The sequence below is a fragment of the Drosophila hydei genome, unplaced genomic scaffold, assembly GCF_003285905.1.
Source record: "Drosophila hydei strain 15085-1641.00,03,60 unplaced genomic scaffold, DhydRS2 tig00000250-arrow-arrow-pilon, whole genome shotgun sequence".
NCBI classification, from domain to species: Eukaryota; Metazoa; Arthropoda; class Insecta; order Diptera; family Drosophilidae; genus Drosophila; species Drosophila hydei.
The window spans coordinates 898,899-1,137,500 of record NW_022045696.1 but is presented as its reverse complement, the minus strand read 5'-3'; the positions used below and the strand labels follow the sequence as shown (position 1 = coordinate 1,137,500).

Below are 238,602 nucleotides of genomic sequence, written 5' to 3'. Positions count from 1 at the left end.
CGAACAGCGCAACGTGTTCCAATTGACCCGTACGCAGCATACCCTGTAAAGTTGTTGAGCATCAAGCGATATCATGAAGGCGAGTCGACGCCACGTTCAGTCTATATAGCTGCAATAGTCGCTGTACAGTGAAGCTCCCGTGCAACGAAGTTCGCTTTAAGAACTGGCTGAATAAAGAGGAGTGAATACAGGGTATTTCTAGTGCAGCAGCAGTGCGTGCTTTGTGTTTTTGTTTTTGTATTTGTTTTTCTTTATATTTTGGCTACTCATCGCAGGCGAGTGCATCCCGGAGCCCGGTCATAAACTGCTTATGGAAACTGCTCGGAGTCGCTCCAACAAGTCCGACAAATTGACAACTCAGGAAATGAAGCATGACATTGCACTGTCTCTATCTCTGTCGCAGTCGCAGTCGCAGTCGAAGTTGCAGTTGCCTCAACAGAGCATCGACATCGACATCGCCATCGGATCGGATCGGATCGGATCGTTGCGTTGCGTTGCGTTGCATACATATTTTGAATGATTGACATGGCCAGCAGAAACGTTGGAGACGACGACGTCGTCATCTTCCAACGGCAGCTAACCAAACTAATTTGTGGCAAGATCATGCCAGAGATATAGTCATACATATCACAGCAAGCGATCTCGGGACCGAGACGTTGGCTACACTCGAATTGGCTGCGTGTGAGTTCAAGCAGAAGCTGAGCGACTGGCGAACCGAAGACTCTCCGACAGTCACTCAGTCAGTTAGTCAGTCAGTCAGTCTGATATGCATATAGAGCTATATACTATATATATATATATACATTTATATATTTGTGTATATACGGAGCATACTTTGTCTAAGTTGGTCGCCAGCAGCGCACGCTGAAATAAATCAACTGGCACTGTGGAGGCCGTGCCACATGAAAAAAATTAGTTTCATCAAGGCAGGATTAGTGTCAGAAACGTGTTAAATGGACTGAAGGGTATATGATGAACGGCCGTGCAACAACTCACTGCCCCAAGAGCTGAGAGCTGCGCGACCTGGAGACGGCGAGACGGAACGGACGGCCACAAATCTCCAAGCACTCAGAGAAACTCCGCTCGAGACTTGCGCTGAGACAGTGGCTGTCGATCAAGCAAGAGGAGGTCTGACGGCTTGTTGTTGTTGTTGTTATTACTGGTTGGCGTTGCCGTTGCCGTATGATCTACAACTTGGCAGGTTTCTTCCTCTTCACTGGCTTTTTATTTTTCTTTCTGTTTTCAGTGCGCGCTGCCGGCGACGACCGCGCGTGTTGCTGCTCTCTTTTAACTGATTTATTTGCTTTTGTAATTTAAGTCAGTTTTATTAATGAAAATCGCTGCATCTGCGGCCATACGATAAGCTGGGAAATGGCCTGGGAAATGTGGTAAAATAAATACAAATTTTTGATCGCCAACTGCGTATGGAAATGAGCTCAGCCAGAAGCTGCAAATCCAATTCAAGAGCAATCGAAATGGCAAATGTGAATGAAAATGTTAAAAGTTGCCTAACTAATTATTGTAATTTGGTATTTAACAATTATACTAATTATATTAGTGTCCGCATATAATTACGGCATATGTCAACTCAACGCATAAAAATATTATGTGGCCTTTTTATAGAACTGCACACATTGAAATCATGATTAAATAAAGAAATAAAATTTTCATTTTAATTAAGTAGACTTTACTAAATTGATTGTTTTATGACAATAATGTATAAATATATTTTAAGTCACATAACTGCCAGGGCGTAATCTGAAACACCATTTTTAAATAGTGCAAAAAGGACCCATGACTGCGCCAGCTTGGGCCAACCTTCACTCCAAATACAACAACTTTGCTGGCTTACTTACCCTTTCAACCAACATTGGGCTTCATCATTGTCTACGCCTTGAAACAGAACCATTATTTAAGTCAGAATTTCAATACTAAGGCAAGCGTTAAATGTCCAACAAAACTCAATAAAAAGCAATTATCAGCTATTAAATAAGCCAACTTAAAGTTGTAAGCCTCTAAAATAAGCCAAGCTTTACTATACAGAATATGTTTGAATAATAAAATCTAATATATATATATATATATATATATATATATATCTAATATCTAAAGCCAACAGCTTGAGCACTATGTTCGTTGTTTAGTTGCTTTCATAGTGAACATTTATTAATAAATAAATATTTAAAATGAATATTTACTAAAATCAAAAAAGTATTTTATTTTAATTGAAAATAAGCTGCATAAAAACAAAAAAAAAAAAAACAAAAATAAAATGAAGTTAACAAAATGTTGTAGATTAGTTTATTCTATGTCATATAAAATATTTATGGATATTTATATATATAATATTATATATATGTACATTAGTATTTTGTATATATATATATTTATATATATATATATATATATATATATATATATATATATATATATATATATATTTATTATATACATATATAAATATAAATATAATAAACACAATATATTTGCACTCAATCTTTAATTAAATTAGGTGTACAAATTTATTTGCAAATATATTTATATGTAAATAAATTTGCATATAATTCTACTGATAAATATACAAAATTCAAAGCTTGAAGTTAAGTTTGAAATTCGCTGAGCTCTTTCAAGTTTAAAGATACATTGTTTTATTTTGATAAATTAAACTGTTTATAATTTGTTGTAAATGTTTTTCTCTTTTGCTGTTGCTAAGCAGCGACTTGACCTAGAGTAAGTGTAATAATTAGTCGAGATGAGATGAGGTGAGGTGAGGTGAGGTGAGAGATTATTTCAATATTGAGATGCAAATGAAATGAAGCGAGTTCTGATAAGTGTGATGGGCATATCCTCTTGAATGTTTCTTCTTCTCAGGCGGAGTCTTGTGACAGGACGGGGCTGCAGTTCGTTGTGATATCTTGCTGATTGCTCGTTTATGACTGCGACTTCAGTGTTGCGTAATGTACTTAGGTGACATTCAATGGACTTGTATTCCCTTTGTATAAATGACTACAGAGTTTGCTGCACAGCAAGAAGTTTTCTCCTTGTTGCCCATCTGCTCAGAAACTATTTAAATGCTTTTGCTGCTCTTCGAAATGTTTTTAATGATTATTAAAAAAATATCTGTATATAGCAAATGTGTTTGTCTTTTGTAACTGCGAATTCCACTAAAAAGATGAGCTAATATTAAACATATATTTATATATATATGCATTTTTATAATATAATTGGCCTAGCGCATATATAAATAATAATTATATAGCAAACAATATTTCTATAATCAGCTGAGCCATGATATATAATGCAGTAAACTAAAGCATGAGTTATTTATGAGTGCAAATGGAAAACGCCTAATTCAGATAGAACAATAAATTATTAGATAAGTGAAGGCTGCGAGGCTCAAGGTGGCAGAGGCTGCTTGAATGGAAGCGCGCGGCGCAAGTGAAAATGTGGAAAGTTCGGCGAGCTCTTGTTGAACGGCAAGTGGAAATTTTGTCAAGGGCTGCGAGGTTCGTTCATTAAAAGGTCGCAGCTCAAGCAAATGGGACAAGGGATCAATGCAGCTGGTGCAGGCAGACGGACGGGCGGGCCAGCGGTCGCAGCGGTCGAGCGGGCGGACAGAGGTAAAAGCCTGGCTCAGACCGGGGACCACCGCCGTGCGTTCGTGATGATGATAATGGTTTACTTTTATATTTGTGATGGTTTTATGATGCGGTTAAGCGCTCAAACCGCAAAGTGGCCGGCGCGCGCGACCAGCGCAGCTTGAGGATAAGGCCGAGCAGAAGGACGCCGAGCAGCACTCAAAGAGAGTCGCTTAAGCTGCACAAGTTCCAGCCCAAGACGAGCCGGGGCCAGGCGAGAGGCAAGGGCTGAGGCTGAGTCTGAGGCTGAGCCTGAGGCAGAGGCAGAGGGGCAAGAGGTAGCTACCTGACACCGAGAGTCCGGGCTGCAGAGCGCGCGACATAGAAAATAGCAAAAGGATTAACCGCATTCCGAGCGGTTTTGGCTTTGGTATTCGGCATGGATTGGGCCAGCGACCCGGCGAGCTATCGAGGACGCTGCGGTTAGCAGGATGAACGCCTTAATCGCGCTCATTGTCTCTGGGCAGGCCGAAGCATGCGGAAACAATAAAAATGCGAGCGCATTAATCTCAGTCGCAACAGGAGCTGGACTACTGGACGCAGTCGCAGGACTCCAATTGCGAGCCCTAATAATTACCTGAAGACCGAGGTGATTATGAGTTTATGATCTCAAACGGAGCGTGTCAGGTAGCTGCCTTCAGAAATTTAACTGGAAGCAACGGCAACAGCAACGGCAAGGGCAACGCTTTGCCGATAGTCGACGGCTTTACGCCTTGGCCAAATCCGTGCTGACTTAATAAAGCTGAATCCCCCCGCTGCCCGCATCGACAACGGCAGCGGCAGCTACTTGAGCTCACGGATTTATGGGTTTTTGGTAATTGAAACCCCGGGACCAGTGTCAGATCCAGCGGCCCGATGCAGATACTGATACAGCCGCGCTATACACACACATCTAGAGAGAGTCGAGGCAGCAGCAGCATGCAACAACATTGACGATTATCACCGATTATCACGTTTTCGATAATGAGATTTCGTTTTATGATTTCGCCAGCGCTTTACCCCTTTGCTTCAATCTCTGCTCGCTTTTTTGTCTCTTATTTTGTTTTTACCATCGATTGCTGTTGTTGTTGTTTCGCTGCGAGAATTTAAGGGCGGTTTTTTGAGCCACTGGGCTGGCAATTAAGTTATGTCAATCCACTTGCCATATGCCAGCAGCGACTTCTGGCCGCGCTGGGGTCTCCGAGCTGTGCGCTGGAAGCTGTAAGTTAGCCCTGCTGTTTGTTTTGGGTGGTTGTCTGCAGTATTTGGGCTCGCAGCGATTAGCACTTGAGTGGAACGCTCTCACGGATTCATTGGCATATCTTAAGCTATATGTTGACACACTAAAAGCCCTCCTCGCCACGCAAGGTGCAAGGCTAGCACGGATACGGCCTGACTTATCAATAGAAAGTTACATTGCCCCGCATGTGGCCTGATTAGCTGAAGTGCAATTGACTGTGTAATACTCTACTCTGAATGCGCTACGTCAACAATTACGAAGGCTTACTCGATGGCTGACTGATAGTTTTTTCCTCACTCCCAAAGTTCGGCAGTTGAGCAACAAGGAGAAAACTTCTTGCTTTGCAGCAAACTCTGTAGTCTTTTATACAAAGGGAATGCAAGTCCATTGAATGTCACCTAAGTACATTACGCAACACTGAAGTCGCAGTCATAAACGAGCAATCAGCAAGATATCACAACGAACTGCAGCCCCGTCCTGTCACAAGACTCCGCCTGAGAAGAAGAAACATTCAAGAGGATATGCCCATCACACTTATCAGAACTCGCTTCATTTCATTTGCATCTCAATATTGAAATAATCTCTCACCTCACCTCACCTCATCTCATCTCGACTAATTCTTACACTTACTCTAGGTCAAGTCGCTGCTTAGCAACAGCAAACTAGAAAAACATTTACAACTGCAAATTATAAATAAAATTTACTTTATAAAAGAAGAGGTGATGAGAGAGCCTAGTGCGCATATAGAGATTGCCTAAGATTAGTTCAAACTTTTTCTTTCATTTATGTGTCCCCGTTTATATGACTCCATGTTTGGCTGGAAGATGGTGTGCAGCTCGTCAGGATGCTAGTTAAATTTCTAATAACATAAGATTAATTAACGCTTTGGCTGCGACTTTCTTTTCAATCAATTGTCGTACAATTTGCAGGCCTCGGGCTAGCGGTAAAAGTCTATGGGGCTATGGGCATAGACATCAAATATTACGTATACGCAGCGCCTGGCCAATTGATGGCGTTCGCGACATTTGTTGTTGTCGCACATGTCAAACTTTGCGCTGCCGCTGCTGTTGTATGCAACTTAATCATGATATTTATGCCACGCCCCCTCGACGCTGAGACGCTGCGCACCGCTCGCCCAGGGGCCAGACCGTTTCAGACAATAAAAGACAACGGCTCAGGCGCTAATGAAATTTACTGGCCCAAGACTGGCAACTGGAGTCTGGACACGCGCCTACGACAGCGCCTAATGAATGTGCAGCAGCAGCAGCAGCAGCAGCAGCAGCCACAAGCACTGCCATGCTGCATATGGCAATAAAAAATCAGGCAAACGAATTGTCGTTAATCAGCGCTCAGGCGAATGGCGAAGTTGAAGTCCATGTCCAAGTCGAACGCAGCAACGAGTAAAAGTCGCTGTTGCTCCTCATGTTGTGTTGCTATTGTTGTGCAGTAGCTAAACACCCACACCCATGCACTTACACACACATAGCAAATCTCCACCTTGCCCATATTCTCCATTCTTAGCGTCGCGTTCCTGTCGCGCCCGCAATCAAAACTGTCGCCTATGAAAAATGTGCAGGGCAATGGCGTCGAACCCTGCACATATGCAACAACAACAGCAACAACAACAACGCTACGTGCACACACAAACGTATGCAATACACCCACACAAACGCAAGCTTTTGGTTCTATTTTATTTTTAGCTTTTTTCTTGATAATACCCTAAGTCTTTTGCATAAAAGCTGCAGAGTGGGTATATGGCTTTTAGCCATATGCATGTAACAATCGAGTCAAGTCAGTTCTATTCTGGTAGCTTGACCCCGGTTCATGGCAATCGAAGAGTGCAAGTTTCAATGGGTATCTATGACTCCGGCATTTGGCACTTTGTGCCTTCGATGTGCATTTTGCATCTGTGAGCGTCAAATAAAAAGGGATGAAAGAGTTGTTTGCTTTTTGAACCGCACTTTGTAAAACTGTAGTTAAAAATCGCACACATAAATACACATACAAATTTATGCACAGCTATCTCGCAGCTCAGGCTGCAGATGCCCCACACACACGCATGCACACACGTTTATGCAAGCTAAAAAAAACTATATAGAAATAAATAATAGTTGTACTTTTTATATAGAAATTTAGTTCTGTCTAAGAGCTGCTCAGTCAATGTAAATAGGCTTAAAGCGTATGGGATTTTGATGCTTTATTCATTAAAAAACATATGTTGTGCTTTTTCTTACACCTTCAGCATATTACTATGGAAATTTACAGATAAATATGTAATCAAATTAAAAACTAACTGTGAGGTGAGATAAAAAGTTCATTTATATAATATAGATATATATTTGTATATATATGTATTCTATTCTATTTGACTAAAATTGCAAATTATTTAAATAAAATATAGTTTTTAATACAATTTTTGATGTAATAAAAATTGACCATGTTACAAATTGTAATTAAAAAAATTAATTATATCAAAATATCCATTAGCAATCGATCTCAAATATGCCTTAAAACTGCTGTCTGCTCTTTAAGCCCAAAACTCGGTCTGACTTTAAGGACGCAATTAAAATTCCTACTCAACTTTGCCGTTATTCTGTTTCTTTTTTATTTTATTCTTCTCTGGCTCCCAATTTGTATGTTAAGCTGCCATAACTGTAATTTTGTCTGCATTTGCATGACCTTAGACAGAGCGAGAGCGAGTGCGAGAGAAGGCGCGCAGGCAAACGCGGGACAGAGAGCGAGAGCGAGAGCGAGGCGAGGCGAGGATGGGGCGTTGTAAGTATAATTACGGCTTGTTTGATATATACATCAATTAGCCGCAAAAATTTTATTTCGGGCCCAGTCAAATGAGAAAATTTACAAGAGAAATCCATAAAAAAAAAAACCAAAAATTTGCACAACTTTCCTTTCTATGTGGGTGTGTAAGTGTGGGTAAAAATGAAGAATGAAAAAAAATACTGTCGTCAGCTATTTGAAATTGTCATGAAAATTTGATAAGGTTTTCCCAACTTGTTTTTTTTTGCCTCCCCTCGCAGAGGGGCCATGTCAACCATTTTGTTGTTGTGGGCAGGCTAACTATCATGTACAGTGGAATCTAACCTGTGTTTTAACAGTCGAATTTAAGCAATTTAGTGTGGAACAAATATTAGCATATCGAGAAATTTAATTTATATATATTAATAATTCAGTCTTAAGTTATTGTAAAAAGGTTGATCCTGTTATTTTGAACGCATTATTAGCATTTATTTTATTTATTACTGACTTAAACGCATATTTATGCAGTCCCATAAATATTTATCGCAGATTTTATCACACACTTTCCTTATCTCTTCTGTTTATTTAGTGGCAAGTAATAGATTAAATACAGTTAAAAATCTGCCATTTATTTTAGCATCTAGTTGAATCTTTAATTACCCTGCTTTAATTAATCAAAATATTCGCTGGGCCACAAATGTGAATGATTCTTAAGTGTTGGCCGGCCCAGAACTGCGAGTGGTGGCTGGGGGCGTGCTTTATGCATACATATATATACATATAAATATATATTTATGTATGTATATGTAAATGTACATATCGCTGCCCCTATCAGCGTGATTGTTGCTCCCTGTGCATAGCAATTTGGGTTCTGGCTGGCTGTGTTGGTGTTTGTCATCCTGACCAGGTCCACTGCCATGTTGCCCGCGCAGTCTGCAAGTTTTTATTTTATTATTTATTTTTATTCCTGCTAACTAACAATTTTGCGTTGCTTTAGTAGCTGAGTTTTGCGTGTGTTTGGGCTGTCATTTTCATTAAATTTTCATTGCGCGCGCAAAATACAGCACCAACAGCAACAACAACAGTAAAAGCAACAACTAAGGCGAATCAAACAATTTGTGCAAAAACAAGAAGAAGAAAAAAAGAAATAAAAAACCAAAGTTGGCGTACTGCTGCTTGGTTGTTGAACCGAGTGCGAAGAAGCGACAGCCAGCAAAAGCAGCAGCAACAACAACTACAAACAGCAGCACATCACCAATTTTCATTGTTTTTGGGGGTGTGGTTCGGTAAAAACACAGAAACAGCAACAACACATAGGTAAATACAGCTGCCAAGTGCAGCGCGCCTGCTCACACTGTCCCCGCTGCAGTGCTGGTGAGAGCGAGACAAAAGTGCAAGCGCTGTTAAAGTCTATAAATATGAGCTGCCAACCAGCCAGGCAGTCGCTGCTGTCAGCACTCCTGCTATCTCATTCTAACATACGTTGAATGCTACTCGCGTTCGCTGTCAGCCATTGCTAAAGCGTTGGCCTCTCGCTCTCATTGTAAGTGTGTGAGTACGTTGAAAAAGGAAGTCGCTCGAGCTCTTGTTGTTGTTGCTGTTGCTGACGATTGACGACGACGATATACGACGACGAGAGCAGCAAAAGCAAAGGCAAAGGCAGCGCAGTCAGCAACAACAACAAATTGGACTGGTCGAACGACTTCTGCTGCCGCGGTCGCTGCTGTTAACGCTGTTTACGCTGCTTCTGCTGGTGCTGCTCGCATTGAAGGTGTCACGACGAAAATCAGTTCCAAAGTAACATTCGTGCCGCTCGGGTTGTGCGTTCGTCGCTCCGCTCGCTCGTTTTGTTGTTGGTTCAAATCAGCGTTCAATCGTTTACCGTTCACCGTTATATTTCGTCGCGTTTCTTCAACGCCGTGTCACGCACACACATTAATATACACACACACACATACGCATAAAAGCAAGCAAAAAGCTATATGCAAAAATCCAACACAACATATACACACAGTAAAAACAACAAACAAACAACAAACATTTAAATAACGTGCGTGTGCAAAATCCAAAACACCAAACAACAACAACAACAAGGAAAACAACAACAGCAACAGCCGTTAGCAAAAGTTCTTAAAGATACTAAAATCGTGCGATAAATTGTGCATTGTTTTTTTGGTGTCTGCCGCAGCAAGTGTATTTATCCTTAACCTGGCTAAAACAACAACAAAACACTCAACTATCAAATTAACTGAATACTGAATAACGCACCGCAGATCAGAGTCGATCAACCTATGCCAGGCAACCATTAATTGGATCTATACAATAATACCAACATATCCGATATCCGATATCCTTAAGCACTATATTTTTTTGCTCGTTTGGAATATCCGTACGCCAACAGTGACTGCATCGAGAATCGCTCACGCTCCTCGATATTGGTGTTTTTTTTTTTGGTGAGTGCTGTTCCCAGATGTGTGCAAAAGCCATCTATCAATATAATATAATATATAACAAGCTTACTACAACCAATGTCTAATAACCTATATTTCACTGAACTAACCAAATGACGCCTTCCAATGCGACTATCACGGATTATACCTATCATCTAGATATGATATACGCATTGTACCCAAGCTAAGCTAGAGAATGTATTTCTGTCTTCTCGGATTACCTTTGTCACCCATCTATAGACTCTAAAATATTATTTTAATAGTTTAGTTCTTCAATTTAGTATCTTTCCCTGTTCTCTTCGATATTGATATTACTCGTTTAGATATCCAGATTTGGTATGTCAAGTCATTGCTTTTTGCCGTCGGCCACAAATTTGGCTTCTTAATAGATCTCCGAAAAAAGCAATGATCCTTTACTTGTTTTATATGAAATGATAAATAAATGAATATGAGAAATACTTAATTTGTAGAATTGCAAATTATTTTGGAACTGCTCAGATTTCATAGAATTATATTTACTTGTAGGCAAATATATGTATTTGAGAAAAGTTTTTGTTAATTATTTTATATTAGAATTTGGCTTTTGTTCAATCTAATCTTAGATTAATAGAGCTCAAACACTATTTAAATATTCACAAACAGTTAGGTAAATTTGATTGGAGAAAGAACATTTTCGATATAAGAATAGAGAACATATAGATAGTGCTATGAAGAAAATAGTTCAATAATACTTATAGTTCTCGAGCTATAGCGAAAAGAACTTCAAGTATAGACTTTAAAGAGCGTGTACAGTACTTAACTATAATCATATGCAGCGTTGTTCATAAAAATAGTAGTGCGAGTTGGCACTAAATACTGGACATAGTGATAGACATATTTGATATTAGAATTGAGAATATATATGGATAAGCCTATAGTAGTTATCGAGCTATCCCGAAAAGAACTTCAAGTCTAAGCCTTAAAGAGCGTGCATAACCCTTACCCATAATCATATACAGCCTTGTTCATAAAAATAGTAGTGCGACTGTGCACTCAATCTTGGACAACAGAATTGTGTGTGTCAACTACTGATCTATAGTTGGTCTAGAGAAAAGTAGGCTAGGAGCGAACTGAGATGAATCTGTATTGCGGCTAAACAGGAAATTCCATGATGAGTCGGAATGGCTGCATAATATGAGAGCGCATTGAATCCGAAATGGATTTTCATAATTTTAATGGGCATATTAATGCCGCCCAGTTTTTGGACTGCTTGTTAATTAGGCGGAGGGCAGAGGGTAAAGGGCAACAACAACAGCAGCATTGGAATAGTCAAAGCAATCCACAACTAACTAACATACTAAATATAACTATGCATATCTATATTCATATGCTACCTGAACCCCAAAAACTACTGTGCAGCGCGCACAATGGAACCCAAAGAAACTCTCTCGAACTGAAGCGTTGCTCGAGAGACCCGTTCGGGTCACATTATTCACACATTTTGATAAGTTTTTCTTCTTCTTCTTCTTTTTGGTTATTTTTATATTTCTTTGAGGCTGTTCTTGTTGTTGTTGTTGCCGCCGCGCTTTATTAGCTAATTTCAAAGCGGCTGGGTCATAAATTAAAACATCGAGCATATTTTCTGTTAGCATATGCAGGCACACACACACTTTTATATAAATATATATATATATGTATTTATATATATTTTTTTTAATATTTCTGTGCCTCATCGCATCGTTTTGTATTATTATTAATTTGCATAGATATTGTGTGTGTGTGTTTTTTTTTTTGTTAAAATTAATATGCAAGGCAATTTGTTTTGGCCAGAAAGCCAGCCAGCCAGCTTGCCAGCTGGCAAACGTCAGAGAGAACAGACAGACGCCAGCCCAGACAGATTCATTCTGTTGCGCTGGCCCTAAAATCAGTAAACTGAGCAGAGCTAAGCATAAAAAAAAACAGGCAAGCTTCACGCCCACGCAGCAACAGCAACAACAAGAATTCAAGCTGCCAATTTCAATTTGAATCGGAGCTCTGCTAGCTCATTCATTCATAGCCACATCCACATCCACATCCGTTACTTGGTCCGTTTCAATTCATGAATTGAATTGAAGTCAAGATCGCGTCGCGACATTTTGATAGCTTATCTGGGAGAGCCAAAGCTTCCAGACCGGCGAGCAGAGAGCGCTCCATTGTTTAGCATAGATATATCGACTCACGCCCAATCTGTGCCTACCCACTGCGTCGAGCTGGATCAGTGATGGAGTTTGAGATGGAGGCGGAGGCGGCGACGGCGACGGCGACGCCGTTGGGCTCTAATACGGAATCAAGTCTTTGTCAGCTTGTGACGCCTTGGCGTCGCCTCGCCTTGCCTTAAGTGAGGTTTCATTTCATTTCGATTGACTTCTTTCCTTCATACACAAAGCAAGCTATATATATATATGGGTATATATATGTGCGTACCTATTTATATATTGCGTTTTTTTCCAATTATTTGTATTATTAATTTTTATCTCTCTTCACTCTTTGCTCATTACGCGGCTGTACCCAAAACTTTTTAGTTGTCTTTTTGGCTTCTCGAATTTCGTTGACAAAGCCATTTAAATAGAAATCAGTCAGAGCCAGGCCAGCCCGAGCCGTACCATGCCGAACCGGCCAGCTATCAAGATCACATTGACAATGCGTCAAATAATAAGTTTTGTTGTTATTGTTATTGTTATTGTTGTTGCTGTTGCTGTTGCTGTTGCTGTTGCTGTTGCTGTTGCTATTGCTGTCTCTGTGCCCAGTCAGGGCTCTTTACTCTATTACCGTACCGCATTATTATTGATTTGTGTGGTTGGTTTGTTTGATTTATTTTTACTATGATGCAATCATTTGTACAAGCCAAGTCCGAATCGAAGGCAACATTCATTCATTCATACCCTCACACACAGTCTCACACACACTCGCACACACTCGTTGTCACAATATTTCTATAATTTTTCAGTTGACTTTGTGCGGCATTGGGGGCGGGGGCAATCATCCTTCTAGACGGATCTGAACTCTGGCTGCAGACGTTTAATTCAACTATTGAGCATGGCAAATCTTTAATTGATCATTTAATAGCTGAAACGCCAATTTGATTGCCAATTAACACATATAAAACTTACAATTTGCATTTCGATAGAAAAACGCATCTGAAACATGATTTGCATTGTCCCCGTCCACGTGTCCGTGTGTCCGTGTGTGTGTGTGAGTGCAACTTGTTTTTCTTTTAGCTTAACTGTTGAGCAATCTATCATTGGCCAATTTGTGATTAAAATGCTAACTGTATGTCTATTAGCTTTAAGCATATATATATATATATCTAGTCTATCCAGACTCGTTTCAGCGTGCTCAAGTGTCAATTTAATTAAATGTGTAATGCATATGATTAACAAAATGCGAAAAAAAGCGCAAATATGAAAACTAATTAAAAAGCCAAGTTGTCGCCATAGTTGTTGCTGCCACTGCCACTGCTGCTGCTGTTTAGTTAGCGGTTTCTAGGCCATGCGCGCATTTTGAATGCGTATTAAACTTGTCAAATCTTCACACTTTTTCAATTATTTGGCACGTTTGTTAATTAAACTTCAGCGGACGTCAACGTCAGCGTGTCACTCAGTGCAGTCAGTAGCAACAGTTGCTGCTGCTGCTGCTGCTGCTGCTGCTGCTGCTGCAAGGTTGCATTTCCCCCCTAATGAAAAATAAATATAATTTTATGCGAAAATTGCAAATTTAAATGTCAAAATGCATTTGCGTAGAAATGGCACACGATCCAAAACTGGCTACCAGTTCAGCTCAGTTCAGCTCAGCTCAGCTCTGCTCAGTTCAGCTCAGTTGAGTTCAGTTCAGTCTACTGCAGTCAGAGCTGCCTTTTCCAGTTGCCAGCTTGCAATGTGGCAGCTCGGGACGTGCCACCTGAGCCACCGCGCGTTCTTTGTTGCGTTTATTAAGTTGCATTATTTTCGACAGACAGCTTATTATGCTAGGCCAGTCTTAGTCCCAGACCCACTCAGGCTCTCAGTCGCAGTTGGAGCTTCAGTCGCAGCCAACCAGATTCCAGTAGCTGTTCGCTATGTAAATGAGCCTGAGAAACGTTTCTTAGGCATTTGCGTTATTCACACTTTTACACTGTGCTGCAAGCGATAGAAAGTTGCAGCCACTCGCCGTTGACAGCAGCGAAATTCATAAAAAACTCATATTTATCTGCTCATTTCTGCTGCTGCTGCTGCTGCTGCTGCGTCTTCGTCTTCTTCTTCTTCTTGTTGGCAGCACGATCGGCACTTGTTACCAGCTGTGTAGCGCACTGTAGCAAACACGGCTGGACATATTAAGTTGTTATAGAGCTTGTTAAGGCCGCTAATAGCCGCAACTGCAGCGACTGCAACTGCAACTGCGACTGTGACAAGTGAGCACTTTTGACAGCTGGTTGCACTCGCTCAGCTCGCTAACTGCGTCTGAGTGCAGCTATCTTTGGCAATTTGCCGCTGGCTCCGGCAATGTGTTGCACAATAATGTTGCCTGTCATATGTTGGCGGGAATGGCAATAGCCACAGATAGTTTGATAGACTTTGAACTTGGCTCCACTGCATTTGCTCTACGATTTTTGCTCATCTTTCGCTTTCTAAAACACACGCACACGCACACGCACACAGGCACAGTCAATGCTGAAACTAACTTTGAATGCCACATTCGTTTAGCTGGAACCATTAATCAAAGCTGGCCAAAACAAAACCGAACAAAACTTGCCAAAAAAAAAAAAGAGAGAAAAAATTAAATGATCAACTTGAAAATGTCGAAGACAACAAAAATATTCCCATGGCACAAATTAACAGTAGCCACCGTCACAACGATCACAACATTTGGTTACACACTTTCCCAGGGTACCATCAGAAAAACGCCACAAATAGAGATGGAGAGAGGGGAGAGGGGGGAGAGCTCTTCTTGGGCTACCGTTTCAGTAGTGCGATCGTTGTCCAGTTTACTTAAAGTGCGGGCGCTGGTCCACAGTTGTCCAATGTTCATCTAGTCACTCAGTCAGTCAGTCAGTCAGTCAGGCAGTCAGCGAGTCAATCAGTTGAGTTGAAAGATTCGGTAGCGTTCGATTTGTTTATTTTCCTAAGGCTGTTTACCTTCGGATCGCCGCTGTCCGCCACTTATCAGTAGTTCGAAAATATTATTTTGACCGTAATTACGAGCAAGAGGCAGGCGGGACACAACATATGCATTACAAGAATCATAAGCCAAACATACACACACAGATAGACACCAACAGGATAGCAGCAAAATTGGAAAGGCAAACCCAAAACAAGATGGAACTGAATCGTTGAATTGAAGTCAATGAGACATGCTCTACGCCCGGAAACTGAAAGTGAAAATGCAGATTGTCAGTTGCCGAATACCGTATACCGACTGAATTTTTAATGAAAGTGCGTGTACGTGATATATGTCGAGCCGAAATGATTTCGGGCCCATGCGACACGCCGAGAGTCCCCGCATCGAGTCCCCGAGGCGCGCCATCACAAAGGCCAGCGGGGCCTTTGCCTCCCTCTTCTTCTTCTGCTTCGCTCTTTTTTGCCATGATTTTTCATAATCAGCAGCGTCGAATGTCAAGAAAATCACGTAGCTCTTTATATTGTTGTGATTTTGTTTTTAGTTTTTCGTTTTTTTTTGTTATTTTTCTTCCCATGTGCCACATTTGGCAAAAAGCAAATCAGAGACTGAAAACAGAAACAGACACAGTCGCAACCACAGCTGCCCCCAAGCCCACATGCTTGCCAAGTCAAAAAGCAGATAGATCTGGCATAATAGCTTAGCAGCATATCAGCATAGCAGTATAGCAGTATGACAGAATAACAGTATAACAGTATAACAGTATAACAGTATAACAGTATAACAGTATAACATATAACATTATAACAGTATAACAGTATAACAGTATAACAGTATAACAGTATAACAGTATAACAGTATAACAGTATAACAGTATAACAGTATAACAGTATAACAGTATAACAGTATAACAGTATAACAGTATAACAGTATAACAGTATAACAGTATAACAGTATAACAGTATAACAGTATAACAGTATAACAGTATAACAGTATAACAGTATAACAGTAAACAGTATAACAGTATAACAGTATAACAGTATAACAGTATAACAGTATAACATTATAACAGTATAACAGTATAACAGTATAACCGTATAACAGTATAACATTATTACAGTATACCAGTATAAAAGTATAACATTATAACAGTATAACAATATAACAGTATAACAGTATAATAATATAACATAACAGTATTTGTTAAATTATTCTAAATATCTTTAAGATCATTGTCATTAGACTGACGATAATCAAAATTCGTACACTATATTAACAGTTCTGTTAAATATAGTCTTCGATTGCTATATAACATAGCTCTAGTTCTATACATTTTATTCATTAGGTTGAAATATACTTGTTCTACGATAAGGCCTAACTGAACGTTTTCTTAAAAACAACAAATTGACAAAAGTTAGCTTAGTCCCTAGTTTAGCCCAAATGTTGTATGCTTGCTTGGCAAATCCTGTGCAGCTCAGGAATGTTTACTCAGAGTCTTACTATCGCAAGATTACCCAACTGTGTAATAACGCCTTTTGGTTCTTGAACGGGAACGAGCACCGCCTAGACTTAGTTTTCGGGCAGTCTTGCGGTTTAAAGATCTTTGATCTGTGCTTAGCTGCTGGATTAGGCAAGACACTTACTAAAAGGACGAAATGGGATGTGCACACACACACATGTACACACACATGCACATGCACTGGGCATGATGGGACAATGGCTTGGGTATTAAGATTAGGCCGGACCGAGCTCGGCCTTCACCTCAAGCTGAACCGGGCTTAATGCTCATATGCCGAGTACGACGAGTTCGAAACTCTTTTGTCCCACTTTTTTTCTTTCTTTCCTTCTATTTTCGGTGGTTTCGTGCGAAAAATACAAATTAGCAATATCTAAGCCCAGTGCAAATGAGACGGCAAATAGGCGCAGAAGCGAGAGGCAGTGAAATTGCGGGATTAGCACGGACACCTCGGAGGTCTCTCATTGTTTTGAAATTGGAAAATGCAGCCAGCTATTTGTCACATATACCCTATACGCCATCGACACACATGCAGACACACACACACACACATATGTATATATAGGGTAAAGTAGCCTGCACCGAGCACAACAAATTTGTTTTGTTTTGTCATGTCGTTTTCATGGCTCAATGCATCCGAATGCAAGCGAAATGGAAACCGGCAAAGCCAAAACCCAAAGCCGCAAATACAACATTGCAGCAGCCACTCGAGCCCGAATCCCTATATAGATATATATCTATACGTATGTGCATACGCTGTCCAAAGCCGAACCCCAACAACGCTTCCAAATTACATGCTCACGCGCACACGCAAATTAATAACACATCTGGCCTAAATTGAGGCTGAGGCTGAGACTGCAGCAGCAGCAGCAGCAGCAGCAGTCGCTCCTCAAGGACCCGCACAGAAGATGGCAAACATAGCAGAGATTATTAAGTGATTCGATTGTGAATAGAAAGTATTAAAAGTTCTTGATATGGGCAGTGCGAAGCATTGGCTGGGCATAGAATCAACTCAAATTTATATATATATATATATTTATATATATATTTATATATATATATTAGACTTAACTCTTATTCCTCTTTATAATAATAATAATTTAATTTGAATTGAATTTGTGTTCTTGCAGACAAACGCCATTTAGCTGCCAGCCCATTTGAAGCGGCGTTTTGGCAACTGCCACGCCACGCCCACAGCATCGGCCGGCATCAGTGAGAGCGTGTCTTATTTGGCCAATTGAAGGATCACCGGTTGCACCATAAACAGCATCAACGTGGCGCTGCACTCAACGGAAGCCTTGATGGCGGCGGGCTTTCTCAAGTCGGGAGATTTGGGCCCGCATCCGCACAGCTATGGCGGCCCACATCCGCACCACTCGGTGCCGCACGGACCGCTGCCGCCGGGCATGCCAATGCCATCTTTGGGTCCCTTCGGCCTGCCACACGGACTGGAGGCTGTTGGGTTCTCCCAAGGTATGTGGGGTAAATATCGCAAAACAATTTTGGTACAAATAAAAAAATCTAAATGACTAAATGAGCAAATGTGCTGAAAGCTGCAGCCTGGGGCGCCTGCGGAGCCGCGGCCCCACTCAAATGATAAATGATAAATGCAACTGGCCAGGCCAGGCAGCATGCGCTGATAACTCAATCCGAGAGAGAGAGAGAGAGAGAGAGAGAGAGGGAGTGCATGGAAAAACGGTATGGCTCACATTATATATCTATATATAGTGGGCTATGGCAGGGCGATCGGGTACAGGTGGATGTCGATGCCGATGCCGATGCCGATGTCGCACAAAATGCTTTTCAATGCCGTTTCGCAGCGATTGCATCATTATCAGTTGAATTGTCAAAATGAATAATGAGCTGAAGCCAAAGTGGCCGTCGCAGCTCTGGGGAACGCATGAGTTGAGCTTTTTGTCAGGTTCCAGTTATTTGTCTCGTTTCGGTGACGCTGCAAATGACAAAAAACTGACAAAAATGCTACAAAATGCCAAAATAAATAAAAAAAATAAGAAAAAGAAAACGAAAAGCAAACGCCAAAGAGAAGAGAAACCAGAAGAAAACAGAAGAAAACATATACAGAGCAGCAATACATAATAAGTCGAACAATCGCACGTAATCAATTTCGATTTCGGAGCCCAGTTATAGCAGAATCTGTCGATTGCAGATATTGTCAGGTTATATAAGTCCAGAATGGATCGTCTGAAGTGCGATAATTATCTATATAATTGAGGAGTTTGCATAACTCAGTTGAAGCTCGCTGGGAAAACAGCAATCGAAATATGAATATTTTATTCCATATATCTTATTCTATATATATATATATATATATATATATATATATGGAGGTCTAGGCAAGCCGGAACTCAGCTCGAAAAAGAGCAGCTCGAAAGCAAAGTAAACAAATTAGCTGCCAAGCTAAAAAGTTAATTAAAAATGCAATTGAACAAATAATGGCAGCCTAATTACTCGAGATATTCGTGATAAGTGCCATTCAGAGCTATGAAAAAGTGACAAAAATCGAGGGGAAAAAGCATTAAAAATATACGTAGGTGCAGTTAATTAAACAGGTCTTATGCCAGTGCCGGCCACCAAGGCTTGGGGCAATGCGAAAATAAATAAAAATATATTTTAAATAAATAAATAAAAAATAAAGCGCGTTGTGCGCTGTTGCCGAGTGCCACGCAAAAGGCAAACTACAAATTGCAATTAATTTTGCTTTAAGGCAACAACAACAACAACTGCTCTGGCGACCATTTTGAAAGCAACCAAAATAAAAAATAAAGTAGAAGAAGCAAAGGCAACAACGCCAAGCGGCAGCTGCAAAGGCAACGCGCGAGCCAACTGAGCTGAGCTGAGTCCAAGTTTTTTATTCAATTTAAAAATTCATGACCAAAATGACTAACTCATTAATTTTTGATAGAGCCAAACAGAGATGGGCATAGAGTAGCTGAGCGAGAGCGCGCGCGATCAGGGTGCTGCCAGGAGGGTTGGGGTACGCATTCGAAAAGGGGTGCTCACGATGAATATTTGGGACAACAGCAGCAGCAGCAGTGGCAGCAGAGGTGAAGGCAGAGGCAGAGGCAGGGACAAAGGCAGAGCCAGCAGCAGACACGCACTGACAACGGCTGCCCCGGCAAAAACAAACAATGCCGCGGCTTAGCACACACACACAGACACACACATGCCTTTATATACGCACTACATATGTATAAATACATTATATACACACACACACACACACACAAAAGAAGTTTTGGACGCTGCTGCGCGGGGTTGGTTCAGAGCACAAAATGCTTTTTAGGGGTGGCATTTCGACGGGGGTTGCTAGGAATAACGGTTTGCAACGAAACAAAAAAAAACACACGAAACGAGAGAAAATAAAAATGGGCGAAAAATACTGGGAAAGGCATCTTGCGTGTGTATGCGTTAATTAAAGCTGGCCCACGCGGCGTATGCGCAATGTGCCAGAGCCAAGCTCCAGCGGCAAACTCCACCCCAAAAAGCAGCTTTCAGCACATTTGATTAGGCATTTGCTGGCTGGCCAAACTGGTAGCTAATTTAATTTGTTTTTTTTTTTTTTTTCTCGTCTCTCTTCTTCTTGCCATAAACAACATTTTGCAGGCGTCAACACGAGAAAACAGCGTCGCGAGCGAACAACATTCACACGGGCCCAGCTCGACGTTTTGGAGGCGCTCTTCGGCAAGACACGCTACCCGGATATATTCATGCGCGAGGAGGTTGCGCTCAAGATCAATTTGCCCGAATCCAGAGTACAGGTAAGCCCCAGTCACTGCCACGAGATGGATGCATACACGAAATATATAGCTTTAAGTCACTTGAAGTCAGTTGAGTTCGAGCTAAGCTCGAGGCATTGTATTGCTTATTTTAGCCTAAGCTGGAAGAGGAATAGCACAAGTCAGACAGCTCTTTACATATATTTTATATATATATATATAAATATTTGCATTCTAGCAAATGTTTTATATACATAGATATATATATCTATGATTTGAAATCGCTGAAACTAAGCTTTGCTCTCTTGCCTTGGCCTTCAGCTGCCTTTTTGTCTACTCTTAAAGTCAAACAGTTTTAAGCTTTTTAGTAACTTGAAACTTGAGTTTCCCTAGATCAAAAGATAAGTGTTTTATTCCATAGCAGTCACAGTTAAATTCCCTATTTCATTTGCATTGAATTGAATTTTAGCAAATTTTTTTATATAATGCACGAATTGTATGAATATATGCCATTACGATCTATAAGTAGACTGTGTAGACTCGTCTGCAGACTCTTCAAAGACTCATGTATGGCATGTATAATATATATATATGATAACATATGTGGCATATATATGATATATATGATCCATAAGCAAGCTCTGTAAAGTCTTTAAAGACTTGAGATCTGCCTGAAAGTCAAATGGAAATATCGCAGCATTAGCTTTGAACTGTTATCTGAACTCTAAACTCTTTGAGCTTCAACTTAAGTTAAGGCTGCATTACAAATAAAAACAAGTCAATTCTTTGATGAGACGCTGCCAGTTGGAATTGACTTTGATTCTGTGTGGCTCAACGCCTTGAAACGTGCGTGAGCAAGTCGAAGCTCCCTTGGCACTGCATGTGTGTGTGTGTGTGTGTGTGTGTGCGTGCGTGTGTATTTATCTGGTTTAAGTCGTGTTTGCACTGCGTAGACTCAGTGGCAATTGTTTAATTAAGCATATGTCGAGTCGAAAGACGCCCTCGAAAATCAAAGTTGCTAAATCCATAAAACAAACAAATTACAAACAGCCAACAGATTGCCCCATTTGGCATGTGTGTGTGTGTGTGTGTTGGTGTTGGTGTGTGTTGGTGTATAACTGGTATGACATATGGGAGCGCGTGTGCGTTGCAAATGCATAGATTTTCCTAAGGAAAATCGCTATGCAAATAGAGACTTGAAATGTGAGCGAGTTAGAGAGAGAGAGCGAGAAGAGAGAGAGAGAGAGAGAGCGTGGGAGAGGGAGTTAGAGACTAGAGACAGGGCATATTTTTAATGTCAAATGTGCCCGAAAAAAGAGGCGGAAAGATGAACGACGAGTGTCGACTTTTTTATATTTGCACAAGGCATTTGCTGCGCATCATTCGGAGGGTTGCCCAAACAGAGGACACATTACACGAGAGACGGTAGACGGTACACGGGACATGGGACACAGGACACAGGACACAGGAGACTGCGCTGCTTTATTTGAGTTTACTTTGCGCATTAGCAGCGCATAATTTGCGCTAATTTTTTTTGCCTCATTCGCAGCAACAACTCAATTTGCGCCAAGATCCTGGCCTGTTTGCTTAGGTGCCTCGCTGCCTGTGTTGACAGCCGACTGCGGCCTAAGCAAACATGCTGCTAGCGCCGTCGGCCCAACTGCCAAATGGCCAAAATCGACACGCATTCGCCGATCTCAGCATTTTGGCATTTGATTGAGGATCATTTGGCATAGAATTGTCACCTAATGCCCAGAGTAAACACAGCCGCATGTATCGTTCGCTCTGTTGACATGTTCATTGATTTGTTTGCAGTTGTTGCAGAGTTGGGTTTTTGGCCTGCAACGGCAGGACGTGACCGGGAAGGTACATTGACTGCCTGCCGCTCAGCTCTGGCCCGGTCGTTGGCCCATGGCGAAGCCCCTGCAGTGGCCGGCGGCAAGTGAAAAACGACACGTAACACGGCCCAGGCAGGACCCTAGCAGGACTGGCCAAATGGAATGGATATTCCATTTGATTTTACACATTCCATGCCAACGGTTCCCGTTACGTTTCATACACAATTGATTTTTGAAATGCACACGCCGAACGTCGCCTGGGGGAGGGGGGCGAGTGGGCGGCATTGGAAAAGTGCATTGACAATTTTCCATTCGTGTTTTTCGTCTTCTTTTCCCACTTGCAATTCGCTTTGTAAGTCATCCTGTTACTGTTGTCAGTGGCACATCTAGATTGAGGCATGCACTGTGCTGCGCTTGCTGCTTGAAGTGTGTTGCACTAATATTTGTGCACCTCCGATGTCTCCCACCTCAAATCAGGGAACCATGAGCGATATATGCTTACTATATAAGCTATGTTAGAAGCAAAATCTAGTTAGAGGCGAAACTTTCCTGGCATTTCAGTTGCCATCAGGTTTTGTACCACTGTGGCAAGTGGCCGTGTGTGTGCTGAGGCAACACCTACAAACGTGGCGCATATTGAATTACAGCGGCAGCTAGAAAAGCCGTAAAAGCCACCAAAAACAAGAGAGAAAAAAGCAGCAACGAACAGCGAACAGCTAACAGCGAACAGCGAACAGTGCGACGCCAGCGGCAGCCACATGAAAATCGAGTGTTGCATGCAACTGTCTGACTGTCTGGCCTGGCAGCCGAAAGGAAGCCAAGCAACTCAATTAGCAAGCTGGGCGCGGCGGCGGCGGCGGTGGCGGCGGCTACAAAACTAGTTGGCTGCGGCTTGGCAATGCCCCACATGGCTCCACCTACCACAGTCGGTGGCATCGCAGGCGCAACCAGAAGCGGCCCACGTCGGGGCGTCGCACATAAATAATCATTTTTCACAAATGGCAAAAATTAACGACTGCGCCGCTTGCCCGGGCAAATATTAATTGAATGATAGGCATCTTTATGGCAGCGCACAGTAGGGCTGGTCGGAGGGTGGCGTGCCTGAGTGTGCGTCCGCCTAGGGGTTGGGGAGGTGGGCGGCTGCTGATTGCAACCAATACAAATAACGTAATAATTTTACGCAGCTTATCTGCACCAGAACAGAGCAAACATTTACGCCCTAATGTTTTCATTCGCCGCGCTGCCTGGCGCAGGGGGACGCCGGCAGCGGGCATGAGGGCTGCCATCGCAGTCATAAATCACAGGCAGGAGCTTGCCTGCCCCCACCCTCCTCTGGCTCTGCCTCTCCCTCCAACCCTGTGGACTGGCCAAGCCATTGTCACCTCCGATTCAGCTGTTCGATTTTTATCCGTCGGGGGTTGAAGCAGCAGCCGACCAAGTTTCGCGGTTGCTCGTCGGCAACAGCAGCAACAGCAACAGCAACAGCAACAGCAACAGCAACAAAGGCAGCCATTTTAGTTGATCCAGGCACCTAGGCGAGACAGCCAGCGAGAGTGAAAGGGAGGGCATGAGAGGGATTACGCAGCACCAATAGTCAAAATTGTGGCCGATCCCAAGCATAACTCGTAGCTCGTAACTCGCAACTCTTTGCTTTGCTTTGCTTTGCTTGGCATTTTCCCATTTCCCCCTCTCAAATTTTCATGCTGCCGCTGTTATAAAAGGATTTGTCTCGTTGTCACTGCCGCTGCCGCATGATAGCGCAATGCAACGGGCCCAGGATGTGGCACAGGACGACTGAAAAGTTTCACTCCAATGTGTCTATGTGTGTGTATGTGTGTGTGTGTGTGTAACACACAGCTGTTTTATAAAATTAATTTTCCCATTGCGGATTAACATTTCCAGTCGCTTTTCAATGCTCCCAGTGCCACATAATACACACTCGAATTCCTTTTTAGATTCCCATCTAAAGGACAGAAAAAAAAACATTTTTAAATAAAAAACTCAACTGAATTGAATTTAACGAATGCGCATTGATTTGTTTATTATGCAAAGTCGCGCATAATTTCGCATTGATTAATGCCAACAACAAAAAGTGCTTCACTTTGCCAATTTCAAGTCGCATTATGGAACGCGCGGAAATGGAATCATCTATAGGACTATAAGATATATGCTATAGAATATCTGGATATGTGTAGATAATATATATATACGCATATGTATATATCCATATCTCTATCCATATCCTTATCCATGTTCATATTCATATTTAAATCGATATCCATATGTATAGATATAAATATATATATATATATATAACTATATCCATATCCTTATCCATATCAATATATATATTCATATCTTTATCATTATTCATATTCATATCCATATCCATATCTATATCCATATACATATCCATATCTATATCCATATCCATATCCATATCCATATCCATATCCATATCCATATCCATATCTATATTAATACTCATATCCATATCCATATCGTTATCCATACCTATATCAATATCCTTATCCATATCCATTTCTCAATATGTATAGATATACCTGTTATACTGTATATACATATATTTATATATATTCTTATCCATATCCACACCAATATCCTTTTCTATATCCTTATCCATATCCATATCCATTTATTAATATGTGTAGATAAAGCTGTATATATATATATATAAATATATAATTATATGTATCCATAACCATATCCATATCAATATCCTTATCCATATTCATATCCGTATCCGTATCCATATATTTACTTATATATTTTTATTTATTCCTATATCATTATCCCTATCCACATCTCTCAATGTATCCATATATCCATATCCACATCCATGCACGTGTCTATGTCTCTTTCGTAGTTCTGAGATGTTAGCTGTGCTTTCTCCGCTATTCGAATGAAATCTTTGGTATATCAACTGTCGCATTATCCACTCGAACAAGTCTCAATTGGTGCTATTCAGGGGGCAGTCGTTTGTCATGAGATTCGTTGAGTTTGACATCAATGAAAATCAAGCTATTAAAATCAACTTCATTAACATTATAATTATAGACTGAGCTGCAGAAAAGAAAAAGAGAGAGAGAGAGAGAGAAAGAGAGAGAGAGTGAGAGAGAGAATCGCTTTGATGTTGGCCAAAGTTCATTAGGGACACAATCAAATTTTTTGCGTTTAAAGATTTTTTTGTCGAGTTTCGTATTGATGTGATTTTTCACATTTTACTCGTCGTTCAGCAAAATTTTATGCTAAAACTAGCAAAAATTCCCAGGCCCCAAAAACATATTACGAAATTTGTGCAGCTCATTAAACGATTTCAAAAGAGAAAACATAAATAAAAGGCAACTGAAAAATCGCATGCACGTCAAAGTCAAATCACAAAGTAGATTTTCCAAAATGCAAAATTGAATTGGAAATTGAAATTGAATTTGAAGCGGCGAGTGGGCTGGAGAGAGGGGGCGGGGGAGGGCTGGGGTGGCGACGTCCTGTGTGGTGCTGACAAATAATGAAATTTGATACGCCTTGTTTAATGCTCTTTTTTCGTCAAGTGCGTAGCTCAGCCCACGCCCACCCACCCACATTGAGCGGCGACTGAAGCCGAAGCAAGGGCGCCCCTGCCACGTTGCGTTAGGACTGCAATGAAACGCTCGAGTGGCCACAGCCGCCGCGTGGCAAGTGTTAACTTTGGGAAATATGCCATCAAGCGCTCTAGCACTGCGTCGCAAAGGGGGCTGGGGGAGGGGCTGGCTGCTGCGAGGAGGTGGGCTGGTTATGTCGGCACGGTAATAAATTCTGCTGTTTACCAAAGCACAAGCCATTAGCAAGCAACACCAACCCCAAATAACAAATCACTGAAACAACATTTTGGCTCGCCCGCCCGGTTGGGCGGTCGGGCGGTCGGCTTGGGCTCGAACTGATGTTGGGGTTGGCTGACTGAGGTTCCGGGTACTCCGGCTGTGCCTGCCGCCTGCACTTAGCGGATTGTTTGCAGCCCCTTAAGCATAACAAACAAGGCTAAGTGAATTCCTTGCGCTCGACTGTGCCGCTTTATGGGCTGTTTATTGTTGTCTTCGGGCTGCGGCATGTGGCATGTGGCATGTGGTCGCGCTGCCAATGGGCAAAAAGGGGGCGACACACAAACTTAATCGAGTCAATTTTCGGACTCTCCAGCTCGTCGCCGTCGGCTGTTGATGTAACTTCTTTCTATTTTATTTTTTGTACGCTTTTTGGGCCGGCGGCGACGGCGCAGCGCGTGACTTTTTGCACTTGTTGTTTTGAGTTGTGGGCGACGGCTGCCACGCCCCGACCCGCCTAGCTCACAGCTCGCATAATTTATTCATTGTCAGCACGGCAAACTAATTGATGTGGGAAAATTGCAGCCGCTGGCAAGCACACAGCACCCAGCACGCCCCACCGCCCACCCGCCCACACTTGACTAAGCAAACACTTGCCGTCCAGCACGTGACACTCCGATACTTGAGCTATCGATTTGTAATGCCTTGATGCCTCCAGCCTAATGGCCAATCTATAAAAATTCTATTAAAATTATCGCATATCGTAAATAAATTATAAAATCGAGCTGAGAGCTCCAGCAGCCAAGGGCTCAGAGCTGAAGGTCAGCTCGTGGAAAGCATGTTGAGGCCATGTTTGTTAGCTTTTATGTATAGCCGATCAATTGCTTGGGGTTTGCTAACGTTTTGTTCCTTGATGCATTGCAGGTGTGGTTCAAGAATCGACGGGCCAAGTGTCGCCAGCAGCTGCAGCAGCAGCAGCAGTCAAACAGTTTGAGCAGCTCCAAGAATGGCAGCGGCAGTGGCAGCTGCAGCAGCTCGGGCAATGGTGGCCGCAACAACAACAATAACAACAGCAGCAGCAACAACAACAGCTCCAGCAGCAACAACAACAACAACAGCAACAACAGCGGCAACAAATCGAACCAGAAACAGAGCGGATCGGGCCAGAGCAGCTCGAGCAATGCCAGCGGCAATGCGAGCAGCTCGGCGGCGGCCGCTGTCAGCGCTGCGGCTGTTGCGGCGGCGCAGTCCATCAAGTCACATCACAGTTCCTTCCTCAATGCGGGCGCCGGCGGTGCCAACAACAACAACAATAACAACAACAACAACGGCGGCGGCTCAACGCCCAGCAGCAGCAGCGGCAGCCACGGCGGCGGCGGCGGCGGTGGCGGCGGTGCAAGCAACTCGCATGTGCACCTCTCAGCAGCGGCCGCGGCAGCGGCACTCAATGTGACCGCAGCGCATCAGAACTCCTCGCCGCTGCTGCCCACGCCGGCCACGTCGGTCAGCCCGGTGAGCATTGTGTGCAAGAAGGAGCATCTGGGCGGCGGCTATGGCAGCGGCGGCGTCGGCGGCAATGGCTCCGGCGTCGGTGTCGGCGGCGTCGGTGTGGGCGTGGGCGTGGGCGTCGGCGTGTCAGGGGACGCGCTGCGCTCGCCGTACGACACGCTGAAGGATGCGGGCGGCGATATCGGCGCGGGTGCCCACCATCATCATAGCATCTATGGCACGGCGGCGGCCAGCAATCCGCGGCTGCTGCAGCCGGGCGGCAACATCACGCCGATGGACAGCAGCAGCAGCATCACAACGCCCTCTCCGCCCATAACGCCCATGTCGCCACAGTCGGCGGCGGCGGCAGCGCACGCGGCCCAGTCCGCGCAGTCGGCATCGGCCCACCACTCGGCCCACTCGGCGTACATGTCGAACCACGACTCGTACAACTTCTGGCACAACCAGTACCAGCAATATCCGAACAACTATGCCCAAGCGCCCAGCTACTACTCGCAGATGGAGTACTTCAGCAATCAGAACCAGGTCAACTACAACATGGGCCACTCGGGCTACACCGCCTCGAACTTTGGCCTGTCGCCGTCGCCGTCGTTCACCGGCACCGTCTCGGCGCAGGCCTTCTCACAGAACAGCCTCGACTACATGTCGCCGCAGGATAAGTATGCGAACATGGTGTAGAATCTGCTGTTCCAGTACTGCAGCAGCTCCGGCGGCAGCGGCGGGAGCAGCGCCAGCAGCGGACGCTCGCCTCAGCCACAGCCACAGTCACAGTTGCAGCTGCAGACCTACCAGCAACAGCAACAGCAACAGCAGCAACAACAGCAGCAGCAGCAGCAGCAACAGCAGCAGCAGCAGCAGCAGCAGCAGGATCAACACCAGGATATGGCACAGGAGCATGGACAAGAGCATGCCGGCTATGGCTAGTTGACTCCTCACATACATATCTCTACCACTGACACCTGTCCCCCAAGCGCTCGCTGCATTCTCTGACGCTTGTGCGGGGCAAAAATTTAACAAAATTTATATATAAATATTTTTTTCTTTTTTTTTTTTGCTAGTTAATATATTTTTTTTAACACTTAAATATTGCTCTGTGTGTGTATTACAATTAGCGCACGCAATACATATATGTATGATCTATATACATATATATAGGAATACATATATATATATATGTGTACATATAGATAATAGCTTAAGCCGCCAGGATCAACGAAGTAAATGAGTGATAAACTAAGAAAAAAAAACTAAAAAATTAAAAAAAAAAAAACATTTAAAAACTTAACGAACACCCGAAAAGATTTGTTGAAACTCGCGTTAATTTTTAAGCGAGAAAAATGAAAATTGAAAACTAATTTTCAACTAAAAGGAAAATCGAAGTCGCGATATAGGATGCAATATCCATGGAGGTGCGTGGAGGGACTCTTGAAATATTTTGCTGGCTCAACGGGCGGGGCGAGCTCAGCCCAAATCAGTGTCGATTCGATTTGAATTTCCCTTCGATTTGTACAAAATTTAACAAAATTTAACAAAATCGTTTTTAGTTCTGTTGTTTGTCTAGCAAAAAGTCGCGCAGCGCCCCGCTTGGCCAGCTTCTCATATCATAAATAGAAGTTTTAATATATATATATACATAATAAACAGTTCTTTAAAAAAATATAAAACATCATATTTCATAGCTAACACAGAAAAACAAAACAAATTTGCAAAATATATATATATAGATATATATATATATATATATAAAATGAAAATTATATGTAAATATATTGCGAATGCATTTCATTGTGACATCAAGTTAAAAAGTTCAAAGCATCATTTTGTCGTCTTTATATAACGCATATTTATATATACACGCATATATATATAAATAGTGGATATTAATGTAAACAAAAGCGAAAACTTAAATCGAAAAACACCTTCAAAACGAATTCACATTTCAGACTTTCAAAGCAAAGCAAAAAAGTATTAGAACTTAAGCCACCAAATCGGAATAACAATGACTCCATAATGTTGCTATATATGTATATACATATATATATATAGTGAATTTTATTGCAAATACATATATACATATATATATATATATATACATATATATATGTATATTTAAGAAAGAAAGAAGAAAACATGCCACAATCCAAAATGAAGCAAGCAAAAATATTTATAATAAAATATAATTTTAAAAATGTACAAAACTATAAAGAAATAAATTTAAAAATATACAACTTAAAGTCAAAAAATCTTTTGAAAAAAAAAACTAAAAAAAAACGAAGAAGAATATATATATATGTATATATATATATAAAGAAATATATATATATGTACATATATAGTATAAGACGTTTAAGTATTTATATATATAAAGCTATATATGTATATATATTAATATATATATATATATATATATATATATATATATACGTATTTATGTATATATATATATATATATATATATATATATATATATATATATATATATATATATATATATATGTATGTATGTATGTGTGTACATGTTCATAATACAATATGCTAAAAAACAAAAAAAATATCGTTTATAAAATTATAAAATAATATATTTATATATATATATAAATGAATAACATTTTTCAGGACACACACACATATATATATATATATATATATATAAATATACATTTATATACATACATGTATATATATATATATACATATATATATACTCACATATAATACATATTTAGTTCAATGTGCTTGAAGATGAGATATATTTTTTTTTTATTATTAATTTAATTTTTTGTTTAGTTTTAAGTTCAATTTAATTGTAAATTTAAGCGTATCCATTTTGTTTGAAAAACACACACATACACACACATGCATACATACCCACACACACACACTTAAACAATATTACGCTATAAATAGAAACAACAAAAACATCTAGAAACTAATTAAATATAAGTGAATTTTTTTTTGCAAATAAATTTTAAGCAAAGTCGATAAAAACAAAAAACAAATTGAAGATCATAAAAAATTAGTTGATAATATTTAAGTGAATATAATTATATATATAACTATACATATATATATCTATATGTATATATATATGTGTGCGTGTGTATAGACACACTCACATATATATATATAAATATATATTGAGCAAATATATATATGTGTGTATACATATATATACGATATATATATATATATATATATGCTAACATTTAAGTAAACTGGTTAATTCTTTTTTTTTAATTATTAACTAAAATAATTGTAAAAAGTTCACAAAACTATGATCAGATGAATAATATATATAAAAAAAAAAAACAAAATGCAATTCTTTTTTTTTTTTATAGCGGGGTTCAAATTTCAGGTGAAGCTGGGACCGAATTAAGGCTCAAACAGAGGATGTGTACGCTTAAGATCAGAGCGAAAGGTAAAGAGAGAATGGGAGTTTATAAGAGAGAGAGAGGGAGATACGATAGGGGGAGAGGAGAGAGAGATAGAGAAAGAGGTTGAAAGGAAGAGAAAGAGATTCTTTTCAAATCAAGTTGTTTTGGCAAAAGCATTTGACTTTATCCAAGTATTATGATAGATTACTCATTTTTGATTCAAATAAAATTCTATTTTCATTATATTATATTTGGTTATATTAGATGACTCAAGGTAAACAATTTGTTATTACCAGAGAGCAGAAGGACATTAGATGGGCTGTTGGGTAAGGTGTTTGCTTAGACTTAACTGACAATTTCAAAGTTAAATGATTCCATGGAAAATTGTGAAAATCAATAGCAGCAATGCTACGAGTCTTTCGCTCCCTCAAAATGGTTGCACAAAATCTGAAGATCGGCTTAAATAGGCTTCCCAATAGCTCTTGCAGCTCCACTTCAAAGCGCTATCAGCCTTCAATTTCTGAAAATCTTTTGAGAAAAAGTTCAATCAATATACAGAAGCCCCACAAGCATCCAAATGGTAAACAAAATGAATATAGGAACTCGATTTTGTTGCCATTTTTCTTAGAAGTTCTCATTAACTTTCCAATGCATTGATTGACGCCTCCAAAGGACGCCTCTAGGAATTGAAGCCACCCACAATTTACTTATATTTCCTACTCCTCATATATATAAGCATATATAAATTTTATTTAAGAACGTTTTTCATTAATTTGGCTTGGAAATACTTGAGACTCAACACTGCATTTTCATATCAAAATTCTTTGAGCTGAAAAAGTTGAAAAACTAATTAGAAATTGTGATATATAAACTAAGAGAATTTAGATATCAAATTTCAACTGAAGTCTCATTAGTTTTATAGATACACAAAACTAAGTTAGAAGACTAGAGATCGCGCTAAGTCTTAAAAGCCTTATAGATATGCTTCTGTTCGTCAAACCTATCGCTTGATCCATTTCATGACGTAAATAATGATGAAGCCCAGAAATAGGCAGGTTTACCGCACCTGGAGTAGGGTTCATCCAGAAGCTTTTTGGTGCGCCTTAGCGACTGGCGGAGTCAATCGTGAAGGTCATGACTGTGATGATTGTTAAAATTAATGTTTCAAAGTACGCCTTTATAAGCAAATAACTGAAGTCATACTAAAACATTAATGTCATAATATTTTCTATCTAATTGAGCTCATATTTGTTATGTTGCAAACTTATTTGTTTACTTTAATATGATTTAAGCCTGCGTAACTTTGAAGAAAACAACCTATAAAAAATCAATTTCGAGCACTTGCGCGAGTCTCAACCAAAAATATGATTAGATTTGAGCGAAATATATACATATATATATACATAAAATAACTACTAAGACGTAGTATTCATATAAATCATAAATACCAAAAGATATATATATACATATAATCAGCACACGTATATCTTATATCTATCTATATATATCTATATCTATCTATCTATCCTTTGCCTTTGGCTCTATCTAGCTGATCTGCAGCTATACCTAATCAAAGTTAGAGTATATAGAAGAAGAAAAGGGAAACAGCATTTAACGGGCACGCGACCCTTGGCCTGGAATTCGATTGAGTCCGCTGCTGCGATCAGGCGACGCGATCGCCGACTGCTCGGATCAGCAACTGGTCAACAGGGCGAGCCGCCTTTGCTTTTATTTCCTTTTTGTCCAGTTTTCGCAACGTCAGCGAATCCGGCGGCCATCATCATCATAAACCATTAATTCAGATCATAAACTGGCGCGCAGTTGCCACGCCTTTCTTTTAATGAAGCTCAGCTTTGCTTGCAATATTTTTATATATATAATGTGTGCGTGTGTGTGTGTGTGTGTGCTTAATCCTTGGTAGTGACTCTCAAATTGTCTCGATAGATGTAAGAATTCCATCTCAGCTTTTCATCTTCCTCTATTCATTATGATAATTAAATATGAAAATTCATTTGCCATTTGCGGCTAATTGTCGCATGCGCAGCTTGCGGCACGTGCCACAAATCGACGGCCGCAATCGCTGCCGCTGGATGCGCATCGACTTGCGTGTATCTCGCAGATACAATTTGCCGCTCGTGCCGCTCGTGCCTTGCCATATTATCTATCTAGCACGCGCCCACGACTCAAGCAAGCGGCCCTGGCTGGCCAGCCAATCCATCAATGGGCGCGTGTTGCTTATAGAATTACCAACTAATTCGGTATTTATGAGGCTTCGTCGTCGAGTGCATTGCGGCCCAGCATTTGGCATGGGCATAGGCATGGGCATGGGCCAATTGGAATAGGAAGCCTGCAAATTGAGATGCTCGACGGCTAGAAATTGTTTTTAATCTGCAGCGGGCGACGACTTCGTTGCGCCTTTTACCGGCACGTAACCCCAACAGGAAAGCAAAGGGAAAAAAATATTGTCGAAAGATGAAAAAAAAACTCAAGGCAGCAGCAACCATCAAAGCAGAAAACATTCAGAGTCGAAAATGTTCCCAGTTCCCTGCCCTGCCCAGCTCTTAGGCGGACGCCCTTCTCATTATTTTGATTTTACCTATTTGTGGGCGTCGCTGTTAGGGTATATATTCAATTGGGGCATGCCGCATTTGATGACATTAAACTACCTTCTAACTAATATCAACTGTAAATCTATTCAGTTTTTATGATATATAATGTAATATAATAATACAAATTATTCAATTATTATTAATATTAATTATTATATTATTATTAATATAATAATACAAATTATTATATTATATATATATATATATTGATTTTTTTATTTTATTTATAAAATATATCTGAAAAAGTTTTCTTTATACATATACATACATAGAGTTTATTTAAAGAAATATATTTATTTATTTATTATTTTAGATAATTTTTCAAACTTTTAATTAATATAAATAATTACTCAACTGGGAAAAGGCAAATAAATTAATCTTTGTTTTTTTTTTTCTTGGTATAAAAAAGTGATTAAAAAATAAAAAATAAATTATCTTAAATACTAAAAAATATTTATTAAAATTATTATTATTTTTATTTTTATTTTCATTATATATTTATTTATTATTTAAAATGAATATAATTTTGTAGCATTTGTTTTTATCATATGCTTTATGCATATAGTATTTATTTTTTAATAAAATGAAAAAAATAAATAAATAATAATAAAATAAATAATAAAAATACATAAATGTAAAAAAATAATAAATAAATAATGAAAAATAATAAGAACATTAATAAAGAAAAATGCAACCTTCTTAAGTCAATATGTAATAATATTAAATTTAATATTATTTTTAAAAAATAATTTCAAAATAAATTAACAGTTTTTTCTGCAAATTAGAATTTCAATAAAATATAAAATTAATATTTAGCCAACACTCATTTCAAAACATTTTTTTTATTCCGTTTTTTTTATTACATTTAAAAATGAATGTAATTTTATTTCACATTAAAAAATATTTCAAAAAAATATATATGTATATAATATATTTATATATTAAACAATTACCATAATTTTGAATCAGTTTTTTGTTGCTTATGAGGCTGAAAGCAAGGTCAGAGCATTCGCGTTTCGTCCATAATTCAAAATTCAAAGTTTGTTTGCTCTTGCTGTGGTTGTTGTTGTTGCTGCTGGTGGTTGTCTGCTGGTGGTTGGCCCCGCCACAGCCGCTGGCGCCTGCCGATTTGACTGACGACACGTGCGCTCTTGCAGCTTCTGGTCCTGTTGCCTGCTGGCTGCTGGCTGCTGCTGGCTCAGCTCAGTTTTCATCTCTCACGCTGAGCCGCCCTTTTAGCCATTTTATTTATCAACTTAATTTTTGGCTTCGGCTAATGGACAACGCGCTGCACTTTGCTGATAATGTGTGTGCGGCGTGTGTGTTTATTATGATTTCTAGCACGTAACGCTTTATCCCATCTCCCGCCCCTTTGCCGCCCCCTGCCTACACTCGTTTGATGTGGTCCGCGACGCCAATGGGCCAATGTGGAAGGGCTCAGCCAAGTTATGCTAAACCGAGTCGGCTCTAACTCTAACAAGTTTGTTCCCCTGATTAATTGTCACTTTGATGGCTTTGTGTTCAAGCATTGGGAAATGCTCAGCGAGCGATGAAAATAATATAAGATATTGAGCCATTGTCAATTGCCAATCGTTCAACTGTTTGTTTCGCCTGTCATTCAGCCTGATTAATTCGACAAGCGTTGCCGTCAAGGAGCAACACGAGCTCCAGCTCATAGCTTATGCAAACAGCGACAATTTCTCAGCAAACGCATTCGCGAATAACAAAAAATATATTTTAGAAAAAAAACCTAAAAAGAACTAAAAAAAAAAAGCAGATCTATTAATTAGTTTCACTTGTCTTAAATGCTGAGTTTTTTAAATATATTTAAATCTCTTTTAAAGTTCTCATAAGACTGATTAAGCATCAAATGCAGCTCAAGGCGAAGATTCCATTAGGCTGAAAAGTTACCTTAGGTAAGTGCCAGCTGTAAGTGGGAAAAATAATTAGACTTAATCAACAAAAGTCTAATAATGTGTAAGCTTTAAAAAAATAGTTGAAAGATATATATATAAATTTATAAAAAAAAAAAAAACGTTGAAAGTGGACAATATACTTTATATATACACAAATATAATATTTAAATAAATAAAAATAAATATAGATTTTAAGTGAATGCAAAATTTATATGAAAAAATTAAGAGATATGTCGAATTATATTTTATAAAATTATCTCTTTAAAAATATATTGAATTTGATATTATTTTTTATAAATAATTTTAAAAAATGTAACTATAAATGAACAACGCGGATTAAAATTTCTATAAAACATAAAATTTCTATTTATATTTAAATCTAAATTTATATTAAACAACAACATCATCATATATATATATATATATATATATATATATATATATATATAAGAATATATATATATATATACTTATGGACTACCCTTAATATGGTAAAATATTAAACTTCATTCCATTATGCAGCACATGAATGAATGGAAGTCTGATATGAAGAATATTAAGAAAATTCTCTAAAATAATTTAAAAATATTAATTTCTTCAGAACTCTTTTAATATGAAGAAAAATAAGATATAATAATATTAACTTCTTAAGAACTCTTTTAATATGAAGAAAAATAAGAAAAAATCCCTAAAAATATTTATTGAAATCTTGAGAACTCGTTTGATATAAAATCTTCCTAGTGGAATCACTTCAATTTTTGTATATAAATCGAAAGAAATTCACTCTCAAATCCATCAAACCGCGTTTATCATCTAACAAAAGAAGAAGAGACAGGGCTTTAAGCATAGTTATATATAATATATATAATAAACATAAGTGAGACATTATCTATGTAAATATATAAGGTCTTTACATACGATAAGCTCGCTTCTGTTCGCAGCTGTTGAAGGCGAACAAGCAAAAGTTTTTTATTTTGAAATTTTTGTTATTTTTTTTCGTGTTTGATTTCAGTCTACAAAGAGGCGCAACAAAAGGCGCAGCTTAATTTGATTAATTAGTATTAAAAATGCTTTGAGAAATGCCCAAAAATAATCTATATACACAGTATGTGTGCATGTGTGTGCCTGTGTGTGTGTGTGTGTGTGTTAAGTATGTTGGAATGTGCTACTTGTGTTGAAAAATGGCCACGACAAAGGCGAATCGCTCGACTCGAAATTCGCGTAAATAATCAAATATCATATTCGTATGTATATGTATTCAGATAAGTATGCATATAAAGCGTGAGACTTAAGATTGAAATATTTATTTGATGTCAACTGCTCTGCTATATTTACAATAGCGACAACAACAGCAACAGCAACGGCGCTGGCATTATTGTTTTTTAAATACATATTTAAATGACTCGTCGATAAATAATGCAGTTTTGATTTTTATGAATTTTTCCTCGTTTTTCGCTTTTATTTGAAGCTGGCCAATGCATTGTCGCTGCGCTGGCATTGCATAAATTTCAGTTTTTAAAACACGCACGACAAAGAAAATGAGCTGACAGCCAACAGCAGAAGCAGCAGCCAGAGGCAGCGACAGCCGGACGAGCAGACAGGCGTCAACAAAAACAAAAAAAAAAACAGAATAAGAAGCAGCAGCGGGAAAAAACAATAACAATAACAATAACAAATGCCACGGCTGCGAAAACTGTTCCCAGTTGCTGCATTCCACACGGGTTCCATGCGTTCCACACGCGAGCGACGTTCGCTGTTCTTTTTTCACGCGGCCATCGGCCATCTCGCTCGCACAGACGTTGGGCGTTGCCAGTCAAACGACGACAGCGTCGACGTCGACGCAACCGTTAAATTGTCGCCATTGCAGTTGTTGTTGCGCTCTAAGTGGCGTGCGTGCGAACAGGCCAACCATAGCAGCCGCTCTGCGTTCACACATATAGCCTTACCGTTGCTTACATTAATGTGCTGTATCCATGCCTTGCCCGCTTATCGACAAGCAGGCCATGCCTCCACTCCCCCTTAGCCAGGCCAACCCCAATGATGGGCGAGCACACGGCTAACCAGAGGAGCCAACGAACACCCAGCAACAACAACAACAGCAACAAGCATTTCACCTCGCACTTCAAAGTCACAATTTTCTTCTTTAACTTGGCTACCCCTGTTGTTGTGGTTGTTGTGGTTGTTGTTGTTGTTGTTGTTGTTGTTGTTGTTGTTGTTGTTGTTGTTATTGTTGTTGTTGCTTCTGCTGCCCGCCCAAGCCAAGGATATTTCGTTTTACTTTTTCTTTTCGTATTCACATTATTTATTTTATTTTTCCCATTCAGTTCCTTTTTTTATTATTTCCAAGAATTTTTCTTTGGCATGTGTTCGTATTCGCAATTTTTCTTTCTTTTTTCTTCATTTGCTGGCAATTTTTCTTTTCATTTACCCAAGCAACGCCAATCAAGCAACAGAGGCACCTAACCCAAAACCCAGACCCAAGCGCAAGCCCGAATCCGCGCCAGAACCCGAACCCGAACCCAAGCTCGAAACAGCCAACGAGCCCAAAACTCGCTCGTCTCTGTCTTTGCACGTACATAAGCTTCCGTTAACCCACCCTCAACCCTGCCGGCGCCCCGCCAACCCCCAACCCCTTATCATAGCCCAAAATATAATATATAAAACTCGCAACGCTCGTCGGCCGACAGAGGGCGCGGTGGTTGCTGCAAAGGGGGAGTGGGATGTTGGGGTTGGATGTTGGGTTCAGGTTGGGACTGGGTCTGGGGCTGGGGCTAGGGCTGGGCTTGGAGTTGACAAAGGAACGCGCTGCTGGGCGACACACGACGTGGGACTTTGGCGGCTTGTGTTCCATGGCCAGCCAACAGATAACGAACTAACTAACGAACAAACACTGATATCAATGCGCTATCGGCATCACAGCGCTTCCTCGCCCACTCCCACTCCCCCTTCCACTATCGACGACTAGTTTCTAAACCAACACATAGAGCACTAGCTCTAGCTGCACAGGCATCACCCCCATCTACTAGGGCATCTGCATCTGCATCTGTATGTGCGACCGCAGCTGTAGCTGTAGCTGTATCTGCATTTCAGTGCCAGTTCGGTGCTCTATTTCTTGGCCACTCTCACTAAACGCAGCGTTATGCATGCTGCCATTGCGACCGGGATCAAAGCACACAATCCCAGGCGCATCTATTGTAAATTTACCATAGACGACGGCAATGGGGATTTTGAGCACATAGGCAATTAGCTCCGATGCTTAAGCCCCACACTGGGAATGTTCTATACGTTCTCAGTATTGTCGCATGCAACCAATTCTCTACTATATATACCATATATTATATAACCTGGCTGCCCAAGACTTCAGCTAGATATATCAGTTCGATAATCTTCAAGACCTTGGCTCTCTTGAGAAGCAATTAAGTCGGGTTGGGAGACAATGTCAGCAATTTGATGGAGCTCTGTTTGCCTTAGCTTACTCCATAACTCAGTAGAAATAATGTCACATGTTTAGACCCGGCTAACAGCCATAGATGAGCATGTTCTCATGCCACAATCTGAGCGAAAATGTCAAATGTGAACCGGTTCGATTATTCAGTTTGGCTAAGCTCTAGATCGAAATCTCCGACTAAGCTACTTACGACTGCACCAATTAAAACTCGCCTCAACTACGAGCAAATGATATCCGTGAAATCATTATAATCACTTATTATATAAAGACGACACCGAATCAGCAAAGGCAAAAACCAAAACAATAATAAAAAACAAACAAGTTACGAGTCTTAGCACTCTGGGGGATATTACATAATTCTATATGATATTTATTCTTTGTGACGCACTGGGGAATGTTGAATGGGGAATCTCTCATCCCATGGGGTTTACCTTTTCTTATGATTATAATTTTTGCTATATGAAACTAAAATGATTTTAATTTTCTATTGAATCTAGTCTTAATATTGGATAAAATCAAAGAAATGTAAAAGGAGAATTATTACAGGGAATTATAAGATATAATGTTTTCAGATTAAATATTTTAAAAGAAAAAGAAGATGAAAAAATAAATTATTTTTTATTATTTATTATTATTTAAGAATATTTTTTTAGAGTTTCCGGTGTGAAAAATTCATTTTTGTTTTTAATATTAAATAAGGTTAAGAAAGATTATTTAATTTACATTCTCAAGTGACTTTAAATAATGTAAATAAATTATTCTTCTATCTTTATCGATATTTTTTATTTTTTAATTAATTATAATAAATGAATATTGAATAAAGTCTAGAAAAGCAAATATACCTGAAGAACTTTCCAAATATTTTTGGGCCACACACTTGAAAATTAAGAATAAGCAAAAAAAGAAAATTAATATTAGTTATTATTTATAATTTATTATATTATTTTTTATTTATTTTTTATATTTTTTCAAGTGACTTTTAATGAAGTAAATAAACTATTCATTTACCTTTATCTATATATATTTTTTGTCTTTGTTATTAAATAATATAATTTGAATAATATAATTGATTTTTTTCTATTTCTTTTCTTTCCTTTTCTATTATAAATTTGTATACAAATATTGTTTCAATATTGAAAAACATCCAGATTACTTATGACTAAATATATGTTAAGAGCTTACAAAATAGTTGCAAAAAGCTTGTAAAGAAGAGGAAAAAAAGAAGGAAAAGAAAATATATACTTTTTTTAATTTTTACTATTATATTTTTATTTATATTTATGTATACATTTTAGGGTAGCTGAAATAAAATTTATAAAGTATGACATCTGCATAATTTATAATATTTTCTAATTCTTTTAATTATATTCATTAAAATACATATTAAATAATAAAATGTTTTGAATTTCCCAAATGTTTGCTGAAACGAAAAAAAAACTAAGATAAATTATATTATTGTATTTATTACTGATTTATTTGTTACTTATTTCAAGTAGACTTTCAAGAATTTTCACCCTGTTAGACATTCCAAGCGAATCCCAAATTATTAGCTCGAAAATCGAGATTTATATTTTACCAAGAACTCTCCAGGGAATTGAGCTTTCGAGTTTCTGTATCAAATTGAATATTTATTTATATATTTCTCTTGTTTTCTTGGCTGTTGTTTGTTTACATTAAACACAGCTAAACTGTTGTTTATTGTTTTAATACTCAATGTTGTTGTTGTTCTCGTTGCTGTTGTTGTTGTTGTTGATTTAAGTTTTTGTAATTTGCTGATTAAAATAACAAACAGGGCGTGGCAGCTGGACAGCACGGGGCAGCTGGCACTCGCTGTCCTCGATGGCTACCTGTCATTATAAGTAGCTCTCATTTGCCGCTGTTGTTGTTGTTGTTGTTGCTGCTGGTGTTATTGTTATGTTTGCTTTTGAGCATTAACATTTTGAGTTTTCAATTCATTTGACTTTTCATTGCGAATGCCAGGGTATTATCCACACGCTTTTAAATTAATTAAATGCAGGAGAGGGCAGCCAGCGGCAATACCAGCAACAGCAACTGCAGCAACAACAAAGTATTTAATAAGTACTCATACAGAGGAGAGGACGTAGAGTAGTTGTACGGTAGTCAAGCAGAGTCAGAAACGCAGCTATAATCAGGCGGCGACATCGACGTCAGCCTCGACGAGTTGAGAGATCAGCCCGCCCGCGGGGGTAGTTGAAAACAGGCAAACAACCGAACAACCAAACAACCGAACAACCAATCAACCAGCCAACAACAACCAGACAAATGAGCATTTTTTGTTTTTATTTTATTTTTTGTTTTTCTTTTGTTGTGTTGCACGTTCATAATGACGTTTATAATACGCACATCCTGATGGGTAATGACCATGCCCCATGCCACATGCCACATGCCCCATGCGTCCAATCCGTTTGCCGCTTGCCGTTTGTCGTCAGCCGTTGTTAGTTGCCGCTGCTCTCGGTTCACCCCAATGCAAACTCTCTCAATCTCTTTCTCTATCTCTCTATCACTCTCTCGCTCTCTCGCTCGCTTTCTCTTTCTCTCTCTTTTGTCTATCTCAGTTGCAGCCTGTGCCATGGCACATGGTCTGTGCGTTATGCTAATTGGCATATGCTCAATTAGGCGCTGACGCAACCCGGGGCAACAAGCGGTCCACACACAATTCCTGGTTTGTCGGCTGATTAGATCGGGGTAACTACATAATTCAAGAGGTGAGGCGTTGCATAAACTTGGATTTTGCATTTTCGGTTGCTAGGCGCTGGCATTAGCCAGGAACAACAACAACAATAGCAAAAACAAAAAAAAAATAAAAAGAACTTAAACTGTATTAGCCAAGGGGTACGCCTTAGATTGGGGTGCGGCTAATGCCGCGGCAGCTCCTTTTATCCATATTGCAGCACATGTCAGCATATGCTCGAAGATGATTTCTTTGACTGGCAAATAGTTGCTATCGATTTATCTAGTCAAAGCAAATGCTAGTTATCTGTTACGTAAATATCACCAAAGCTGCTTATCCCTTTATCATTTGTAAGACGATTATCAAGGGCGCTTATCGATTGCTGATCTCCCAGAAAATAGGTACTTAAAGCAAACAGTTATCGATTAGTATCGAATGTTGTTTGCATAAGTTCTAGAATAAATAAAACAATTGCTATTTTTGGTAAACTTCTCAACGACAACTGCAAACAGTAATCGATAGCTGTAGCCTAGGCGGGTCATCGATAGCGCTGCTCCTTATCAGAAGACAGGCAACACTCAGATGAAACACGTAAGGAGAGGCGGGCATATTGAATTACCAGATATTGCCTAATTGAAATGTTTGGCCCATTTTGTTGGCCTCTTCGATGACGCGTTTCGTATTCGACTCTTTCCTAGAGGCAGACAGAGAGAGAGAGAGAGAGAGAGCGAGAGATCGCTTATCGCGCCCAAGTGAGAAATGTCAATGCAAGGCTTGGGCTCACCTTCATATCGAAAACAATGGCAATAGCCAAATGGGCCCGAAACACCTATTAAACAGTCGCCCGTTCGGCTGGGCCTATCAACCATGGCGATCGTGTCGGCATCAGGCATCAGGCAGCAGACAAAACAAAGCAACACAACACACAAAACATCTAAACAATGGGCGCTGGGCAGATGAGTTGAGTGCATTTGTGAAAGCCGATCGCATGATTGACAGCTTGCAGTCCCCGTCCCGGCCAGCCAATCAGCCAGTCAGGCAGTCAGGCAGTCAGTCAGTCAAGCAGTCAACGGAGGCGCAAAAGAAATTGGAACTATCAGCAGGCATACGAAATAATAATAAGAAAAAGATCGGTTAATCCAGCCAGCAAAACTTTGTGATCGAGGTGTTGATTGTCAGAGACTTGGAATTCAAACCGAGCAGAGTCAGAAATGCCCAAACAGAGAGAGAGCGAGAGAGAAGTCTAATTAAGTAGCTGTTCGCCATTTGTTTTCTGCTTATCCATTGGAATTTGATTGCTAAAAGGGAAACACGATCGCAAAGAGCGCACAGAAGCTTTTAAAACCTATTTAACAAAATCTAATTTTTATAGGCAGCAGCTTTTGATCGGATCTAGCCGACGGTTTAATACTCTCTTAGCTTTGTCATAGATCATTTTAATGTTTATCTCGATCTTTAGCTAGGATTTTTGTATCCATTTTATTATCCATTTGTATTATGTAAAAAAAAAAAACATTTTAATTAGCTAATTAATTATTTTTAAGATATACAATCTGATCTGTATGCTATCTAATATAATGAGATGGCCTAAAGCAAATGCATTTTGTTGCTGTGAAGAGCTGTGGAGAGAACAAAATATATGTGAAATTAAACTATATTCCGATGGATCTTTTCTTAGTAAAATGCCACCTTAATGATATACAATTTCCGACACACGATTTACAATATACGACTTACGATACACGACTTACGATATACGATTTACGACATTCGATTTACGATATACAATTTACGATACACGATTAACGATGTACGATTTACGATACATAATTTACGATATGCGAATTACGATATACAATTTACGATGCTCGATTTGCGATATATGATTTATAAAGCACCATATGAATATACAAATTTGTATAATATTCTATTTACGCTATCTATATATATATTGGATATCCAATGTACCATATTTGACATACGATATGGGCTATATGGCATGTGATATGCTGTATACCATACAGTAAATGAGGTACACGATCTACAATGCACTATATAATGTACGATATACGATATATACAGTTAGCCTAGTTATGTATAAAATTAGCCTAATTAGACGTTGTAATAAAATTGTCAATTGAGTTGAAAAATGTCTGATAAACAATCGGAAAATCAAGAGCTCGTATTCGCTTATGCAAACTTATTTTTTTCGGCTGAGAAGTCATAGCATTATCTATTTTTGTTTTTCTTTTGATATAACACAGAAGTCTTGCCCATCAAAGAGTTAACAATAATAAGCCCCAAAGGAGAGTCCTTCGGGATATCAGAGCTGATAGCATGCCAGACAGATCTTCAAGAGCGTCGCATATATTTGCTGACAATAAGAGAGAGAGGAAGATAGAAAGAGAGAGGGATAGCGACATAAGTCTCTCGCGCCGTGGAATTTTATTTATAAGTTTCCTTTGGGCGAAGTCCTGGGCGGCGGCCATTTTCTAGTCGATTGCTTGATGTTGTTGACGATCCACAGCAAAGCTAAGCATCCAATTAGCTTGACTCACAAGCCCTGCCCACCTGCCCGCTTGGCCGCCTGGCCGCCTGATTGCTTTCAGTGTCTTTGCGAGCACAATCTTAATGTTATTTTATTTTTCTTGCTTCATTTTGTTTGGTTTATTTTATTTTTTTCTTTGCTGTTGCAAGCAACTTCAGGCACTTGCAGCTTTAACAGTTGGCATCCAGCCAGACGCTGCACGCGGGTATCTGGTGACAACCTGGCAGGGCCAACTATAGATACAAATACAGCGCTATAGATACAGATACTTGGAGTTGGGAATGGGACTGGAACTGGGCCTGTGACTGCTGCTGTGGCTGGGGAGGCCTTGTAATAATGTTTGTGTAGCTATGGCCGAGCAAAACGCCAACATAAGCGGCCAAGGTATTATTTTTAAGCTCTTCCTCTCATTGTCTACCCGCCCAGACGAAGACGAAGACGAAGACGAAGAAGGCGCAGAAATAGAAGACCACGACGAAGATGTTGGCGTTGACGTTGACGTTGACGTTGCTTTGGTTGCTTGGCTGTTGGTTGGTTTGGTTTGTTGTGGCTCGGCTCGATTCGGCTTGGCTTGGCTTGGCTTGGCTCGGCCTGGTCTGGTTGGTCTGGTTGTTGTTGAGCTCGTTGCTGGCAGATCGAACTAAATAAATGTGTATTTACTTGTATTTTGTATGTGCTCTTTGGACCCGGGTGGGTGCAATGTAATTCAAAACCTGCGCCGCAATAGTCAACTGGAAGTGAATTAAAAAGCAGAAAGGAAAAAACCCAAACGAACAGCGAGCCAAGTAGGCAGCCAACAATAAACCAAATATCACGAGCAGAAGAGAGAGAAAAACAAAATAAAATAAAAGAAATATGTCAATGTATATTCCAAATGTCCAGCGATTTAGTGGGCTCCAGGGAGAGACAGAGGGGTAAGGAGACGCAGCGAGAGGCGGCAAGCAGCGGGCAGCGGGCCGCATGCAACGTGGGACGCCATTTGCCGTCAGCGTCACATTGACGAGCGCAGCTTAAGCTGGTGTCCCGGCCCCGGTCTCCGTTTGCGGCTCTCCATGTTATTTGAGTTTTGATGAGGAAAAATGTGTGCTCTAATTGACAGTTTTTAGATTTTAATCTTTGGCGCAACAGCAACAGCAGCAGCAGCAGCAGCAGCGGCAATGGCAGCGACTGCCGGTCAAGCCAAAGGTGGAGCCGCTCGAATTTGACTCCTCGTGTCGCCTGCTTAATGCATTTTCAGCGTTTTGGACGCCCATGCGTGCTCCAGACAGACCCAGGCCACAGCAGCTCCAGTTCCGCAGCAGCAGCTTATGGCCACCAACAATGACAGCATGCATGTGTGTGTGTGCTTGTATCGTATTCGTATTCATATTCGTTTATTCATTCATGCATCGCATATGCTCTTTGTCAATTAAGCAATCAGCAGGAAGTTTGCCGCGCACTTTGCCTTATCACGCCGACCGCTGAGTCCCTGCCCCCACACATGCCCTTGGCCTGGTCCCTCTCCCTGTTGGACACCAAATCACATCATCAAAAGCCGACTCTAAGCGATGGAGCAGTCGCCTCGCCACGCCACGCCACGCCACGCCCCGCGACACGTTTGACACTTGACGTTGTTGGCGGGCGGGCGATTTTCATTTTCGCAGCCTTTTCCATTTACTCTTTTTTTTGTGAATTCATTTGTAGTTGCCTCGCAAAGAATAAAAAAGAAAAAACTTTTTTGAAACGCAACGAAATGAAAAGAATGTTGAGCCGCATATTAAATACCACCGCCTGAGCTCAAGTGTCAACAGAGCCAGCGAGCGGTACCAGCGGGTATGTGTGCCTCTCTCTCTATGCCCTGTGCGTGTGTGTGGTGTGCCTGTATCAGGCAGGGCGTTACGGGTCTAACGGCAGGCAATAAAGAGCACCAAGAGCCGTACTCAAACCCGTAAACAGCGACCGCCCGCGGCGTAATTGAATATTTGGAGTGTAAAAACCGCACCCGGTTGCACTCTTCCTCTGTCTGTGTGTGCGTGTGTGTGTGTATGAGCACGAAAATAAGGACATTCAAGTCTCACACACACATCGCACAATGGACGCAAATAAGCCAAAAAGTGGCCCATCGAGTTGGCACAGAGGTGAAGTGAAAGGGTATTCAAATTCGTGTCGAATATTATTTAAATATTCTATAAAAAATTTAATAATTGAATTTAAATAATAAAATCAAATATTAAAATATAATTCATTTCTAAATTATTATAATATATCACAGAAAATATAAAAATTTAATTTAAATAGTCGAATTCAATATTTAAATATAATAATATTTAATGTAAATAATTATTTTAATGATAATATATTTTTAACTTGCTTTAATAAATTATTATAATATATCACAGAAAATATCAAAATTTAATTTAAATAGTAGAATTCAATATTTAAATATAATAATATTTAATGTAAATAATTATTTTAATGATAATATATTTTTAACTTATTTTAATATATTATAGAAATTTTAATAATTTATTATTTATTAATTTAAATGAACTATTTAAGTATTATCATTATTTTAATTATTTTAAAATTTCAAAGAAGTTTTAACAATTTCATATAATGAAATATTTATGAATAAAATTTTGTAAATAATTTAGATAATATTTTTAATAAGCACATTTCAATTCAAGGCATAAATTTCAAAACTGAAATTTCTCAGATTAACAAAAATAAATTATTTGCCTTTAAATTATATAATTATATTTATTAAATCTGCTTTTTTTTTATATTACTATTCATATTCATTTAGTGTTATATTTTATAGCCTCCACTTCCACTTGCATATAGATGGATTGACATTTATGGGAATTACGTTAAGCATCTATGAATAGATAGGGCAAGCTTTCATTCTAAACCCCATAAAACTAAACTCAATCTAATGCCTGCGAACTAGATTACAAATAGGTTTAGCATAAACATTTCTTGATTGAGTGTACTTGTCCACAATCGATATTTATCGATAGTTCGCAATTTGCTTGAAGCTAGTCGTCGACAACTTTATTTATGAGGAAACCCATTTATTGAATTTAGTTAGTGACGAATTGCTATTGATCAAAGTATGTAGACTGGACCAAAGGATGACTTCCAAAGGATGACTTCCAGTTTGGCTATGGGAAAGAGTCCTTGTATGATCGTAAAAGTTGTTTAAAAGTAGTTTATAAGTAGTTTATATTATAGTAGGTGGACTGAAGAAGGGACGGGAAGGGAAGAAGCTACAGCAAGGGTGCCTAGCAAAGAGTCTGTGACTGTGACACGACTGACAGTGCGGGCTAACACCTGGATCCGGCGTGGGAGACAGCACAAAAAAGATGAGATTTTTAGTCGGTGAGCAGCAAATGCAGTGCCGCCAGCGTCAGAAGATCTGACTGATAATAAAAAAAATTCAATAAAAAAAATTTTTTATACTTAAATTTTACTTTTAAGTTTCAAGCTAAAGATAAACAAAATAATAAATATATGAATTTGATTTTACAAATATTTAAAAAATAATAATAAAAATATTTAAATATTTAATAAATAAAATAGTATGAACATATATATATATATATATATATATATATTTAAGGAAAAATTCAATATTTTATATTTTTATTTAAATATTAAAAAGAAAACTTTCAAAAATATAATATATATAAATATAAATCGAGCTTTAAAATTTTATAAAATATTTGAAATACCAAAAATTATTATAAATATATATATAATTATTATATATATAAATAAGTATAAACATATTTTGATGTTAATATTAGAAAGTTTTTAATATTTGGCAAAACATTTTTAATTCAATATTCGAGCTCAGCAAATGTATTAGAAATTTGTCTTTAATTTATTCCAGATTCTTTATAAATATTAAAATATTTTTAGCTGATTATCAAAGACCGTTTTTAAGTCATATGCAACTTACTGGAATCAGTTTTATTTTGAGTTATCAATGAAAACTTTTGCTTATAATTTTTCTGGATTCTTCTTCGCCCTTTCATAATTGCGAGCTTAATTATTTTGCAGTTCCATTTGCAATTCAATGAGTCAGACAACATTTTTTGGCCATAATTGTGCCAGCTGTGCCACTGTACATTCTGCAATGACCTATCATAAATGTGGGCGGCATTATGTAGTTTCAGTGTGGTTGGGTGGTTTGGTGGCTTGTGCCAGAGTGTAAATAATAATGACTGCCTTTTTCCGTTCCTTCTTTTTGTACGCATGTGTGTGAGTGCGAGTGCAACAAGAAAAAGTCAAGTCAGTTTATTATTAAAAAATACAAGTACAATAAAAATATATAATAATCATAATAATAATAATAATAAGCATCATAATGACGAGCTGGCTGGCAGACTGGCAGGCTGGCTGGCTGCGCGTTGCGAGCACAAAGGCAGCGACTGCGACAATAACACGCCCATTCAGCGCAAAGGAGCAGAGCCAGGAGCAGAGGGCATAAAGGATGTGTTATAGAAACGAGAGCACGCCGAGTGGCACACACACAGAAAGAGATGGAGAAAGCCAGCCAGAGCGCGCGAGAGAGTGAGAGGGAGAGAGGCAGAGACAGAGCGAGCAGGCTCTCAAGTAGGGTTGCCAACAACATGAATTGCTCATTTAGATTTAGAGAACCACTCGAGGCGCCGTGGAGTGGCGCTGTGTGTGTCTGTATGTGTGTGTGTGTGTCGAAAAACAAGGACAATTGCGTCGCGTCGAGTGGCCAACAAGTCGCCGAGTCGATGCGAGTCGAGTCGCTAAAAAACAATGCCAAACAATTGACGACAAACGTTGACTACGCCAGAAGTGGATCTGTCCCCTGATTCCTGCTGCCAATGGAGCAAGTGGCACCTGTGCCACAGCTTCAGCTTCAGCCTCAGTCTTAGCCGCAGCCGCAGCCTCAGCCTCAGTCGCAGTCCCAGTCTCAGGCAACATCCTCTGGCTCCAGAGGCGCATATTTGTCTTTGGCATTTGCTCGTTCAGTTGTTTGGCCAGCGGCTTAAGGGGCCATCATCTTCAGCCGGCATAGTCATCAAATGCATATCCTCCGGCCTGTTGTCAGCCAACTGGTTGTCGACATCTTTTCCGTTCCCATTCCCGTTCTCGTTCTCCTTATCAGCCAGGCAGTCATGGCAGGTCCAAACATGTTAAGATCGCTGCCAAAGCAGGCCGGGATTAGTCCGGGGCTTAATGCGATAAGCGCTAAGCACCGATCATCGCAGCCTTAGCGCTAACGCCAAACGGCTTACAGCCATTAGATTAGCCATGCAGCGCTGCCCAATGATCTCCCATCTGACCAGCAACGATCAAGACGGCACTTCGATTGTGAACCAAACTAAATATCAATTCAGTTTTTATACCAGGAATCAAACTGAGCCAAACTAGCTCAAGTGAAGGCAAGTGAATAGGATTTTGTACCAGGACATTTTCTATATTTTACCCAAGGAATCTGAAACCGTTCATAGTCCTTATAAATCCTAACCTTTTTTTCGGTTCATCATCAATCTCAGCAAACTATCGGAACAACTCAATCTGATTCTCAGTTGCCAAGTTTAGTTTGTTTCTAAAACTGTTATAGGATCTTCAGCTGAAAGATATAGAAAATATAAGTTATATAATAATATTAAATAATATTATTATTTACATATAACAATATTATATACAAAAAACAGCAGAAAACTCTATTCAGACTTGGCTTCAAGTGAAATATCAGATTTGGCTTGAATTAACTCTTAAGATTAACAAAAATATTGTGTATTCCTTAAATCTTTTAATATCTTCAGTCCAAGCTTTATGCTAAAGTATTCTGATATAATTTATATATTATATATATATTTATAATTTTAACTCAATAAAAAATTCTAATGCGAGGGCCATCGAGTCGAGGCTTCTATAAGAAGTGCTATTATAATATATATATATATAATTATAATATATATATATAATAATATAATAATAATATAATAATATTTATGCTAAAATGTATAGAATGATCCTTCCTATAAGTGGATAGGTGTTCAGAGTGTTGCCCACGGATGAGGCATCTGAAATGGTAGGTTTTGCAGCTTCTGCACAATGTTCTCTTAGCCAAATTGGTTGATGGCTGACATGCTATGCTTTGGTGGTACCACAAGGCAGTTGACTAGGTGACATTTACTCAGCAGGCAAATAATATATCTATTGAAATATGAGCCATAATTTATAGGTGGAACTCTAGCTAAAGGCTTTACATTTGGAATATGGACTCGTGTAGACAATCAGAGCTGGAGCTGATTAGATATATAAAAAAATGTAAGTAACTTTAGCTGCCAAAGTCTTACAGTTAGAAACTCAACTGTGTTTCCGTTGACCAACTCTGTGAATTTAGTGCTAATAAAATAGACTATAGACGCCAAAAACTACTAAGTTGACTGAAACTTCAGAGCTAGGTCAGATCAGCTTGACAGCTGAGTTAAACAGCTGATCAAAAATCAAGGTATATTTACCAAGCACATATACTCAGGTACAAACTAAACATGTAATCGTGTAATATATACAAAATCATAAATGAAGCCAGAGTAGCCCAACTTAGCAGGAATATATCAAACGAACGACATAGATCCGTGTTCAAAACACTGGCAAAGCTCTGTGTATTTGATATAAATGTTTCGTAGCTTAGAAAAATAATGAATTCTTTGACTTTGAATTCTTTGATATATGAATTCATGGAGATCGGGATATAAGTATGTGTAGGAGATCTTTGGGCAAGTTCTCTTTGCCGGAGCATTGGCCCAAACTAATTGCTCAGCCATTGTCCAAACAATGACGGCGTCCAAAAACTTTCAACACTTGCCTTAATTAGCGCGCTAATGATCGCGCCGATCGCGCCGATCGCAGCGATCGCAGGTGATCGTGATCGTTATCGATCGAGCCGCTAATTTAAGTCGCGCTCCGGCCAAAAACGAAAGAAAAAAATAAATATTTAACCAAGTCATCGCGTTAATTGCGTAGAACTCGAAACAAGCGCTAGAGCCAGCGCTAGAGAGCTGGTCAGCAATCGTGATATGGAGAGAAACTGTCGACATCATGATATTGGCTAATCGAGAATAATTGCCTGATGATGCTCGTCACCGCTGCCCAGACAGGGGTCGGGGCAGGGGCAGGGGCAGGGGCAGACGGCACAAAGGCATTAGGCAGGGGCTACAAAGTGAATGGAAACTAAATTTGTCAAAGGTATTAACGATAGAAACCTTCGGCCCGCTGGATGTAAACACGGACCCGTCAAACAATAACTGTTGACAGCTCGTAAATTAATAATTTCGCACAGAGCCGAACAGCAACAGCAACAGCAACAGCAACAGCAACAATAACAAACAACTACTATTGAAACAGGCAACAGAGACGGCAAGCTGAGCAACCAAAGGGCACACGGAACAGTAGCTGCGGCGCAGGACCCGAAGAAGTAGAATGAGCCGGAGGAGGAGGAGGAGGAGTAGGAGAAGGAGGGGCGCAAATTAGCCGCATTTCCGCCTAGCAGCGATCGACAGCGACATCGGCTGACACTTTGACTTCCTGTGGCCTTTCCCATCCCCTTGCGAACATCGATTCAGGCTCTGAGGCACTGATTGTCTCCCTCTCTCTTTCACTCTCCTTGTTTCTCTCTCGCTCACACACTCTATTGTTGTTCGCTCCTTCTGTGCAGTACATTAATTTCATGCATAGCAATTGCTCTCCTTCAATTCTCTTGCTATTTGGGTAAAACAATTCACAATTCGAAATCAAAACACATTTCGTTACGCATCTCTCGCATTGTCTCTATATAGAGCATATGCCATAATGCAGTTTGTTTTGATAGTTGCCGACCAGAGGGAACAATTCCAAGCCATAGGAAGTCGACCAAAATAGATTAGGCCCAACTAATTGGGCTCAAATGTAGTTCAAGTCTGGCTATGCCGCACGATCTTTGATCTGAGTCGTTAAACGATGCCAACTGACGAAGACTTCCGACTTTGCTATATATACTCTATAGATATGGTAGACTTTCGAATCGAAGAATGTGTCCGAAATGCTTTAACTAACGTATATTATTCCGAACTTCATTATATAATAAAGTAATTCAATGATCAATCGCAAGTATTCCTAGAGCTATGCTAGGTTTCTTAAGGAGACGAACTCGTCTGGGATATCCTTTCGCGAGACATCTAGAAACTTATGTTGAACCTTTGTCAACAAGAACTGAGCTGTTTCCAGTTGTATATGGTTCCTGAAATGGAGCTGTAGGCTCTCTATAGTGCATGCCCCTAAAACTGTGCTACACATTTGGAGCCACTGAGAAAGGGGTTAACACAGCGATCGGACTTGGCGCTGTGACAAGCAACTTTGAGCAATTTGTGAGCATGACTTGAACTACGAACCAGAAGATCGGAAGCTGTGGAAACTGCTTGATCATGGCATCAAAAGTGGAATCAAGCTAATTTGCTGCAATGAAGCTTACAGAGCCAGATGCTGATGCTGATGCTGATGCTGATGCTGCCACTGGCCAAGACGAAGGCAATTGTATGTGACAGCTATTTATGACTGTCGATCGACAGGTCGACAGATCAAAGCGTGGGCAACGTGGACAGCCACAGACAACGGAGAACAGGTCGAGGTTCGACGAGTGAAAAGTGTGGGAAATGCGTTTTCTACGAAATATCCGGTAAGCGAGACAATGGTCGCATTGTGCTAAGGACGTTGCGTTTGCGGCAAGTGTGTCAACCTCTCTCCCTCCCTCGCTGTCGCTCTCTTGGTCTTCTTTGTACCTGCAGCCTTTGACATTACCTTTTATCATACACATTTCCCTGCTACAATTTTAATGCGTATCTGTCTCTGGCTCAAACGGCATAATAAAGCAAGTCCACATCCCAAAAAGAGAAAAACAGCTCTGAATGGAACACACTGAATGCGTGCGTGCGTGCATATGGCAATATTACACAGATATATACCTATATATACATATGTATTTGTGCGTGTGTATGTGTGTGTGTGTCTAATAGCGCACACCCATCAAAAAAAGTTAAGGCAACTAATGAATTTTCATGGCGATTCCTGCGGGAAATGCCAATACCTTTCAACGTTGTCTCGCTGCCTGCTGACATAGTAGCTAGCATAGTAGTAGACACACCATGGAAGCCACAAATATACAGCAGGACAGACAGACTGGCTGACTGACAGACCGACTGGCAAGTGCGGCCATCCAAAGCCCACCCAACCACCCACAAAACGCAACGGCAAGCGCTCAACAAAAGGAAACACAAACCGCAGCGCACGGCCAGCATTAAGGGGGCTCCCTCTCAAGAGCTATTCAACCAAATGTTGTATAAATGTAATTCAATACTTTTTTCAATCTTCCAGTTGCTGTTGTTACTGAAACTGCTCTTGTTGTTGTAGTTGTTGTTTGGCAGTAAGTAAGCCCTCAGTACAGAGGACAACGAAAATGTAGCGAAAATTGTTGCTCGCATACACACACCTACACACACACACACACACACACACACGCACACGCGCACACACGCGCACAACAAATTGGAAACACATTTTACCCTCCAATTACTTAAATACAATACTCGCTGCGCTTGTAGCCATAAAGAGGGGCGGAATGCGTGGGCGGAGTGGGCGTGGCGCGGGTTTAGTTCGGTAATCGAACAGGGAACAGGGAACAGGGCAAGCCCAAGGCTTGGCCAGCCACACTGTCGCATTCGAATTTTGTTAAGTCTTTGAAAATAATTAGGACGCAATTAGCTTTGATAATTCCAATTAATTAGGCATGGATTATAAAACATAAAAAGTTCCAAATGCCAAATTCTTTGTTGTATTGCAAAATCGATTCCAGCTTCGGCTGCAACCCTAAAGAACTGTGTTTTTAGGCCCAAAAGTCAAACCCATATTAATCAATGCAAATGCAGCTTATAGTTTTTACTTATGCAAGAGATCGCATTTCTTCTCAGCAACTATCGATACTCAAGAAATGCAAATGAGTAAAGCGAGAGGGTTAACTATCGATAGGCGCATGACTAATCGCACACTGTGCAAACTACTTTACACACACATGCACTTTTCTTGCAAGATTGCCTGTGTGTCTGTCTGTCAGTCAATCAGTCGTTCGTTCGTCATGCACGCTTCACGCCAACAGGTCTCTAATTTCAAGCAACAACACAGGCAAACATGCCTGCTTACTGTGCCTCTCGCTCGCTTTTGTGCATAGCCATTGGCATCGACTGTGCGTGTTATCAAAAGGCTGAAATGAATAAATGAATGCATGTAAGTGTGTCTGTTTGCCCTACTCCTGCCCCCTGCTTGCTCTCCAGAGAGTTTAGCGCTTTGTGCGCGCTAATAGATTTTCTATTACCTACATCGAGCAACCCTCCCACTACTCCAACTTCAGCTGCCCACCCACTCTCTCTATCTGTCTCTGTCGCTCTCCCCTTCGCTGCCCTCGTTCACATGCATGACCGAATTTTCATTTAACAACTCCCAACGGAGTTAGCATCAAGGCAAACTGATTATTATTATTACTATCATCATCAGCAACAGCAGCATCAGCATCATCATTATTATTAAAGGTTGCCAAATCAGAGCCAGCCCAACCAAATCTAATGCCACTAGGCCGATGCGCCGATGCGCCGCTGGGACGCTGGGCGGCTGAGCGACTGGGCGGACGCGCGGTCGACCGCAATCGCAGCGGGCGGCGCTTCTGTTACACATGTCAATATTAGATTTAAGATTTTGGGCGAAAGTTAAATGGGTTAAAGCCAAGCCAGCTGAGGGGGGCGATGACAACGATGAAGGATGAGCAACCGCAGCCGCAGCTAGAGATAATCAAGGGGGCGGAGGGCGTTCAGGACACTTGTGCATCGGTTGCAATTTACAACATATTTCGCTTAAACAAATTATTAATAATGAGACAAAGCAGCGCAGCTCAGCTCAGCTCTGTCAACAGGGCAACCGCGAGAGGACGCTGCCAGGCAGTGGGCGTGGCAGCAGTGACACTCAGATTCATGAAGCTCAGCCAAGTTATTAAGAGAAAAACAACAAATCAGTTGCGGCGTGAAACTTTAATTGAATTAATCGGCGAAGGGTTCAGATAAACCGTTACTCGTGCGCGATTTGTTGACCCAGTTAACAAAGTTAAGTGCGAAAATCGAGAAAAATGTGCGAACATTTCATTCAATTACCATTGAGAGCCTGCGAAGCGCATTAGAGGCGGGAGTGCACGACTAGCAGATACCCTGACCGCAGCGCGGAGCTGTTGACTCAAGCCTTTCAGGCTTCTTGTTAATTCATGTTCCAGATGTTAGTTCTTAATGAATTTAATAAACATAAATAGCACAAATCTCTACTCCTCTCTCTAAGGTATTTAAATAATCTGTGAATTAGGAATTCCTTCTAGCCCTTACAGTTTTTAGGTTATGTTTGAAAACCTGATTTGAGCCATCGATTACTATCGATAATCAATAAATACTCTGCATGATCAAAAAACCGGTATACCCAATTTTAAGCATTGTCATTTAGTACATTGTATACAAAATCAGAACGAACTAAGTATATTAAAAGAAAATCAAATTAAACAGATTATTGAAAAGAGGCAGAGAGAGATAGAGAGAGAGAGAGCGAGAGAGAGGCGAAGAGCAAAAGAGATATAAAAGATAAATCGACATAAAAATTATAAATTATTATAAGCTATGTGATAAAAAAATTATTAAAAATGGTTCAGCTTGAAAACTTCTCCTACATATACAGCTTGTATTTTATAAAAAATAAATAATTTCTTATCCAACTTTCACAATTTAAAAGAACAACAACAAAAAACAATATTTCAAATCTGTTCTTAAACGCCATCTATATGTGAAGTGTATGTCATTTGGCCAACGCGTTGCCAACTATTACAAACTATTTTATACTGAATTGATCGCTATCAGAGCAACTCTGCAATAAACAGCTGTGCGTGTTTTGTGCTTGGCGCGCTTTTTTCACAATTGTTGTGCGTGTGGTGTGTGTGACGCGCGTAAACTGGACGGCAAGCGTTGGGAAGGGCAACTGCATTTGCAATTTACATAGAAAAACATTTTAAAAACCGACAACAAGCTAGCTAGAATGCCAGCCGGCGTTGTGAAAACACCAAACTCGGCTCGCGCAAAAGATGCAAATGCAACCAAATCAGCGGATCGCAATGGAAACACTGGGAGCGGCGGCAAGAAATTTGTTCAGACGCGTTTACCTTTCAAGTTGATAGCACCCGTGGCGAAGGGCAGCTCAGCAGCAGCGGCGACGACACCAGCGTCCACCTCAACCAGTGCTGTTGAGCTGGATGTGGACTTGGACGAGGTGGCGCCGCGAAAACGCAAGTTGTCCTTTGCCCTCGACAAGGCAGCAGAGACGGAGCAGCTGCGTCGCTCCAACAGCAAAGAGAACCTGGAGCTGGGCACATCGAGCATTGCGTCCAGCAAGAAGCCCAAAACAACGGAGATCATGGCCGACGATGTCATTGAGCTGGATGACGACGACGATGATGACGATGACGATGCCAATGACGAGGAACAGGGACAGGAGCAGAAGCAGGATGATAAGCATGTTAAAGGCAATGTTAAGGAAAATAAGTTGAAGGAAAAGCCCATAGAGGGCGTCACTCATGTGGGACCCATTCAAATCAAGCTGCCGGTGAGCAACAAGCGAGCCAAGCGCCGGAAATCCTTAAGGAAATCGGAGACAGTGAAGCAATCGAAGCAGCCGAAGGTGGAGTCAAGCGTTGAGCGCAGTGACTCCAGCGATGATATTGAGGCTATTGCCGAGAGCCTCAATCCACAGAAGCGAGCCAAGGTGATTGAGGTAAAGTCGAAGGCATCACCCAAGGTAAAGACGCCCGGGCAGACCAAATTGGATGTAGTGAAAATGAAAGCCAAGACAGATGTAAAGGCCAAGGGAGACGTTGCAGCCCAAGAGAGAACTCCGACTGTGGCAGCGACTGCAAACTCCAAGAAGGACCTCAAAACCAAATCGCAGTTGAATGCAAAATCAAAATCTAAGGAAGAAGATGTGCCCAAGCTGGATGAAGACTCGGATGTGGTGCTGCTAGATAGCAACGACGAGCTAAAATCTAATGATGCTGCAGCTGCTGCTGCGGACGAGTCCAGCACCGATATGGATATGGACGTGGACACAGACACATTGAACCATACGTCCCCGGAAAAAGAGAAGGCCCAGAAGCACGAGGAATCCTCAGAGACAGATAAGGAGCCGGAGGCGGAAAGCAAGTCTGCCAGCTCTGCGGCCACCGTGGCGGCTAAGCTGTCAAACCTGACGCCCAAGCAGCAGCGGCTGATGGAGCAGCGACGGAAGGCGCGCGAGGAGAAGGAGCGCAAGTTGCAGGAAGAGCGCCGCCTTAAGCAGCAGGAAAAGGAGCAGCGCGAGCTGCAGAAGAAGGCGGAACGTGACGTCAAAGAGGAGCAGCGACGCAAGGAACGCGAGGACAAAGAGGAGCTGCGACGCAAAGAGCGCGAGGAAAAGGAACGTAAGCGTCAAGCCGAGAACGAGGAGAAGGAGCGCAAGCGGCAGGCCGAGAACGAGGAGAAGCGCAAACGCAACGAAGCCAAGGAGGAGGTGCAGCGCAAGAAGGACGAAGAGCGACGCCGCAAGGAGCAGGAGAAGGAGGAGGCCGAGCTAAAGAAAAAACGCGCCGCCGCCACTTTTAGCAAATTCTTTGTGCCCAAACAACCGAGACAATCCATCGGCGGCACGCTGGAGCAGGAGCAGAATAGCTGCGACAGCGATCCCAGCCACATTAGCAACCAGCAGCTCGCCTTTCGTCCCTTTCAGGTGAAGGACGACATGGTCCTGGCCCCTGTCATACGCGCCACACTCGCCGCCGACACGCGCCAACAGCTGGACAAGCTCTTCCATGTGCCGGACGACGAAGACGATGAGGAGGATCTCAATGCGAGCATTGGACGCACCAAGCGTCCCACACGTGCCCAGCTCTATCTGAATGAGCTGAGCTTGGGCAGTCACAAGCCGCAGGCCAGCAAACGAGACATCCGACTGCAGAGATCCTCCAAAGACGAGGAGGATGATGATGATGTCCAGGTGATCGGTAAGTGCATGGCCACTAGACCATTCCAGTATCTTCATAGCTTCATCCCTTCCAGATGACCTGGCCAATGCAGTGGGCACGCCCATTGTGGTGGAGCGGCCCAAGCAACTGCCATGGATGCGTGCCAAGTACTTACACTTTGCGGACAATCGTCGCCCGCCCTACTACGGCACCTGGCGCAAGCGCAGCCAACTGATCAGTGCGCGCCACCCACTAGGCCAGGACAAGGTATGCTACGAACTCTATCTCCAAAGGTTAGGCTTAAATATTTATTTTTGTATCTAACAGAGCCACTTCGACTATGAGGTGGACTCGGATTGCGAGTGGGAAGAGGAGGAGCCCGGAGAGTCGCTTAGCGCCAGCGAGGATGAGAAGGAGCGCGAGTCCGAGGAGGAGTCTGAGGAGGAGTACAACGAGTGGTTTGTGCCCCATGGCCATCTCAGCGACGAAGAGCTGCAGAACGACGGCGAGCTCGAGGATGGCAATACACGCGAGGCGCAGAAGGCAAAGCTGCAGGTGCTGCAGCAGGAGTTCGCCCAGGAAATGAAGAAACAGACCAAGAAGATCAAGCCCCGTCTGCTGGGGCCCGTCTGGCTCGACGAGAACGGCAACAAGTCGGAGCTATTCCCGGCTGTCTTCATTCAGACCATCGATATGTACGGCTGCTGGCAGCTGCAGCCGCTAACGCTCGAGCCGCCACAGGAGTCCGGCGACGAGGAGGAGCCGCTCGAGGAGGCCAAAGCTAAGCCAATTACACTGCAGCTGGACGAGCAGCTGCTGCAGCAGCTGGTGCGGCTCATACACGGCAACAGCAATGCCAAAATCTTCCTCATCTCCGAGTATATGGAGTATCTGAAGACACAAATTCCGGCGGAGTCACAAATGATGCTGCCGTCGAAGACGCTGCTGCGCGAAAAGTTCGACGAGCTGGCTACCTGGAAGCCCGTCGAGAAGGCCGGTGGCACCGAGGCAAAGAAGTCTAAGAAGCCGAAGAAGCGCCTCTGCTGGGTGGTCAACGCGGAAACGCTGCACAAGTTTCACCTGGACGAGCTGACGCTGCAAAACGAATGGAACTACACGCTTACGCCGAAAGCCAGCAAGGCGGACACATCGTTGGGCGAGTCCTCGCTGACTGCCGAGACAGCTGACGCGGGCGGCACACCCAAAGCAGACGTCGACAAAGTGAGCAAGGCCAACGACTCGGCTGCCGGCAAACCCAATGAATCCACAGGCACGCCAACAGCAACAGCACCAGGCACGAGCATCAAGAAACGCGGCAATTTGCTCATGTCTGTGCCGCGTGATCAACAGTTCCATGCGGCCACCAAGAACGCGCTCATTAGCCAGTATCTGCGCAAGAGCAACGGCTCGCCCACCAGACAGAAGCCAACGCCAGCTTCGCCGCCGCCGCCCAGCTGCAGCGAAGACGTTGTGCTGCTTTCCGACTGATCCGCTAATCCCTACCTATCGACGCACCATATCCAACATTGTCGCGCTTTTCGCGCCTACCTCCTAAGTTTGTCTAGCCGTAGTGTTCACTGTACCAGCCGAGCACCTTGCGCCGTACCTTAATAATCTCACAAGCCAAGTAACGCAATATCCATCTGCTTGTCTTGTTTTGCATTATCTTACGGCTCGCCGCTCTCCGTAAGGTGCATGGCATATATATATATATATAATTTAACTTTTTTTTCTCACTTTACTATATATGTTCTTTGCTGCAAATAAATGTTGCTAATTTATATTTATATGCAAACCGAAACACTCCCGGAAATATTTTGTTATGCAATGGAAATGAACTAAAATATTGCAGAAGGTCTAGCTGAGGCTTGGTCAAATGATTGAGAAGAGCCTGTTACCTATGGACACTATCATATATCATGCATATAAACTATAAAGTATAATCGTATATATATACTATATAGTACAATCAGTATTATATAAGCCATGAACTTATCAAGTCTCGCGCAGCAGACAGTTTTATATAGATGTATATTTTCCTATGATATAGATACTGGTTCAATATACTTAACATTCAGTGTGTTATCTAAAGAACATAACTCGACTCCGATATGAATTGAGCTTGTGAAAGATATTCCATAGATTCCGAACTAATGTGTTTAGAGTTAGCTGGTTCGAAACACACTTTTATAGTAGCGACTCCTAAGCAGGTTCTAAACTCTTAATGCTTAACTCCGTTTGGGTTTTTAACTTTTTTATTTTTAAATTAATTTAAACATTAAATATACAATTTCTTAATATGAGCGACAAAAAGATTGCTGAAATACAGTTACTTGAGTTTGTTATTGTTTTTCGATTTTATTTTTCAAAACTTTACTATCGTTGCGCTGTGAGTGTGTGTGTGTGTGTGTGTGTGTGTGGGTGTACGGGTGTGCGTGTGATCCTTAATAGATTTCATCTTTAATATAAATTTCAGTTGAACAGGCTGATTTCCTTGTATTGCAATATTAATCGTTGTCGTCGTCAGTTTCGCATCCCAATTTAAATCAAGTTACCCTAAGTCGAACCCCGGAACCCTATTCCAATATATATACCCCTAGGTTTTTCGAGACATTCCCATTTCATGTGCTATCTACATTCGATCGATGAAATTAATATTTTTGAAATAAAAATCACAATTTGAAGGCGATGCTAGTTGAAATGATGAACCAGATACATATATGTACATACATGAATACATTGTACATCGATGCATGGTACAGCTATAGAAAACTAGTTTTAGATGGAACGCACATGGGCTCTATATGTGCGGATGTACCGTTATATTATATATAATAAGGCAAATACGTCGAGGGTCAAGTTGTTGCAGGAGTTTGAATATATAAAAAACAAATATATATATATATATATATATATATATATATATATATAATAATAATATGTATATCAAATATATCATTTGATGTGTGTGTGTATATGTATGTGTGTGTATTGTCTTAGAAACCAGTCATTTATGTATGTGTGTGTAAGCTCTAGAGAGAGAGAGAGAGAGAGAGCGAGCGATTGTGTGCTAAAAAAAAAACATAAAAAAATGTCAATTCAAATTAAAATACACAAAAATTAAACATTAAGTACTTATGATTTAAGTTCAAGTCATTTACAAGTCAAAATTAGTTCTCGATTTTGTTTTGTTTCTGTTTGTTTTTGTTGTCCATTGATGTGGTAGTGTTAAGCGCTTTCTTGTTGCTTGTTTCTTTTTGGTCGTCATGTCTTTTAGGGTTTCACATTGTGGTCGCATCCATTCAGGTCCTCCGCCTCCTCGCCTGCCGCACGTCAGGGCAGCAGCAACGGCTTGAAGTATGCCCGACAGAAGATCGTGGACGCCGATGGCGGCAGGTCCTGATTGCGATAATACATGTTGCACTCGCGTTCCGTCAGCTTGTCGAACACGGCCGCATATTCGCGATGGAATGTGGCCAAGTCGACGTTGGCCCGGCCAATGGCCGTTAGCGCCAGAAAGAGTATATCCCGGTAGAACGAATGCGAGCGCTCCACGCCGCTGCTCTTCAGCTTGTGTCGTTCGTTGGCCAAGCGCTTCAGCGGCGTTGCCATATCGTTGCAACGAATCGCTGAAAGGATTTGCTGAATGACACTGCAAGGGCAAAGAAGTTAGAATTAGTTGGAGCACAAATCCCATCGCCTTAGTCCATCTCACTCACTTCATGCTAAGCTGCGCCTGGTCGGTTAGCAAAGCCTTGATCAATGGACTTGTGGGCTGTGTCTGTCGATAGAGAATGTACATGGGCGAGCCGCTAGTTTCACTATGCAAATTTAGATTATCCCACAGGCACTGTATGTGTACGGTCTTGACCTTGGTCAGTGGATCCAGTTGCTCCTCGTCGCTCTGCCGAAAGGAGACAATTACATTACCTTCCACATCATTAATGTCAAGGACTCGCTCACTCACCGTTGGCGGCAGACACAGCTCGGGCAGGTGCGTCTTGCCCTCGATGCGCTCCATGAGCCACAACAGGTTCCAGTAGATGATCGGATGCTCCTCAACGAAATTGGGCTTGATGAGCGACAGGTCGCCCTCTTGGGTGAGTATGTTCTCCAACTCTTTGCGCAGCACCAGCGGATTCAGATATGGCACCGTCAGGCTGGTCTTGTCAGCAGCCAGACACTCGCCATTGCTGTCGGCCTCGGCGGCCTCCAGGCGTGTGATCTGCACGCTGAGGAAGGGCACGGTCAGCTTGTTGCACGCATGGCATGTGGTGTTCAAGTTGGAGTCCTCCGCCGACCAGCCGCTCATGATCTCCTCGTCGTAGACCAGCACCGAACAGTTGTGGCACTGCGAGCAGGTCGTCAGCTGGATCAGCACATCGCACTCAGGATCCGCGTTGCTCTGCAGGAGACCAAAGTTTTGTTTTACTCGGTTTGCACATGGCTAAGACTCACTTACCTCCGTTGAGCTGCTGTACAGATTGTCGGGTAGCACGGGCAAGGCGTGCAAGTGCATTGCCGCATTCGAGCTATTCTCGCCCAGGGGCACCAGATTGTTGTAGCTCGACTTGCGCGACTCGCTGAGCCTGCCCCAAGGGTCAAGATCGCTGGAGACGCGCCTCAGTTTGCCCTCATCGGCACCGCCAGCTGCGTCATGGTCTTCGCCGCCCGCCAGCGCCTCCTGCTGATGATGATGATGATGGTGATGGTGCTGCAGATGATGGTGATGATGATGATGATGATGCTGATGTCCATTATTCGTCTTCACCGGCGTCGAATTGGCCGATATGGCGCCCTTGATCTCATCGAATTTGCGCGTCAGCGAGTTGGCCGCATACTTAATGCTGCTCAGGCTGCCCTGGATTAGCTCGTTGGACTTCTTGCTCGTCAGGCTGGGGCTGCCGAGAGAGTAAGAGTGTGGATGAGACTAGGTACAATGCTCGAACATCTTCTAAGCCAAAACACTTTTACAGTACACACTGTTAATATATACAAGAGGTTAAGGATAACAACAACAACAACAACAACAACAAGCAACACTAGGTCAGCAGCAGCAGTCGAAGAACTTTGGGCTTGTAGCTTCCTTTCCTTTGAAGCAAAGCCTCAATAAAGCAGCCAAATTCATTCATTTAACAGAGTTTCATAGTTAAGATTGAGTCATAGATAGATCATAGATCTTAACAGATGCTCGAAGCTCCACCTTTTCTAGCTCTTCAACTTTACTGATGTTAACTTTGGCTAACATAACAATCAAATGGAAACGTTGCTGCTGCTGTTATGGAAAGAACAGAGAGAGAGAGAGCGAGAGAGTGAGTGAGTGTGAGTGAGAAAGATGCACAGGCATTGAGTGAGCGAGTGAGAGAGAGCGAGTTTTGGTTGCTGCTGTGGGTTATGAAGAGAACGAGGTTTTTACTGTGAATGTTGTGGCTAGGTACGAACGAATATGAATAATTGTAAACATTCAGTGTGAGTGAGTGAGTGAGGGACTAAGTGTGTGTGTGCGTGTGGGCGTGGGTGTGGGTGTGTGGCTTGTGTCAAACCTTGAATTGCCCGCCACCAACAACAACAACAACATCAACAACATCGACGACGATCAGATCAGATCAGATCAGAGTTAAAGGACAACCCAAAACCCGAAACGTATTGTATTGCAGTAACCGATCCAAGGTGAAACTTAAGTGGAACATAAGTGGAATATAAAGAGTTTTCAATTGTTTTGTGTGTAGAGGCAAATGCTGCGCGACAATCTTGAGCCATAACAGCTACATTGACAATCAGTTAGCCAATTCAAAAAGTAATTTATTTCAATCAGATATAGAAACTCAGATGAGAAGTTTCTTGTTTAAGATAGTTTGCTATAGTAGTTAGCAGAGTTCCTATAGAGATGAAGATTAGAAAATTGACATTGACATTGACAGACAGATGAAGGAGTTTACTTAGCTGAGATCTTGACAGATAGATAGATCGATCAAAGCATAGATATATATATACACTTTAGAGATTTATAGAGCTGCCTTTTGAAAGTTTTCCGTTTTGAAATATTATCAATATTTAAGAGCTAAGCTCAGGTAGGCATAATTTCGAGGCAATATGGAATTAGCAGCAGCATTTGCAGCAGGTGTGTGTGTGTGTGTGCGTGTGTGTGTGTGTGTGTGTGTGTGTGTACAAGTTTTAAGAGCTTTGCTGACTGACTTACCTTATGCTTGATATATTTTCTATTATATTGGCGGGCAATTTCAAGTCTTTCTTAAGGGACAATCGTGCGGGTGAATAACGTCTACAGTAAAAAAAAAAATACAAAACGTTGCACAGAAACGAATTGGAGCGATTCAGAGAGTTTTCATATGTAAAAATATACAAAAAGGCAAAAAGTAAAATCTAAACGAATGAATAAGAAAAAAACATGTTAAGAGTTTCAAGGTAGGAAAAGAAAAATAGCAGTTTCTGCTGCATGTGTGTGGGTGACTGTGTGTGTGAGTGGCTCTGTGTGTGTGTGTGTGCGTGTGTGTGTGTGATTATATGCAAGTGATACGGTTGATGAATGGCACACAATATAGTTTATATAACAACATTAAGTCGCCTGCTGCTTCGTTCGTTTCTATTTCTTTATATATAGCTCTTGTGGGTGGCGTGCGACCAGCTAGTGCGACTTAGTTACCCGAATGTGAACTTGAGGGAGGAGCCAATGTTGGCCAGACTGTGCGTGACCCCGCTGCTGGCCACTGGCATCGTCTCGGATCGGTGCATGCTCTTCCCAATCTGCGTCGACTCGTCGAAGGTGGCGCTGCGTTGGCCTCTGAACAGGATTGGCTTGTCGCTGTACATGTTGCTATTGAGGGCTGTTGACGTCGCCATCTCTGGCTGTGCCTCCGGCTGCTGTGTGGGCGTGGCGTCCTCCTCGTTTAAGGCGCCAAGCGGATCGTTCTGGGTGACGGGTGTGCGTGGCGAGATTCTGGCAATAAGACGAAAACACGCCGAGTTTCAAGACAACAGACAAAAAAGAGATCGTGTGAGTGGAGCTTACTTGGTGGGGCTCTGCACGCGCTGTCTGGCTTGATGGACGCCCACGTGCTCATCGAGCTCGTCCTGCTCCTGCTCTTCGTCTACATCCACGTCTAGGTCGTAGTCGCCGCCAGCGTACTCGATGTCCTGGTTTCCTTTCTGCGGTGTCAGCGGCGCTGAGTGCTCCGCATGCTCGGCTTGCTGATCCTCGTCTTCGTCGTCCTCGCCATCGCCGATGCTCATGATTTGCTTGCGCGGTTTGCTCAGCAGCTGGGCATCGCCGCCGTAGGTGGGCGTGAGGGGCGTGCTGCCGTTGGCGCTGTTGGTGCCCGACTCGCCGCTGATGAGCAGCCCGGCGCTGTTCACCACATCCTCAGTGGGCAGCGCATCTGAAGTGCCGCCTGCCACCGTTTGGCGCACAATGCTGCCCAGCTTGTTGCGCAGCCTGTCGAACGCGGCAAAGTCCAACAGACCGCCGCCGCCGCCCTCACCAGAGCTGGCCAGACTGCTGCGCGACTGGCCATCCACCATCTCCAGGGTGCTCAGGTTGTGGTCATGCGAGGAGCTAAGTGATTTGCACACCTTGGCGGCGGCCCGGCGCTTGCCGGCCCGTCGAAAGTGTGCGGCGCCCATCACAACATTCTTGATGCGGTTCCAGCGGATCTGACTGAGCGTGGTGCTGTCGCTGGGCCACTGGGATTCGAGGACGCAGCGATTGTAGAAGCCGTAGGTCAGCGCGTTCGGCTGCACGCCCGAGCGCTTCATTAGATAATGAAGGCGCACCGCCAGCACGGGCAGATTGTGTATGCCGCACAGCTGCATCATGATGCGATAGCAGAACTCGTCGCAGGTGATCTTCAGCTTGCTGGCGCGCACCAGCACATCGTAAGCGGCACGCAGGATATCGTGCTCCTTGCCCGCATGCCGCGTATCCATCACCATCGAGGGCAGAATCAGAAAGTACAGCGAGTAGCAGGTCGCCAGCAGATACTTGGACCAGGCCTCCGGGTGCTGCTGACAGCGACTGGCCATCTTTTGGGACAGCTTCACCTCGTGCTTGGTGCGCCGTGCGATCGGCGAGCCGGGCGACAGAGACGCGTTTAGCTGCAGCTGCAGGAACTGTGACAGCGCCGTCTTCTTCGTGCTGTGCAGCAGCTCCGGTTGCAGCGTGAAATTCTTGTAGACGTAGCTTGAGGCGCCGCCAGACGCAACTGCCACATTGTCCGGCGGAAAGATGTACTTGGTGCGCTCGCTGCTCTGGCCCGTGTCCCAGTCAACCAGATGCAGCTGGGCGGGCGTCTCGTCGTAGCCGGTCACCTTCTCGGCGCACTCATCAAAGAAACTCAGCCCGTGATCCCCATCGGAGACGAAGCTGCGCTCCTCAATGAACCGAATGAACATCTGCGTCTTCATCAGCAGCTCAAAGAATTTCTGGTGCGACTGCAAAGGCAAAAGACACGCCGTCAGTAAACATGCAACCAATATTTGCTAAATTTAAATAAATATTTCAACTACTAAAAGGCAGCTGGATTAGCGATCGTTCGGGTTATTCATCAATGCTAATGGCACAGCAATATATTTATTATATTTGATATTTGCTGGAATGAACATGAGATCACAAGACATGACTCATTCTGCACAGCACAGCATCGTTTCTTTATTGAATGATTTCATAAAACTCAATTCTCAATTCTCAATTCTCAAATAAACGGCGACTGGAAAAACTAATTTAACAAGCCTCACAAACAAAAGGCAATCTTTTGATTTTTATTAAGTGCTCACAGCCTTGGGAGGCGCGAATGCCCTCGACTGATGTGCATATATATAATATAGATAGGTCGTGTTAGCTCTACTATATAGGGCCTCGATTGGCGTTGAGTTCAGTGAGTGGTTTATTGAACCAAGTCGCTTGAAATCTCTGGCAAGATTAACGCGTATGCAATTATATTAATTGCTATGGAGTGGCGTAATTGAGCTATTTGGGGTATTCAAATAGCGTCGCATTTGAAGATATCATCAGCAGCCAGAGGTTTACTCGGCTGGTCGTTTCTCCCAACGGGTTACTTCTTGGCGCTGACGTCATTTGGGGAATGCGAATTTTATTTGAGACAAAAATAGAAAGCTAGGAAAAGCAAAAGCAAAGGCAAACGCTGCAATGAACTTCAAGGCCAGATCGCATGAGACTACAGAAACTGTCCACACGCAATTGTTTAGCCCCATTGTCTGGGCTGCGCCCCGTTCCCGCCCTGATACTTACCTTATCGCGCGAGCGCAGAAAAGCTTTCAGCTGAAATAAGGCACTCGGATCGGTGGCGCCCACGGAGGGCGCCTTTGAAATAGGCACCAGATAGTCGCGATAGCCGCGCAATATGCACGCCATGAACAGCAGAAAGGCCTCTTGGATGCGCTGCTCGAGCACCAGCTGTACAGAACACAAATAGAGTTGGATCAAATATGTTGACAAGCGGATGAGCTATCGTATGGGACAACTTGCCTCACGCTTGCGCTTGCGTATGTCGCGATCCAAGCTGTTGGTGGAGTCATAGCTGATGGGCTTGGCGTTCTCCAGCTCAGTGAGCGTCTGTCGCAACAGTCGGGCCGCGCGCTTGGGCAGCAGCTTAGGCGTCAAATGGCGCTGCGAGTCACACAGCTGTGGGCGATAAATTAGAGAATATAGCAATGGACAGCCATGTCAACAGAAAGCCTATGCGTACGCTGATGTTGTTGGTGTCCAGATCAATGCAGGTCACATCCGTAGGCGGCTCGTACAGATCGAAGAAGCGCGAGTCGACGCCAATCAGATAAGGCAGAGGCGCATGCAATACCTCGGCCAAGCCTAGTGGGCACAACGGTATATAGGGGCATTGCCACTTGAACGGAAAGAGTAGTGAGACAATCGCCTCTGCGACGGCAGTCAGTGTTGCAGGCCTACGAGTGAGAGCTTGGTTAGACGACGCCACTTTAAACGAGAGATCGAGTCGAAGACACTTACCTGAGCGAGTGTATGAGTATCTTTTGTTCGGTGAGCGCCAAGAGGAGCACGTGTAGGCAGTTGTCGGTGCCCAGATTCTGGAGCAGCATATGGAAGCCGGCGCCGCTTCGCGGCAATGGCGAATCCTCTGGCTGAGTGAGCAGAATCCGATCATTTGACTCACTCGACAGCTGCAGATGTATGCTGGGTGCTGGGAACGGCACCTCATCCAGCAGCTGGATAATGTAACGCTCCACGGGTATCGGTATATTGACGCCATACAAGACCATGCGCTAGGCGAGAAGAAACACGAGACTTGTTAGCAGGCGTCTGTTAATTGATGCAGTCGCTTACGTGTAAATATTTCAGCCACTTGTCGAAAGTGTCGCCAAACGGATGGTGCGAGAGCAGGCATATGGCCTTGATCATGTGGAGCGAGTGCTGTGCCGCAAATTCATCATCCCAGCCAAGCAGCTCGCGTTGCTCCGCGGACAGTAGCGATTCGCTGGAAGCGGAAATGTCGTTAATTGAATCGTGATTGAAATTCTTTCGAATGCGTTCCTTACTCGTAGTCCTCATAGAATGTGAGTGCCGAGCCGTACACCTTGTAGGTGCCATCGCTCACAGTTAGTACAAATGTGCTGAACACAGGACTGATGGGTTTGCGCTTCTCGGTGCCATTGACATGTGGCCAGGCCTCCAAGCTGGCACCCATGGGCAGGCAGAAGAGCGGCACGCTTGGACATAGCTTGAGGGGAAAGTCCGTGTGATCTACGGTGGGATAGCGCAGTAATATTTCCGGCTTATAGCTAATGTGCTTGGGACGGTACATGGACTTCTTGTAGCACAAGTATACATCGCTGCCCACATAGCCCTTGTTCAGCGTCTTGTAAATGAGACAGAAGGCGTGTGGCGGTCGTTCCCCTTTGCTTTGGACAATGACACACAGTTCGGTGACCACCAGTTCGTTGCAGGGCATGTCTGGACGGGCTCGTCGATATGTGAGAAACGTTTTCGCCGACGAGTTATTCACATTGGCCACACGACCGCCGGGCGTCTCGGCAACGATTTCCGCATCCGACATGATACGCTCATGACCATCATAGAGCACGCCTTTATCGACAGAAAACAAATGCATTCGATTATAGTTCACGTGGATGGCTTCGATTCGCTTACCGATATCCACTAGCGGCGGCCGATCCTTGCCCCGTCGAAAGTAAATATAACACTCAGTGGTGCGCACCGAGCCATGATTGAGATTTGCTGGCAGTCCAGTGGGCGTGTGCTCCAACAGCTCATAGCCATCGGGCATCTGTTCACCCAGGAGCGGAAAGAAGACGCCAATGTCTGTGATAGGCTCAATTGTATTGGCTGCACGCAGACGGCCGGAGTCATTGAATATGTTATCTTGGAGCAGCTGTGGCTGCTCGGGCATTCCGGCAACCACAAAGTAATCCGCTATGCGCTTCTCCTCCATATCTTATGCTGGAATCGGTCGTGTGTTCGTCTCAACTGCAAAGAAATGCCAAAAGGGGAGCTTTTAGCTGTGCGATAAGATAAAACGGACGAGCAAAGACACATGCACAGGGCACTGTCCCAAGTCGGTTCAGTAGCGGCAGCTGGCGCAAATCTTTGTTTACATTGCCGACGTCGCTGCTATCGCGGAAAGCTGATTACAAATGCACACAGCTCGAATGAAAATCAAAGCAATGATATAAATAACTAAGTAACTTTGCTCGAATCTCGATACGAACGACATTGTCGCCGTCAACGCTGATGTCGTGGGTCTTGCTGCTGCTGCTACTTCTGCTGTTGTCGTTGTTGTTGCTGCTGCTCTGCTGTTGATTTTGTTGTTATCGTTGCTGTTTTATATTATGCTACGACCACAGCTTACAACAAAAACAAGTTCCGCATGATGATTCAACGCCGTTTCCGCTTCTGCTGCTGCTGCTGCTGGCGTTCAATGATGGGTCTTTTGTTTTGTTGCTGCTGATTTGGTTTTTGTTTACAGGAATCGAAATCCGCTCTCGTTGCGGTTGTTCCAGATGCATATGCAAAACTTACAAATCCGCTGCTGTCGCTTTTATTGTTGTTGCAGCTGCTTTAAAGAAGCGCTGCTGCGTCTTTGATTTCAGTTTTCAATTTTCGTCGTCGTTTTTGCAACTTCTTCACACTACGTTAATTTCTACACAGCGTTGCACAAACACACACTCGCACACAACACACAACATACACCACACACATCACACACTCGCACACAGATGCATTCATACAGACAAGATACGAAATCATACATACATATCGATATGTAGGCGGCGACATTCGCCCACTTGCACTTTGTCTTGACTTTGTGCCCTTAACTATCGCGCGTCTTTTGTTCAATTTGTTACGTCGTAGATGTTTAATGCATGCCAATTCGTCGTGTATTGAAAGCTAGGGTTGTTGATATATCGCACATCGCTCATGTGAAATTTCGATACAACAATACATGTATCGATTGGGCTTATAAATAAATGATCTTACTGTAGTTAGGGAAACAATTAGCGAGTCAGTTTTTATATTATACATACACTACTATATAATAAATCGATTTTTAATAGAGAAATCAAGTTATATTGCCTTTGATAGAACCAAATAAGTTACTCTTTGAGATGAACATCCAAATTTGGACGACTATCGGCAAAGCTTTGAGATTGGCCGTTTCTGACTATCGATTGCATATTATAAAAATAAAAGTCTATGTGTTTTGGGAACGTTTAATTTTAGTATGTACAGTTGAAGTAATTTAAAATTTTTAATCTGTTTCCTTCTGAAAAGTACAATACTACAATTAAATGATTGCGTGTGCGAATAACACATTTTCTTTCATACTACTGCTGAGGCAACGATTTCTTAGAATTAAATAAATCAGAAAAAATGCATATATTAAATGACTCAATATATTTCACCTTAGCCAATTCTACTTAACTATTGTTGAACAAATGTGCTCATTTAATATTTATAATTGTCATATATGTATAAAATATGTATACTCAAGGTTCATGAATTCTTTGCGTCTGGCTGTGATATATTTTGAGTTTATATAATAGAAGTTATTTATTCTTACCAAATATTAAACATATTCTTCTTTTGTGTAATTGCGGCTTTTGAATTTAGTTTTCCAGCGTAGATAACTTGTTAGCTATCGGTCATGATACTCATCTCAAAATCTTATCGATACTTGACTCAATTTGGTGTTGATACAACAATTGGTCATCAGCTGCACTTGACAGCTCAGTGCACAGCTGATGAGCGCCATATCGTATGCGTTATATCGATAGGCGTCAAAAACAACATTCAACCATCGATATACAAATTATCGGAGCATGTTAGGCGCGAGATCTATCTCGAATTTTGAATATTTTAACATATTCGATTTTATTTATTAAATTCATATTAGATTTAAGTGTTGCTGGAGATAACGTACTTTTTAGCCGCAATCCAATTAGTCATTGCAGTTGTGACGAAAGTGCTTTGCACAGCATAGGGCAAGCTAAGCAGAGCGTAACCGGCCCAACAATGGCGACACATACATTAGATATAATAATGCGTTGTATGACTTAAAGCCAAGCTGTTGTCTATTATTCCTAATTTACAATGGCCCAGTTGGCCGCAACACTTGTTCATTGAGCGAAATCGCTCGGTTTCATTCATATAAGCGAGTGACTTGAGTTTTAGCTCAACTTGAGCGCAACTGAATATCTGCGCAGCCAGTGGTGTCGCAAAGGGGCCAGCTTCTGTTCAATGCTGTAAGCCCCCGTCAAGCAAAGACTCTGCTGCGCAGTCTGGCTCATTTTTGTTTACAAATATGCCGTTGTGCCATCCGCTCGTACCGCAGTCCTTAGAGATTTCGATGCGCGCCTGTTGCGTGCGACCGTTGGATGTTGGCTTAATGGATTCTGCCTCGGCCTCGATTGCCTTGGCCATTTGGCTGGCCCGGCTGCTGTTTCTATTTGTGATAATGAAATTAAGCGGTCTTCCCGAGCTGATTATCAGCTATGCCATTGCCATGGCCATTTCCATTGCCATAGCCATTGCCATTGCCATTTAATTTCCTCCTAATCAACTAACCACAGTCCCTTGCCTTTCATTCCTGCGTCAGGCCATTACAAAATAATATAACAAAGATTTATAAAGAAAACCCCCAATAAAAATCACAGCAAAACAATTAACTAAGCTATCTAGGCCAGCAAATCAGATTAATTAAGAACAATTGCCCAACATTCGTCTCTCACATTATGTCGCGTATATTTTGATATATGAATTCCTTTTTATATACCGACTGAGCCATGCCCTACAAAGATGTCGTAAGCAATTTCCAATGCCACGTTTTTTTAATACTATTATTATTATATTTTTACATTAATTTATTGTTCATTTACTGTTTTTTAACGTAGTTTATTTTATTATCTGAGTCGATTTCTTAGGGAGTTTTTATATTTAAATATTTGTTAATGTTGGCCAAATGGCTTATGGATTTATGAAGCACGTTTAGTGTAATAATATATTCTCGTAATATTATTTATTATTATTATTATTTAATTCTGAAGACCTTAACAAGGATCTACCCATCTTGATGATAATTGATTACGACGCCTAAATATATTTTGTGTATATTTTACTTGATATCTAGCAGAGAGTATATTTAGAAATCTTAGCTCCCAAGTCTAACGCTTAAGGGTAAGAATAGTTAATCTTCGTCTGCTGTATTTCGTGGAAATGTATTTTATAATTTTTGAGTTCTGAAAATAATTTGTGTTTAATTTTCGTTTCGGAGAATGGGTCGTCTTAATGCATGCACATATTTCTGTTCGCATCCTGTTTTTCAGGCGGGGCAAAGTCACTCAGGACATTGAGTGGGCGTTCGCTGGCAAAGCGCTCCGAGTAAAAGTAAAAAATAGCTCATACGCCACGTCGGCTTGGTGCTGTCGCTTGGTGCGTGCGCGTTCGGGTGTCGGCTCGTTGGTTCTTTGGCCACGGCCACGGCGATGGCAGCGTTCACTTGGATTTCTGATTTGAATTGTTGAAAGCGTGTGCAGTTCGCATGCGAATGTCCTGACCGACGGTTGTGTGGCCGGCGCAGCATCCGAGCAACCGTTTGATTCAGAAGGCGCTTCGAAAATTGTTTTTGAAAACGTGAACATGTGCCCCAAGTACTCCAACAGCGCTGACAATTTCCAATCATTCAACCGACTTGTGTCTCAGCCTGTGCGTATTTTTCTTGGCTATTTTTTTATGTGCTGAAAACTAAACATAAACAGAAAGAAAAACAATTCTGCAGTGAAAAATAAAATTGAAAATATTCAGAAAAAACCGAAGAGCAGAGAGTGTATGAAAATAAATGAGAAATTAATAGAGGAATAATCTCAGTCGAAATTGCTCGTGATTCGTGCCACATCAGCCATAAGTGCGACACCGAAATTCAGGTGTTTTACGCCTAGCCCCGAATCTAAACAGGTGAGTGCACCGCATAATTGCCGGAAATTGAATTATAAGGTGCGGCGACGCCTTTCGCTAACGGTAATTACATTATTTCGTTACGGGCTTTCACCTCAAAATTGAAAACACAAACAACTACAGCAAATTGCATTCGAAATTTGTAATTTGCTCCAAAAATCATTAACAAATTCTCAATTTTTAATTGAACAAATTTCGCCTCATTGTGCATCAAAAAACTGTTAGAAATTTGTGATTCGCAACTTGTGCTGAGATCGGAATCCTATGGGCTGTTGACAGGGCTTTGTATTCGCTTTGTATTTAGTTCGATTCCAATGAAATTATGCGGTTACCCCAATCAAAGGCGATTTGTAACCAACTCAAAAGGTTCCACTGCGCTCCTATTTTTTATTTTTTTTTTATATTGGTATTTTCTGAGACCTAATTCAATTAGGCGTCCAGCATTGTGCACCGAGAAATAGGGTTGCCTACAAAGCTGTGCGGGTGTGCGTGTGTGTGTGTGTGTATCAACAACAGTATCAAAGGCAGAGGCAACGCTATTTAAATACAGAGACGGCATAAAGCTCATTAGCATATTGTCGCCGGAACGGTCATCAGGTTCACGGGACAGCTGCTGTTCCCATTTCCCAGCTCTAATTTTTCCACTTGATTGATGAGGCCAGTTACAGTTACAGTTACAGCTAGATTAACAGCCAAAAACTGACGACTCATTCGACACGGCAACGCATCTCAAAATTTTACCTGCCAGCCGAAATGAAATGCATTTATCAAGCAGATGAGCCCGCCTTTTGCCCCGGGACATTCAGCAGCCGCTTAAATGCTATCCATCCATATTCATCATAAAAAAAACTTTTGAAGAAGATGTTCAACTCTATTCTACAGTTACTAAATAGCAAGTGCTCATGTGTAGCCAGTGTTTGGGTTCGAGTTCCAGGCTAGTTGAGTTAAATCCTTTTGAATGCCAAGCTCTTCGAATCGCTTTTTATTTCAAGCCAAACGTTAAATCTGAATTAATTTCAGTTCAAATTGAAAAGTTCTATACCAAAATATCCAGTAAAGCAAATCAAGAGGGATCGAGCCTTGCCAAACCATCGTCAATCTTCGCTGCGATTTGCTTTGGATATTATAAGAAACTCATTTTCAATGAAGATTTTCGTATAATATTTAGTATTTCAGTATTTAAATTTAATTATATTTATTACTTAATTTAATGGGCAATTAAATTTCTTAAAGTTTTTATGCCCCAATGCATTAATTTCCATGTAACAGCTGTAAGCAGGCGTGCCCGACGCCATAAATTATACATATATAAATTATAAATTATATATGTATATATTCTTGATCAGCATCAACTACACGTCTGTCCTCCCATCTGTCTCCTTGAAAGCGACAATTCGAAATAAATAAAAGCTAAAAGCTTGAGTTTCAGCCATAGTTGCCCCTATAACAGATGCAACTCCAGTTAGCTCAGATTATATATGCATGAAATCGATAAATATCGATATCAGACTGTAGCTTTGATCATAGTATACCTACCACATATTTGTTTAAAGCTGCTGTGCAGGCAGACGAACAAAATTCAAGTGTTCGCCTTTTCAAAAGCCACAGCATGGGTATCTGAGAGTCGCATACTCCCCATGCAATAAGTTTTGCTTGTTGAACTTAACGTTTGGCGAACGTCTTACAGCATTTGTTCAATTAAATGGAAATTGGGCAAGGCCTGCTTTTGGGGCAAAGGGGTGAATCGACCTTGACTACTTTGAGCATATTTCACACTTTTCCTTTCGCGCCACACGCAACCTGCGGAAAGGTGAGAGCGAAATATGCGACATGCATTTAATTTGAAGTTCCACTTAATTTGCATTTAATGTGCGTACTTTTCGTCAAAATGTAATTGGCCTAATTAGCTGCGACATGGCCGTAAATGTAATGTGAACATTTCGCGCATTAAGTGATTAAGCGAAGACTCCTCCAGCAGTGAAATGATGTGAAGTGAAGCGCGACAAGCGCGAGATATGAGAATTGTGCATAGAATTAATGAGCCAAATGTCAAATTTGAATGGGTTAAATAATGTCTTACGAACGCGACAACAAAGGAAGCTCCACCGCCCTGGCTAGCCAGCCCCTGCGTCAACCACCCAAAGGGTGGCCCAGTAGACACACTGGCTACATGATTGAGCTAGCCGCAGAGCTTAAGGTTCAGCCAGATGCAGATGAATAGAAACGAAGTGAAATTCTTGTAAACTTTGCCATAATGTTTTCCCAAGAATTTAACGCCTCGGGCAAGGCAAAGACAGCCAAACACCGCCTCGTCCCCAAAAAATGTAAGGAATATGAATACCCAACCTACTGCACTAAGGATAACAGACCAGAGAGAGATAAGGCATTAAAAATGAACACGATAGATGGAGGCGACGGCTCGGCACGACTTGTTAATGCTCTGCAATTGATATGCGAACAGTGACAGGCCCTCAGCTAATTCACCTGCTAGCTCCGGCTGCCTGGCTACAGGGTATGGCATATGAACGAGCCAAGCATAGCGTTGACTTCTCTTGAGTCTTGCATCACTTTTGAAATGGGAACGCAACCGTAAAAATACCATAACGCACAGCCAGCTGGTAGCATGGGCATGGGCACAGGTGGGCGTGGCATGCGCCTGACAAAAAAAAAGTAAACAAAAAAAAAACACTTGCCTCATCTGCCCAGCAACCCGTTCCATCTCTTTGTCTAGCTCTTCCGTCGGAGCCTTCCTGTCTTCCTGCCTTCCTGGCCGTGCGCCCAGGCATTCACAATGTTTTGCTTATTGTCCTTCTGCTGGCATGGCAAGTGGTGGCTCAGCAATTGCAGTTAGATAAGCATGTGCCCCACTCCTGCTCCTACGCACCTCTCACACAGCGACCCCTCTGGCTTTGGCCCTTTGTGGGATTCTGCTCTCAGCCAAGCAGCCAAGAAGCTGCTGCCGCTGCTGCATACTTTGTGGCGCCAGTTAAAGCAAATTTATATCTACTTTATGTATCTCAAATGTGCGAGCTCTGAAGTGCCCAAGCATTTGCACTGACATGTGCCTCGGTCAAGCATCTGCAGCCTCTGCATGCCCATCTCTTTGCCTTTTGCCTTTCGCCTTTCGCCTTTCGCCTTTCCATTTCAAATATTTTCATATTACGCATAATAAATTAACCGTTTCATATCGCCAAATTAGCTTGGCCTTAGTCAGGCCTTTCAAAAACGCATGCAATGTTGACCCAGTTGCTCAAAATCTAGGACCTCAGGCTTGGGGTCCATGGAGTCCAGATTGAGGTATACAAATGCAGACACATAAATATATATATATATATATATATATATATATATATATATATATACATATAGATCTCAGGAAAGGCTGGAGCACTTTGGTCGGTTACGCTCAGCGCTTTCTGGGCTTTACGAGCTGTGCTGTTTGCTTATCGCCAATCAGTCAGTCAGCCATAGAGTCTATAGTAATATATGGTCTGGTAATACGGCAGTCGTCTATGCAGCTAGCAAACAAAGTCGTATAAAATGAGGTTTTATTGTTTCTTTTATATTTCTTACCCTAAAATTTTTCATTTACTTCGCTTCGCTGGCTGCTCAGATAAAAATCAACTGCAGCATATTTTATGCCGGCTGTGTGGGTGTCCGAAGAGGCATATCCGACGGCCAGATACTGCCATCGCAGATGTAGCTGCGTTCGTTTGGCTAACCGATATGCCCGTTCCACGCGCTTAGTTGCCCACAGGGTATTCGACAGAGAAAAAAAAACAATAACAAAGCGTAAATACGTTAACAAATTTGTATGCGTTGCTCTCTCGGCCGCCAATACTCACACCTGGGCCAAGCTTATGCATATCATGAAAAATTTATAAAATTCTGCCAGCGGGCGGTTTCCATGCCTCCTGCTGTGTGTGCGCCCGCGTGTGTGTGTGTGTGTGTGTTAATATAATTGATTGACATTATTTAAGCGTAAAGACAAAAAAATTTGCAGGCAAACAAATGACATTTAAATTGTTTTCACACACACAGCGTGTGTTCCCGAAAACAATAACTCCCAATTGGTTTTGCTGCCTTGCCGAAACTGTGGCCCACATGCAATTATAATAATTGACAATTAAAGCGATTTTAACACGTCGTTAATGAAATTCTTCGGACATTCATTTCCCTCCCACACCAACTTCTGTACCCGATCGCATCGCAGGCCACAAATTTCATATTTCACACGGTTTTCTGTTGAATCACACTTTAGGAATCGATTCGAAATTTATTTACGCTTTTTTTCTTACGCATTAACTTTTGCTCATTGAACTTCATTTTGGCATTGGATTCCGCTTAAACACTTTTATGCAAATTAGATCTCAGGAAAGGTCTGCGAGACTGGGCGGAATCGAACGATCATCATTAGATATATAAATTTGGTAACAAATAGGTCTTCGCGGTCTTCTTACTGCGCGTGCTGCAGTCAGTCAATCAATCAATCAGCCAAACCTTACTTAGTAAGTCAATTTTATCAATGCCTGTCATCCAGACTTCATCGTTCATGCTGGTTAGTTAATTGATTATCAATCAGCCAATCTTTCAATCAGCCAATCATTCAATCAGACAATAATTCAATCAGCCAATCTTTCAATCAGTCAATTAGACAATCTTTCAATCAGTCAATTAGACAATCTTTAAATCAGTCAATCATTCAATCAGTTAATCATTCAATCAGCCAATCTTTCAATCAGTCAATCATTCAATCAGCCAATCTTTCAATCAGTCAATCATTCAATCAGTTAATCAGCCAATCATTCAATCAGACAATCATTCAATCAGCCAATCATTCAATCAGATAATCAATCAATCAGTCCATCATTCAATCAGCCATTCTTTCAATCAGCCAATCATTCAATCAGACAATCAGTTAATCAGCCAATCATTCAATCAGACAATAATTCAATCAGCCAATCCTTCAATCAGTCAATCAGCCAATCATTCAATCAGTCAATCAGCTAATCTTCCAATCAGTCAATCATTCAATCAGACAATCTGCCAATTCTCACCCAGCTACTCAGTTTGTCAAGCTTCTCAGCACCTGTCAGTCAGGTATCTGAGCTCATACAGCTTGTGTTGTGCATTCATTGTCAATCAGTCAATCAGCCAGTCATTCAATCAGACAATCTTTCAATCAGCCAATCATTCAATCAGACAATAATTCAATCAGCCCATCAGCCAATCATTCAATCAGACAATAATTCAATCAGTTAATCAGCCAATCTTTCAATCAATTCTCACCCAGCTACTCAGTTAGTCAAGCTTTTTAGCACCTGTCAGTCAGGTATCTGAGCTCATACAGCTTGTGTTGTGCATTGATTGTCAATCAGTCAATCTGCCAATCATTTAAGCAGTCAATCCTTTCATATTTAGGCAGCCAATAAGGTGCTCAGTGCTTATCAGTCCGGAATGCCCAGCATATATAGTTTGTGTTGATCATCAGTCATAGTCAATCGGCCAATCGCTCAAGCAGTCGCCCTTTACTTAGTTTTACAGCCAATCAAGCTGCTTAGTGCTTGTCAGAGGCTGCCCAACTCACACCGCTTAGGCTGTGCATTGATCAGTCATTCAATCAATCAGTCAATCCTTACAGAGCTGCTAAACACTTGTTCGTCCGGCATAGCCAGCTCATCAATCAGTCAAGCAGCCAATTAGCTAATCAGTCTATCCTTAAGTTAGTCATTCGGCCAGTCAAGTTCCAGTTCGTATTCATGATAAATCAATCAGTGAATTAATTATTCATTAATTCCGTCAGTCAGTCAGGGAAGAGTCGATATAAAGATTTTATTTGTTAACTGTGTACTTAGCTCATTAGTGAATCAGTATCATCGCCGAGTACAGGCAATGAACTAGTAACTCATATTGAAATGTTTAATGAACTAGTTCTTTATTGACGCATTTCCACTCGCAGTTTGCCGAGCTCTGGCCTCGAGCAGGCATGTGGCATGCATCTTTATGTTTCGGTTTCGGTTTCGGTTTATGCTTTTTGTGATTGCTTAAATGCTTATTGCTGTTCTTATTGTTATTATTTTTCTTTTCTTCAATTGTGTGTGTAAATTAAATATGAGATGTTCTTTGCGCGCTTACAGTTTGCCTCTTCACTCGCTCGGCTCACAATTAGTTAATTGACTTAAAATTGTTAATTTTGTTGTTGCCGTCAGAGCTGCTGCTGCTGCTGCTGCTGCTGCTGTTGCTTGTCGAGATGAAAGTAAAGTTCCATTTCTCAGAAGCAACACACACAGACAGATAAGCAAGCCAGACAGAGAGGGAGAGAGGGAGTGGAAGAGGCAGGGTGTGGAAGAGACATGCAGAGAGCGCGGGTGATTGAGACATAAATGTGGTGCAAAGTCACTTTGAAGTTCTCCGCACTCGCACCAGCAACCACAAGACGTTGCCAGGTGGGGTATTTGCTGGTGTTAGTGTGGGTGTGTGTGTGTAGTGTCGCTTGGTAGGGAGGCTTTACTGTGTCAATAGCTGCTGCTGCTGCTGCTGCTGCTGCTACTACTGCATGCTAATCGAGTCAAAATGTGCCCCAGGAGCTATTTCCGTCTGCATTACAAGATGTGAGGTTGTTCTTTTTGTCGCGGAATTCGTAAATAATTTATGAAGAAATTAAACTGTTTTCGCTTTTAATCCCACCCACACACAGCCACGCAGCGAATGCTTGTGTGAGTTTTTGTGCTGCTGTAAAGAGGAGCCGAAATAACTAATTGAAGTGCAAATGTTGGTAGCTTCTGCGTCTGCTGCCTGGGGGCCAACGCGCCTGGCCCCTTGGCCATTTGTAAGATGCCAAAATGAAAACTGTTTCTGGCCAAACAGACACGCCCACATCCAGACAAACGCAGAGTTATGAGCAGCCGAGTCGCTTAATTGTGTTGCCTGCGCCTTGGCCGACAGTCTGCAGTCCGCAGTCGCAGGCATTTGCCGCATTTGTCTTGGCTCATGAGATCAGTGAGTGGGTGGGTGGCGTTAGCTTGTAGTTGATTTTGACTGCCGACCGTCAAGGCCAAAACATTTTGTCCGCCAAACTAGTTTGCTCTCTGCGTTTTCGGCTTACCAAATTGCGCACATTCATTTCCGTTCCAGGAACTTGGTGACAGTCAAATGAGCAACGCCTACCGCCCTGCCCCGCCCACTGCCACAGGCAGCCCGCCCAGTCTTAAGGGAGTTGGATAATTGTGAATTTATCAACTGTTGGCTTTCTAAGGACAAGCTTTAAGTTCACGCGAAGAAGTAATTTCTGTCTCTCTCTCTCTATACATATAGCTATCTCTCTCTATCTCTCTCTCTACTCTCATATTTCATAGAAAACCCACTATAACTGTACTTGAAACTTGGAAATGTTAAGGATAAAGAAAACTTATTCAATTGATTTCTAGAACACAATTTATCGATACTCATCAAGCCTTCTTTAAAGAGATCTTTAATAGATGAGCCCAAACAGCTTCTCTTGATAATCCAATTCAGCTTAACGCTTAAGACTAGTTCTCAGACGCAACTCCAAAAATATGCACTGAAGTTTTAGTCAAGTATCAGCTGAAGCTGGGTCCAGAGTGCTGGGTCTGTGCTGCCATCTTATCCAGATCTTATACGGATTTGTGCCCGAGACCTCAACGCACATGATTAAGCTTAATGCAAGCTAAACATCAACGTGCTTATTAAAATTTATGATTTTTACTAGGAATGTGTGTGTGTGTGTGTGTGTGTGTGTGGAGCCTCTTTTTTCTTGATGTGCTGCAAAAGTTTTATAACTTTTGCCAAATTGTAAAGTACGCTCCTCAAGCACTAAAACTTTTACGCCTCCAAAGAGTATGCAATGTTCATGCTACAGTAGCCAATTGTATTCATGATCTGCATGTGTGTGTGTAGGTGTGTAGGTGTAAAGGTGTATTGGTGTGTGTGCGCTTCAAGTCAAATGTCACAATGGAGCGTGTGCTGCTCAAGCAACGGGAACAGCATAAAAAATTCAACAAAGGAAATGTGAAAATATGTCAGCGGGTTAAGCAGCAGCAGCAGCAGCAGCAGCTGAATCCAATTGACAAAGTTTCAGTCGAGCATAGCCGACTGTGTAATACACGCTCATGGTGAAAAAGTGACTTCCATTAAGCCAGATTTTGGCAGCTCAATTGCCAGAGTTGGCTGCTTGACGCCATGCGCACAAGCCTAAGATGTGCACGAAGCCAATATGCCCCTTTGACTGCGCTGTCTAAGCATGCGTACGTGGGCGTGGCATTAGATTATGAACTCAACTGCGTTTCCTAGGCACGCAGACAACTTCTGCGAATCCCGTTTACAATGCCAAGCAATGTCGGCTCAAAATTGGACCTGTTTGAATGTCGTAAGCTGTATTTAAACTCCGCTTGGCAAACATTTGAGCTTCTTTTTCGCTCACCTGTGCATGTCAAGCCGCCTGGCAGCTTGCGTGCTGCTTAGCCGAGACATAAATTGTGCTTAAGTCGAAAGTAGTTCCATCTAACCACACACACAGCTCACAAGTGGGCAAAACTCTTTTAGCGCATTTGAGTTTTTAGCCTTTGTTCAGCTTGGCGCTAGGCGACGCATAACTTGTGCTTAAAGGCTAAGTAGTTGCGCACACAGAGGGGCAGAGCCGAAAGCTAATTTGATTTTATTAATGAAATCATTAGTGGAAATGACAAAACGTAGCCCTGCAGGTAGCTCGAGGCACGCCTGGAACCTGCTCAGCAAACGGTCACACGGGCAGACGGCCAGACGCAATGAATTTAATGTAGCATGTGAGTGGTCGTTACTGCTATTCCCTTTTTATACCCTGTACACATAAACTCAGCCTGCTGGGGAGTTGGGGACAAGGGCTTGAAGTGCTTGCAAACTTTTAGATATTTATCGATCGTCTTATCGATAACTCAGCCAGGCTCAAGACCCATATCCATTGTCAATGTGTAACACTCTATGAAAGTTTGCTTTTACAGTTAAGGATCATCGATAGGTATAAATATATATCGATACTCCATGTCCATAACAGGCGTCAACCATTTTCTGTGCCCCACTCGATATCACAGCGACTTTAAAGTCCGTTAACAATCGCATCAATTGAGCTTCTTTATAGAAGCAGGCAACACTCAACGCCCACTCCAGCTGCTAGGGTATGTGAACTTCGAAACTCTCACTTCTCTTTCGTCTTTTTTTCTCTGTTTCCTTACGCTGTGCGTGTCCATTGGGGTCGTGGGTCGCAGGTACTGGATGTGCCGGGGCCCATGGCTCGACTCTTTGTCATGTCAGTGGCTAATTTCATGCGTGTTTCCCCACGTCTCTGGCTGCGCAGAAAGCTGTACGGTAAACATGTTGTACGATATAACGGTTACGGATGTGGTCATTCACACAAATTAAATATTTGCTTTTTGCTATTGTCAGCGACGGGCCATGCTCCGGTGCGGGAAATTTGATGCATTTCCCAACGCCATGTTAAATTAATTGAGGCGAATTTTCGTGGTGGGCAAAATGCCCGGAATCGGCATCCGGCCCAAACAGCTGTAAATACAAAATACCAATTTACGCATTTCAATTCAGTTCACTGTTCTAATTTGGGCTTCTCTCTTCTCGTTTTTAATCAGCAAAAGGCTTCGCTGTTGAAGAAGCTTTAAAACTGCCAACGGCTGCATAATTTATGGCCATTTCGATAGAATGTAAACTGTTTGCAGTGCTTGAAAGTCATTCTTATATCTATATGTATATCCATGATGTCTATTCAGCTGGAGCTTGCCTTTGACTCTATTCACTGGTATTGTTAAGAGCTACACGAAGAGCTCTATTCAAAAAGAAAAGTATTCTTGTCAAGCCGTGCTATTATGAAACTGGAAAATTACAGACAGCAGAAGACGCCTTCGAGCTCATTGAGTATATAAGTTCATGCTTGATCGTCTGTCTGTGCGTCTTATCGATCGAGCATTCATTAAGTTGTAAAGCAGCTGGTTCAGAAAATATTTAGAAAATAGATTCTCCTCATAGAAGTCAAGCAGATCAAGTCAGACTCAACTCACTGTTCGCATTGTCCATGAACTCGATTAAAATCGATTTAATAATATTTTCTAAATATTTTCGAATGCTTTTTAAATATCTCTTGAATACTTTAGTTGTAAATAAAACTCAAAATAAAATAATAAAATATTGAGCAACTCGCAGACCTTCTGTATTCATGCTAAAAACAATTTTCATATTCAATATTCATAAGTAGAGCTAATAGGCGCAGGTCCCCATTGTATTTAGGCCAATGTTGTGTTGATTGCAGTCTGTTGGGAGAGCTCTGTGTTCGCTTGAATGGCACCTGCCACCTGCATTCACCTGGCTCCATTCGAATGGCTGGCCTTGAAGTGCCAGCAGAGATCAGAGAGCGGCTCAGCGCTGCCAGTTTGATATTCATCTTGGCAGCTCGGCCATTGTCAGCTGGACAGCTTTAATAATCAGCCCACACATGGCAACAATCAACGTCCTGGCCATTGAGATGCTAATGTATCCATGCGCGTGTCTCTGGGCTCGGCAATTGCCATTGTGCGGACCCAGCGCACACTTATGCGCAGTCCACGTCCCCGCTGGCTGCTTGGCTTGGAAATTATTTCCATTTCTAGCTGTGGCCGTTGTCATCTACTTACGAAAGTTGTCAGTTTTTACAGTCAGCTCGTCCTTGGCTGCATAAATCGAAGCCACGCTGGCTTAGCACAATTGTAGACCAGCATCAGTGCAGGGTATCTGGCAGTCAGGCATTCTCTGTAGCCCTGTTGCTAAAGACGTTTCACGAAAAATGGATTATAGAGCATGTTAATGTAAATATGCTGGGTTTGTCTCTGACACTGGCTTCTGGCTGTGCCAGCGGCACCCTCACAGCGATATGTGTGTGTGTGTGTGTGTGTGTAAGCACACACAGCCATGTAGACGTGCCCCATTGGAGCGCACCTAAGCACACCAAACAAATCAAATGTGGCAAGGATGCGGCAAGGATGCGTTGCGTACGCACTGAGGTGCTAAACGTGCTGACTAAATGTTTGACTTGGCTAGATAAAGACTACAACGTAACCGGGAAACTCTGTCTCGATAAACGTGGGCTCATTGGCTGCATTGCGCCCAGCCACGCCTCCTTCCGGTAAGACAATAACCGATGCTAATGTATTATACGTGTCAATTTTGAATCCCGTTTGACTGATATGTGTGCCCACATCACAGAGCTGCTGTCTTAGTGTGCGTGTGTGTGTGGGTGTAGGCATCATTATACGTTGCCTGCGCGAGCCGTGTCCCCTTTGCCCACGCCCTAGTCAATGTGTAGCCGTAGCGCCCTCTCTCTCTCAACTGGTGACAAATACCCAAAGACCTAGAATTTGCACTGTCCTTCGATGGCAGATAGACCATAAAAGGGCTATCGATCAGCAGAGGGCTAATTAGCATTCGATTGATTTACAATTGAAAAAAGCGATATCGATATATAATCGATACATTTTGTGCTGCAAGCCAAAGTAGAAGAAAGTCGCTAGGGACTTTAGATCATATTCCTATATCATATATATTTATAAAACTTTGCTCACCAATATATTGTGAACATTTAGCTATTTCTCTTATGAAAATGAAAATCGATAATTATCGCTTTGTTAGCTTAGCTTAGTCTTTACTGATATATCTGATATCTCTGAAATCTAAAGAAGTAAAGTCAACTTTTTATGCTCCAAAGAGTATAGGGTATAGTGGGGCATAATAGGTATTCCCATAGAGTATTCAGTCGTCGAGCTTAGCTCTTTTGTTTGTACGTATAGTGAGCTGTGTGCTCGAGAGTTTTGATGTGTTTTATACATCAGATGAATTATCATCGAGTCGAATAAGAGCTAAACACGCACACAGAGAAAGACAGAGAGCGAGAGAGTGTGTGAGATAAGGAGAGAGAGTATCAGATACATTTGCAGCTACACTTGGCCGCTACGTGAGCTGGCAACATTTACGGCCAACCAAGACGAATATACGGCTGAGTGTATATAAAAGTAGATGCATGTTGCTCTTATGGCCTCTGCGGTGTATGTTTCGGAGCAAGACATTTGAGTAAACTGTGAACATTTAAATTGAATCAAGTTCCGGCGAGGCTGGAAGGCTTGCGGACGAACACGGCGCGGTAATGAAACCCTTGTGGATTTGCAGTGTTTGGCCAACTTAAGTGACATTTTTCAACTTCTTTTCCTTTTATGATGTTGGGCGACAATAATTTAACTTGTCTGCTGCCAACTGGGATAAAATGCAAAAGTTTAAACAGTTTACGGCTAACAGCTGCCCCAGGCGTCTGCGTTGCCATTGATACGCTACGCAGCGCCGCGTTTCCATTCACAAATTGAAGTACATTGGCCTGGGCAGCAGCACCAGTCGTCGGTCGTCTGGAGCTGTTTCGGCAGTCGCCCTCTCCAACTGCGGCTACAGGCGGAAGTTTAACGCTTGGCAGCACGGCATATCAAGCATACGCACTGTTGCATGAGGCCGGCACTGCCTGATGGGTGTTGACTGCTGCGGCGACTAACCCTTCAGTCGGCGGCCCGGTCCCGGGCCATACAAAAATTAAACGAAGCAATAAATTATGCGTCTGCCAATGGGCGCCACTCAGGCAGCAGCCAGCTGAAGGCCAAAAATTGTATATATATCGTGCATACGACTTCTACATAAAAAATGTTGTGCGAGTATGTGTGTGGGTGTGTGGGTGTGTTTAAATATCCCATTATATATGCAGATTTGCCTAATCTTTGGGTTTTCCTCTCTCTTTCTCTCTCTCTCTCTCTCTCTCTCTGCCTGTCTCTCTTGTGTTGGCAGCAGTTTAGCGACTATTATAAACAGGAAATTTCACCCAAAACAGCTTCGTGTTCCGGTCGTTGGATCTTTTGGGTCGCCTCAGCACATGGCAGGGACAAGGCCAAAATGCCATCTTAAATTCATGATTACTTTATTTTGATTTTACAAGATTTCTTGCCAATTCACTGAGCCACAACAAATTATTAGGAAAGCCCAGCAAACCTGTTGCATCTTCAGATTTATCGATTGGTTCGATTTGCCACTGTTGCTTCGAGGCTGCCCATTTGAAAGTTTTAGCTCAGCGCTTTTCCCAAAATGTGTATAGAAGGCACGAGAAGGCGCTGTCGACTTTATATAGGGCAAAGCTATTATTCCATTTTAGGAATATATATCCTAAAATGGAATAAAAGCCTTGCCCCACTGTCTGTTCGACTCTCGCCTAGCTTAAGATTTTTTTTTGCTTAAGATTTTTTGTTTTCCATGAAATATTCGAGCACAACTCGTTAGCGCATGTCTTATATAAATATATATATAGTGGGTGCTTTAACCTTTGCATATCTCCCTTCAAAAAGTTCGGCTTGGGTCTGCATACAAACAGTTTTGGTATATTTAGCATTCGAGAAGAAGCAGTGGGCGTGTCTGAGTGTAGATATATCTATAGGGAGATATAAATAGATTTAGATATAGATATAGATATAGATATAGATATAGATATAGATATAGATATAGATATAGATATAGATATAGATATAGATATAGATATAGATATAGATATAGATATAGATATAGATATAGATATAGATATAGATATAGATATAGATATAGATAAATAGAAATCAGAATACGACTTGGCTTGAAGACGAATTAAGTAGATCAAATGAGCTCGTCATGCTGAGCAATGAGACACAATCATAAAGTTTGCCACCTGCCACCTGACACCTGCCACCTGCCATCTGCCACCTGCCAGCTGGTTTTTTCTCTTATCAGAATTGTGTACACTCAATTTGTAATGCAGTCCATTAGCTTTTAAATGGTATTTTAAGTTGTCTGCTGCCGACGCCGCCCACACAGTTAGGCTGCTGCGGGCACATGCCCTTAGATGGACTCAATTGCAGGAAACTTAGCTAATCGGGCAGAGCTTAACTGGGCCAACGATAAAAAAGGCTGCGAAATGTCGTGCCGAAATCTGTCGACACATTGCCATAGGACCTTGGGCGGGCGGACACACACACACACACTGAGAGAGCAATTTATAAATATATTTATTAATGTTAATATATGCATACATTCATTTAAGTATACATCCAAAAGGGCTGTGCCATTAGGCTGGGCCCTATTGAAACAACATAAAAGCCTCCAGGGGCTAGCGGAAGGAGGCAGCAGGGAGGGGCTTGGCAAGAGGCGGATTTGACAGGCGAAAAAGTTTCTATATGATTTTTTTTTTTTTTTTTGAGGGAGGCTAGCCTAACTGTCATCATGCCACGTGCAGGGGGCGTACGCCCACCGTAAACTGTATTTAATGCGCATATATTTGTTTTATTTAAATATTTATATAAATTTTAGCTCAGTTCCTGAAGTCTGTTTCTGAGTCGGAATTTATGTAATTTTTCGTATAATATTTATTTTTTTTGCCGTGAATTAAGTTAATTAATGCGCCGCATAAGCTGCCGCTTAGGCATTAGCTGACATTCTCGTCCTTGTTGTCCTTCATCAAGTCAATCGCAACAACAACAACAACAACAATGACGATGGATGTCTGTCGCATAATTTGAAATGTTGCTTTGGCAGGTTTTTGTTTTGTCGCATTTTTAATTAATTTCTCCGAGGATTTTTGCGGCTTATGAACTTTAAATATTTTCAAGCCAATCCCTCCCCATTCAGGGCCCCAGCCCAGCCACAGTAAGTAAACAAAATGGTCGATGCAGGTGCACATACACACGTATATATGTGTGTGTGTGTGTGTGTACAACAACAACAAACAAACAACCACAAAACACATATCACATAACTCATACGCCCCAGTGGCAGCCTGATTCCGCTCTAATTCATAGCTGTTTAGCATCTAATAGAATAATCAAGCATGCCCATATTTAATAACATATCATTCCACAGCCGACTTTGAACAGCTTTTCATTCAAAGATTTATTGAGTCAGAATCCGGCCAAGCAAATGCTTGTGGCAAGCAGAAGAACAATTTGAAAACTCTTCTAAATAAAGGGTGTTTTTTTAGAGTCTTTTAACTTTGAGCTGGCAACTTTGTATTATTTGATAATCTATTTAGCAGTTAAAAGCTGTTTTTTATTGAGTTTGGCTTGACATTTTATTATTTATAGACCCACACAAATTGTTGAAGTTGCTTTAATCACAATAATGCTTCTGTTCGTCAAACTCATTGTGCCATTCGACGTTTTTTATAGCGCTGATAAGGAGCCTTACGGATTACGCCTTTTATGCTACTGCTAAGGCGTCCACATTTTAATTATTATATTGAAACATTAATGGCATTAAATGTTCTATTTTTTAAAGCCAGTTTCATTTATACTAAAAAAGTGTTTATTTATATTATTATGTTTTCAACTTATACAGCTCTAAAAAAAGCAACCCGCAGTTGCTTGGTATGCTTATTTCAGGAGAAAAAATGAAAATGGCTTAAGCAAATTTGAGACTTGCAGATTTGTGGTACCTTCTTATGCCGCACAAGTTCTATACTTGGATATTTTCATATTGAATATTGGATTGCATGGCGCAAAGGTCACGAGGGGCGCTATGAATAGCCGAGGTAGCGCAGCCAGCGTGCAGCGGCAGCCTGAGGTGTCGTATTGGGCGAGCAGTGATGCGCGTGTGGCAGGGGCAAGGTTGAGGGCAAACCAAACGCCGACGCATGTAGAAGATTAATATTAAAGGAGCAGAGTAGATAGATGCCCACGCAAGAGTGACTTTCCTGGCGTACTCCTTGCTCACGGCTCAGACTGAGCGTCGACTGGCTGCAGTACGCACTCGTATTTTGTAATTTATGATGACAAGTTCTGTGAGTACCTCATATTGCCACGCACGCACACATACATACACACACAGACACACACACACACACACAGACGTGTGTCCAACAGGCCACGTGGCAGGGCAGGCGCGAGAGCTTCAATAAAAATTCATAAATTATTGTTTATGCGTATTGAATTAGGCGTTGCCCTCAAAAATTACTCATGCCACGCCCACACACGCCCACACACTCACACACACTCACACACACTCACACACACGCGCACACGCATGATAAACTTTGTTGAGATTTGAAATGTATGCAAAAAATGTTTCACCGCTGTCAATAAAATAGAATTTCTCCAGCCACGCCCACTGAAATGCCAGGCACAGGCCTTACGAACAATGGGGCGGTCGCAGTCGACAATATTTGTTATTTATTGAGATTTGTTTACATTATATTGTATGTGGAATTTCAAATGGCAGTCCACGAGCTGCCCCGACTCCCAGCTGGGCCATGCTCCGATGTCCCGTGCCGGCCACCGGAAGGCATTTCCCTTAGCCCAGCACATTGTGGCTTCACATATCTGCCCGGCCTGCTGCACTCCCATTCACACGCGAATGGAGGCATTTTAATATATGTTCACTTCATGGCCGCTGTGTCACTGCGTGGGCGTGGCATGTCAACAGCGCAACTTGAGACTGGAGCAGCTAAGCGGCGCTAAGTCTGCCAGCCAAAAGTACATATTCAGCCTGGCTATGAGCCTGATAATAATTGATATTCAAATAATTATTATTAGCTCGGGGCTCTGCTTAGTGTTATTTGGAAGTGTTGTTCTCTTTAAATGTTATTATTAATAAATCTGTTGTGAGGGCGGGGCAAGCAGCCAGCTGAGCGCTGCCTAGGGACTAAGGGACTTGAGCTAAGGTAGGGGTATTAAGGTAAAAGGATGCCCGTCCTCCTTCGCGCTATATTAGTCCGATTATAATTAGAATTGGAGTCTTAATTAGAATGGGCTTGCTTATGTCTAGCTGTAGACCTAGACATAGTGTGACGAAGAGCAGCACGACCAAAGTCGCTAAACTAAGCCTCGCTTAGCTGAATAGGTAAGTAAAGTGAATAGCTTTGCACTTAAGTTAAAGCTATACGATTAGTATGTATTTTTGTTAGTACAAGTAATAGTTTAGCTATAAATTAAAGCTTGAACAGGATATTGATGGTATAATATGGTATAATATAAAGACCATTAAGAGCAGTTCCGCCAGGTAGATGCTTCTAATGAATACACAAAGTTGCTTTATCTGGAATACTAAGCTTGAATACATGCTATATATGTATATATGATATATATATATATATGTGCCTAGCATAACTGAAAGAGCAAATCTGCGCTGGGCTCAGGGTATTTTCTAGTCGGGCATGCCCAGCTACAACATTGTGTTGCCAAAACACTGAAACACGTGAAATATATAGAAAACTAATTGGTTTCTTTGAACATATCGAGAAATACAAACATATATAGATATATATGTATCTGAATAGCCCGCTGAAATGAGCTGAATTCATGAGCAATAAAATTTCATTCAATTTAATGGGTTTAGTTGCCATGGGAATGGATACAAAGTATCGTAAATATGCATAGATACATATGAGACGCATTTGTATAAACATTTTCAGATATCGCTTGTTGCGGGATTATCAAGTTTACATCATGTGATTGGGGAGGGGGGTTGGTGTTGGGTCAGGGTGCAATACAATCAAAGCCGCAGATGCCATAAAATTAGAGAGAATGCGATGAGGTCGGCCAAGCGATGACAATGGGGGTCACGGTCAGGGCTGCCATGGCTGGCACGTAAATCCTTCAGGCTTGCAGGCGTCGCACAGTTGATTAATTCACCGATTTTATTTGGCATTTTTATGAGCAACTGCAGCCGAGAGCCGAGTAAGCTGTGCCTGGCAGTCGCAGCCTGGCGGTAAATTTCGCTGCGCTTGTGTTTGCTTTGACATCGAGCTGCGCGCTTGCCGAAAATGTAGACACGTGGCTATCAAATAACCATTCCCAAGGCCAAGTCGCTCACATGGCTCTCCATAACGAGTGGGCCAACTGAACCGCATCAAAAACCAGAAGCAGCAACAGCAACAGCAACAGCAACAGAACTATAACAGAATGGAACAGAGCCGAAACCGATACAGAAACCCAAACGGATTCGAGCCGAACTTGTGCGTCAAAGCGTCAAACGGGCCCGAAAATGCAGAAAAAGCGATACTTTATTTTACCATTAATCGTAAAAATTGCTCATTTTATTGCTTTCAAAGTGTTTTCGCTGGGTGCCAGGCGCTGAGAAAGTTTGCATGTGCTCAGGACGCGAGCCAAGTTGCGAGGCGACGCGGCGTGAAGACAACCGATGCGTAAAGCAGTCGCAAGAGCAACAGCAAAGGAACAAAAACAAAAAAAAAAAAAACAAAAAAAAAATATAAAGGAAAGGAAAACAAACCACGTCAAGGCAAGGCAGGAATAAAAGTGAAAGGACACAAAAAAGCAAAGCAAACAGCGACAAAGCCTGACATCCACATCAAAAGCCTCGCAGCGAGCAGGTGCCCTTTGGCAATTGCTCAAATATCGATGTTTGCCGTCGTGCATAAATCAGCGCATTGTCTCAGATATGTCTTCCTTGCGTCGACACATGTAACTAGTCACTCCAGCGCAAGCCACCAACGGCTGTGTGTGCGTGTGCGATTAATATATTTGCAGGTAAACATTGATATCGTTTGCATATCACAAATTGTGTTATCCATTATGTTTTCTGTTCAATTAAGAGCAAACACCAATGAGTTTCCGCCAGAGCAGCTGACTGCCAACCCATGATATGCTTCGGCTAGAAAATGTCTTGACTGGACTACATAGCTTCTTTGTGCTTATTTGTTATTTATAATTGAATCAATATTTATGCTATTGTCTTGGCATCGACTGTAGAGGGGGCTCAGCGAGTGCCCAAATGCCAGATAAGACATATTTGTGTGCTTTATGGACTAGAGCAGCATTTGCACTTGGCTAAAGTAGAGGCAGCCGCACGGTCTTTGGTCTGAACATATTTCCACATTTCTTATATAGAAGATGCTGTAGACGCATTTGTCGTGCTTCTTTGATTTTGTTGTAAGGGGCATACCGAAAAATGAAGAAAACGGCGAATGAATCTAAACAAATTTCATGGCATGTCTTTCCGTGGAACTGCGCCTGGCCCCAGCCGGGGTCCTGGGAGCTTGCCAGCCGCAGTTATTACTCATTTACAGACGTTTGCTTAGAGCGGGGAGCCGGCGCGTCGGCGGGTGGCACCTTTTGTTGTTTGCATTGGACTACAAAATGAGCAGCAGGCAGCGAGCGTCGAAAAAGTTTGAAATCTTTGAATGAATTTAATATTCACAAAGTCTAAAAAATACCCGCCTTGCTCAACTTTGCCCAGCAACATTCATTGTGGGGGTTTGGCGAGGAACCAACTCCGCCCTCCATTATCATAATTACCATTCGTATCATCAGACACATCAGAGCAGGCCCTCATAAACGCCATCATATCTGGATTATGCCTAAATGGCATATGTTTCATTCACATACCCCAATATCCTTTCAATTCTGTCAATGGCTTGCGCCAGCTGTCGTCACCTGCCAGCTGCCAGTTGATGGCCTGACAGACACGAAACGTTTCTGTCTTAATTGCTCACAGAGCAGAATGACAAAAAAAAAAAAAAAATAAACAAAAAATCAAAGCGAAAAAACAACAATTGAATTGCTTGCTGGACATCATTAGGATTCCTGGCCAAGCACTGTTAACTGACAAGAAAAAAGTTTGGATGAATTTTGATTGCATTCGAGTCTGAGTAAATTTACCAGTTTTCAATTAATTGCCAACGTTTTTCCACTTCTCAACTTTCTTCGTCATGCTAATTGCACTGGCCTTGAGCTTGATATCAAAAACTAACTTAACTTGAAAGTTTCAATGTTAGATAAAGGCAGAAATCTTACAACCAAGAGGGCTACACTAGCAGTGCTCGACTTGCAGTTACCCTGAGCCGTGAGAAGAGCTGAGGCTGTTAAATAAACAAAGTCTGCGTATTCATTAAAGGCAACTACACGCAAAATGTGAAGTATTCAAGCTACTTTTCGAACTGTCAATTTTTATCCGTGAGCTGAGTTATTGAAGGAAACTGACAAGCTCGTTCTGCATATGGTATACAGGAATATATATTGAAAATTTCAAGGCTCTAGCTTGTGTGGCTTACGAGACGGATGGACGATTCGATAGGCGAACGAACTCGACTAGATTGACTTAGCTCGTCGCGATCGAGAATATATATATATTTTGTGGGGTCTGTCATGCGTTTATATCATGCCATTATAATGTCAAAAATGTTTTACAGCAAGTTCTGATTCGCTCAACTTACAAGAAATAACTGGCCTCGTTTTCAAACTCATTTGCGCATAGAGCAGTCCATGAGCAATAGAGATTAGCTAACATGCAGGATCATAGGCCGTGCTATGTACTGCATACAGCTATTGTGGAGCAGCACTCATGCTGAATTATCTGTAATCCATGGCATGGTAACAGCCACTGCCTATCAGGCTGCAGACCAGACGCACTTTGTTCGATCAACTGACGGAGCTGGTGAGAACGTAAAGCAGAGCTCAAGCTGAAAAGCCATTTGGCAAATGGAGTGCCAGAGAGGCAAGGACTGTCTAGCTGCACAGGATGCTCTGTCCGGAGTGAAGCGCTTTGAGGTCAAGTCAAAGGGATTCCAGCAAATGCGCACAGGATCAAATACTGCAGTGTTTGAGCTACGAGCGTTGAGTAATGGCTTTAATGATGGCCCAAAGCACATCATCAACTGTTTAACGGAAACTTAGCCTTTGAACCGTTGCCGTTTCACACAAAATCTCACACACACACACGAAGCTCGGGCATTAAAAGGGCATTAAAGCATATCAGCATGCCGAACGCATCCGTTCGATCTTATTGCCAAACACAAATACATATATATATATATATATATCCATATATATGTGTGTGTTTATATATATAAAAGCAGTAAAAGCGAATTGTGAAATGGCAAATTCAATGAAATATTTATTAACCTTTAATCAGCGAGCTCACACACACACTTAGATAGACAGACGCAACGTCGCTCTAAGCATATTTTATTACACATTTCATTGGACAACGCTGCGTATGTGTGATACGCTCTGCTCTGCCGTGCCCTGTCGTGCCCTGCCTTGCCGTGCTGTGATGTGATGTGATATATTTGCTTGATTTATTTTTGCTGCTGCTTACAATAATCAGAATTATTCGATATCAGGTCAGTGCCTGAATCCTAATTGCCCTGCCAGACAAGCGGCATGAGCGATGCTTTGCCATCGATAGGGTATCCCGGGGCATAAACAGAAACATTACTTAATTGCTGCATGAAAAACTAATTTGATTATGTTTTATTGCCAGTCGGGCAGAGCAGAAAATAAATTTGTATTAAAACGGGCAAGGCAAAAAGTTGATTTAAATTAAAGTCGAATGAAACCCAACACCAAAGAGCTGCCCCTTCAGCTGAATGTGTGGCGGGCATTTCGCATTTCGGGCCTTCAGTCGAGTGCCGGCCGCAGCCCTTGAGAGGTTCCGTTTGCCATTTGTCTAAGCTACAGCTTGAATCAATATTTGCTCAGTATTTGCGCAATTTGTCTCATGTTGCAGCTGCGAAGCGATCTTTGACCACTTGAATGTCAGCTCCAATAGGTCTATCGACTTCTCCCAATTAACTTATCCCTTCTGGCCATCCTCTATGAATTAAAGCTCAATTTGTGAACACGTTTAGTTAAGTCTGCGATGTTGAGCTCAATCATTGACAAAAATGTAAGCAAGTGAAGCCAACTGATTTCGAAAAGTGTTGAGAATGTGCGAAGGCATTCGACGTTTGCTTGTTTACCAGACGAACTCGTCTAAGCGTCTCGAGCTCATCGACTGTCGGATTGTCTCACTATCTCTTTTCGGCTGCTCTGAGGGCGTGTGTGTGTGTGTGTGTGTGTGTGTGTGTGTGTGTGTGTATGCTAGTTCATTTAAGGCTGCTCTTTGAATTTTTCGTGTTTGCCCCAAAGCAGCTTTCTTTTGGGGGCTCGAACTTGGCATGCCAAAGCTTCAGCTACGCTAAGTTGTTGTTGTTGTTGTTGTTGTGGGCCTAATGTGCTTGTATTTACTTAAACGCACAAAACGGCGTTTGGCAGCAACGGCATTGTGCCGGCTGTAACACGCCCTCGCCAGCGTCCTTCGCTCCTCCGTGCACCACATTAGCGCCCACTTTACTTTTGCTCAACCACTGATGAGCAGCAAATTGAATTTTATTGAGTTGATTCGCGCGCCCCGTCGGCCGCATTCACAGTTTGCTTTGCCGTTGCCGTTGCCGCTGCTGTTCTTTATTTATTTGCCTGACATTTCTGACCATTTGACTGGCCTTAGAGCGAGTGTCTTGGCCTGGCGCCTGTATACACAATAAATTGATTTCTGATTATCATTGCATAATAAAATGACTAAATCCGCGCGGGCAGACGGAGCTGAAAGTCCGGGCCGCCCGCCCGAACAGAAGTTTTAATGAAGCGTATTAAAATTTAATTAAATAACAATTTGCACAAATGTAAATAAACACGGCGCTGCTTATGCAAAGCGCGGGAGCCACAGTGAGTGAGCGAGTGCTGGGGCGGGAAGCGAAGAAGGAGGCTGAAGGCTGAAGGCCGAACACTGGCGAAGACGTGGCGTGTCTCGGCTGCTATGTCAACGCCCAGCGCGGCGAACTTTGGTCATTAAATTAAGTGCACAGAGCGACCACGAGAATGTAGCCGACGACCACGGGATGACGAACAAAAGCCAAATCGGCGAATGACACTCGCCACGAAGTTGCCTCGCCGACTTGAGCTCACAGCAAGACGTTCCCTGTGGCTACGCCCAATCCACACGAAACGGGCGCGTCTATCAAACTCAAATCACAGCAATGAACATCGTCCGAGCCTCCACTGTGAGAGCAACATCACATTTTTTAAATACTTGAATATGTTTAAGCATTCAAATTAAGTTATTTGTTATTAAATAGATTTTCCCTTCATATAAAGCCTGTTTTTTTTGGCGCCTTACAACTTTGAGTTGGCAACTCTGCTTTATTGGACAAGCTTTTGTATAACTAATAGCTGCTTTTTGTTGACTGTGACTTGACATTTTGTTGTGAATAGACTTACACAAGTTGTAAAAGTTTTTAATAAAATAAAGCTGCTGTTCATCAAACTTATCATGCCCTTTGTCCATTTCATGGCGTAGATAGTGATGAAGCCCATTTTTAGCTGAAATAAGCTGACTTTTCTCACTTTTCTTTCTTTAAAGCGAAGATAATTCACAAGCTTTTATAGAATTATAATTCTATACATAGAAAATCAGTGTTTGGTGCGCTTTTTGGACTGGCGGAGTCATTGGTGCAAATATAGTATAATGAGCGTGAAAATTGGTGTTTCAGATTACGCGTTGATCATTTTATGGCTTAAATCATCTATAAAGAATAATGTCTTATAATTTACTATGCAATAGAATACATTTCATTACTATTAAATATATATTTATTTTTATCTTATAATTCAAACTTGTGCAACTCTAAAGAAAACAGTCGATATATCAGGTAGTCAGTCAGTCAATCAATCAATCAATCAATCAATATGTATATGAACTATTTGCATATTTATTGATGTTAGTAAATTTATTCATTTTCACATTGATTTCGTCGCTGGGCAACCTTTTCAGGAACACGAACTTCACTTTCTGCCTTAACCTTCAGCAGCTAATGTGATTTTTAATTTTCTATACTTACCTATTACGCACACCCACACACACACACATACATATGATTTGAGTTTTTTAATTTTATTTTTTGTTTTTTTTATTTAGAAGGTGCGTCTGTGTCTGAGGCGCCGTGTCTTTGTGTTGATTTTTATGGACGCATCGCTCATACGCCGGATGGGCTGTGGCGTAGCAATTTCTCGCGTGCGGCAGGTAAAGTCTTAATTGAATTTGCCTTCCCAGCGTTGGCCGGGTAACACGATTCGGTGAGCAGCGCTTCCTGCTCCGCACATACATATCAGCCCAAAAATATGTATGTATATTGCGCATACGTCACGTATTCCTAAATGAAATTGTATTCGTTTTTATGAAATTTTGATGAGTAGATTTAAGAGAAGTGTGCCGTGGCACTTTAAGGCTCGCAGCCAAATGGAAGAAGTTAAAAGCGAGAGCTTCATTTTCATTTATTGATAACTCGCAGAAGCTGACTTTCCGGCATCTACCGTGCAGCAAACTGTCTGCTCAGCTATAAACAAGATTTGTTATGAATGCGAAAGCTCAACGCATCGTAAATGCCAGAAAAGGCATCGTGTCCAGCTGCAGACCGGGCCAACACCTAAGCGGCTTGAGGTTTCGTTTTATAGCCAACTTATCGGACATCTCCGGGACATGGAGATGGGTTGGCTGTTGGCTGTTGGTTGACTGTCTGACTGTCTGATAGGGCGGGCTTCATATCAACAGCTAGTTGTCTCGCATCTTGCGCGAACTTTGTGTTTTTGCATTTTGAAATTGTCTCAATGATTTTTGGTTTAGGTTTATGACCGAGAGCAATAAAAAAGTTTCCATTCATTTTAATGCCTTTCTGACAAGGGAACTTCGCGTGCTCTGTGGCAATTCATCATATCGCCATGGCCTCCAGACCTTACCGTTGTCTCAAAAATTAGCTCCTATAAAGTATATAAGAAGTTCCTTCACGGTTCAACTCAATGCGCGCTTTGATTAATAGTTTCGGCCATGTTTCAGCTTGTCAAACTACAGAAATTGTGCTTGATTTTTTTATAAAACTATTTAGTATTCTGATCCATATCGTTTGCTTATATAACATATTTTGCGCTCAGACCAGCTCTACCTACTTTTGCCAGTTCGCTGCTTTGGCATACCCTGCAGCTACAGCTGAGATGTCATCTCTTGCCTTACCTATTTGTCTGAGATATTGTTATCTAAATATACTTATTTTCTTTACTTACAGAAATACTTGATTCTGGCTATATATACAGACACTGGTACGTATTGTTTCAGAGCCCATCTAATTGAACCAAATGTAATCCGTCCTCAGGCCTTGTAGCCAGCTGAACTAGTTAAAAAAAAGCTAGAAAAAGTCAAACAAATATTTGAAAACTTGAAGCTGTAATTTTTTTATTAATTTTGACTTAATAAAATTCAACCTCTGCAAAGCTGAAAGGATCAGAGCAAATGATGCTAATATCCAGAAACTGATCTATCTCAACTAACTCTATAACAACTTAACTATATCTAAATTTCTCCATTCATCATATTGAATAGTTATTAAAGAGACGAAACACATTATCAAATTTAGCAGTTCGCATTTTAAAGTGCTTAATAATATGTTATGAGCGGGGACAGTTGAGTTGAGACCAGTTGAGACTGCTCGACTTGAAGTTACCCTGGCCGCTGCGCAGAGCTGCTATTCCAATCCTTCGACGTTTCTTCTATACATATATTACAAGCAACACACGCATACACTCACACACACAAGCAAGTACTTAATTGTTGAATAACTTTGCCAAATTAGTCAAATTGCTTGACTTGACTGTGCTTGAAGAAAGATTGCTCAAATCTTGCGCAAAATATACGCAGCAATAAACGTTTTTCGGAAGGAATTCTTAGTTGTTCAGGTTCATTTAAAATATATATTTGTAAATGTAATGTAAATGGATTTTTGACGCTATTTGAACTTTAGTAAAAATCATGTTTTACTTGAGATAATCAATTTTTTATAAGTTTTACCAAACAACTCTCTCTCTCTCGCTTCTATTAACGCTTTCGAAAACTCTTTGGATTTCACTTCTCCTGTAAAGCTATAACCAGTTGAGAATTCTATATGGAGGCCTTTAAAAGCAGACATTTGGTTGCTACGGCCTTGTAGTGATATATGATTGAGTACAGGAGCAAAGGAAAACCACGCTGTGGGTCAATCAGCTGAGCTCAGCCTATGTAGCTGTAGCTCATTCAGCTGAGCTCAGCAAAGATCGCTGCAGCTCACTCAGCTAAGTTTGAGTTACAACGCTGAGCTGATGATTCCTCTCTTTCTCCTCTTTCTTCTTACAACTGTCCATGTCCATGTACATGGCTTCCCACTCAGGGCTTCAAGTGATCTGCTCGCTGTCGAGCACAGTCTCATGCCCGCCCTCAGCGCACTGGAACAACATTGTAGACGAAGAGAGCTGGCACTCAATACAATGTGTGCGGGCATAGTTTTGTAACTCCAAAAGGCGTTAAGAGTTTGCAACTATATTTAATTATGCTTTCATTTGGCGTTCGCCTCTTTGTTATGCAGTTTAATGCTAACTTAACTTTTCAATTTACACGCAAAGTGTCAGAGCGAACTTGGAGTGTGGCAACGTCTAGTTGGAGTTGGAGTTAGAAAACATGTTGAAGGCAGTAACAACAACAGCAACAGCAACAGCAGCAAAACTCGAAATAAAAAAAAAACGGAAGCAACAAGGGGCAGCTAATTAAGTGCTGGCTGCTGCATAATTTGTTAGCCACAAGCCGCAGCAACAACAGAAATCTGAAGATTTTGTGGCAAATGGAAACGCAACCGACAAAAAACACAAAACAACAAAATAAAAACAAAATAAATGAAAATGTAAATTTATTTTAATTTGCCATTGCCGCAGTCGATGTAAGCTGCAAGTTGCAAGTTGCAAGTTGCAAGTTAGCAGCTGCTATTTGCATTCATTTGATATGCATTTCGTGGCGCGCCAACAAGTTGGTTACAACTGTGCTTTCCCACTTCCCACCGGCTAGCTCAGCTGCCACCTGCCATGTGCCACGTGCCGCCTGCCAAGCTGCCTCGCAACGTAACGTAACGCGTCCACGTTGACCAAACGCACGCAAAACTTTGGCTCGCCTGCGTCTGTGACTCCTGGGCCCGCCACTTGTTGGGCTAGTTTCGGTGCTTGGCACCAAAGCCTCAAACTTGAGCCCACTCAAATAATTTTATGAAAATTTATGCTCGAGCTAAGTGCAGCCGATTGTCGGTCAGCAGTTGGGCTCATTCCATGGTCTGCTGCTGGGTTTTCCCACAGCTTAGCGACAAACACGCAGTGAAACGCCTATTAATATGTTTTGGCTGACATATTGTAGGAGTTCTTGGTACAACTTTAATTGATTAAATCATTTTTTAACTAACAGAGAGAAAATCTCATTAGAATCGTAAAGCAGCTTTGCACTAAGGCAGCTCTCATTTATATTGAGAATTGCTAAGAAAGGTGATTCGATTTCAGAAAAAATGACAGGTAAAGCTTTCATGATCAATATTGAAGCTTTGAGAATCGCAAAGAAAGGTGCTTCAGTTGCAGTAGGGAAGGGAAGCCTTGAGAATCGCAAAGAAGAGCGATTTCATTTCAGAAACGAAGACAAGCAAAACTTTCTGAATTAATATTGAAGTGGTGAGAATCGCAAAGAAAGGTGGTGCAGTTGCAGTAGGGAAGAGAAGTCTTGAGAATCGCAAAGAACAGTGATTTCATTTCAGAAACAAAGACAAGCAAAACTTTCTCAATCAATACTGAAATCGTGAGAATCTGAAAGAGAGGTGAATCGATTTCAGAAGGAAAGAAAAGCAGTGAGAATCGCAAAGAAAGGTCATTTGATTTCTGAAGGCAAGAGAAGCTCGCTCTCTTTTGATCAGGCCAGCTGTTAGGGAAAGCCCACGATTGGTGTCGCCTTGCGTATTGCCACTAGTGTTGACAGTCGACCAAACTATTAGTTAGCATCTAGTTAAAGCGTTTTACAATGCAAATTCTGCTGTCAACAGTCGCAGGCCGAAACGTAAACAGTTTCACTTGGCCAACTGCACTTTACTAGATGTTGCTTGCATATTATTTTAATTAGCAACTGTCGCTCAAAGCAAATGCCAGCAGCAGCAGCAGCTACAGCGGCGCCAACAACAACACAACATCAATTATAATAACTGCAACAACAGCAGCAACAACAACAACAGCTGGCAAAAAGTGTCGTCTGCCTGTCTGGCCCGCGGGGAGATGTCGGTGGGTGTTTGCCCTCTCGTTAGCTGAGAGCAGCAACAGCAGCTGCTGTTGCAGCTGCATTAAAGCTCGTGCTGGACAAGGCTCTCATACCCAGCCTGCTGGCCACTCACACACCCACACACCCACACACACACACACACACGCGAACGTCCACACGCAAGCACTCAGCGCATGACTCGCGAAATGAGCGCTTAACAGGAAACAGCGTGTTTTTTTCTGCTGCCTCTATGCCCTGCACACAGGCAGACGAGACGGGCATATTTGTGCACAAAAAGTCCAAAACTGAAAGATTTTCGTATGCCCGACTCAAGTCTCACTCGCGCGCTCGCTGTTGCCCTGCCAGCTGCCTTTGAGCTCCTGTTACAGAGTAGCGCGCAGTCGGTATGCGGGCCGCGCAGCGTTTATTACTTTTTGTTTGTGCTCTCGCTGTTACCTAGCGCCTCATTTGGCGTGGCGTTTTTGCATGTCACTTAAGCAGCACTAACCACACCCACCCACGTCCCCATTCCAGCCGAAGAGGCGCGCTGGGAGCAGCGTGAATCCGGTTCTTAATTTCATTTATGCCGCAACAGCTCGCCAACACGTAAGAAACTGGTGTTAAAAAAGGAAGCGAGGCGAATCATTCGTCTAGCTCATCCAGATGTAGCTGGAAATACATCTTCAAAGGGACTTCACACTGATCTGAGTCAAATTTCTCTCACTGGCTCTTCGTTTGTGATCTCAGTAGCAGATAAATCCGAGTTAGATTGGAGTGAGCGAAGCCAAAAAGACAGCCAAGATAATTTCACTAGGCGCCCTGAGCCTGGGTTCAGCTTGGCGCGAATAATTGGCAAAGTTTTTGGCAAGATCTAAACAACTCTTAAGGCTAGGCAATTATTGTTGGACTGTCCGTTTCCGTGTTGGCCATGACCATCATGGAGGGGGGGCTCGAGTTGAGATTGCGGTGTTGCCAAATGCGGCTAACAATTTGTGGGCCATGACTGGCCACAAGGCAAATTGGCCGCACGGCAGCGTTAACCAAGTATGATTAGATTTTGCTTTTAAACGTTTTAGCAGCAACGGCTGCGGCTGCGGCTGCTTGCGGCCAGACAACGGCACTTTGTCATGGAAAATCCAATCAGGTGTCTGCTGACAAATGGCTTATGGCACGTGCCTATGCCGCCATCGCCCAACTAGCCGCCTACCTTAACAATAGCTGACTGAGAGCTGGAGTTGGAAAACCATTTGCCACTTACCAAAAGTTTCAAATACAATTTTAACTAGAAGAACAACAGACAGCGGGCGAAACTTTCCGCAGGCCAAATGCTAAAAGTAAGTCGAGTCCATGCAAAGGTAGCAGGAGACGCAGCCCTGGCGTTGGGAGACAGCAAATGAAAAATGTGCAACAAAAAGAAAAACCAAATGAAAACGAAAAACGAAGAAAAAAAAAACATTAAAAACGGGAAAGCTGGGAAATATGAGTTCCTGCGTATGCGAAAAGTATAAATTAAGTTGATAAAGTTCGCTTCGGCCAAGGCGAGTTCCCCATTCCAATCTGGAGGCGCAACAGCAGCAGCAGCAGCAACAATCAACAATACTTTGTACAATTGTAATTTTTCACAAGCGGCAACAAAGCCAAATAAATAAAATAAATACGAAAACTGTCAGCTGCCCGGGCAGCGGTCAAGGTGTCACGCCCACTGCGACTCCGGTGCCAAAGCCGAAGCCGAAGCTGAATTAAAAGTTTCAAAAAAATAAATAACAAACGCAAAAAAACAGAGCACAAAATGCCACCAAAGGACAAAAACAAAAAACGTCGCGACGTCTAGTCAAATTGCAAATGATTTGGCTGAAACCCAATCAGCGGGTGGCCAGTCGCTGCTCCTCGTGAAGCATGCTTCGTGATGGCTCTCTCTCTACCTTTCTCTCCCTCTCTGTGAAGCGGGCCATTGACACATGCCAAGTGCCAGGACACCAATTGCCAGCGACAAGGCAACACGACTAAACGGATCATGTTCGACTTTGTGTCCTAACTCTTCTTTAAAAATCCGTATTGAAAAAGTTTCCAACGTTGCGCGTTGTATAACACTGCCAATGTGCCAGCCCGACAAGATGACGCAGACGTCTTCACTTCATAAAACTATACTCGAAGTGAACATAGGCAACTCCATACATTTATAAGCCTCCATAGTTAGAAATGTCATGATGCCATAAACTAACAAGTGAGAGTGCTCTAGTCGGTCTGGCAGGGTATCTAATATCTAATTGTAATATCTGATATCTAATATCTAATATCTAATATCTAATATCTAATATCTAATATCTGATATCTAATATCTAATATCTAATATCTAATATCTAATATCTAATATCTAATATCTAATATCTAATATCTAATATCTAATATCTAATATCTAATATCTAATATCTAATATCTAATATCTAATATCTAATATCTAATATCTAATATCTAATATCTAATATCTAATATCTAATATCTAATATCTAATATCTAATATCTAATATCTAATATCTAATATCTAATATCTAATATCTAATATCTAATATCTAATATCTAATATATTCGATCTTATATCCGAAATATACAAAGTCTCTCTACAGTAAACTGAATATTGGCGTTTTTGTTGTAATCGAGCAACTCTTAACAAACGATCGATACTTATCGATAATGATGATGAGTTATCGAACAAGAGATATATATTTCAAAGTTTCAAGTCTCTAGGACAAACACAGAGGCAGACAGGCAGGCGGACAGGGCTAAGTCGATCCAGCTCGTCTTACAGCTCAAGCATATATATACCCTATGTCACCTGCCACGCCTCCTTCTATAATTTTTCCACTTTCAATGGGCTCAGTGTATAATCATCCTCGCCTCAAAGATATCTCAGCCAAGCCAACAAGTTGCGTACTTCATTTTCCATCAACTTTTCAATGTTCTATAAGCATTTTGCCACTTCTGGTCTATTTATGTGATCGCTCGTTGCTGCCAATCTGTCTTGGCTATAAATACATAACAAAATATGTTTTTTCATTATTTAATGCGAGCGAAATTGTTGAGCTCGGTGCAAGCTACTTATGGCAATGACTGGCATTTGATATTTGTGTTGTTGTTCGCATTTGCTGCTGTGTGCTCGGTGGCGTATGTGTAATGCGTTTAGAGGTAATTAAATTTTGGCTCGTTGTGCGCGTGTGTGTGTGAGAGAGAGAGAGAGGAGGGTGTGAGCAGGTCCAAGTGTAATTCATCACGGCACGCAGCTAACATCGTAATCTACTTTAACAACTAATTGTCATTACTACTATTTCAATGATTATGAGTATAATTAGGATCACGATTATGACAATGATTACGATTATGATTACGATTATGATTATGATTTTGATTAAGATTAAGATTATGATAATTAAGCATGGTCGCCTTGTTTGGGTGGCAAAAACTTTTGGCTAATGGCTTCGGTGTAAACTTATTCTTGCGTTTGGCTTTTTTGGCTAAGCTGGGCTCGGCAAACCAAAGCACTTTGCCCACAATATTTTACAACTAATTAGGGATAATTACCAGCCATTACACAAAAGGCTTTCCAGCCTTGAAAGTTGAAGACAACTGAAAACTGACTTACCGACTGACTGACTGACTGACTGACTGATTGACTGCTTGACGGCCTGCCTGACACATTTTGGGCATGGCCATATGATTCGGGCCACCTTAGTTATTATGACTAAGTCGTGCTAGACATGCAGGGCGTGAAACGCGTTGACTGCTCCGCTCCAGGGAGAGGCGTTCACACATTAACTACCTCTCATTTGTCGTTGTCTGTTGATGTGAGAGCAAATGTCAACATAGTGTAGGGCAAATTCGCATCAAGTTTTGCCACTCAAAACTGGGTTCATTTCCGCAGTGTGTCGAAGTAAATGTGGACTAGATAAATGTATCTACATTCATCTAACTCGAATGTGCACAAAGACGTATCAGTATGAGTAATTGTATTGCTTATGCTGTGCACTCAATACGGCGCCTTTATGGCTAGAAAATACATACGAATTCCATTCAGATGCTTAAAGAATATAAAGTGATTCTTTGTTAACCTGTCTGATCAGATTACACCTTGACTTACACAAATTGTCCAAAGAAGTAACAAAAAGGAAGAAACAATTATATTATTTGCATTAATACTATGTATACATATATACATCTATGAGAGCGCCTATTGCTCCTTTTATTAGCGTTGTCTATAATTTAAGCTAAAGTGTATGGAAATTAATTATGGTTTATTATTGTCTGAACATTTCAGTCAAGCTAAATTGTCAAATATATTTTAGCATATATTTATACATATATATAGATATATAGTTACAATTTCAATATATAATACACAAATATTAAAGTAGCATCGCTGACTCTGTTTTCTAAGCTTCCTAATTTGTGATTGGCTCCCTACTATTGCAGTAGTATTAGTGTGAGGCTTAGAGCCTGCATATAATTGTTGTACAAATATTATCCGAGTGAGTTTGCGTCTTAGCTACACGCGTCTCTAGCTTGTGAACAAGTGAGAGAGAGAGAGAGAGACAACGGTAGACGCTGCTGAATATAGTCCCAATGCTGCTGAGTGAGAGCGAGACTGCTAGTGCAACTATTCACACAGGGTCGTTCTCATAGTCAGTGGACGAAGAGAACGCGACCAGAAATTTGCATTTTGATGTGGCAAATTGTGAAAGACAGCGACACGGGAATTCGTTGTTGTGCGCAGTTGTAAAAGTATAAAATTAGAATGGAAGGTGACCGAATCGACTACACCTCGAGATATATATATTCTTTATACTGTTGCTATCATATAAATTTATGTCAGAGAATTTAATTTTTCTGGGCTGGATATAAAGGAATCTGATATTATAGTGTAGTCAGCTCTAGGTACTTGAATTTTGAATAAACTGAAAAAAATAATAAACCAGCTAATGCTATTTCTATGAGCTGTCCATAGTCTCTAACTGGTGTAAATGCTAGATATGTTGATGTATGCGATTATCTTTTGTATATAACATCACAACAAATGATATATTTATATATATAAGCAGGAGAAACATTGCTTTCAGCTTAGCCTAAACAAGCCTAAATGTCGGCTTATATTATTAAGTTTTAGTCTAAGCAAACATTTTGACATATTTTACAATTTAGTTAACTTTTGTTCATAAGATTGAATTACGCAAAGTTGTAATGCGTGTGAGCCTTAACCCATCATCGACGAACTTCAGAAACTTTGTTAATGTTCACACTAGATGGGAATCATTGACGCCTTCAGTGTGGCTCGGTTGGACTGGATGGCCCAGGGAAAATCTTTTGAATTTATCGTACTCGTTTATGCGTGTGCGTAAACTATAACAACAATAATAACAACAATGAGTTAGCATCTTCTACATTACAGCTCGTAGCCCCCATTATGCCCCTGAAATACCCTGCACCATCACACTTTGCGTAGATTAGGCAGCCAGCCAGGCAGCCATCCAGCCATCCAGCCTGGCAGCCAGATGCTGACTAAGCGAAAAACTTCTTAGAGGAGACACACGTCTAAGATTACATACACCCTCGCTACACACACCCACACACACGCATCTAGTAGCTGCTGTTTCGATCAGAACGCCGACATCCTTTCAATCTTGGGCTCGAGCAGGGGTCGCGCCTTGTTAGGTTTTAGTGCGAGGGAGTAAAGCAAAAAACAAAATGGCGGCTCACGTTCGACGCTTCACTTAATTAAGCGCCTTTTTGTCTGCTGTAAGTTGATAATTGAGGTTTTGCCGGTTTCCAGTAAAAGTTATTGCCCCCAAGAACCCAAATAGCAAAAGTGGCACAACAAAGGCGCTCACGGCCATTCGCTGCGACCTGGCTGGGGGCGAAGGCAAGGAGAAGACGGACGGCTGCTTGGGTCCAAATAAAAGATGCTCAGGCCCAGGCCAAAAATAAAACAACAGCAACGAAAACTACAAAAAGCCAGCCCCCGTGCGGCTAGTCAAATATGAAATATAATGAAGAAGCTGCAATATGAATTTCAAGCCAGTTCCCCAAGCTGACGCTGCTCGATTTCCCATTGCCCCTCAAACACGCTTATAGATAGCAAAAGAAATAACTTAATTTTAGTTAACGAGATTGATAAATAAATATAAATAGACATTAACGTAACGTGACTGAAAGAGAATTAGTTTTAAGAGAATTAGTTGTTAGTTGTTAGTTGCACAAAGAGCAGGCCAGTTGAGGATGAGAAAAGTTTTCAAGTCAATTGTCGATGTCGAATTAAGAAATAAATTTTAAGTTCGCTTATGGCTATTAATTCATATTAAAGTTAAACAGCCAAAAGTCTAGCTCTGATTAGTAAGAATTTAATTTAGAAAGTCTTTTGCCTTGCTGAATGCGAATCAAAGCTTTGAGACATTCAATAGTAAAAGCGCTTAAATTAAGTTTTTTATTGAAAAAAAAAGTGTTTCAGATGCTTTTTTGACCTGAGCTGAGCTTACACAAATTGGCCAAAAAAGCCACAAAAATGCAGTAAAAACTATAATAATTGTAATAATACCTTATATATATATATACATATATAACAAGAGAGAGAGACAAGAGTTACCTGTCGTTCCCACCTGCACACATTAAGAGGCAAGCAAAAGCGCGTGCACTCGATTGTGTGCGTGCGTGTATGTGTGTGCATGTGTGTGTGTGCAGTTGCCATGTTTTTAATCCATTTCAAGGCACTTATGTTAGCTTTTCTCTCAGCTTTGCGTTAGCTTGTTTGGCAACTGCATTCGTAGTGTTTTGAGTTCTTGCTGAATGCGAAAGCGCTTAAGTAGATGATACTCAATGACCAACTGATATATATAAAGCTATATCTACGTATATATATGGCAATGAGTCCGTATTATAAGAGCATTTGGCTTACTTCTGCTTCACAATCTCCAGTAGCTCTTAGCCAGTTCATTAAACACCTATCAAGATATTTAGCTCAATTTGTTGAGTGCAGAATATTGAACTTTCAATATTTACTTCAATGTCTTTCTATCTTCTATTGCTGGTAATAACGATGCCTGCAGGTAGATGAAGATTACACACTACAGACGTAACATCTGAAATATGGCTATGATAATTGCAATGCTATTTGTTAGAGCTGTTGGCGCTCATTCACAGGCAATTCGCTTTAAAAACAAGTGCTGGAAATGAATAACAAAATGTGCTCGCTGCGCGGCACGGCACGGCATGGCAAGGTGCGGGTGGAATTAGGCAGCAGACGAAGGGAATTAAATCTCTGGTCAGCAAATGCCGGGCAACTACTTACATATATGTGACTACATATCCAGAGCTCGCTATTTGCGGAGACCCAACGACTCTATTGCTGCGGCAGGGGCCATAAAAACATAATCCACATAAAGCTTTTAGCACACACTCGCACACTCGCACACCAGCCGTGGGAATTGCTCTGCTTGTTATATAAAAATTGCTGGCTCTTAAGCTGCCATATCATTGCGTCGCCCCTGCCCAGTGACCGACAGCAGCCGCCGCAGCTGCCTTTGACCTGGTCAACTGGTTCCAGCCAGCAGTCCAGTGGCTTACGAAATTTTAACAATCTCAGTCTCACACAGCCCACCGAGCTGTCGTTTGCTTTCACATCAAAGTAAATTAAATTTATACGGTTAAAACAAGTAAAAAAAACAAAGTCGAAAAAAATGAAGCGTAAACTTCCACTGAAACTGAAACAACTCTCAGCTGTATGCACTTTTGCATATAAAATCATTTCCACAGCTATGCTAGCCAAATATTTCTTGGTCTATTAACTCATCAGCTATGGAATGTATAGTCATATATATATAAATTTATACAGCAGCGTTCATTAAAATAGTAGTGCCACTGAGCACTACATTTTGGACAACTTATTTTAATGATATTTTGAACACAATTTGAAATGCATAGCTTTACATAATATTAGCCGAAGTTTTATTAATTCAGATGTTTTTGTGTTACAGGACATGTGCACTTAGAGCTTGAGAAAGAACAGTTTGCAAAACTTGCTTGTTCATAAAAATAGTAGTGGCTAGCAAAAAGGGGGAAAACTGTATATATAATTTAATATTTATACTATACTGCTCATTTGTTTTTATTGAGTCAACTGATTAAGTGATTGATATAATTGGTTTGGCTTGAGCTAAGAATCTTATTTCTTATGATATGAGGGAGCTACAAGTGATCAATGCTTCGAAGAGCCACGCCTCTTTCTATTTGCAAATGAACATTTCTATTACTCTATAAATAACTCATATCTATTGCAAGCCTCAGAGCGATTGCTATGATGAGAGAGTTAGGCAAAGCCCTCTACTTTTATTGAATTTAAGAATCAATCTCGAACTGATTTCCAAACTTGTTTACCTAATATGCGAATCTTAAGCTACTTTCAGTCATTAGAAGCGTCTTAAACAAATACAAAAATTATAAAAAAATATTTTCAAAAATAAAAAATAAAAATGTATAATTTAGTTAGATCAAGTATCTAAAAGTTATCTTAGAAACTATCTAAAATATTCAATAAAATCACCAACTGTAACTAAGCAGTGCCTTCCAAAGTAATAAAGCTATGGCAAGCTTTGCCTTTTAACTGAAAATATATGTCGAAAGAATATTTTATGTTTCGAGACTTTCCCATTCCTTAAAAGCCAAGCAAAAAAGAAATGGAACTTTAAACTTTCAGTTCAATTTATTTTTAATCCAATAAAAATCAGCAAAGTGCGAGGCGTGCTGGAGCGAGAAAGTTTCGGATAGGTGAGTTTTGGGCTGTACGTTCGATATGGAGTATCTGGGCGGAGCATGGGGGGTGCGGGCAGATTATTGGACGTCAGAAGCTTTGATTGAGCTACGTGTTGATGGGCTGCCAGCTGGCGAGCTGGAAAGGTGTTTGGCAGCCGCTCGACGTCAGTCCAAGTTGTGCTACAATGATAAAATGCGCAATTTTTCGAAACACATCTTTGCAAGACACTTTAATTTACCACCCACACAACACACACTCAAGCGTCACACACGAGTGTTAAAAATTGTGCCTTGAAACTGTTGACAACTAAATAATTTTTTCGGTTCTACTTGGGTTGCATTTTTGGTGGCTATGGCCTGAATTATTGCATGAGATTTTCATGCTTCGTCCGCCGTGAAACGAGATATACACACTCGTGCACACACACACACAGACACTTGAGTGTTGCCCATGCCAGGCAAACTTTTGATGACGACAAGGACGAAGGCGCAAGGCGCAAAGCGAAAGGCGAAGGCGACACATCGATACCAGGCCAAAGTTACTTCTCGGATAACACAGAACCAATCGCATATTTAATGCGAGACCTACATTCAGCACAAACAAGAAACCCTGAAACTGACACACATACACAGAGCCTCACATAGATGTGGAGACACCTTGTTGATTGTAACAACCGCAAACATCACTCATGGATCCACAACACGAGGCACATCCTGTGCTGGGCCACGAGGTCTGTGGGCATTTGGGGTGTTGCCCCACGATTTATAAATACTGTGTATTTTTTATATGTTTTCAACGTTACCCACAAACTTTTTTGCTTCCATTTCTGTGTCTATTTCTCCCTTTCTCTCACTCTCGCCCCTTCCCCTGCTCACTTAGTTTTGTTGATACGAATTCAGGAAACGACTGTTTTCCTTTTGATTTTGCTGCGGCTGCTTTGGCGCCAAGGCAATCACAAATGATATGCAGTTCCAATCCTTTGATACCCTGCACAGAGTTCATAAGCCAAAGGGGTATATGTCAAACTTGGATTGACATTTGTGTCGGGAATTTTGACGAATTTATAAAACCTCAAACATGTACACGCATTGCTCTAGCGTAAGTTTATACACAATAAAATTAAAAGCTGAACTCAATAAAAATCCGCTTTCATCTGTTCATTGAGCTATCAAACAAAGTATTGTTTGTTAACTCACTCACTCGCCTGTGCGCACAGGCCACCTTTATTAGACTTGTCAAGAAGAAGAAACACTCAAGCGTTATACCCATCACACTTACCAGAATTATTTTAATATCGCCACATCTCACCTCACTTCACCTCACCTCACTTCACTCAACTCAACTCAACTCAAATCAACTCAACTCAACTCAACTCAACTCAACTCAACTCACTTCTTCTGAATTCACCTCTCCTTACCATACCTCACATCACCTCATCTCACCTCACCTCACCTCACCCCTTACCACATCTCATTTCATCTCACCTCTCTTCACCCCTGACATCACCTCATCTCATTTCAGTTTACCTCTCCTTATCACCTCACCTCATCTCATCAATTAATACTTCGAGTCGCTACTATTTCAAAACTCAACGTTTTTCTGATAAACAGGGTATTTAAAGGTCTATGCGGCTGCCCTTGCTGGCGTTGTCACTTTGAAATCGAACTTTTCCTTTCAGATTCGCGTGTCGGCGACAATTTAGAAAATCGAATAGTTGCTGGAGCCAAAGTTTATTAGCTCTGATTGAATATATAAGCCCGCGTGAGTGTGTATGTGTGTGTGGCATTATCTTTGCTCTGTCTGCGCTTTAAAATTGAGTTTGTGTTAAATTTGATGCGTTCAATAAATAATAAAAGGACCTATGCTTTTTATCAACAACGCCAATTGACATTCATTGAATGCGAAAAAGGCTTTTAAAATAGCGCACACGCCCCTCTTAGAGCCTGTCAGGGGTGTCACTGCTTATGGCCAGGCAGGAGTAGTGCGCCGGGGGAGTTTAAGTGACATCTGTCTGCGGCAACTGTGTCTGTGGCAAGTGCCCAGGTCCGGGCTATCAGCCTGGCTGGGCTCGGCGGCCAGGTAGCTCAGTCAGGTGTCTCTGGCTTCCGGCTGAGCCGGAGTGTCTGGCCAACGCCTTATGTGTGCCGGTCTTGGAGCGCGTGCAAGTCAAATGATGTGGAAATAAATTATGGCCCGCACGCTGCGACCAAAATGGAAGCTGGGCGCAGCAAACGGCACGAAGTTGAACCTTTTGACAGGCGGAACAGCAGGCAGCAGGCAGCTGGCAACAGGCAACGCACAGCAGGCCTCGGCCAGAGCCCACGCACTTCGACTCATTAGCTGGCAACAGCTAAAACAAAAGCCAAATGCGGCATATTATTAATATTTGTGCACATTTCGCTTTTGCCTTTACCGTCATTTGTTATGGATTAGCTTTAAATAACTTTTTCCACACACATTCACACGATGAGCATTTCATACTTCAGCAGTTCATACTTCATCCGCCATTCACATTGCGTATACGCCGTGTCGTTATGTGATTTATTTGCTCAATTAACAGCCCGATTTGCAGGCGGTTAAATGGCCAAATTATTATAATAGCCTGGCCCGAAGCACGCCAAGTTGAGCCGGCTCGAATTTCAGCCTCACAATCCGTACAACTGCACAAGGATTCATGACTTTTTGCTTGTTTTAAAATGGTTTTAAAGCTGCAAATAACAGCAAAATGGGTTCGATGGAAAAAATCAATTATATTTTACATATCCGTGAATGCCTTTCCGTGCACAGAGGTGTCGAGCACGAGGCAGGGCAAAGAGATAAATTGCAATTTATTAACAATTTTGGCTGCATCGGAGAGTTTGAGTCTTGGCATTCCTTGCTGGAGGAGCTTAAATTTGTAATCCATTGAAAGCTTCCATGGATAAGCTACAGCTATCAAATATTGCATTAAAACTCTCTTGGCAATTCACTTTTCGGATACTTCTCTGTGATTTCGTGCACATATCCTTCAGCTTGGGTATCTGCCAGTCGGGCAGACCCCACATGGGCACTTTTGCTTATTTTTACGTCCTGTTTCATTGGCTGTGATGAAGCTTTGAAAAATAAATGTTTTGCTAATTTGCTTGATCGGCTCGTTGAAGTCTGGTTGGAAAGGGAAGTGCATGATGGAAAAACATTTGATTTGTGCATGGATTTAATTGGAATGAATATGGTTTGATGTTAGCCTTTCGGAAAGCTCAACTGCACTCGCAATGCACAAAAATAGAACTGAAATTAAAATTTATGTTTATTTATTTTTATTTTTATCTTTACTCTTTTCTGCTGCTGCTGCTGCTGCTGCTGCAAAGGGATAGAAACTCTGCTAGTAAATTGCAAAAGGAACGCGTGCTAAAGTTTGTCTTTTATTTTTCCTTTTCTTGTTTTGTTTTTGGTTGCTTCTGTTTTACTCTGCTTAAATGGGAGCAAAGTCGAAATAAAGTTGTGCAAATATTTACAGGAGAAAGAGTTTTGGTAATATTAACTTTCAGCCATTTTTATATAAAATGTAAAATAAATTTGTACGGAACGATTTTATCTCCTCTGACAGTGAGCAACTGTAGCCTGACAAAGGGCCTCACTTTAACTTCAACCTCAGAGCATTTACTCATAATAGTCTTTTGATATTCTCTATAGACAAATATCTAGGTCGTAAAGCTGTAAAGCCATCGAAAGTGTGTCCATTCGATGGGTTCTCCCATCGATGGTTTTAAGCCAATTAAAAACTAAAACGTAAAAACAGAAATGGAATTTCCTAAAAATAGTAAGATAAAACCAAGTGAACTAATTTTTCTTTACTATCAAAAGATTGAATTATTTATTAACAACTTAATGAAACGAAATTTATTTTTTAAGACTCATTTGCCAGGCAAAACTAAATCATTCCTTTAAAATTCAAATTAAGGCTCGGGCTCTCATGAGATCATAGCCTCCACTCTCTGCGATCAGCTATTGATATTTGCTTAAGAAATTTATTTATTTAGTTTCTTGGGCTTTAAAGAATTTCTTCATTGATTCAAATGTATTTTAAATAATCTTTAAGAAATCTTTTCATTTACCATGCGAAAGTTATCTAAGATAATCTTCCTCCAGGATCAGCTTACTTAAGTGTGAAGATATGTCAACATAACTGTTTGATGCACTTTATATGCTGGCGGAGCCGTTGCTCCATGTCTTCAAAATCATTAAATGTTCCAGATTGCGCTTTATATGCACTAGTCGTAATGACAACACAACTTATTATACTTAAACGTTAATGTCATCAAATTGGCTGTCAACTGAACTGCATTTAATTGATATTGCGAATAAATTTGCTTATTTTATTATGATCTAAGCCTGTGTAACTCTCAGCCAACTTCATTTTGGTCAAGCCTCCTTTTGTCACTACACCAGCCTCTGAATTGCAACTTCAGTTTCAGGTAGCCTGAAGCCGATGTTATTAGTTCCGTCAGTTAACCAGCTTATTAAATCTCCATATTTTGCATTACTATAAGAAAGTACATATATTTTTATTGAGTTATTTCCAAGTACTTTTATATTAAAAGCAGTGCCTGAGTCTTTAAGCAGTTTTTTTTGAACGGCCTGGCCCGGGCGAGTTGTCCCTGAGCCACTTAGGGCTCCACTAAAGTGCTTTTCATTACTGCTGATGACTACCCTACTCACATTTGCCTTGCTGCTGACATGTTTCGTCTAACATTGCCATGGGCCAGAGTTGCATCGGCCTACGATAGCTGCCACTTACCACTTATGACTTGGATTTTCCTCTCATTCTGGGCGTTGTGCATTGCTCGCAGCTCGAATCGAGTGAATGCTAAAACTAAATCGAATATCTAAACGAATCAGATATGAGTGCTCGCGCGAGTGTATGCATACCAATGTAGCATGGCCATGTCCTGTCGACTGGGCCAGGCACTCAGCCATGGCTTCAATTTTTTGTTTGAATTTTTCGCAAATGCTCAAAAAATACTTTTATTCTTATATAGTTGTCGACCACTTGGAAAACAATCTCGGCGGAAGAAATGGCAGTGCCAATTGGGACGCCCATCAGATATCCCTTGAATACTGAAGCAGTGAAGAAAATGCCTTGAAAAATTTTCCATTTTAGCCAAAAGACAACAAATTCATTAAGCATAGCCAAAACACATCTCAAGTTAACTAAATAATTTTATTTCTCTTATTTACGTCAACTGCAAATGGCAACTCCACTTCGAAACTGTGTAGAAGCTGAAGTAACTTTTTATATGCCATACAATCAACAGCATAAATATTCATTTACATTTTCGGTAATATGAAACAAGTTGTAAAAATAACCCGCCAACAGTTGGAAAAGCCTTTGTCTGCAAATATATTTTAAGAAATTGAACTTTGCGCCTTGGGGAGAGGAGTCTCGTGGGTCGGGAATACTGAGACTGAGCAAGTTCAAGGAAGTCCACCGATAGTCACTCTCTCTATATGCTAACTCATATATGTATATAGTTTGGGAAAAAGCATATTAGAGAAGTTAAAATGTGCTCAAGCGACTCGATATGCACTGCATATGCGATGACTAGAGGATATGCAGGAATGTAGTGAATGCGCTGCGCAAACACGGATTCGGATAAGGATGCGGAAAGCTACAGCTGACGAGTACAAAATGCACACCCCCGCACACACACAGACACAAAGCAATGCAGTGCTGATGGCCGCCATTACGGTTAAATGGAATTCATGCAGCTGCTGAAGCAGCGTCTTCCTGTCGGAACTGCATGTGGATTCCATGTTCGAGTCACTACTTATTCACACACACAGTGACACATATCCATGAGAGCGTCAAATGTTGATGCGAGAATTACTGCGAAATGGAAATCTGCCTGCTAACTCAGTCAGCATAAACGGAGCAAAAAATTCATGACACGAGAGCTTTCAGCACTGTATAAACAGCACAAAAGGCAGCGGACATCAGGCGTAACTGCAATCAATGTAACCTATTAACAGGCAGACGTAAAAATACAGAAAAACACAATTAGTGTTTGCTAGTGTTCGACCAGAAAATACCCTGGCCCAAGAAGACCCAAAAGCACACTTATTTAGGTACATAACTCATCTCAGAGAACGATATTTATCGATAGCTGACAGCAGACAGAAGTTAAGTTATAGCCAGAGTTGATTAATGCTCCATATAATCCTGGCTTATCAAATTCTCTTCTTAAACTCGTTAAAAAATATTGATTTCATGTCCTCGGTCCTTGCTGCACTTGGCTTCGTCGTGGCTATAGGGTATTAAAAACTGAAGAGCAGAGATAAACATGAAATGTTGCAACAAAGGAGTTAAACAATGATAAAGTCCAAATGACCTGCACACTGCATTGCATCGCTGTGAGTGTGAGCCATGCAAATGGCATCTCTCTCCTGCTACTCCACCTCCCGGTTCACATCCTGTTGCTGCTTTTACTTTGAGCAATGGCAATGGCAATGGCAATGGCAATGACAATGTTGATGTTGATGTTGCGTGTCCGGTTGCGTGTTATCGAATCGCCCACATTTCGCATCAAAGTAAAAATTCCAATATAAACAAGAGCGCCCAGTCGAGACTGCTCGACTAGCAGATACCCGGAACACTGCGAAGAACTGCTATTTCTCATCACGCAACATTTCTTTTATACATACATTAGGAACAATGCATACATATATATATATACAAGCACGCTTTTGTGGCCAGATCGACTTAGCCACGCCTTCTTCTGCCTGTTACATACATTTTCCCAAAATCAATATACCCTGAAATCGCATTTTCCATGGATTCAGGGCATGAAAAGAAAACAATAATTTGTTTGAACAAGTTAAACTTTCCAATTTGCTACGAATTTTAACTACATTAGTCGGGTATATTTTCAGGGCAGATACCCTGTAGCAAACTATGTTCCACTAGAGATTGAAACTGAATATGTCTATATAATATACATATATATACTTATATACATATATATATATATATATATATGATCTCAAGTGATGATAACAAATTTAAATTTTAGATTCTTCTATTGCCTCCCCCATTAAGATTTCGTCTCTGGAATACCCTTTCGTATCACACTGTTCGCCAGTTGTAGGGCATCCGCGAATGCTTTTTTACTGGCCTCTCGTTGTGATGCACATAGACGAAATAAAGTTTATAAATCATGAGATTAAAATGAGAAGAGGGTGGCACAAGCATTTATTGGCATTAACCCGAGTTTGTCGACTTCGTCGCCGTCGTTAATCTTAGTTAGCCATCGGCTGGCTAAGCAAAGAAAACCTTCAAGTGGTGTCCCAGTGCCATGCACAGTAACTGCCCCACGCCCCCCTCTCACACACTGCCGTATCATCAGCTCTTGAGATTTTTACAACCTTACAAATTTTAATTTGTTTTCATTTATAACGCAGCTCGTTGGTCCTTCGAGTTGGCTTCAACAACCATTTGCCGTCTTCACAATTCTTTGGCTATTGCACGTTTAAGCCAAGACCTGGAGATTTACTACTCTAGTTAGCGAACTTAACAAAGACACTTTTTATACGCCGACCTCATTTCAAATTAACATTTAGAGTCTGATATGAAGTACAGATATTGCTTATTAGCTGTACAAGCTGGCTTGATATAGCCATCTACAGTTTTCCCCTGTTAAGTTCACTGAGTTCGAGTGTGTGAGTGTATACATACATAAGTGTATGTGTGGGCGTGTGTGTATGCATATATGTGTATAGCTACAGACACTAATTATACAGCAAATGGATGCTACATCTACAACAAGCTGTTGCATTAGCTCCCACTCGACTTAGGAAGTGCTCAGATCCCTCACATTTATATTCGATCAGCAAAAATCTGGGCACTCAGAGCGAAACATTCAATTCTTAATAGAAGTCAAGCTAAATATAATTTGTTTTGCTTACTCCTCGCTCTCTGCTCTTCCTCCTATATGAAAAAGAAGGTTGATTTTTTTAGAGTTACACAAGCTTAACTCATAATAAAATAAAGATGAATATTTTTAATATATCGATAATGGACTTTTTTAGATAAAAAATTATATGACATTAATGCTTATATATAATTTTAATTATAAACATTATTATTTTTGAAGACATACTTACCTCTAGTCCACAAAGCGCACCAAACTCTAATTTTCTGTAAATGTAAATGTGTTTCGACTAAGTTTGACAAACAGAATTACTATTTTGATACAAATTTGAAATGTCAAGCCAAACTCAACAAAAAGAATTATTACCTATTAAATAAACTGATAAATAAAGCAATGTTTTGAACTTAAAGATGTAAAGCCCTAAAAAAATTCCCTTGATGCAGCATTTGATGCGGCTTCTTTAGATATGCCACCTGATGTGTTGTATGTCTAGTGATGTAAGTTAAATTCTCTACTTAAGTACACAGCAAGATATGAAGCTTCAATATAAAATGTTCGTTGGGTAGTTTTTTTTTAGCATATTCTTGACATTTGCTGTGTTAATATGGAAGTTGCATGGATTTGCCTTGCCTCAATCTTCAGCCGGGCAACTTAGAGGTTGGGTAACAACAGGAAAATCAATTAGTGAGTCAGAGGCGGCGGGCTGCAGAAATACATTTGCCATAAATTTGATAAGACCTTAAATTCAATTGATATAAAAATCCTTTTCAGCATGTTTTTAGTCAATTTAGATATGAAGAGTAAAGATGAAATAGCAGGTCAAGCAGCAGCAGCAGCAGCAGCAGCAGCAGCAGCAGCAGTGGCAGCATTGTAAAGACAAGCAAATTCGAGATGTTCACAGAATCGAGTTGCCCATTCATATGCCCCTGCTTTGAACTCACCTATGGTGCGCAGTGAATGGGCATTGATTTTGTTATTTATGCATTTTGTTTAATGGATTTCTTTGAATTTCCATGTACTTCAATGCATGTACGCAGCCCGCTCTCCTTGCCCACTCAACCCACATGCTCGATACGGTTTCCTTTTCGGATTCGGTTTCGGTTTCGGTTTCGTTCTCGGTTTCGGCTTCGGCAGAAGATTTACGAGCATGTGCAGTCAGCTCGACGCAGCAAGCAGCCAACACACAGATACAATGGACCGGCGGGCGGCCAGTCTCAATTTGTATCTGTATCTACGGCCAGCAGAGTGTGTGGGTGGGGCAGAGGTCACACGTTTAAGCGTCAGCATATTTAATTTAATCGCTGTTCCGCCAGAGACTTGGAGAGTTGTCACCCCAAAAATAAAAATGTAGTTTTATGTTGGCCTGACCCGTGGGTGTCTTGTGGTCGAAAAAGGAATTAGATTCAGTTCGATTTGCAGCTGCTGGCCACGCCCAATTATATGGGCGAATGTTGTTATTGTTTGTTCTATCATTGAATTGCTTTTGGTACAAATATTATGATTGCTGGAACGAGTTTGGGCCCATTAGCCATGGGGCCATGGGTCAAGCGAAACATTTGGCGCAGCTTATATTGTTTACGTTCTGGCTAAATCATTTAGTTATTGTAATGGATGTGGACTCAATTTCAAGTCAGTTATTTGTGCTTTTGACAGCCAGTTGCAAGTGGCAGTGGCAGTGGCCGTGGCAGTGGCAGTGGCAGTGGCCGTGACAGCGTCTCACAAGTGATTGAATAGCTCCATAGCTGCAGACCCAGCAAATTGGCTACGTGTCGCATTTGCCACACTCCACACTCCACATACCACCATATCTACTGGCCTCTTGTTGGGCCTGTTGGCCCGTTGGCCCGTTGGCTTTGTTTTTAGCTTTTAGAAACGCCAATTGATTAGTTTCTCACTCGCATTTGATTGATGACACCTTTCCGCCAAACACGTGCCAAGCACAAGCAATTATTCCAACTCGCTCGCTCTTCTTCTCTCTCTTTCTTTCTCCTTCTATCCTTCCCTCTCTCTCTCTCTCTCTTTAGACATATGTAGCTACTGAGTAGCACTCGTATGAATCGCACACAAATATATCCTTAACCCTCAGTCGAAAGCTTTCAATGCCATTACTTTACGCGCAATCTCGTCAATCGTTCAAGCTTTCAGCTCAAATTACATTAAACCATTCACTCAGACACCTGTGACACAATTTCTGAATGCATCCGAACTCCAAAGAGCATCAGATTGAGTAACTTCTGCTGCCTTTTGAATAACAGCTTTGATTTATGGTCTACGCACAGCTAAATAATTGAACGCCGATTAGTTTAATACTTTTAAGTATTTATTAAGAATTCAATTTGTAAATCAAAATAAATATAAAATGAATTAAGAAGGAAATAAAAATAAAATAAAAATAAATATAAAATAAAAATAAGAATAATAATTAAATATAAGAAAATAAATAAATAAATACATAAATTAAAATGAAAGCGAAATAAAAACAAAAAATATAAATTAAAATAAAATAGAATTCAATTAAAAATAAAATAAAAATGAAATTAAATTAAAATGAAAATAAAAAAGGATAAATTAAAAATACCTGGAAATAAAATTAAATTAAGACTAGAATAAAATAAAAATGCAATATATAAATAAAATATACAATACATAAATAAAAATTAAAATAAAATAAAAATTATATTAAACAAACATAGAAAAAATTAAATACAATATACAAATAAAATAAAAAAATAAAATAAAAAAAAATAATGTACATGTTTAACTAACTAACTGGAATATCAAACAAACATTTTGCTAAGTCCAATATTGCTAATTAAAATGTGTTATTCATAAGCTGTGCTCCTAAGTAACGCTTTGTATAATCCTTGAATTCCAGGCGTAATTAAAAATAATTATTATGCCTCTAGGTTCAAACGAACATGGTCAGACGAAGCTGTTTTAATCCCTGAAATGAACTTAATTATATAGAAAATTTCATGCACTAATGTTTAGCTATGATTTTGACTATATAACAATCTCGGCTAATCAGCTCAATACGAATTTTATTATTCGAACTTCCATTTTGAATATAAATCTCTTTTCAGCCATATTTTGAATAGTAACAGCAATGAAATGAGATAAATAAAACGCAAAAGTCCTGATTACTATTGCATCGTTTATCTATTTCGAATTTTCAACAGTTTTGGTTCCCTTGCCGCGGCGGAGATTGCGCATACGCCACGTGTCACACGTCAAACAGCTTTTTACAAGACAATCCTCAACAAAGCTGGCCATTAAATTTGTCGCTGAATGGTATCAGCGAACAGTTTCTGCTACCAGTTTTGCCCATTTATTTGCTATTTTTTGTTGTTTTTTTTTGTCTGTGTTACCAATTTGCCATAGCTTAGAGCCAGCGCCGCTAAGTCTTTGCTGCAGGACTTATCTCGTATAAGCATCGGCGTCCAGGGCATCGTGTGGGCTGCCAGCTGCAGCTTTGGTAATTATTTGTGGCACATTCGATTGTTGCGTGGCCAAACTAAGCCTCACACATGTGCTGGTTGATCAACGAATAACTTTAAGATATTTATGTTGAAATAAACTTTTGATTTGGGAAAACATCTGTAAAGCAATTTTGACTTTTTATTACAAGATCATGTGACGTTGGCAGCTCGAGGGTTTTCTAGTGTGTGTGTACGCGAGTCTTGTACTTAATTCAGTAGAAGTGATCAATTTGCAATATCTTATGCACCAGTTTGTTAAAGGCAGAAATTTCCATTTTCAGCATAGAAATATCAAATATTGTTTTAGCTGCTTAATTCTGAGCTGGAATTTGATGGTCTGTGAGTCGAATGTGAAGTGTCACAGAGATTAGCTTCAGTCGTGGCCATTTGCATTCGTATTGCGTCTAAATTAAAGCCCCTCGCCGACGCGTCGGCACTGGATGGGGGCCAGCTGTTAATCCGGCAGTCAAATTATATTCAATTGAAGAAGCCATTGGCTTTGGCATACATCGATTGGCGTAGTGATTGGGTTTGGGCTTGGATTACTCATTTACTGCTGTGGCAACATCAAACGGATTTTCGCACTATCATCAGCAGTGTCACCAGCAAACACATTCACATCTACACCAGATGAGCAGCTTTCATTTATCCTCACCCGGACTCCGGCCTGGCAGCTCAAGTGTGCCCTTTCCGATGACTGCGGCAGATGAGTGTATGTGAAGTGACAGCTCTCTGGGTGGGGGGACACATGTGCTCGCCCTTCATCGTCTGCTGTTACTATAATGTTTGGCTATTTTGCTGACTTCTGCTGGTTGCGTGCCTGCTTCATCAATGGATATGTTAGAGTTGTTCATATTATTTGGTTATTCAAATAAATTTGCTGCTGCGCCATTTGTGTATATACCCAACCACCCACGCATACGCACGCACCCTGGTCTGATGAGAATGTGCGCACATAAAAGATAATGAAAGTGTTGGCCTGCCCCATGGGAACTTGGTGGAGCAATGCGCGCCTGCAAGTATGCAATGAAATTTTGTTGCCTGGACAGGTAGCAATCGTGTCCGGGTATCAGTGTGTGTGCGCTTGGGTGGGTGTGTGTGTGTGTGTGTGTGTGTGTTTCAAGAGCACTCTAATACATGAAATGGCTTTTACTTGCAACTGGAATCTAATCAGCGTATACCAACTCACCCTCTAGCCTCTAAACATAGAGGGAGTATAAACTATATTCTAATTACTCTGTCGAAGTATATATATACATTTGTATTTCGACAGATTAATAAAAATAAAAAAAATCAAACATTTATTTATGCAAAATATATATTTTATATATATATAATAGTTATTAAAATAGTATTGTTCATAAAAATAGTAGCACTGCGAGCATTGAACCCTAAATTGTTGGACAGCAAAACTTAATGTTTAATTTAATGTTAGACAATATTTTGAAAGCAATTTGAAACAAATACTAAAATAAACATTTAATTACTTTAGTTGTTTTCAATTAATTATATTTTGATTTTTTAAATTTACATTCAGCACTAATATTTCTATGAACATCCTCTTAAATCGTAAAAACAAATTAATGCTGACCAAAAGTAGCGGGCTTTTCTCTTTACACTCTGTTCTAAGCGAAAAGTGGGCATTTTCTTATCTGCCTTCGGAAAAGTAAGTTCATTTTGCTTATGTCCTGTGTAGTGCAGAACTACTATTTATGTGAACACTTCTTTATATATTTGCAGCAGATATATTTGAAGGTATACGTAGTTAGTTGTAGCAAGTATTTGCTTAAAAGGAAAAGTGCAAGCATTTGGCATACGAGCTGCAGTCAATTTTATTCTTTTAAAATCTAATACATTGAAGTCTCTTAACTATAATATCTGGAATATGCAAAATTTCAACTGTCTATCAAGAAAAAAAAAGTGAATCAAAATCTAAACAAGTTCTTCTAGCCTTATCTGTCAATTAGTGACGCCAGATCGGAGTCTTTTTGCTACGTTCGATAATGTCGTTTAGCTGCTGAGCGAACTTTCGTCGCTCGTTGGTCGGCAGCTGAGTCAATTGCTTGACTCTGTTGTTTGGGTTGGCAGCCAAGCGGTTACGCTTGGTCGCCACCGTTTGTGTATACTGACTGACCAATGAAGTATGCTTCAGAGAAGTGGAGTCAGTCGATGCTTCCTTGAAGCTCTTTTTCGGATTACTGCTAAATGAAAGTGACCTTCTGAGGCTTAGCTGCGAAAACTCTGGCGAACTCTTCATGTCGCTCCATGTACTATCGGAAGGCTCGCGAATCTGCTCTATGTCCATGGTTGAAAGCAAATTGTCCATGCTCAATTCGTAGAGCCGTTGATCTCGTTCCTGTTCCAATATTCTATCTGCCTGCATCCTCTGGAAAATCATTCGCCATCAACAATAGAACTCGGCCATTGTTCAGATAACACTTACACGTTCCTTACGCTTGTGCAGCTGTGCGGCAACGGCTATCGACATCGCCAACGATGTGAGCGAGAGCCATAGAAACAAATGACGGTCCATGCCCAAAACCCGCACCACCGAAATACATTTCAGTACGGACCAGCACAAGGTCGGCCACTGGCAGCAGGAGGGTGTCATCATCATGTTCGCCTCGGCGTTACCTACTGCTTGGTGGGTCCACATTCTTCAAATTTTCGAATGTATCAAATTTTAAAGGTCTTTCTCAGGACGTAACGTAATAAAAAAAAAAAAATCTACGTCCTATTTGTGAGAAAATTAAACAAGTCCGAAACCGTTCCCTGCGCAATTTTTATTGACTAACTCAATCTGTATTCACCCAAAATGTAACCTCAATTTCCAAGGCCTGCTGAAAGTGTATGAAATTAAGGTATTGGAACGTTGTCTACAGTGTGAATAGGATAGACTAGGCTGTCTAGACTACAGACTACTCTCGTGGCACCTCCTTGTCCATACCAAAGTCTCAATACTATTTTTGGTATAACAAATATTGTATTCCTGCTATTGAGCGTCAATGAAAATATTAAGAATGCCATGAGCCGATCTTTGCGGTCGAGGCGAATCGAAGAAAACGATGCTGTCTACTCTCTAGCTTGTGGCCAGGATCGGCTAGCTTTGCAGGCAATTAGCCCATTGTTGACAGCTTCTGTAGACAGTGCAGTGTGCATTGATGGGAATATGAACTGCATGCAGGGTTCAGCTAGGTATCTGCTAGCCGGACACTCTCAGTTTTGCTTTGCTCTAATTTATAGAGATATTCATTCAACAATTTAGTCGTCGCTCGCTTTTATGGCGCTCTTTTAGCAGTCACAAGTGTTTCGTGGCTATAACTATGCCAAAGCTATAATCGCCTTCGGCTGGGTGCCGTCATTCACTTTCTCAGTCGCCCACTCATTTTGCGTATCTGTCGCCGGCTTGGCAGTACTGCAATACACTTGGCTGGCAGACAAACTCAAATATTTTGCTAAATAAATTGAATGCAGCTTGGAAAATATGCTCGCCGCTGCTAGCCGCAGTGCTGGGCGAGGCGGCGGGGCTGATATAAATAGCGCGACAACCATGAGAAATGGCAAAAACTTTCATTTGAGCAAACAAAGCTGCAATTCTAATAAAGTCATGGCACGCCATGCAGCGAACGAAATTTGGCTGTCGTCTGGCTAACTGTGAATATGCATATACATACGATGAGTGTGTGGGTATATGCATGTGTGTGTGTATGTGTGTGCCCATATTTGGAATTGCTCTTATCCAGCTCGTGCTGCTGGACCCAGCTTTTTTATTGTCCTGCGCCATACGTGCGCTCATATTTCACAGCTGCCACAGATTCGCCATTTCATTCCCATAACAAGACACCGAAAGAGGCACCATAACGTGACTCCAAGTGGCGCCCACTACGCGCCGCTGCCTTACGTCCGGCTACGACACACAATTTTCTATTAGGCCGTCCCGTCTCCCCTCGACCCTCGCGCCCAATTGGGCCACACACAAGTTTCCGCCATTTTATGCGGCACATAAATAGTTTGGCTTACCACACATGCATTTCGCAGTAGCCGCTGGTGGTCAATTCCACCACAGGCTGCCACACCCCCTACAGCCCATTCGCACGGAGGCCATAAGTGCGAACTCATTTGCATCTGGCAAATAGCACATTGCGGTTGCACTTACAACTTCCTAATGATGTGCGCCAGCATTGCTATGCAATCACACACACACACTCACACAAGCACACACACACGCACACACGACCACGCACACAAATTGAAGGAGGACTTACCTAGAGGCTTTGGCAATCGACTTACCCAAAGTATGCAACTTAGGTAAAAATCTAATCAAGCCAAATAATATTTGATTGGCTTTTGGTAGAATTTGATTATCTTAAGTGAAATTTATGGGAGTTTTGTTGGGATCGTCACTCCAGCGACACTTGGGCAGTAGGACGCGAGCATACATAAGACGCAAGCCGCAAGCTTTATTGATCGACTACACAGTAATTGATAGATAATTGGCCAATACTTTGTATTTCTAAGGAAATGCACCGAGTGGAACCCTTTCTCTACTATTAGCAATTCGAAAGATTCCTTGGATAAGCATTTGCTTATTTCCTAGGAAGTTCTCTAGAGCTAATTGACTGGAAACGTGTTTCCATAGAATATATACGAAAAAGGCAAAGATTAAAATAAGAACTTAAAACGCTCAGCCTTGAAAATTTCGAGCTAAATATAAGAGATGTAATGAAAATAAGACATTTATCATTATCAATGTTATTGCTTAATTATGGAAGCAATTGGCCAATTCGTATAAAGAATGAGACGAGGCGGTCCGCGTGGCGTATACGTTATATTTGTTGTGTGCTCTTTGCGCAGTTCGTAGAGCCACAGTTTTAATTTGCTTTTTACATTATCCAATGCCAATGCCCAATGCAGGATGCATGCCACATACATATGCATGTATATATGTATGTGTGCGGTGCAGTACAGTTATTGTTATTGCTTTACTGTTCGATTGGCTGTCGTCTCATTAATCATTTAGTTATTCCAACCTTATCATCAATAAGCATTAGAAAACTATTAAATCCAAAATACTGCACGGTTGGTCCATTTGGCCAAAGCCAATCAAATGCTAATAGCTGTTCAATTATGTAGCCAAAAGCATTTTTAATGTAAATCGAAATACTTTGCGAGAAAATTATAAACTAGGTCAGTTGGCTCTTAAATGTTGAGCAAATACCTTAATAATATTTTGAAACTAACCAACTAATGCTTTTGCATTCTTTCAGTTCTTGTTGAAAGCTGTGCACCGTTGAGATTTAAGGTAAGTTCAGCGAACGCTTTTGTTACTTAATGACTTTATTATCTTAAACAAAAAAATTCTTGATTATGGTATGCTTGTGTACGTGTTGTGAGCTAATACAAATTACACATATATCTTACCAATTTAAGTTATATAGAAGAGCTTGCTTCAAACAACTTTCATTTCAATCGATGTTATCTGCTCTGATGAGTCGAATAGCAACTTAGACGAAAGCATCGTTTTCCGTCAAAATTTAATCATTTTTTTGTAAGTTTAATTTAAGAGTGTGCGTAGGTTGACTCCATATATTTATACATTATATATATCCAGATTGATTTTTAACATATTCGTATATTATTAATTTAACTACTTTTTCTTATGTTATAATTATATAGTATAATTATATAGTATATTTATTTATAGTATACATATTTAATAACTTTATAGGTAATTTAAGGGATGAAATCAAAACAAAACTGACTTGAATGACTAAAAGAGCAAAGAAAACACCGCAATTAATTCATAGATAACGTTTTCCAATTTTCTGCAAAATAGGAAACCGAAATTAAAGATCCTGTTTAAGAGAAAAATGAACAGTCTGAAAAACATTTTGCTTTCCTTTCGGAAGGCACAAAATATTCGTATATTAGTTTAGCATGTGAATCAAATTTTAAGACATATTACTTACAATTAATAGTGCCTCAGATCTTGGTTATCAAGCACTTTCCACCTATTGCCACTCACCACGATCTCTGCTAAAATCGTATCAAATTAAACTAACTTAGTTAATCAATGTATGAATTCAATTGACACGCGGATAAATGAAGGATTACTGGAAATATAAATTTGAAGTAATTTAGTTGGATTCTCAGTTAGTGTAATATTTGTGTTGCTGTATATAGAAATATAAAGCCTACTTAGCCATATGAAATAAGTGGAACTAGGTTTACTTTGCCCAAAGGCAATGAAAATGATTCTTAACTTTTTGCTTAGAAGAGAATTCTGTGGATTGCCTTAATGGTCGGCTTAGTGGTGTCTGCAGAATGTGTCTTAGGTAGATCGATGGCCCATAGACATTTATTTTAATAACTGTTGAGTCTAGGACATGGTTGACCTATATATTGTGGGCCAACGCAATGGTGAGGCGCGCAGAGTCATATTAATTAAATCGCTGCCGTGTGTTGACTGTTAGCGCTCAGTGTGCTCAAGCGAATTGAGCGATTGTCAGGTCACAGTCAATGCGACGGCTTTAACGCAAAATGTCAATCAAAGAGCGCTGCACCACATGCATCACCGCATGAGCCACACACACTCATGCAGGTACCAGCCATGGGCAGCCATGTGGGAGTCAGCTGTCAGTCGTAGCAGCTCCGGCCCAATCGCCTGTGGCCCTCCGCCTCGGCATATAGCAATTTTCACTGCCACTTCAGCTCATTTAACGCCAACAAAGGCGGCGCTGGCTTCTCTGATTGACAGAGCATAGAGGGCAAAGCAAGCCGGTGACAGGTGACGCTGGCGACGCAGGGGCGGAGGAGGAGGAGGTGGGTAGCCTGTGGGTTGACTACACGCAGAGCCGAAGGCATTTTATATAGCCCGCTAAAAAGAGTAAAACAAAACTTTCAACATGAAATGACATGCCGATTAAATTAATGCAGTGCCTGATGCTTCAACAGAAGCCATGTCGTCGGGCTGGTAGGGGCGATTAAGAAGTTTTTGTTGCTGTCGTTAGCAGCATTGGCATCGTAAAAACTTTAAGATCGAATCGTTTGTGAGCCGGCAGGCTCGTAAGTAACGCAAAATCTGTTGGGTCCATCGACACCTGCGACCGAAAGGCCAAGCGACCGAACAGAGCACCAGAACCTGGCTGTGGCTGGGCCTGAAATGGCATCAACTGTCGGCATCATGTGCACGTAATCATAATAAATGACATTGGACGCTCCCGTAAGCGGATACTTTTATTTAATTATGCATCCCTGGCATTGAACCTTTGCAGCCCACGCAGACCCACCGAAGCCAGCGTCAGCGCCAGCGACCCACACACGCCGACAAGCTTCAAAATCAAACTCAAATTCATGTTGGGGTCAAGGTGAGCTTATCGCCCAAGCACTTCATTTGAATGGACAGCATGCAGGCCTATTTCTCAGACATTAATATACTTTAAGACTCCAATACGCCAGACGTATCTAAGAATTGGTCCTTTCTATACCGCGCCACGCTACACGATGTGCTATGAGCTGTAAGCCAATATTTTTAATGAGATGTTTGTTTGGTATTTCTAAACGTAAGCATACATATAAAGATTTCCCTTGCATCATATTCTCTTGAAAATAAGTCGAAAATTCAAGAAGTAGAAACAGTCAAGTGAATATACTCAGCACACTTATCAGAATTCGCTTAATTTAATTTCCAACTCAATAGCTACTCACCTTACCTCACCTCACCTCACATAACTTCACCTCACCTCACATAACTTCACCTCACCTCACATAACTTCACCTCACCTCACATAACTTCGCCTTACCTCACTTCACTTCCCATCACCTCACCTCCCCTTACTTCACCTCAGCTCATCTAATCTCTTCTCAGCTCAGCTCAGCTTACCCACTTCACTCCACCTCACCACACCTCACCTCACCTCACATAACTTCACCTCAGCTCATCTAATCTCTTCTCAGCTCAGCTCAGCTTACCCACTTCACTCCACCTCACCTCACATAACTTCACCTCACCTCACATAACTTCGCCTTACCTCACTTCACTTCCCATCACCTCACCTCCCCTTACTTCACCTCAGCTCATCTAATCTCTTCTCAGCTCAGCTCAGCTTACCCACTTCACTTCACCTCACCTCACTTCACCTCAGCTCATCTAATCTCTTCTCAGCTCAGCTCAGCTTACCCACTTCACTCCACCTCACCACACCTCACCTCACCTCACATAACTTCACCTCAGCTCATCTAATCTCTTCTCAGCTCAGCTCAGCTTACCCACTTCACTCCACCTCACCTCACATAACTTCACCTCACCTCACATAACTTCGCCTTACCTCACTTCACTTCCCATCACCTCACCTCCCCTTACTTCACCTCAGCTCATCTAATCTCTTCTCAGCTCAGCTCAGCTTACCCACTTCACTTCACCTCACCTCACTTCACCTCAGCTCATCTAATCTCATCTCATCTCAGCTCAGCTTACCCACTTCACTTCACCTCATCTCAACTCAGCTCACCTCAACAGTCAATCATGTCTTTGTTTAAAGTTTTCCAAGAAGTAAGGCAGACGAATCATCGTGCTGCCTCTAAGCAGCTCGTTTTAGAAATTGGCTCAAGCGCAAGAAAAAGTATCTTGGTTTCCAAGGAAAGTAATTTGAAAAACATGAACTGGTATTATGGCAGTCCTCGTATAGTCAATCGACTGTCATTTGCTGTGCAGTTAACATGCAATCGGTATGCAACGTCCCCATGCATCTGCAGTGAATATGTTTATTGATATTATTTCTGGAGTCTGTAGTTGCCTCAATTTCAACTGCTTTAAAGCGATTCCAGCACAGAACTAGCTTGACTAACCGCTGTTGTAAGATGTTTCGCTGCCCGCCTTGTCACAGGAAATACTATTTAAGCCCTTTAACCCCTTTATGCTATTGTGTGTCATCCGAATGAACATGCGAGTGTGTTGTCCAATGATTCGGTCGTTTATTTCCGTTCCATAATCCCCGACTGTCGTTCTGTGGCGTCTCAGCACTCGGCGAGCTAATGGCAATGTTTGCAAGGTGAAAGTTCTCACTGCTAACTCTTAAACTGTTTGTTCTTGTCAACTTAAAGGCTGAGTTTCTTGCTTGTGTGTGGGTTCAGTGTGCGTGGGTGTGTGTGTAGATGGAAGTTTGTAATTTATTTTTAATACTCTTGAAATTTGTGTTTCTTGCTTTTTATTATAGTAAACAATCCCCATCCCACACTTGTCTCTCTGCTTTGGCGATTTTTAATTATACTCGTTGCAGGAAATTTCTAACTTTCCACTGGCAGTGCCTTTAGGCTCTCAGCACAGCCGTCGCAAACAAAGCAAATAAAACAAAGCACTTGTATTCACAAATTAATAATTGAAAGTTTCTCTCTCTCGGTTTTATAGTTCGTTATGAGTTTCGTACAACATTCTCAATATGCCCACGAGCGAGCTGCAGAATTACTCGACTAATTTACAAACTCAGCTCGAATTACAAATGGCACCCAAACAACACTCACACGCTGATTCAAACTTTTGATTCCCATTTCCTTGCTGCTGACTCTGTGATATTCGTGCGACTATTTGAATTCTCTGCTTTGGAAATGTATTTAAGCCAATTACTAAACTTATGCAACGAACTCTTTAGTAAGAGTATAACTTAAATGCTGTCTAAATTAATATTAAATAATATAAAAAAAGAGCTGAAAGAGCCAATTGTTGGGGCAATTGCAGCTGCACTTTTTTGCATATATAGGGAAAGGGCGTGAACAATGAAAATAATATATTATAGCAGCTATAGTAATATTTGTTTATAAATCATATTGCTCGCATTACTATTTAAATGAAAAAGTCTATATATATATATATATATACATATATAAAGCTTTGTTCATTAAAATAGTAACGCGAGCACTGAGCCCTAAAATGTTAGACAGCACAATTTAATTTTAACCACAATATTTTGAAGACAATCTAAAACGAATATATAGATTAACATATTTTTTATTAATTAAGTCGTTTTGTTATTCCAAACATGGGTACATGTGCCCTTCAGGGCTTGAGTAAGCAAAACTAATTATAAGTTTTGCCTACATTTTAGGCATAACAATTAAATTTCTCGCTTAGGCCGCGCAATGTTTTCTCCTACTCATTAACGTTAGATAAAACAACAAATTTAAAATTTTGCATAATCGTAGTTTACTCTTTTCAACTTCTTACATCCTGCACTACTATTTCTATGAACAGCCCACCAAAACATCCTCTTAAATCGTAAAAACAAATTAATTCTGACCAAAAGCAACGGGCTTTTCTCGTAAGCTTCTTCTTTAGACTCTGTTCTAAGCGAAAAGTGGGCATTTTCTTAACTGCCATCGGAAAAGTAACTTTTCATTCTGCTTATGTTCTGTGTAGTGCAGCACTACTATTTTTGTGAACTCTTCTGTTTCTGGTAATATTTCTAGAACTTGTAATTAACACGCTGCAAGCTATTTAGAAGTTAAGCTCAATTAAAGACAAAGTAAATAACTATACACTAGCTCTCTCACACAATCTTATTGTTGCAATAAAGAGATTCTTAGGTATGTTTAATATTTAATCCAAATTGTGCAGAAAGGAAACTCGCATTGCTTTAAAGCGCCTCATTCCGTATTTTTCATAAATATGTGCTCTTTAAATTTGCTTAATTTGAAAAACTGATAGCGAAAATTGTGCGCATTCTTTGGTATTTCAACTGAGGTTAATTAAAAACACAATTTGTACGTCTGAGTGGGGAATGTCAGTAGCTGGGGGTGGGAGCACGGATGTGGGCGTGGGTTTTGCCAAAGCTTTGGCTCTCCCTAGACTTCTGCTGAAAGAATTTTAGTTCAGTGGCTGCTAACCTAAATCAACATGGTCATCTAAGTTCCACTGGGAGATGACCCAAGCGAACGTACACAGAGACAAGTGCGAGCTAGAGAGAGGGGGAGAGAGAGAGAGAAAGAGTGGGAAGCGACGCAGCAGCTGTTGCAGCATAATATGCGCGTGTGTGTGTGTGTTTACATCTCATAGTTGTGGGCCCTGGGTCCAGTCCGACGTGCTTGCCTGACGTGCCATTATTTAATGAGAGTGCATAAAAAATTAAATCAAAATGCTCCGCACGTGATGGAGGGCGTGAAAGGGGGGTGTATTGCGGGCGGAGATGCAAAATGAAAAGCCATTAGCAGCTGCGGACATGGGGACATGCAAAAAGAGTTGTGAGCACACAGAGACACACACTCACACACACACGCTTACACATATGCATACACAAAGCGCAGGATACCGGATCGTGAAGGAGACAGCGCTTAGTGCTTGAGCAAATATTTAGTGCCATCTTGTCACGCCCCCAGTTTAAATATGCAAATGGATACTCGAAACTATTTTATTATTCACACGGGCAAAAGGCAACACTCTTCCTTTCCTCCACAGATACGCACACACACTCACACACTCACACACGCACACAGCCTTTATGTGTCCGGGCCTCGAGTCCTTGTTGTGTGCACAAATTTGAGGTTCCTGCAAGTAAGCAACAAATTTTTAGCCAGATGCGCTCAGCCTTAGGCCCCGCCTAGCCCATGCCGCCCCACAACAAGGCTCTTTAGTATTATTTGCTGTTTACGATGCCATAAAAAAAGGAAAGCTTCAACAAGAAACACACAACAAAGGCATAAAAACGAAACGATTCATAGACGGCTCAACGAGCCGATATCCTGTAACACATATCTTAAAAATTAAGACTGGAAACTGTCTAGAAATCGGTTAAGAGCAATGCAATTTCTATCAAAGTAAAGTCTTAGCCATATGCGATCGTAATCTGAGCTGGTTTTACTAGTCTAAAGAGCTCTCTATACACTTATCGTAGCTCGCTTTGCAGCACCGTCAAGTGTCGGTCGTCGTTGTCAACCGACGGGCTACAGGGTATTTATCAACTGTCTACAACACAAAATCAAAACAAACAGAAACATGACAATATATTCATATATATATAGAAATATAACTAGGTTTTCGTGGAAGAGTAAATGCTCTATAAAGTCACAAAAGACATTGACTAAAAGCTTCTTTAGCTGCATTATTTTTGCTCAAGACTTCAATTTAAGGCACTTCAAGAAATACATTTATAGATATAATTTATTATAATCCTTGGACAATTTTCCACCTATTTTTATATGTTATTCAAACAAACTCGACATGTTTTTCCAAACGATCGGAAAAGCTTTCTGGCCTGTCGCAGCATCGTGTAAGCTGTCAGCGGCTGCAGGAGACACACGATTTGAATGAGATTTTGACGCTTTCGGTGGGAAAAAGCGAAAATATTGTTGTCGAACAGAGAGACTGGCACGTGCGGGGACTTAGTCACCAGCGTGCTGGCGGATGCTTCATTTTGGGTGGCGAGACGAGCTCCTAATAGAGGCATATGCGCACAGCGGGCTCAACTCTATTTATCAGAGAACAAATGCCTGACCAATAAGCCGCCTAGGCGCACGCCGGGGACCCGGACAAACAGTGAAACGAGGACAGGCACAGTGGGTGCGCAAGGGCGGAGGAGGCGGAGCAGGCAGTGGGTCATGACCCGGCTCAAATCATGTCAACTGGGGCACAACCTACGCGGCTTTGGCATTTCGAGAGCATTGCAACTCTTTGGTCCTTTCATGTCGCATATTTTCACAGGAAACGGAGAGCGGAAACTGTCCAGCCCGCAGTGCGCCGAGCTGCCCAGGATAAGTCCCGGCGAAGGGCTCCGACTCCATTCGCCTCTGTGTCGCTTTCAAAGCGGAAATTATTTGCGTTTTTATTTGCTGGCCAAAGGTCGCGCATTTGACATTCAATTTTACTTGCTGCAGGTTTTCTTTCTTTTCAATTGGCTTTCAATTTTATTTGCTTATTTCTTTCATTTTTCTTCTTTTGGCATTCGAATTTTGTTGCTTATTTATTATTTACAATACTCGCATTCCTGCAGCTGTCTGGATAATTGGAAAAAACTGTATAGATATTGATTTATTTCTAATACATTGTCCAGTTCCCAGACTCTCTATTCTGTATTCTCTGTGCGGCGCGACGTCCTGACAGCTCTGCCCCAGGGGATGCAATTTCAATAAAAACTTTCAACGATTTTACTCGATGACAAATAGGTAAACAAAATACTTATGAAAACTACTTTTATATCTTTTTGTCCCGTTCGTAAAGTTGAACAATCAAAAGGTCATATTTCACTGCGACTTCTATTAAACTAAACCTAATCTGTCAGCTCGTTTACTTATGTATTATTTGCGACATTATTCAGTCAACAAAATGACAAATTGATGTCTAGCGAATCAGTCCATTTGCATGTTCAATTGGAGTCCCAAATGATGCACTTTTAGGTGTATTCTAGGAGCACTTGTAGCTATGAATACAAAGACTGCAGAGGAGTCCCATCTTTGAATGTTTATAGCTCTTCGTGTACTGAGAGATCAAATGGAATGATTGCTAATAGTAAGAGCTGGCAGCTCTGGGCATGTTCAGAAGCACGAGAGCTGTGTGACAGGGCATAGCTCTAGCATAGACTGTAGGACAAGAAGATAGACTGGAAAACTGGAAAACTAAAAGACTGGAAGACTATAATAGACTGGAAAACTGGAAAAGTAAAAGTACAAAAGACTGGAAGACTGGAAGACTGAAAGACTGGAAGACTGGAAGACTGAAAGACTATAAAAGACTGGAAAAGTAAAAGTATAAAAGACTGGAAGACTGAAAGACTGGAAGGTTGAAAGTTTGAAAGGTTAAAAGACGGGAAGAGTAAAAGACTGGAAGACTGGAAGACTGAAAGACTGGAAGACTGGGAGACTGAAGGACTGAATTACTAAAAGACTGGAAGACTATAATAGACTGGAAAACTGGAAAAGTAAAAATATAAAAGACTGGAAGACTGAAAGACTGGAAGACTGGAAGACTATAAAAGACTGGAAAAGTAAAAGTATAAAAGACTGGAAGACTGAAAGACTGGAAGTTTGAAAGGTTAAAAGACGGGAAGAGTAAAAGACTGGAAGACTAAAAACTGGAAGACTGGAAGACTATGAGACTGGGGTACTGAAAGACTGAAGGACAAAAAGACTGGAAGACTAAAAGTCTGGAAAACTAAAAGACTGCAAGACTATAAAAGACTGGAAAACTGAAAAAAGTAAAAGTATAAAAGATTGGAAGACTGGAAGACTGAAAGACTGGAAGTCTGTACGACTGGCAGACTAAGAGACTTAAAGATTATCAAAGAAAATGCTCTTAGTCTTAATTTGTATTTGGTTTCGCTACATTCAAAGTCCTCTCAGCCCGCGTAATACAAATTACATATTTTATGTAATATGCTCCCAGAATATACTGATTCAGTGACTTCACTTAGCCATTTAAGGCAACTTTACTGTGGCGTCAGTTTTCTAAATTGAAGTCATCTGAACTGAAATGTATTCAACTCGATTCGCATACTCTTTTCCTTGAAGGGTTTACAGCCGTAAGACATTTCATAGATCTTCAACTAACAATTTGACTCAGATAACGCCGACTCACAGTTAAAGTGAAACAAAACTTTGCTTAACTTAACAACAATTGGCTATAAGTATAAAGTGAAGAGGTAATTAAAGTGTCTGCAGATGGAATATATTCGAGTTGCTGCTCTGTGCAGTGCATCTCAGAGTCGACCTATTTATTCTGGCACAAGTCCATAGAAAATATAGAGAAAACGCGTCGCCTATGATTGCTTATGTATGAGTTCTCGTGCTGGCTACGAATGCTCAGTTTGTTATTTTTATTGATGGCACAAATGGGTCGTTGTATTCATGCGCCCCTCGTGCCTCGTATTATCCGTGACACGCCTCATGACAGCGGCACATTGATAATACGAAATCGCCACAACTAAAGCCTGGCGATGTCCAAGCGGCCAGCCAGCCCCAAATAAAAACTCAATGTGTAACATACAAAATAAGTATGTGTATGTGTGTGTATGTGTGTGTGTGTGTGTGTGTGTGGGTGCTTGTGTGTATAAAGCAAACAAAAAATCCTTAAAGACACAAATCCAATTGATTTATAAACGGCAGCCACGTTGCGACTCTTGGCCACAATTTGGACGCTTTTCAAAATGGTCGAAAACAAAGGACTTTAAGGACGACAATGGCGCGTGTGAAATTGTGCCATTTTTCATTACTAAATTGTATTTATGCAGTACACACACACACACACACATATATATATATAAATATATAGATTGTAGTCTGGTCGCGGCAGCTGGATTACGTTTTAGCTTTGCCATTGGCTATTGCCGCACGAATCTGAAAGTTGTCGCCGTCGCGACGTAATTGTAAAATTGAAATTGAAAACAAAAACCACACACACATACACACAGAGGGGGACATAAGGGTCACAGTGGGCAAAGACAACAAACAGGGAACAAATAAATTATAAAAATTCAACTTTAATTTCCACTTAGACTTCGCCAGAGGTTCGAGCTTTTGACATTTTAGCTGATTGAACTGATTTGACTGATAAGAAAATATGCAGTTAGCCAACTGTGCGCCACCCGCACACTGATTAGCCAACTGCAAGCTGATAACGACCTCGCTGCACAGACAAAAGTCGAAGAGAAAAAGCTGAGCCACCAGCCGCTAAAAAACTTACGATCTCTGTCATCTTTTGACTTCTGTTTTTTGTGTATGTATGCATGTGTGGGTGTGCGTGTGTATGTGAGGATGGATAAGGGAGCATGTGTTACCGACTGCGGCCCCTCGGCCTGTGAAACCTGTCTGTGCATGTACTGGAAACTTTATGTGCGCTGACAAGTTGAGCACACACACGCACACACATGCACACGCACACGAAGTTGGCGTTGCCGTGGCAAGAGCCCTGGACATGGCACCTTTAGCTAGCTTTCTGCCTGACTGCCGACTGATTTTTCAATGTGCCGCGCCTAATCATGACAACAAAAGGACACACCCCAACAACAACTGCAACATAAAATGGCAACCGCAAGGACAGCAACAAATTGAGAACGGAAGTTTTCTGACAAATAATTTCCCCATACATATTTAAAAGAAAACCATGTGAGGTTAGCTCAATCGACAGTACTCGACTAGCAGATACCCTACACACCATTTCAGTTGTACTTCGGTTGTTCACTCTTTAGCCAAGCTATCTCTAAGTAGTGAAGTAATATTATTTACATCGTCAATTTGGTCACCTTCCATTCTAATTTTATACTTTTACAACTGTGCTCAATGTGATTTCCAAGTGGGCTGTCGCCTTTTGTTTATCCACTGACAATCATAACGTCCCTGTCCAAATAGGCTAAATAGACATCCCGTTCTCACTCAGCAACACCCGACAGCAGCAGCTATCGTTGTCTCTCTCGCTCTCCTCAAATACAAGCCTACGACGCAAACTCACTCGGATAATATTTTTACAATTCTATAAATGCTCTGTCTCATACTAATACTATTACAAAAGTAGCAGCCAATCACGAATTGGGAAACTTAGAAGAAGCTCATATACTTGTACTATATATGTGTACATACAAACATACGGATAAACACTTGTTGATATATCACAAGTTAATATTGATGTACAACTGATAATGGGATATCTTTAGTGCCTGCAGTCATTTCGTCTGCATCAGGCATTTCGTAAAGGTGGCGTTACTGCCACATACTCAGTCTAATAACAGTAAAAATATTTCTGAATACTCTAGTTAGTTGGCTAAAACTGTACATAACCATTTTCTATAATATACGCTTGAGCTAAATCCTTTCGAACAGATTAGTTGCAGTCTATAAAATTTAAACAAATTATTTTAGAATTAACTCTGTGCAAGCGCATTCGTTGGCATATCCTGCAACGGTTTCAACTTGGGTTCAACAGGTCGACAAGCCGGCTGGAGTCGGTGTCGTATACGTAATGCTTATGCGTTTACTTTCTGACATCTCAATTGAGCTTGGTTCAGCTCCTCATCCATGACACAACACCAAACACACGCTCCACCGGCTGGATAGGGCTGCATCTCGACGCAGAAGTTTGTCAGTTATGTGACATCACTGCGGCCGCATTGTGTGGCGCCACAGGCCAAAGCTGAGCTGCACACTTGTTATTTCCGCTAGCCACTTACATGGATATTATAGTTGCAGTGCCTGCAACGTACCGTGCGGCCAGGGTTAACTGTCTGAAACTGATGGCAAGCATTCTACTGAGTTTCTATTGGCGTCCCGTTTGTCCTGCCGCTGCTGTCGCTGAGCTGCTGCTTGCGGCCAGTGGTACATGGCGTCACTCGTTTAGTTGCCGTTTGACTTGCAACTAAACGCATAAGTGCGCCACAAACTTTTCCAATATATACGCCCATTGCGCTGTTCTAAATAACCCCTCGGGCAGCCAAGGGCCTGCAGCGGCAGGTGAATGCAGTTAACTGTAAATGGCTGAGCATATGCACACTGCTGTTACTCCGTTCTTGCCGTAATTACCATTAAATTGCTTTGCATCGTTTAAGCCACAATTCGCAGCCCGCGCCCATTCCCTGCCAGCCACAACTAATTGACTCTTCGAGCACCTTCAACCGTTCAGCTGTAAGTCAAATGCTCGAGTGTAAACAGCGGCCGCGCTTCAATGAACTGCGGCTGACTCCACATAAATTATACAAAGGGTTCTCTGCCTTGCCAGAGTCGACAGCAATCTAATGACAATTAACATCAATAATGCATAGACAATTGGGCGATACAATATAGCTAAATGAGTTTCTTATTCGAAATTGAAGTCAATTGTATATTTCATTAGCAGTCGAGCTGAACGAAGGGCTGGAGTTCATTTCAACTGGACGTAACCAATTCAAATTTTGATGACTTGCGGTCTCTCGTCCAACTGACTGTAGGAAAGGATAGCGGCACAATCCACCTACAACATTCATCTTATCCTAACTTCAAGGCTTTGGCAATGCAATCAAATTCAAGCTGCCCTTCGAAGTACGACTTATCGATAAGAACTGATAATCGAATAGAAGAATTTGCCTTCCCAAGTGCTCAAGCACTGATTGGCCACAAATGACAGTTCATAAGCGAATTATCAGACTCGATGACAGCATTCAGCATTCTTCAGTGATTAGCAATTAGCATGAGCTAAAGCTGTCGCTGTCGCTGTCGCTGTTGCTGTTAGCTGTCACAGTTTGAGGGTTTCTTAGTCGCTGCATCAATCATCAGCTGGACCAGAGTGAAAAAGAGAAGCACATCGAAATTGGCAGTGGAACATTGTGAGAAACAAATTAAATATGCGAATGGGATCTCAGTGACAGTTGCAATTCAATTCCTGTGGCAGCTGATGGATAAGGCAGCTGCAGTGGAACGAAACTGCTTTAAATGCATTGCTGTCTGTCACAGCAGCCACACATAGGCAGACAGACAGAGAGACAGAGAGACCGTCAGACAGACAGACATCCACAGCCGGTCAAACATGGTAAAAATAGTTTCGAGTTATTGGCTCTGCTGCCATGGCAAAGAGATACGTTTGCCGACTTTTTATGCAGAAACTTTTTGTGAGGGGCGTGCCGAGTCTCTTGCTCTTGTTCGTGTTACTGGCTAACAACTGCACAGTTCTGCAACGATGATTTCTAATAGCTTGTAATTTTGGTAAGCAAACACACTCAGAATTCCAGCAAAAGTTTCGCCCAAACTTGCAAATTTGACAGCCCCCGCACCACTTCAGCCCAGAACTACAACTACAAATTTCCCTCTAACATACATAGAATGCAAACTAGTTGCTCAAAGCACTGCACTGAATGGCATATGCCATGTGTGCACTCCATGAACAGTGTGTGAAAAGAGTGTTTGTCCTCTGTAAAGTTGGAAAGATGCTACGCCTTTTAGTTAGCATTACCTGAGTTCCATTTGGCATTTCAAAGCATACATTTTTAGATTTACTATATATTTATATTCCCATACCCATTGAAAGTGGGGAACCAGGAGCATGGCTTAGTGAAAATTTCTGTAACAGGCAGAAGGAGGCATGATAGACCCCTAAAGTATATATATTCGTGATCAGGGCAACGAGCGCCCTTATGTCATAAACCTGCCTATTTCCCTATCGATAAAAATCGATCATTGACTTCGTTGTTTCAACGTCGCTTGAATACAGTAAAACCTAGATACTCCAGTTTCATGATATTTTGGATACCTCCCGGTCCCAACCAGTAAAGCCCCTACTGCAGCCCAAGCGAAGAGCGCGTGCTTGGGAGCCTGTCTGCGGGCTTCGGGTATCTGCTAGTCGAGCAGTCTCTAACAAATCGCTCTGGGTGGTGTTCAAACATATTTTATTTGTGCCTGCATTTTTAAACACACTTAAATTTCCAACTAAAAACAATATAAAAATAGGCAAAAACTAAATTTAGATAGATTCCAATTGTAGAATTTGCCTCATAGGAACAGAAGAGTTATCTTCAAAATTCGCCTCAAATCAAAAAGGAATATGTAATGAGTGCTCGCACTTGAGTAGTCTTCCATCCAGCTCTGAGTCTTTGACAATAGAGAGATTAATTGGCTGATGATTTGCTTTGCTTTGCATTCCGTACGCTCAATGTTTGGTTTAATTTTTGGGTCGCTTTCGTCCAGGTGGGACGACAAGGCAAGGTTATACGGCAGCAGGTGTTTGATTTAACAGTTATTTTATAATCAAAATCCAATGCACGTCTCGGGCGTGGTCACGTGACGAAAAGGTTCATTGTTTGCCTGGCAAAACGAGGCAAAATCAAAATCAAAATGCAAGTCTAACACGAGAGCTGCATGTGCAGACAGTCGATGCCATCAAATACCGCCACGTCCGAGGCAGATGCAAAACTCTGGAAAATGGAATGAGCACAGCAAAGCTCACAACGCCCGTTACATGCTCAGAGTTCACATTAGTTCAAATTAATCTTCACTTTAATTTCAATTTCCCCTCTCACGTGTTTACTCGGCGAAGCTCTGTCTCAACTAACAAATGTAATTCAATTTTTTCTTCTATTTAATAATTATAATTGCTGCTTTTTGCATGGTTGGCTAACTTGTAAAATAAAAGTGCTAAAATCAGTGTAACTGCTGAAAAGAAGAATATCATTAAAGCTATCCGATTGAATGCCAAGCATCTTACCTATGGAACCAATGTACCAAGTGTTTTTTGAGATGTTTGTTCGGCCAGCAGTCTAAATTTTGGAAAGGCAAATGATGGAAATGCGCAGACTAGTTTAATTAAGACTTACCTGGCCTTTTCATAGGCTTAATGGTATAATGAAAATGACTGAAAAGAGAAAATCATTAGAGGCGTAGTACTTGAGAGAGTGCCCGACTAGGAAATACCAGGTATAAATAGCCTAAATATACACATTTATGTGGATACATGTGTATATATGTGTGTGTGAATATATAATTGTAAGCACTAGTATGCATCAATCTCAATGCGTTTTCAAGATCTGAACCTATATTCAACGATACTGAACTAGCAAATGGGACAGACGAACGAACGCACAGACAGACAAATACATCATCGTAAGACAGACTATATATATATATATATATTATGGGAACGGTCATGCCTTCTACCGACTCACATTTCTATGAGGTTCAAGCTTCAATTCAACTTCTGCAATGGAGAATGAAGCGATAGCAAATAAGATTAAAGCTTATGTCGAGGTGGACAATTACCGACCCGTAATAAAGCTGGGTGGAGTTGAAACTAACCTTTGCAATGGAAGTAATTCGGTTATATCTGTAAGAGTGGCAGGCTTTAGGCATTAGATATTTAGAAGGTCCTCCTACGCAGCTCAGCCGAACTGGTATTCTTAACTGGGGTTAAGAGATCGCGCAATGCGTTTTTATGAATTCCTTCCTCATAGTCACTGCAGTATCCGTTGGTGACATAGCATATGAGAGTCTTGTACGTTACAAAAATCATCATGGACAGTTTGAATATGGCCATCGATTGTCGTCTCATGAAGACAACAAATGACGGAAATTTGTTGTAGATGGAGTACACGAAGCTTGTTTCGTAGAATGCGTTGACCTTCTCTTCGGCCACCTGCCAGAACGGATGCCATACGTAAAACATCATAGCCTGGCTAATCATGTAGTAGACTCCCACAGCGACAATAAATATCCAGAGACGATTGAACATCCGCATGTTGATGCGAAGTCTATCGCTGAGGAACACGACCCATGCCAGGAACAGGGTCGCAGTCAGATCTGGCTGCTCCTTGTTTTCAATAACATCCAAGCCAGCTATATATAAGCTTACACAGCACACAACCGATACGGTTGTCGTGGTCGGTATATCCAAATCCATTTTAAGTTTTCGAAAAAGGTATAAATTTGTAAGCCTATGAAGCCGACTTGACTGCTGAACACTAAAATTATTACTGATGCTGATAGACTCTTCGTATAACGTAGCTAACAAAAGCTGTTCAAAAATTCCTATACCTACTATGTTGGGCAAATAACTGTAAAAGTATTTAGGTGAAATATTGATGTTATGAAGAAAACTTGTCTTGCTTATTAGAGGATGAGGAGGAGGAAAGGGAGGAGGAACAGTAGGGGGAGGAGCGGAAGGTGGAGAGATCAATCAATATGAGCACAATAATCTTAAGGCCCGAGTCTTGGTGAAGTATTGAAAACTTATGAAGAAAACGTGTCTTGTTTATTAGAGGATGAGGAAGAGGAAAGGGAGGAGGAAGAGGAGGAGAAGGTAGAGAGATCAATCAATATGATCTCAATAATCATAAGGCCAAAGGCTTGGTATATAGGTGAAGTATTGATAACTTTTGAAGGAAACTTGTACTCTCCATTAGAGTGTAAGGAAGAGAAGGAGGAAGACGAGGAGGAGGAGGACGAGAAGCAAGAGGAGAGATCACTCAGTAAGCGCGCAAGAATCATAAGGTCGAACGCTTGGTATATAGGTGAAATATTGATAGCTTATGAAGCAAACTTGTCCTCTCCATTAGAGGAGGTGGAGGAGAAGGATTAGGAGCTGGAATAGGAAGGAAAAGAAGGAGGACAGATCAGTCAATATGAGCACAAGAATCATAAGGTCGAACGCTTGGTATATATAGAAAACTTATGAAGAACACTTGCCTCCCCATAAGAGGAGGAGTAGGACAAGGCGGAGGAGGAAGACGAGAAGCAAGAGGAGAGCACAATCAATATGGGCACAAGCATCATAAGATCGAGGACTGTAGCTAGCCGGCAGCTAGCTGGCCTTGCTGTGCGATAAGACGCTGGCACGGACACATCGTGTACATCGTGTCAACGTCTCCATCGGCTGCACAAAGCACTCTTTAAGGTAAGGCATAGATACAGGCGCACGAGTTAACACACACGCAACCAAGGATACCAGAGTGCCAGCCAACCAAGGCATTCCTTCTTAGCCACTGGCTGAGCAAAGAGGCCCTGCTTGGTGCGCACGTAGTCAACGAATCGAATTTTAATTTCTGGCCCGGATGGCCTTGTCGTCGTTGCCTTTGTTGGCTCCGAGATTGAAGTTAAAGTTGCGCTAAAAACTTTTGACTGTTTGTCGGCAAAAAGTGACTTTCGGTGGCTGCGTTGCTACAGCGCCTGGCCGCAATGAAGGAGGTCTCTCCACAGAGAAGCTCAAAGCTTGAATAGTTCGCTAGGCAAAGTTTGCAACTGGAACGCAATACGCTAATAGACGAAGCTATATATACATATATATATCTTGTTGCTGGCGCTTATTAAGGCACAAGCCTCAGAGTAATTCTGCCTTTGGGAAATGTGTTTCCGCTTCTCGTCAAAGTTAATGCATATTTGTTATCAAATGTGTTGATGCTACGAAGAATCATTCAACTCATCATCATCTCGCAGGCCCAGCACCAGCCAACACGGATCGAACGTCCGACGTCGCATTACTCCTAATGCCACAATTAGCGAAAGTGTTGTGCAAATTTGACTCGCTTTGAGTCGAAGCCAGCCCACTGTGCGTGTGTGGAGGTCCTTACTGAGGGCATTGTGTGGGCGTGTGTTTTTATTTGAGCACTACTTGAGCCAATTAGGAAATTACTAGAGTAAATAGCTACACATACATAATACGCTACAAACATAAACAACAACTTTTGCCTCGGTCCGGGCTGGGGTTTAAACAACAATGGGCAAAGATCATTTATCATACTCTCGAAAGCGACCGCATGGCCTGTTCCTAAGCACACACAAACCCAAAGCTCGGCAAACTTGAAGCGCTTTAGCAACTTTATCAGATGCGAGATTCATTCGCAAATTAACCGGCATTGTGCGGCTTCAGCAACTACTAATATATCAGCGTCTGTCCGATATGAATATTATATAGTAAATATGCTTCAATAAAAACCAAGAGACCTGATGAAAGCGAGCTGTAACTCATGCAGTGCCAGAGGCTTTTGGCAGCTGTTCAGTGACGATATCTCGATGACTAAAGGATATCTCAAAAAGGGATTTCATAGAGAGCGAGCAGTTCTTTTAGATGCTTTGATACTCTTAGCATATCCTTGTATCACTTTAGTACCAAATTACTTAATCAAGAGCTACCCTTTAGAAATTAGACTGCTAGAACCTCTCTCAGTCTTCTGTAGTTGATCGTATGTTAGTCAGAACAAACTCGTAAGTATATAAGCCTCAAGACATCAAGTCAAGGTTGTGCTCACCATATATGTATATGCCAGTTCCATGCGCTTTGCTGGAACTTTCGCCCACAGCCCAACAACCAAGGCTACGAGTCGTTCAAATATTTCGTGAATGAAGTAATTTTATTAAGCTAGATTACAAGGCATTTCGATGTAGGGTGGAGCCTGTTTAATTCATTTTAAATCCAGTGCGAACCATAGTCAAGTTGTTTCGCCGAACTGTAATTAAAAGTAAATTTGTATTAATGTCTGCTTGGCGCCTTTAAGGCGCCGGGCCGGGTTTCGGGCTTTGTCAACATTTTAATCAAATATGTGTCAGCGCGGACTTATGAAACTAATTGACTTTAACGCCAGCGGCTCCGCCACCCAGCCCGCCCGCTTCACTATGGCATTGTATCTCCTTCGGAGCTGACTGTATAGTAAGTAGCCCGGCCTCAGTTCGGTTACAGCGCCGCTTCAAGAGGAATTAATTAAAAAACTTAATCTGCTTTGGCAGCTGGGCTGTGTGCGGGGCGTGGGGGCTTGGTGGCTTGGTGGCTTGATGGTTTGCTGGTTTCGCGGTTTGATGCCTCCACTAGCTGCCTGGCAGCCTTCAATCCGCTTGACAACGATTTACTTAAGGTCTACTTAGTAAACTGGAATCCCATTAAATGCTGCCCACATTTGACGGCAAGGTGAAAAAACATCAAGCAGCAAACATCAGAGTAATGTTTGCTCCCTCCAAACTGTACCCTAATAGAAGTTTCCAAATGTCCCAAATAGTTAACAGTGCAACTTAGGCACTGTCGCTCGATCGCTCCAGCCTTAATTGTGTTTCACTCGCAGCTGGCATTTCGCATTGCTCAATCTTTCCTCATTTTGAAAGCCCATTTCCTGGCCCTGCTCAGCTTCTGCCCTTGTCCCTTGTCGCTTCAATTTCCATTTCTGGCTGCCCGCTACAGTTTCATTGCGAAAAGATAGTTTCCGATGCCAACTGTGAAAATGCCGGCCCTAAATGTGGCCAGCGACTGCTGGGCTTCAGTAAGCTGACCAGAATATTAATTAATTCACTGGCCATCGGAAATCTGCCTTCTGATTGAACGATGACGCAATAGTGGAAAACGTACAAGTTCATATATCAGTTTCCCTAATCCATCCAAAGCCAGCTCGTCCGCAGCTGGAGCAGAGCTAGGCTGGGCCAAAGTATGACCCGCGGAAACCATATTTACATCAGATCAGCATGCATTTATAGTCAGAGCTTATATCAAGTGCACTTCCACAAGTGCTCTTGACTCAGTTAATGCATGTATTTTCGAGCTAATTAATTATTGATAATTAATGAACAGCAGCTGTTATTGTTTCCGACGTTCGCCGCTGTTTACGGCCAGCTACCCCGCAGCCACTCGGCTGATTTTATAGCGCGGCTATAAAAACCTCAATTAGATTGAACACAAGGCTCATAAAAACCGCACGAACAGCAGCAGCAGCAGCAGCAGCAGCTCTAATCAGTTAACTCAACTGCCTCAACCTCCATCTCAGCCTCTCTCTGTCTCTCCCACTCTCTGCCTGGTCCGCCACTAATTGAAATAATTGAAATAATTAGCACAAGTTGATTGTGGGCGTGGCACACATGATTGACTCCCAGCCATAGGTAGCCAAAGCAATTGTTGCGGCTTATGGGCAGTCCACGCCACAACAAGCACAGCAGCTGCATTATTGAAGCCTTCCCTCTTCTCCGCCCTCATGGCTCTTGCCTCGGCTTCCAAGTCGAAGCAATTTTAGAGCCTCTCAACTCACTCAGACTCAGAAATGCAACCGCTTGCCCCGCCCACTGCTTGGTCTGTGGGCACTCGGGCAGAGGAGCGAGCTGCCCCAAATGGACTGATGGAGTTTGGAAACCAACTCAGAAACTGGCGAGAGTTTGACTATAGACAAAAAGGTATTGTATCACGGCTGAGTGTGTCTCCATAGCAACCGCTTTGAAGAGTCCAACTACAAGAGATGGGAGCTGGAAGATACGTTGTTGCATCATGAACAGCAGTTTACAGATTACATCTTATTTATGTATGCTTGTGCTTGGACTGGCTGCATTCACAGCTGGTAAAGCTCTAAAAATAATAAGCTATTGCACGTCGAAAATTGATAGAATAGCAATCGGATTATGGGCGAACAAGAAAGAGTGCACCGGTCGGTAGTGCTCGACTAGAATGTACCCTGACCGCAGCTAGTTCAAGCATTCTAAGTTTATTTCTTTTATACATACAGCGACTGCCTTTTACCATGGGAGATCAAATGTTGAATAACTTTTGTTCTACTAGCATTTTCCAAATCGAATTCACATTCAGAGCATGAATATGCGTTTCTATTGATCACAGCTCAATCCTCTGGCAAATTTCAAGATAATCAATCAAGAAAAATATTCTGAGTTCGACTTATATAAATTTAAAGTGTCCTGCCTTTGCAGTCATTCTACTCCTAAAAAGCGAATATAAATAAATAAATACATAAGAAATGAATAAATAAATAAGTTATCGATTATTATCGATAATAAACTATAGTTATAATATATATCGATAATTATATACATTTAAATTACCTACTGCGCAAAAATATATTAATAATGATGTATAACTCTTCATATAGTATAGTAATTCATAGTAAAATATAAATATATTACAAAGAAAGTCTTAAAGATAAAAAACTTCAATTCAATTCAAATTATGTTTAGCAATACTTTTGCAGTTAACGTGACCATGGTATTGATAATAGTTAAATTAAAAATTAATAGTAATTGGGAACAAAATTATTTTTAGAAATGATTTTTTCTGTGGTTGAGGTAGTTAAAAATTCTTTGTGCACTGTCGGTCAGGTCCTCTGACTCTGACTCTGACCGAACTACGTTTGCTGCTCACTGACTTAAGCCCTTCTTTTTCATGGGCTCCCACTACCTCCCTCACACTCTGAAGACAGGTGCTTTCAAGGTGGAGCCCATCTATGAGCTGTACTTAAGCACTGTCAGTCCTGCGTCCAGCGAAGTTCGCGGCTCTTTCCCAAGCAACGTTGCTGCCACAAATTTGCTCTGCCACAGGCTCTGCCTTGGCTGCAGTGACACCTTCTTCTGTCCTCCTTGCACAGTTACAGAAAGTGTGTTGCAGCCATAATAATAAAATTGAGCAATAATTGTGGAAATATTTAAATATTTAAATTTTTTAGCTAATAATAATAATATGGCTAATAAGGCTGCTTTCGATTAGAGGTGGAGAACAATTGATGGCACTAGCGATGGTTGGGCACTATCAAGACACAATCGATAGTAGCAGACACTATCGGTGCCATCGATAGTGGGCGTCTCTATTAAAAGCCTGTTCTGCAAGTACCTCTGCCTTCCCGCTACGTCCGTAGAATCTGAAAGAGCATTCAGCAATGCGGGCCAAATTATTTCGGATAGGCGGACACGACTTAAAGAAGAAAATTTAAACATTCTCTTGTTTCTGAATAGTAACTTTTGGTTAAAATAAAGCACAACTTTCTTATATATGTCGGGCTATACTATCGATGGCACTATCGATGGTTCAAAAAAAACAATCGTTGAATATCGATGGTGCCCACTATGGATATCTCTCCACCTCTACTTTCGATACTTAAGCGCCCCTTTACATATTTATTTAACGTAGCATTGAAGTCAATCATCGCGATTTGAATTCATGTTGGCCTAGGCACTCAATGTGTGAGTGTATTCGATTCAGAAATTCATTTATGTGCGATGAATAAATTATAAAGAGCCAATTTACAGCTTCGAGCTCATAATTGTTGACTAGCAACGCATTCCTATGGCTGTTATCTAAATCGATTTGAGTTGTATGAATGCTGAATGCTGAATGCTAAAAAGTTGATTTATGTTGAGCATTTTAAGCTGTTTTGATTTATAGCTTCTTGGCCAATTGCTTTGTGGCAAAACGGTTTATGGCTTGGCCGGCATATAAAGGAGCTGTTATCCCAAAGACAACGCACCCACGACATCAACGCAGTCATTGTGGGGCAAGCGTCCATGAAATTGAATTTCCTTTAAGTCGCTGGCCTTGAAGCGGGCCCAACGACCGCTTTTCATCAATCAATTCTGCGTCTTAGCAACAGTTGCAAATCGCTGAAATGCGTTCAAAAATATTCTGTTTTCTTCACTTCTGTCTGATGCTGCTGCTTTTTCTTAAAGAAAACACTTATCTGTAAATGAACTAACCCAGCATCAGCTAAACGCTCTGTATAGTTGTCAATGATTGATCGAATGATGTGAAACTTGCTTTCATGTACCTCAATTCTCAATTCCAGTTTACTTCTTAATCAACTGTCATTTTGCCAAATCAATTTTCCATTCAGCATTCCAGCATAAACAGATATCTATAGAGCGTATACAGTTAGTTGTTTAGAGACGCCACAGCGAAGCATGGCTGACCCCACACATGTGGTATTAACTATAAGTTATTGATAAGGAAGAACACTTAACATTGGCTTATAATATCATATAGCTGCTAAAGAGTGAAATAATAATAGATACGAATTGTGGCAATGTCTATGAATATGAAACATCTTTTTACAGAAGGAAAATGAGCTATAAACTATTTGCTGTTAATAATCTTATAGCCAAAGTTGTCAATGGCTTAAACAAATTTGACAAGCTTAACAAGTCGAAGGCAGCTCTGACTCTAATGAGTGCCAGAGATAGCTGAACAGAAAGGTGAGCGAAATGTTGCAGCATTTCAGGTAGCAAAATAAAATGCTTTCTGCCACCTGTACTGGGTCCCAAGAGATAGAAGAGCATTGCCTAGTTTTGCTGCAGGGACTCAATTAAATGATGAACATAAAAAATAAAATATATTCCAAAATGCAAATTGCAAAAGCCGTTTACAGCTAATTGTACTCAGCGGCAAAATTATACAAGATTCATAACCAAAAATGTCAACTTAAGTCATTTCCTTGTTGCTTAAAGTGAGCTAATTTAAAGATGAAGGAGAAACACTTTGCCTTATACTGTGTCAAGCTGTTTTGTTAAATATAAACAACTTGATAAAGTATATGAAACACACTTAATTTGAAATTATTAAACCAATAAAGTAATCGAAAAACTCTAGCTTTTGTATTAGTCAAAGGCAAGACTTGGTAGACCCATTTGTTCATTGCATTAAGTGTAAGCAACAAGTGACGGCCAACGACAGCCTCAGACGTTCAAACAATGTCACAGGCTGTTAATAATATGTTAATGAACAGCTTAAGCGAACTGTCCACAAATTATGCCCGTCATTGCTGCCACACGACACGACACAAGCTGATTGAATGCCCCATCTATAAGCTTCAAGGGTTTCCTTCACTTTAGAATGGGGTGTTACGACTAACAAGTTCAAGTTCAAGTTCATTTACCGCACATAGCCAGGCTGTGAATTAGTAATTGTCTTCGTATTGCATTCAGTTGCAGCAAGAAGAAGAACAAAATAGAATCCTTCACTTAAGAGTGTAGCAAGAACGCTTGTGTCGACTCTCTCGCTTAAAATCAGCTAAGACAAATCAATGCACAGCCAAAAAGTTCAAATTGAGTTTGACATTAAAACTTTTATAGTCGCGTCTCGGCTCTCAGTCTCTCTCTCACTCTCACACACTGTTGAGCTATCATAGCGCAGCATCACAGCTCACAGTTTATAGTTCGTTAGGGGCAGCTCTCAGCTTCCTCGGCGATAGTTCAATAAACTTCAAACACATCAAAACAGAAATAGAAAATAGAATTTTCTTATAGAACAGATTGAGCTATAATATTCTAATTTGTGTGTCCTTCTGCCGCTCATTAATACGCGCCACGTGCCGTTCGCTCAGTCTCAATCTACAAATGAATTCGGCCGATGTATTATTTAAGTATGCAAATGTAATAAAACTTTCCCTGTGATACGCCCATCGCAAATATGCTTCCGCCGAATGAAATGAATTAATTAAATTAACTTTGCATATTATCTCAATGGCTATCAATATAAATACATTTTATGAGCCAGTTATTCCGTAGCATTTCGATACCAATTTACAAAATTTGATTACCCATTGAATTGACCTTTTAATGATGCTTTCCAAAGAACCCGATTGCAAATAACGGGACAAATTTGATTATTAACTGATTAATGTATCTGTATCTGTTTCTGTATCTATATCTGTATCTGTATCTGTATCTGTATCTGTATCTGTATCTGTATCTGTATCTGTATCTGTATCTGTATCTGTATCTGTATCTGTATCTGTATCTGTATCTGTATCTGTATCTGTATCTGTATCTGTATCTGTATCTGTATCTGTATCTGTATCTGTATCTGTATCTGTATCTGTATCTGTATCTGTATCTGTATCTGTATCTGTATCTGTATCTGTATCTGTATCTGTATCTGTATCTGTATCTGTATCTGTATCTGTATCTGTATCTGTATCTGTATCTGTATCTGTATCTGTATCTGTATCTGTATCTGTATCTGTATCTGTATCTGTATCTGTATCTGTATCTGTATCTGTATCTGTATCTGTATCTGTATCTGTATCTGTATCTGTATCTGTATCTGTATCTGTATCTGTATCTGTATCTGTATCTGTATCTGTATCTGTATCTGTATCTGTATCTGTATCTGTATCTGTATCTGTATCTGTATCTGTATCTGTATCTGTATCTGTATCTGTATCTGTATCTGTATCTGTATCTGTATCTGTATCTGTATCTGTATCTGTATCTGTATCTGTATCTGTATCTGTATCTGTATCTGTATCTGTATCTGTATCTGTATCTGTATCTGTATCTGTATCTGTATCTGTATCTGTATCTGTATCTGTATCTGTATCTGTATCTGTATCTGTATCTGTATCTGTATCTGTATCTGTATCTGTATCTGTATCTGTATCTGTATCTGTATCTGTATCTGTATCTGTATCTGTATCTGTATCTGTATCTGTATCTGTATCTGTATCTGTATCTGTATCTGTATCTGTATCTGTATCTGTATCTGTATCTGTATCTGTATCTGTATCTGTATCTGTATCTGTATCTGTATCTGTATCTGTATCTGTATCTGTATCTGTATCTGTATCTGTATCTGTATCTGTATCTGTATCTGTATCTGTATCTGTATCTGTATCTGTATCTGTATCTGTATCTGTATCTGTATCTGTATCTGTATCTGTATCTGTATCTGTATCTGTATCTGTATCTGTATCTGTATCTGTATCTGTATCTGTATCTGTATCTGTATCTGTATCTGTATCTGTATCTGTATCTGTATCTGTATCTGTATCTGTATCTGTATCTGTATCTGTATCTGTATCTGTATCTGTATCTGTATCTGTATCTGTATCTGTATCTGTATCTGTATCTGTATCTGTATCTGTATCTGTATCTGTATCTGTATCTGTATCTGTATCTGTATCTGTATCTGTATCTGTATCTGTATCTGTATCTGTATCTGTATCTGTATCTGTATCTGTATCTGTATCTGTATCTGTATCTGTATCTGTATCTGTGTCTGTATCTGCATCTGTATCTGTATCTGTATCTGTATCTGTATCTGTATCTGTATCTGTATCTGTATCTGTATCTGTATCTGTATCTGTATCTGTATCTATATCTGTATCTGTATCTGAAACTAATTGCGCTTTAATATCTTTTGCAGTCATATTATTCACGGTCCGCTAGCAGATACATCCCCATTCCTCTATTTCCTCGGGCGCTATTCGAGCTGTGAAACCACCAACATGCTGAGTGCAACGCTTGCATAAAGGGCGTGGCTATGGGGCCGTGCTGAAAATGTAAAATCAACCCAGATACATATGAAGTCTGATCAGAATTGAATGGAAAACAAAGCCAAGCCGCAAGAACGATAATAACAACAAGCACAACAGAAGCGACAAGAGCTTGAGGTAATTAATACATATTTGCGAGCTGTATTACAAGTGGGCGTGGCAATGGGCCTGATCAGGCATCGCCTGGCCGTGGTGCTGACTCTGACCATGCTAATTAGCTTCTGGCCGACTGGCAGCCATGGCGCAGCCTCCATTGAGTGCGCCGAATGGCTCAGTCCCGGCGAGTGCAACAATAGCACTGGCGTCAACAAGAACAGCAACAATAATCAACTTGGGAACAACAGCAGCAACTATATGCTGGGCGGCTCCGCGTTGGACCACTTAAATAGTTCAATGCATCCGGACAATCTGCTGGAAATGGATTTGGAGCGAGATGGCGAGATTTGGCCACTGGAGCGAGTTGTGTCCATCATTGTGCCGGTATTTTTTGGCATTATTGGCTTTGCCGGACTCCTGGGCAATGCGCTCGTCATACTGGGTAAGTCCGTTTGCCACTTAACTGTTTGCGGACCTGGAACGTAATTGCAATTGCCCAAACTGCCGCCCCCTGCCACGCACCCGTGTATTGTCCCTTTTTATGGCCAAGTGCCAATAAAAGTGCTGCGACCTCCGAAGTCGTTACATCAGCGCCTCCTGCTCGATGGCCAAATTGCCGTCGACTGTTGCCAAATTATGCGTAATAATTGCAAATATTCTGGACAATCTTCGCCTTTAATATGCCATAACGCCAGAAAGGCAGCTAATTGATATTTTATATGCCCCAGAGGTCTACGGAATGGCCGAAGCCTTGTCCTGGGCCAGCACGTTGCAACTTTACGGCCAACACATTCAGCATGTTGCAGCAAATTTTGTTGCATTTGCCGCTTTACGTTCGCAATTTTAGTGCCATTTAATGATCGACTGCGGCGTAAGATACAAAGAAATCTGCCAGCGCAGGCGGCAGGCTGTTGGAGTATATGTTCAATAACATTTACTTTGCAGAAGGGTCGATTGGCCTAAGCAGGATGCTCCTTCGGCTACAAGAACCAGTTGTTGCTAATGAAACTTTGCCTGATAAAAAATTAAAATTTAGCAATTCAATTTAAATGTGTAATTTGAGGTCATAAGTTTACCCTTTCTATGTACATAATCTGACATATTTAGCAGCTCTAGATTATGCGCAAAAAGGTTTCTTCGTTGTGAATCATTAGGCAACAATCTTTCGTCCTATTCAAACATTAATTCCAATCAGTATTCACATTCTATTGGAACCGTTTCATTTGCATGCAGAGCAGCGCTCCCACGCCAAAGCGAACCCAGATTTCGGGAATAGTTTGTCAACAGCAGCAAGAGTTTTCAAAACAAAATACGAGGGCAGCTTGATAAGTCAGTGGCTCTACTCACATATATTGTCAACAGATAACTAAAATTACTTAGACTTGTGCCTGACACCAACTGAAAGTAGACCAAATCGTATGTATACTCAGCTTTAATTGTTATAAAATGGTTTACTGAGCTCCTTCATGGTGCTAGCATCTCAGCTCTAGGCACATCACCGTATATAAATCTATAAATCTATAAAACAAACAGCGAACAGCTGCTTCAGTATATTCTGTAGATCTGTGTCGGGAGTCCCGGCCAGGAGATACCCGGTAGCCCGGCCGAACGGCGTTGTCAAGCATGCCACACACGCTGTCTCACAAGCCACACTCATCACACACACACACACACATGCATGTATCTACAACATATGTGCATATGAGAGTCTGAGCTTACCCAGGCATTGCGGCAGTGCGACAAAATCCGAATCGAAATTAGCAGCTGAATTGTCAGCAACTCGACTCAAAAGCAATTTCCACTTTACTAATAGTAGAATAATAATAATTAATTCCAGGAAGAATGCACGCATTTGACAGTGTGTGCACACGCAATATGCAGGGGGAATGCGATTGTCACGCGGCTTTGCCCATTGACCACACGTTTTCTTTAATAACTTCTGTGTTACTGAACGCATTTTAATTAAATTTGCAGCAAACGATTCACGTATTCCATTGTTACATATTTGCAACGCAGCTCCAATTCAGAAATGGTATCAAATATACATGAAACGAGCTGCACACCGAGCAGACTCTAGACCTACGAGAGTTAATTAAGCAAAGTTGTCAAACGGTTTCAACGAAAAGGCTATTATGGAAACTAACTTGATATGCCCGAGACATGTGAAGAGCTACATGTATAACATTTGAAGTCCCTAGCGCCTCTGGGAACGGAAAGACTGACGCTTCTCTGCATACGAACAGACAGAAGGGACGAATAGACAGACGAATGAACAGGACTAAATCAACTCAGCTTTTGTTTGATCTGCCACGCCTCCTTCTGCCTGTTAAATATATTGTAGGAAAATCATTTTACCCTGAATTCATATTTGCTGTGCAATTAGGGTAAAATAAATTTGATAATTTAGTTTTGATATAATTTTTGGTAAATAAAGAGAAGACGTCAAAGGTAAAAAGCAGCTTAACAGTAACTATCGAGGATCTAAAACTAAAACTGTGAAAGTTACAGCTTTACGCGATGTGACATGCCTCTAATGTGCGCAGATATATCCACAATATCTTTTGATCTTGGTCTGTCAATGCGAGTATGTGTCGAAATTCCACTCTCTTGCACCTTAACTTGACTAGACCCTAGTAGGCCTATCGGAAAAATCTTAATTATTACTAGACGAGGCTACCGACGAGCATATAATTCAAATTTCAAATAAACGAACGAACGGACGGACTTTTAGACAAACAAACAGACACACGGACGGACGCATGGAAAGAGAGATAGACAAGCGGAGGAACGCACGGACGGATTGTCAGACGAACGAACAAATGAGTAGACGAACGGTTGGACAGATGGGCGGACGAACGGACGGGCGGACAAACGAACAGACAGACCAACGAACGGACGGATGGATAGACGACAGACGAACGGAAAAACGAACGGACGGACGGACGAACAGACGGACTCACTATCAGACGAACGGACGGACAAACCAAAAGACAGACAGACCAACGAACCGACGGAGGGATCGGCGACAGACGAACGGTCAAGCGAACGGACGGACGGACGAACAGATGAACTGACTATCGGACGAACTGACTATCAGACGAACGGCCGAACGGACGGTCGGACAAACGAAAAGGCAGACAGACCGACGAACGGACGGACGGACGGATAGACGACGGTCGAACGAACGAACGGACGGACGGATGGACGAATGAACGGCCGGCTAGAGGAATGGACGCACGGATAGATAGACAGACAACAATACGTACTATGTACTTTTTCACTTTAAGAATAAATATGAAAACACTGAACAAAATGTAGTAAGCTTAAAAGAGATTATATTGAAAAATGTTTTTCATTGATTTACTGCCAAATAAAGACACAGACTTATCAAATATCCTACAGATATTAAATCATATACAAAATGATATCTCATATGGAACTGGACTCGCAGTTGAGTAGCAGCTGCAGACAATAGTTAGTTAATCAATTCTATCAGTCATGAGTTGCGTTAAAATGAACTAGTGAACGTGTTCAGGGATCTGTGAAGGATGCGGGCCAATCGGTCATGAACAACAGGCACTTGTCTCTCAGCTACTCAGCCAGGTAGAAACAATTCGTTTTTCTCAATCGTTCGAGTTGTTTCGTCGTTCAGCAATTGCTTTCGCATCGTTAATGAACTGCTTAAATACTGTTCACGACAGAACGTGCTCATCAAATTGAACTAGACTGGACAGCTTTGCAATCTTTTTTATATTTTTGCTGTGAAAAATTGAAATTTGAAGCATTTTGTTTTCTACTTGTTGCCGCAATCGAACCTTTTGATATAATTTACTGGGTATTATAAATGCTGAATAGGCACGGCGAATCGAATTTGCATTGCAAGCTGCTGGGCCGTTCAAGCCGTGGAAAGGATTATGTTCATATTGACCAACATTGGCCACGTCCATATTCACGCCTGAGTGGCCAATTGCGTATTTCTAACACGATTTTCCATCTGGCAGCTACAAATTTCGCTTGCCCTGCCCCGCTCTCTGCCCCCAGCTGCTTCTGGCCAGCATCGTTGCTGGTGCTCCGTGGCAAGGCGACCTGCTTTAATGCAAATTGAAGTGACAATGAGTCAATGCAGCTTTCACTTCGCCTTCTTTTGCTTGTTTTTCTTTTTTCTTTCATAAATTACAAAGAGGCAACGATATATTATTTGCTTCTGTTGCTGCTACTTTGCGGACACTGAACCCATTGAAAATAGCAATTCACGGCTTGGTGTAAATGTGTGTAGCAGCCAGAGGAAGGCGTGGCAGACTTCATAAAGTATATAAGCATAAGCTCGTCTGCATTGCTTGCTGTGTATGCATGTATAAAGGAAGCGTAGAATGGTCGGGGTATTTCCTAGTCGAGCAGTCCCGACGAGAGCACACTTTTTGCTGCCAAATGTTGCTCGGCCCAAAATTGATGTTGGCAGATGTCAGCTTTTGACTGTTTTGCTGTTAGGCAGCCGTTATCCCAGTCGAGTTATTGTCCCTCCCTCTGGACACATCGTTGTCCCTGAATGCTAATCCAAGGCACTAGCTACACTGTCATTTCATATGTTACTCCATCGAAACTAAAGGGTATTTGAGACACCAGCAACATGAAAAAGTAGAGTAAATGTGTTTTATAACTTAACAAGAGTTCGTGTGATAAATTGAATGATAATTGGCAACAGAACATTTGTGACTGGCTTTGGCTAATGTGTGAGCTCTTGTTTATTATATAATTTATGAAAATGAATTCATAATTTCGAATTATTAGCACCTCGAAAGTCTTTCTAGTAGAAACAATTTAGGTAACTTTGGCTCGACGGGCGGCTTGTGACTTGTATCGCATTAGAATCTGTGAAGTTGCCATAAAATGCAGAGCTGAGGCATTAATTCTCCGCTTAAAGCGCCGAGTCAAGTGCAGACGCCGCAGCAGCTACTGATGCAGTCGTCGGCTTGCTTGGCTGGCACTTTGACAAATTATCTATCCATAAGCCATAAATACACTGGCGCTCGCAGCGCAGTCAGCGAAATCTGGGTCCCCTCTGTCGCCGCTGTGGCCAAGCATGGAGCATCTGAGCGACTCTAATTTTGCTCATAATTTGCAATAAAACTCACACGTTCATTTACAAATCATTTATCAAAATAACGCCCAGCGCCTGACAAATTGGCGTGCGGGCCTGGTGTGGCGCAACCATGGGGCAGCAGTTGCCTGGCAACAAAGCCATTCGCTGGCGCGTGTAATCATATCACATATTGCCAGCTACGACCAAGCAAACTTACCTTCAAATGCTCGATCACAGTGACTCAATCTCAATCGCTCAACAAAGACAAGAATGTCCAACGTGTCCAGCATCAGGTTAGCGCTTCAGGATGTGCCCAGTCGATATAGTTTTGCTTATCTGGATAACAATGTTAGCGGTCTTTCTGGGACAGGTGATTAGCACATAGTTTAGCATAGTGTAACTTCTAGTCGGGCACTTCCTTCTGGCGGTAGCTGCCTTATCAGCCGCTGTCTTTAGCTGGTTGGCATTTATTTTTAGCTTCTGTTACTTTTACTGCTGGTTCATTGAAAACAACAATGCAGTCGTAGCATAGTATATGACACCTTGACGCAATCACCCTTACCTGCACACACACAGGCTTGCACACATGCTGACATAAATGCACACACAGCTGAGGGTGTGGCGACTTGAGTCAAGGTTGCAAAAATTGCATGCAAAATGACTTTCGTTGAGATTTTCTTTGCTTCTCCACGATAGAGCAGCTATGGCACACACAGACACACGCACAAGTGAGCATACACACAGACACACTCGCACACCTGCTGAGAAAAGCCAAGGCGTTCAAGTGTCGTCTTGCATCAGCTACCTGCAACCCCGTTGCAAAGCATCTTTCAGTTTTGGGGCGAGCTAAAAACAGCCATTTATAGCAACTGTTGTTATTGTTTTTCCACCACACCACACATTTAACTAAGCATCGCTGAGTACCGTCGGCAGTTGTTGGTTTATTCGTCGCCGCATTCAACTTGAATGAACAGCAACAACAAAAAACATTGCCTACTTTTTGGGGCAATGCTCGAGCTGCGCTTGAACTGCCTCTGCACAGAATATTTCAGTTTTAATTTCTGCTCAATTCGCATCAAAAGCTGCACAAGTTCTTCATTTAAACAGACATTCAAAAGGTGAACCAAAAGCCTATATATACCTATATATATATATAGATACTCTTGTACTGTATTGAGTAGATGCATGTGCAGATTCAATAAAATCTTGATAGCTTGCCGTCAATTCAAAAAAAAGAATGCACACACACACACACATATATATATATATATATATATATATATATAGAGAGAGAGAGTGATATTTCTTTTGCAAATTTTAGACCATTTGCAGAGCAGTCAATGCACGAGCTACTGCTCTCATCGAACTAAGGTCGCCGGCTAAGCATGATCACAAGACGCTTATTGTTCTATTAAAAGATGCAATTGTGGAGTAGCAACTGGTGGCTCTGCTGTTGATGAATCAGCTTTTCACAATGCTTTGATTACACTCAACAGCTCAGCTGCAGTGAGCGAAGAGAGATTGGTACAGAAGGAGAGCGCAGGGAAATCACAAACTTTTCTGCTCCAACAAACTGTATTGAATATGAAAAATAAAATCAAAGAAAGGAAAATATAAGCCTGCTACGTAGACCAGTCCAAAATGTCTCCACTCCAATTAGTATATTAAGTGGGCAGTGAGGTAATCCCAGACTCGGACTCTTTGTCTCTTGCCCGAATCAGTTAGATCTTGAGTATTCTGTTACAATGCATTAGCATAATTGATGGCTTGGCTATATTTGCAGAGCTTTCTGGGAATATAAAAAGATTAAAGAAATATGCATTCACTCAAGTCAAGTTCGAGGTAGTCTCGATTTGAGTTCAGCGATGCCTGTAAAGAAATTTTAGATGCTCAGTCGCATTATAGAAAATAAAAATTGAATTTATTAAAAATATAAATACAGTGAAACAAAATCAATTTCACATGAAAAGATGCGAAGCTTAAAAGAAATAAAATCGTTTCTTATTGGCCAACTCCTGTTGGGCCTTCCACTCCGCACGACAGATATAGAAGACGATGGTGACAGCAAAGCAGGCGAAAGATACCAAGGACCATAGGAAGTTCATTTTGAAAAGCTCAAAGTAGGAAAGCTCTCTCCTTTTCGGATAGAAATCTCTGACATACTTCACAGACAAGACACGGATTATGGTATCGGCTCGAGAATAGTCCTCGGAGCTCAGATAGGTATAGAACTGCACAAGGTCCTCGATGCCGGACTGCCTTGACAGATCCATCTCAATACGCCGACCGAAAAACGTGTGGAAGCTACGGGTGACTGACGCCTGTGGAGTATGTATGGGAACCCGCTCGGCCCGATGCCACTGGATTTTCATCGCAGCAGAGTTCTCATAGCAATCCTGAACATGTTTCGTCAAATGATCGTAGTCAATCCACTGCAATTCCGGCACGGTTAGGTTATTCAACCTTAGGAACCTTAACATATTCATTTCTTTGCAGTTCGCTTTGTCAGCTGTACCATCTTTTTCCGACTCACGTTCCTCAACGCAGTCACCTGCCATGTCTGCCTCAGTTTTTTTCTGTGGCGCTTCGCCTTCATACAGCAATGTAGAGCTTGACGTGCCTATTAATGTTGATCCGTCTGAGCCTGGAGTCTCCTTCAAGTGCAAGATTTTTTCCGAGAAATCTTTTTCCGACTCACTCTCGTATGTTTCCCAGCCAGTATCAGAGTCACTTTCGACTTCCGACTCAGCTTTGTCTGACTCAGGTTCTTCTTGCGGTGTTTCGCCTTCGCACTTTAACAGTAATGCAGAGCTTATATTTCCTTTTAATGTTGATTCGTCCGAGTCGCTTTCGTCAATGGTTTCCCAACCAGTGTCAGAGTCACTTGCAACGGCTTCAGAATCTTTTCCTCTCTGTAGGGTTTCCTTCATATTCGATTTTTTAACAGAGTTTTCTTCACACTCCAGCAGTAGTTCAGAGCTTACATTTTCCTTCAATGTCGACGAACCAGAATCGGAATCAGAATCAAAGATTTCTACAATGGTTAGTGGTGGCCGCGGCTCATTGACGTCGTACAACGCAACTCGACTCTCTTCACAACCATCAAATGCATCACTTCTCACCACAGGCCAGTATGTGATGTGCTCGTCATGCATCGCATAGACAAAATGAAGGTCGTCTTCTGGCTCCTCATTTTCCGAATACCTGCCATAGTCACTGCCTTCGTAGTCATCATAGCAGTACTCACTGTCTTCGTACACGAAATACTCTGTGGCCCCATTGTGAGTATTGGAGTAGTCAGCGGCCGCCTCGTTGTCAGCTGCCCAATCGAACTCATCCTCGCAGTAGAAGTCATCGTACTCGTGATCCTCCCTATATAACTTGTCACGGCTTCCGCTTTCCGGCGAGTACCCGCAGCATTCCCCATTCGGACATTTCTGCCCGGCACTCTCAATCGCTTCACCGTATTCATTCTCCCATATGGTGCGCATGCGGTAACGATGGACATCCTGCATTTGTTGCCTAAACAGTAACTGGCTCTGGCAGTCCGAATACTTGAGCCATCCACGTTTTTTATTGCCCTTCATCATGGTTATTCCCTCCGAAGATTCCTGAGTCATATTTAATTTACGAATTCTGTCAACCAGTTGACTTTCCATCAATGTTTCGCACGTCTCTTGAAAGGTCTCTCTTAATTAAGCGCAAAGATGTCAACATTCACAAAGGAATATTTAAAATTTTTTTAATCAAAAATATGAAAGTTTTAGGCACGATTCGTTCACAGGCAGCATATGAAGTAGAATGAATATAAAAATATATATTTAAACACATATGACCTAATACACAATCAAGGCTTACTTTGCATGAACGAAATTTGATATTTTCAATTTGACTTCAGCTTCAGTGAATAAGGAATATGTATTATATAATTTATTTAATATTTAATATGTACTCACATGTGATCAATGGATGGATCAGTAAAGAAGGGAGAGGTAGCAGTAAATGTATAGCAATATCTATGCAAAGCTTCTTTCTCATATTCAGTTCAATTTGTGGCAGCTGCCAGCGAATTCAAATAAAGTCTGGACTTATTTAGTCCTATTCACGTTCAACTGACTCGCCTTTGCCTGTTGCTGTTGAGAACTAGCTTAGGCGCTGCCACTCCATCAGCGTAGCAGCAGCAACGCCAGCTCTGTATTTATCTAGAAGTTTCTCACAAAACAGCTAGCTTCTGTGCCATGAAAGTATTGCATAGAGACAGGTTGATAAGACCTTAGAGTTCCTGCCTTTCGATAATTTGACAGAGGCATCCCAGCGGACTTAAATATGCTCTCAATTTAGAATTTTATGAGTCCGAGGGACACAGCCGAGCAGTCAGCACGTTGATGATGATGCCACAGCCTTTGGCCCAGCACCCCAAGGAATGCTTCCTGCGCTGAGCGGTCATCGACAGCTCTCATTTCGGACTGTGTTGGCATATCTGTGTTGGTCCAAGGACGCTGGCCTGGGTGGACACCTGAAGCCTACATATAACAAGAAGAAGACAAGCTGCTGGAATCATGAGAATCACATAGAAGGGCAATGTGTGTTCTCCCTTTTCATTTAGCATAAGAAAACATAGAAACGAAGCGTGAGTACGAGCACACACAAGCCAACCACATGCATAGTAGCATTGCAGTCAACGTTTACTCAGCCCATTTTACCTTGATTTATCATAGACTTAAAGCGCTGCGCTCATGATCAAACTTGCAATCGAGAATTGGTAGTTTAAAGTGTGACGTTGAGCTAGATCAGCTATTGAACCAACACTTAAGACACAGCTGTGGCACTTGTCAATTGCATATGGCTGCTAAACACACATACACACACACACACACGTGCACACATGCAATTGTGCTGAAAGGAATAAATAAACAAAGGCGCACGAAAGTATGCTACGAACAAATTTTGAGGCAGCATGTGGCATATGTTGATGTGACATCTATATATACACATATATGCATATATATACACATACACATATATGTATTTATATTGTATTGGCTGGCGCTGTGCAAATTTACACAAATCCACAAGGCACAAGGCGGTGCACAAATTTATTTTACTGCGTTGGCAGTGATAAAATTTATAACCAGCAATGAGCGCAGCGCCTAAAAGCAGGCAGCAAAAACAATAAGCGCACACGTGTACCAAACAATGCCCATGTGGACAGCACACACACACACACACAGGCAGACGTTATGCACACAATGACAATGGCCTGGCAATCGTGCGTGGGCGAGTCCTCCGGCTGTGCCCCGTTGTCCACCTGGCATCCTCCTCTCCAGTTTCGTCATATTTATGCCATTTTATGGGCCATGTACAATTTTATTGTTTCACTTTTCAATGCAATGTACGTCTGATGTATGAATGTCCAATGCAAAGCAGCACTGAGAGCCACTGGCTCAGCCAGCGTCGAGCTCAACAATGCGCCCAACTCTGATAAGGTAATTTTCGTTTGCCATCTGCTCGACTGCTCGACTGTTCATCTGCTCAGAAGACGAAAGGTTTTACACCTTTTTCATCAACTCTCGTGCCGTGTTCCAACTCAATCTTAATGACATACAGAATGAAGAGGGAAATTTTAAATTTTATGCTTAGCATTAAACTCTTTCAATACTCGCTCATGGAACGAAGGAGTATATAGTGGGTGTATGGCTCCCTGCTGCTGTCCGTATTGATGTAGACGCGAAATTTGTTACATATTTACTGCTACATATATATTATATAAATATATATATATCACTTATGAGAGCTGCTTGATAAATATGTCTCAAATTGGTAAAGGATTTCATCAGGTAATTCGTTAAGTATTCTTTGCTATATCAGAACACTCGACAGACTTAAGCTGATTACTAGTTCAAATGGCAGGTTGTATTGTATATTGTAACAGCTAAGTGTTATCGATAACTCTAAAAGCTGCCGAAATACAGATATCGGCAATAGTATCACCCTTATCTGGTCACCCTCGACACAGGCAAAAGCTCAATAAAGTAAACAATTTTGTCTCAAATATGGTCAAATGGGATTTGCTTTGTTAATTTACATTTAGTTTTATTTGATATAAACTACCACAAGATACAAATGGTTGCATAAATTGCAGTTAAGTTGCAGTTGTGGTTCGTTAGGATCTTAATTAGGTTGAATTTCAAGCGACTGTATACTTCAGACAAATTCTAATTGTGGTTCACTTTATTTGCCGACTCTTTGTGCGCTTCGGCATTACCCACCGCCCCACACACACCCACCCAAACACACACGCACACACACACTGTTGCATCTTGTTGCCATAGTTTTATCCCCGTCTTTGCTCCCTTTTGGCACAGCTTTTGTCAACGTATGCATACACTCGGCTGGCCATATGGTTACACATTTGCCCTCGTTTTGACTGTCGCTAGGTGTTGGGCTTACCTTTGAGGGCTTCAGCTGGCATATGGACTTCGGCCTTGCCCACAACTATGTGGCCATATTCAAACCTGATCCAGCAGCAACTTCTCGTAAAATTTATTTGACTGAAACAACAACAGGAATCAATGCTGTTACCGAAAACATCAGAATACAGTATTGAAAGCAGTTATTTGTCTTTTATTTTATTTATTTACTTTAATTTTGTGTTTTCCTATTCTCGCTCGTTTCCATGAACTTCAGGAAATGTGGAAAATTCTAAAGTCTTAGGATGGATTGAAATAGTATGTGGATGTGCAAGGGTATAATAACAATGATGATGATGATGACATCGATACGCTTACTGCCAACAAAGATAGAATAAAGGCGGTATTTCGAGCCAGCCATCTAGGGTACCCCAATCCAATACAAATAATCAAAGCTTGAAGAATGCTTATATCCAAAGGAGCAAAAAATGGTTAACAATGAACAAACGTACTTGGAGCAACTGTATGTTGCTTTGATTCTTTTATGCCGCATTTCAATTTTGTAAAGTAAATTTCATTTAATGTAACTAAAATAAAATCTTGAGCCTAAAAGCTTTAAGAAATTCTTATATATTTTTAGCTGAGTGAAAATGGCACCTTCCACTCGAATTTTATACTTCAATACTCGAACAAATAGCGAATTCCCGCTGCGTTAACTGTGCTTTTTCAAAATTCCAATTTCTAGTCGCTTTCTGTTCGTCCACTGATAATCACAACGAACCTATTCGAATGGCTTCAATAGCCATCCCACTCTCACTCAGCAACATCGGCGACTTCGTCCAGCAACAGCTCTCTTTGTCTTTCTCTTTCTCACAAAGAGGAGAAACGAGACACTAAGACGCAAACTCACTCGGATAATATTTTTACAGCAACTCTATACAAGCTATCAGCGTGACACTTGTATTGGGAAACTGAGGAGACACATTCAGGTGTTAATTTATATCTATAATATAATTTATTATATATTCTAATATTAATTAATGGTCAATGTCAATGGTAATATATTTGTAAAAAGAAAAGTATTGCGCACGGTGCATAGCCAAGCGACCCGATTGCTCAAACCCGAACTGGAAAATTGATGAATGGGTGGCAAGTTATTTAAATCTTTGCCAACCCAAATCAGACCATCACATGAGATGTTTATTTGCTTAGGTTGTGTCTTGTATGGCAAATAATGTGACAGCTGAGGGCACCGTTGGCCGACCTGACATTCAATGGAACTAAGCGAGATTGCTGCAAGGCAGCCAAGAACAACACTTCAGGCTTATGTGTCTTAAGTCGTGCAGTCGACCAATTGGCTAGCAGAACTTGTGTTTTATCTGTGGGTCTCATTATTTGCGACCGGATATCCTTATGCACACACACACACACATGCGCAGGGCAGGATGTGTGTGTGTGTGCGGGCGGGCGGGGACAAAGTTTACGAAAATTGAAATGAATCGTCCTGAGTCAGCTGCGCAATATGTGCGCCTGCAATGGCATCCTTTAAATAGAACCGGAATAGTTTGACCGTCAGACAAAGGGTCCTTGCGATTATCTCCTATCCATTGCCCCTAGCCATGCATGTGTGCGTATCAGTTGCGTGCGAGTGAGCCTTGAGCCTCGAGCGCAATTATTTATGCATTTGAAAGCCTTGTTATGCCCAACACACTTCAATTAGCTCATAAAGCACTGCCAGAGGCAGCTGCTAAAAACAATTAGACAGACCCAGTTAAATTTTAATTGCATTCAATTTATGTCTCATTTGGATATATCATTTGTCAAATGTATTCAACTTGGATCCTTTGTGCTACCCATTAAAATATATTTTATGCTTATTTACCCACTCTCTCTCCCTCTTCCCCCCTCTCTCTCTCTCTCTCTCTCTCTCTGTCTCGCTGTGATTTTAGAACATGATTTAATTACGCGAATCGTTGAAATGCAATGACTGAGTCTAAGCACACAGTGCAGCAATTATTCCCATAATTGTTTCGAAAAAGATGGCCGTAATGAGCTCCTGCTAGCTTTTCAAGAAGCTTTCAGCTTTATGGCATATTTTAATTACTAATTAAAGCTCGCTCCACCATTACTTTTATCACTTCAAAGAGCTTTGCAGCAATTCCTTGTTGAGTTCATTCGTTTATGAACATGTTAGTTGGCATTTCAGTTTTATGACGAATCTAGCTATTGGCTTTGTTTCACTGAGAAAAGTTAATTTATACCAGCTTAAAAGGTTATTTTTCACAATTATTGTTTAATTGATTAATTACAGATTAGAGTGTTGCTACCTTTTAGACAACTTAATTAGGCCATTGTATGTTAGGTCAACAGCCAACACATCTTTGGGCTGCGTTTGGCTGAGCATCTAGTTTCTTTAGGTATTTAATGTTCCCACCTCTTCGACGATGTCTGGAACTTTTGGCCACTTGAGCTCTGTCTGGATGTATCTCTAATCTTTCCAGTGATATTCCTGGGCCAAGCCATGTACCTGAATGGCATTGAGGAGGCCAGCAGCTAAGATACTCCTTGATTCAGTCAAGTGACATGGCCTTTTGAAGGTGAGGCCGCTAACGAAAGGGCCAACTCGACATAGGGCTAAGTCAATGTGTATACATAAAGCGCTATACCCAACAGTCTATGTTCTCATGTAGCCATATTCTAACTTACTTTTAATTTATCGGGACCGTTAGAACTTAACAGATCCTAATTAGGTAACATCATTTTTAGCAAGTCAGCCAATTGCAGTCAATTACATAAGCTTTTAGCATTTTAAGCTGTCTGATGCTGACTTTTATGGGCCTTGATGGCCTGGCAGATGCCTGCAGCAGCTACTTGCGAAGTTGTTCTTAACATAAATTGAAGGATTACATGAATTAGCTACAGCTAGAGCTAGAACAGAGTCACATCTGAGCTGAGCCGCAGACGCACTCGCAATGCATCGATACTTTGCCTAATGTATGACATTAAAGTGACATTAAAGTTCCATAAAAGAAACAAAATTTATATGGCAGGCTGTAAAAATGGCCCAGTCGACAGCCAAACACGCACACGCACACATACACAGACATTTGCTTGAGCAACGTTTGGTTATTTGTTTATTTGACTTTAGGCTGCCTCAATTTATGTGTGTGTGTGTATGTGTGTGTGGCATTAAATAACAGCGTTTTTTGCGCTTCAAGAACTTTGCCAGCCCTTCAGCCCCTTTTCGCCCACTTCCACGTATAGATACATTTTTTGCTCAGCCTCCTGCGCCATAAATTATGCTACACTTTATTATTTTGTAAAACAAGCAACATAAAACTTTACCTTTAGCTCAGCGCCAGTTCACGGTCCAGCATACTCATAGATACGTTCGACCCGACCCTTTTTTTATTTTTACACTGTTTGTCCGCAAAATGTCAGTCATAATGGTTTACTTGTTATCAGCAACGGAAACAGTCAGTGTGTGTGGGTGTGTGTGTGTGTGTGGGTGCATGCTCTTTTGCCTATAAATATACATATTAATTGCTATTTCCGGCAAATAACTGACATTTACCGAGCAACAACAAAGAAGTCTGTCCATTTAGAGCAGCAATTCAATTGAATTTTGCTGGCCTGGCGATTCATCTATTTATGCTCAAGCAGGACATAATTACCATAGGGCGCTGCCACAAAATACACATATAACATATATGCATGCCTCTTATTATATATTATATTATTATATATATAGATAATAACTAAGACATTTATTTATTTCTGGCTCTAAGTGCCAACAGTTGAGGAAATACTTCCATTTTTGAGTAAACTTTTCTATCTAAATAACTACCTTAAAGAGTGGTTGCTTACAGCACCAAATCTCTCCTGTCTGTTACGGTAACTCTAACTGTAACTTTAACAGTAACTGTATTCAGATGCACTCGACCAGTCACAGAGCAGCTGCAAAAACTACGCTGCGTTGGCTCAGCCTGCTCGGTGAGCAGTGCTGCCACTTTGGCTATTTTCCCGCCAACCTTGACTTTAAGACACGTGCAATAGCAGCTAGCGGAAAAAAAAAGCATTATAAAATCATGAAGTGGCTTTTTTTAATATATACAAACTTTGCTGGAAGCAACTTACAATATTATAACATTGCAGCCAGAGGGACTCTAAACGTACATTCCCGTTTCAATATTGATTCAATGATACAAACCGGCATAAGCAAGCTTTAAGCAGAAATAACTCAGCTTGAGGCGCCATAGATCATTGTCGATCAACCCCATAGATCATATTTATGTGATCCACTGGGCGTGTCAAATTACTCTGCAAATGTATGATCTATAAACGTTGAAAAAAGTAAATCTAATGGGAATTACTTTGAAGGAACCAAACAAGATATTCATGAATAAATAGCAGCTATAATTTTTGAAAAAATAAACAAAATGAACGAAACTTTTTGACATATCTGTCGATTCCAGCTTGAAAGTTGAAATAAAAACATTTCGCTTTCATTTATTTATGATTTCTAATTAAGATTCTAAGAACTTGCCATATTTTGAGAACTTGCCTACAAAATAATAGACATGTAAAAGACGAGAGAGACAGAGAGAGAGAGAGAGAGGTATTCCAAATATTAATATACCAATATGAAGACACTCTTTTCAATTCGCATCACTTTTTCACACCTGGCCCACTGCCAAGCACTCAATACGAGTACTACACGTGCCCCAACTAGACAACATAACTAAATAGTAAAACGAAAACTAGTTAGAGTTTGCTAAGCGGAAGTGCTCGACTAGGTTATACCGTGCCTGCCACACAGACACAGGTTAGACGAATGGATAGTTCGAGCTAGCTCTTCGCCTTGTGTAGAAGTGCAGATTGTTTATCGGGTCGGCCACGCCCTAAAATAGCATTTGCAATGCGTTCAGCATGTAAAAAGAATAAAAACGAAATCAAGCTTGTGCCACACGTGGCAACTGGGCCCCATGCCAGTCGGGGCAACTTGTATTTATTGTTGAAATTTTGTGACTTTTCTGTTGATGTTATTGCCACTTTTGCAGTTGCTCTTGCTGCTGCTGCTGCTGTTGCTGTTGCTGTCACTTTTTATTTTATTCTTTTGCCCCCGCAATGCGCACAGCGCCTCCGGCTCCGCCTCCTGCCGCTCGACATCCTGTGCTAAATATGTTTCAAAGGAAATTGATTTGCGGCAACAGCAACAAAGGCAGCAGCAGCAGCAGCAATGTGAACAATAACAACAAACAACAAGTCAGAACATCAACAATAAGTACGTAAGACGGCTAAGCTAGGCAAGCATGACCGACTAGCAGTTGCCCTGTATTAGACGATAAGAGTTAGGACAAGCCAGAGCTAAGCTGCTGACTGAAACTGAGGTAAACTAAAGTACAGATCGTGAGACGATTATATGAGACAAACGGATATATTTTATGAATATATATATTATATTTTGGATCGGAGAATTGAATCATAAAGTGATCAATTGTGAGCTTTGATTCTGACTGTGACTACCAACTATCCCTAGCCCTCTTTGAATGTGAGTCTAGTCCTCATCATCACATCAACGAGCACAATACCTTCAATGGTAATCGTCAAGTACAGGGCATAAACAGCTTTATTTTATATAAATTCGCCTGGTGAAATTTCCTCTTGCCAAAAATTGCTCGTCACATTGCAGTTTTGGTGACCCACAGACAGACTAACCGCCCACCCAAGCAGACACACACACACACACACTCTTGACAGTATGCCCCATCAATCCATTGGAACGTTCGCATCATGCATGCCGCCCCGCACTTGCATGCGACAAGAGCCAACTTTTGTGACAGCGACAATACAGAGCCCCCTCTGGCTGCCAGATAGCAGCGCCCATCGGCCTCACTCTGCACAGTCTATAGAATTTATCCGCTGCGCTACTTTTCAACAGAGAAACATAAATTGTTTGGCTAATTGCAAGTGGCTTTCGCTGGAGCAACGGGCACTGCGGAGCTGGGGAAGCGGCAACAAAGGGCCCAACAAGGACCGGCTCGAGAACAAAGGGGCAACTTCGCCAGCTTCAGCGCCTGCTCCTGCTCCATCTCCAGCGCCGGCTTCACATTTAGCTATAGTCACTTTAAGTTTGCAGAGCTCGTCTTTCTCTGCGCGTAATTGGCAGAAAAAACTTGGGCGTTGGGCGAGCAAACTGCTCAACAAGGACAGCACATGGCAGTGATTGGGCAATGGCGATACAGCGCCGTTTTGTCAGACACGAAGATAGTCAGAGGTCACAGATCAGCTCAGCTATGTGTTTATCACTAAATGTTATTCTCCAACATTTAGTGCCCAGTCGCACTACTATTTTAATGAACTCAGCTGCAAAAAAGAGCAGTAAACTGCATGATATAATGCATAGAGAATAAAAATGAAGGGCATGCTGCATTCGGTTGTTTGTTTTAGAAATTCGAATCATTTAATGTGAATTGAACTTAATAATTCTGAACAAATATAGAAATTGCAACTTGCTAACTTCAGCGATTTCGTTGACTTCGATGCGATGTAAATATGTTTTCGCTCAGTAATTCCAAGCTTGATATCTGAACTTGCCTTTGTTATTTAGAAAATATTTATTTCCGTTTAAGTCGACAATTATCTGGCAATGACTGAATCATGCGCTAGTCAACGATACTTTATATACTATATTATATCGATAAATTAAGTTATTTATATCGTATAATTCTATGGCGTAATACCTTTAAATTATTAATGTAATCTGTTTTCTTAGTTGCTCAATTTATGATTGCTTCCTACTGTTGCAGTAGTATTCGTGTGCGCCGAGAGCTTGGCTCTAGTGTAGTAACAATATTATCCGAGTGAGTCTACGCTACACTTTTCTCTTTGTGCTAATTGTCACTGCGCGAAAGAGAGAGACAAAGATATCAGTTGCCGAACATAGTCCCAAGTGTTGCTGAGTGAGAGTGAGATAGCTCTTGAAGCCATGCAAACAGGGTCGTTATGACTGTCAATGGGCGAAGAGAAAGCGACAAGAGCACAAAATTCTAATCAGTTTAGTTTCGTTTTTAAGATTTTCAGTTAATTTGTAATGAGTAGTTAAATTATATGTTAATTTTGCAGAAAATTAAATCATCCGGAGCTGCAACCTACTTCAACAGTTTAGAAACTACAAAGAAAACCGATTTATTATCTATTTTAAAGCAATTCCGCTTTAAATTTTAATGCATTAATCGAGATTTCTGCTGTAATCACTTAATACTACTTAAATGCTAGTTGTTAATTAATTTTTAGCCTCAGTTAATACGCAAATACATTTGAAATGATTTTTCAGCACTTCCTTGAATTGCATATCATTTCAAAATAATGAAATACATACATATTAAATGAAATTGAGTTGGCCTAGAGCATTAAGCCGCTGCTGCTTGCAACTGCCAACTGATGCAAGATTCATTATTTACAGCCACATCACAGTGCGTGTGTGTGTGTGTGTATTCTGCACCAACAGAGCGGATGCAAGTTAATATAGTGTTCATCTACGGGTAGAGAATAAGTTTCTATTAAACCAATTACCGCATATCACGTCGCAAATTCCTTGTCAAATTTGCTTAGAGCTCAGGAATTTCGCAAAGTGCGTGCATATCTGTGATTCGCTTGGCTTTGGCTTTTACGAAATTGAAGTTGAATGCAAATATGAGCACAGGCCCCAAGCATCGTGTGAATGTAAACAGGGCTGCTGCTAATTGCCAAACACGCATATTGATGAATGACAACGAATACTATTATCGCAACAAATATATAACAAATTGTCAACAAAGCGTGCAACAGAATCACACTAGTTCTCTAATTAAAGACTTACGCGTAAGCTAACAAAAAACCGCCACATTTTCATCGCTAAACTGGTGCAGAACGTTGCATACCCTAAAGGAAAACATGTGTCACAGCCACGTTATGATAGAGTATATATAGAGCTATATCTCAAGATTATTAAAAACAAAGAGCGGCTGATGGAGCTAACAAAAATATACAAAATATCAAAATATCTTCTATATTTGTATCTCTTATAATAAGTATAAGGTTATAGAAATATATATTTAAATATATATTTTAAATTTGAAGGGCTAAGGTCAGATCGACTCAGCGTGTCGTCCTAATCAAGAGTATGGGGTCTGCCAAATAGAAATAATTATAAGCGCAATTTGCAGGGGGTGCAGGGTATCTCCTAGTCGGGTATACTCGACTAGCGCTTGCTGTTTTGGAACCTAGGCCTCATGTAGTGCATCGAATGCAACAAGACATTATTCATAGAGAAAAGGAAGTAAAAAGCTTAGCAAGTCATCATTACTCGGTTGTGTCTGTGGCTGGGCCAGGTCGTCCAGCCATCACGGGTTAATTAAAGCTGTAAACACAATTAGAATCTATCTTAGTTAAGCTCAATTTCCTGTCTTCATTTCGAATCATAAAGCCTTGTTTAATATGCTATAAATCAAATGCTGAAACTCGATACTTGCACCTGCCGAAGATGCTACATAATTACTAAGCCTCAATTCTTAAACTGTACCCTCTCTCCCTCTCTCTCTCTCTTTCTCTCTTTCTCTCTCTTTATTTGCATGCCCGCCTATACATCGTTCAGTGGTGGTCGTTAACCAGCAAATGCGCTCGACCACAAACCTATTGATTATAAACCTGGCCGTCTCGGACATACTCTTCGTCATCTTCTGCGTGCCGTTCACGGCCACCGACTATGTGCTGCCGGAGTGGCCATTTGGCAATTTGTGGTGCAAATTTGTGCAGTACATGATTGTGGTCACATGCCACTGCAGGTGAGTTGCCCTGGTTGTTCGGCAGGCGCATTACGACTTGTACTTTCCTGCCTTGCAGCGTCTACACTCTCGTCCTGATGTCCTTCGATCGCTTCCTGGCCGTCGTGCATCCCGTCACCAGCATGTCCCTACGCACCGAACGCAATGCCACTCTGTAAGTAACCAACCCCCACTCCAGTTCATATGGCACTTGTAACTGCGCCAATTAGTTCGGGCCTGCCCAGCAGAACCTGGCTCCCTCTGGCTAAGAGCCCATACATAATTATACTTATCAGATTCATAACCAGCCAGCCGACTATGCTTAACACGTTCACTTCAAATCTAATTCACATGCTTTGATGGGCTTAGTTTTTCCGATTGCTTTTCCATTCGAATCTAATTGAGCAACAATCTCCCTCCAGTTGGCTTCGACTGGAGGCTCTCATGGCTGCCCCACAACGAAACTATTTTGCAACAAATTTATGCAAATTTGATTTTGCTGCCTGCGCAGGCCGACATGCATTAAGCTGGAGTTAGAATTTAAGAAAACAACTAATTGGACATCAATTATCTGAGACATTTGCCTTCATTTGTTTCGTTGACACACACAGCGCCATTATGTGTGCCTGGATAACGATTGTGACAACTGCTATACCCGTTGCCTTGGCCCACTCGGTGAGGATCTATCAGTATCATGGACGCGCGGGCACCGCCTGCGTCTTCTCAACCGAGGAGGAGGTCTGGAGTCTGGTTGGCTTTCAGGTAAGTCAAGCAATTGATTGCACGCTTTGTGGCCTCTAATCTGGCTGTCGTTCGTACCGCTCCACTCGAGCTCTCTGCTCTCTGATTAATGTTGCCACATTATTCATGCCTCGCCGCCAAATTTGTCACTAGCTCGCGGCTCTGCACATGGAAATTGCGTGAAATTACAGAATAGCAACTTAAGTGACGTCTGCTCCAAAAGGAGACACAATTTCCACACAATTTATCGTGTGTGAGTGAGTGTGGGTGTGTGCGTGTGTGCGTGTGTGAGCACATATATATCGCTTATTGTTGCCGTAAACTCATATTTTCCAGAACTTGAAAGTAACTCGCAATATATTTGCTACTCACACACTCAGGCGACTCAGGCTCCAAGTGGAGTGACGAGCTCGACGGGAACAACAACAAAGCACTGACAGCGCCTTGCCCTGCACTGTGCAACAGGGATTAGTGCTAACGGAAGTTGTGTGCAACAATTGTACCGTTGGCTCAGAAGTTTCTTTATTCACAGATTAGCAACAGCAAACAAATCCTGACTTCGTAGCAGCTTATTATGATCTAGTTAAAGTCACTGATTGGAAAGTCTTGCCAGCCGAATGAGATCCGAGTGCTTTAATGACAATTTCTCTGGCTGTAAAGCTATTTCAGAGAAACCCTTTAGTGGCAAATCTATTTAGTTGTCAGCGTAGAGACGGATTATCCTGCTCTCGGCTCAAAGTTGGCGTCTTTAGCTAACTGCATTGTCTAACCACGTATTAAGTTTCAGCATTTGCAACAATTCCGCGAAGTGCTTTGATTGAAACTTGAACCACTGTGCAAACACCGTCACACACACACACACACACACACACAGACACAGACACACTGTCAACAATCCCTTGTTGTTTAGCAACAAACATTCAGACACGACCAGCAGACATCAGTTCCATTTAAGTCTGTGTGTGTGTGTGTGTGTGGAGCTAGCTCAGCCAGAGTATGAGCCAATGTACAACTTAATAATGCCGCAATTCCATACAAGGGAGCGTCAAATCGTAGTGTATATTGTGCAATTTAGTTGCCTCTCAAGGCTGGCAGCAACAATGTAGAAATACTAAGAACGCAGAGTTTTTCGCAACTCTGAAAACTTTAAGCCAAATCTCACGTATCTATGCAGTTATGAGATAAATGAATACGTAGTCCAGTTCACTCACCTCCTTGACTATTATAGTTGCATTCCTACTCTAGTGCTCACAATCGGAGGGGAAAGGAATGCAAAAGTCTAGAGAAAAGCAGCTCCAGTTCAGGCATTCAGGTCCCTGCTCAAGTGAGTGCATTGGGACGGACACGAATGGCTCTTAGCACCTTGGCCACGACAGGCACGAGGGCACGAGGGCACGAGCGGAGCGTAATCCAACATGGACTAGAACAACAATGCGGCGTGTCAGAGCAATTTTATGCCGGAAGGATGTTACACAGCTAGTCCGCACTTGTGGCCAATGAATGAACGCAAACAACATCAGCGACAACAACAAGGATAACACACTAACTGCAGTCGTCCGTCTATATACACATATGTGTGTGTGTGTGTGTGTGTGTGTGTGTGTGCGCGCCTATATGCCAGCACCCCGTGCTAATATGCACTTGTGGAGCTCGCGTCTAATGCTACTCATGGAGCAATTTACACGGCTCCATTCGCTGACATTGGCAAGGACAGAAACAGGAATAGTAGCAAGGATATGGAAAATGGGTCGATATGTTATGTCGTTGGCCTGGCAGAGCATATAAATCACAATTACTTTCAGGGCTAGCAAGTACTGTGACGCTCGAATACCCTGTAATCAGATGTAATAGACCAATTGACAGTCGGCGCATTCATAGAAAGACAGGGTATAGGCTGTTGTCAGCAGCAAGGCACATATAAGTATATATACAACGATTCATTATTATTATTATGTCTACAGGGTATCGCAGTGCGAATACTCAGAATTATCAGCCTCAAGTTCAGCCAACAAAGACTTTAAGTTAGTCCCTCGGCAAATAGTATTATCAGCTATTATTGTGCTGGCAAATGCAATTGCTTATATGGCAAAGTGAGTTAGGCTATATATAGAGGGTATTGCAGGTGCGACTTAACATTTCGCTGGCCAGCAAAGAGAACTTTTTGTATGACTGGGAGTTTTATTTGGTTTTGGTGTTTGTTTTGGTTTTGGACCCCCGAATGTCATGTTTCAATACTTTGTTGTTTTAGTTGTTGTTGTTGTTGTTTCTGTTGTTGTTGTCTGTTGACAAACAGTTGAGCATTTCGCTAGCAAATTTGGCGTTTCAATTTATTGCTCGCCCGCACATAAAAATGGATCAAACTTTTGACGCCTAAACGCAACACAGAAAATAAAACAAAAGAGAAAATATACGAGTAACATTCGACTAGCACAGCACACATACACACACACACACACACACACACACAGACACAAAGAAACATAATAGTAAGTATTTTCAAGCTGCAGGCCTGACTAGATGATACCCTGTAATGTATCAATCCAGTCAATTGCAGTTCTGCATGCAATATGGAAAACTATAAATAGACTTAATATATTGAGAAACTGATTGCATTTTGCCTTGAAAACGAAGGAATTCGAATGGATTTTCAGGGCCGACCCGCTTCAGCGGTCGCTTGTGCACAGGGCATGCTGTTGTCATCGTAAATAAATAATAAAATAAAACAAAGAGGGTAGAGCGGAAACAAAACACGCCTTGAATCTGCCCCATGTGGCAAGCACGGACAGAGCACTAGGCAACTTTACTTTAGTCCAAGTTTAGTTTAGTTCAGTTCAGTTCTTAAAGTTCTTTGTTTCTTGCAGTTGCGGCCATTAGTCGTTCAAGGCTTACCAGCTTTTCCTTTTCAATAAATGCAAAATACTTTTTCACTTCAAGTGAAATTGTTGAGTTTGTTAACGACTTATTTTATTAAATTCAAATTACTTATTGACAAGAAATTACTGCCTTTGGCAGCAAGGAAAGCGATTTTCAATGTTTAACATTTGAGAGAGGGACAAAGACAGAGTTCAAGCTAAATTTGGCTTGCACACACGCAAAATATAATATATATATTTAAAACTAGACAATATTTACCAAATTATTGATAGCTTCTTTTATTGAAATAACTTTGCTTTATGACTCAGTATATTAAGCCAATATTCGAGCATATTTATTATATATAATACTAATTATGTGTCTTGTGTCAATTTGGTCAGCTGCAATTCGAAATTTAGATTATTAATAACGAACTATCTATTATTGATGTCTTTTCAAGTCAGTTCCTAGCTGCCCTCTCTTCGTCCACTGACAATCATAACGACTCTGTGCGAATGGCTTTAGCAGCCTTTTCGCTCTCACTCAGCAACAATCGGTACTACGTTTCACGATAGCTATATTTGTCCCCCTCTCTCTCTCACAATACGAACCAACAATGAGTGGCAAGTAGCTAAGACGCAAACTCACTCGGATAATATTTAAGCAACAATTCTATGCAAGCTTCCAGTCTCACACTAATACTACTACAAAACTAAGAGCCAATCACGAATTAGGAAACTTAGAAAAAAATACTATGGTATTATTTTTACAGTATTATTTAATATTAGTTCCTTAAATTAGATTTGCTTATACATTTTTACATTCAACCATTTAAGAAACCAAACTAAATCACATTAACAATTTATTTATGCGAATGGCCTTAGCAGCCTTTTCGCTCTCACTCAGCAACAATCGGTACTACGTTTCACGACAGCTATCTTTGTCCCCCTCTCTCTCTCACAATACGAACCAGCAATAAATGGCGAGTAGCTAAGACGCAAACTCACTCGGATAATATTTAAGCAACAATGCTATGCAAGCTTCCAGTCTCACACTAATCTACTACAAAACTAAGAGCCAATCACGAATTAGGAAACTTAGAAAAAAATACTATGGTATTATTTTTACAGTATTATTTAATATTATTTCCTTAAATTGGATTTGCTTATACATTTTTACATTCAACCATTTAAGAAACCAAACTTAATTACATTAACAATTTATTAAACAAGTTATTGAAGTTGTTTTCAGTTTAAATAAGTGCATCTAAAACGTAAAGTGTTTTGCCTAATTGAATAATCTTCCGAATAGTTTGTTTAAAGTTGCCAAAACAAATACAAAACTTGGCACAATAAAAATAAAATTAGTTCGCTGGCCAAATAAGGGGCGCACATTTGAAGTTAATGCTGCTATGTATCGCTTTGAAGGAATTTATGTTGCCAAACACTTTAAATGATGGACCATAACGTGTGTGTAGATGGCACATGCAAATATGCACAGTCATAACTATATAGAAAGTTTGAAACAGCATAAAACTTCGCCTGTCGACTGGGTCGTCTCAGAATTGTAGGCCATAGTCGGAATGGCCCTAGATTGAGCTTCATATGCACGCAGTGAAACTTAACTATAAAGCGAAATGAGCTGGCCCAAGCTGGGGAGCGTTTCGACAGCTCTCGCATAGACACAACTTGTAGGCACAAAAACTTTTTTGCGCGCCTTTAAACTTTATGAGCCGCCCAATAAAAAGCAATAAACTGAAGTGTGTGCCATATGACAGACGAGGGCGTTAGAGTAGCGGCGGCTGGGGGAGTTTGGAGTGGGCGGGGGAGGCCTTTGTGGCACCGGGGACCGGAACGAGTCGTTAATATTTGGCGTGCTCAAATTGCGCCTGGGATTTGGTCTTAGCAACTGTCGCGCCTGCTGTCACTCAACCAAATTAATCAAGTTGAGCGCGCGACGGCTTCACGCGCTTTATTAGCCCTACTTTTCCGGGCATGGCCATGTTAAATATTGAAATGATTAAATTAAAGTTTCAATAGTTTTGCCAAGCCTGCCGCCACACAGAGCAACAGAAGTCTCAGCGGAGCCAAGTTTATAGAGAATTCCAACTTCATTAGGAATTTCTTTTAAATGTCAATATTGGCAAAGATTCTAACTTCCTTTTGGCTATTTCAAAACCAAAGTTTTAATGTGAAAAACTGGCTTTATCTTGAATCTTCGTAACTCCTGCTGGCAGCTGACGTATGCCATCGTCAAAATGGCCGCTATCCATGAATCGATCTACTTTTTGACTTGCTCATAATTGGCGAAAGCCTGGTCAGCCAGGTCATGTTGCATCGACCCGAACAGATGCGAATCGAAAGGTGCAATGTCAAGCATGAGCAAGTTGCAAAGTAACTTTGTCTTGCCTTGCGGCATATTGCGTTATCTTCTGGCCATGAATACGAGGCTTGACCGTGGCAAGGTTTTCGTTTATCGCCTGTCACATTTCGTTGCAGAAGCCCCCATCTTGGAGAAGTGCAGGGCAGCTGGTCAACGTGTCTCAGTTTCAGTTCATGCGCCAGCAAATTTTCACCTTTCCATTTGTTTAGCGCAGCAGCCAACAATTGCTCTGCTGCTAGGCTCCTCTTGCTTGCTGTGGTACTGTACTTCTACTACAATGTACTACATATGCTCTACTTCTAACTGTCATTCTTTGCCTTTATTTTTTCTGTCCAGAAAGCCAAGAGTTGCCAACGAAAATTCTTTAAATTTCCAAATACTTTTGCGAGCTGTTCCTGCCTTTGAGATGGATCTTCCATGAGCGTAGCCTTCTCATACCCAAACTCCGTGTCGTGTTTTCTCTCTCTTTAACATCAAATTCCCCGCATAAACACATGATCTGGCATGAACGTTGATTTTTTGTTCATTTTGTTACTGATTTTCTTTGTTAAAATGCTGAAAACACAATTTCTGCTTCTTTATTTCGTCAATTTCATATTTCTCTAGTCTGCTTCAAAGCAGGCAGGAAGCAGGCTATAGGCATATGAGGCAGGTTACACAATACATGTTTTTATCGTCATCATCATCATCATCATGAGCATCAACATCATCATCATCATCATCATCATTTCGCTATGCCGCCTGTCATTGCAAACAACTTCCTTTGCAATTTACACTTTAATTAATACGTCAGGATTGCAAAACAATCGCAACATTTGCAGCGTTCCGCTCATTTCATGGCATTCACGATAAATGTGTGGGGCGAACTGGAGCGGAGTGTGGCATTTGGCATTCTGGCAGCTCCTTTCAGGCGCAAATGTCAGTGCAGATTATGCCTCGTCGTCGTCTGTCGCCGATAACACGGGACATGCTCATTGGCCATGGCGTGTAATACGCACGGCCAAAGTGATTCCAATTCCGGCGCTGTCGGCCATTTTGCCATATGACTGAATGAAATGTAACCCAAACACACCCACTGCCAGCGTGCTGGATGGTTTGGGTCATGCCAACGATTATTAACAATTGGGCCATGCGCGATTTCCTTTAGCCTCGTTTCATCTGGCTTTGCCGTTTTCCATTTCATTACATTTGCCCACCTTTAGCTTTTTTGTATTGGTTAAGCATTTCATTGAAATTTACAATTCGCCGACGATTACTAGGCGCATCAAGCACCAGACTGCGACCCGGATCCGTATCCGAATCCGGATCCGCACCCGAGCCTGCGCCCATCTCCAGCCCATTTTGCCAGCGTCTACTTATTGCATGCTCAACCGCTGAGTGTGTTTTATTGTTTTCCCCACAGCCGGCGCTGCAGCCTCTCGGCCCTTTTAATCGTTTACACTTGGCTAGCGGCTTTTTGCCAGCTCAAAGCTACTTGAAACTTATCGCGCCACGAATGAATTACAAGCCCGATTCAGGTCCGTTCAGTTAATGCTGCTGCGGCTGCTGCAGCTGCTGAATTTTGTTCATCGATTACCACAAGCTGAATCCAACAATAAGTCTCGTTAAAACCGCAGCACTCACGCGCATTTTATTTTATATTAATATATCGAACCATTTTGCAACACTGTAGCCAGGCAACAAATACTTTTCAACACTTATTATAATTATTAAGAAATACCTCACCTTGATAGCATTGCCATATATTGCAGCTGCTTCATATTTTATATTTCGTGCACTTTAAAAGCCAAAAAAAAATCGTTTATCAACACTGCTTCTGCTTTTCTTAGTTACAGGTGTTGCATATCTACCAACTCGCTAGTAAAAAGTTAAGACTATGAAATGTTTCACTTTACTAGACTTAGAGCAGTCTAATTTGACATCTCTCAAACCATTTTCCAACACTGGCAACAGCAGTTATAGCTTTTTTTCATGCATCATTTTCGTCTTGGAATTACGCATTTTACAAACTCACTTTAAATCTGCTTAACATATATTTTAGAGACTTTATCAACACTGAACTCCAGCAAGTGCTATCCAACACTGCTTTTATATAATGAAAGCCCAGCATCTGGCAGCTGTCTCCTTTTAAACAGCCCAACAATAGAGTATTTTCATGTCTGATTATTATTTCGAAGCTTAACCCAATGAGTCTTAAAATAAGAACAGATTCAGAGATTAGTTTGGCATTAGCTCAAGCTAAGACCTCAACCCGATTGCCATAAGGTAGCAAAACCCATATTTGGCTTTATCTTTAGCTTATTGGCAATGATTTAAGGCGTCGGCTTTAAGGCGTTTCTAGGCAAAAGATTAAGTGTGAATTTGTTTGACAACGGCTGAAGTAGGCACGGAATATTTTGAGCAATATTAGTGTCGGTCAGAATTAGAGGAAAACGGATGTCGGACTGTGCCCCGTCCCATGTATGCGCCGCCTGGTGTTTGTTATCCTGTATCTGGTAACTGTTATCTGGTATCTGGTATCTGGTATCTGGCCAGCCTTACGGTTCGCTGCTTTTGGCAATCTCAAATGCAAAAACAAAAGCCGCTGACATGGCACCAGATGCCGCAGCACTCAAAGCCAACAGCGGAGGGGGCGGTGGGCGCAAGTTCGAAAGGGACTTAAGATTCGAAATGGCCGCTGGTCGTGGCCAACAACTGTCGCCAGTTGCTTATTTTTGGCATTGTCTTTTTTACTTTTAAATTTATTTTATTAAGCCATTTGCAAGTGATTCCACGTTGCAAATTAACATTCGAAATAGTGTTTATTTTGTTTTTGACAGGACGCACGGGAAAACAAACCGAGCTGCGACAAACGAAAACAAGTTCAAAGTGCCCCCGACGGTTGTGCCCGACTTGAAGGTACTCATACTCCTCCTACTCATACTCATGCTCGTGCATACCCGACTTGTAGATGAGCATTAATGCTTTCCTACTGCCTTATCGATGGTCGGGTATGCTTGACTCAAGGATACTTACTACACAAACGTTTTTCCTTACCCATACTTGGGTGTGCCCGACATGAAGGTCCTCATCACCTAAACGTTGATGCTTCCCCTGATCTCTCCCTATGCTCGGGCATACCCAACTTGAAGATACTCAATACGGAATCATTGATGCTTCCCGCTCTTATCGATGGTCGTATGCTCGCTGATGGTATGCTCGACTCGCAGATACTTACTAGCTAAACGTAGATGCTTCTCTTCTGTGCCGATGCTCGATTGTGTCCGACTCAAAGATTCTTCCTAGACTCTGGTCTTGTCCGGCTCGCACTCAAAGTTGCTGCTTCCTTTCCTCCCGGGTATAATCGACTCGAAGATACTTACTACCTAAACGTTGCTGCTTCCATTCCTACTTGGCTGAATTGTAGGAATTGACAGCCTTCAACTAAGGCCAAATACAAATATTTGTCGCTTTTGTAAACATTTCACAAATAACCTATATATTTTGCCATAAAGAGTCCTTGGAACTGTAGCACTAACGGACCAGCTGCTGGCTGACACAACATCAGCATGCCCATTTCATTGAGTGTACTTTGAGAGTGGGCGAAGGTGTATGAAAACTTAAAGCCACTCTCACATGCTTTTAAGCCAAATTCCATAAGATGTTGAGTGTAGTCGCATCTCTGTAGAAGACAAAGCTGTTAAGCCTAATGGGCAGTATTTGGCTGCTCTGTTGCCAATTTGAGTTGTGTTTTCTTTAAAAGAGACCTCAATAAAAGGTGCTTTTTTTAGAGGCTTACAGCTTTGAATTGGCTACATTGCTCTATTTGAAAATTTATTGAACAACTGAGAGTTGGTTTTTGCTGAACTTGCCTTGACATTTTTTATGGATTACATAAATTATTATATTACATAAATTATTTATATTTTTATCAAAATTTTTGGTGCGTCTTAGTTGCTGGCTAAGTCATCGCTTCAAAGGTCTTCAAAGGTGATGGTTGTGAATATTTATGTTTCAGATAGCGCCTTGGCAGTCACAAAGCCAAAGTCATATTTAAACATTAATGCCATAAAATTGCCTCTATAATAAAGTCTATTTTATTGATATTAAAGATATATATTTCTTTAGTTTATTATGACTTAAGTTTATGTAACTTCAAAAATAAATTCGACAAACCCACAAAAAATGTATTTAGACATTCTTTAGCCTGTCTGCTGACCCTTGAAGCTTACAGCTGGCGTCTGCAAATGAGCTTAGAAAGAAATATTTTGGGTTGTCTAATCTAAATGCTAGGCATTTTTTGAATCGCAGCCAATAGTGACCTAAAAGCCTATATATATATATATATATATATATGGGTGCGTGGGGTCTGGCACGCGTATACTCAAATACCTTGGCAAAATATTTCCAACTTAACTTGTTTTGAACTTGCAGGTACTTTTATTAACTATTTAACAGCCACATGAAATTCCGTTAACAAGGAAAATACTTTGCAAATTTGTTGCACGCCGGGACCTGGCAGCTCTTAAGACACAGTCTGTCTGCGTCGAAGTTTTTAGAGTTTTATTGCAGCACTTTAAGGACTCTTTGATTGTTGTCCATTGGCAATAATTTTCCATTTCCTTTTCATTGCAGGTTTCGTTCTTCTTGTCTTCGTATGTGGCCCCATTGACATTGATTTGCTTCCTCTACATGGGCATGCTGGCGCGATTGTGGAAGAGTGCGCCTGGCTGCAAGCCATCGGCCGAATCGCGGTGAGTTAAGACAAGTTCAAATATTGCGTATACGCCGTGTGTAGGCAAGAACAAGAGATGCTCATGTTTGGATTTGCTATTGGTATTGGCATGACGAGCCTGAGGGTCCCTTGTTCCTTGCTTGTTGACTTCACACACGCACACACACACACACACATTCGAGCGCGCGTGTACACACACGGCGACAACGGCACCTGCCCCATTCACAATGATGAATGCCCTTTTACTACGCCACCAAGTGGAGAGCTTCGTGGCCGCAGCTCATAAATTTTTAAGTACTCTTTCCTTTCTTTCTCCCCTTCTCTCTCTCTCTCTCTCACTCTGTTACTTTTACTCTTGTTTGTTTGTTATGCCTTCTTCCTTTCCCTGTTCAATGTGATTTTCCAATTTTCATTTGTTGCACGCCCAAAAATATTTGATTTTATTTTTGTTATTTTACAAACTGAGCTCGCCATAATCGTAAATAATTAACTCGGGCTTAACAATCGAGAGCTTTTATTGTCCTATGGCTTTGCTGCTTTCATGAAATTCTGCGAATATCTAAAGCCTGTTTTTTTAGAGCTTCATAACTTTTAGTTGACAATACGGCTTTATTTGACATGCCATTAACCATCAGATAGTTGTTTTTTGTTGAGCTTGGCTTGACATTTTATTTTGAATAGACTAAAATAATATATAAAAATTACGCTTGAAAATGTGAAAATTTGTATCAAAATAATAAATTTGTTCGCCAAACTTGCCATACTTCATCCATTTCACGGCGTACATAATGATTAAGAATAATTTTAATTAAATTGTAGTGTCATGAACATTTCTATACAACAAAGCTCTTTTTGTTGATATTTAAAATGTTTTTTTTTTAATTATTTATGAATTAAACTTGTGTAATTTAAAAAAAAAAAATAAAATAATCACAGAAATGTTTTCAAGCTCAGATTTGGACAAGCGCTGAAATACTAGAAGTTTTAAGCCATAAATTGAAGCAAATGAATATGAAATTGCATGAATTGAATGTGAATAGACTCGCTGAGAATGGTTACATCTGACCTCTGCATAAGACTAAAAATACTGTCAAGTCTATTGATAATCTTAATAATATTTGTTTCTATTTATTACATTAAGTTATTTTTATTATATATAGGACTCATTTTATAGATTTTTAAAAGTATTTTTTAGTATTTTTTTTTTATATTGAGAAAAGCACAGACAAGCCACTTACTATTATTCGGCATCTGCCTTGAAATCTTTGTTATATTCTTGACTAAGCTGAGCTGTGCTCAGCCCATAAAATTCAATAAAGAAATCAAGTTTATTTCATGCTTTTATATAACCAGCCAAAAAAAATAATATTAGCTCAGATTTTAGCTTTGAGCAGGGTATTCAAACAGTCACAAACTTCGTCTTACTCGCGAAACTATTGACACAAAGCCAAGCAACCAAGTTTACAGACACCAAGAGGCAGAGTTTGTGCTAGTTCTCTGTGAAATCTTGCCTGCAAAAAATGAAGAGAGAGTTATGGACGTCTGATATTCTATGCTGCTCTTGGATATAGTAGAAAAAGTTGACAATTTTTTATGATTTCCCTAACTGATTCAACACGCCTCGGTTCTATTTTTAACGAATCATTGAATCAGTGCAAATTCCACTCAGGCAATCGCAATGCTATGCAATGCTCGAAATGCATTTTCCGCTAACATGCACAAACGGGATTCAAGTTCAATCAAAGTGTTATTTAATCAAAAAAAATATATATAAATATATACAGTTGAGGGTCAGGAAGCTATAAAGTACCTGGTAAAGGAAAAAAAAGATGTAAAGGATGCCATACAAAGAGAACAAATAAAATAATAGCCTTCGTGACTTTGTGAATCGCAAAACACATTTTAAATTGCGTTTTTAAGCCATAAACCCAATGACTACACTTGTGAAGGGTAAATCAATTTGTGGATTCGTTTGGCATTGCACTTTGCCTTGAAGTCCGTTGAGATATCTTTTGAACTTTGGCTATTTGAATACTCTACTCTCAATTTGAATTATACAGGGTATCCCTTAGGACGTCGACACTGTCGAATGCAGTCGTATTTGTTATTTTGCCGCTCGACTTTAAAGCGCGCCACACGCTGCGTATGCGTGATGTGCTGCTTTGTCGCAGCCAAATCAAAAATCCAATTCCGCATTATGCCTGCATTACTGCCGCACAACATTTGATTGTAGGACGTGTGTGCGTGGGTGTATGCTTATAAATGAGTATTTCTATATACCTACCACAGACACAAGCATGCTTACATGCCTAGATATGTACGTATATGGGCATCGAGTGCATATGCAAATTGCGCATACGCCGCGTGACGCATTTGTGCATTTGGCGTTAGCAATTGCTGCCAACGGCCTGCACCAGCATTGGCTGAGTTCATAAATCAGATTGCGTATGCCAATATTTATTTTCCTTTTTAGACACACATCCACATGCATAATCATGCAAACATGTAATATAACATATCAAATATATACCCTCTTATCTTATCTTATCTTCTCTCTTCCAGCAAGGGCAAGCGACGCGTTACACGTATGGTTGTTGTTGTGGTCCTCGCCTTTGCCATCTGCTGGTTGCCCATACACGTGAGTAGCACAGCTCTATAAGATCGAAGGGATATAGAAAGCCAGCCGAGGTCTATTATCCGTTAAGTCTTCACAAACTATTTTAGTCAAAATAACGAAAAACTCAAAATCAAACGAGACGAGACACATCGATAAATTAATATATCGAGAAATTTATAATTCGATAAATGGGCGAATCTATCAATTTATGTATCGATCAATTGATTTATCGATAATATGATATATTGATAAATTGGTATATTTATCAATTTATAATTCGATAAATTTATATAGCAGATAAATTGATATATCGATTTGCTTACATTATATTGGTATATTGGTATATTGGTATATTGATATATTGGTATATTGGTATATTGGTATATTGGTATATTGGTATATTGGTATATTGGTATATTGGTATATTGTATACTTGGTCTATTGGTATCTTGGTCTCTTGTCTTGGTCTCTTGGTCTCTTGGTATCTTGGTCTTTGGTCTCTTGGTCTCTTTGTCTCTTGGTCTCTTGGTCTCTGGTCCTTGGTCTCTTGGTCTCTTGGTCTCTTGGTCTCTTGGTCTCTTGGTCTCCTTGGTCTCTTGGTCTCATTGGTCTCTTGGTCTCTTGGTCTCTTGGTCTCTTGGTCTCTTGGTCTCTTGGTCTCTTGGTCTCTTGGTCTCTTGGTCTCTTGGTCTCTTGGTCTCTTGGTGGTCTCTTGGTCTCTTGGTCTCTTGGTCTCTTGGTCTCTTGGTCTCTTGGTCTCTTGGTCTCTTGGTCTCTTGGTCTCTTGGTATCTTGGTCTTGGTCTCTTGGTCTCTTGGTCTCTTGGTCTCTTGGTCTCTTGGTCTCTTGGTCTCTTGGTCTCTTGGTCTCTTGGTCTCTTGGTCTCTTGGTCTATTGGTCTCTTGGTCTCTTGGTCTCTTGGTCTCTTGGTCTCTTGGTCTCTTGGTCTCTTGTCTCTTGGTCTCTTGGTCTCTTGTCTCTTGGTCTCTTGGTCTCTTGGTCTCTTGGTCTCTTGGTCTCTTGGTCTCTTGGTCTCTTGGTCTCTTGGTCTATTGGTATCTTGGTCTCTTGGTCTATTGGTCTATTGGTCTCTTGGTCTCTTGGTCTCTTGGTCTTGGTCTCTTGGTCTCTTGGTATATTGGTCTCTTGGTCTCTTGGTCTATTGGTTCTTGGTCTATTGGTCTATTGGTATCTTGGTATATTGGTCTCTTGGTATCTTGGTCTCTTGGCCTATTGGTCTATTGGTCTCTTGGTCTCTTGGTCTCTTGGTCTCTATTGGTCTCTTGGTCTCTTGGTCTCTTGGTATATTGGTATTGGTATATTGGTATATTGGTATATTGGTATATTGGTATATTGTCTCTTGGTCTCTTGGTCTCTTGGTCTCTTGGTCTATTGGTCTCTTGGTCTCTTGGTCTCTGGTATTGGTCTCTTGGTCTCTTGGTATATTGGTCTCTTGGTCTCTTGGTATATTGGTCTCTTGGTCTCTTGGTCTCTTGGTCTCTCTTGGTATATTGGTCTCTTGGTCTCTTGGTCTCTTGGTCTATTGGTCTCTGTCTATTGGTCTCTTGGTCTATTGGTATATTGGTATATTGGTCTATTGGTCTCTTGGTCTCTTGGTCTCTTGGTCTATTGGTCTCTTGGTCTCTTGGTCTCTTGGTCTCTTGGTATATTGGTCTTTGGTCTATTGGTCTCTTGGTCTCTTGGTATTGGTCTCTTGGTATCTTGGTCTCTTGGTCTCTTGGTCTCTTGGTCTCTTGGTCTCTTGGTCTCTTGGTCTCTTGGTCTCTTGGTCTCTTGGTCTCTTGGTCTCTTGGTCTCTTGGTCTCTTGGTCTCTTGGTCTCTTGGTCTCTTGGTCTCTTGGTCTCTTGGTCTCTTGGTCTCTTGGTATCTTGGTCTCTTGGTCTCTTGGTCTCTTGGTCTCTTGGTCTCTTGGTCTATTGGTCTCTTGGTCTATTGGTCTCTTGGTCTATTGGTCTCTGGTCTCTTGGTCTCTTGGTCTCTTGGTCTCTTGGTCTCTTGGTCTCTTGGTCTCTTGGTCTCTTGGTCTCTTGGTCTCTTGGTCTCTTGGTCTCTTGGTCTCTTGGTCTCTTGGTCTCTTGGTCTCTTGGTCTCTTGGTCTTGGTCTCTTGGTCTCTTGGTCTCTTGGTCTCTTGGTCTCTTGGTCTCTTGGTCTCTTGGTCTCTTGGTCTCTTGGTCTCTTGGTCTTGGTCTCTTGGTCTCTTGGTCTCTTGGTCTATTGGTCTCTTGGTCTTGGTATCTTGGTCTCTTGGTCTCTGGTCTCTTGGTATATTGGTATATTGGTATATTGGTATATTGGTATATTGGTATTATTGGTATATTGGTATATTGGTATATTGGTATATTGGTATATATTGGTATGGTATATTGGTATATTGGTATATTGGTATATTGGTATATTGGTATATTGGTATATTGGTATATTGGTATATTGGTATATTGGTATATTGGTATATTGGTATATTGGTATATTGGTATATTGGTATATGGTATATTGGTATATTGGTATATTGGTATATTGGTATATGGTATATTGGTAATTGGTATATTGGTATATTGGTATATTGGTATATGGTATATTGGTATATTGGTATATTGGTATATTGGTATATTGGTATATTGGTATATTGGTATATTGGTATATTGGTATATTGGTATATTGGTATATTGGTATATTGGTATATTGGTATATTGGTATATTGGTATATTGGTATATTGGTATATATGGTATATTGGTATATTGGTATATTGGTATATTGGTATATTGGTATATTGGTATATTGGTATATTGGTATATTGGTATATTGGTATATTGGTATATTGGTATGTATATTGGTATATTGGTATATTGGTATATTGGTATATTGGTATATTGGTATATTGGTATATTGGTATATTGGTATATTGGTATATTGGTATATTAGTGTATTAGTATATTGGCATATTTTTTGCCAGCCTCTTTAGCATTTCAAAGTCGCACACTTCAAATTGAATTGAAGCAGCAACAGCTGGATCTGGAGCTGTAGGTGGGGCTATGCCTTGGCTGCTGGGCAAACAGAAATAGAAAACAGAAGCCAAAGACAAGAACTGGGTAAATAGGGGATACACTTGCGGAAACTCGAACATACTCGGCGCAATTGTGGACGTCATTAGGCGACAAATTGACATTTTCTCTTAGTAAATGGTCGCAATTATTTGCTCGAATGTTGAATAAGCGAAAACGCTGCTGACATTTGCGACATTTGCCTCATTTGTGAAAGTGTTTGCATAAAATCAATGCGCTTACAAATTGCAAATGCAATATACAAATTGCAAATCACAAGCACACACAGAGAGGCAGCAGATACGGCGACGGAAACGGAAATAGCTGAGACTGTGATTGATATGGAGAACGAGAACTAATGATGTGCAGCAATTGCAGAATCTATAATGCATTGATTGCCACCAATTGGGGCATGTTGCAGGTTATACTGGTACTGAAGGCGCTCAACATGTACGGCGGGACCCACCTAACTGTCATCATTCAGATCATATCCCATGTGCTGGCCTACACCAACTCCTGCATCAACCCCATACTCTACGCCTTTCTGTCTGACAACTTCCGCAAGGCTTTCCGCAAGGTAAGCGAAATGATTATAATTTGATCAATTTGAATTTAATCTACGTATATAAATAGTTAAATAAGAACAGTTACTAAGTCTTTAAAAAAGAAAGTTAAGTATTTGAATCAATGTTCAGTTCAGCTCAACAGACGTTTTGCTTGAGAAGAAACAATGGAAGGACAGACAAAGAGACGAACAGATAGACTGACAAGTGCACAGACAACAAATGAACAATCGAAGCAACAGTCGGACGGACGGACAAGCTGACATACGAACAAGACAGTGGAAGGAACAAATGATGGGCAAAACAGCCAGACGAATAAGCTGATGGACATAAGTATATAGGTGAAACGACAGCTAAACAGATGAGCATACGAACGATCAATCGCATACGGTCAACTGATCGGACGGATCTGTCGAACGGATCTGTCGAACGGATCTATCGGACGGATCTGACGGACGGATCTATCGGATGGATGTCGGACGGATCTATCGGACGAATCTATCGGACGGATCTATCGGACGAATCTATCGGACGGATCTGACGGACGGATCTGTCGGACGAATCTATCGGACGGATCTGACGGACGGATCTGTCGGACATATCTGTTGGACGGATCTGTCGGCCGGGAAAACAGACCGAGGACGGAAACGTCGCATGCGGATGAATATATATTGGATGCATATAAGCAAGATTAAGCAAGAAAGAAAGAAAGAAGTGCATCTAAATCGATATATAACTTAATATCTTTAAGGCTATAATTTAATGGACATAATATTATCCTTCGCACTGACCTTTGACTTCAAACTGACTTGGCATAAAGACAAGACATCAAAAACGGCCTAACCTTCTCAATCTAACTCTAAATTACCGCTACACTGCACACTCTTATAAATCCCTGCTTCAGGCTATAAGGAGATACAATTGGGGTACCTACCGCTCCTTACTAACACGACTCATCGGAGGTTGTACTTTCGTTAGGTATTACCAATCATGCACAATCAGGCACTAGACTCATGCTCACACTCAGGGACGAGAGGACTAAAGAAGACACTTTCTAGACCGATTACTAATCGAACATAACGCTTCTTAAGTCTGAGCTCATGCAGAATAAATTCATTTATATCCATATATATCTAAATATATATATAAATATATACATCTTTATTCCATGTCAGGTCGTCTGGTGTGGCAGCCCGCCGCCAATTGTGACCAACCAACAGATGACGAAGACCACAAGAACTGCGACCGGCAATGGCACGTCCAACATAGAAATGCTCTAAGCTGGTAAGCTACACGGCCTAAGCCCAGTTATTAAGAACGTTTAACTAATGCTTACTCTTTCTCACTCTCCCCCTCTCTGTCTCTCTCTCTCTCTCTCCTTGCCTCAATCTATGCAGCTGGCTAGTCTGGAAAATAAATGGGCGATTTGTGCGCAGCGCGACCGCAAAATGCCATTAAACAGTTTTTAACTAAAATTAATGCAGTTGCTGTTGCAGTTGCAGTTGCAGTTGCAGTTGCAGCTAATGCAAATGTTACACGATCTGCATATTTCATATAGCTACAGACCCGCTATATGATTCGATTTCGATATGGATTTCGACTCGACCCTATAACACGACTAGCTGACTAAGTGTCAGTTTCATTTAGTTTGCATTTTATTTATTTGTGCCGTCTGAATGACGTCAATTTATCAGCTATAAATCCCATTCAAAGTGCTTAAGAAACTGTCAAAGTAGTGCAGATATATAACTTCTATATATCTATATATAACAAATAAATATATATATATATATATAAATATACCCACAGCACATGCTCCTTCTTTCCCTTTATCGTGAACTCTGAATAACTTAGATGAATCTAAAATCTGAAAATGGAACATTTATAAATTCTATGCATAGCAAATTACTGGATATATATATGTGACTATTATAGAAGCGACTATATACCTATAAATTACTCCAACTCTCATCTAGTGAGAGATGGAGATATGCTCAAGAAGCAAGCGAAATATTGCTATTTTGATAAACTGAAATGAACTCGACTCGCACTTGAAAGATTCTCTCTTTAAATTAAATTTAAATAAGCTCGATTCGTTCGCACTTGAAAGATTCTCCAAATAGACGTATTTTCGGTTTGATCATACTTGTAATTTAGTTCTTCAAGGCAAGAAACAATTTCAAATAAATTTAAAATTTACATTCATATATTATTTTTCTTCATGACTTGTTGAAACAGTTTTGAAATATATTGAAATATATTTAAAAATGCAATCCTTAACAAGGCCTTCAAGTAGCCTCAGGTGGGAAGTTCGCTATATTATTTAAATAAATTTTATAGGAAACATATTCAAAGATTATTTTTCGTCAGGACTGATTCAAGTTTGTTTCGAATATATTGAAATATATTTGGAGATCAGATCTTAAAAATTCATTTTCCTCATGATTAACTGAATTCTGTTGTAAATGGTTTGATCATACTTGGAATGGACTTCAGGCAGGTAAAAATTCAAATAAATATAATAAAATATATACTCATTATCTTCATGACATATTGAATATTTCAAACATAATGAAATATATTTGGAATTTACAATAGACTTTTGCAATAGATTTCTAGGCCTGCAGGCTCAACAGAGACATAAGCATAAATTCTGTCTCTCAGTTGACATCTCTCAAAGCTGATGAATATATGAAGAAAATGAATAATACAAAGAATATTCCAGTTATGTATATAATTCATTTCATAGGACAGATTTAAAGAGCGCAGATAAAACACTGAAAGAAATCAATTTATCAAAATGCAAATTCGTAAAATTCAGTTAATTGCAGTATATATTATCTATGCATATATATATATATATATGTGTGTGTGTGAATTTACTTATATGTGTATCTAAATGTATTGAAAAAAAAAACAAACAAAAAAAATATTGTTAAAATGAAAATTAAAATGAAAATGAAATTATATAAAAATGAAAAGCTGTCGCATTAAAAGTGAACACAGATAATTGATGAATGTGACAAATTTATGCAAATGCCGTTTACAGTTACTGATAAAAGCAGGTAACAAAAATGCGAATCGATTGGCAATTGGATTGCAATGCTAATTGGACAAGGACTCAACTAGTTGGAGCTGCTTCTACTCACACTCCACATACACATACATATAAATATATGTGTATCTTAAGAGCGGCAAGGAAATGTGATTTAAGAAAGCAAAGAGAAAACTATTTAATAGAGCTCGTGGCTGGAATCACATTTGCGGTTCAATTGCAATAACTACAATAACTATTGGCAAACAAAAAAATATATATCTGCATATATACACTTATCTATGTATTTACTTAATATATTTACGCGAGAATTGTTCCATTGGAATTGGGGTTCCTATTAAAGAACGAACCAAAAGCAGGCTAAGTCCTGCTGTAAATTCAAATTCAAACTAGTCCATTAACTATACAAAAGAACAAACAATTTATATAAATACACAAATATATATATATATATATATATATCTACATATATATTAGCTGTATGAACCATTGTTAGTTGTTAAGCTTCCACGTTATATTCGCTAAGATAAGCTCTGTTAGCTCTAATAACTCTAACTGCAAGTCAAATTTGCCGCCAGCTGTTATATTCCAAACACGAGTATTTGGTCTAAGCTTTCGCTCAATTCATTTTTTAGTTCAAATACAGTTCAAAAATAATATTTGCTTCTTGCTAAAGTTTTTAATTTTTGTAACGTTTTGTAAATTTTTGGATTTTTAGAAGCCCTTATCAGAATTCAATCCATATGCTCTCTCTCAGTTGGACTTGCGCAAATCTTAACCAAACGACGAATTTAGACTAAAATGAAAAACTAAAAGTTGATAAAGGCTTTATATAATAATCGTTTATCGATAGGTCTATCTGTAGCTGAAAACTTGAGCAGTTTAGCTATAAAAAGCCCTTTCAATAGGCCTATAAAAACAAAAAGGGCCAATTTTTTTTTCAAAGTCTGAGAGTCTAGCTATAAAGTAGTAGGAGCCAAGCAGCCCATGAGCGTAGAGGTATACTCTATATAGTTCTTTCGGGCTGTGTATACCTGAGTATTTATATATATATTTCAAATTTAAATTCTCTATTCATGCGAACAGATAAACTCTCTCTTCTCAGTTTCTAAGCGAGCATACAAGTCTTTAAGAGCGCGCGACTCGGATGTGCCCGACTATGATATACCGTGAAGAATTTCTTGCGTTAGCATTCGCATTCGTATTCCCTTCCCCAAAGACGAAACTGCTTAAGCAGCCAACACAAATACGGGACGCTGGCAATTGGCATTCTATTAATAGAATTCTCAATATTTATGCTCTTTAAAAATTCTGTTTCACTTAGCAAATTTCGATCCAGCTTTTATCTTATGCAAAACTAAGGCAATATCTTTTAAGAATTGACAAAAGAAATTCAGCTAAATAGACTTTTACTGTGTACTCAAAGTCAAATAAAGGAAATATGACTAAACTTTGTGAACTCTACGAAGAGTTGGCTCTAGCTCAATTATGGCATTCCAGCAAAAAGTTAAAGCTTGATCTGGTCTTCAAAAGTTCTCCAGTTCTAAGGCTGTTCGAGCTCGACGAGTTAATATAGGCAGCAAAGTGCTTACATATTGTTGCTATGCGAGAATATATACTTTCCATATATACGAAGACCCAATATTTCCTTCTTAAATTAATGCAGCGTTTCAATTAAATTTAAATTTAATTTTGCTGAAATAAAGAAATTTTGAAACTGGTTAAAATTTGCGTAAATATTGTGAGAAGCTAAAAATAAAGTTTAAAGTATTAAAAAAAGACAAATTATTTAAAATGAAATTTGGTACTTGACTAAGATAAACAAAATAAATTTTAAATAATTATTTATTTATTTCTTTTTTTTTTAATTATTTTCTAAACACTTAACTTTAGGCATAGTATATCTATAGACATAAGTTCGGTATTACTCAAAGAAATGCAAGCTAAAGCATTAAGTAAAGATGTAATTAAGTTAAGTTGCGAATATAATATATATATATATGCATATATATATTTCCAATAACATATATTGAAATTTGGATTGTTTATTGTTTAATTTGTGAATAAACATAAACAATATATGCATATGTTATTAGTCAATGTCGAAGAAACCAAAGACCATTTAAGCGTATTAAGAAGCATAATCAAATGAAATATATGTTTTTGTAATTACACTAGCCAACAGGAGTTGGGGCGTGCAATGAATTAACCTGGAGCTGCCATTGAAATGAGCACTCAAATCTGAATGAATTTGCCTTTCTCTTGCCCTCTCGCTCCCTCTCTCAAATTGACTCTGAAATGAGAAATCAAATCTGAATGAATTTGTCTCTCTCTCTCTTTCTCTGTCTCAACTGAAATCGAACTCAAATCGACTATGAAATGAGTAGTCAACTCTGTCTTTCTCCCCCTTTCTCTCCTGCTCCCTCCCTCTCTCTCCTTCTATTAATGACACGTTGTCAGAACTTAGAAAATTTCTCTGGCCATTCGGGAGCCCTAAAAGGGCAGCGCTGCCAAACTTTAATCCGATTTTGATTAACGCAACAAATTCTGTTGGCCAGTGTTATTATGCATAGACTCTGGCATAAGTGTTAAAATCATTTGGATTTACTCCAGTTTTTTTTCCATGCGTTGTTTATTAGCATAAATTTTGTTCATAGGGTTTCGGCATTGCCGAACTAAAAACGTAGCTTAAGAAAATTATATAGATAACTTAAGATGTTGAAGAAGAAGAAGACAACTTGTGGATTTGTGTGTTATTTGCATATATCGATATTTGTAAATGTTACCTACTGCATTCCTAGCACAGTTGTGGAATTGAACAATATTTGAATTGAAACATTTGCAAACCAACAATAAACAAATACAAATTGAAATATTGTAGATCTAAGCAAAACTTAACCAAAAACCAAACAAGGAAACGAAACAGTTAGCAGAACAAAGGCAACAAATGATGAGTCACTAAAGGCATGAACAGCTTTTGGAGCGAAACAATTGATTGTAAAAATTTTAAATAAAATACATTTTTTTTTAACCAAATATAAGAAATACAAAATCTACAAACCATATTTAGATGTATGTGTGAACGTATTTATAGGGTATTCCAAAGTTTGCATAATTCAAATGGCAACAGAAACAACAAAAAAATTAGAACAACAACAACAACAACAAAACACAGGGCAATTTTCGAAACTAAAATGAAGAAAAAAAAAACAAAAAAAATAAGAAAAAAAAGCAAGAAAATTGAATTATTGTATTTAACTATGAATGTTTGTACCAACATTTTACTCTTGTGTTAATTAAACGTAAACTACAACAAATATGTACAAGCTGCGTATAAATGGAAATAAAATCGTTTTACTCTTTGGAATTTAACTCAAACTTGCAAGACTTCTCTGTTGCATGGAAAAATACTAGATATGAATAGGCTGATTGATTGACCAGCTGACTGACTGACTGATTGATTGATTGATTGCTCAAGTGACTGTATGCATAAGCTAATATATTCAAACTAGTCACAAATATGGAAACTGATTGATTGACCAGCTGACTGATGGCTTGATTGTTTGACTGACTAAGAGATTATCTTAATATATTCAAAAGAGTGATTGATTGACTAGCTGACTGATTGATTGATACAAGCTATGAATAGGCTGATTGACTGACTAGCTGACTGACTGACTGATTGATATTCAAACTAGTCACAAATATGGAAACTGATTGATTGACCAGCTGACTGATGGCTCGATTGTTTGACTGACTGACAGATTATCTTAATATATTCAAAAGAGTGATTGATTGACTAGCTGACTGATTGATTGATTCACTGATTGACTATTTAGCTGAGCTAATAAATTCACAATAGTTGACCAGCTGACTGATTGGTTGATTGATTGACTGATTGATTGACTGATTGATTGATTGAATGAATTAACTAATATATATTTAAACTAGTCACTGATATGGAAACTGATTGATTGACTAGCTCACTGATGGGCTGATTGATTGACTGATTGATTGATTGAATGACCTTACTAATATATACTCAAAATTGTTACAGATAAGGAAACTGATTAATTTTCTAGCTTATTAATTGATTGAATGAATGTCTAATTAATACATTTAAAATGATGGATTGAATAGCTGATTGATTGATTGATTAATTGAGTGACTGACCGACTAATACACTTACACAAATGTGGAAAATGATTGATTGACGAGCTAGCTGATTAATTGATTGATTGATTGATTGACTGAGTAAATGAATGAATGAACTAACTTGTATATTAAAAATAGTCAAAGATATGGAAACTGATTGATTGACTAGCTGGCTGATGGGTTGATTGAGTGATTAAATGACTGACTGACTGACTGACTTCACAATAGTCATAGATAAGGAAACTGATTGATTGTCTAGCTGACTGACTGATTCAAGTTGACTGGTTCAAGTTGTCTGACTTAGTAATGAGAGAACTTCGTGATTGACTGATTGATTGATCAACTAATTGACTGAGGAATTGCTAGACTGCCTGACTGTGTGACACAGACTGAATGACTAATTTTCTGAATGATTGACTGACCTCTTGAAAGATTGACGAACAACTGAATCAACCACTGCCTTGACCAACTGAATGAATGAAAGTTCACCTGTTACAATTTCACTGGCACTTGCTGTAGGTAAACGACAGAAACCGATAGATGATACCCCAGAATATCTGGGTGTACCATCTTGAAGAGGTCCCAAAGCAGCACTGAGCCGCAGCCAGCGCCGAAGCCGGAGCCAGAGCCGAAGCCAGACCAATTGGCAAACAGAATCCCACTCGACTTTCGACCTGCGCAGATCCTAGCTATGTAAATGGGCAACACGTGTAAACAGAGACATTATTTAGTTAAGCAATTGCGTTGCTCTGGACGCCGCCCCACTTGACCGCACTACTTCCGCAGCGCTACAGTGGCACAAAAACTATGAGAACTATGTATGTTAAGGAGATTAAACAAACGATTTTCGATATTTTTTCGTAGATTTTCCATAGGTTTTCAATATATGTTTGATATATTTTATTTTATATATTTTCGATCGATTTTTAATATATGTGTGATAGATTTTTTTATATGTTGTAAATTTTCTTTATATTATCGATAGATTAATGATAGATTTTCGATAAATTTTTCTAGATCTTCGATATATTTAAGATTTTGAATATATTTTGTAGATTTGCCATAGTTTATCAATATATTTTTGATAGGTTTTTAATAGTCTTTTTAAATTATTTTCGATAGATTTTCAGTATATGTGTAATCGATTTTCGATAAATTTCGCTTTCCGATAGATTATTAATCGAATTTCGATACAGTTTTTATTGATTTTAGATTGAATTTCAATATGTTTTCGATATACTATCGAACAATTATCGATAGGTTTTCGATTTTGTTTTATAGGTTTTCGATCGATTGATTGATTTTCTCTATATTTTTTATATATTGTCGATCGATTTTGTGTTTTCGATTGATTTCCATAATTTCGATAATTAGAATCAATATTGTGTAGAGTAGTTCAATGAATCAGCATCAGAACTCAATTCTACAGAGTGAAAAATAAATTGTCCAAAACAAGCAAGCTTTGGTCTTTTATTCCTTATTTTCGAATAGATTAAGCCCCGTAATCGCTCAGTGTATCAGTGTAGCTCGTGCTACTAAGTTTAAATATTGAGCTCAGTAATATTTAAAAATATATTTTGGTAAAATAACTATAAAAGTTGAGAGGAACGCACAGCTTGAGCCATGCCCCAGGTAAGTCTTGAACGGGTGTTCGTGGTAAACCATCTTGATGTCTTCTGTGTCGCATGTGCCGTGCCAGCGACCAAAGTTCAAGGTGCCCAATTATGGGATGGGACGCAAAAGCTCGGTAATTGCTGTACTACAGAAACTTAAACCATGCATCATTGAAAAGTACGCTTATTTTTTGGTTGAAAAGAAGGATGACGAGAGCGCCGTAAATGATGAAAAGCAATCGACTTCCACAAAAGCAATGGCAACTGGAACACAAAAAGTGAACAGCAAAAATGTAATGATCTGTAAGGCAACGGTGCCCAAGAGCATTTGGCAAGGCCGAGTGAAGCGAGGCGGCCAGCAGCGTCTGCCGACCATACCGGAAGTCAAGGAGGTGCCGAAGGAGTACATCGATAGATGCAATCAGGTATTGAACTCTCTCTCGCTGTCTTTCTCTCTCTCTCTCGGTGCCGCCCTCTCTCTCCCTCCCCCTCATCCCTCTTTCTATGCATATAATTAGATAGATCCTTCGCGCAGACTGACAAGAGGAAACTTACACTTACTGATGAAGATCTGAAGCTACTTTTGCCGATCAATCGGTATATAGACTACAAGCTGCATCAATATAACTTTCCGGAGCTGCTCAGCGAGCTGGCCAACAATATTCTTTCCATCGAACACATCAATTTGCAACCTCAATTCGCGATTACGCTACCGGAGCCACGTTTCGCTTGGCGCATCGAAGTCAATTTGTCGTCCAATCCCTCGGCCATCTATCTGATACTTTCCGGCTTCCTCTGGAAGACCCCCTTAGACGACAAGCTGAGCACACCCCTCATGCTCAATGCATACGATCAGTCCAATCGCACCATGGCGGAAAATTTTTATGCCAGGTTAAGGCAACCTACACGGAAAGAACCTGTCCAGCGCTCAACTTGCTTTTTGTCCAAAATTCCAACGTTCTGCAAAAGCACCCCGAACCGACTTATGAAAATTGTTTTAACCTATTTCGTTGTGTTTTGTGTCATTGGCTTTCTTTTCACGCTCTTCCTTTGATTACTTTGCGAATTAAATTTCTGATGCATTTCCCTCTGGAGAAATGGAAAATAAATGTGACTAAGCCTGACTGCTACGGGTATGCCCCATCGCCTTCCAGGAATATATACTCAAATGGTGTAAAATCCTATTAAAAAAAATATTTTTAATTTTTTATTAATTTAAAAAAAAGTTAAAAAATAGCAAATAAAAATTTTTAAAAATTTAAAAGTTAAGCAATTTAAATTAAAATTGAAATTAAAAAACCCACAATTTTAAATAATTTTTTTTTAGTTTTAAAAAATATTCAAAATGTATAAATCAGATAAAAAATATAAAAGTTCAAAAATGTAAATTAAAATTGAACTTAAAAAAAAACAATTTTAAATAAAACAAATTAAAAATAAACAAAAAAAATAAACAAATTAATTAAATAAACATTTAAAAAATTAATTTATATTAGGTTAAAAATTACAATAAAAATTAATATTAAAAAAAAAATAAAAATACGAAATCACAATGATGGATGATCAAGCAGCCTAGTAAGGAGATAACTGTAGATTTCACTGCCAGTTAAGATCGCATAAATCAAAAAGTGGCAACTGCTTCTGGAACGACCATAAAATTGAACCATATCTAAAGCAGTTTGAGCGAGTTGGACAGAAGTTTGGTAATGAACAGATCTTCGGATGAGAGCTTATTTAAAGTCTATCCAAATCGGAGTGAATTTATTTTCGAAATTATAATTAGTTTAATATTTGTCTAGAAAATAATAAAAAAATATTAAAAATAAAACTCACAAATTGATATAAAATATATATATTATAGATCTATCACAGATGAGAGATGAGTGGATGGAATTTCATCAACGAAAGCAGTGTTTTGTACCACTGTAGCTGCAAAATTTATGGGAATTTGTTAATGAATATCCAGGCCATGGACCACGGGCACAAAGGACAACGTGTGTATTGGCCGCAGGATGCTGCGAAATTTTACGATGCAAACAAAGAATAATCGTAACGTGTGAACTTTATGCTGTTTGTCTGTGCGGCGCAGGTAAGCAGCCGCAGCAGCAGCAGCAGCAGCAATGGCAGCAGCAGCAGCAAAGATTGCAGCGTCCAATTGGCCTGGCCGGTGTCCAGATAAACAAGGCAATAAGCGTCACATAGAACACTTGTTGCCGTTGCTCCTCATTAGCGGGCGCCTACAGCTCACAGCTTGCAGCTTGAGTGGGCGTCTGCTTGGATTGCGTTCCACTTGCCTCATTAGTTCAAATATATATATGTATGTATGTGTGTGTGTATATACATACATATAGTGTGCGGCCAATGGGCGTTTCGTTTAATTATGCAAACGTGGCCCGTTGGCCGAGCCTGGCTATATTTCAAAACCGGTCTGCACGGCCAGCAAACGGCTCAGTTAACCAGTGTCCAGCGCGCCAGCCACAACAGCAGCCAGCAACTGCTCCCAGCCCAGTTAGACAACCAAACAGTCGCCAGCAACTGAAGCAGTCATGAGCCAGATCGGCGGAGCTGCAGCACGACCACGCAATTGGACACTTCGTGGCGCCGTTCTGATTCTGGCGCTGCAGCTGCTCCAGACACCCAGTGCGCTGCAGCACACCGAGGAGGGGCTCGAGTTGCTCTTCCGCGAGCGGTAAGTCCACGATGTCTAAACTAATTGGCAAAAGCATAAGCCAAGTCGAGCCAAATTACGTTAACACCAAACTGAAACTATTTTTTATTTTTTAAATAAATAAGTATAAAAATAAATGAGCATATATTTTAAATGTTTATTTTTTAATACTTACCTTTTAGTAATTACAAAAATTTAATAAATTGAAACAACAAATTAGATTTCCTTTATCAAAAATGTTTAAATCATTTTTCTATTTATTTTATCGCTTTTAATAATGTTTTAAGCATAATTTGCTTTTCAACTTTTTCAATAGCAAAAAATAAGTATTTTCTTTTAATAAATAATTTTAAATTCAAGTCATAATATTTTTACTTCAATTTAACACATATTTACACAAAAGTAGAGAATTAAAAAGTTTTTTTTTATTTAGAAAAAAAAGAATTACTTTTTATTAGATTTTATATACATATATTTACATAGATAAATATTTATTTTGTTATATATTTATTTTTATTTATTTTATATTTATATTTATTTTATATTAAGTTTTTATTTTATTTTATTTTCAGTTTATTTAAAAAAAAATATAATATTTATATTTTTATTTTGTTATTTAACCTTTTTTAATAAAACAGAAACAAGTTTTTCGACATTTTTAATAATTTATAGTAATTAAATTTAATAATTTATGTATTAGTTTTTTTAGCTGAATTTATTTTAAATTTTTAAAAAAATTGACCCATAATTATTTATTAATTAATTATGATTTATTTCTAAAATTATTTTCTATTGAATTTTTCTGTTTTATTTTAAAATTCAATAGATATTTTATTATATATATATATATATTTTTTATACTTATATAAATATATATATAGATATATATATATATATATATATATATTTATATAAGTATAAAAAAATATATAATATATATATATAAAATATCTATTGAATTTTTCTGTAAAATTAAAATATTAAAATTCAGAAGATATTATCAACTTAATAAATTGAATACACAAACAATTTAATAATAAATAAAAATAAAAGTAGAAAAATATAAATATTTATTGATTGCATGTTTAAATTTTCACTGTTCGCCCTGTTTTATTAAGATTTTAATTTTTATTTTTTCCAAGTTTTCTAAAATTTAATATAAAATAAAAAAGTGTTTTGGCTAAAAATAAAAGTAAATAAAAAAAAATAGGAAGAAAACTCTAGAAGTCTTAAATAAACATTATGAAGTATTTATAATAAAAATAAAAGAAATACAATTAAAAAAGTTAAAAGTTCGATTTCAGATTATGAAATTAAAATAATATAATTAAAATAATATAAAATATATTTAAATATTTAAAAATATTTAGATTAATTGATGTTTGAGAATTGAGCTCAAAGAAATTATGAATAATATAATATAATAATATAAAATATATTTAAATATTTAAAACTATTTAGATTAATTGATGTTTGAGAATTGAGCTCAAACAAATGATGAATTCATGAATAAAATGTTGACATTGACAGATCACAGTCGGATTGGGAGAACGTTTGGCATCAGGAGGCGCACTCGCGCTGCCGGGACAAGCTAATCCGCCAGCTGTACTGGGCCTGCGAGAAGGACATCTACCGGCTGACGCGGCGCAACCGGAAGAGGGCCGGCGACGAGGTCTGGCTGAAGAGCAGCTCCAACCGTAAGTGAGATCGTCGAGTGAGTTTTCTTTTGCTATTTGATATTTGAATTGCAGCAGCTGTTGGCGGCGCTGCCTCCACCTGGCTGCACGTCAACTATGCCAATATGTTGCTGCGCAGCAGGCGCTCCGATGCGCCCTCCATTACCAACGAGTGCTGCACCAAGACCGGCTGCACCTGGGAGGAATACGCCGAGTATTGCCCCTCGAACAAGCGTCGCAATCACTACTGAGTGCCCACGGCTAGCGCTCTATAATATTATATATCCGATGTAGCACATACATACCTATACCTATATATACATATATATAACATATATACAAACGATATGAAACTAACAATTTTTTTTCTCTAGTTTTTTGTTGTTGTTTGTTCGTTGTTCGATTGTCTGTTCGAAGCTAAATAATAAATAAAATTGTTTGCCACAAAACCTCTGTGTTTCCATGGGTAGAAGAAGAAGATATTGTATATATGGATATCGATATCGATATCGATATCAGTTTGGATCAGTAGAATTTTCAGATAGATCAACCTGAAACATGATCACAACTCACATTGAGTCTTTGAAGCTGCGTTGTTAATTGCTGATCGATCAGTGATATATATATATATATATATATAGTTATACGAAGCTAGGCAAAGTTCTATAAAGAAAACTCAGAGGCATTCAGACTCGTTTATATCGTTCTTAGTGGACATAAATTATAAATAATAGAAGTGTCTTTCAATAACTTTGAATATTTAACTTAACTTGTCCTAAATTATATAACTTATACTTATATATACTCTACTTTTTATATATACTATATAAAAGCGAATCGAGGTAAACTGAAAGGGGGTATATATATGTCCACGATGCTCAACTATCTTTCTGTTCATTCTGCTCTTCGTTCGCCTAAGCCTAAAGACTGGAAATTACACCCCAAAGCTTTGCAAGGTTTCTTCCAATTTGCTACCCTCCAATAAGCGTAGATATATCCGATATATCTTTATGATCTGGGGTCTTGGTCAATGCGAGCTTATGTTCCCGGCATCAAGTCTCCTGCTTCAATAGTTTGCCTTCAAATGGACAGAGGAACGAGTGGATGGATGGACGGACGGACGGAAAGATGGATGAACGGAGGTATGGAAGGCCGATTGGATGGACAGGTGGACGGACGGAGGGACACGGAGGGACGCACAGTTAAACGGACTGACGAATGAATGGATAGACGGACGGATGGATGAACGGACGAAGGACGGACTAATTGACGGAAGGTTAGATGGACGGAAGGACGGATAATGGACGGACGATTGGATGGACCGGAGACGGACTGATTGATGGACGATTGGATGGACGGAAGGACGGACGGAAGGACGGACGGATGGATAGACGGACGGATGGACGGACGGACGATTGAATGGACAGAAGGACGGACTAATTGACGGACGGACGGATGGATGAACGGACGGACTGATGATGGACGGACGATTGGAAGGACGGAAGGACAGACTGATTGATGGACGATTGGATGGACGATTATACAGACGGATAGACGGACGAATGGAAAGACGGGCGTACGTAGGCAGAAACTGACGGGAAATGCACAACACCAATCCCCTCCTTCAGTTCGTGACTGAGCATAAAAACGCAGATCTTCCAAAGTTTTTCGAGCCAAAATCCGGCAATTTCACAGGCCAAGCTTACTCTGCATCCCACCTCCACAGATCACTGACCCATCTGCGGGGACGCGACTAATCCGCAAGCAAAGAAGCTTGAACAATATAATCTACGATAAATCGTAGTTGGTTGGGGAACTAGCTATGCCCAGGTGCGTCGATGTATGTCCTGCAGGAAACCAGATTCGAAAGACGCAAGTTGAGCGAGCAATAAAACCAGATCAGCTTGTGAGAAGAAACATTTTAATTACAAATTTAGACTGAAATCAATCAAATTGTTCACAACTTTCGAATAGTTAAGCCCAAGGAACAGATTTTCTAGCAAAACTCTGCGGGCCATAAATAACTTAAGCTAAAAGATATTTTCTTTTCGATTCTTTTGGTGGACAACTTAGGAGGGCCGAGAGCAGGCAACAAACATCAAGAAAAACTTGCCAAGCTTTTCCGATACTTTTCTTTTTGTATCACAGATGCATTATTCAATCAATGTCGAGGTTAGTCAAATTAAACTAAAAAAAAATAAACAAAAAAAAAACACAAAATTGTTAATGCATAAATTGAAATCTGATTTGGTTCTATTTCGATCGAAATTCGCTCAAGTTTGGTTTGTTATGTCTAAAACGGAATAACAAGGCTTAAATCATAATCAAATATCAAACTATCGGACTATCGAACTATCGAACTAGCTTTACGATATAGCCTAGCCCAGAGGCAAATACAATCTTTGTCGCATATAAATATTAAACTACTCTTAAAAGCGACCAACTACATAAAACTCTCTGTCTCTCTATATATAAATAGATATATGAATTATATATATATAGGTGTGTACATATATATAGGCTAGACGCTATGTAGGTATATGTGGATAATCTCTAGAGCGGTAATGCCGATACCGTTATGAGGGAGAGCACAGCTAACTAATCGCAATAGTATAAATGCGAAAGAGATGGCAACAGATCCCGACTGCGAGACTTGACTATGACTATATATAAATCTGAGCAATCGGACATTGGTTAATTGCGGCTATTGCTATTGCTATTGCCGCTGCTCGCGTCGTCGTCCTTGCAATCCTTGCGCGCCTTGCCGCACTTGTCCGCTGTCGTCGACTGATGCTGGCGCTTCGAGCCATTCGCCTGCCCCTGGTCGTAGTGCCTGTCCAGCATTTCGAGCAGCGTCTGCTGTCGCTTGCCTCCAGCATGAGCCGGAGAGCTTGCTGCAGCAGCAGCAGCTGTGTTGTTGCTGTTGCTGATGGAGGTGCTGCTGGTGCTGCCGCCCGCGCCTCCGCTACTTTCGAGACTTGCAGCCAGCATCATGGCATTGGCCTTCTCCTGTTCGGCGTCATCATCGTTGTCCGACAGCACAATGCCGTTGTTAAGCGAGCAATCGGAATCGGCAAATAGATCAGGACTTTGCTGTGTTGTGGCGCCAGCAGCTGGGGCAACTGGAGTTGCCACAGCGTCCGCTGCGATGGGCTGGACTTGGTCTTGGTGATTGTGCAGCACCTTCAGGCTCTCGAGCACAAACGTATACAGCGTTTTGCCGGCGCCCGCCTTCTTGAAGGGACGCAGCACGTTGTAGAGTTGGTGCACAGTAGTGCCATGGGCACGGAACAGTTGCCAGAGCACGTGCAGGTCATCCCTCAGCTGGCGATTGCCGAATGTGTAGTAGGCCAGTGGGCGGCCGTGATGAGCGCAGACCATGATCTGAATAAGCGCCTTGAGGTGCGGATCGCCGCCGAAGGCGCCGCAGCCCCAATTGCCGGTGGCCACGCCGGGCGGCGGCGTCGATAGCCAGTGCCTGAAGCCAATGGACGCCTTGTTCAGCTCACGCAAAATGAGATCCTCGCGATACTGATGAGCTTGCATCTGCTGGTCAAATCTGAGCGCGTCGATGGCCACAATGGCCGTGTGGCGGCGTCGCGACTTGTCGTAGGGTGTCCGATCCTCATGGTTGCCGGCCCACACAAAGCTTCTCGCATATCCCGTGTAGTTGCTGAAACGCTCGCTGCCGACCATCAGCAGCGCCTCCGTGGACAGCAGGCACTCGGTGAAGAGCTTGGAGATGAGCAGCTCCGGGCAGATGACAAAACGTATTTCCTCCTGTACGCAGCCGTGGCCCAGCACGCCGCCGCCCAGAAACTTATTGGCGAAGTCGACCTGCAGCAGGCCAATGCCCTGATCCTCGATGGTGCCGCCGGCATTAATGTGCATGGGTATGCTGGCCAGGACCGCTGAGCTCGTATGCCAGTTAACCTCATCCTCCGGCTTCCCGCTGATACGCATAAAGGTCAGGCAGCCAGTGGGCACGTTGCTGGCGTCGCGTTCCGTGGGACAGACGCGTCGAAAGTAGTGGAAGATGCACTTCAGCTTCTCGAGCACCGCTGAGCCGCCTGCCTGATAGAGTCTGCAACGCATAAAGATTCATTTAATTGAAGCATATGGCACACAGTTTGCATCGACTGCCCAAACCCATTTTGATTACCTATTGAAGTTAATGTCTGGAAAGTTGCTGTACTCGGATTTGCGCTTGAGCGTGTTGCGACGAGGAAACGTGCATAGAAAGGCGTTGGCCAGCAGGCACGAGATCTGCTCCTGGGTCAGCGACAACGCAGCTGTGTGATTCTGCTTAAGCAACGGTATTGGCGCCTTGATCAGCTCCGGCAATCGCAGCGCCAGGCGAATGATGCGTGGCAGCAGATCTTCGAAGAAGACGCACGACTCGCTGTCGTCCAGCTCATCGTTGAAGAGCTTGTGCAGCGCGCAAAAGCTCCATTGGTTCTTGTACGTGCTGTTGTACGATAGAATGGCCGCCTCCAGCTGTTTGCTGTTGCCGATCGGACGCAGCAGAGCCCGCTTGATCATGCCCCAACGCGACTCAATGTCCGATGTGCCATCCTCCGCCTCGACGGGATACTTGCTCTCCGCGGCGCACGGCAGACGCACATGTTCGGCGTCCCAACGATGTCCGCCCCGAAATGGGCGCGGCGGCTCGTTGTCTGGCTCTCGTATGGGATGCCGGTAGAGCACCTTGTGCTGGGCGCTTGGCAGCACGGCGCCCAGATGATCCAGCTCGAATGGTAGCAGGCCGCGGTGCACAGCCTCGATCGGCAGGCAGCGCCAGTGCCACTGCGCCTCCGATTCGCCATCGCTGCCTGCTGCGGAAATAGTAAACAATAAAAATTTGCAAAAATGCAAACTTTTCCAAACGCCGATGCGCTGCACTTACCTGAGTGGTCTGACGCTGTCGGCGTTGCTCTGCCATCGCCTGTGTCCTGCCTTGGCGCATCTATTTTCGTGCTGTTATTACTCTCGCCGTCCATTGGATAATAAACGCGCGTGTTCTTAAAATTCGCAAGATGTTTAACAAATTGAAAACGCAACAGCGTTGCCAATTGTTTGCGTAGTGTTGATAAACGGCTACTGAGTTTCAACATTGCTCTGTTTTGCTCTGTGTATAATAGTATGGTAAAATAAAAAGTCGATTCAGTTATAAATCAATTTAATTACGTCTCCGAAGCTAAATAATAGACTAGGTTTACTTTAATTTATGTATTTTGTGCAAAACATGTGTATTCGATATATCGATACACATGACTGAAAAACTACGCGCAGCCAACTTCAAGTTGACAAGTTCAAATTTATGCGCGCGAACAAGGCCCTTCTGTTGAGCGATTAACAAGATTGCAGTGTATTAGTAAAAATGTGACATAAAATTAACAACTGGCGGTTATAGACATTTCTTTGTACTTCATATAACTAACATTCAAAAGAAAAGCAATGTGAAAATAATTATTTTTGCTGCTGTTTTTTAAATTGCTAACAAAAAACAAAATATAAAAATTACGCTCAAATATTTACTCCAGAATCGAGCACCGCTCATTTGAAAACATCACATTATGACATACATATCATTTGTAAGTATGTAACTTGTTTATTTGATTGAATTATGCTAATTTCGTGAAGCTGCGAAATACAAACAGAAAGATAGCCGAAAAAAGAAGTGAGCCAGAGAAATAGAGAGACAATACGCTACGCCTCTCTTTTCACCGCCTGCACTTTATCCTACTGATTGAGTGCTTTCAATGTTTTGCTCTTTAGTGTCTGCCAGTTCGTTCACTGATACCAGACCCAGGAGGACTTGCTAGCCAGCCAAAGGCACTTCTGGTGATATGCATATTCAGAATGAAGCATACAATTTGCTTTGTTTGTTGGGAATAACAATCGAACTTTAGCTATAGAAGCGATTTTATAGATTTTCAATCTCATGTTATTTTGCATGCAATAAGTTAAATTCCACAAAGATCTGCTGGGTTGTTAGTGTATTATTTCACAGATGTGTTTGTCATTATTTGTGAGTGTGTGTGTGTGTGTATGTTAAGTGCTTTCGCAGAGTTCAACACACCTTTATCGCGGCCTAATCAGCCGCATTGGGTTAGCTGCGCAGTTGCTATTTCTCAGCTATATTTTTTATTAGGAACTCTTTAGCGCTGCCTTCGTGCGAAGTTGCGCGTCGCGTCGAAGCAAGATAGTCGAATGCGTAAACAAATGAAAATAGCAAAAGAAAGCAGCAACAAAATTATCACAACAATTTTTGTCCCGCAAAGCTCAATTAGTTTAGTCTGATGTGTACGTGTGTGTGTGATAGAGCGAGAGAAAGAGAGAGAGAGAGAGAGAATGTTTGTGTGTGTGTGCGCTTGTATGTATGTATGTCTGTGTGTGTAGCCTTCAAGTCTACGTCGCAGTCGCCTTGACCATAACCTAGAAATATATGTACATAGCTACGTATTGTGAGAGCGCCAGAGATTGCCTGTTTGCGTGTGTGTGTGTGTGTGTACATGTATTTACGTCAGCTGCGCAGCAGCAAACATGTACGCAGACCGCGACTGCGGCAGCGAACGCAACGGCTTCCAATCAGGTGCCAAAAACAAACAACAGTGAAAGCAACAGCAAAAAAAGCGCCAGCATAAGGAAAGCACTCACTCACACACACACACACATACAAACTCCCGTATATATAGAGAATGCGAAATGTTACTAAACTTTTCAAGGTCACCTCAAGTATGAACTATTAATCTCAACCAAAGCCGATATAACGTTCACGTCGACATCGACGTCAACGTCAGCGCACTCAACTGCAAGCAGCATCAAAAACGTTTGGCGAGCAAACTGCAAATGTTGTTGTTTATGCATAAGACAAAATTATGAGTCTCATTGTCAAAAGCAGTCTCTCTTGCACGCGTTCTCCCGCTCGCTCTCACTCTCCCTCTCTCTTTCTCTCACTGGGGATCACATGATCTAAATGTTTGTTTGTTTGCGCTTAGCACTTCGGGAATGCATCCACTTTTTCGGGTTTCAACTGGTTTTTCATATTCTTGCAATATTCTTGCATAATACAAGAATAAAAAATAGAAATATACATATATATATATACTTTTATATATATATGTATTTATATATATATATTTATATGTAAATATTTATATATATAAAGCTCTGATCGAGCGATATTAATTTACTTGGATGCACAGTGACGTAATTCTGGCAATATTGGCATGATAAGTCAATATCTACATGTCTATGACTTTCTAGCCAAAGTTCCTGTTTTTTACATAAACGTTCTATGGGGCATATTATAAGGAAGGGGGCAAGAGTGTTTACAAAACTCTTCTCGACTATGTATACATAGTTTTCACCTAAGCGAAATCTCTCTTTGCAATATAATGGCTTATATCAAAATCGTCTCCATGTTGGAGTGAGGATTAATTAATTAATTAATAAAATAATAATAATATACTTTCCAACTGTGCTCTAGCTTAAAGAATTCGGGGCGAGACATCAGTGCTAGCTGCAAAAGTATCGCTGAGATACTAAGAAAGAAATTAATTTCTAATGAAAGTCGTAATGAACATCTAGCTGCTCTAATTTACCTGAAGCTCTCTACAACTCAAACTTCTTTTCAGATTAGACATTCACTTTCTTTTCAGATTAGACATTCGCCGCACTCCAACTTTAATTGGCATAGGAATAAGCATTGAACCACTGTGCGACGCAAGCAAAGTTTGGCGATAGCAGCTTAAGCAGCGCGGCTAATGGCGAGAGAGGAAGAGAGATAGAGATGGACACAAGTCTACACATTCCTAGATGTACAGTTGCAGGAGCAGCAGGAAGCTTGGACTCAAGTGAATACAGCGAAGATTGCATTGACTTAAATAACTTATCGATGTATGTAATATAAATAAATAAGAAAGCTGCAAGGACTTAATACAAGAACAGCATTTTCTAGTTCGATTTGCAAAATCAGTTCGATTGTTCACTTGTGCCGTGAATTCAGTGGTTTCTGAAAGATATATACTATTCAAGCGTTCCTGATTTTATGAACCACTAAATAGGTAAAATGAACATTCGAATTGTTCAGCAGCGTAAAACTATGCAAACAGTTCCCCATTATTCACTTAGTTCATTAGTTCGTGAGCAATTGAACAATGAACTACTGTACGTAATCACAAATTACTGATTAAGTTCATTAGATCATTTTAATTAACATTACTGAGCATATCGCTCAATTCTAAAATATAGTTTAAGTACAATATAAGAAAGAAATTAAATAATGCTTACGTAACTAGATGATATATATATAAAATCAAATGTGTTTATAATACCAATTTACGATATTCAAAACGCTTAATTTAAAAGTGTTTTAAATCGTCCAATTAGCACTACTTATCTCGTGTAACGCCTGAGATCACCCTGCATTGTCGCACACTGCAAGCAACTCGAATTGCACTTTGCTTTTGAAGTTTATAAACGTGTGAAAGAAAGAGACAGATCTATAAAAGTTTTTTGCACATGCTTCACAAAGCTTTTAAGCTGAGCCGCATTCGGTTTCTTTTGGTTTTTTTTCTGTGTTGGCAGCAACAAAACCGTTAAATACTTGTGCCAAGTTTACTGTTGTGTTTGTTGTTATTTTCAGCAAACAAAGATACGAAAAGGGGCTGCAATTATTGCAGCTATCGAATATTGCTTTTGATTTGCATTGTTTGCACTTTGCGTTTTCGCCTCGGCAGATTAGATGAGCTGTCGAGAGTGTAAAAACAAAGGCAAGTGGGCGTGCAGCTCTAAAGCAATCCAATGCAATTCACACACACACATACACGCACGCACACTTGCAATCGCCTGTGTATGCATATATGTTATGTGCATACATATATACATACATATGTACCTACTCACATATTTATATACGGACACCAGTGGCTGACAGCTATAAATAGAAACGAGCTGGATGGCAATGGTGAATGAGAGAGAGGGGTCAACGGAAAGCTTAGTGCATGGGCCGAGCAATGGCTGACCACGTGTTGCTAGGCGGGTCGCTCAACCCAACTGGACTGCTCACTTCTTCTGGCTGCTGCTGCATTTCGTTATCATTGTTCTAGTTGTTACTTAACACACACACATAGATATAAACAAATGTTTGCAAGTACGTGTACTGCCCCGTTAAATTTTCGCATGCGCGCATGACCTTGAAAATTGTACGTCGCGACGTCTAAAAACGGCTGTCGCTGTTAACGTCGACGTCGACGCCACCGTCAGCAAGTCAACAAACAGTGAAAGAGACGCGAGCAAAACCAATTTTTTCTTCTACTTGTTTGCTGCCTGAAAAACGAAATCGCAAATTATTGATGGCACTTCCACGCACACATACACATATACATCTATACATACATACATACATATATATGTACTAGTTTTACTGTAAATAAAGTCCACTGAAAAGTCTTATACGATTTGAAAACGGAGCAACAAATAAAGAAGTCAGGACATTGAAGTCGGTCCAGACCGACTGCATAATACCCATTCGTGCAGTTCAAGTTTGTTAAAATGTAGATATTGTCTTAGAATTTGTAGCTCTTGAAATTCAAATGGTTTCCTGCCCTGGCTCTAAGACTGCAGAAGATATAGTGTTCCCCCAATAAGTCTAAGACTAGAACAGACATTGCACGAAGCCAAAGTTCTTGACAGAGTATCAGACAAGTAAGAGAGCTCTGGAGAGCTCTGCTTTACTAAACACTACATTATTCTATACATACGCAGCACACAGGCAAATGCAAACACACACACGCACGCGCTCTGCTTACTGCGCAGTTGACGCATCGGCTGCGCTTATGGATGAGCTTTGCTATTGGAAATGAATTACGTGTTGTTCTAGTTGGATTTTCTTATTGCAATATGTAGAATATGCAGAGTGTAATAATGACATCCAGATGAGCGTATTGTTTGTTGTGATGGGGAAAGGGAAGGGGAAGGAGGAGGGGAAGGTGTGTGTGTGTGTGTGTGTATGTGCTACGAACATCGTATCTGTGTATGCTACGAAACATTACAAGTCTCGAGAATAAAAATGACACGAGTTAAGGGGTGTTTTCCGACAATTTTAAAGCTTTCAACAAAAATTAAGACAAGCATAACCCTAATTTTTCCAATTAGATTTCAACTGGATGAAAAGATTTCAAGTATGAGCAGCTCTAAATGTTGATTGTTAAATATATATATGTATATATATGTATGTATATATATGTATATGTATTTGCTTATATACTTTCTTTTTTAATAGTAAATTATATTTCATACATCATTGAAAATTGTTTAACGCCCACGCAAAAATGTCATTTGGTGCCAAAGTAAAAACATAAACAAAAACAAACAAAACACCATTAAAAATAAATAAATAATAATAAATAAACACAAACAACAATAAAAACTGAAGAGCAACAAAAACATAAAAGAGAAATCGTTTGGCATTTTGCACGTTTTCAAAAAAAAAAAAGTAAAATAAATATATATAGATATACATACATATATATATATATATATATATATATATATATATATATATATATATATATATATATAAACTTACGTAGATGTACATACATATATTTAATAATAAATAAATTTGCAAAAACATTGGCAGAAGGCCTTAACCCCAATAAATTGTGTAAAACAATTACCAAAAAAGCTTAAGAGCTGAAAATACAGCTAAAAATAAAATGAAAACAAAATAAATTAAATTAAATTAAATTAATGTTTCTTTTTGTTATTCCTTGAAGTCTTTTGGCGCGTGGGACACCGTTTTGTGACTGGGAGGCGTGGCAAAAATAAGCGCCAGAGTTGTGCACAAAGAAACAGACAACAGATGGCGCCTCATGCGCAGTTTGAATTATGCAATTTAGATTAAGCCATATATAAGAATACAGAATTGGATCAACTCTAAAAGATTCGAAAATATGATAAAATGCGAGGAAATATATGCAAATGTATAGCATAAGCAGATATGGTGTGGGAATCAGGGCTCAGCTCGAAAATGTGACATTTCAAATACACATCCCAAGTATAATATATAAGTATAATATAAACAGAATATCCTTATAACATTTGGCATTACCGGATTTAATGGATACCTAAACTTAATGAAAAAACAGATTTATACCCATAGATTTATTATTATAATTATAGTTTATGGGCACTGTAAACGTGCCATAAAGTCCCTATACTCCATCTATAAATAATTCTTACAGGGTGCTTGCGCCTTAGCACTAACACAGTTACATAGCTTTGTATACGTAAGCTTGATATGTGTAACGTGTTAAATGCAATGAGCTTAACACATTTTAACCGATTGTCAGTTAACAGCCACTTCAAGTGTTAGCCGAGCCTTGCCTCGTTAACACGCATACAAATACTCTAGCAAACTGCAGCAGCGCGCACTCTTTATAAAAGCTAAGCAGGCAAGAGAGCACAGAGAGAGAGAGAGAGAGAGAGAAAGAGCGCGAGGAAGAGCGAGCAGAGCGTGTGAGCTTTTAAGCGTGCAGCTCAAGAGAATGCTGCCAGGTGTTGCCTTGCACATGTTATCATTGTTGTTGTTGCTGCATAAAGTCATTGCACGACCTTTAAATGCCGCTGGCTCAATGCAAGATTTATATGCACGTATGTACGTATGTATAAATGTATATGTGTATGGATATGCATGCAACAATCCTAAGCCCAATGCCAATCCCTTTGCACAGCTACTCGCATGGTATTAGTCAGCCGCAATTGGGCTTATCAGTGTGCTAGTTGCTCCCAAATAACAACAACGACGACAACAACAATTACAGCAAAAACAACAAGCACATGTGAAGCACACCTGAAGACACATCGCAAAAAATGCCATTTAGTCTGTGCCAGTGCCTGGCCGCTTTAGTGACTAATTCCCCTTGCCCTTACACATTCACACCCTAACTCATACACACATACACTTGTGCTGCTGCTCGGTCAGGGTCGGCAACGTTCGTTCGAAAGAAATGATGAATAGAGGAAAACCGCAACAAATATTAAGGCGAACTATGGCAAAACGGCGATAAGCGATAGACGAGGTGTAACGGTTCAAACGGGCAGAGAGGAGAAAGCAGTGGATGACGCGATGCGATTGATGCAGAAAGTAAAGGAAAGCACAAAAAAACATAACGAGAAGAGAAGAGCGCATCAACTTAAGTTAAATCTTTGCGTATATATGTATGTATATAAGTATAGCAGCTTATATGCTTTATGGGATCTGCCACGCCTCCATTTTCACAAAGTCAAATTCCAATTTTGTAGAGCATACAAAATTGTATCTAAATTTTTCGTTAAAGAAAAAAATTTATTTTTGACTCAATGATTCCTAGCACAACAATTTGTAAATGCATATAAAGGGTGCCTTTTTTTGAGCCTTACAACTTTGCGTTAGCCACTGATTTATTTGACAAACCATTTCAGAGCTGTTTTTTCTTTTTGTGCCGTTTGAATTTAAAATTTCGTCAGAATTATGTTATCAAGATATTGATTCTGTTCCTTAAAAAAACATCCTATATACTAACTAATAATAGTTAGAAATATCTAAAAATTAAAACTTATTCACTTTAAACTTCAAGGAGAAACTATATAAGCTATTCTACCAATTTCGAGATTTTGAAGTATGTTCCAAAGAAAGAAACTAAGAATAAATTTTTATTGAGAGTTACACAAGAATATATGTATATGCTATATACATATAGTTATATTCATGAAAATAGTAGTGGTGCACTATAAAAAACTTAGCTTAACAAAACGATACTTATCCCGTTGAAAAACAAAGGGGTGCCAACTTTTTGATTAGAATGGAATGCTCGGAAGAGAAAAGCCCCGTTACTTTCGGTCAGAATTCATTCTGACATACATGCATGTTACATACACATACATACACTCATATGTATACACAGTTCTCTAAGCTTCTTTCACTCTCTCTTTTTTTTCTCTCTCTCTCTCTCGCAAGGAAGTCGCTCCGAGCACAACAGGTTATAGAAACATTTCGCATTTTGCTCAGTTACTCTTGCACTGGCTTCTCTCTATCTATCGACTGCTGCACTAATGTCCTCTCTGGTGGCAGCTAAAGCTTGCTTGCTTCTTGCTTCTTCGGTGTTCCTCGATGTCCTCTGCTTGTCGCTTGACGTCCTTCAATGCCCTTCGCTGATCTGTGCACTCTGCTAATCACGCAAGCTTTCGCAATTCTCACTTGTTAATCACTCGTCTAGATTGGTGCTGCGGTCGCCTTTTTATAGCCCGCAAGCAGGCCTGCTGGATCAAGCCTACGGGAGCGAAAGAGACCGACTGCTATTTCGGCTTTGACCCAATGCAAATTATTGCTTCAATAGGGGCTTAAGAACTATATACACATTAATGTATAAACATATATGTACATTCATGTATATGTATTTATGTATTTGTACGTAAATACATATTTCCATTCCATTAACTCCGCCTCTAACCAATACATTGTTCGCGCTCTCCAATATAATAGAAAGCGAAAATTGATCCACTGTAATGTAATACGCACTTAGAACTTATATACAAAGAAAGAAATTGACATGCATTTTTTATGACAATTGGTCCAGCATGCCCATTCGCTCAGCTGCGGCTTATAATTAGTTTAATATGCAAAAACAATCGAATGTAATTTTCTTATATATTTCGAAGTCTTAGGCATTTAGGTTTATCTCAATGTTTTAGCCTCTTAGAATAGTTCAACTCGTTATTACATCATAATGAAAACTCAACTGTATGCATGCATGTATGTATGTATATGTGTATGTATTGAATGTGTGTATGCATACATGAATGTATGTACGTATAAACGTGTACGTGTATGTACTATGTATGTATGTAAGTCTACATTTATGTATGTATGTATGTATGCATGAGCACTTTGTACTCTACAATACATCAAAATTAAAATTTAATTCATTTTCACATCGCGCATACGTCTGACAGCATTTACAGTTAGCTCTGGGAATAACCTGTCAAAAGTGAGCGTGAAAACAGGAATTTTCAAATGTTTGTTCTGTCAACAAGCGCACATACATATATACACACATACATGCATACATGTGTACATACATATACATATGTATGTGGGTGTGCAAGTATATTTTCAATGTCAACACTTTAATAATTTTCGCTGGCAGCGCTAGAAAATGTACGTTGGGAAAATGTCGTATGTATACATATATGTTAATTTTCCCACTTTAATGACAATTTAATTTCATATTTTCGTCTTTCTCAATTTTTGACTTTTCAACCAAAATGTCATTATGTTTATCCCTTTGTTGTTGTTGTTTTTGCATTTGCGTCACAACAAATACTGCAAATACAAAAAATAAGAAAAAAAAGAGGAAAAAAGTGCAAAATCAAATGAAAAATTGTTGAGTGCATTGCCATTAATTGTGCAATGGGCGGCAGGGCGTGGCATGCTGGCGAATATTGCATTTTGTTTGCTGCGAAACACACAATAAAATTGTTGATTGTAGTTTATGATCTTTTTGATTATACAATTTGGGGTTTTGTTTTTGTGTGTGTTTTTGTTTTTATTATCGCTTATTTCAATTTCATTTTATGTGTTGCACATTTGCTTTTGCGTGGTGTTCCCTCATCGTACGTACTACACATACGTAGTTGGCACACATACAAACATGTACATCGCACATGGCGGTAGCATTGTGATTGTTTTTGTATGCGTGGTTTTTTTTTAGTTTTGTTTGCCTTTGTATTCGTATATATGTATGAGTAGCTGACATCAGCAACAACAATAACAAAGCAACGTGCGAGTCGCGTAAAAACAAAGCAAAGCCATAAGAAAGAGCAAAAAAAACCAAAACTAAAAATGAAACCGGTAAACACGTCAGCCCCACAGTGAAGATACCCAAAAAGCTAAATAGAGAGTAGCAGCGCGCGAGAGCAGCGAAGAGAGGAGCGGAGCGTCAGAAAAGAAAAAAACCGGCTGTTAGTTTTCCAAATGCCAAGAAACTGACACGTGAGCTTTATCGTGTGTAAAAGAGTAAAAGAGCGTGGAGAGCGTGCGTAGTCGAAAACAAGTTTTGCATACCAATACTAATACCATTGAAAGTGACATCTTTTTCATGGTTTGTTTTGGCAGTTTGGCAGTTTAGCAGAGAGCAAAGCACCCGCTCCAACACTTGCAGTCGTACTGCCAACGACAACACACCCTGACACATATACACAGACACACACATACATATACATTTATATGTGTACATAGATATATTTATACCCATATTTGTGTACGGACACCCCCATTCGCACGCATTAGTTCAATTTTACACAAATTTGAATGGTTTTACGTACTTTTTTGTCGCGTTATTTTTAAAGCCAAACAAAAACAAGGCGTTGTTCGAGTGAATGCGCTTAAAAGCAACAGAACACACATTTCCATCGATCATCATACAAAACTGTGCTCTCTTCTGTTGCTTTCGGTTTTTTTTATCTGTGTGGGTGTCACGCCTGCTCTATTGCCATCTCGCTTCCACAAGTTGCTCGCCTCTTTATTATTGTAGGTCATAAATGCATTCACATGACTGCATTTGTTTGTATTAAAGCGCGCTCGTCTGTGTGGGTGAGCAGCTCACAAAAAAGAGCGCAAGAGAGCAAGAGAGGAAAATAGACATGTGTATGGTTGCGTGCGTCTCTGTGAGTATGTTTTTAATTACGTGTACAATTATGTACACTACGCGGCACGGCATATGAGCGTGTTCTACTTATTCGACAGACATAAGAGATTCCCTTAATGTAAACATGATTATTTTAACAATAACAATAACCTAGTTTATTAACTATTTAAAATAAACAAAAACATTGTATATAATTGTTATTCATAATATTTGTTTTGGTTGTATTGCCTCCTATTTAATAGGCCCAACATCGCCTAGAGCAACTGGAAGGAGAGACGTGGCAGAGGCTGCGGTCTTCGCAAACTATAGCTGTCATGCAAGTTGTAATGAATTTGTATGCTCAAAAACTTCTGAGAGAGTGAAGAGAGAGAGAGAGCACAGGCCGGTCGTTACAACCTACTGTTGTTGTCCATTGTTATTGTTGTTGTTAATAGCCGCTGTCTCGTGGTTATAATCAAAGCTGACGCACTGCAATTAACACACAGATACTTATACGCGCAGTGTAGCTAAAGAGAGCTTGAGAAAGAGAGACAGAGAGAGAGAGAGCAAGAGAGGCACGCAAACACATGTAGTCAAAGGAGAGCAAGAAAACTTTGAGAGAGTGCAAAATTGTTTCCCTGTTTGAAACGCTCATTTGAATTTTTGCTATACAACAATAACAACAACAGGACAGCTAAACAATCGGTCAATCTGTCAAAAAAAAAAAAAAAAACAATTCGAAAAAGAAAATAAGCTCAAAAACAATATATATTCACGTATACATATGTGTATGTATGTATGATTAATTGTGCTCAAAAGGTTTTTTGTTGTTATTTATGCTTAATATACCTATGTACATATGTATGCATGTATATAACGCATGACGTATGCGCTTAGCAGACAAAAACTGTTGTGCTTCACTGTATCTGCTAGTGCAGTTAGGCAATGTTGATAAGGCTGTACTGCTCTGTAAGAGTACAGTGAAGTTTGCCTAGCTTGTATTAATTTTTCTTGACCTATCATAGCATACGTATATGTGTATACATACATATATATATATATATATACATATATGTATGTATATACATAAATACCGATTATATTATTATTATTATAATTATTTTGTTTAAATATTATGCGTGTAGATAAAATACTATTGAATGATTCTTTTCGTTCTGTTTCTTGTGTTTTTATTTTTAGTTTTTCGTTCGATTGTTGCCAATGCCAGTGTATAGCTGTATATGTATGTATGTCTGTGTGTGTGTGTCTGTATATTGTTGTCGCAGACTGATACGATTAACAGTTTCGCTTCGCTGCAATTATTGTCCATTTTGCCTATTTTGTCATTCTAGATTCAAACGTCGCACTCTCCCGCCATCTCTGTCTTCATCACTCTCTTACTCTGCGTCTTCTTCTTCTCCGTTGTCGTCGTCTCTGTCTGTCACATTGTCATTTGCCAGCCGAGTGCCGTTGCATTCAATTTGACGGAAATTGGTTCTCTATATAGTATGCGACATGTCACATATATATACATATGTATACATGTACATACACATTCATGCATGCATGCAAGTCGCTGCTTAATGCATGTGTGTGCATGCATGATCGTATCTTAAGTTTTCATTTCTCAAACAAAGAACAATTCTAATTAAACTGTATCTACTGCTAGGAAATCAATTTCCTTAACACTTGGCCAACTCAGCGAATAAGACACAAATATGCGGATGAGCATAATAAATGTAGTTCTAGTATATGCACATATGAACTTATATGTGTATTCACTCAGGTATTAGCAATATGTTTTGAGCACTAGTTAAAGTCCGTGCGCTGGGGTTAACACATTTTTATAGGGGAAGTACCAAAAATTCAATTATCAAACCAATATACACACATTTGTACTTAGATAGCTTCAATCATATGTGTATATTTATGTACATATGTACGTGTAAATATAATTGTACAGTGGGTCAAAAATGTCTTCGTACAGCAGCAACTTTTTATACCGTGAGGCCATTGAAAATGATTGTTCAGGGTTTAATATAGTATTAAACAATTATAAATTATAAATCGATCACTTAACTTCGTTTTCGTAATTTCAATGCCACATAAGGTGAAAATCTGAACTTTAATATGGTTTTTCGTGCCTTGAATTCACAGGTTTTGTTCGTCTTGGATTTTGCATACTATCCCACATAACATTCAAGTGCGCAAAAGACTACTAGAAACTTCTACTTTGCCGAGTACACGCATATGGATGTCATTATCACTCTCTCCGAATTTGATTAGACAAATCTATCCAGAATAAATGTTATACAATAATTATGTTGCCATGGTGAAGCCGCTACTGCAGCTTAAACTCTGTCGCTGCGTCAACTGCGCAGTAAGCAGAGCGTATGCGTGTGCATGTGTGTATGTATGTATTGCTTACTGTGTATGCACATACATGCATGTAAGTATGTGTATGAAAGAAGCGTAGAATAGTTGGAATATCAGCTCTTCAGAGGATTCAGGGTAGCTTCCAGTCGGGCAGGCCCGCCTAGAGCACTCTCACTTGTTCCTTTAGTAACGAGTTCTCAGTTCCGTCGAAGCTTTCGCTCTACCTGATTTTGGGCTGCTTTCACAGCTTGAACTGTCGAACGGCTATGGCTTATAATATGCTTAATGCATTTGCATTTTTGAACAGAGAACGGAAAAATTGCATTGGAACTTGCCTACGCATAAATTCAAAAAGTACCGTTATCCGTTGAGTTTTCCTCTGCAGCTACAGTGGTTCACAGCTTATTTCAACCAGCACCTTAAAAAAAGTTTGTTGGGCTATAAAATCTAAACTATTGGGGATATCCCGAAAATTTAAATGCAGGTTGTTAGTGTGATGTTTAAACTAATATAAAATCAATTCATTTATTTTTAAAATATTTTTTCAATATTTAATAATGTTTAAAGACTAAAAAATGAGACCGAAACAGTTCCACAGCTTATTTCAACCACTTATGAAATAACATTATATAACACATAAAATAATATAAAATAATAAAAAATTTATACTTAGTGTGACCACCCTTTTGGTTAACTATTTATTATTTATTATTTCAATTTTAAGAGAAAAATCAAAATATTACATATAACTAAAATTAAATTTATAATTAAAAATAATATATTATAGTTTAATATTTTCAATTTCTTAAATGTGGCACACAATAAGGTTCTCCTTTCTGATGTGATGAATGTTTGTACGAGTGTGCGTGCGTGTGCATGCTTAGGTGTGTATGCGTAAGCTTAGTTTGTGTATGCTTTGGTGTGAGTGCGTGCTATTGTCCAACTAATAAATGGAACGTGCCATAAATTCATTTGCGTGCGCAAAGTTGTCGGTGAACTTTTTTCTGTAATTTTCTATTTATTCCTTCGCATATGCAAAGCAACAGCAGCACCAACAACAACAATTGACAGCTTTAACTGACCGTAAAAGCAGCTGCAGCCGCCGCTTTGACAAGCTTCAAAGAACTCCTTAAAAATTACAGTTGAAATTTCAGCTATAATCAAGCCACGCCCCTCTCGCCGCACTTGCTGCGTGGAGGCAGCTCAAGTACTGGCACTGGAGCCAGATTTGCAGTCTTATCATCAGCAGCAGCAACAGCAACATCAACAGCAGCAGCAACAACATTCAGCTCTACTTCGTGGCTGCTGATTATGCTTCTGCCGCTGTCACGCCTGCCCCACACCCCAAACAACGCTGATAAGTGTTTGCATTTTGCTTCTTCTTTTACCGTACACATATAACACACACTTGTACTGCTACGCATGCATGCATAGACATGCCTACACATGTATGCACACACATACATACAGTAATTGAATCGAGAAGGGCCGTAGAAGCAGGCAGACGCAGTCTATGTGATAAACACAAAATGTCTCTCTGTGTGTGTGTGTAAATATTGCATAGTACCGAAAGGCAAGGCGAATAACAAACGCTGCAATTAAAACTGATGAGCACGACTTGGAAATGCACTACAAAACATAGCTGTTCGATAGACTAAAGAATAAAATATTTTGCATGAATGAATATCGTAAAGAATTTGTGGTTAAAAATACAGCAAAAATGTTATTTTCGTTTGAATTGCATCCTAACATAATACGATATTCGGAACTATTCTACGATAATAGTGACTAATAAATTTAAAAAGGGTAAACAAGTGCCAGATTTGCGATAATGATCTTTATGTTCTACATAAATAGATGAATATCGTCGACTATGAATAACGTAAAATATGAATATCGTAAAATATGAATATCGTAAATACGAATATCGTAACATATGAAAATCGTAAATTAATGAAAATGAACTTAGTTTGTCAGCTTGTGACCAATATATTACTTATGACTACAGAAAATCGTTGTTTCTGCTTGTACTAGAGCCTAATCTAAACGCTATTTGTAGCTATGAACGATAATAGTGAAGAACGTATTTATAAAGCTTTTTGAACAAATTCAGGAACTGCGATAATGCTCTTGATGTTCTATTTACATATATACTCGATTACGTAGCGGAATATCGTAAAATATGAAGATCTTACGATTAATGCGAATTTTTGTTGTATTGCTTGTATTTGAGCCCAATCTAATACGACATTCGAAGATATTCAGGAATTATGAAACTTTTGATTTGTATAGCAATATATGTTTTATGAATAGCGGTTCATCATACCCAAAGTTAATATACGCAAAACATTTCTAGGGTACCAAGTACCAAGGCACAGAATTTCGAAAGTGAAAAGCTTAAGCAACATGGAAAACGAAATACACCCTCGCTTATGTCCCTTGTTCTGTCTTACTTCACTTACATCTTTTATACAGACACACACACACACAATCATATATTTTGTGCCTGCTAATTAGAGTGTCAAGCTGTATGTGTGTGTGCGATTAGAGTTTGGCAGGCAGCCGTGCAGTTGACGTCGCCTCGCCGCATTGATAATATTGTTAGCGCACACTTTGCTTCTATCGAGGCATATTCGTTTCGTTATGACTCATGCGACAGATATGTGTCTGTCCGTCCTTATGTAGATATGAACTTGCCTTCGTTCGAAGTGCCTCATAAATTGCCGTATTTCCTTTGAGTTTCGCCCGAAATATGCCCAAATTCAGAATTAAGTGTAGTTTAAAATGTAAAATACCTACAAGTGGAACACAAATATTGGAGATAAGTTCTGGAACATTCTTTTGTGTCGAAATTGTAGAAAATTGAAAACAATAAAAAAATTAATCAAAAATACAAGTCTTATTATATTAAATAAATACAAAAATGGTTAATAACTTTTAATTAAAATTACGTAATAATTTATAATTAATTTTAATAATTAATAATATAGTTCTTTATGCATTTACATAGTCTATGTTCCTTTCTCTCCTTGTCATAATCGCATTACAGGGTATCAGAAATCTCGTTCATTGCAAACGCATTGCTGCTGTGCAATATATTTTTGCTTTCCTTCTTGTTATTCTTGTTTAACAGCGTCATCAGAACTCGACAGCATTTTGTTTGCCATTGTTGTTGTTGTGTGGTTGCACAGTGGAGCAAAGTCAAGAGAAATGAGTGCAAAACTTATATTAGACAGAAAGCTTAGCAATGTCAGTGACTTGCAGCTGGTCTATAGTATATTAATGTAGTATATCTAGAAATGCACTGGAAGAGCTATTTATATAATATTTTTTAATGTTTATAGGTATACATATATCTAGTAGATCTACTACTGTACTGTGCTTCTTGGCCATACAACTTGAAGCTTTTCTATAAATAATTATATCATATCATAATATATAATTTCATGGTGATATTCTTATTCAAAGAAATGGACTTTTTGATTTTCTCTTCTGCCTATTCATTGGACTTACCACACTGTAAGCTCCAACATCCATCGCCTCACTATATAAGAAGGCATATTAAAATTATTTGAATGCAATTTCTAATTTAAGCGCAGATACAAAAAGAAGCTTTGATCCAAAGTTAGCTTTTAGCTCAGCCAAAATAGTCTATACAACTATGCTATGGCTAACTACTTTATATATGTATCTCCCAGATATAGATATAGCGATTAGTATATATACGCATAATATTTTTGCAGTATTCAGTTACGTTTTAGCTTCATATGTGTTACATTTATATCCTGCCGGGTATTTTTTAGTTGAGCATTATTTGCCGCCTGCCGGAAAGTACTTATATGGTACTTGTATAAATATATGTGTATGTACAGGCATATATATATTCATATGTGTTCTATATATATATGCATGTGCTTTTGTAAACTTGAAGTATTAATGTCGTTGTTGTTGTTGTTCTGCCCACCCCTATATCGGTACTAGTTATATTTTTGCTCCCTTTTTCTTGTATGAGCAAACACTCTGCTTGATTGATTTATGCATGCCCAGAGTTGAGAGAACAACACACCTACCTTCGTCCTCCTCCAGCCCCCTCTACTCCACTGCAAAAGTTCTCGTCCCTCCGTAATGCCAGCGGCAACAGCAGCAGCAGCTGCTGCAGCAGTAGAACCAAAGCAAAATGTTGCTTCAACAGATTGGTTGCTTATGCTCTTCACATCCGATGCAATGTTTCTCTGTGTGTGTGTGTGTATGTGTGTGCCTTTTTTGGGTTTGACCATAAAATCACTTCTTCCTATAGATTGCATTCCACTCCATTTCATTTAGCTTTTAAATTTAGCTGTCTAACATTGATAGATTTCTTACCTGAATATAGAGAAGAAGAGAGTGTATAGAAAGAGGATATAGAAAGAGTATATGGAAGGGAAATAGAGTAGATATAAAGAAAAGATAGAAGAGAATATACAATGAATATAAGAAAATATAAAAGTTTATAGAAAGAGTATGAAGAAAGAGTTTATAGAAAGAATATAGGGAAGACTATAGGAAAAAGTATAGAGTACGAGTATGTAGATAGAGTATAATGAAAGGATATAGTACGAGTAGGATATAGAAGAGCAACGATGTATACATGATGAATGCTACGGCATGTCTATTGGGTTGTTGCACTTCGTTTGTCATTATCATTATCATTATCATTATCATTATCATTATCATTATCATTATCATTATCATTATCATTATCATTATCATTATCATTATCATTATCATTATATTATCATAATTATCATTATCATTATCATTATCGATTATCATTATCAGTATCATTATCATTATCAATTATCATTATCATTATCATTATCATTATCATTATCATTATCATTATCATTATCATTATCATATCATTATCATTATCATTAGTCATTATCATTATCATTATCATTATCATTATCATTATCATTATCATTATCATTATCATTATCATTATCATTATCATTATCATTATCATTATCATTATCATTATCATTATCATTATCATTATCATTATCATTATCATTATCATTATCATTATCATTATCATTATCATTATCATTATCATTATCATTATCATTATCATTATCATTATCATTATCATTATCATTATCATTATCATTATCATTATCATAATCATTATCATTATCATTATCATTTTTCACATTTATTGTTATTGTCATTGATATTAGTATTAATATTATTATTAATATTTTACTATCAAATACTTTTCTGTTGGTATCAAGCCGTCAGTGCACTAAGCTTTGCTCATTATCATTATCATTAGGTATCATCATTATTAGCTTGATGCTTGGGCTCATCAACTGTCGCTAATGTTTTGCTTAATTATTCGACTGGAAGTCGGTTGCATGCCTCTAATTGGCTATTTAGCTGGCAGGCAGATAACGTCAGCAGCTTCGCCTGCTTTTGATGGCAATCCTTTCAGAGATCCGGAACACAAATGGCCCATTACACTTGCCTCTGTCCGTGCATTGCGTTAATTTCAATTTATGTGCAACTCGACGGCGTCAGAGCTGAATAGCGGGTTTTCCAGCTCTGCATGCAAAGAAGCTGGAAAACTTGTCGCCTTTAATTAAGAAGTGTCTCAAGTGTCCGTTGGCATTGTATCTCTGTGTGTGTGTGTATTTCAATAGAGTCTTTCAATGAGAATTCCACTCCACTCGAATATGGTGTCATGTGATGAAACTTTAGCCTCAACTAGAACGGCAATCCGATGAAGAAATGCCCTCTCAGACATTTGATATATCCTATATGACATATGATATATGGCACATGCTGTATCATATATTATAACGAAAGATGAAGCTTTAACCTAAATGCTAGAAGTTTTATGAACTTTGTGTGTTGAGCTCAACTGAAAGATCTTAAAGTGTGAATAAGTTTTTAATTCTTTTTTTACTATATAGTATGTTGAGCTATATATATGTACAGATGCCATGTCATACAAATTTCTGAACATTATTAAAATACTATGTAAGTAGCTTTGTTCATAAAAATAGTAGTGAAAATGAAAAGTTATTTTTCCCGATGGAAAATAAAAGGATGATCAGTGTGCAGAAGAAAATTACGAAAAATCCCTTTACTTTCGGTTTGAATTATTTTTTTTTTGCGATTTTGGAGAGATGCATAGAAATTTGGTTGTTCATAAAAATAGTAGCGCTGAATCTAAAAAGCAAAAAAAAAGTTGCCTTCAAAAATTCGATATATAAAAATACTTTCACTAGGGGCGTGGCAAATTGGAAGACGGCTCTAAATTTCGCAGTTTTGCAGCTAAAAATTTGACAACTTAAATCCTGTAGATCCGCTTTAATTCTTGGATGTGCAAGTTCTTATTTATCGCAGCGCAGTTGGAACACAGATACAGCAAAATGTAAAAGTCTAATAAGATTCTAGTTTATACTGTGCTTTTGCTGATAGATATTCGCGGAGATTTGCTGTAAGCAAAATGGGATCCACAGCTTAGAAAGCTTCAACTTGCTGTGAAGCTCCTGCACGTACAACACTCTAATTGGAAGCACGAACCTGGTGTCTAATAAGAAATGTAGATATGCCTGAGGCTGTCATACTATTTGAACTTCTTGTTGTAGAGGACAACTGTGTGAGACTTTGGGCAATGTCTGCTTGCCTAGCTTGACTTATTCAAAAGTCAAGCATTTTTTAATAGAGTTCTCATAGTAAATCCCTTAGTTCAGTGCCTTTAATCCCGCTTAGGTTTCACATTCAGATTTCTGGCTAAATCTAGTTTGACACTCTGCCATAAAGCACTCGCATGCATGCATGTATGTATGTATCTATGTGCATATGAATGTACGTAATGTAGTTACCTATGAAATTTGCATTTATATTAACTACTGTCTGACTCCCACTACAAAATGACAGCACTGGCAAAATAAACAAAAAAAAAAGATGCAAATCAAAAGAAACTTTTCAATCAATTGCAATCCGGGCACGGTTTATCGCTGGGTAATTACTTAAATTAAAATTGACAGCTATTCGAGGCAGTTTTTTTATTTTTGCTATTTGCTGCCGCTGCTGCTCATCCTACTGCGATACCTCTACAGACGGCCCCCAGGCCGCGCTGTGTATGGCGCGTGCTGATTGCATTTATGTCAACGTACGTTTTCAATGTTAAATGTTGGCTCCAATTGCTGGGAAAGGGTGGACTTTGAGGACAGCCAAAGAGGCGGGAGAGAGAAAAAAAAAAGAAACGAGAAACGAGACGCGAAGCAACAGAAATTATGCATGAAAAGAGGCACAAAATGCGCTGGCACACACACACACACGCACACATATGTATATGTATGTGTGCATGCGCAAGCAACAAACATGTCCAAACACACTGACACGAATGCAGACACAGACACACATACCAACACACATGTAGAGGCTAGTTGTACTAATGTGTGTGTGTGCGTGTGTGTGTGTGTAATTGCAATTGCAATGCAAATGCAGTCGAAAATGGAAAACGCAACAATGGAAATGTTTACCACACGTATCGCGCCTCTATCTGCATTCATATCACTAACCAGGGCCCGCATAACTTCCAGCAACAACGGCCTATAATCAAAGACCAGAGTCAGGGACTCGCAATCAGTTGGTCAGTCGCTCTGTCAATTGTTATACCCTGCGACCATAAGCTGTGCAAATGGGGTATACCGTTGGCAGCCAAGGCCTTTGGTAGGTCTCTTTGAGCGAGTTCATAAATAAACTTTTACATCAAGGATCAAACTCGAATATGCCTAAATTGAGGTGTTTGCAAACTAATAGATGTAGTTCTTTTAGAGTTGCTCCGTAGACCTCAACCTATAACCTTTTTCTGCTAGCCAACTTCAGAGCTAAAGCAGGCGAAAACGCACTGAAATATTCTAAGGATATTTTGCCTTATTCTTAGCTCGTTCTTTCTATTAAATTTTAAAAAATTTTCTTTATTAATTCATAGTTCCTATGCAGTATATCATATCATTAGCTCTGTGTCTACCAACTATCATAAACCTAACAAATTTGAGCTGCTGCTCTTGCTCTATTCTATCTATTCACATGTCCGTCTGGACTATGTTTATAAGAACTGATGTACATATATTCCTATATAACATATCATCATTCTCTAGCTAGATATCAGCTCTGGCATTTAAAGCTGTTTATAGGAGCTAAAGATATGAAATTGGCAGCTTGAAAAGGCGCCTTCGAACGACCTTCGACATAGGTATAAAGCCCGTTATTACAATATTAACACATTTTAAATACAGGGTATCTCTGCAGCGATCACAATTGCTGTATAAAATTTGCCTCTGTTCGCTCGTCTATGGCTTGCATAAAATCATCCAGCACGCCTATATACACACATAGGTGTGCATGTGTGTACATATGCCAGTATGTACATGTATGTACACATGCATTATACATCCATTAAGTGTGAATGCTGTACATATAGCACGCATCCAGCTTATGAGGAGGCTGAGCGCATTATGGGCCGACAAGTGCGAGCGAGCGATGACCGCTCAAGTTCAATGCAATGCGGAGACATGTGTATGTATGTATGTATGTATGTACGTATGTATGTACATAGGTATGCATGTGCGTAGGTATGTACCTTGCCAATTGGCTGGCACAATTTGATATTACATAAATATGTTATCTGATAACAGAATAAACATTATTCTTATTGATAATGGGAAAAATGCCGATGATTTGTTTACGTTTCGAGTTGATTATTCAGTTTTCTATGCCAAATGTAGTTTGTTGCCTTGCAGCAACATATTGCATTACGATCGAGAGAAGACATTTGCTACTTCACTCAAATAAGCCATGGAAATACGGCCTAATCAGTGGAATCTCTCTCTTTCTCCCTCTCACACAGCGCTCGCTCTCGCTCTCTCGACAAAGGCAGATGTTGGCTGATATGCAAGTAGAGCCAATCAGCTTATTATTTATGTCTAAAAGACACTCAGATTGTCGCATTTAGGCCTATATATAGAGCAGTTTAGCAGTTCTGCTCTATTCTTATTATTTAATAACGCGCTTCTTCAGCATGAAGCAACCTTAACGTTCTCCTTTAATGCCAAATATGTCCCATATTATTCGAGCTAAAGTACTACAATTTTTTTCTATTAAAATCACTGTTATTCCACTTAAAATAAAACCAAATTGTGCTCTGCCTCACTTCAGCAACTATTTTATTAAATATTTAAAAAAAAAGCTTACAGAAAAAGGTTGCTTGAAATTGATTCTCGCGCCAATTCAATGGGGAATATTGCGCTCAGTTGAGCAAACCAGAGTTACCAAGTTTTTTATATAGGCCACAAAATGGACCTCCTTTAAGAAAAAAATAATATATAGCAGATATATGCTTGTATCGCTGCAGGAAAAATCAAAAATTGCAGCTTGCTTTGATGCTGAACTACATGACCCACAAAAGCTGACAGACATGGGCAGATTGTTATTTATTTTTGATGGCTTGGTGGAGACAAACTCTTCTAATTCGCGCTACTTTTCTTCAGATATTCAGTAAGGAACTGAGAGTCCAATTTGCACTTCTTACACACCTATTGTCAAACAAACTCAGCTGAGCCAAGGGTTTCTTAACGAAATTTCATATGATCTCCATAACTCAGCGCACGGACGTGATGTTTAGCTCTAAAACTTTGTAAGATATACTTTCAGCAGATCACAAAGTGATGCTATATACGTGCCTTTGTATTTCCGTCTGTCCGTCCGTACGTCCTCTCGCCCGTCCTTCCGTTCCTACGTCCTTTCCTCTGGTGTCGCTCTGCCCATCTATCTGTCCGTCCGTCCGCCTGTCCAATCGTCTATCTATCCGTCCGTGCCTCCTTCCTTCTGCCTATTCGTCCGTCCGTCCGCCTCTCTATCCATCCATTCGTCCGTCTGTCCTTCCGTTTATCTATCCGTCCGTGCCTCCTTCCATCCGTGCGTTTGCCTATTCGTCCGTCCGTCCGCCTGTCTATCCATCAATTCATCCGGCCATCCGTCTGTCCTCCCGTCTGTCTATGAGTCCGTGCTACCGTCCGTTTGTCTGTCTGTTAGTACGTCTTTCCATCCGTCTTCTGTCAATACGACTATTGAGGCTAGAGACTGATAAATTGAAAAGATTTAGAGAAAGTCAACTAGGTTTCGAATTGTAGAATACAGATTTTTTCCGATTTATGATTTATCTCGTAAAACTCTATACAACATTTCAAGTATACAGCTGGGTATCGTAGCTACTCTATCGTAGGTATTTCCCGATGAATTACGCCCTCATTCATCCATCTCTTGAGCTCATCAGTCAAAGGTGCAAGTGTAAAGCGAACAGTTTGAGGGAGAGAGCATAGAGAGAGTAGAGCAAGTATTGCTAGCTTGAAGAAAATGGATAAAGTGGAATTTTGTGCGCTAATAAAGCGTTGCATTGCAATAAAGTTGAAACATTCTGCGGACTTTGCACCAGGCCAATCAACCATTGATAAGTGATACGAGGCGCAACGAGCACCCAAAAGTCCACAAGATAATGCTGTCCGACCGCAAAGATAAGTTGATCGAGATAGCTGAGGCTTCAAATACACCAAAGGAAGGGGTTGGATATGAATGAATATTTCGGTAGCCGAGGCAAACGATCGTCGCCTGAGTGGACTGAACGTGGTGAAGCGACTCCAAAGCGGGCGAGGCTATGGCAACAGTCGGGTCTATATATATCATTTATATATATATTCTAAGTCAAATCTCTAGCAGCTGCAACGATAATTGAGCAAGGCCAATATACTCGCTATGCTGCATAGGCGAGTATCAAAATGTGAAATGAATGAGCTCCATAAATAGATCAGATGTTTGTCATCTTGATAGAGCTGTTTATGACTGAAAGGCTTAGAGAAAAGATTTGGAATTTCTGATATATATTTAAGATAATCTTAAGTCAAAGACTTGCCTTAGAGCTGGTGGCTTAGATGGATCTAGCCCAGGATACGTGCGTTTGCACTTGAAATAAAATAGTTAAACAACTTCTTCTGCTTCTTGCTTCATCTAATATTACGCACACATTCTTTAGCTTATTGCTAATTATTTATTTTGTTTTGTTTGGAGGGTGCCACGGCAGCGGCAGGGGCAGGGGCAGGGGCAGGTGGCAGTCATTTGCGTAAGCCAAGCAGTACACGTGAACGATGTTCGCAATAGCCCATATACGTCTGCTTGAAGAGTCGTGCTTTGGTAAGAGTCGTGCCAGCCCCGCGCTTGGCATTTGCTGGAGTTGCTTCACCCCATTGGCTCGGGCCCAACCCTTGGGCGAGGGTCACATGGCGTATGAGTAACAAGGCCCTGCCAAGCAAAACCTCACAAATGCAGTGCAAATTGCAACAGCAGCAACAACCGCAACAGCAACAACAACAAAAAACAAGTGCAAAGTCACGTCAAGTGCTTCAACTGCTGCCATTCCATGGAATTTTAATTAAAAAACTTAAACAGCCAGCAAAAAAAAACAAAAACAAAAACAAGTAAGAGTCTGCTCCAGTTACAAATGTTGTCCGACTAGAAAATACCTTCACCTCGGCTCTAGCTGCACGCTGGGCACGACCAAAGCGCAAGACGAAAAAAAATTGCACTTTTTTGGGAGAAAGCAAAGACGTATTCAAGCTTTAAAGCTCTTTAAAGTTTTAATGGAATGAGATGGAAAAGGCATAGCTCAAGGTATTCCGATGCTCTCTCTGAAATTACTAGTCTAATAACTCTACTGAGGCACGTTCATATTTATTTATGTATATTATATTATTAATTTTATATATTATATATTTTATATATATTTTATATATTATTATATTTTGTTTATACGCTTCATGAAGTCCGTCAACTGCAACATGTTCGACAGCATTTTCAGTATGCCCTAAAACCCTTTCTCTAATGAGTCTGGCAGGCAACCAAAGATTAAATACCCTTGCTTAACTTTTAATTGAACAGCTTAGCATTTCACGTGATTGACAGATTGACTGACTGATTGATTGCCAAGTGCAAATTGTGCCTAGAGTTAGAAATCTATCTGAAACTCTTTGTCGTATACCTCTCATTAGGCTCGTGCACGTAGCGAAAAGAGAGCATATTGGTTTTCCGAAAATAGCTAAATATTGAAGTCAATAAAAATCTCATTTACAATTTGAGGTCTTTTCCAATTGGCTTGAATTCTATTTTTATGCTCGCTCACAAAATGTAGGTAGGGTATATTGGCTTTCAGCTAAGTGAGTCAGTCCATCTGACTTAGTCATTAACTTCAGTTGAAGAATAGACATTCTAGAGGTGAAAACCCATAACAAATCAGTGGTTCTCTTTCACTTATTGCTCTCGTAGGCGTGGCAAGCCTGAACAAACTTTGGGCTAGATGCGGCGTCTTCAAGTTTTGTCTTCAAGTTGCATCAGTGCTCAGCTGCTTTGCAGATAGATCCATGAATTATAAAGAAAAAAATAAATTAAATATTTTGGTGCCAGTATTATGCAGTCGGGCTTGCACGTAAGAAAGCGGAAAAGGCTTCAAGCTAGAAGAAAGCAACTGAGGGACATCATTTATAGGAGGCGTTGCATGATGCAGTGAATCAAACTCAACAGAAGTTGACGATTCTGAATAGATCTTTACTTGGCACAAGCCTCAAGACTGTGATAGATATAGTCCTACTCGAACGGGCTACCCTTCAAATGTGGATCGTAGTATTTTGATTAGGAATATATATATATAGTTCTCTTGTTCTCTTCGCTGAAATCTTCAGCTATGCTGCCCAAGGCAAACACTGAAAGAAGGCAGCAACACGCAGCCAAACAGAGACAGCCATGTGGCTGGGTGGGAGGTCTAAGGCATATCGTGTGAACAAATGGAAGCTAAGCAGACACTTGCGAGGGATCCACTGCGAGGGCTTAAGGTATGCAATAAAGTATACCAGCTAGCCAGGTGCAGTCTGAACGGGCGCTTAGTCACTATGTGACGAGCTCGAGGATACCCTGTAGGCAGCAATGTGATGTCATGACGCACTCTCAAATCCAACCCACACACACACACACACACACACACACACGTATGACACACACGTTGCAAACTGCGCAATTCATTTCTGCGGTTGCTTCCCCTTCCATCCTTTTGCTTCTTCTTTCCACTTCCGTCAACCCCCTTTTGGGCAACGCGTTATTGAATAACTTTGGTGTTTACTGTTCGATATTTGTGAACAGTTTCAAGTCAATAACGGGGCATGGAATGTGAATAAATGCCAAGCCCGAAGGTCGAGTCTTTTAAAACCAATATTCTTATCATTTTTGTGGGACTAACAATTGGGTAAAAAGTTAGCGTGTTGCGCACGGGCATTACCGACTGCAATATACCCATTCCCGATTGGTAAGGCAGTCGGGAAAGAGTCTCCGGTAGCTCAACTATAGTTATAGATTAATTTAGGTTTATAGCTTTATATGAATATATATATAAATATAGATATATAAACTGTATATCGGAAAAATCTTAACACTTTATAAGACGAGGTTAGTCAAGAATATCAAGTCTCTAGCTTAAATAGCGGCATTCGTACGGACATATGGACGGACGGACGTACAGACTAATATACTCTTTTACTTCGGGAAAGAGTATTATGATCATCAGCTTATCTGAAGTATAGTATATGACAGATAAATCTCTAATATCTACTTTCTCATAGATCTATAATTTAGATATCTATTACTGCTTAGCGTGAGAGCTATATGGCTTAGCCAACCTATTCTGTTATAGATATTGCCCATATGAATACATAATTCTAACAAGTATTCAGATTGCATATTGACAGATATTACCTAATATGGCTAAAACAAAATCGGATCATTTTGCGGGTATCTCTACTTAATTCCTTATTGGTCAATCCTGAAATCTAAATGAAAATTCCCATATTTTGGTACAGTTACTGCTTAGCGTGTGATCTATATAGATTTTGCATTAACAATGAGCTCGAAGCCCTCATAGTCGAGCAGCTTGAATAGTTTATTGGCCCGGATAGGTGGGTACTTAGCTCATTATTAAGTCTGGTTATTTGTAGAATTTAGAAGTAGATTCCTTGCAATCGTTGCAACATACACAACTTTAAAGGGGGCGCTTGCAGTTCCGGCTCTGGGCCCTGTCAGTGGTAACGTCAACGTCAGCTGCAGCAGAATTGCGGTTGTCCGAGTCCAAGCTCGGGGCCGGTGTGAGTCCTAGTCCGTGTCCGGGTCCGTATTCGAGTCCGAGTCCGTGTCCAGGTGCCCGGACATTTTATAAATAGTTAAGCGCACGCGAGTTGCGCGAAAGTAGCGAAAGCAAATCCCCAGGACAATGCAGCTAAACGTAGCAGCTGTGTGTGGGTGAACGCAGCGCCGTCGGCGTCGTTGCTTGCGTCATGTCTGCCGAGTCGTCGCCTCGTTGACAATTTGCTGCCTTCATTGCACAATTTAACAGTTGTTGTTGTTCTTGTTATTACATACACTCGTCCGCTCCATCTCTCTCTATCTCGCTCTTTCACTCTGTTTCTTTCTGTGTCTTGCTTGCTCGCTCACCCATAGGCTTGGTGCTAGCGCTTGAAGAGCGCATGTTGCGGCAACAAATTGTTGCACAGTCAGCAACGACGTCAACGCCAGCGCTAACGCCGACGCTGACGTCGTTGACGGCGTTGACGTTGCGCTGTTTTCATTCACATTTTATATCGTGGCAAATACGTGGCGTTCTCTCTCTCTCTTTCTCTCCCCGTTTCTCTCTCTTTCTCTTCTCTCTTTCTCTCTTTCAGCCTACTCCACATCTTTGCTGTCGTTCATTCTGTTCCCTCCGTTGCGTACGCACGTTGCACATTGTTGTTATTGTTGGCGATTCTGTTGTGTGTGCTATTTGTCGTCTTCTTTAATTTATTTTCCGGTCTTACTGTTCGTTTTTTCTGGTTCTTTTCCAATGCTTCTCTTACTTGTCGCACGCCTCACCACCACATGTCATATCAATGTCATTACAGTTTACATAAAACAGCGTTTGCCTCAGTTTTTCCGTTCGTCCTGGCCGGCAGCCATGACTTGCACTCTGCGCACCTGCGCCGTGTTTTTGCGACGCATTTTCTTAACTGCTGCTTCACATTGTCTTTCGCCAACCGAAAAGCGCTCTCAACGTACTTTGCTCGCTCTTAACATTGCACGTTTGTTTTTGTTTTCGTACCATGCTCCTTACTCACCCGGTTTTCTAACAGGCTCTCGCGCTCGCTCCCGCTTCAGCTCACGCTCTTGCTCTAGCTCTTGCTCTCCCTGCCCAACATCCACTCACGCTCTCTGAGTATCAACAATAAACCGTTTGCTCTCTCGCTTATGCTGTCTGTTTGTGTTTGGGTTTGTTGTTGTTTGGCTCACAATAAACTTCACTTGGGCTTCCACGTACATAAAGCGCTCTCTGCACCGCTGCATTGGCTGCTGCTGCTGCCTCTGTTGCTCCTTCTGCTGCTGCCGCTGCTGCTGCCGTCGCTGCTGCTGCCGTCGCTGCTGCTGCCGCCGCTGCTGTTCCTGCCTTCTGCAGGCAGCGCTAAAGCGTTGACGCTTGATATTTGATAATTGCGCATTGCCTTTGCTTTTGCTTTGGATTTTGTTTTTGTTCTTGATTTTAGTTTTGTTTTTCTTTTTGCTTATGTTTATGCTTCCGCTTGTGCTTCTGGGTTTCTCATCGGCACTTTGCACCTTAACCAATTTGCCAAATAATTGTCTCGCAGCTTCATGTGTGTGTACCCTGTAAATGACTGTTGCGTAAATGCATGTATCAAATATATATTTTGGCTAAGATCTGGACTACCAAAATTACTAGCAATAGTTGCTCAGCTACACAGGTCCCCAAACTGGAGTCCATTTTCAATGCAGACGAACAGCAAAGCTCTCTACTAAGCCTGTGATCAAGGACTGTCACTGCGAGTGCTTAGAGCTGCACGCACAGCGTCCTTCATGTTGAACATTCAAGGTTCTTTTGGGTATTGTTGTTGTCGCTGTTGCTGGACGCGTTGTTGTTGTTGTTGTTGTAGGCCATATAGTTGTCCGTCTTGTTATTGTTGTAGTTGCGCACATTGTTGTTGTTGTTGTTGTTGGGCGTGTTAGCAATGTTGTTATTATTGTTTTTGTTGTTGTTGCTGTTGATGTGCAGCATGTTGTTGATAGTTGTCGTTGCTGTTGAGCACGGTGTTGTTGTTGTCGTTGCAATTGCTAAGCGTGTTGTTGTTGTTGTGGCTGTGGCTGAGATTGCTAAGGGAGGTGTCGTTGTTGCTGCTGTTCTTATGATAGTTGTCGTTGTTGTTCAATACGTTGTTGTTGCCATTGTTGTTGCTGTTGTAGGTGTTAAGAGTGGCGTGATCACAATTGTGGTTCTACTTGCGTTTTGCTCTTGTTGCGGCGCATATTGCTATGGATCATGTGGTTGTTGTCGTTGTTCTCTGGAGTTATGTGGTATGGTGTTGTTGTTGTTGTTGTTGTTGTTGTTGATATTCATAGTTGTTATAGAAGCAGCATTCTTAGAGTTGGCTATTCTGTTTCCTTGTGCTGTAGGATCAATTGATCTTTATTGCATTCGCTTAGGTCCTTCAGTCCTTACAACTTGCAGAGTCGATAAAAGCTAAAGCTGGTGGCTTATTAAAGGGGGCTACTCTATGCGAACAGAGTTAAGACCTTTGGTTATCTCGCTCCATCCGTCCTCGCTATTAAGCGCACTGTTCTCGTGAACTACAAAAGCAAAGGATTTTAAATATCTACATCTATATTC

The 238,602-nt window shown here is 40.5% G+C and overlaps 8 protein-coding genes and 2 long non-coding RNA genes across 17 annotated transcripts; 5 read left to right on the top strand and 5 right to left on the bottom strand.

Moving 5' to 3' along the window:
* The first annotated feature begins 9,996 nt into the window (after positions 1-9,996).
* Positions 9,997-28,314, top strand: LOC111604738 (homeotic protein ocelliless). Its single transcript, XM_023322911.2, has 4 exons — positions 9,997-10,064; positions 17,818-18,169; positions 20,312-20,466; positions 27,002-28,314. Exons 2-4 carry the CDS (start codon positions 17,989-17,991, stop codon positions 28,262-28,264), a joined length of 1,599 nt encoding a protein of 532 aa, XP_023178679.1. The 5' UTR covers positions 9,997-10,064; positions 17,818-17,988; the 3' UTR covers positions 28,265-28,314.
* Positions 28,315-56,143: 27,829 nt separating this feature from the next.
* On the top strand, positions 56,144-59,948 carry LOC111604741 (chromatin assembly factor 1 subunit A). Its single transcript, XM_023322915.2, has 3 exons — positions 56,144-58,286; positions 58,342-58,514; positions 58,575-59,948. Exons 1-3 carry the CDS (start codon positions 56,294-56,296, stop codon positions 59,733-59,735), a joined length of 3,327 nt encoding a protein of 1,108 aa, XP_023178683.2. The 5' UTR covers positions 56,144-56,293; the 3' UTR covers positions 59,736-59,948.
* A 1,364-nt stretch (positions 59,949-61,312) lies between these two features.
* LOC111604749 (DENN domain-containing protein Crag) lies at positions 61,313-118,699 on the bottom strand. Of its 6 annotated transcripts, none has more exons than XM_023322926.2 (15): positions 118,583-118,699; positions 69,400-69,735; positions 68,790-69,336; positions 68,578-68,728; positions 68,245-68,516; positions 67,967-68,180; positions 67,747-67,902; positions 67,510-67,674; positions 65,275-66,692; positions 64,909-65,202; positions 64,447-64,527; positions 62,710-63,148; positions 62,215-62,652; positions 61,967-62,151; positions 61,313-61,899 (listed from the first exon to the last, which is right to left on the bottom strand). In XM_023322926.2, the coding sequence occupies exons 2-15, from the start codon at positions 69,698-69,700 to the stop codon at positions 61,581-61,583; spliced, it is 4,980 nt and encodes a 1,659-aa protein (XP_023178694.2). In that variant the 5' UTR covers positions 69,701-69,735; positions 118,583-118,699; the 3' UTR covers positions 61,313-61,580. The 6 variants fall into 6 exon arrangements, with proteins under 6 accessions (XP_023178694.2, XP_023178692.2, XP_023178693.2 ...); XM_023322924.2 differs by lacking the exon at positions 118,583-118,699 and adding an exon at positions 70,522-70,673; XM_023322925.2 differs by lacking the exon at positions 118,583-118,699 and adding an exon at positions 70,288-70,474.
* Positions 118,700-123,659: 4,960 nt separating this feature from the next.
* Positions 123,660-124,634, bottom strand: LOC111604739. The gene is made up of 2 exons (XM_023322912.2): positions 124,273-124,634; positions 123,660-124,215 (listed from the first exon to the last, which is right to left on the bottom strand). The coding sequence occupies exons 1-2, from the start codon at positions 124,483-124,485 to the stop codon at positions 123,793-123,795; spliced, it is 636 nt and encodes a 211-aa protein (XP_023178680.1). The 5' UTR covers positions 124,486-124,634; the 3' UTR covers positions 123,660-123,792.
* A 2,461-nt stretch (positions 124,635-127,095) lies between these two features.
* On the top strand, positions 127,096-192,087 carry LOC111604728 (allatostatin-A receptor). The gene is made up of 10 exons (XM_023322900.2): positions 127,096-127,131; positions 153,142-153,809; positions 173,493-173,682; positions 173,741-173,836; positions 174,273-174,423; positions 184,252-184,370; positions 186,914-186,989; positions 190,452-190,607; positions 191,769-191,877; positions 191,991-192,087. The coding sequence occupies exons 2-9, from the start codon at positions 153,434-153,436 to the stop codon at positions 191,871-191,873; spliced, it is 1,269 nt and encodes a 422-aa protein (XP_023178668.1). The 5' UTR covers positions 127,096-127,131; positions 153,142-153,433; the 3' UTR covers positions 191,874-191,877; positions 191,991-192,087.
* On the bottom strand, positions 141,138-142,599 carry LOC111604730. 3 transcript variants are annotated; one of them, XR_002751768.2, is made up of 6 exons: positions 142,557-142,599; positions 142,079-142,116; positions 141,970-142,021; positions 141,785-141,914; positions 141,634-141,726; positions 141,138-141,569 (listed from the first exon to the last, which is right to left on the bottom strand). It is a non-coding gene; the product is annotated as an uncharacterized LOC111604730 (long non-coding RNA). The 3 variants fall into 3 exon arrangements; XR_002751767.2 differs by having other exon boundaries at positions 141,138-141,726; positions 141,785-141,917; XR_002751766.2 differs by having other exon boundaries at positions 141,138-141,726.
* Positions 168,672-169,298, bottom strand: LOC111604731. The gene is made up of 3 exons (XR_002751769.2): positions 169,231-169,298; positions 168,995-169,177; positions 168,672-168,916 (listed from the first exon to the last, which is right to left on the bottom strand). It is a non-coding gene; the product is annotated as an uncharacterized LOC111604731 (long non-coding RNA).
* A 7,240-nt stretch (positions 192,088-199,327) lies between the features above and the next one.
* On the top strand, positions 199,328-200,470 carry LOC111604744. The gene is made up of 4 exons (XM_023322920.2): positions 199,328-199,435; positions 199,503-199,550; positions 199,620-199,841; positions 199,952-200,470. The coding sequence occupies exons 1-4, from the start codon at positions 199,427-199,429 to the stop codon at positions 200,468-200,470; spliced, it is 798 nt and encodes a 265-aa protein (XP_023178688.2). The 5' UTR covers positions 199,328-199,426.
* A 1,492-nt stretch (positions 200,471-201,962) lies between these two features.
* LOC111604740 (probable insulin-like peptide 7) lies at positions 201,963-204,063 on the top strand. The gene is made up of 3 exons (XM_023322913.2): positions 201,963-202,105; positions 203,615-203,772; positions 203,836-204,063. Exons 1-3 carry the CDS (start codon positions 201,963-201,965, stop codon positions 204,009-204,011), a joined length of 477 nt encoding a protein of 158 aa, XP_023178681.1. The 3' UTR covers positions 204,012-204,063.
* Positions 204,064-205,708: 1,645 nt separating this feature from the next.
* LOC111604742 (poly(ADP-ribose) glycohydrolase) lies at positions 205,709-208,994 on the bottom strand. Its single transcript, XM_023322916.2, has 3 exons — positions 208,667-208,994; positions 207,923-208,595; positions 205,709-207,844 (listed from the first exon to the last, which is right to left on the bottom strand). Exons 1-3 carry the CDS (start codon positions 208,872-208,874, stop codon positions 206,455-206,457), a joined length of 2,271 nt encoding a protein of 756 aa, XP_023178684.2. The 5' UTR covers positions 208,875-208,994; the 3' UTR covers positions 205,709-206,454.
* Between the last annotated feature and the right edge of the window lie 29,608 nt (positions 208,995-238,602).

Coding starts and splice junctions, on each gene's coding strand:
- LOC111604738 (XM_023322911.2), top strand. CDS start 17,989: ATGGCGGCGGGCTTTCTCAAGTCGGGAGATTTGGGCCCGCATCCGCAC. Junction 18,170..20,311: donor GTTCTCCCAAGGTATGTGGG/GTAAATATCGCA, acceptor AACATTTTGCAG/GCGTCAACACGAGAAAACAG. Junction 20,467..27,001: donor TGCCCGAATCCAGAGTACAG/GTAAGCCCCAGT, acceptor GATGCATTGCAG/GTGTGGTTCAAGAATCGACG.
- LOC111604741 (XM_023322915.2), top strand. CDS start 56,294: ATGCCAGCCGGCGTTGTGAAAACACCAAACTCGGCTCGCGCAAAAGAT. Junction 58,287..58,341: donor TGATGATGTCCAGGTGATCG/GTAAGTGCATGG, acceptor CATCCCTTCCAG/ATGACCTGGCCAATGCAGTG. Junction 58,515..58,574: donor ACCCACTAGGCCAGGACAAG/GTATGCTACGAA, acceptor TGTATCTAACAG/AGCCACTTCGACTATGAGGT.
- LOC111604749 (XM_023322926.2), bottom strand. CDS start 69,700: ATGGAGGAGAAGCGCATAGCGGATTACTTTGTGGTTGCCGGAATGCCC. Junction 67,675..67,746: donor TACGCAAGCGCAAGCGTGAG/GCAAGTTGTCCC, acceptor TGTTCTGTACAG/CTGGTGCTCGAGCAGCGCAT. Junction 65,203..65,274: donor CGCGTGCAGAGCCCCACCAA/GTAAGCTCCACT, acceptor TCTTATTGCCAG/AATCTCGCCACGCACACCCG.
- LOC111604739 (XM_023322912.2), bottom strand. CDS start 124,485: ATGTGGACCCACCAAGCAGTAGGTAACGCCGAGGCGAACATGATGATG. Junction 124,216..124,272: donor TGCACAAGCGTAAGGAACGT/GTAAGTGTTATC, acceptor ATGATTTTCCAG/AGGATGCAGGCAGATAGAAT.
- LOC111604728 (XM_023322900.2), top strand. CDS start 153,434: ATGGGCCTGATCAGGCATCGCCTGGCCGTGGTGCTGACTCTGACCATG. Junction 184,371..186,913: donor AAGCCATCGGCCGAATCGCG/GTGAGTTAAGAC, acceptor TCTCTCTTCCAG/CAAGGGCAAGCGACGCGTTA. Junction 190,608..191,768: donor TCCGCAAGGCTTTCCGCAAG/GTAAGCGAAATG, acceptor ATTCCATGTCAG/GTCGTCTGGTGTGGCAGCCC.
- LOC111604744 (XM_023322920.2), top strand. Junction 199,551..199,619: donor GGATGGGACGCAAAAGCTCG/GTAATTGCTGTA, acceptor TTGGTTGAAAAG/AAGGATGACGAGAGCGCCGT. Junction 199,842..199,951: donor ACATCGATAGATGCAATCAG/GTATTGAACTCT, acceptor TCCTTCGCGCAG/ACTGACAAGAGGAAACTTAC.
- LOC111604740 (XM_023322913.2), top strand. CDS start 201,963: ATGAGCCAGATCGGCGGAGCTGCAGCACGACCACGCAATTGGACACTT. Junction 202,106..203,614: donor GAGTTGCTCTTCCGCGAGCG/GTAAGTCCACGA, acceptor TGACATTGACAG/ATCACAGTCGGATTGGGAGA. Junction 203,773..203,835: donor CGAGGTCTGGCTGAAGAGCA/GCTCCAACCGTA, acceptor TTTGAATTGCAG/CAGCTGTTGGCGGCGCTGCC.
- LOC111604742 (XM_023322916.2), bottom strand. CDS start 208,874: ATGTTGAAACTCAGTAGCCGTTTATCAACACTACGCAAACAATTGGCA. Junction 208,596..208,666: donor GACAGCGTCAGACCACTCAG/GTAAGTGCAGCG, acceptor CTATTTCCGCAG/CAGGCAGCGATGGCGAATCG. Junction 207,845..207,922: donor CCAGACATTAACTTCAATAG/GTAATCAAAATG, acceptor TATGCGTTGCAG/ACTCTATCAGGCAGGCGGCT.